We start from the raw sequence: 288,358 nt of genomic DNA, 5'->3' as shown, positions 1-288,358 counted from the left end.
GAGATAAAGGACTAATGGGCATAAGGGAAGGGGCATCTGTTCGTAAATATTAATGGAGTGATGCTCAAAAGCCCGGTCCTCCCTAACTTGCAGAAGCTTAGAATTTAGCTGGGGAGACAAAAATCAAACAACATAACCAAGTATGACCGCCTTCCTGGATTTGATTATTTGAAACACCAGCTAACTTCGGGGCGCCTGGGTGGCGCAGTCGGTTAAGCGTCCGACTTCAGCCAGGTCATGATCTCTCGGTCCGGGAGTTCGAGCCCCGCGTCAGGCTCTGGGCTGATGGCTCGGAGCCTGGAGCCTGTTTCCGATTCTGTGTCTCCCTCTCTCTCTGCCCCTCCCCCGTTCATGCTCTGTCTCTCTCTGTCTCTCTCTGTCCCAAAAATAAATAAACGTTGAAAAAAAAATTAAAAAAAAAAAAAAAAAGAAACACCAGCTGACTCCAGTGGTCTGATGCTATCTAGCAGAGGTGCGAGGACAGAGGGAAAGACCCAAAAGCAGGATCCTCAGAGCATATGGTGACAGTAACTAAATGGTGGAGGGTAAATGAAGCAGTTCAGGGGTCACAAGTACAGTGTGAAAACAAGCCCATAACCACAGCAAGTACTTCCATCAATGCCTGTGTGTGCTAGATTATTCCGGCAGTGAGGGTGCAGGTTCCAGGGAACACACGGGTGAATCAGGAGGTATTTATCACACCATATGCTCTGAGGATCCTGCTTTTGGGTCTTTCCCTCTGCCCTCGCACCTCTGCTAGATAGCATCAGACCACTGGAGTCAGCTGGTGTTTCAAATAATCAAATCCAGGAAGGCGGTCATACTTGGTTATGTTGGAACAAAGCCGTGCCCACTCGTTTGTGAATTGTTCGTGGTTGCTTTCACATTGCAATGGCAGAGTTGTATACTTGTGACAGAGACCGTAAGACCCACAAAACCTAAAATATTTACTCTCCGGCCCTTTGGAGAAAAAGTTTGTAGATTTCCCTGGTCTAGATTATGATCAAATTTTGGAAGTGATCATGAACTTTTTAATGAATTCTGTGTCTGATATCCAGATGGTAAGTTTAGCAATTACACAAAACAATTTCTTTAGGTTGAAGCTCCGAAACCATGATTTAGTAACTGAATTTGCAAAGAAGATTCTTAAAAGCACAACTTAACGGCAATGGTTCTCAACCGTGGCCAAAAGGGGCTGGAGGGTGTTGAGGAAAGGGACACTTGGAAAGAATTATCTATTATGTTTTTCTTTATCCCTCCAAATACAGGCATAGAAGAAACATCTGCATACATCCTCCTAAATATGGAAATGGTGGTAAAATCATTCCAATGGTCCATTTTCAATTATTTGAATTTCTGTCAAATTTAGGTTAAATATTTATTTCCAAAGTACTCTTCTCTGCCAAGTGTAATGTCGTCCACATAGAAGAAATTCAACAAATATTTTCCCATCGATTGGTGTGTTCTGGGAGAGATCCCAAACTTTTTTGTTTTTTACGTTTTGTGTCAATTTATTTTTGCGAGAGCACAAAACCGGGAGGGGCAGAGGGGGACAGAGGATCTGAAGCAGGCTCTGTGCTAACAGCAGTGAGCCCAACGCAGGGCTCGAACGCGCGAACCGTGAGATCAGGACCTGAGCCAAAGTCAGACGCTCAACCCACTGAGCCACCCAGGTGCCCCAAGAGCCCAACCTTTTTAAAACTGTTCTGGCATAAACTGCGATTTTCCTCGCTTCAAGCTCGGTTTCAGAAAGCTGTCTCAGAACTGACTGCGCCCTTTCCTACTAAGAGGTTCATTGAGTGTTAACCACCAGTTTCCATTAGATGAAGATAAGATACTGTCTAGAAAGAGAGGAAGAGGATGGAGTAGGTTTCCCTGCAAGATAAAGGGAAGAGGAAAACAAAAAGATGCGTGGGGCAATAAACCCTTCCTCCTCTCCTTGAAGAGACGTATCATGTGACCAGGAAAACTTACAGGATTGCAACTGTGGTATATACAGGCACATAACTTTGTGTGCCCCTGATATAGCCCAAAGTCAAGGATTTGTTTTTAAGTTAGCCTTAAAAGGACTTTCTCCTACGTCATCACACTCACCCCCACACCCTGTACCATTTCCCTGTTACACGTTCCTCCCGAGCATTTGTCAATACACGCTGTACTTATGTCCTTATTTCTTTGGTTTCTTATCTGTTTGCCCCCCTAGGATTGAAGCTCCCTGAGGACAAAGGTGAGCTTGTCACGTTCGCTACGGTTAAAATGTTCTGAAAAGTGGCAAAATCGTGACACTCACCCCCAAACAGAAATAAATATGTGTCAGAGATTTTATTTAGCTCAGGAATGGGGCAACTGGTAAAGTGTCAAGTGTCACCACCAGTTAAAAGCAGAACTCAAAGAACAGACGCCTCTAGAGATCAGGAATGCTGAAATGAACGTATGGATGGGAGGCAACACTACTTTTTCCACAGAGGGAGAGATGTCCCTCCAGCTGACATAGAAATAGATTTGCTTGTTTCTAGACAAGCATTATTGTCTACAAACAAGAATTATTTTGCATGAAGATCACTTATCCCCAATCTACAGAGTTGCAAAATAGCTACCACTCAAGCAGGATTAGGTAACCCTGAAGGTCTGCTATGAACAAGGCCTAATTTTCCACCGAAACACAGAATCTCCCTAGAACACAGCGGTGCCTAACAGAATGCCTGGCACACAATGGACACTTGAGTGGTCAGCCTGAGGGCCAATATTATCAACATGAACCTCATTCTCCAAGCCAGAAACTTGGACATCATCCCCGATCGTCCTCTATTTCACTCTGTCCTCCCTTTCACTCTGTCCTCCCTCTGATCATTCACTGCATGTTACTATTTCTGCCATCTGAAAGTATTTATTTTACTGCATAAGAAAAATCTGTTCTAGGGGCGCCTGGGTGGCTCAGTCGTTGAACGTCCGACATAGGCTCAGGCCATGATCTCATGGTTTATGATGTCGAGCCCCATGTCAGCCTCTCTGCCGACACTGTGGACCCCTCCTCGGATCCTCTGTCCCCCCCCTCCCTGCCCCTCCCCTGCTCACATGCACGTGCTCTCTCTCCCGTTCTCTTAACAAATGATGCTGGGAGAACTGGACAGCAACACGCAGAAGGACGAAACTAGACCACTTTCTTACACCATTCATAAAAAACAAACTCAAAATGGATAAAGGACCTGAATGTGAGACAGGAAACCATCAAAATCCTAGAGGAGAAAGCAGGAAAAAAACCTCTCTGACCTCAGCCGCAGCAATTTCTTACTTGACACATCCCCAGAGGCAAGGGAATTAAAAGCAAAAATGAACTAGTGGGACCTCATGAAGATAAAAAGCTTCTGCGCAGCAAAGGAAACAATCCACAAAACTAAAAGGCAACTGACGGAATGGGAAAAGATATTTGAAAATGACATATCGGACAAAGGGCTAGTATCCAAAATCTATAAAGAGCTCCCCAAACTCTACACCCAAAAAACAAATAATCCAGTGAAGAAATGGGCAGAAGACATGAGTAGACACTTCTCTAAAGAAGACATCCAGATGGCCAACAGGCACATGAAAAGATGTTCAACGTGGCTCCTCATCAGGGAAATACAAATCAAAACCACACTCAGATATCACCTCACACCAGTCAGAGTGGCCAAAACGAACAAATCAGGAGACTATGGATGCTGGAGAGGATGTGGAGAAACGGGAACCCTCTTGCACTGTTGGTGGGAATGCAAACTGGTGCAGCCACTCTGGAAAAGTGTGGAGGTTACTCAAAAAATTAAAAGTAGACCTACCCTAGGACCCAGCAATAGCACTGCTGGGAATTTTCCCAAGGGATACAGGAGTGCTGATGCATAGGGGCACTTGTACCCCAATGTTTATAGCAGCACTCTCAACAATAGCCAAATTATGGAAAGAGCCTAAATGTCCATCAACTGATGAATGGAGAAAGAAATTGTGGTTTGTATACACAATGGAATACTACCTGGCAATGAGAAAGAATGAAATCTGGCCTTCTGTAGCAACGTGGATGGAACTGGAGCATGTTATGCTAAGTGAAATAAGTCAGGCAGAGAAAGACAGATACCATATGTTTTCACTCTTAAGTGGATCCTGAGAAACTTAACGGAAGACCATGAGGGAGGGGAAGGGAAAGAAAAGTTAGAGAGGGAGGGAGGCGAACCATAAACGACTCTTAAAAACTGAGAATAAACTGAGGGTTGATGGGGGGTAGGAGGGAGGGGAGGGTGGGTGATGCGTATTGAGGAGGGCACCTGTTGGGATGAGCCCTGGGTGTTGTATGGAAACCAATTTGACAATAAATTTCATATTTAAAAAAAATACACAATAAAAATTTTTTAAAAAGAAAGAAAGAAAAATCTCTTCTAATGTGTGAATCCCATGATGCCATTCCCATGCCTAAAACCCATTGCTCTCAGACTAAACCTTAAATACTTTAGAACCAAAGGCCTTTCACTCTGGGAATATCTAACAAAGAAGAAGCACAGGAAAAGATATAGACACATCACCAATTTAGCATAGTTGCTGGTACATCATGGATGCTCAATAGCTCTTTGATTAATTAATTAATTAATTGAGTTATTCAAAGCGGGTCCTGTATAGCTCATCTTCTCCCTGAATGTTTTTTCTGACTATAATTACAGTTTGTTCTAAAAATACATCTTCTTTTACTTTTTCCACTTGAGATCGTACCTCATTAAAAAAAGAAAAAGAAAAAAAGGATACTTGGATTCTATGGCAACTTTTACCTTGCATCTAAGGTACTAATGTGTTAAAAGTATACTTAGCATCTCCAGTCTGACAAAGTTTTACTGACTTATACACCCCACCCCACGCCCAAGGGAGTCTCTACATGGTATTGCCACAGCTCAGATTGTTGTAGTGAAAATTAAAGGCCACTATAATATTTCATAAATAGATAAATTATTTCTAAATTAACTGGAGCTGGCTGGAATAAATGACCTCTCTGACTTTCCTATGACTGATGTTATTTGGTATTTTGTTCTTTTTGAAGGGAGGCTGATGTCTAAAGAAACCTTCAGAATCAAAGGCCAAGAGGCAGCTTGGCTCTCTGGCTATGTTCTCTCCAAGAGCTCGTGTTTTTTCTTGGGGGAAGTTCCCTATAGTTACCATGCACAAAAGCTCACTGGAAAAGAAGATATCAATTTATTTATCTATTTATTTTGAGAGAGAGAGAGAGAAAGAGAGAGAGAGAGAGAGAGAGAGAGGAAGGCAGAGAGAGAGGGACAGAGGATTCAAAGCAGGCTCTTCGCTGACAGCAGCGAGCCTGATGTGAGGCTCGAACTCACGAATCATGAGATCATGACCTGAGTGGAAGTCAGACACTTAACTGACTGAGCCACCCAGGAACCCCAGAAAATGTCAATTTAAAATTTACTTCCAAGATGCCCTTTACTATGGATTATTATAGTGAAATGCAGTAATTTATACTTAGCAAAATCAATTTGGTGTCTTCCTGCCTTCCCTTGATTGCCTGTCCCCAAGAATACGTTCCGTATTTCCCTGCTAGATAACCAGGGTCCCTCATGTGGTAGCCATATGAGGTGTGCCCTTCTTGGCCACTGTCCTGTCCTTGGTCTTTGACCTACCCTTACCTCACCGAAACTGATCTGTTATGGGCCTCTCAGTGAACTTTCATGTTGGAAAATATCTAATAAACTCTACTGAAGAGGTGTAATTCACTTATTAGGTTATGAAATTCTCTTATCAAGTACAGCTGTATTTCACCATTTTTTTCAATCGAAGATGAATAACCAAGGTAGATGTTCAGGCATTATCAACAGGATGCTATCTGTGGGACTAGAATTCTTCCCGATGGTCCTCAAAATACACGGAATAGGCCTACTCATTGGAGCAGCCTATGATTATCAGCTATATCGACACTATACTTGATATGAAATTGTCTTGTCGTTTACCTTGTTCTTTTAAGATACAAGTGAATGTTTCCAAAAAATCCTGTTAATTGAAGGTTCAGGTTAGTTAGATTCAGGTCGATCAAGGTTGTACTCTGACAGAATTTACATAATGTGGTGACTTTCAGGCATGAAAAACATTTTTGATTCATCAGTTCAGTTAGCCTGTGATATTGATTGAATGACCTGTTTGAATGAGTCGCGCTAATTGAACTAAACTGTGTTGTTTACAAGAGCAGCTGGTAATGAAAATAACGTATCCTACATCCTTCTACCAAAGTAGACAACACAGCTCATTTTCCTTCATTTCATACTTTGTGTGTCCTTTCATATATCACAAGGTGAGCTGATTTCAAGTGGAAAACTAGCATCAGGAACAAAAAGGTGACAAGGTAGTCTTTTTAAATCTTGTCCAAAAGTTTCGTTTTAATTTCTGTGATAGTCCTACGAAAAAGGGGTCCTTTGCGCTGAGATCGCAAATGTGTTACTTTTGTCTGGAAATATAATTAGTCAATAAATTAAAGCATTCAAATATTAAGGTCATGTCACTACAGCTTAATAGATTGTAACCATCTATCGTTCTGCATAAAATGGTGTTTTTCTTCCCAGCCCATACCCCAGCCCCATTTATAAGATACTATGAAAATACAGAAAGGAGGGAGGGGTCATTCTGAAGCAAGAGGATAGCCTAAGCCAAAGGGCTGAGAACAAAATTGGCATGGAATATATCGGAACGGGGAGGAGAAGAACCATGATCCTGACACGGCTCTAACGGTTATATTGTCCATAGTGAGAAAGAAGGCTGCATGAGTGATATATTTTGTCTCACACGTGGGATAATTTGCTCAAGAACAAGAAACATGTTTATTACGTTTTTTGCCTACTTTTTAAGACCCATTTCAGCAAAATATATGCAATACATGCTAAATAAAACCTGGCCGAAGAAATGAATCAGAAAGGATATGATCACAGATTCCTGAGAAGCTGGGCTAAGAAATACCCTCTGGGAGGCATTTGGGGCAGGGGGAGGTGGGAATCAGTCGGTTAAGTGTCCGACTCTTGATTTCGGCTGTCTCCCTCTCTCTCTGCCCTTTTCTCTTCTCTCTCTCTCTCTCTCTCTCTCACACACACACACACACATACACACACACACAAAAGATAAATAAATAAACATTTTAAAAAAACATCTGGAGTTGGGATACAATGAAAAAGCAACAGGGTTGCCAACTTCAGAAATTTTTCTACCAACTAGAAGGAACTAAGAGAGGGTTTGTAAATATTTTGCTGATGACAAGGTACAGGATCTGCCTACCCAGCTGCTACTTGCTTTTACATGATTAACCCCTCTGCCCGATTAACTTTCCTAGTCTGGTCCCTACCCTTACACATCAGAGCTTGAAAATTGGGTATATACTGCATCCATGGACTTCTAAACATTTGGACATTTCCCAAAGCTTCTTACAGATTAGTAGTCCTGAGAGATGTTAGTAGGTGTACCTTAATGCCACATAATCCACCAAGTTTGGGAAACTCTGCTGACTCTATCACCAGTTCAAAGATTTCAAATGAGTAGTTATTCGCGTATCAAAATGTTCTAAAATGTCTTACGGTAATATGTTTTAAATCGTTTACATTGTCTAAGGCACTATTTCTCAACCACACTCTACCACAGAAGTCTTTTTGCTTGTTTTAATGGACCACCCATCACACGTCTGTCAGAAGTCCAGGATCCCAGCTTGTGAAACCTGCTTCCACAGATAATGACTAGATGTACAAGATACGTCCCTTTAATCTCTGTTTTTAAAATCATAATTATGAGGGGCACCTGGGGCAGTTAGGTGACTTTTGATCTCAGCTCAGGTCATGATCTCAAGGTTCATGAGATCAAGCCACAGTTGGGCTCTTGTGCTGACAGCACGGAGACTGCTTGGGATTCTCTCTCTCTCCCTCTCTCTTTTCCCCTTCCCCAATCGTGCTTGCTCTCTCTCTCGAGCAAAATATATAAACTCTTTAAAAAATCATAATTATGTTGGGACACCTGGGTGGCTCCATCGGTTAAGCATCTGACTTCGGCTCAGGTCATGATCTCACGGTTTGTGAGTTCGAGCCCCACGCCGGGCTCTGTGCTGACAGCTCAGAGCCCGGAGCCTGCTTCGGATTCTGTGTCTCCCCGTCTCTCGGCCCCTCCCCTGCTCATGTTCTGTCTCTCTCTGTCTCTCAATAATAAATAAATGTTAAAAAAAAGTTTAATCATAATTATGTCTAAAATTTTAAAATAATATAGAGCAAGCTATTTTTTCTAACACTGAGATAGTTATTAAAAGCACATTTTTATATATCAAAGTGATTTTATTTTTAATGTGCAAATGGCAGCTAAGAAGGTATTTATGTTAAAAATGAAAAAAATCACGTACTACTTTCAAAGGGTGCATCTCTAAGGTTGATAAGGGATAGGATTCTCTCTTATTTGAGAGAAGAAAAAGCCATTCCCTTTTTTCAATGTATTCACAATTTCTCAGACGTATTTGAAATATACGTATGTATATTATTTGTAATCTACATACAGTAAATCTACATAATCTACATACAGTAAAATTCACTTTTTTGATGTACTTATCTTTAACTTCTAACAAACAGAGATGGTTGTATAACCACCACCACGATCAAGACAGTGATGGTTTCATCACTCCAAAATGCATAGAGTATTCTAGGTTTCTTTCAGCACTTTAAACATACCATTCCACTATATTCTGTCTTCCATGGCTTGTGATGACAAGTATACAATCATTCAAATCACTGTTTTCCCCATACGTGATATATTGTTTTTCTTGTTTTTAAGAGTTTTTCTTTTCTTTGATTTTAAGTATTTTGATGGTGATGTATATGACCACGATTCATGTTCATTTTGTTTGGAGTTTCCTGAGCTTCATGAATCTATAAATTTGTATCTTTCACCAAATTTGGCAAGATTTCAGCCCATTTCTTTCTCCTTATTCTGTCATCTCTATTCTGCTATTAAGCCCCTCCAGTGAATTTTTTCCTTTAATTAATATACTTTTCTATACTAAATTTTAAGTTATTTCTGTTTTATAGCTTGTATGTCTTGGCTGAAAACTTCTATCTTCCCATCCACTTGAAGAGTGTCTAGCCTTACCACATGAAGGATGGATAAAATAGCTGTTTTAAAGTCTTTGTCTGATAATTCCAATATCTGGATTATCTCAGGTTTAGCATCTCTTAGCATCTCGTAAACATTATCTCATGTTTATTGTCTCTTAACCAACAATTGATTCTAGACGTTCTGAATATCATATTTTTACTTCAGATCCTGTTAAGGTTCTCTGGAGAATGACTGGTTGGTCAATTCATTTAGGTTCAAATTGTAAGTTCTTCCTTGCCTGCTGTGAGCAGTGGTTCTTCTTCTTTTTTTATTTTCTTTTTTAAAATTTGCATCCAAATTAGTTAGCATCTAGTGCGACAATGATTTCAGGAGTAGATTCCTTAGTGCCCCTTCCCCATTTAGCCCATCCCCTCTCCCACACCCCCTCCAGTAACCCTCAGTTTGTTCTTCATATTTATGAGTCTCTTCTGTTTTGTCCCCCTCCCTGTTTTTATATGATTTTTGTTTCCCTTCCCTTATGTTCATCTGTTTTGTCTCTTAAAGTCCTCATACGGTCCTCATATGAGTTCAGTTTTCCAAATCGTTGCTGTGCTATTTGGGTCTACCCACATACGCACCATTCAGCCTTACTCTGGGTCGTGGCCAGTAGTTTCCATCGCATTGCAGTTTTCAAAGCCTTTTCGATGCTTCTTTGTGTTTGTTCCCTGCATGTGCAGCTTGGGTGTAAGCTCAGTTTAAACCCCGAATTGGAGAACCCCCTTCTTCCATACTTTACTATCTGGGACTTGCCCCACAGTCTCCAACTCCAAAACACCTGTTTTCCCAGTTCCTCTGTCTGGAATACAGGGGTTTCTCTTGGGGTGCCTCGGTGGCTCAGTTGGTTAAGCATCTGACTCTTGATTTTGGCTCAGGACACGATCTTGGCTCAAGTCATGATCTCGCGGTTCGTGAGACAGATCTCCGCGTTGTGCTCTGCACTGAAGCATGGAGCCTGCTTGGGATTCCGTCTCTCATCTCTCTCTCTCTCTCTCTCTCTCTCTGCCCCTCCCCTGCTCACTCTCTATCTCTCTCTCTCTCTTTCTCTCTCAAAATAAATAAACATTAAAAAAAAAAACCAGAATACAAGGGTTTCTCTGATAGTTTTACGCCTGTTGTGGAGAGAGAAAAAATAGTCAGGATCCCCACACATGCTTTTGTCCACCAAGGCCCCTTTCCTTGATACGTCTAGAGTCATGGGAATTATTTTTGCCTCGGGGTTTGAAGTGAGTGCCATATCATTACGGCACTGCAACTTTGTGACTTAGTAATAATCTCAAGCAAGGCCTGGAGAGAAAAAAAAAGAAAGAAGAGAAGATAAGGATTTTCCTTACATTCTCCAGACCATTTTCTCAGTCCTCTGCCTAGAAAGGGGGTTACTCAATTTTCTGTTGTCCATACTCAGTGCCCAGTTCTGGGACACTCATCACCCTTGAGTTAAAGGCAAACAAAACAACAAAACAAAATAGTAAACTCATCATTTTACTGATCATTCTTCAAGCTTTTACTTCCCTCCCCATTGAGAGAAGGAGTACTGTTAACTTTTCAGAGACTTCAATTAGTCACATCTTGTGTTTTGTCCACAATTTTTAGTTGTCATTAATGGGGGGAAACAGGCCATAGAAGGCTTACGCTGTCTCGTCCAGCACTGCAAGTCCCAGGAAATCTCTTTTGGTTGGAAGAAAAGACAAATATAGGGGAATCACACATATTGGATATACTGGTCGTATGTCTCCTTCCCAAGCATATAAAATCATCAGATAAAAGAACAAAAAATTATGTAGATAGAAATAAAACAAATCAGGAGAATTGATACTAATACCAAAGTAGAATTCAAGGAAAAGGAGCATTATTTGACACAGAAGATAATTTGTCTTGATTAAAATGTATAATTTACAAGGAAGACGTAACACTAATGAACCATAACAAAATAGCATAGTATCTCTACCACTACATATACATAGAAGCAAAATCGGTTATAAATTCAAAAAGAAGGACTCCTGGGTGGCTCAGCTGGTTAAGCATCCCACTTCGGCTCAGGTCATGATCTCACAGTTCTTGGGTTCGAGCCCCACATCGGACTCTGTGCTGACAGCTCAGAGCCTGAAGCCTGCTTTGGATTCTGTGTCTCTCTCTGCCCCTCCTCCACTCACACTCTCTCTCTCTCTCTCACTCTCTCTCTCAAAAATAAATAAACATTTTTAAAAATTCAAAAAGAAATTGAGAAAACATAATTTCAGGAAGAGATTGATGTATCATATCACTCAATCTTTTATACAAGAAAGTAGAAAAAACCTAATGCTGGAGAAAATTTGAAAATATATTTTATACATTTGAATTATTAGATATATATCTAATAAAATATCCCTAAAAAGGAAGACACATTCTTTTCTAAAGCTCATGATCACTTCCAAAATTTGATCATAATCTAGACCAGGGAAATCTACAAACTTTTTCTCCAAAGGGCCGGAGAGTAAATATTTTAGGTTTTGTGGGTCTTACGGTCTCTGTCACAAGTATACAACTCTGCCATTGCAATGTGAAAGCAACCACGAACAATTCACAAACGAGTGGGCACGGCTTTGTTCCAATGAGACTTTATGTACAAAAATAAGTAGTGAGCCAGATTTGACCCACAGGCTGTAGTTTCCTGACCCCCTGATCCAAATTAGTCAAAGGAACTGGGAACTCTAAAGATTGCTTTAGTAGGAGGCTGCCAGATAGGTTAAATAACAGAAACGGGTCTTAAATCAGATACAAACGCAGTCATTCTCAGCTGCCTTGATGGGTGAAGAATAAAGTAGCCTGATATAAGAAAAGGCAGAGATACAGTGAGTTAATGTCATACATTTTGTATATGCATGTGTATGTGTATTCTAGAAGAACTCAAAATGATGAGGAAACTGAATCCTGTAGTATTCTAAAGGACACAGTGTTGACGGCCAGAAAACCTCAGTTATGATCTCCCATTTACTATTATCTGTATGACCTTAAGCAACATCACTTCCCTAGGAACGGAGTGTGACAGAGGATCTCCAAGTTCACTTCATGAGTCGTACTTTGTTGGCATCTAAATCAAAGTAACAGATTAAAGAAGGCAAGTAGAAACAGAGACTGAAGAAATAAAAAAACGGAAAGAATAAAATAAAAATGAGTTTGTGGGGGAAAAAAATACCATACCTCATATTTTCAATAAAGCTAATGCCATCTCAAAAAAAAAAAAAGAGAGAGAGAGAGGCAGGGATATTTTGATACAGATCAATGAAAGTTTAGAGGAGAGGAATCATGGCATTAGGGTAATTATATAATTACATTACATCTGACTCTTACTCTATGAGAGTCAGTGTGAGTTGATAAAGGTATTCTACTAATTCATAGGCAAAATACAAGCTAAATTCAATAAAATTTTCTAGTGGCTAAGATTTACTAAAGTAACTAATCATGTTCATACAGATGCCCACTGGTTTTAATAGGAAGCCACCGGCTTAAGAATAGTTAAGAATGGAGCTAATTGGGGGTGCCTGGGTGGCTCAGTTGGTTAGGCAACCGATTTGGCTCCAGGCATGATCTCACGGTTCGTGGGTTCGAGCCCCACGTGGGGCTCTGTGCTGACAGCTCAGAGCCTGGAGCCAGCTTCTGATTCTGCATCTCCCCCTCTCTCTGCCCCTCCCCTGCTCATGCTCTGTGTCTCTCTGTCTCTCAATAATAAATAAACGTTAAAAAACTTTTTCGAAAGAAGGATTTAGTTGGGATTTCTGTCACCAATTAGCTGTATGTCCTTAGGCAAAGCATTTAGTCTCTTTTGGCCTCAGTTTCCTCAGCAAGTAATGAGGGACATGCAGTGAATAACTATTTATATGCCTTATAGCTAGAAAATTGTATGATTTGGGATGCCTGGGTGGCTCAGTCAGTGGATCAAGCGTCTGAGTCTTGATTTGGGCTCAGGTCATGATCTCCTAGCTCGAGTTTGAGCCCCGCTTTGGGTTCTCCGCTCCCAGCACAGAGCCTGCTTCGGATTCTCTGTCTCCATCTCTGTCTGCCCCTCCCCCACTCACGCATGTTCTCTCAAAAATAAAAAAAAAAAAATTTAAAAAAGAAAAAAAAAGAAAATTCGATAATTTATTTAAATTTTAGTCTGTTATCACTCTAAAATTTATTAATAATACTTGTCAGTGTTTAATGGTCTACTTAGCTATTTTTATAAATTACTTATATTTATTTTTATTTTCACTTAACTTTTATTTATTTATTTATTTATTTATTTATCTATTTTAAGAAAGAGAAGGAGACAGAGCATGAGCAGGGGAGGGCAGAGAGAGGGGGGAAGAGAGAATCCTAGGCTGGATCCCAGGAATTGAACCCTGAGATCATGACCTGAGCTGAAGTCAAGAGTCTGATGCTCAATGGACTGAGCCACCCAGGCATCCCTACTTATCATATTTAAACCACAATTACCTGGCAATCAATTTATCCATTAAACAAGTCATTAACCAATGCACTTCCACTGCAAACAAAGCAATAGAAATTAAATGAATGGCTTCTGGAGGACTTGTCTTAAAATGCCATATCTAAAAAGTAATGATAAATGTCACAGAGAATAACTGCAAAGGAGTAAAGGTGGCAAAGGAAGAAAACTAGGTAATATGGGAGGATATGATCGAGAGAAAATGTATCAGCAATTGTTTCCAGCATCAAAGGCTGTCTACAGAAATATGGAGTCCCGGTGGGGGATGGTGATTATATTTTTATTAAGGAATAAACCCGCTATACATGCAAAATTTACATGGTGAATAAGTTCTCTTAAAGCGATGAAATAAATTTTATTCTCTCTAGTGCTTTTTGCATTTTTTGTGTTCTCTATGCTAATTATTTGCAAGCATTACCACTTTTAATTCTTCCAATAAACTTATGACATAATTACTAGTCTTTTCCCTTTCTTACAGCAGAAAAAAAAGAGAAGCACACACAGAAAAAGAATTTTGCCCAAACCCGCACAGCTATGCTGCAAAGCCACGATTTAACCTTGTTTCTCTAATATTGTTTTATTTTTTTATTTTTTTTCAACGTTTATTTATTTTTGGGACAGAGAGAGACAGAGCATGAACGAGGGAGGGTCAGAGAGAGAGGGAGACACAGAATCGGAAACAGGCTCCAGGCTCTGAGCCATCAGCCCAGAGCCCGACGCGGGGCTCGAACTGACGGACCGCGAGATCGTGACCTGGCTGAAGTCGGACGCTTAACCGACTGCGCCACCCAGGCGCCCCATCTCTAATATTGTTTTAAATACTACACTATGTTGCTTCCTAAGTCTGAAATTCTCCTTTAAAAAAACTGCATCAACAAACCAACTTCTTACAGAGTACATTCTATGTGACTAACTGGAATTAACAATATTGGATTCACTGGTAGATCCCCCAAATAAGTCTATAATCTATTGAGGCAAATAATGAAATATTTTCAAAAAGAGAATGATCACTTAAAAAAAACCAACTGATTTCTTTGGGGAATCTAGTTCTAGATTTTCATATTTTACCGTTTTGTCAGCTTTCTTGAGGTATAATGTATATACAATACAATTCTAAAATGCCAAAAACAAATGTATCCAGTTGTATACCGCCACAATCATTGTATAGAACATTTCCATCACTCCAGAACATTCCCTTTCAGACCTTGACACTCAGTATCCTCCACTAACCTCAGACCGAGCTGGCAACCACTAATCTGCTTTCTGTCACTGTAGTTTTTGCCTTTTCTTGAACGTCATATAAATTGAACTTTACCGTATGGAGTCTTTAGTGTCTGGCTTCTTTCCCTTAGCATAATACTTTTGAGAATTACCCATGTTTTGTGTCTCGGTAGTTTGTTTATTTTTATTCCCGAGCAGTTTTCCGTCTTATGAATGTACCGCAATTTGTTTATCCATCCATCTCTTGGGTTGAATCTTGGTTTTTGACAATGTTGAACAAATCCCCATAAACACTTAGGTGCAGGTCTTTGTATGAATAAATGCTTTCGATTTTCCACGCAAAAGTTTGCAATATATAACAGAAGTTGATGTGGAGGACACCTACAGGTAAGAGGAGATCCATGATAGAGAAGTCCCTCCATAGAAACAGAAACGAATTCGATACTTTGATCCTTTAAGTACATATGCCTTAGAGAGTCATATGTCTCAGAGTAAGACCAAGAGGCTGACGAGTGGGAAAGTCATTATGTGAAACTATTATCAGAACATCAGGATTTTGGGGAGAGAATTTCTGTACAGTTGCGAGAATAGAAAGCAGATTTTAAGGAGTACAAAGAAGCAGTAAGGAATAAAAACTACAAGTACAGCCTATTCTTTTAGAAGTACTGGCAGTAAAGGGTGTGGGAGGGAAATGAAATGGCAGTTTGGGGAGATAGCTGGTTTCGAAGAAGATTGTGCAGGATTCTGGGGGAAGCTGATCTTATTTGTGGGAAGAGAAGAGATATCGACATGGTAGGGAGGGGATCCCTGTGCAGCAAGATGTCAGCAGAGTGTGGGAAGGATGAGAACAAGAGGTACCTACCTACCTTGACCAAGTGTCTCTTCCAAGACAAAGACAGGATGTTAAATGATAAGATACTGGTGAAGAGGAGAGTTTGGCAATAAAAACCTACTTAGGAGGAAATGAAGAAAGGACAGGGAGCCATATCAAATGGCCTCAATCCTACCCAAGGAATTAAGTAGTGAGCATATTTAGAGCTGAGATAGCAGGGCCCGCATAAAGTTTGGGCATCTACTATAGGGAATGTTCAGAAAACGTCAAGAAAGGATAAGAAAACTAGCAACCAAAGTACAAAATCCAGCTGAATTTTAGGAGCGCACATTTATTCTAACTTGGTGGTCATGATTTTGTGATTTTCGTCAGATGTTAAGGTCTAGGAGTAAAATCGGAGGAAAAGAATAACAAGATGTTTCTTTCCTGGGTTAAGAATGTGTTTCATAGGGGCGCCTGAGTGGCTCAGCCAGTTCAGCACTTGACTCTTGGTTTCCTCTCAGATCATGATCTCATGGTTCGTGAGTTCAAGCCCCACATCTGGCTCTGTGCTGACAGTGCAGAGCCTGCTTGGGATTCTCTCTCTCCCCCTCTCTCTCTTCCCATCCCTGCACATTCTCTCTCCCCGACCCTCAAAATAAATAAACAAAAAGAATGGGTTTTATAGATGTAAGAAACGATCGAGAAAATAAGGGATTATTTGCGTTAATGAGGAGATCCGTTAAAAAAGCTGGTCAAGGGGCGCCTGGGTGGCTCAGTCGGTTGAGCGTCCGACTTCGCTCAGGTCACGATCTCAGGGTCCGTGAGTTCGAGCCCCGCATCAGGCTCTGTGCTGACAGCTCAGAGCCTGGAGCCTGCTTCCGATTCTGTGTCTCCCTCTCTCTCTGGCCCTCCCCCCGTTCATGCTCTGTCTCTCTCTGTCTCAAAAATAAATGTTAAAAACAAAATTTAAAAAAAAAAAGCTGGTCAAGGGTTGCAGGATGGGTAGGCGAGCAAATAATGATAATAAAAACTAAATGAAAAATTCATCTGAAGACCTAAAGAGACTGGAGGTTATTGGTGGGATGGTGGCAAAAGGAAAAACTCGGTAGGCGTAAAGGAGTAAGGATAAGGAAGGAAATATTATTGCGGTCAGAGAGTAATGACAGCTGATTCTTAGAAACGACTTACCGAAGAAACAGTGAGAAGGGCCAAACAAAGAACGTGCTGAGGAACAATCCGCTGGAAATCGAATTGCTAAAGATCCCTTACTAAAGATAAACTACTGCAAGACACAATGAAAGACGAAATGTGATGATCAACTAAAGATCTATTAAGATAGTTTCAGCTTTCTCTGCAACAACGCAGACTGCCTCCGGAAAGACCGAGGCTCTGTCGCCAGCAGCACATCAAATCAGAGAGCAGCGACAAGCAGTTACCAGTTCTTTGTGCACCGCTTTTCTTTACAATCCATTTATCAGTTTTAGTGCATGCTGCTGCCATGCTTACTCTTTCCATTGCTGCCACAGTCATAAAACAGTTGCCGTATAGTACATTTTGACGGTCCGTCACAGCCCCCAAGTGTATAGAGTAATACCTTTATTATAAACAATGCCAACATGGTCTTGCTGAGCGTGGCAGAAACAAAAGCATGACGATACGATGCTAAAAACATTCCGTTGCAAAATGCGGGGTACGAGACGAAAGCTTGCAACCAGAGATCAAGACAAAGCCCCGTTAGGGGCGCCGGGCTGGCTCAGCGGGTCAAACGTCTGACTTTGGTTCAGGTCGTGATCCCATGGTCCGTGAGTTCGAGTCCCTCCACGGACTGTGTGCTGACAGCTCGGAGCCTGGAGCCTGCTTCGGATTCTGTGTCTCCCTCTCTCTCTGCCCCTCCCCTGCTCATGCTCTCTCTCTGTCTCAAAAATAAATTAAAAAAAAAAAAACATTAAAAAAAAAGAAGGGCACCTGGGTAGCTCTGTCGGTTAAGCCTCCGACTTCGGCTCAGGTCATGATCTCGCAGTTCGTGGGTTCCAACCCAAAGTCGGGCTCTGCGCTGACAGCTCGGAGCCTGGAGCCTGCTTCGGATTCTGTTGTCTCCCTCTCTCTCTGCCCCTCCCCCACTTAGGCTCTGTCCCTCCCTGTCTCTCTCAAAACTAAATAAACATTAAAAAAAGTTGACCACAAAGCCCAGTTACATGAATCTACGAGTTATCAGGTCCAACTCAGAATCATGGCAGCAATCGTGAGATTTGCTTCCAGGGAGTATCTCTGGAGAGCAAAGCAGGGAGGGAGGAGGTGGAGAAACAGACTTTCGCTTTCACTCTTTATACTTTTATAATATTTAGGGTTTTAATGCCAAAGCATGCATAACTGTCAGAAAAAAATTTAAACTGAACAAAGAAGAGGAAGAAAAAGAGGAAGGGAAGAGGAAATTTACCACCTGTGTAACCTTGGGCTGTATATTTAACCTGAATATCAATTTCTTCAACTATAAACTGAGAATATAAGGATCTATGATGCCTGTTTGTTCAGTCAACAAATAGGTCTTGACTGTATGTATTGTCTTCGCTGCTGTGAGTTGGCAATAATTAGTGTCACTGTGAAAAATTGAATGAAATGATTCAGATAATGTGTCTGGCACCAAGAAAGTGCTCGACAGATGTCATTATGTTCCTTCCATTTCTCTAGTAGAAAAGCAGAATTAGTCTCGGAATTTTTTTTTTTTTAAGTAGGCTCAACGCCCAGCATGCAGCTTGAACTCATGACCCTGAGATCAAGAGTCACATGCCCTACTAACTGGGCCAGCCAGGTGCCCCTGGTCTCAGAATTTGAGGCAAGTTTAAAGCAGTCTCAGGTGTGGGGATTGGTGAACGAGGAAGAACCCTGGGCAGGTCCCATGTGAAATCTGTCTAACTCCATGTTGCCCAGGGAAGCAGACTCCTGAGAAGCCAGAAAAGTCTCACTCTTGCGCCAGTGAGATTCAGCTTCAAGCCTGACATCTTCTTTTCATCCCCAAGAACTTGCTTTCTGGAGTAGGTTAATCTTCAGTTCACCCCGTCAAAAACTGTACCCTACAGGTAAATGTATCATTTCTTGAAGTAGTTTACTTGTTGGATGAAGGTTCTCGAAATCTTAGCTGTTCAAGTCTAATTTTAAAGGATAAATAAGGGCAAAAAAAGCTAAATGATAGTCAAAACCTAAAGTGTGATATTAAAGGATGCAAAGGCCTCTAAATATTGAATGCCAGGTACAAGAAACAAAAACGAAACAAAACAAAAATATGATCTCCTGTGGAATGTCTTTAGGGAAGAAGGGGATGGCGGTATTGAGAGGCATCAACTCATCATCCATCAATCACCTCATTAAATAAGGTTGTAAGGAATCAATTATTGTTAAGCTGCCAAATTCAGTCAGCTAAATCTAGTCTCGTCATCAGTTACTCTATGATTCTGGAATAAAAGACCATTAAAAGCCACCTTCTCCTTCTCCTCCTTCTCCTCCTCCTCCTCCTCCTCCCCCTCCCCCTCCCCCTCCCCATCCCCCTTCTCCTTCTTTTGCAATCTCATAGTAGCATCTACTAATGACTACATTTTGGGGGAAAAAAATCAACCCGGGGCACCTGGGTGGCTCAGTTGATTAAGCATCCAACTCTTGATTTCAGTTCAGGTCATGATCTCACTGTTTGTGGGATTCAGCCCCGCGCTGGGCCCTGCGCTGACAGCGTGGAGCCTGCTTGGGATTCTCTCCCTGTCTCTCTGCCCCTTCCCTGCTCTCTCTCTCTCAAAATAAAATAAACATTTTTTAAAAAATCAGCCCAGTCACATATATTACAAATAGACTCCAGTATTCTTGTCTCAGGGCATTAGAGAGGACAAAACTGAGCTAGAAATCCTATATGTAGAAACAATGTAATATGAGGATTAGATCTGAACGTCAGATAAATATGGTTAGGAGGAAAACTTTTAAATAAAAATGTTATAAAAGGATCTAAGTCTTAGAGAGAAATTAGGTTTTTTTTTACTCATACTCATGAAAGAGTCTACATTTTACTAATGCTATTCTCTTGGAATCAGAATACCTTGATTTCTGATTTGTGAATTCTGGCTCTGCTGTAGATTAGATTAACTGCCATATAATATTGAACAACTCACGGACTCACGTTTTCCCCTTATGAAATGAGGATAGTGTCAGCTGACTTGCCTAACTCATGGCGATGTGATAAAGCTTAAATGAGATAATATATACAAATTGCATTTGGAAGGCTGTAAAAGACTATCAAAATAGAAAGAAATATTCTTTAATTTCCCTCTATTCAATTCAAGCCTTCTTCTACAATTCTTGCACATACCCTTTTGGCCCTTCTTTAAACATTTAAAACAACAGATTTCAAATATTTGTGTTCATTTCTAATCAATGGCACTCTTCACTCAAGGGAAATAATGGGAAGACCAAGGAAATCCAAAATGTAATATAGCTAAAACAAGAGCTATTCCATTGAACCTAGAATATGAGTTCAGCTGGCTCTCCATTCCTTACCCACTGCCTTAAGACCCCTGGGGTAGACCCACTGAACAGAACCAGAAAACCACTAACCAAACTAATGATTGTAAAAGGATTACTACCTGATTTTCTCCTGAAGTATTCAAAATCTTTATGCACATTTTGTTTATTACTTAGTTTGTCAGCATTTCAAAGACAGGAACCATGTTCCCGAATTATTCTGTATTTGCCTTGCAAAGCTCTATTCTGACCATCATGTCATAGTTTCTTACCTTGACATATTATTTTGTAAGCCCCAGATTCGCAAAGATGAAAAGCATCCACAATATTCATTATTGGCAAGAGTATGGGCAAACAGACTCAGATACTAGGTTCAAATTGTAAGTTCTTCCTTGCCTGCTGTGAGCAGTGGTTCTTCTTCTTTTTTTATTTTTTTCTTTTTTAAAATTTACATCCAAATTAGTATACATGTATTCAGTGAATGTCTGCTATGCATAACAAGAAAATAAAACCCAAAAAGGCTCCACCCCCAGGAGAGCTTACATACTTACGAGACAAAATAAACAAATTAACCAATGAATGTACATTGTGTCAGGTACTGAAAAATATCATGACAAAAAGATTAAGCAGGATAGTGGGAAAACAGTAGCAGGAGGTGCTATCTTAGACTGGGTGGTAAGAGAGGTCCTCCCCGAATAGGTAACACTGAAACGGAAAAAATGAAATAACGAAGAAAACAAAGGTTAACCGTAAGAGCAGAGGGGGCATTCAAGGGATGGCAAGGAGCCCAGGGCATGTGGAACAGAAAACTATGAATTTAATAGATGCACTGGGAAGCCACTGGAGGATTTGGAAACGGCACTCGCATAGCTTTATTTGCATTTTTTTATTTAAGACAACTTTTTTTTTTAATGTTTATTTATTTATGAGACAGAGAGAGACAGAGCATGAACAGGGGAGGGTCAGAGAGAGGGAGACACAGAATCAGAAACAGTGTCCAGGCTCTGAGCTGTCAGCCCAGAGCCGACGCGGGGCTCAAACTCACAGACTGCGAGATCATGACCTGAGCCGAAGCCGGACGCCTAACCGACTGAGCCACCCAGGCGCCCCTAAAGTGTATTTATTTATTTTGAGAGAGACGGAGACAGAGACAGAGTGAGCAGGGACGGTGTAGAGAGAGGGAGAGGGAGAAAGGATCCCAACCAGTCCGTGCACCATCAGCACAGAGCCCGATGTGGGGCTCGAACCCATGAACTGTGAGATCATGACCTGAGCTGAAACCAAGAGTTGGACGCCTAACCAACTGAGCCACCCAGGCACCCCCTTGTTTGCAGTTTTAAAGGGTCACTCATTCTATGGTGCATAGAGTCGAGGGGCAAGGGGGACAGCACTGAGGAGCCGGATGCTGTAATTCAGCTGACATATGATGGTGTCTTGGATTCTGATGGTTGAGGCAGAGATGGTGAGAGGTTGTCCGATTTGGGATATATTTTGAACGTAGACCTAAATGAATTTGCTGCTGGATTAGATTTAGATTAAGGGGGAAAGAAGAATCAAGGATATTTCTCAGTTTTTGGCTTAAGCAACTGAGGGTAGGGGAGATAATAAATGAAGAGCACTTTGAAGAGTGGAGTAGGAATCAAAATATTGACTTGAGGCAATATTTAAGTTTCAAATGCCTATTAGCTATCCAAGCAGAGAGTCTGGAATACAGGGAAAGATCAGGGCTGGAGATAGAAATTTGGAAGTCATGGGACGAGGTGAGATCCTATAGAAAGCCACTGTAGATGAAGAAGAACTCCAAGGTCTGAGCATTTAGGTATTAGGAAGAGGGAAAGGATCCAGCAAAGGAAACGGGAGGGTTAATGGATTAACCAATGATTAAAAGGAAACGGGTTAAAAAGAAAAGCCAATGTGTTAAAAGGAAAACAGCACCCCTAAAGCCAAGGAAACAGCGTTGCAAGATGGATTTACCAAACTGCCAACTGTATATCCAAAGTCTCGAGAATGTTTTACCCACTGACCATCTCCTAACAATTTATCCTGTCTAAATATTCATGTATGTGTACAAGGATGTAGCTACAAGAATATTCATTAGACTCTTCCAAGTAGTGCAACCGAAACTGCCAAACTGTTAACAACACAGATTTTTAAAGAAATAATTAGAATTCCTCCACTTGATGACAAAACAATGTGAAAGCTAAAAATCGAAATTATGTTCTTTTATATATTTCCTTGAGAGGATGTCAAGAAAGACGAAATAAAAATACATGCGTTGCATTTATATCAAATGGGTATCTATAGCACAATACCACTTTAAAAATACGCTATAATGTATGTGACTTTACATATGTATAGAAACAAATCCTAAAGAATTCGCACCACATTGACAGTGATTTTCCTTGGGTGATTTTTACTTCTTTAAATTTTCTGCATTGTTTGACGCTATTTCCATTTTAAGAAAAAACTTCAAATGCTCTATTGAGACTTCAGGCCTTGTACTGAAAGTGAGAAGCCAATATCCTTCCTCCAATCGACTCACAGATGTCACATTTCACCACTCTATGAATTTGCATCTCAGTCTAAAGGCAACGCATATATTAAGCTCTTTCCTTGTACACACGCGCGCTGGAAAAATACAAACACCTGTAGATGGAACCATGTGAAATCCTGATATTCAACCACTTTTGGCTTATAAAACAAGCCATTTCATGGGGCGCCTGGGTGGCGCAGTCGGTCAAGCGTCCGACTTCAGCCAGGTCACGATCTCGCGGTCCGTGAGTTCGAGCCCCGCGTCGGGCTCTGGGCTGATGGCTCAGAGCCTGGAGCCTGTTTCCGATTCTGTGTCTCCCTCTCTCCCTGCCCCTCCCCCGTTCATGCTCTGTCTCTCTCTGTCCCAAAAATAAATAAACGTTGAAAAAAAAAATTAAAACAAGCCATTTCATGTAGTTCCGTCTATTGTTTGAAATCTGACCGAATACTATGTTTCAAGATCTGGGAGACTCTAACTCTAACAGATCACTTCATAAATACTGATTCTTTCTCTCTGTCCGTCATCCTCGGAGATTCCATCCCCAACCCAGAGATGCAACTGTGCTGTAACAGAAGAGCTCTCGGCGCCGGGGTGGCTCAGTCTCTAGGTAGAGCACCTGACTCTTGATTTCGGCTCAGGTCATGATCTCATGGTTCAAGTCCCAGGTCAGGCTCTGCGCTGTGCGTGGGGCCTGCTTGGGATTCTCTCTCTCTCTCTGGCCCTCCCCTGCTCATTCCCTCTCTCTCTCTCCCTCCCTCACTCTCTCCCTTTCTATCTCCTCTCTCTCGCTCCCCCTCTCAAAATAAATAAATAAACATTGGAAAAGAAAAGAGCTCTAGACTGAAGGTCAAACAGGTAATTTTTAAAACTGTTGAGGCCTAATTGAAATAAAATAAGATGCACATAGCTGAAGTATAAAATCTGATTAGTTTTGACCTATGTGTACAGCTATGAAAACACAACACCATTAAGATAAGAAACATTTCGATCATCCTAAAAAGATAACTCGTGCAGCATTTCATCCTTCTTTCCACCTCCATTCCCAGGCAACTAGTGACCTACTTTCTGTCACTATAGATTGGTTTGCATTTTTTTTAATTTTATATAAATGGAATCATAAAGTGTGTACTCTTTGATCTGGCTTATTTTACTGATCACAATTAATTTGTATCCACCGATGTTCTTTTGAGGATCAGTACTGAAAAAGTTAAAAAATCAGTAGGCCATTAGGTTCTTTATTGTTGATCATTCATGACAATATGGACTCATGGATATTTTATACTGTGGGTTATAATCTGACCCTATTTCATTTATCTTGTTGCTTAAATTATTCCAGCTTTGGCCACTGGGACCTCTTTGAATTAGCTCCTGTGTCTCTTTGACATATCCCTATTACCAGGGTTTTTGTTTGTTTGTTTGTTTGTTTAGTTGCTTGCTTGTTTCCTCGCTTTGTAGAAGTACAGAATGTTCTAGGCTCATATCGTATATTTCTTCCCTGGTCCTGCAGTCATTTTTGCAAAAGCCTAGTTTCCTTTCATTGGAGAGTGTATTAGTAACCAAGATGTGGGCACTGGATATACTCATTTTTTTTTCCTTTTGGCATACTGTTCAATTTTTCAGCCACGATTTTTGAAAATACTATTCTTGCCCATTTAATTGACTTTGGAACTTTGTCATAGGAGGCATCTAGAGGAGTCAAATTCATAGAAACAGAAAGAAGAGTGGTTTCCAGGGGTTTGAGTGAGAAGAAAACCGGTTGTTCAATGGGTATAGAGTTTCAGTTTTGCAAGATGAAAACGTACTGGAGATTAGCTGCACAACAATGGTTAGGTTAGACATGGTTAAGATGGTAAATTTTATGTTATGCATTTTGACCACAATACAAATATTTGGGGGGCACCTGGGTGGCTCAGTCGGTCAAGTGCCTGACTCTTGATTTTGGCTCAGGTCATGATCTCACAGGGCTGACAGCACGAGGAGTCCGCTTAAGATTCTCCCTCTCCCTCTCCCCCTCCGCCAGTCGTGCGCATGCACAGGCACTCTCTCTTAAAAAACATTTAATGCATGAAATGAAAAAAATTGAAGTAGATGTAACAAAAATCAATTGCCCATATCTCTGTGGGTCTGTTTATATACTTTAGATTCTGTACCAATAATCTGTGTGTTTACCCTCTTACCAATACCGCCACGTCTTGATTACTGTAGCTTTACAATAAGTCTTGAAATCAGCTCATGTGAGTCCTCCAACTTTTTCTCCTTTTCAAAGTTGTTTTGTCTATTTGGCTTCCTTTTCATTTCTCCATGCATTTCTGAGCCAGCTTTTCTACATCTACAAATATCCCGCCATGATGTTATTGTGATTGAATTGAATCTATAGATCAATTTGGAGAGAACCGAAATGGAACATTATTGAATCTTCTATCACTGTTTACTGTTTTTCAGCAAACGGATAAGTATATTTTGTTAAATTTATACATAAGTATTTCATGCTGTATGTACCATTATAAATGGCATGGACTTTAAAACTTTGCCTTCCAACTGTTCATTGTCAGCATTGGGAAATACAATTATTTTTTGTATACTGACCTTGTATCATACATCACTAATCTCATTTATGGAGTTTTAGGAGCTATTTTTGTAGATTGCTTGGTGTTTTCTTCCTTTTCTTCCTTTTTCTTTTTTGAGTAGGCTTCACACCCGTCATGGAGTCCAACACAGGGCTTGAACTCACAACCCTGAGATCAAGACCTGCATTGAGATCAAGAGTTGGACACTTAACCCACTGAGCCACCCAGGCACCACCTTGGTATGTTCTATTTAGAAAATCATGACATGTACAAATAAAGACAGATTTATTTCTTATTTCCCGATTTGTATACATTTTATTTCTTTTTCCTGCCTCATTTCACTCAAGAGGACATCAAGTATGAAGTTAAATATGAGGTTAAAGTGGACATCATTCCTGATTCCCGATCTTAGGTAAAAAGTATTCAGTCTCTCACCATTCAGTACATTATTACCTGAAGAATTTTTTCTTGTTTTGTTTTTAGGTGTTTTTTTTTTAATAAATTCTCCTCATCAGGTTCAGTTCCCTTCTGACCCCTTGTTTGTGGATAATTCTTAACATCATGAAGTGATGTTGAATTTTGTCAAATTCTTCCTCATGTGTTTTTTGATATAATAGTATAGCTTTTCTTCTTTAATCTGTTGTTATGGTGAATTAAATTGATTGATTTTCAGTAATGAATCATCCTTATATTCCTGAGATAAACTTAATTTGGTTCTGATATATTATCATTTTCATTCATTATTGATCTTTATTTGATAATATTTTATTCAGGGCTTTGCATCCACATTTATTATGGATATGGGGCTCTTAATTTTCTTTAATGTTTTGTCTGATTATTTAATGTTTATTTATTTTGAGAGAGAGAGATAAAGAGCACGAGCAGGGAAGGGGCAAAGAGAGACGGAGAGAGAGAATCCCAAGCAGGCTCTGCACTGTCAGCACAGAGCCCAATGCAGGGCTCAATCCCACAAATGGTGAGATCATGACCTGAGCTCAATTCAAGATTTGGACACTCAACCAATTGAGCCACCCAGGCACCCCTGTCTGACTTTTATATTAGGGTGACATTGACCTTTTCTTTCTGTAAGAGATTGTATAGATTTAGTACCAGTCCTTTCTGAAATGATTGACAGGATCCTCCGGTGGAGCCATCTGGACCTGGAATCTTCTTTTTGGAAGTTATTTAACTATGAATTCAAATTCTTGAATAAATATAGGACTACCTAGTTACTTATTTCCTCTTGAGTGAGCTTCAGTAGTTTGTGTCTTTTAATAACTGGTTCAATTTAAGTTTCCAGAATTACAAGAATACAATTATCTTTACTATTCCCTTAATAGCCTTTTATGCCTGTATGCTCTGTAGTGATATCCCCTCTTTCATTCCTGATATTAGCAATCTGTGTCTTCATTCATTTTTTTTTTGTTAGTGTTGCTACAAATTAATCAATTTTACTGAAAATGTCAAAGATATAGCTTTTAGTTTCATTGATTTTCTCAGTTGTTTTTGTTTTGTTTCCTTCCTTCTGTTTTCTTTGAATTTCATTTACTCACCTTTACTAGTTTCTTAAGGTAGATGCTTAGATCCTCACTTTGAAACCCTTTTCTAAAAGATGATTTAGTGCCACACACTTCCCTTGAACAAGTACATTAGATGTATCTCACAAATGTTGCCACTTAAATTTAACTTAATTCAAAACATGTTCTAATTTTCCCTTGAGTCTTTCTCTCTAATTCACTGGTTATGTAGTAATGCTTTCCAAATATCTGAGGGTTTTCCAGGTATTTTACATCCCTTTTATTTCTATTTGGTTTAACATCATTACGTCAGCCAACGTACTTTGTATGACTTCGATATTCGTACAATTTTAAGGTATATTTGTGGCCCAGAGTATGTCTCGTGTGCACTTGATAAGAAGACGAATTCAAGTTGGTGATAATGTTGTTTAGGTTTTCTATATTCACCTTCATCTGGGATACCTGTACTGAAGTTACCATACACATCTATGGATTTGCCTGTTCCCTCTTTCAGTTCTATTACTTTCTATCAGCTCTACTTTGAGGACCTATTGTTAGCTGCATATACATTTATAATTGTTATGTCTTCTTGGTGAACTGATTCTTTCATAATTATCTAGTTCCTTCTTTATTCCTGGTAATATTTACTGCTCTGAAGTTTACCTTGTCTGATATCAATATAGCCGCATCACAGCATTCTTTCAATTATTACTGGCATCATATATCTTTTCCATCGTTTTACTTTTTCAAAAACAGGTTTATGTTTTAACAAAACAAACTAGTCTGGTAGTTCCAAGGCGTAAAAGCAACCAGTTTTGAAGTGATTCATGATAACAGCACACACATCGATCCTTCCTCGGGGGAACAGTCTCCTCCTCCCTGATGCCCTCCTTGGTCATGATGCAGATTCTGAGTGGGACCTGCTCCACGTTCTTCGTGTTCTTAAAACCAACCTGGTTGTCAGGCAGGCACTGGTTTGTAGCATGGCACTTGCCGAGTCGTGCACAGCTCTGTCCCCTTCTTCATCCGGTCCTCCAACAATGTTGTAAGCACAGTATGGAAAGAAGCACCTGGAATAGATGATTGTAGACAGCATTGCAGCAATCGCTCCCGTAGTCATGGTCTTATTCGTACATCTTTAGTCTTGCTGCAATCATTTTTGTCGGGGAGAGATGGTCTCCACAAAGACCGCCGCATCCGAGGACTGTTTGGGCTGTTAATTTGCAACACTTGGGGCTGTCTCAGGTGTGAACTGAAAACCCTTCCGTTAATCAAGTATCAGAGGCAACAACTGAAAACTCTTCTGAAGCAATTGCCAGTACGGTACCTCCACTGACAGCACAGGGCAAGAAGTGCAGCTGCAAAGGGCCCACGTGCTTTCAGGCTCCGCCACCGGGTCTAGGCCGGGTCCCCAGCACCTCTGCTGGGCTGGGGCTATTTCACGGCGAGAGGGCTTCATCATTTTACTTGTAACCTATATATATCTTTATATTTTATATTTAAAGTGCATTTCTTTTCTTTATTATTTTTTTAATGCTTATTTATTTTTGAGGGAGAGAGAGACAGTGTGAGAGGGGGAGGGGCAGAGAGAGAGAGAGGCAGACACAGAATCCGAAGCAGGCTCCAGGCTCTGAGTTGTCAGCACAGATCCCAACACGGGGCGCAAACCCATGAACCATGAGATCATGACCTGAGCCAAAGTCAGACTCTCAACCGACTGCGCTACCCAGGCACACCCCCCTTTAAAAAAAAAGAGAGAGGGGCGCCTGGGTGGCACAGTCGTTAAGCGTCCGGCTTCAGCCAGGTCACGATCTCGCGGTCCGTGAGTTCGAGCCCCGCGTCAGGCTCTGGGCTGATGGCTCAGAGCCTGGAGCCTGTTTCCGATTCTGTGTCTCCCTCTCTCTCTCTGCCCCTCCCCCGTTCATGCTCTGTCTCTCTCTGTCCCAAAAATAAATAAACGTTGAAAAAAATTAAAAAAAAAATTAATTAATTAATTAAAAAAATAAAAAAAAGAGAGAGAGAGAGAAATAGACTTTTTTTATCCATGTATTTGCCATCTTTGATGCTCCTCCTTCATTCTTGAAAATTCCAGTTTTTCCCTAATACACTTTTCCTTCATCCTAGTTTAGCATTTCTTATAGACCATGTCTGCTGTTGACAGTCTCTTAGTTTTCCTTTTTCTGAGAATGTCTTTATTTCACCTTTACTCATGAAGCATATCCACACTAGATGGAGAATATTTGGGGTTAATAGTCCTTTCTTTTCAGCACCTTAAAGATGTCCCACTGGCTTCTGGTCTCCACGGTTTCTGATGACAAATCCACAGATGTTTGAATCACGGGTCCCATACATGCAAACATATGATGTTTTCCTTGGCTGCTTTAAAGACTTTTAAAAATTTATCTTCGGTTTTCATCAATTTGATTCTGATATGGCCAGGCATGGTTTTCTCTGAGCTGTTCTCTTTGGGTTCACTAAGCTTCTTGAAATGATAGATTTTACATTTCACAAAATGTGCGAAGTTTTCAGCTAATATTCTTTAAAATATTTTTTTCTGCACCAATCTCGTCTCTCTTTTTGGCACTCCAATGATATGAATGTTAGGCTTTTTGATATTGTCTCACAAGCGCCCCTGAAGCTCTGTTCATTTTGTTCAACCTTCGAATCTTCTTTGTTTCGGTGTTCCTCAGATTGGATAAGGTTTATTGACCTATTTTCTTTTCTTTCCAGCTTTATTGAGTTATAATTGGTAAGTAAGTGTGTGTATTTAAGGTGTTTCATGTGATGGTTTGATATACATATACACTGTGTACATATACATATACATATATGATATGTATATACACTGTGTACAAATGATATACACTGTGTACAAATTTCAAGTACACGACACAGTATTATTAACTATAGCCACCATGCTGTAGAAAAGATCCCCAGAACTTGTTAATCTTCTGACTGAAAGTTTGTCCCCTCTGATCAACCTCTCCTCATTTTCTCCACCCTTCAGTGCCTGGTAACCACTATTCTACTCTCTGGTTCTGAACTCCACGTTTTTTTAGATTCCACACATAAACAAAATCATACAGTTTGTTTCTCTTATTGACCTGTATTCTAAGTTACTGGTTCTACTCTAGTCTACTGCGGAGTCCATGTGGGAAGTTTTTCATTTCAAATGTTGTACTTTTCCGTTCTAAATTTTCCATTTGATTCTTTTTTTATATACTTTTTTAAAAAGTTTATTTATTTAGTTTGAGAGAGAGAGAGAGAGCATACGAGAGTGCAAGTGGGGGGAGGGCAGAGAGAGAGAGAGAATCCCAAGCAGGCTCTGCACTGTCAGCACAGCGCTGGGTGCCAGGCTCGAACCCACGAACCTTGAGATCATGACCTGAGCCAAAATCAAGCATCCAATGCTTAACCAACTGAGCCACCCAGGCCCCCTATCTGCTTTTTATTTCTTTATTGAAATATCTATCTATCCATGCATTTCAAGTGTTTTTTCCTCAACTTCACGGACCATAGTTATAACTGATGTTTTAAATATTTTGTCTGATAATTCCAACATCTGGGTTTTCTCAAGGTTTGCATCTGCCAATTGTCTTTTCCCTTGAGGATTGGTCATATTTTCCAGGCTCTTAATATGTCTGCTATGCATAGTCTCTCAGATATTTTGACTATTAGGTTGTTTAGACTCACAGTCCTGAAACTTCTGGGATTTTTTGAGAATGGTGATCCTTTTGTTTTAGCAGGAAATCATCCTGTTAGGTTTAGACCAGAAATTCTGTCTTGCCTTACATGGGTGGCAGTACATATCTTACTTGAGAATGTGGAATAGCCACACAATGAATACTTTTCATCCGTAAAGAAGAACAAAACACTCATATATGCCATAATATGGATGGACATCAAAAACATTTTGTTAAGTGAAAACAGCCAGATGCAAAAGATTACATATTGTACGATACCATTTATATGAAGTGTCCAGAGAACGCAAATCTACAGAGACAAAAAGTAGATTAGTGGTTTCCAGGGGTTAGAGCTGAGAACAGAGATTAACTATAAACAGAAAGATGAGGTCTCACGGGGGTGATGGAAATGGTCCTTAATTTCCTCGAAACAAAAAAATCACTGAAGTATAAACATAAAACAGATGAACTGTATATGTAAAGGACACCTCAATAAAGTTGCTACAATATTAAATCGTATTTTATTTCTCTAGGAATTTGCTCTGCTTATTTGGTTCTGCGCCATATAGCCCTCGTTCAGGGTTAACCTGAGACTTGTGTGGGTGACCCTAATCTCAGCTCCAATTCTCCAAGCCTTAGCTGTGTTCAGTGGGGTCCACCCTACGCACACATAGCTCGGGAGCCCAGCAGAGACTTCTACAGAATTAAGGGGCCCCTTCTCCAGCTTTGTCCCCACTGTGATTCCTCCCACACTATCCAGCCCTGTGGTGTTCCTATCCTTTGTCCTTTGGGTCGGAAAGCTCATGAGCTTTCTATCAGAGTTTTAGTTTCCAACACCAGCCTACCACGGTGTGACTGAGACCCACTGTAGGCGCAAAGCAGCACAAGGGGAAAAAAAATAGAAACTCACCCCCCCATTCGGGTCACTTCTCCAAGTTTTGACTCCTCTCCTCTGCTTCTGCTAACTTCAGAGTCCTCAAATAGCGGTGTTTACATGTTTCCATATTTTTCTGTTGTCATCAGCCAGAAGGAAGGGCCGTAGTCACCTCACATAAGCTATAGCAGAACTACAACTCTGACAGGTCTGGTTTTTGACTCCTAGCTCTACTACATTCAATGAGTATGACATTGGATAAATCCCCTAATGAAATCATCTATAAACTGAAAGCCTTTCGTACTCCTAAAAGGATAGAAAATACATTTATGGGGGCTACTTCCTGTCACAGGACCTTTGAACATGCTTTAATGTCTTGGCTAGGAATGCACTTGCTTCACTTTCTCTGGCCAGGTCACAGTCTAAATGTATTCCTTTGGTTTCTGAAAAGGAACACTCCTTATACTTTATTGTAATGCCTCATTTAAACTGTGCATCTTCTCTACTAGAATAGAGGTTCTCTGAGGTCAGGAATGGTGTTTTCCTCATTTATGGCTATATCTCCAGAACACGTTGCACAGAGTAGGTATTCACTCTTCATCCGGTCGGTAAAGATCCTTGTGGACAGTCAGGCCGCTCGGCGCCCTACATTTATAGGTCTTAACCTCCACACCTGGGCCATTTACCTGCACTTTACTTCACTAACTCACAGCCATGGAAGCCCGTCTAGACCTTGCCATTACCGGAACTGGTCTACATCAGAAATCCTTAACTCCAATATCCTACCTTCTGCCCTCCATCCCTTAGGTTCCAGCAACCCTTTACCCTTCCGGCTTCACTCCCACTATACATACTCTAGACCTCAAAGTGACTCGTTCTTTTTTCCCCAGTCTTTTTGGTAGAAGGCTTGGAGCCCCTTTGACACTATAAAACATGCTTGGAGACATGTCTCGGGTTGCTTGTCTGTTTCCTTTAGGCTCCGTCCATCAGGTGGGTACAACAACATGTCTCTGTAGCTATTTTATGCATTAGGGGTACATAAATCGAGTCCGTTTTAGAAAATTCATATCTTAGCCTGAAGAACTATATGTTTCGTGTGCTACACAAAGTGCCAAGCTCTGAAAAGCCAGTGGTTATTGGTACCTGACAGAACTCCAGTGGTCAGGTACCAGTTAGGTTATTGGTACCTGACAGAACTCCATTTCCTCAAAAACGGGTTCTCGTGGAAGATTGTCTCTTGTACCATGTATATTCTCCATATACTCATTTATTCATCGAAATTTCTATTTTCATGAAAAGCATTCTCTTGTAACTACATAGACTTCTTCCTTTTTTAAAAAAGGCATGGTGGGAAGATGATGTTTTTGAATAAGTAATTTTCACTCAGTCATTGGAAACAAATGTTTCTGTGAAACTAGACCAATCAATACAGTCTATCTTTTGATTCTGGGTTGGTGTTTGGGAATCAATTCCTCATAAGTCTCTTTTGGTTCTTGAATCTCATTAACCTGGGACACTGGCAGGTTTGCAAGTGATTTACATGAGTTGGGATAAATGTATGTCTTTCTACTTGCATGTGTTAATGAAATTTTTACATGCTTTTTATTTTTTCATGTTTATTTATTTATTTCGAGGGTGGGAAGGGACGGAGAGAGAGAGGGAGAGAGAGAATCCCAAGCAGGCTCTTCACTGATAGCGTGGAGCTTAAAGTGGGGCTCAATCTCACAAACCGTGAGATCGTGACCTGAGCCAAAATCAAGAGTCGGACGCTTAACTGACAGAGCCACCCAGGTGCCAACACCTCTGTGCCTGAAAATACCAATTTTTATGATGATTTTGAATCATGAATTCTAGTTAATAATAAATTCTTCTTTGGGGAGGGTGGTTCTCTGGGGTGTAGGGAATGAAGGAGAGAGAGAAGGGGGAAAGATACTTCTGCTTATTGGTAAAGCAAATGCCGGCCCTGGTTTTTTGTTTTTTTTTTTTTAATATATGAAATTTATTGCCAAATTGGTTTCCATACAACACCCAGTGCTCATCCCAAAAGATGCCCTCTTCAATGCCCATCACCTACCCTCCCCTCCCTCCCACCCCCCATCAACCCTCAGTTTGTTCTCAGTTTTTAAGAGTCTCTTATGCTTTGGCTCTCTCCCACTCTACCCTCTTTTCTTTTTTCTTTTTTCTTTTTCTTTCTTTTTCCTTCCCCTCCCCCTGGCCCTGTTTTATTTTAAGCCTTAGTCTATTCTTGAACTAAAACCTCTCCTGGTTCTCTTTCCCCCAATTCTTATCCGGCTAGAAACACTGAATCTTGTTTATCCTAGCTCTAGAAGGACCATTTAGTTTCTCAAGAAATAGATCACAAACGTCATCTACCCAACACAAAAGCTACCGACTTGGGCTGAAGTATGTGATCTAAAAACCATAAAATGAGGGGCGCCTGGATGTCTCAGTCAGGTGAGCGTCTGACTCTTGATTTCGGCTCAGGTCATGATCGTCATGGTTGTGGGATTGAGCCCGATGACGGGCTCTGTGCTCCCAGTGTGGAACCTGCTTGGGATTCTCTCTCTCCCTCTTCTTCTGCTCCCCCCCTGCTCGTGCAGTCTCTCTCTCTCTCTCTCTCTCTCTCTCTCTCTCTCTCTCTCAAAAAAATAAAATAAAATAAAAAGTATATAAAATAAAATGAGATAAAAACCATAAAATGATAGAACTGAGAGCAGACAGATAATATAATCCAACCCCTCATATATTTTACAAATGATGAAACTGAACACCTGAGAGTTTGACTGACAAGCCCAAGGTCACACAGCTATATCATTGTTTTAAATTGTACACTGATTCCGTGACAAATATCGGTTCATTGTCAGCACAGCCAGTTGGCTGCTTTAGATCATAAGCACGAGATTTCATCCACTTGATGTTTTGCTTTTCATAGCTGCAAAATGCAGTTCCACTAAATGCCATTGATTCATTTATTCAGCAAACTTTGCAACTCTGTTCTTGAGGCTAGAGACCGAGGGTAACATAGGAAAAGGGGGTTACAAACAAACTAGGAGATGCGTTCCTCAACGCCTCTGAAGAGCTTGGAAACTAGCTGGATGGGGCGAGGGTCCTAAATCTACAGAAAATGACTTAAGAACAATGCAAAGCTATATGCCTGCAGGCTCAGAGCATCATGTAAACAGATCACATGAGTGCTGAGAAGATGAACCAGAATAATGGTGAGACCTAAGTCATAATGGGGCTAATTAGGCAGTTTCTTAAAAAAGGCGAGTTTTGTGCGAGATCAGGAAGGTAAATGAAATATCATGGCATGTAAGAGTGAAAAGCACTCTTTGTGGGATAATGGAAATAGTGTAAGCATGGGACTGAGAGGCTGAGTAGTGTATAAGGGCAGAAAGGAAATCAGTGTGGCCACAACAAAGGGACCTATCCTAACTAGGCCATGGCACACTAAGAGTGCTGGTGGGTGGGATAAATACAGGAGTCGGTTCTTGAATGGTAGGTTGAAGGCTCTGCATGTTACCTTCTAAGCAGATCTCTATCCATTAATTCAATCAGTGGTTATTGAATACCTACTGTGTACCAGGGCTTAGCTCAGGCTGGGTGCAGTGGGAAGAGCTTTAAAAATGGCCTCATTTAGGGTCGCCGGGGTGGCTCAGTCAATGAAGCATCCGACGTCAGCTCAGGTTTTGATCCCATGGTTTGTGGGTTTAAGCCGCATGTCAGGCTCTGTGCTGACAGCTCGGAGCCTGGAGCCTGCTTCTGATTCTATGCCTCCCTCTCTCTCTTCCCCTTCCCTGCTCATTCTCTCTCTCTCTCTCTCTCTCTCTCTCTAAAAATAAGCATTAAATTTTTTTTTAATTGTCTCATTTATCCCTCACAACAGTATTGTCAGTTTTTATAAAGTTCATTTATTTATTTTGAGACAGAGACAGAGACCACAGGCAGGGCAGGTGCAGAGAGAGAGAAAGAGAGAGAATCCTAACAGGGCTCTGCACGAGGCAGGGCTCAGTCTCACAAACTGTGAGATCATGACCTGAGCCGATATCAAGAGTCAGATGGTTAACCGACTGAGCCACCCTGGTGCCCCAACAATATTATCAGGTTTAATGTATTTCCCCACTTTGTTTATAAAGACACCGAGCCTCAGAGGAAATAAAGGACATTCCCAAAGACACACAGCTAGCAAAAAGTAGAGGCTCAGACCCAGAACTTCCGTCTCTACAGCTCTCACTTACAACACCAAAGCTATAGGCATTCTCGTCAGGATTTTGAGCGAGAGAAGAATATAAAGAAAATACAATTATTGGTAATGGATTATCCCAACATTTATGTGAAGGATGAACACAAAAGGAAGGTTCATAATTTTTAAATGGCTCATATGGAGTACTATTAAATTAGTCACAATTAATATTCAAGTACCTACAATTACCCCAATCAATTTTTTTAAATCATATATATGAGTGTTCTGATGTGAAAAGGGAAAGATTAAAACTTAATAGCACCCGTTGCCTATTTTCAGCTGTGCTGAATAATGAGAATAATACACACGAATTTCATTCTCTTGCCTTACGTTCCAACATTCAATGAGGTTTTATTTATGTATTGCATGCATTTATTTAATTTTAATAAGACATAAAATCCCAGGCAAATACTTTTTCTCTCTATATATCTAGCAAAATTATATGGCAGTCAAATGTCCCTTTGCAGCACTTTCAGGATTAAAAAAACAAAAACAAAAACATCAAAATGAATGGTTCAATTAGTTTCTGCCTCAAATAAGAGTTATAGGCTCAGGTCAGAGAAAATTTACTCTTAATCTCATAAAGTCACTTCCACTGCCAGTAGTGAAGCATCTCGATCAGAAACATAAAAACCTAAATAGAAATCTCTGCTGACCATCACTGCCTACGGCCGCTGAACACATATATGTTGAATGCTTGCAATGAACCAAGCACGGAGCAAGGTGCTTTTGGTTAATTGGTTCGTTTCTTTCCACAAAGATACCCAAGACATGTTAGAATTTGTTGAAGATTATAGAAAGACATATGCTAGAACCTCAAGTACTAGACCAATTCTGCTCCATTTATTTGAAATGCCATATAAATTGTTGCAAATTTTTCATGAGCTCAGATAAACTCGTTTTGGTATTTTAATAGTCGACTCCCTTTCCCCTCAAAGATTGATTCACAGTAAATATAAACTTTGACCCTAGGCCTCAGCTGCCCCATTTGACAAATGAGCTATGAAGGTCTTGGAGATAACGAGTCTAACTCCCTAAGAGGGTTAGGATAACTGCTAAGGAACTGCTAAAGTCTCTTCCAGCTCCAACATTCTCGAATCTACAAAATGGCAACAGGATTGTATGATATTCTCTTCCTGTAGTCATTCTTCCGGGTAACATACAGCCATCTCTATTTACTTTTGTGCTAAAAATGCAACCTGCAACCTAGAAGAAACTCCAAAAGAAGGAAGCTCGAAGTCATCTGCTTTTAAGACAATACTCCTAGTCCCTCCCCCCACCCCCCCCCCCCCCCCCCGCCAAAAGAATTGTAACATAAAGTATCAACAAGGTAGAAAGAAAATGAGCATCTCTAAGATTAATGTCTGGCCTATTCGTAAAGCCAATCCAGGAAGGAAATTCCTACAGTCTTCTTGAGAAGCTAACAGAATAGTGCCAAATATTTACATTCTTGCTCAAGATCGACTAAACTTTGGCTCCTTGAAAATGTTACCTGTCTTCAATATCCTACTGTACTTCACGCTGTGCCACATTCCTGATGGGCTCTTTATACCTATTTTTAGATGTTGATCAAGACCGTTTTTCAGTTTAAGGCTCTGGTGACCTGAGAAACTCAGCTTTTGCAATCGAGTTTAACTTGAAAAGAGTTTATAGTTTTGCATGTACTGGAGGGGATAGACCTAGTGCATTTCATTCACGTCCTCATGTAGCTTTTCAGAAATATTCTTAGCATACAAGACATGACCCAAGCAGATTAAACAGTCATTTCAAATGCTACTGCAGGCCAAAACATGTTGAAGCTGCTCATTTGCCAAGGTCTGGCTGGTTTAGGGAATTGGATTATCAAAGCAATAAGATCATTGTCCAGTTTTCAACCCTTTTCAGCTAAAATTGAATCTGAGCCTTTGTTACTTTTTCAAAAATCTCTGACACGAATCGACATATTTGGTAAATTCAAATATAATTTTGCATAAACGTAAAACGTAATGTCAATCTGTAGATTCTGCATATAAATAAATATATGCATATTCAATTATCTGTGTGCAAATTACATATACATCTATGCTTATAAATATACACAGTGATAGCACAGGGTTCTCAGATTACTGTTTTGTTGTTTTTTTTTTTAATATAGTTTGGTTTTTCCAAAATGTTCGTAACACCTCGGGGTTTCATATTTCTTCTCCCTCTTTTTTCTCACTCTCAAACATTATAGGAGATACTACTCATAATAGCAGTGATTTCTAGAACAAATTTGATAGTATTGGAATATCCATTTGCATAGAACCATTATTCTATAAAATAAGAGCTTGAAGGAAGGGCAGAAACAGTATCCACCAGTCATTGGCCCGTATCTAGCCTATGTTTTAATTGTTGCAATGTTTAAAAAAAAAGAGAGAGATAACACGTTTTATAAAAATCCAGATTTCTGGGGTGCTTGGCTGGCTCAGTCAGCAGAGCATGCATGATCTTGGGGTTCTGAGCTTGAGCCCCACGTTGGGTGTAGAGATTACTTAAAAATAAAATCTTGGGGCACTGGGGTGGCTCAGTTGGTTAAGCATCCGACTCTTTGTTTTGGCTCAGGTCATGTTCTGGCGGTTCATGAGTTCGAGCCCCACGTCGGGCTCTGGGCTGTCAGCCCAGAGCCTGCTTGGAATTCTCCGTCTCCCTCTCTCTCTGCCCCTGCCCTGCTCTCTCTTTCTCAAAATAAATAAGTAAACATCTAAAAAGCAAATAAATAAAATCTTTAAAAAGGATGAAAAATAACAAAATAAAACTCCAGATTCTTGACTTCTCTTGAAACATCAAAACATCTGGCAACACAAGGCATACATTCCAACGTGATCACAAGCAACAGGAACCAAATAGCTACTGCTCCTTTCAGATAGGGCCGTGCTCTTCAGTATATCACAGCCAAATGGGCATCTCAAGCATGTGCTACATGCTGGACTCTGTACTCATTTGAAGTCGCAACTACCGATTGGTCCAACCTTCCTACCTCGTAGAGATGGACCAACTTGGAAGTTAAGTAACTATCTATCCTAAAGTCATCCAAGGGGAGAACGCTGTGAGTAGATAAAGTCTTTGCCCTCAACGACCTCATAACCTGCTCCAAGGGAATACTTGAATTCACTATAAAGCCTAGAATATGATCAGCGCCATAACAGAAAAATACACAAAATGCAGAGAAACGTGCAAGAGATGACCTCTTGCTGAGCACGTCAAAAAAGGCTTCATGGAGGGAAGTACCTTTCCACAGAGTAGAATAGCTCATCAGAAGCCAGATTTGTCAAGTTTCTCAGCACAAACTCCAGCTCTAACAGGTACAAGCTTTGTGACCGATGCTGTTACTTAACTTCTCAGAGCCTCACTTTCCGCATCTGTAAAATGGACGTCATGATAGAAGGTACTGGACAGGATTGTTGTGAGAATTAAATGGCAAAATAGATAGAGGTAACCTTGCACATGGTAAACACCAGCAAAACATTCTGCTTATTAATGTTTATATAGAGAAAGTAGAGTGTTTCCAGATGAAAAAGGAAGCGGTGGGTCTCCCCTTCAGAGGGAACAACTATTTGGAAAAGTATAGAATATGGTCAAAGAAAAGCAAGTACAAAATAAGGTTGAATTCTAAGTAAAGGTCATAGCCAGGTGCTTCCCCAAAGTTGGGGGAGACTCACTCCCAGAGACCACTCGTGAGGACACGAAGGAAAAGCAAAAGCCTGTCGGCCCATCCGGATGGCAACACCTTCCACCTTGCCGCCTCTCTGGCCCAGTGGGAGCTCCCACCCTCCCAGCTACACAGCCATGTGATAAGCATGATAAAGAGATGCAACAACGGAACAGGAGAATGTACTCCGGGGGGAGCTGATCAAGTGGAGGAAGTCATAAATGTATTTCTTAAAGAAAAAACAAGTTCAGACTTGAATGGTGACTGTGACCTGGCCAGAGAAAGTGAAGCAAGTGCATTCCTAGCCAAGACATTAAAGCATGTTCAAAGGTCCTGTGACAGGAAGTAGCATAGAGAGAATAGGCATTAAAGGAAGGCCAACTTGGGGCGCCTGGGTGGCTCAGTCGGTTGAGCGTCCGACTTCAGCCAGGTCACGATCTCGCGGTCCGTGAGTTCGAGCCCCGCGTCAGGCTCTGGGCTGATGGCTCAGAGCCTGGAGCCTGCTTCCGATTCTGTGTCTCCCTCTCTCTCTGCCCCTCCCCCATTCATGCTCTGTCTCTCTCTGTCCCCCAAATAAATAAACATTAAAAAAATTTTTTTTTAATAAAAAAATAAAGGAAGGCCAACTGGGCCTTCCATGAAAGGAAGGCCAATTGGGAAACAGCTAAATCAAGTCCAGGGTGACAGGACACTGAAGAAGGTGAGAATGGTTCAGGTCATGTGAAAACTGTTACACTTCCCTCAAGATCAGTGACAAGGACAATCACATGTTCATATGTGTATTTTAAAATGGCTGCACCTCAGAAAACGGATTCGAATGGGACAAAGGCGGATGCAGGAAGATGACTTAGAACAGAAGAAGGTGGCCTATTTGCTGGAGACCATTAATCGGACAGGTAAATTATCATCTTATTTCTGAACGTGGTGAGTTTGACTGCCTTGAGGGTAAGGAGATACATCATGCAGGTAGCTCTAAGAGCCTGGACCGAGAGAAATAATTTCTGCCAGAGATCAAATTTAAAGTCATCCGAATAAGGTGATAATTCAAGTGTCAGGCCTGGATGAGCTCTCCGAAAGAAAAAGCACAGATTGAGAAGCGAAGAGGTTCTAAAACCAGCCAGGTAATATAAGATGAACCTGTAGGCAAGAGAGGAAAAAAAAAAAAAAAAAAAAAAAAAAAAAAAAAAAAAAAAAAAAAAAAAAAGCCAAAGATGTAGGTGGAAAACCACGAGCCTTGCATCAGGAAAATTAAAACAATCAATCCTTTCCAGGAGGCAACAGTTTAAACTATAGAACGCTGGCTCTCAGTGTCAAAATAGCCAGCGTAGCTTTTTCTTTTTGCTGTTAATCATACAAGCTCCTCAAGTCCCCACCTTGTCGGCTTTACGACAGTGAAAGCTTCAGTATGGAAACTCCTCCACTGCTCTGTTGTTATCTAAAGAGAATTCCGAGGTATCAGAGAAAACGGTGAGAGCCAAGAGATAACCGAAAAGAATTGCAACTTCCTCCATGTACGCTCGAAGGGTTTCCATATCCAATTTTGCTATGAAGGAAAAAAAAAAAAAAACCTTAAGAAGCTGGACTCTTATGCAACTTGTGGGAAACTTTTTCCCTTCTCCTTTTGCTGTAATTGTGATCGCCTCTTCTCAAAATGGGGCTAACTCATCAGATGGCTGCATCCTAGGAAAAGTAAGCGCTGCTGTGCCCATTACAATAATCCCCAGTGAATGTTCGCACAGGCTTCGTGACTGGATAGTGTTCTCCTTTCTCCCCTCTCCACACAGCAGATGCCGAAATGAGTTTAACGTCACTATTTGCACCGCCGTTATGATTTCTAGCTATGCTATCCCATCGCAAAAGAAGAAAAGAAAACGCAGAAACAACTGCTAACAGATGCCTCCAGATTCTGTGCTTGTTGTTCAATAAAAGTAACAATGAAAAAACAAACATCAACAAACTGTCCACGATCCACACAATCCACAACCCACAATCCAAGATAGCCTCTTGTGTTGTAGGCTGTCAAATTTCCCCTTCAATTTTCATTCCGCTTTCAGCCATTGTTAACTGAGCACCTACTCTGTCCCAGGCGTTCTTCTCCGTGGTACCAATGAAGTTGTGAAACAGACATAAATCCTTGCCCTAATGGAGCTTCTCTTTCGCTTTTGCTTTGGTTTTGTGAGGCTAACTTCAACAAACACTTCATGCTCACTAGTTTAGCTCCTTGCTTTTGGGACATTTGGGTAACTGGAAGAAAAACTCTCTCAAGGACCGTTCCCTCTCCTTTCTCCTTTTTTTGTTCCCACCGCCAAGAAATACATCCTGAGTCCCTTAGAAACTGTGGCAGAAAATTATTTGTGTGGCCTGGCTCTCTGCATCACTTTTATCCTTCTTCCTCTATTCTTATTCTGTAGCTTTTTTTCATTTTTTCATTAAATAGGCTGCACGTCCAACGTGGGGCTTGAACTCATGACCCTGAGATCAAGAGTCGCATGCTCTTCTGAGCCAGCCAGGTGCCCCTCTTACTCTGTATTTTAAAAAGTCTGTGGTGGCATGTCCTCCAGCAGATCAGACTCCTGATAATCTGCACTCCCCAAATAAACCATTTACCCCATTCAAAATAACAGCAGTAGTAACAACAGAAATGCAGAACAAGAAACCTTTCCCCCTCCGATAGTCTTGCTATTCTCAACTCCGAACTGCTATTACGCGGTGACAGTAGAGAATATAAGAATCCAAAGGCATGACGAAGAACGTGTTTTCCTCCCTCTGCCAAGGAGGAAACAGAATTGTGACCTGAAAGATGAGCTTGACTGGCTAAACATAGGTAGTTTTTATTTTACTTCGTATTTTATTTTATTTTGTTTTGTGTTTTTATTTTATTTTGTATTTTTTTTATCACTAATGACATAAAACTTCTTTATGTTCCCTGACCTTTTCTATTTCTTGTTTTGTGGATGACGTGTCAATGTTGTTGTGTCGGATTCCTGTTACTTTACTTCCCACCCACTGGCGGACACGTTAGATGCCTCCCGCAATGCCCCTCTGAAACTGTTCTCTACAAGATTATCGCCAACCTCCTTGTTACTAAATCTAATGGACGTTCTTCAGTGCTATCCTTATACAACCTTTCAGCAACATTTGGAACAGTTCACCATTTCCTTTTTATTGAACACTAACTGCCCTTAGTTTCCATGGCACGATGCTACCTTGGCTTTCCTCTTACCTACCTCTCTTTCAACCATTCCTTCTCATCTCAAAGATTTTTCTTCCTTTGCACGTGGCAGAGCTCTATCGCAGTGTTCTGTCCTAACCCTCTTCTCTTCTCTTCTTACAGTACTCAACTGTCCGTGGATAAACTCATGACACATTACCATCTATATACTAATGATTCCCAAACCTCTATCTCCATGAGTCCTCCCACCTGGGTTCCAGACCCATATAACTGTCTTCCAGAAATTTCCATTTCCTTTAGACAGCTACAAATCAACATGTCCAAAACATTATTCACCATCTTACCTTACGAAGCCGTCCCCACTTCTTTTTTACCACCACTCCTGCTACGTCATATCAGTCACCAAGTTCTGCCAATTATACCTTCTAAAAAATTTCAAATCCATCCACTTTTCTCTATTACCACTGATGCCCTCCTTATGTAGTCCACCATCTTCTTTCTTCTAGGTTACAGAAAAATCCTCTTGAATGGACATCTTGCCCACTCCCAGTCCAATCCACTACAGTCAGTCAGATTGGCTAACGCCCAAATCTAATTGTAGTATTGCATCCCTACTGAGAACATCTCAATGGCTTCCTTAAGAAAATCCAAACTTCTTTTTTTTTTAATTTTTTAACATTTATTTCTTTTTGAGAGACACAGAGTGTGAGCAGGGGAGGGGCAGGGAGAGAGGGAGCCGCAGAATCTGAAGTAGGCTCCAGGCTCTGAGCTGTCAGTCAACACAATGCCCGACATTGAACTCATGGACCACAAGGTTATGACCTGAGCCGAAGTCGGACGCTCAACCAACTGAGCCAGCCAGGCGCCCCAAGAAAACCCAAACTTCTTAACACGGTTTTCAAAACTTGCATCATCTGACTTCTCTCCTTGTACTCTGTGCTTCAGCCATACTTAAGTGTCTTCATTTTCCCCAAATACGCCATGCTCTCTCTCAGTTCCAAGCCTTCGCGTATGTTATTCACTATGACTAGACTACTCATCTACCTCTATACCCCAGTCCACCTCTATCGGTGTCTGTCTACATTCTACCCATTTTTCACCTTTCTTAGGTGAAAACTTAGAAGTTACTTTCTTAGGAAGCTATTCCTGGATCCCCAACTATGAGTTAGGTATCTCTCCTATGTGTTCTGATTTTAATTTTATTGCACTAAATTATAATTTATCAACCTATCTGCATTTCCCACTAGACTGCAAGCTCCATGAGGGCAGGGAGTATGTTGTTGTTACTATTTTGTAAATATAGTAAGCATCCAATATTTTGTTTTAATGTTTGTCCATTTTTCTGATGAGGTGTTCATCTTTTCTCATTGAGTTGGAAAAGTTCTTTATATATATAGGAATTTCAATCTTCTGTAATTTTTTTGTAAATATTTCCCTACCGAAGAAATTATTCTTGGGGCACCTTGGTGGCTCAGTCAGTTAAGCATCTGACTCTTGATTTCGGCTCGGGTCATGATCTTACAGTTTGTGGGTTTGAGCCTCGTGTTGGGTTCTGTGCTGACAGTTCAGAGCCTACTTAGGATTCTCTCTCTCTCTCTCTCTCTCTCTCTCTCTGCCCCTCCCCTGCTCTCTCTTCCTGTCTGTCTCAAAATAAATAAATAAGCTTTAAAATATTTTTAAAAAAGAAACTATTCTTCTCATGTTTCCTGAACAAATTATTCCTTTCACTAACTGCATTCCTTTGTACGTGTTGTTCTCTGTTAGGAATATACTCACTCTCTATGCATTATTTAATACCCATTCAAATGGTGTTTTGCACATGAAGGCTTACCTGACTCCCTGGAAAAGAATTATTCAATCCTTCCTCTCTACTCCCATAGCACCTTGTTCATGTGTCAACTTCAAGAACTTAATGTTTTTCTTTCTACTTCTGCATGACTTTATCCTCCACTAGGCTGCCAACTCCTTAAAACCAAAGATTTTCTTATTCATTGTGGTATTTCCTATGTCTACCATTAAGTCTGAAATATAGTAGTATCTAAAATATTTTGCTAAATGCATGAATTTGGGCTTACAAATGAACACGCCTAATAACAAAAAATATATAAAGACAAAATATTTTTCTGTGAGTTCAGAACTTCAGGAAAGTCCTGCCTGACTGGTAACATCTTAGTTAGTGGAAGTGTCAACACCTATAAACTGGAAAGTCATAGCTAGTCACTAAGGATAAATCAAGGAAAGAACCTAGGTATACCACTCTCTGTGACTGTGTGTGAAGCATTCAGATAAAATAAAAAGGGTCAGATATTAATTAAGGGCCATAATTCAGAACTTGATGAGTCACATGCATTAACTGTAAACCTGAGTTGCAGGTTCAGAAGCATCATAGCCAAGAACTTTCCCTGTAATCATAGAGCTTACTGCTTTTAACCTCGGTGGTGTAAGCGGTGGGGAGAAGTAATAATTGACAGAGATTTATCCTCATTTAGTAAATTGTGCAGGAGAAAAACTTGAGATTTAAATTGTCTTGCAAATTACATTTAAAAACACTTTCTAATTGCCCCTTTTTTAAGAACTTATTTTTGCATTTGTTTTGAGTTCCTTTCAGAATCACCTGTAGCTTTCTTACATTTCTAATTAGAGTTTACTCTTCGAAGCTTGGCATTTCTAATTGACTCTAGAAACTCTTTAGTTATATAACTCTTAAAAAAAAAAAAGAGTTTACTTTTTGCTCTAAGGTTTTTTTTTCTGCTTAGTTAAAGCAAGGGGCATTTGAACCTTGCGTTTTAGCATCATAATCTAGAGCTATATAGGACCAGTCACGATTAAACTTGTCCAACGACCTTATATTTTATACAAGAAACATTGAGATTCAAGAGGAATGTTAAGTGTCTCGATCAAGGTCGAACGCCAAGCAGCACAACCTGGGCTAGAACCAGATTTCCTGCCTCACATTTTCCACCACATGACAGTGTCGCTTTCAAAGTTTGGTTGGCCATTTGGCCATGAGTCAGGAATTCAGGACAGGCTGATTCATGATTCAACAAACATATATTGAATGCTTACAATGGGCCAGGTACTGTGCTAATTGCTTTAAAACTCTGCTACTGCTCTTTAATGCACAGGGGGTGCGGTGCGTAAATAAGACAGACAAGATCCCTGGCGCACAGTCTGAGGGAGATGCAGATACGTTCCTTCCTTCCACTACCCCACCCCTAACTCTCACTTCCACTAACCTCTCTCTCTACTAACACATTCAGCTCTCCCACAGGAAGAGGAATGACTGATCAGGTTGGTTGGATTCAATCACTCACTGAGCCAGGTTATCAGAGTGACTGAAGTCCTCACGGGGGTGGGTAGATTGGTCAGATTAGCCCTAGGGCCTAGCGGGCGAGAGACCAGGAAGGCCCGTTTTAGCCTTAGGCCGCCAATCTGTGTCTTCTAACAATTTCCCTGTACCTCTGGGTTATGGACCGCTAGTCTCCATTCTTCGTGTGCATATCCGATTGGTTAGAACCCAAGACGGGAAGCGGTGAATGATAATTAATTATCTTTCGCAAACCAGTCTAGTAGGAAAGATGGAATCAAACTAATACCTAAGAAATAACTACGCTCATACTCAGCGCTCCAAAAGACAAGTTCAGAATGCCACCAGGCCATATGTATCAGGGAAGACTTCTGGGGGCAGTGCCATTTAACTAGCACCTAAAAGCTAATTACAAGTTTAGGTAAGCAAAGGGAAGGGGAAGGAGGCAGGACAGTCCAAGCAGAAGGACCCGCATGTGTGAAGGCCCTGAGGCATATAAGACCCTGATAACATTCAGGGAGCTGAAAGGAGACCAACAGGTCTGACTTAGTGTAGGAGAGTGCTATATCATTCACTATTTGAAAACTAACTCTATGTTACGGAGCGCCTGGATGGCTCAGTCGGTTAAGCCTCGGACTCTTGACTTCAGCTCAGGTCATGATCTCACTGTTTGTGGGTTCAAGCCCCACCCGGGGCTCTGTGCTGACAATGCAGAGCCAGTTTGGGATTCTCTCTCTCCCCCTCTCTGTGCCCCTCCCCCACTCATGCTCCCTCTTTCTTTGTCTCTTAATAAATAAATTAAAACTTTAAAATAAAAATCACACTATATTACTACTATTTCTTAATAATACACAGTCTTGACTTGCACTAATACAACTGCACACACATGAAGAAAGCCGGCAAAGTATCAGGCTCGCAAGGGTGCCCCTAGGTCAGGAAGCTTTGCTGCATAAACGAGTTAATGACAGTCAATTAAAACAATAACAAGTGCAGCTAACCAAAACGCCCTTATCTCCAACCAAACCAGCCAAGTGAGGTATGAGTCGAGGGTATCGGTTGAATTCATAAAAGCTCCCTGTTTATCCAGCCCCATTGTCAAACGTGAGAGTCGATGTCGAATTTATTCACTTCTCCGGGTTTGTTTTTGCCAGCCACTAGTTTGCTTTTTTCAGCAAGACAAACAGAAATATCAAAAATAACATATCCTTTTTCTCACTCATTAACCCTTGGAAACAGGGTCCATATGCATTTTTTTTTTTTTTTTTTTTTTTTTTTTTTTTTTGCCTGGCAATATGCTCTTCTTGGGGCTCTTGCTGAATTTCAATTTTTATCAGTCACTTCTGTTTCTGTAGGAGCCCCATCATTACTCAGCTTTTGTTTATCTGAAACAACCTGCTTTATTTTTTTTTTCTAATTGCTGCAGTAAAAAGCCATTACGGCAGAATTGTAAACTGAGCCATAGCTCAGACAGCCACACGGTTATCTGCGCCGTTTGCCTTACACACCGTTTTCTTTCTTTTTGAAGCCTGAACCTTCACTCAAGGCTCTCTTAATTTATCTTCAGTGTTCTAGATAGTTGAGAGAGCTGGGGAAAGGGAAAATACACTTTTTTGTTTCATTCCCCACAGCAACAAAGCCCAGATTCATACAATTTATTGCTGAATGCTACCTTGGGGACTCGACCCTCTCCTCTCCTGCCAACCTCAATCCCCCCTACTACTCCCTGCATTCTTGCTGTCAGGAAATGATCTATTTTCTTAAAGTGAAATCCCCCTAAAATGTTCTCCCTGACCAACGCTTCACATATCATGTTTATTTCTATAGTTCTTCTTTCTCCCTTCCTAGAAATCTCCTAGGAACAGGCACCGCCTCACTTTTTTCTACTGCTAAAACATCCCTGACACTAAATTTTCTTTCTTTCCATCTTCCTTTGGCTGTTAATTTTCATGGCGATGGTGATGATAATAATGAGGATTATGACTAACATTTATTAAGCACTTTCTCTGTGCCCAGCACTGCCCTATTCCCCCCCCCCACACACACACACCAACCACATGATATAAGACCTATTATTATCCTCATTTGACAAATGCAGAGACCTTGGGCCTCACAAATATCTGGATCTTAGATGACGTATACTTTCTTTGTATTTTCTGTGCCGTGTGGATGGTTGAAAATGAACCGTGCACAACCTTTAATATAACACATAACAGATACAAAAGAGCTTTTTCGCAGAGAGGGGAGTGAATGCAACAGTCGGGACAGTTTACCAGTTTACCTCCAGTCTTTGATTCTTTCTCCACTACGACCATAAATGAGCCATTGAATCATTCAAAAAATATTTGAGTGCCTACCGCGTGCCAAGCCCTGTGAGGAGCAAAGCAACATAAGCAGCAGTTGAGTATTCTGAATCCCACGACTCTCTCTAGCCTCCCTCCCTGCAGAATACTCTGCTCTCCTGATTAAGAAGACAGTAACAGAAACTACCACTGGGGTGTGAACGCAATTAGGAGGATGTCTGAGCCCTGGCTTGATTATTTTTCCTGTCACTGGCTTTCTTGACAATTCTGAAGTCCTGACACTAAGCCTTGTATTATTTCACACTCGGCAAACGTCTAGCTCGCTTTCAGGCTTGACCCTTCGCTTGCGTTTAGGTTCAACTTGGAGCAGAAAGTTTGGCGACACATAAGCCAGCCTATAGAACAGGAGACATAAAGTGGCACCTCCCTCAGTCTCGTCTCACCTGAATAAATTGCAAAGTGCATTTGACACAATTGGAAGCACGGTGCTGGGCACATAAAAGGCACTTAATCACTTGTGAAGTGATTGATCACTCACTTCTATACCTTTAATTACCTTTCTTCCAACATTTCGCAATAAATTACCCACTCCCAAAGAGGAAGGTTTCACAAAACTAAGGCAATTTGTCTCTGTAAAGATTTAGAGATTTAAATTGTATATATATATATATATATATATATATATATATATATAAAACATTCTATATATACAAAACATTCTATATATACAAAACATTCTATATATACACACATATATATATATATATATATATATATATATATATATATAAAACATTCTTTGAATGTAAGCTCTTTTCAGTACCAAAATAAACTTTACACCATAAATAAAGCCCATCAAGAAGCTGGGAACCTCACTATCCTGATCCCTTGATATATGTCTCTACAAAATCTAGATCAATTTAATAGATCAGAACATAAAAGTTTATTCTCCTCTTTCATCAACTATATAAATTCTACGGTGTTAGTTGCCATAGCAAAAGACATCTCAGAAATCCTTAGAGTTGGAAGTTACTTCCATTCCATCATATACTAAGACTGAAAGATGGCTTCACTCTTTCTTCACTATTGATTTTCTGTCTCATTTTTTTCCTCCCTCAAAACCGGCATTCTTTTCTATTTCGAATTGTTCATATTGAAACTGAGACTTCCTGGAATGTCAACATCTGACAGTATCTTTCACACTAGGTAAGCTCATTTTCATCACAAAGCCCATAATTACAGCACCGAACAATAACATGTGTTCTTATAAGCAAACCTTTATAAAAATAAAATTGCATATGATTAATCATCACAATGGCCGTAAAAATTTGTTTTTTAAGCCCCCGCTCCCACCCCAGGTGGGTTCAAATCTAAAAGGAAATGGCTCTAGTTTTAACAGATTAATTCATTTATGGAAGAATTTTAAAGGTTAGGTGCATGATGCATGCGGCGAGGATCCTGACATTGTAAAATTATCATTAATTTGGGCAAATTTCCTTCTCCACATTGGCAAGACATTAAAGAGGGTTATATAATGCTTTTCCACATTGCCTAATAGACTTAATAAGTAGAGAAATGTAGAGTGAAATTCCAAAGGCTCAAGGAGGGACCTTACCTAAAGAAGATTCATCCGCACAGACTGAAAATATTCTTTTTTCATTCCCTGTGGGTTCACGCATAAGGTCTGATGGGATCATAACAGCACGGACCCAAGGGGAGCATGAAGAACAGACACCGAGGCAGGGTGTGGGTCCCTCGTACTTGCTTCCAACTGGCCTCATTAGCCAGGAGAGTAAGTCTCCCCTGTGGAGCATAGTCTAGGGTGAGTGATTCATTCAGAGCAGACCTCTTGAGCCAGCAAACGATGGGTCTAAGGGACAGGACTTGATGCTTTGTGGGAAGAGACTGGCAAGAATTGGCCACAGCCACGCAGAGCATCACAGCCTCGTGATAATATAACAGGGATGTGGAACCAAGCCCCAGGACTGGTAGGAACTGGGTGCCTTGAAACAGAGCTCAGCTCTGCTGATCAGGAGAGGTTGCAATTCAGCAGGTAGGCCAAATAACATAGGACGTGCCTCTGAGTTTCAGTTTTCCTCATCTGTAAAGGAGGGATAATACATTTTCCTATTTCAGAGAGTTAAAGGGACTTACCCCACCCCAGGGCAGAGGCAAACAGCTATCTGTCTGAGTACACGCAGGGAGTTATTTAGCAGGGAGGCCAAGGGTTGAGTGGACAGAATATAAGAGTAATAGATTTTTCGATGATAATCAGAGGAAATGGGGATCCCTGCTATCAGCAGCAGCATTGGGAACTGAACCCAGGTCCATGTCGATATGATTCAGACACCCATTATTATGTATTCCTATATATCTACGTCTATGTATCTGCCATTTATTGAGCACTTACGGTGAGTTAGGCACTATGTTAAGCACTGTCACTGAATTATCTTATTTATATTGCACCAAGACCCTGTGAGTTCAGTACGGTAATCATCCGTATTTTACCAATGAGGAAACTGAGGCTAATGTAGGACAAACTAAAGTAAGGGGGAAAAAAATAGGTCAGACTGACGGTATTGGATTCATCACTACTGAATGGCATAGATAGAAAAAGTCTGCACTGCATCTATGTATTTTTTTGGTCTCTTCTTTGTTTTTGTTTTTGTTTTTAAATATATTTTATTGTCAAGTTAGCTATCATAGGGTGTATACAGCGTGCTCTTGGTTTCGGGGGTAGATTCCTGTGATTCACTGCTTACGTACAACACCCAGGGGCTCCTCCCATCAAGTGCCCTCCTCAATGCCCATCACCCATTTTCCCCTCTTCCCCACCCCCTCCCATCAATCCTCAGTTTCTTCTCTGTATTTACGAGTCTGTTTTGGGTGGCTCAGTTCGTTAAGTGTCCGACTTCGGTTCAGGTCACGATCTCATAGTTCATGAGTTCAAGCCCTGCGTCGGGCTCTGTGCTGACAGCTCAGAGCCTGAAGCCTGCTTTGGATTCTGTCTCCCTCTCTCTCCGCTCCTCCTCTGCTCACGCTCTGTCTCTCTCTCTCTCTCAAAAATAAACAAATATTGGGGCGCCTGGGTGGCTCAGTCGGTTGAGCGGCTGCCTTTGGCTCAGGTCATGATCTCAAGGTTTGTGAGTTTGAGCCCCACATCGGGCTCTGTGCTGGCAACTCAGAGCCTGGAGCCTGCTTCTGATTCTGTGTCTTCCTCTCGCTCTGCCCCTCCCCTGCTTGCTCTCTGTCTCTCTCTCAAAAATAATAAACATTAAAAAAATTTTAAAAAAATAAACAAATATTAATAAAAAAAATTTAAAGTGCACTGCATATATATCTGTTCCCTGAAAACTACATTGATTGTGGTATGAATTACAAATTGAATTCCACTCAAGATTGCACTACAATGAGAAAAAGCCAAGTATCAAGTAATTCAAAATAACTGGTGTTATTCAAGGGCATCAAAGCACCAAGAATTGCCGAGAAACGGGCATAAGGTTGCGAACTTGAGAGGGGCAGCCTTGCTGACCAGAAGGCCAGGCTGGAGAAGAGATCCTGTTTTGAGAATCATAGTCTAAGAACAGTTCTCACTTTCCCTACAGATAGCACAACAAGGTTGGGGCAGTGTAAAAACACTGAAAAGTGAAGCAGATGTGAAAGTATTGAGCTTTTACCACAGACCATGCTCTTTACTAGCTTTACATATATTCCCCTCCCCAATAATGAGAGAGAATATTATTCTCATTTTACTAAAGAGGAAGCTGAAGATTGGAGAGAGTAATCCGTATTATTCCAACGTTACAGAGCTAGCAAATGGCAGAGCCTGGACTCAAACTCAGGTCTGCATAACTTCCCCCCAAATGCTGCCTCGGGAGTTGATGCCAAAAAAGTGAACAATATAAAAAAGGAGGCAAGAAAGGCTGACATTGAATCAAAGAATAGACATTCCAAAGCTGGTATAGTGAAGTGATAGAAGGAAGTATGGAGCCTGAATCTCATGCCCCAAATATAATAATAATACCAACAACAATAGCAGCTAGCATTTATTGAGCATTTTCTATGTGCTGCACATTATTAAAAGCATTTTATATGTTTAACTGATTAAATCCTCATAACAGCTCCAGGAGATGGATATTATTGTCTCCATCATCCAGTAGAGTAAAGAGACACAGAGAGGTTAAATACTTTGTCCCAGGAAGTAAATGGCAGAGATAGTATGGGATACTGGAATTCAAGATATGGTTCAAGGAAACTCTCAAAAAGACAATTCTAATGATACCATTATAAATTACACTGATGTAGCAGAAAAAAATAAAGTGAATACCTACATAAACCAGAGAGCTGTCCAGGGTGATGGATAACATGAGAAAAGCAGACTCTTTTAAATCCTATTTTGTTTCTGTCTTCCCTGTCAAGAGAATTCTTTCAAGCTGAAAAGTGTAAAACACAACCATTGCTAAGAAAAAAGTTAAGCCTAGGAAGGTTGAAAAGATTGTAAACCACATGCATGCATGCCAAAACCTAGGATTCTAGTGTTTTAAATGCTTTTCTTTCTTTCTCTTTCTTTCTTTCTTTCTTTCTTTCTTTCTTTCTTTTTCTTTCTTTCTTTCTTTCTTTCTTTCTTTCTTTTCTTTCTTTCTTTTTCTTTCTTTCTTTCTTTTCTTTCTTTTCTTTCTTTTCTTTCTTTCTTTCTTTCTTTCTTTCTTTCTTTCTTTCTTTTCTCTTTTCTTTCTTTCTTTCTGAAAAACTGAACAAAGAGAAGTGATTTTATCTGGCACAGTTCCACAAATTGGAAGAAGAAAAACACAACAGATTCCTGGCAAGGGGGGCGGAGAGAAGGCAACGTACATGGGGGAGCCCAGAGGGGACACATGGGCCCTCTACTCCTCCCATGAGAGTTTCCCCTTTGACCCCAGGTGAAGACTTGGCTGGCACAGCCAGGAGGCACAGCTAGGAGCATTATGTCTTCCCACTCCCTGGCTTCCATGTTCTCTGTGCTCTGAGGTGAAGGAATGCTACGGAAAGAGACAAGTTGTTTCTGCACCATCCCTGCTCTAGGCCACCAGGAAAATAGATTATCCCATTTTCTTTAACTTCTCTTTCCTTTGCACCGTCACTTTGTGAACGTACAACAATATGAATAGACGGCTCAAGATGGCCTCTATTCATGGCCACCAATTCCTGGGTGGGCCATTACTTCTTCAAGTGACTCATGTTCCTTGGAGATAAAAAAAACCATCCCAGGGACTCTTATTTGCTACTCTTGGCCTTCTTGTGTGGCCTATACTCAGGATACCGGGTCTCCTTCCAGATTGAATTCCTCATCTGGAGACAGGCTGCCAACCTAATCCAGGAGAACACAACCCTGGGCAACCTGGCTTCCATTACTGTCCTACAACCCTTCTACTCTTTGGTGCAGCAGACCCTCCACTGGTCTTCGTAGATTACTCAATGACTGCCTTCTGCCTCTTTACATGGAACAAATGGTTTAAGGTGTATAAATCCATCTTTCAGTCTCCTGGGACATATGAAGTAAATCCAAGAATGTATACAGTTGGTGAATCTATATTAATTGTCTTTGAGCATTCATGGAGAAGAGAAGAAATCATGGAAGACTGCCAAAGATGCATGCCTTTCTTCTCTCTCCCTCTCTCTCTCTCTCTCTTAAGATGAGAAAGAATGCAGATTCCACACTTAAAGACAGGCAAAGTGTCTCCATTCTACTCTTGCTCCTGTACAATTAATTGTCCACACGCAACAATTAGACTCTTTGAATAATGTAAATCAGACCATGAAACCCTGCTGCTTCCTACAAACTTCACTGCACTTAGAACAAAGTATACATTCTTTATCATTGCCATCCTACAACCCTCACTGCAGTTAGAACAAAGTCTACATTTTTCACCATTGCCAAAACTGTGTTGCCTCCCATTTAAATTCAATCACTTATTATTGCCCCGTTATTCACTATGCTTCAGTCACATTGATCATCTTTCTCTTCCTTGGACTCTTCAAGATCTTTCCTGCGCCAGGGCCTTTGCATTGTTGTTATCTTTGCCTGGACTATTCTTCCCCTACATATTTGTGAACTAAATCCTTGTCAACTAGTTCGAAGCTAAAATGCCATTCTCTTAGAAAGACCTTCCCTGACTCATCTAGTTACTGCCCTGCCCCCATTTCAGTAACTTTTTACCCAATGTCGTTATCTTATTTTCTTCAGAGCAGTGACCACTACCTAAAATTATCTAACTTCTGTGTTTGTTTACTGTCTGACTCCCTCACTAGTACCTAAGCTACATGTAACCAAAGACCTTATCTGTGTTTTAGCCCCAGTGTTTAGAATAGTTCCCGGTACAGAGCAAGAACTAAATAACTATTTGTTAAATGAATGATTGACTACCTGAGTCACGGGAAAGATTCTATGATAGATTATTAAAAGAAGTGTTCATGAGCAACTAAAAATGCAAATGATATTAACTTAAAGTAACTTCATTTCATTCTCCGACATGGTCAATGGTCTTGAAAATCAGAGGTAGGTGATATGCAAAGTATACATATCCAAAAGCATCGAACAAGGTCCTTCATGCTATGCATGTGCTCAAGATACAGAACCATTGGCTAAAAACCGCTCAAATAGATCTTTTAAGCGATTGAATGAATGTGTAGTCAAAGTATTTCTACGCCATTCTAGAATACAATGTCCTAATTTCTTTGGACTATGCACACCTTTAAGAATATGATAAAAAGCTAGGGGTGCCTGGGTGGCTCAGTCGGTTAAGTGTCTGACTTCGGCTCAGGTCATGATCTCGCAGTCCGTGAGTTCGAGCCCCGTGTTGGGTTGTGTGCTGACAGCTCAGAGCCTGGAGCCTGCTTTGGATTCTGTGTCTCTCTCTCTGCCCCTTCCCCACTCACATTCTGTCTCTCTCTCTCTCTCTCTCTCTCTCTCTCAAAAATAAATAAACATTTTAAAAAATTTTAAAAAAAGAATATGATAAAAAGCTATGGAATTTTGTCCCAGAAAAAATAGACATACACCATTTGCATAAAATTCATGAAGCTTCTATTGGTTCATGAGTCCCAGGTTAAGAACTTTTATACTAGAATATTTCCAATCAATAAACTTCCTGGTCCTTCCTTCCTTTCTCTTTCTTTCTTTCTTTCTTTCTTTCTTTCTTTCTTTCTTTCTTTCATCTTTCTTTCTTTCTTTCTTTCAGACATTTATTCCCTCACAGAAATTTATTCCTTCATAGTTCAGGAGCAAAGAAGTCTGAAATCATGGTATCAGCAGGGGTGGTTCTTTTTAGAGGCGTTGCTATTTCATGTTCAACAACTGTATCAATTATTTGGATGAAGAAAGAGAAGGTTGATCTGCCATAGTTGGAGGTGGCAGAAGGCAGAAGAGATATAAGACACATTAAGAAGCATAACCAAAAATTTTAAAAGATCATGAAGGACTGGTTGTGATAGATCATATATAATAGAAAGTTTAAATCAGAGTTTTAGTCAATAGGAAGTTTGATATGAGAGAACACTGTGATATGGCCAACAAAAGCAGCATTCTGTCTGCTACCCTCTGAGAAGTATATGTACACATATTCGAAAGCACTTGACAGGGATGGTAAAGAAACACGAAATCAGTTCTTATAGGGAACCATTGACTGAAATGGAAACGTTATGCTGAGACGAAAGAGTAGTGGAAGAGAGACGTCGTCAAAATTGAGTTGGTTCCAAAGATTCGAGAGGTCTTAAGGTGAAAAAAAGTGATTCAGCTTATTCCCTCTGGCGCTAAGTCATACGTATAGGACCAATGATTATGAAAGGACATTTTAGGGGCACCTGCGTGGCTCAGTCACTTGAGCATCCAGCTTTGGCTCAGGTCATGATCTCATGGCTCATGAGTTCGAGCCCTGTGTCGGGCTCTGTGCTGACAGCCTGGAGCCCGGAGCCTGCTTCGGATTCGGTGTCTTCCTTTCTCTCTGCCCCTCCGCCACTCGTATTTTGTCTCACTCTCTCCAAAACAAATAAACATCAAAAAAAATTTAAGAAGACATTTTAGTTTCATATCAGAGAGCACCTTCTAAATAGTAAAAGCAGTCCAAAGATGGAATGTTCTGCCCTTATTAAGCAATAGAGAATGTCTATCACATCACTGAATCTGGTGAAGCAGAGGCTCCCTAATTAATTGGCAGCAATTAGACAGGAGGTTGGATACCAGTTATATTAGGTGACTGAGAAGACAAATGCTCCAAATTCATCTATGCGAACTCCACGCCCAACCCGCCAATATCCGTATCTGATGGTCACTCTAGTTTAGAATATTATGGAAACTCATTCTCTTCAAGCCTGTTAAGCTCCTTAGCTTCTTGAGGTTGTTTTGTTTTTTCAACCAAACGCAATATATTGCAAATGATCTTTTCTTATAAACACATAAAAAAATGTCCTCATGGAAATGTGGTAGGCAGCACGGAGGCGCTAGTCAATGGTATTGTAGTACATATTCTAGACCTGCCAGGAAAGTGGATCTTGAAAGCTCTTATCACAAGAATTTTTTTTTCTTCTTTTTATGGTGATGGATAGTGACAAAACATTGTGGTGATGATTTCACAGTTTATACGTGTGTTGAACCATGACATTCTACATCATTTCACAGTGTGTACGAGTGAGGAATCATTACATTGTACACCTGAAACTAACATCATGTTGTATGTCAATTACACCTCAATAAAAAAGTTCAGACATCTTCCTACAGCACAAGCAGAAGAACTGCATATGGTAACACTGGGGAAACAACAGAGCCAAACAATGTCGAGTTTTCGTTTTTTTCTTTTTTTTTTCCAAAAGGCAGACTGCTGACAGTTTGATAGGTTTGGGGAGAAGGGGAGTGAAAGAGTGAATTCAATCCTACCACAGCTGCAATAATTTTTGTTAGGTAAAGTTCTGATTACAGATTGCAAAAATGTTTCATGTTTCATGTCTGTGACAGGATCATTTAAATACGTCACCCGTCAACAGCAAGCAGACCCAATCAATTGTGGACATTGCTGTGCTCTGGGACATTTACGACCATGAGGACAGAACTTGCACAGAATTGTTTTCTAAATGTCATGCACTAAATAAACCAGGACATAAAGCCACACAAGACACCCGTAATTTCTGTAAACCCAGTGAATCTCCAGAGGGAGAGAAGGAAAAAAGGATTAGTCAGAATGTACATGGAAGAAAGCAAGAAAGAAATGGAAGAAGAGTATAAGATGAATGCACGTCGATTATTTACGAATTCTATGCTCGGTGATTTCACATATTTTATTAACCCTACCCCACAAACACGAAGCAGAAATAATCGTCCTCACGTTAAATGGCAAAGTTGCATACTTAAAGCCGTTAACTAACTTGCCCAATGTCCACCATAAAGAAATGACTGAACATGGATTTGGCTGACTCCAAAGACAACGATCTTTTCACAAAAGCACATTGTCCTCTACAATGTGTTGAGTTTAAGAATATTTCAATGGTAGGGAAACACAGATCGAAATTACAATGAAATACTGCCTCACACCAGTCAGAATGGAAATTAACAAGTCAGGAAACAACAGTTGTTGGTGGGGATGTGGAGAAGGGGGAACCCTTTTGCACTGTTGGTGGGAATGCAAACTGGTGCAGCCGCTCTGGAAAACAGCATGGAATTCCCCAAAAAATTAAAAATAGGACTACCTTAAGACCAGCAAATGCACTACTAGAAATTTATCCCAAGGGTACAAAAATGCTCATTCAAAGGGGCACATGCACCCCAGTATTTATAGCAGTGCTATCAACAATAGCCAAAGTATTGAAAGAGTCCAACTGTCCATCAACTGATGAATGGATAAAGATGTGGTACACACACACACACACACACACACACACACACACACACACACAATGGAATACTACTTGGTGATGAAAAAGAATCCAGTGTTGCCACTTGCAACAACGTGGGTGGAACTGGAGGGTATTATGCTAAGCGAAACAAGTCAGTCAGAGAAAGACAGATATCATATGATTTCACTTGTATGTGGAATTTGAGGAACTCAGTAGGTAAACATAGGGGAAACGAAGGAAAAATAAGATAAAACAGAGAACAGAGAACAAACTGAGGGTTGCTGGAGGGGAGTGTGGGTGGGGGGTGGGGTGAAGAGATGACGGGCATTAGGGAGGGCACTTTTCAGGATGAGCACTGGGTATCATATGTCAGAGATGAATCACTGGGTTCTACTCCTGAAGCCAAGACTATACTGTATGTTAACTAACTTGAATATGAAAAAAAAAGAATATTTCGATTGTATAACACTTAGTGTCCTTCACTGACTTTCAGCCATGTTCAGCGCACCCAGTCCTTGCCCCTGTTTACTTCTCCAGATTCTTCTTTCATTACCCCACTCCTCAATCTGTACAGGCCAGACAGACTGAATACCTGTGGATCCCCGGAATGCGCCAGGCTATCTCAGCCTCCTTGCCTTTGTGCACTCTGTTCTCTCCGATTTCTTCCTTCACCTGCTTCCCAGCTCCTAGCTTTCCTTCAAGATTAACCAAAGCCCAGTGTTCCCAGAAAGCTTTTCTTGTTTATCTCAGACAGGTAAGTGCTTTGCCTCTGCTTTCCCACAGTACCTGGAGGATACCTTATATCGCATCTTTTATCAGACTGTGCTCTTTTACTTATCCTTTCTCTCCGCTCTAGACTGAAGCCTCTCCAAAGCAAGAGCTTCGACTTGTTTTCACATTCCATCTCGAACATCCAGAATAGTGCACAGAATTTAGTAAGCACTTACAAGTGCTGACAGAATAGATGACTGAACAAATAACAACAAAAACCACAGAACGAACAAATGAGGAAGGCAGGCCCAGGTTAGCAACAGGCAGACAGATTGCATGGGATCCTAAGTAAAACATCTCAGATGAACAACTTCACGGTAAATCAGGGAATGTTCCATTAAACCGGGAGTCTTCATCTTCTCTTTGTTACAAGAAGAGCTGTATCCTCCAACTGGACTCGAATCTCTTCCGAGTTGTCCTCCTTTCATATCAGAGTTGGAGCACTTAATAGGGAGTAGTCTACTCCCTTTAGTGTCAACATCCACATCTTCTAAGGCTCTGAGCAATTTAGAAGCAGAGTTCCTGAAGCTACAGACTAGTCCATCTCTAGTGAAAGAGACAGTTGCAATTGCCTGTTTGCACTCCACCAATGAGCAGCTGTTTGTTTGCTTTCCCTAATGGATGTGTCCTCTGCTCCATGCAGCATTTGCATGGTCTTGCCTCGCTTCCAACGATTCCCCAGCTTCCCTTGCCTCTTGATCCAGAGACAAAAACAGAAAGGAACAAAGAAAGAAGCCACATATATCATTTTTCAATTTTCTTGTGTGAAACCCTGTGACTGCCTCATTTCAATCGGGAGGAAATTAGGTCTTTGCCCTTTGAAGTGAGCTGAGTCACTCATAATTTGAAAACAATGCAACTGTGGAGAGAGACAGAGTCGTGCCTGGAAAGGAATGCATGTAAGATGACAAGCCACTTAACCTCATCAGGCTTTGGTTTCTTCATCTGTAAAATTAGGAGATTGGGCTATATGATCCCTAAAGTCCCTTCTGGCTCTTCAATTACGTCTTGAACACACAAGCACGGAGGCAAAGTGGTTTCACCACAGTACGGAACCCTACATTTGAAAGAATTACTGGTTCATTCTAGGTACAAACCTATAAGCCTATTTCCACTGTTTCATTCCTCTGTTTTTGTCTGGTTGAGTGCATGTTTGAAACAAGTGATTCCAATTCAAATCTGATATTCTCGGCCTGCCAAAAGGGTATTATTGGAGACTGCAGCCTTGATACTCTGTTCTAAGTGCCCGGACTAGTTTCTGAAGACCCTAAATTTCCTCTGTCCCATAGGACATTGTGTTGATCCTATGGGACCGGCCACATACATCATTCACCTGACCCCATGCCCACCTCCTGATTCACCTGACTGCGTTTTCTGTCAACATTGGGAAATTGCATTATGGAGAGAGGGTGGGAAACTGGAACTAAGGGTTTGCATAACACATGAAAATCACAGCCTAAATGAACTAACAGGTTAAAGGTTGCAGGAGGCAATGAGTCATAGGTGAGGGACATGGAAATAGAAACCTCGAAAGCATATGTACCAACGCTTAAGGAAAGAAAATTGAAAGTCAACGTTTGAACAGGTAGACACGAACCTGGTGTGGTCAAATTCCAAATGACAACATAGCTAGTAAAGCTCTGGGCCAGGGGTTCTGGCCTAACAGAGCCTCGTGAATCAAAAGCACGGGACAAAGCAGACAGGAGAACAGACAGGAGTTTCTGACTGCCCAAGAGACCTTGATTTTAGTCTGTGCAGATACTTGGTACTAGGAAAACAGTCATTCCAGAGTATGCACACACAGGCAAATAGATGAGTGAAACCAACTGTCTAGTCTGGGGAGTTAAAAGTAATTAACTATTAAAGGTAGAGCCTGACTATCCACCTGGCTCATGGAAAGCTGTGGCACCATGGTGTCAGAATCCAGTCTCACAATATAGGGAGCCCCAGATAAAAACAAAAACCAAAAAACAAAAAAGAAGGACAGTAAGACCACATTCCAATCCAGGTTTCAAGGGGTGATCTCATCAGTGAGCAGACAAGTAATCACACTGGTCTCAGAGACCAGATTCCTCTCAAAGCCTCCCTAAAATCGACAGGAAAAATTTACCCTGGTCATAACTTACTAAGGCGAGAGAACCCGGTAGAACATCAGGAAGGACCGGGCCAGCCGAGATCAGACTGAGATGACAAGACTGAGCCTAAGAGACAGCAGCAACTCCCACTCCAGAAATGGCAATTGCTTGGCAAATTTGCACCCACTTCCAGGTTTATGGCACACTGTTATCTAATCTCAACGTTCCGTCCAGATAAACCTGGGGATCTTTCTCAACGCAAAGCTCACTAATGCTTGACCAAACAAATGTTGCCACATGTGATTTAAGTATATGTCCCATCTGTATTGCGATTGTTAGAGAAACTATAGCCCCAGACTTCAAGAGGCCTCAGAGAACTTCTTCTGGGTTGACCATATAGTCTCAATCCCCAGTGCCAACGCATAGCCCACAGATGCTACAGGGGGCCCTGGGATTAAGGACAACAAAATCATGTGACCCATGTAAGCTTGTTATATAGATTCACAGTTATTGACAGAGTCTACCCAACCATGCTTCGGTCTTGCATTTTGTGGTTAACCCCTCATGACCCGTAACAATGACCTTAAAGTAACGTAACACTGCCCTGCTGACCCAGCCACAATGGATAGTGTCTTAAGGTTTAAGTCTGCAGGACCATCCCACATGCCATTCATGATATTTTCCATTTTTCTAGAGTGATCCAATTTCCCGAAGAAATCATTCTTGAAAAAGCTATCACCTTCTTAGTAATTCTTCAGGCAAAATCGTTCCAGAAGCTGGATGCAATGGCACCTTTCCGATTGAATGTATACATCAGAAGGTTCACCTTACTTTAAACAATTTCCACCTATCAAGTTCAACTCTTCCTTTGGAGAAGATTTGCTTCTGGTGCCCTGACCTGATTTACAGGCAATGTAAACAGACTAGTATATACCCCCTTTCTCATTTGAAGATTCACAAGCAAATGAAAACAGCTTGTTAAGTAGAGCAGTGATAGAGCCATCCTGCATGATTGTGCTTAAGAAAATCCATTAGGGACAAAGCAGCCTTATGTTTTCTAATAAGTTTAAGGCCCAGGAAACATCTATTTTTCCTACCTTTAATTTAGATGAACCTTGATAACATTTGTCAGTTTGAAACTAAACCAAAAGTAGACAGGTCCTCAGAAAAATATCATATTTTTTTTTAATCTAGGGGAAAAGATTATAAATTTTAGTGTTTGAAAGCACGTTTTAAAGGGAGGTGATTTTATTAACAAGAATTTGCATCTATAAAGGCAAGCAGTTTTACTTTATGGAAAAGAAACTTCTGTTTCAAAGAATCAGAGTGACTGTTTCATTTTGTTGTTTTGCTATTAAAGTCCCACCTACATCTCAAATACATCCTGAGTGCCAAAGAACTCTCTTCAAAAGTTAATGGTCCTTGCAGATTTAACTCAGTAGTATCTTGAGTATGACTCAAATATTTTCTTTTTTAAATTTTTTAAATGTTTTTATTTATTTTTGAGACAGAGAGAGACAGAGCATGAGCGGGGGGGGGGGGGGACAGAGAGAGAGGGAGACACAGAATCTGAAATAGGCTCCAGGCTCTGAGCTGTCAGCACAGAGCCCGACGCGGGGCTCGAACTCACAGACTGTGAGATCATGACCTGAGCTGGAGTCCGAGGCTTAACTGACTGAGCCACCCAGGCGCCCGACTCAAATATTTTCTAAACAAGAAGAGTGAACTTAACTGAAGCACATTCAATTGTCTCAGAACTGTTGAGATGCACTTTTTAAACATCTGGAGTAACTGTAACAATTTTAAAAAGTAATATCATCTTATAGTCACGAACTTTCATAATTTTTTATTAAGACTTTACATAGGAGTTGATTTTAGGTCTCTCTACTGTGTTCTTTTGGCCGATATGTATTTTTGTGCTAGTATCATACTGTTTCGATTTCTATAGCTTTGCAATACAGTCTGAAATCAGGAAGTGTGATGCCAGCTTTGTTCTTTCTCAGGAGTGCTTTGGCTCTTCTGGGTCTTTTGCGGTTCCATACACATTTTAGTTTTTTTTTTTTTTTCTTTTTGTGGAAAAAAATGCCATTCGAATGTTGATAGGAAACACAGTGAACCTATAGATGCAGTCAACTAATATTTGGCGGGGGGCTAAAACTACTCAATGCAGAAAGGATAATCTCTTCAATAATTGTGTTGGGAAAACTGGACAATCACATGTAAAAAATTAAATTGGACCTCTATCTTAAGCCACCTACAAAAATTAACTCAAAATGGATTAAAGATTTTAACGCATGACCGAAAACCATAAAACTCTTAAGACAAACACATAAGGAGGGGCGCCTGGGTGGCGCAGTCGGTTAAGTGTCCGACTTCAGCCAGGTCACGATCTCGTGGTCCGCGAGTTCGAGCCCCGCGTCGGGCTCTGGGCTGATGGCTCGGAGCCTGGAGCCTGTTTCCGATTCTGTGTCTCCCTCTCTCTCTGCCCCTCCCCCGTTCATGCTCTGTCTCTCTCTGTCCCAAAAATAAATAAACGTTGAAAAAAAAAATTAAAAAAAAAAAAAAAGACAAACACATAAGGAAAAAACTCCTTGACATGGGTCTTGGCAATTGTTTTTCGGATATGACACTAAAAGTATAAGCAACAAAAGCGAAAATAGACAAGTGGTACAACAACAAACTAAAAAGTGCCTGCAGAACAAAAGAAACAATCAACAAAATGCAAAGATAACCTACAGAGTGGGAGAAAAGACTTGCAAACCATATATCTGATAAAGAGTTAATATCCAAAATATGTAAAGAATATAAGTATTGGCAAGGATGTGGAGAAAAGAAACCTGCATACTGTTGATGTCAGTGGAAATCGGTGCAGCTACTATGGAAAATAGTATGGACATCCCTTAAAAAGTTAAAAATAGAACTACCATATGATCCAGCTACCCCACTTCTGGGTATATATCCAAAGGAAACGAAAACATGGTATCCAAAAGATATGTACATGCCCATGTTTATTGCAGCCTTATTCACAATAGCCAAGATATGCGAACAACCTAGTGTCCATCGATAGATGAATGTATAAATGCAGGTGATATAATTATACAATGGGATATTATTCAGCCATGAGAAAGAAGGAATTCCTGAAATTTGTGACAACATAGATGGACCTTGAAGGCATTATGCTACATGGGATAAGTGAGATAGGGAAAGACAAAGGAAAATGACCTCATATGTGGAATCTAAAAAATCCAAACTCATAGAAACAGAGAGTAGAATGGTAATTATCAACGACTGGGGGTGAGACCACTGGCGAGACGTTGGTCAAAGGGTATGAAGTTGCAGTTAGATGATGGATAAGTTCTGGAGATCTAATGTACAACCTTGTGATTATAGTCAGCAATACTGTATTATAAACTTCAAACCTGGTAAGAAACTAGATCTTAAAGAGTTTCCCTGAAAAATCAAATAACTCTGTGACATGACACAAGTATTAGCTAACCCTATGATGATAATCATACTGCAATATATAAATGTATCAAATCAACACATTTTATACCTTAAATTTACAAAATGCTACATGTCAATTTTTATCTCAATTTTTTAAAAAGATTATTATTTTAGAGCAGTTTTAGGCTCACAGCAAAACGAAGGGGAAGGCACAAAAATTCCTCATATGCTCCCTGCCCCCAAAACATGCATAGCCTCCCTCAATATCAACACCCTCCAACACCAGAGTTTGTATACCTGTTGCAATTGATGAACCCCCATGGACGCATCACAATCACCCAAATTCCAAATTTGACATTAGGGTTCATTCGTGGTATTATACAATCTATGGGCTTGGAAAAATGTAAAATGATATGTATCTATCATTATGGTATCATATTGAGTGTTTTCATTGCTCTAAAAATCCCTTGTGCCCCACCTATTCATCCCTCCTCCCAACCCCCAACCCTGGCAATCAGTCATCTTTTGTGTCCATAGTTTTGCCTTTTCCAGAATGTTATATAGTTGGAATCATACACTATGTAGCCTTTTCAGATTGGCTACTTTCACTCACTAATACCTATTTAAAGATCCCTGCTGTCTTTTCATAGCTTTGTAGCTCATTTGTTTCTAGCACTGGATAATATTCCATTGTCTGGACGTACCAGTGCATTTATCCAGTCACCTACTGAAGGACATCTTGGCAATCGACAATTGGCAATTATGAATAAAGCCGCTAAAAGCCATCATGTGCAAGTTTTTGTGCGGACATAAGTTTTCAGAACTTACATATTTTAAAAATAGAAAATGGTTGAAAGATTCAAATACTTAACATATAAATATTTGGCATACATCTGCTACATTGCTATTTATATTTCTATTGAAATAATTAAATTTAAAGGTAACACAACTTAGGTCGTTCGAACTTAGATGCTTGATTTAAACTTTCTGCCCTAGAAATAAAATAGAGCTGAAGTTTTCCAGATTCAGATGTCTTCTAATCTCAGCTATTAAAAGCAAACAAGAATCCTCAAGAAAGAAAGAAAGAAAGAAAGAAAGAAAGAAAGAAAGAAATCATGAAAATAACTAAGAAGCAAAAGTGCAATGTTTATAGGCTTTGTTGTTAATGATTATTTCACTGGTCAGAGAAAAGAAGTAAAATATTACACAGCCTCCCCCTACTTCTTACCCAGGGAAAGAAAAGGGCAGGAAGGGAAAGAGAGAGAGAGATCAGAGAAAAACAATGGAAAGAGATAAAAAGCAGAAGGAGAAAAGGATCTATGTTACAAAAACCAAAATGAGTGACAAGCAGCAGACCCACGGACATCTGTGATCAGAGGCAACAGATCACATTTAAGGAGAAAAGAGGCGTCTAGGAGAGATCTGGGGGCTTACAGCCAAAGGGGAAACTAAGGCCTCACAATTGAGAAAATCGATGAGCTGGGCAGTCAGAAGAGAGAGAGAAAGAGAGAGGGAGGGAGGAAGGATGGAGGGAGGGAGGGAGGAAAGCAGGGAGGTAGGAAGGAAGGAATGAAGAAAGAAAGAAAGAAAGAAAGAAAGAAAGAAAGAAAGAAAGAGAAAGAAAGGAGGAAGGAGAGAGAAAAGAAAGAGGCAATGTATCTGAAGACAGTCACTCACTATAAGTTCACACCATACTCCAAACCTTAATAGTTTCTAAAGGTTTAGTTTCCAAAGTAAAAGAATTGATATATTTTTTTTTAGCTTTCTATAGCTTTCAGAGGAGGAGAGGTGACTGAGGGGCTGGGTTAAATGGGCGATGAGTATTAAGGACACTTATTGTGATAGGTACTGGGTTTTATATAAAAGTTACGAATAGCTAAATTCTACTCCTGAAACTAATATTACATTATATGTTAGCTAACTGGAATGTAAATAAAAACTTGGGAGGAAAAAAAATAACTTAATTTTTAAAAATTAAAAAAAAAATCAGGGAGCCTGGGTGGCTCATTTGGTTAAGCGTCTGACTTCGGCTCAGGTCATGATCTTGCGGTCTGTGGGTTCGAGCCCTGCGTTGGGCTCTGTGCTGACAGCTGGGAGCCTGGAGCCTGTTTCAGATTCTGTGTCTCCCTCTCTCTCTGCCCCTCCCCGGTCATGCTGTGTCTCTCTTTCTCTGTCAAAAATAAATAAACATTAAAATTTTTTTTTATTTATTTATTTTTTTTTTTTAATTTTTTTTTTTAACGTTTATTTATTTTTGGGACAGAGAGAGACAGAGCATGAATGGGGGAAGGGCAGAGAGAGAGGGAGACACAGAATCAGAAACAGGTTCCAGGCTCTGAGCCATCAGCCCAGAGCCCGACGCGGGGCTCGAACTCACAGACGCGAGATCGTGACCTGGCTGAAGTCGGACGCTTAACCGACTGCGCCACCCAGGCGCCCCTAAAATTTTTTTTTTTAATTAAAATTACAAAAAAATCAAAGAAAACAAACTTGAAGGAAAAAAAGAATTGACATTCATAAAAACCCTGAATCAATCACATTCGAAAGGAAAAATAAACTCTTTAGAAAGGCAGTGAAGTTTCCAGTATATTTTAGGAAGATGTTCACTATAAACAAAGTTTTTAAAACAAACGCCTGAAGGGAAGAGCTTCAGTTCTCTGAAAAAACAAAAACTCACAAATCCAAGACCCTTAATACCCAGATCGTGTAAGACAACGGAATAATCGTTCTCCGTGGAAGAGCCCCAAACTGTCAAATGTTCTTTGAAGTCATGCTAATGGGTGAGTATGGATGACGCTCGGAGAGCTATTGACCTTCACGTTAGAGACGGTGCACCGCAGTGTTTAAGCGTGAGGGTTCTGGGGCCACAGAGTCTGGGGTCAAATCCTGGCCTTTCTTCGGTTAACCTTACTCAGCTCGTCGATGGTGACCTCATCCTAAGTTAACAGTTTAGGTAAATTTCTTAACTGCATTTGATTTCTTGATTGCTCTGTGCCTCAGTTTCTTCATCTGTGAAGAAATCAAAGGAGATAACACGGAAACAAACAAACAAAAAAGACATGAGCACAGTGCCCGGCATATGGTGATGTTAGCAGTTATTATCGTTGCACATAACCTGGGCATGGCAAATAATCTGCCTGCCTTTAGTCTCTCCTGACGCCAATCCCTGCTACCCACTGCCGTCACACCAATCTTCTTAAAACCAACCTAAAAGGGGCACCTGGGTGGCTCAGCCAGTTTAGCATTCAACTCTTGATTTCCGCTCAGGGCACTAACCTGCTTAAAAAGAGTTTGATGACTTCTTGCGTAAATCCGCATTTCTTATCTTGAAATTTAAGGCCATTAAGGTCCTTCCACGATTTAGAACCTCTCTCCTATAGTTAATAGTCATTTTGTATTAGTATGACCACCCCCCCCCCCAGTTTTACAGACAAAGAAACTGAGGCTCATTCAGGTAAGAAAAAATATGTCGTGCAACAGTTTTACAGCTTTGCTTCTGGCTCACCAGCCTCTAATAAGCCTTGAAGTTAACTGTAGACGGTAACTTTATTTTAATTTTTTTAATGTTTAGTGTTGAGACAGAGAGAAAGAGAGAGAGCATGGGAGAGAGCGCGCACACACACGGGGGAGGGGCAGAGAGAGAGGGAGACACACAATCTGAAGCAGGCTCCAGGCTCTGAGCTGAAAGATGCAGGACTCGAACCCACGAACCGTGAGATCATGACCTGAGCCAAGGTCGGACACTTAACTGACTGAGCCACCCAGGCACCCCACACAGTAACTTTATGTTAATCCCCCAGGTAATACTGCTTCGTCTCAGTTCACAATAACTTCAAGCCATGGAGAAGAATCTGAAAAAGGCCCAAAGACCCAGACGGTTCTGTATTTTCCGATACCTCCGTATTCTTGGTGGCAGCGGGGAAAGACTTTTCAAAACGCCTTGTAACCAACTTCATGCTTCTCTCTAGTTAATGACATAAAGGGAGACAGAATACGTGAGGAAGAGTAGAAATGGAAAGGAAGACCGAATAAAAACAAAAAGGGATAGGAGGAAGGATAAAGGGCTGGTCTAAAGAAGTTTCCATCATTGCTTGATACACATTGTTTTCTGAGAATAGGCAACAGAGTTAAAACTACGCACTGGTAACAGCATCTTTCACAGAACGAAGGTAATCTTCTCACCATTTGGTGCTTGCTATAGAGTTATTCTTTTTCTGCATTTCACATCCTCCCCATTCAGAGTATGCTCTCAGGCACTTGGAAAGTAAAATGCCTTCTCTGTCACCATATTGAGGTGAAGACCAGGCCATTTTAGCCCCAAATAGAAAATGAAACAGAAAACATAAATACCGCATTGCCAGCGAAAACTGCACACCGTAAGCTATTATGGGAAACGGCTGATAATCTGGAACAATTTTACGAAACTCTTTGCTTTCCCTCTATTTTTTTTTTTTTTATATTGGCAAGAGTTTCTTAGTTACCTACCCAAACCCACAAAAACCATCCTCTTGGCTGGATCTATATGAGGTCCTTTCTAAGCATTTTAGCACAAATCAATTTGATAGTATGTGAAAGAAAAAAAAAAGAAAAACTTTACTAGTGGTTGTTTTAACTCCTTTCCTTCCTCAGACTGGAAGGCCACTGGACAGGCCATCGTTCAGGTTTGAGCAAGGTTCTAAGTTGGACATCAAGTCGCATGGAAAATGAACACCACACCTAAATTGGGAAAACTCTCAACAATGCAATGTGCCTATGAACTAGAAATGATCCTAATAGAAGGGAGGGTAATAAAAAAAAATTTTTTTTAAAGCAGGGGGCTGGGCGCCTGGGTGGCTCAGTCAGTTGAGTGTCCAACTTCAGCTCAGGTCATGATCTTGCTGTTCGTGGGTTTGAGCCCCACATCGGGCTCTGTGCTAACAGCTCAGAGCCTGGAGCCTACTTTGGATTCTGTGTCTCCCTCTCTCTCTGCCCCTGCCCTGCTCACATTCTGTCTTTCTCTTCCTCTCAAAAATAAAGAAACATAATAAAAAAATTAAAAAAAAAAAAAAAAGAAAGGAGGGAAGGTTGTGGTGTCTATCTGGACCAATGACGTCACACAAGTAGCTTTCCAATTATTTTTTAAAAATTTTTAATGTTTATTTTACTTTATTCTTGAGACAGAGGCACAGAGCATGAACAGGGGAGGCGTATAGAGAGACGGAGACACAGAATGCAAAGCAGGCTCCAGGCTGCCAGCTGTCAGCCCAGAGCCCGATACGGGGCTTGAACTCACAAACCCCAAGATCACCACCCGAGATAAAGTTGGACTCTTAACGGACTGAGCCACCCAGGCGCCCCATTTCCGATTATTTTTAGAAGGATTTTTTTTTATGGGAAGAAAAGAGAGGCCACTATAGAATAGTCATGTATCTGAAGAGTAAATACCAGTCTACAAAATGAGTACCGTGTGACCGCAGATTTCTAGTTCGTAACGTGCATCCAGGGATTCACTAAGCAATGCAGAAGGGGCGATTTGTGTCCTCCGAAATAGAAATAATAAAGAACAGTGTATATAGCATTTAGCAATTTGATCCACATGAGAAGCTTTAAGGAAGAAATGATTAATGTCTCCATTTTATAGAAGAGAAAATGAGAGGTCAGAATAATTGACCAGGGCCACACTGCTAACTAGGTGGCGGCCCAGGGACTGGAAGCCATGGCTTTTTTTTTTTTAATTTTTTGTTTAATGTTTATTTCTTTTTGAGAGAGAGAGAGAGAGAGACAGAGAGAGAGAGAGAGAGAGAAAGCATGAGCATGAGCAGGGGAGGGGCAGAGAGAGGGAGACACAGAATCTGAAGCAGGCTCCAGGCTCCGAGCTGTCAGCACAGAGCCCCACGTGGGGCTCAAACCCACGAACTGTGAGATCATGACCTGAGCCAAAGTCAGATGCTTAACTGACTGAGCTATCCAGGCACCCCTGGAACTCATGACTTCTTGCTGCAAAGCCCATGCTTATTCTTTGCAGCATCCTTTTAGAATGGATTGCCATGTAATTGGGAAAAGTGAGCCTAATTTTATTTCTGTTTGTATTTCACAGAAATTGATATATTTAAAATACACAACTGTTAGAAATTTGTTTATTCCAAGACATAGCACGTTATGAATATAATTTAACTTTGTATCGTTTCTACTTCAACAACAATGCCAGGGAATGTAGTTTATTTTCTTTTAGCATGAAAAGTATAATTTTTTAAATCACTGACTTATTGGAGGCTTCAGTTGTAAAGTAGACTTCATTACTTTTAACTTAAATTGGGAAATCTGTATTTAAAAATAGTTTTTTTAACTTAAATAGTTTTTTTTTTCCATTTATAAAAGTCATATATTATTATTACATAAAATTTGGAAAAGACAGAATTTTAGTGCTTTTAAAAATACATTTTCTTTTTTTTTTAATGTTTATTTTTGAGACAGAGAGAGAGCATGAACGGGGGAGGGGCAGAGAGAGAGGGAGACACAGAATCGGAAGCAGGCTCCAGGCTCTGAGCCATCAGCCCAGAGCCTGAAGCAGGGCTCGAACTCACGGACCGTGAGATCGTGACCCAAGCTGACGTCGGACGCTCAACCGACTGAGCCACCCAGGTGCCCCTAAAAATACATTTTCAATCATGACCCCATAATTATACTCACATTTTGGTTTCACAAAATTGTGATCATGTTTTATTATATAGTATTATAACTTAATTTTTGTTAACAAAATATCATCACTACTCACATCACATAGAATATTTTTTGAAAATATGGTTTTTTATGCTTGTAAATTATTCATCAAATAATGTATCCTAATTTGTTTAACCAAATCCTTCGTTTTGGAGGTAGATCTTTCTAGTGTTTCATATTTTATTTTTTTATTTTATTTTTATAACTTTTTTTAATGTTTATTTATTATTTTTGAGAAACAGAGAAAGACACAGAGAGTGCGAGTGGCAGAGGGGCAGAGAGAGAGGGAGACACAAAACCCGAAGCAGGCTGCAGGCTCTGACCTGTCAGCACAGACAGCGATGCAGGGTTCGAACCCACAAACCGTGATATCATGACCTGAGCCAAAGTCGGACGTTTAACTGACTGAGCCACCCAGGTGCCCTGTCCGGTGTTTCATATTTTAAATTATGGTTACTCTAAACATGCACGTGTATATTTGTGTAGAAAAGGGAGCTTTACTTGGAGCTGTTGGTACTGTTGAATCCCCTCAATGAGAGCAATGTTACTGTTCTTTTGAAGTTGAATAAAGAAAAACCCATTAGTTTAGACGGTCTACCTACTACAGACAAAATCTACTTGGGGGGGATTTTTTAATTAAAATTTGATTTTTGAGATAATTTTTAGATTCACATACAGTTGCAAGAAATAGTACAGAGAGATCCCACGTACCCTTTTTCACCAGGTTCTCCCAATGGCAGCATCTTGCAAAACTATAGTGCAATATCAGGGCGTCTGGATGGCTCAGTCGGTTGAATCCGGCCCTTGTTTTGCTCAGGTTGTGATCCCAGGGTCATGGGATGAAGCCCTGCCTCAGGCTCCGTGCTGAGCATGGAGCCTGCTTAAGATTCTCTCTCTCTCTTAAAACAAAAACAAAAACAAAACCCAACTATAGTGCAATGTCACAACCAGGAAATTGTCATTGATACAGTCACGATACAGAATAGTTCCATCGTCGCAAGGATTCTCCATGTTGCCATTTTATAGCCAAACCCACTTCCCTCTCCCCCAGTTCCCTCCTTAAATACTGGCCACCACTACTTCTGTTCTCCATTTTCAGTTTTGTCATTTCAAAAATATATAAATGGAATCACTTGGTACACGACCTCGTGGAATTGGCTTCTTCATGCATCATCTTCTGGAGGGAGATTCATGCAGGCTGTTCCATGTACCAATAGTTCACTGTTATTGCTGAGTAGCATTCTGTTGTATGAATGTACCACAGTTTGTTCAACCATTTGCCTATTAAAGGATTGACCCTTCCTGGTTTTGACTGGTACACATAAAGCCACAGTAAACATTCGTGTACATGTTTTTGTACAAACATAAGTTTTCATTTCTCTGGGAGAAATGCCAGAAGGGTAATTGTTAAGTCATGTTGTAGTTGTGCGTTTGTTTGTTTGTCTGTTTGTTTTTTAAACTGCCAAACTATTTTCCAGAATAGCTGTACCATTTTACATTCCCATTATCAATGTACATGTGATCTAGTTTCTCCATGTCCTTATCAGCGTTAGGTGTTGTCACCTGTTTTAATACATTCTGATAGATATGTCATGATAGCTCATTGTGGTTTTACTTCTATTTCCCTAATGGCGAATAATGTTGAACATTTTTTCATGTGCTTATTTGCCATCTGTGTATCCTTTTGGTGAAATGTCTCTTCATGTTTTTCGCCCATTTTCTAGTTGATTTTTTTTTTTACTGTTGAATTTTGAGGGTTCTTTATATATTGCAGGTACTAAGTCCTTTGCAAATATATGCTTTGCAAATATTTCTTCGCAGTCTATAGCTTTGTTTTTATACTCTTAAACAGGGACATTTATAAAGCAAAAGTTTAAATTTTGATGAAGTCTAACTTATCAATATTAATATTTCCTTTTACGAACTGTGCTTTTGGTGACAAATCTAGGAACTCTGTATATCCCTAGATACCAAAGATTTTCTCCTTTACTTTTTAAAAAAGTTTACATTTTACTTGTACGTCCATGATCAATCTTCAGTTATTTTTTTTATTTTTTAAAACTTACATCCTAACTAGTTAGCATATAGTGCAACAATGATTTCAGGAGTAGATTCCTTAGTGCCCCTCACCCATTTAGCACATCCCCCCTCCCACAACCCCTCCAGTAACCCTCAGATTGACTTAATTTTTTAATAAGGTGTTAGGTCAACATTCTTTTTTTCCTTTTTTTTTTTTTTTTTTTGGTCTAAGAATGTCCAGTTCCTCCAACACCATATGTTTAAATGGCTCCCTTTTCTCCATTTAACTGCTTTTGCATCTTTGTCAAAAATCAGTTGGGAATATGTGTATGGATCCATTTCTGGATTCTCTATTCTATTCCATTGATCTATGTGTTTATGCCTCCACTAATACCACACAGCTTCAATCTTAACTATATAATAAATCTTCGAATTGGGTAGACTGATTCCTATTTTATTTTCAAGATACTTTTATTCTAGTATATGTATTATTCTATTAAGCTATTCTTTTCCTCGTAAATTCTTAAATAATCTTGTCTATATCTATAAAAATCTTGTAGGGATTTTGAAAATAATTAAGTTAAACTTGAATATTAATTTGGAAAGAACTGATATCTTCATATATTGAGTCTTTCAATCCATGAAAAAAGTATGTCTGTATTTATTTAGGTTTTTTATTTCTTCCATCAGTGTTTGTAGTTTTCAGCATATAAGTCCTATAAATGTTTTGTTAGATTTCCCGCTATGTATTTCATTTTTTAAGCAACTGTAAGTTTAATTTTCAATTTGGATTTTAATTTTTAATTTTGGTTTCCATGTGTTTGTTGCTAGTATTTAGGAATAAAATTATTTTTTTATAATTTTATTTTTTATTTTTTAAAATATAGTTTAAATTTAGTTTAAAATTAGCATATCATGAAACAATGATTTCAGGAGTAGATTCTTTAATGCCCCTCATATGAGGACTTTAAGAGACAAAACAGATGAACATAAGGGAAGGGAAACAAAAATAATATAAAAACAGGGAGGGGGACAAAACAGAAGAGACTCATAAAAATGGAGAACAAACTAAGGGTTACAATTAATTTTTTTATATTTATCTTGTATCCTGAGACTTTGCTAAACTCACTAATTCTAGGAGGTTTTTTGTTGATTCCCTGAGATTTTCAACATAGACAAACATGTTATCTTCAACTCCGGGAGGTTATATTTCTTCCTTTCTGATCTGTATGAATTTTATTTCCTTGCCTCACCTTATTGCACTGGCTAGAATTTCCAGAACAATATTGAATAAGTATGATGATATTGACAATCCTAACTTTGTTTCTTAGGGCAAACATATTCAGTCTTTCAGCATTAAGTATAAAGTCAGGTGGAGTATTTTTATAGATGCTCTTCGAAAAATTGAGGAATGCCTCTGTATTCTTATTTTTCTCAGCGTTTTTATCACGAATAGGTATTGAATTTTGTCAAATGCTTTCTCTGTGTCTGTGATGTGTTTTTGCCATTTGTAATCAAATCCAGCCCATATAAAAATATACATGCCAAGAATGTAAGTGTGTTTAATATACAAATAGCAATCAATGTTAAACTCGTATTCATAGAATAAATGGCATATCATAGGGATGTTGAGGACTTTTACATCTATATTCATAGATTCATTTTCTTTTTTTGTGGTGTCTTTGTCACATTTTAGTATCAAGGAAATACTGACTTCATAAATGGGGAAGCGTTCTGTCCTTTGTTTTCTGGAAAGGATAGTGTACAATTAGGCTTAATTCTTTAAATATTTAACAATTCTCCAGTGAAACCATAACTAAAGTTTTCCTTTTGGAATGTTAGTTTTTTAAGTCATGAATTTAATGTATTTAATAGTTACAGGACAGTTTAGGTTATCTATTTTATCTTAGCTGAGATTTTATAGCTAGTGAGTTTTCAAGAAATGGGTGTATTTTCTAACTTGTCAAATCTATAAACACAAAGTTGCTCATAGTACTCTCGTATTAGGTTCAGAATGGCTACAGGATCTTTGGTAATATTCCCAGCTTATTTTTGATATTGAAGATCTGTGTATATTCTCTTTATTTTTGTCAGTCTTGCCAGAGATTTGTCCATTATTGTGACTATTTTCAAGGCATCAGATTTTCATTTCATTCATTTTTCTATATTGTTTTTTTGATTTCAGTTTAATTGACTTCTGCTTTTATCTTTACTATTTCCTTCCTTCTTCTTGCTTTAGGTTTATTTTGCTTTCCTAATCTCTTAAGGTAAGGACCTAGATTATTAATTTGAAATTTTTCCTCTTCATTCAGTTGTATATCTGTTTTAAATTCTAGTTGAGACTTCCTCCATGATCCATGAATTATTTATATTTGTGGTATTTCATTTCCAAGCATTTAATGATTTTCCTTTGCCTTTGTGTTATTATCTTATTCAAGTTTGTGGTCGTCAGAGATTACAATTCTCTTACATTTCTTGAGATTTGTTTTATGATCCAGGAGATTGCATATCATGGTGAATATTTAATGGGTGCTTTAAAAGAATGCATATTGTGCTGTCTTGGGGTGAAGTGCTCTCTCTATATATAAATTAGATACTCGGAGTTGATGGTTTTGTTTATATCTTCTCTATCGTTGATGCTTTTCTTAAACAGAGGATCTGTTAAACTTAAAAAACTACTCGGGCACCTGGGTGGCTCAGTCGGTTGAGCGTCTGACTTTGGCTCAGGCTGTGATCTCATGGTTTGTGAGTTCAAGTCCCACATCAGGCTCTGTGCTGACAGCTCAGAGCCTGGAGCCTGCTTCAGAATCTGTGTCTCCCTCTCTCTCTCAACACCCTCCCCCTCTCAAAAATAAATAAACATTACAAAATAATAATGGAAAACTATTAAATGTAATTCTATTCGTTGCTGAGACTTGGGTTTTGAATTTCCCAAATACAACTGTGGATCTATGTCTCTTTTCAGCTCTGTCAGCTATTGTGTCATATGCTTTGAAGCTCTGTTGTTTGGTTTGTATGCATTTAAGATCATCATATCTTCCTGGCATATTGAATTTCTTTTTATGATGTGATGCCTCTTTCTTATATATACAGTTTCCAGAGCTGGATATATAGTTGTTTTTAGCAGGAGGGATAGGGAAAAGTATGTCTGTTTATTGTCTCTGGAACAGAAGTCTCAAAACCTACTTTTAAACATGAATAGATTGAGTGAAATTACGTTATTTCAAAAAAATGAGGATCTGATTAATTTCCATTGGTTGTCTTCAAGGTAACTGATGAAGGAAATCTACTACTACAAAAAGCAATGCTACAGGAATATTCCCAAGAGGTATGTTCAAGGCTGTGAATGTCAACAAAACAGATGAGAAATAATCTAAATGCCCATCAGTAAAGGATTGATTAAATAGTTTGGGGCCCATCCATGGTTGATATTTAGCCAGCATTAACAAATGCAAATAAACTTGCTGGTAAACTATTGAAATAATTCCAGAATAGCCTGTTGATAGCTGCTGCTTTGACTCCCATATCAAGTACACCCCTCCGGCACTCTGGCCATTTTGATCCTTTCCCTAGGACACCTTGAAACTCTCCACAATCTAACAATTCAAGACTTAACATTTGCATAGCAAGAGGCTTCAGGGCCATGCTTTACCACTATGACCGGTGCCCGTTCTGATTGGTCGGAACCCATGTTCTACTAGATGTTAAATACTTTATGTATCACTCCTTGGTCCATATATACCACAGAACACCATAGAACACCATACAGCTATTAAAAAAGAATGAAGGGAGCTCCGGGTAAGCATAACAGATTGAATAAAAACATTTATCTTCGCTCATTTCTAAAATCTCACTAAAGTGACAGCAAAGAATTTTAACACTCATAAAACCCAAAAGGACAAAGAGAACACAAGAGACGACAGCAGAAAAGAAATGTCAGCACAAGTTTTAGAAGCTGGAAAGCAGATGGACAGGTGGTAACTGATTTAGCAGAGTAGATAATACTGAAACCTAAGCCTGAAACTGGGTAGAAGCCAAAAAAAAAAAAAAGAAAAAAAAGAAAAAAAGAAAAAGAGAAAAAGAAAAAGGAAAAGAAAAAGAAAAAGAAGAAAAAGAAAAAGAAAAAGAAAAAGAAAAAGAAAAAGAAAAGCAAGGCAATTCATGCACCTCTACAGGCGGGGGTGTTTGTAGGACTGAAAACAGAGAGATTGGCAGTTACTATGAGGAGTATGTAGCTCCTCTTAAGTTCACTTATGCCCTCCATGGAGTAATTTCTCTGTGACAATGCATGTAGAAGACTGGGGCGGGGAGGGGGGGAGGGGGCAATTCTTGCTGGAAAAGTTTAGAAGGACTAGAGTGAGTTGCCACGCTGGAAGCAAAGATGCAAAGATGTGAAGTCCGCATATTACCTAGTGTTATATCCAAGAATATCACTACTCGGGCTTATTATCGCCTTAGAGGAAACTGGAATATTTCTCTCTGTGGAAACTGAAGTGTCCGTGGAAAAGACCTAAAAATAGTGACATTTTGAAGAACCCTAGTGAAAAAGTGGAGTTGCAACCTTTCAGCTCAAAGGGAAATGTACCACATAACAGTGTTTATTCATGTACAAAGAACTTCTAATCAGCGTCTTCATCTCTTACTATGATATATAAACGGGCCATCCAGGAAAGAGAGATGCAAACAATAAAACAGGGGTGTCTGGATGGCTCAGTCTCCAGGTGGTGAGTCCAAGCCCCACACTGAGTGTAGAGGTTACTTTGAAAAAATACAATCTTAAAAAAAAAAAGATTCTAAAAACAATAAAACAGAAAAAGTGAGCTTGTAGGAAACAACTAATTCAAGGAACCGGAGAAAATTTATAAAAAAGAAACCTTCCCTTTCAGAGAGATGAGAATACACAGCATTCATTAACAATTGGGTACAGGGGCGCCTGGGTGGCTCAGCCACTTAAGCTTCAGACTTTGGCTCAGGTCATGATCTCATGGTTCGTGGGTTCAGGCCCCCATCGGGCTCTGTGCCCACAGCTCGGAGCCTGGGTCCTGCTTCCGATTCTGTGTCTCCCTCTCTCTCTGCCTCTCTCCTGCTCGTGCACTGTCTCTCTCTCTCTCAAAAAAATAAATAAACTTAAAAAAAATTTTTTTTAATTAAAAAAATAAAGGAGAAAGCATTAAGAATGCTAGGCAACAAGTTTTTCAAGGAAAACTTTTCCAAAAATGATGGCAAGACACCTAAGAAAGTTGTGAACAGAGGACGAGGATACAGAATTGTATTTTGACCACTACACGGAGAATATCCCACCCAAGGTCGTCTTGAAAGTTACTCTGGTGGACGGATGGCAGAATGGCAACCAGGCCGTCTAACCTTACATCATCCTGCTTCCCTTGCCCATCCAAAGCTTACCGTTACTGTACCCAGACCTCTCCTCACCTGAACCAATATCAAATCTTGCAGACCTGCTATCCACCTCACCAATATCAAATCTCGTTCTTGCCAGTCCTTTTCAGCTAATTATCTAAATAAACGTCTGCTAAATAAACCTGTGCTACGGTGTTAATGACAGAGGACAGATTCATACACCTCCCACCCAGAGTTACTTGCATTTCAACAGACTACTCACAGAGGTCAAAGACCTTCGAATTTCAAATGAGCTGGTGAGGGAAATAGTTTTTTAAAGGTAGAAGGGAAGGAAAAATACGATAAAAACAGAGAGGGAGGCAAACCCTAAGAGACTCTTAAATACAGAGAACAAACTGAGGGCTGCTGGAGGGGAGGGGGGTGGGGGATGGGCTAAATGGGTCATGGACATTAAGGATGACACTTTTTGGGATGAGCACTGGGTGTCATATGTAAGAGATGAATCACTGGGTTCTACTCCTGAAGTCAAGACTATACTGTATGTTAACTAATGTAAAGTTAAATTAAAAGGAAAAAAAGGTAGGAATCCTCAAATCTCACAACATACACAGTCATCTAATTCACCAATGGGCAAAACTAGCTAGAAATATGTGTAATACAATATATAGTCAGGGACTTGGCTATTCACATGGTCATGGTGAGCCATAAATGGCGGCTCCTCACCCTGCTAACTAATAAAGAGATCCAAAAAGGAGAAATGTTTTTCAGATCATCACATGGTTATCCTGGCTTGAAATAATTTTATTTTTTTATTTTTAATTTTTTAATGTTTATTTATCTTTGAGAGAGAGAGAGAGGACAGGAGAGGAGACACAGAATACGAAGCAGGCTCCAGGCTCTGAACTGTCAGCACAGAGCCCGACGCGGGGCTCGAACTCACAAACCGCAAGATCATGACCTGAGCCGAAGTCAGACGCTTGACGGACTGAGCCACCCAGGTGCCCCGAAATAATTTTAAACATGATCCAAGAAATGTTAGTGGTTAATGAGTTTGCCACTAAAACATACCTCAAATTTAAAATCCACAATAGAAGATACAAAGGGATTGAATGCAATCAACTCATTTATAGTGGTAATCCAATCACATTAAAACATGTAGACCAAGGCAATTGGCAAAAGAACCATGCCCAGAATAACACTTAAGTCACATCAGGTCATTCTGAGCAAACATAGTGGACAATTCCATAACTTTGAAATCTAAGGAAAGTGATAGGGGACTGAGGGATTTTAGTAAACGCAGCAAGCACATATCTCAAGTTGAGAGCTATCAAATTCGCATTGTGAACTTTAGCACAAATCTCGCTGCAACTCAGGGGGCATGTTCTAATTCTGGCAATAACATTTACTGAAGTGTTCTGAAGGTCTTCAAGTAAATCGTATCTAAGTCGAAGTGTAAGATCTGAGTTAGGGCATAAGGAGGAATACCAAAATCAATACATTGGGATATATAACGTGAGGATATTATTTAAATGCTTTGCAATATGCGATGGGGCCAGGAACTCACTTTGGTATGCTGGGTACCATGGCAAGAGCCCAATACTCAATGCCACATTCTCTGAGGGGCAGGCGGCAACGATGCCATAACATTCCACAAATGTCCTTTCACACGGTAAAAATATTTCTGACAGTCACTCTGCCCAAACCTTCCTATTCATAACACTGTCAGCTGGCGTGTCACTCACAGTGACAGGAAAGGAGAGAGGGAAAGATGATCGTGGTAAAGAAGAGGGTAGGAGTTAAATCACTACATGGTGAACAAGCAAGTTGCACCTGAACTGCCCGTTGTCACACGGATGGCTGACACACTCCTGACTCAAAGGGCTGCGGGGGGGGGGGGGGGGAATATTCTGGTTGCCTTAAGGGAAATGAATAGTGCTAATATTCAAATGATTGCAATCCAAAAGAATGGCATGAAATCCAGTTGAAATCGAATGTCAAAAGATGGTAAATCCTGAAAGGATCTTGATGGGGGGGACACTTCATCCGGTGATTTTTTTTTTCCCCCGTGGTAGCCTAGCTTCAAATTGAATCCTATACAGTGTTCAGTATTTTAAGTAAGTTAAAGAGACCCATTTTGACTGAGGAGGCTAGCTAGTACTCCCCTCTCATCCCCCACAGCCGCCAGGCTCATCTCTAAGGCATTCCTGACCTCTCCAAGCACGTGATTCTGCCCAGGGTCTCCTGGAGTCAGTCCAGATTTCTCCTAAACCTATGCATCGAAACATTGCCTGCCTCAGGTCATACGATCCTCCTTAGTTTCCCCAAAGAAGCACTTGACATTGCTATCTCTCATTCACTGAGCGGCTTCGGCAACGCAGAAAAGCTTTACTGTAAAGAAATCTTTAGGAATATAGATTATACGTAAATGTAAGTGATGTTTATTTCAAAGAAGTGGTCACAATGTTAGAAACCAAGTAGGGTCAGTCTTAAGACGCTACTACAGTTTGTTACCATATTTTGTTTCATGTTTGCTTTTTTTTCTCATTAACATTCTGTGGCATTCCGTGGCATTTTCAGGAAGGATCTGTAATATGCAAACTGAAACATTGCCTTTTTTAGGTAGCTGCAACATTTTTTTAGGAACTTAATTGTCTTGGTAGGAAAAAATGTTACCAAACTATTTGTTGCATATTTGGTCATGCTAAGCTGTGAGCTATGTAATAATATGTGACTCGCCGTCTTGCATTTAACCTTTGTTTCCAGAGAAAAAAAAAATCGAATAGGTTTGCCTTAGGGCATCTTAATGACCAAAACAATCGCATCATTTCATTTCAGACTCTTCAGAAAAGGTGGCAATAGATCAAATCCAGATTTTTTTTTTCCCCTGGCCATGATTTGTAATAATGGTCTCTTAAGACACAGAATCAATTTGACTGATTTTGCCTTTGCGTCCATTCTAGTGTGTTCCTTCTGAATGACCCTCGGTAGGCCTGTGGTCAGGAGTTTCACAGCCACAGGAATCACTTTTCACATGAAGCTGAACTTTCTTTGTTTGACATTTATTTTGAGGCAGCCTGAGAGAGAAGATCGTGGCTCTTGTGCACTGGATTGTTTTTCCTTCATTGTTTGAAGCAGCCGTGATTTTCTGCTTTCGGTCTGTTTGGTTTGGGACAAGGTGACAACATGACCCAGGAGGGTAGGCATTCGTATCCAGAGTTGCCTGAGAATTTTTGTTATCTCCATGACCCCCATACACCCCAGCTCCACTGCTCCATTCTGGATGGTTCTGCTACTTCTCCAGGCCGTGCAAGATGCTTAGTTCTCTTCTCACGTATCCTGTTTGATGTCTGGAAAGGCCTTTTACTTTGATCCAGTCAAGATAAGGTGACTCATTGTAACCAGAACATTTATAAAGAAAACTAAAGGAAAATAAAGCAAAAACAGAAATATAGCAAGGGATGATATCTCAGACCAAACTGGTTATTCTAACTTAAAATCCACTTTAGCTCAGTTTGGCTAGTGCAATTTCAAAAAAAAAAAAATCTGTTTCTTTCTTTTGCCTCACTCTTTCTGGGAAACAAAGAGCATGCTAGAATAAGCTATTAAGACTTTTATTCTGGAGTAGATTTAAGTTGACACCAGTTTCAGATAAGTGGGATCCTTAGTTTCTCGTAGAACTTAATTTGCGGGGCACCTGGGTGGCTCAGTCAGTAAGGCGTCGATTTTTTTTTTTTTTTAATGTTTATTTTTGAGAGAGAGAGACAGAGAGAGAGAGACAGAGAGAGACAGAGACAGACTGTGATCAGGGGAGGGGCAGAGAGAGAGGGAGACACAGAATTGAAGCAGGCCCCAGGCTCTGAGCTGTCGGCACTGAGCCAGATGCGGGGCTCAAACTCATAAACCAGGAGATCATGACCTGAGCCGAAGTCGGATGCTTAACCAACTGAGCCACCCAGGCACCCCTCTTGTTCACTTCTTTTAAGACATATTCATCAGCCACTTGAATTCTTCTCCTAATGTTCTAGTCATGGTGGCCCCTTCCTAGCATCAGAGACTCTTTACCTCTTTCTTTCGGATGGAACTCTGCACTCTTTGGAAATGCCCACTAAGTTCCATTTGTCCTCTATTCATTTTCAGAGTAGAGCTCACCGGCATGCCCTTGGCCCAATGGATGGTCAGGACATTCCAGGTTACCTGGTTTTTCTATGTTCCTGGGGGCAATCATCCTCTCCTTGGATACAGCCTCCAGAATTGAATCCAGAGTGATGTGGCCAAAAAGTAATGGTATTCCTCATTTCTTATTCATGAATATGCATAACTTGAATATAAATAATATGTATACTTAGCCTTCACAATAGAAGCTAGTTAAGGGGCGCCTGGGTGGCTCCGTTGGTCAAGCCTCCGACTTGGGCTCAGTTCATGATCTCATGGTTGGTGAGTTTGAGCCCCGCATCGGGCTCTGGGCTGACAGCTCAGAGCTCAGAACCTGGAGCCTGCTTCAGATTCTGTGGCTTCCTCTCTCTCTGCCCTTCCCCGCCTTGTGCTTTGTCTCTCCCAAAAATAAACTTTAAAAAATGTTTTAATTTTTTTTTATTTTTTAATATATTGTCAAATTGGATTACATACGATATCCCGTGCTCATCCCAACAAGTGCCCTCCTCAATGCCCATCACCCATTTTCCCCTCCCCCACCCCCCAATCCACCTTCAGTTCTCTGTATTTAAGAGTCTCTTGTGGTTTGCCTCCCTCCCTCTCTGTAACTATTTTTCCCCCTCCCTTCCCCCACGGTCTTCTGTTAAGGGTCTCAAGATCCACATATGAGTGAAAACATACGATATCTGTCCTTCTCTGACTGATTTATGCCACTAGCTTTTTTTAAAAAAAGAAGCTAGTTAAGGACTGCACCTTTCAGTAGAGTAGTATGCTTAACACACTTCATTAGCAAAGGTAAAGAAGCATGTTGTCACCATTTATTAGCTTAGGTAATCCTATGAGAATAAATACATAATTCCACAAAGAGAACCATGATGGGTGTAGTGTGGGTACAAAAACAACACAGTAGCGTGATGGCACTTTCAATGTAAAGTAACGTGACAGAGTTGGGGCTCACCGTCTCACTTTGGGACCTCTGAAGGCAACGTGGTCAAAAGAACAGTTCGATCTGCCTTTGCTTGCTCAGACAGGTTGGAATTCATTGAGAATGGGGACCAAGCCTTCCTTTCTTCAGATATTCTTTTTCTTAAAAATTTTTTTTTTACATTTATTTATTTTTGAGAGACAGAGACAGAGCACAAGTGAGGGAGGGGCAGAGAGAGGAAAGACAAAATCCAAAGCAGGCTCCAGGCTCTGAACTGTCAGCACAGAACCCGATAGGGGGCTCAAACCCACAAACCTTGAGGTTGTGTCCTGAGCCGAAGCCGGAAGCTTAAACGACTGAGCCACCCAGGCGCCCCTCTCTAGCTATTCTTAGCACAAAATGTTTACGAACTATGGATTTCAGCTCCAACTTTGCCACTTACTGGATTTGTGGCTCTGAGCAGTTCATCTAACTTCTTTGCTCCTCAATTTCCTCATCCGTAAAATGTGAACAATAAAAATAGTAGTACTTGTAGGATTGTTCCAGAGATTAAATTAATTGAATGCATGCAAAGGGCTCAGGACAGTTTCTGGCTCCTAGTATTTTCCTAGTCCAATAAATATAACTAACATTATACAAAAAAAAAAAAAAAAAAAAACATGGTAGTGTGATATCAAATCGTTTTTCCTTTCAAGGGCTAATTTGGTTTTTTTTGGGCACACCTCTCACCAGCCAGAAATTATCAGCCAACTTCTCAGAACATCCATTCTTTTCCACATGCATCGACTGTCCACACTAAAGTCAAATTGATAATTTTATTTTTTTCAATGTTTTTTTTTTTTTTAATTTTTGGGACAGAGAGAGACAGAGCATGAACGGGGGAGGGGCAGAGAGAGAGAGGGAGACACAGAATCGGAAGCAGGCTCCAGGCTCCGAGCCATCAGCCCAGAGCCCGACGCGGGGCTCGAACTCGCGGACCGCGAGATCGTGACCTGGCTGAAGTCGGACGCTTCACCGACTGCGCCACCCAGGCGCCCCTCAAATTGATAATTTTAAAACTGTAAATCTGACTATATTACTTCTCTGGTTAAGACCCTATCATGGCTTTCGTTTGCATTGAAAATAAATTGCAAATACTTTAAGACAGCCCTACATAATCGGGTCCCTGCCTACCATTCCCATCTCATCTCATGCTACTGTCCAACTATCTTTTCAAGCTCTAGCCACACTGACCTTTTCACAGAACACTAGTCCACTCACCCTCTCCGTGGCTGGCTCCTCATTCTTCAAATCTCAGTTTAAATATGGCCATTACAGAGAGGGTTTCCCTTATGCTTAAACGAAATTAAGTAATCGCTACACACAACGTGGGGCTTGAACTCATGACCCTGAGATGAAGCGTTGTATGCTCTACTAAGCCAGCCAGTGCTCCTGACAACCTATTATCTAATATAGGACCTGGCACCTGGTAGGTAATCAATAAATATCTCTCCATTAAATAAATGGTAAGTAGATTATTTGTTGCCAAAATTTAGGTTTTCTTTATACACGGAAAATAAGACTAAATTAGCTGGCCTAAAATAAGGACCTGATTTCAACCATAGTTATAACCTTGAGTACAACTGTGGAATGTTTTAGAAAAAAACAAATATAGTTTTTAGATAGCATCAACATCAAGTATTTCTTGATACATCTGATTTGTAAAAAAAAATATAATGCAAGCCTTTTAAAACTGCTTTCTCTTCAATTTAGTGCGTATTGTTTGAGAATAACTGCCTTTTTTCCTATACAGGCATAATGTTGCATAATGTTGTAGATTTTAAACTATTTTTTTTCAAAAGCATATATTTGGTCCTATAGACATTGTAGTTAGAGTAAAGCCAAGAATTTGAAATTGGGATCCATTTGCCTCCTTTGCTCTTAAAATGAAGACGGCGAGGGACATCTGATGGTTGAGCATCCGACTTCAGCTCAGTTCATGATCTCACGGTTCATGAGTTCGAGCCCTGAGTCTGGCTCTCTGCTGACAGCTCAGAGCCTGGAGCCTGTTTAGGATTCTGTGTCTCCCTTTCTCTCTGCCCCTCCCCCACTCGTGCTCTGTCTCTCTCTCCTTAAAAAAGAAAATAAGTAAACATTAAAAATAAATTAAAAAAAATAAAATGAAGCCTGCCGAAAGATGACTAATGATGTTGCACTGACCTGTGCTAACTGGGTAACTACGGCAAACGAATAAAATCTTGAATTACATTTTAAAAGATTCTTCAGATCAGAGAGTAGGAATGGTGAAATACCTCTGTTTGAGCCTGAAACCTACAAAAAGAAAATCCAGAGGTGGTGCTAACCTTCAAAATAGTGAAGGGTATCTGCCAAAATAAGCAATTCAACTCTCATGGCATATACATTCACTAAAGGAGCAGGAAGCATGAGAAGAAATCCCTGTTCATGAAAACTGTGCCCACTAACTTTCCCTAGGAGTTTCCAGACTGTCAAGGACTCTGATTTCCTGGCAGTGTCCCCTTCAAAATAATTGGTCCTATATTTATGACTTAGCGCCAGCTGCCACAACACAAATCCTTTTATCACTGTGCTAACACAGGTCCAAAATGGCAAATACCTGAAACATGCTAAGCTCTCTTTCACTATTTGGGGGCTTTATGGTCTGTTACATTTATTTGTTTGTTTGTTTTTTAAATCCATGTACACGTACCATACTGTTTTAGTTATTGTAATTTTTGAACCAGCTTCCACAATTTGTTAGAATAAGTCTACCTCGTTAGTTTTGATTTGCAGAATATACTTGTTATTCTTGGCTATATATATTCTTTAGTATGGAGTTCGTTTCATCAAGGTACAAAAATCATTTCTGCGACTTCTATTGTAAATTTTATTAAAACCATCCATGAATTTGAGAGGACTTAACAACTAAAAACCATTTGTATTCTCATCTGTTTTTCAAGTTTGTTTGTTTTTTTTTTTTTTTTTGTAAAGTTTTGTGGTTTTCTCCCTATGGGTCCTGCACATTTATTGTCGAGACTATGCCTAGATATTTTCTGTTTAGGTGTTACAGGAAATGGATTCTATACTGTGTTTTATAACTGATTACTGAAATGTTTAGGAAAACTGGTAAATTCAAACTCTCACTCTCAATCATTGCATTTGCAGGTATTGATCATGTCTTCTGACTTCCAGAAGTGATGTCTCTTATTTGCTTCCTGTCTCATTGCCCTGGTTAGGAAATTAAATTAACAAATAAACCATAATAGTGATAGCAGCTCTTCTTATATTGTTTCTGATTTTAACAAGAGTACATTAGGGTGTTTTGCCACTGCATACGATGTTAGCTGTTGATTCAGGACAGATAGTTACTATCCCAGTAAGGAAAATATGTGATATTGTTTGTGAATTGACATGCCATTCTTCCTCTTCTAATCTTCTCCCCATTGCTCCAAATTCAGCACATGTGCTGTGGAAGAGAGGGCCACATTGGTCTTTCAATAAAACCGGCCCGTTATATTTAAGTCTTTTTAAACATTTTGAGGGTAGAGGTCAGAGGGTATTTTAAAAGCAGTCTGAATTAAAAGTAGGGCTAGTTAAGGTCTGTGGCAGATTGGAAAATATTAAACCTGAAGCGTTATGATAATGAACCCTATTTCTATGGATATGAGCCATTCATCTAGAAGGAGGGGAAGTCAATTGAATGAGTTGGTAACTTGGTTTCCACAAGGAGCTTTTCTCTGATTAGAGGCAAGGCATTTAGGAGGAAAATAAACACAAAGGGGAGAGAACCAGAAAGCCTCCTTTGCTGTGAATATTAAAGAAAAGAAGGCAAAGGACTGCCACTGCTCTCCAAATCTAATTAGCGGCACTAAGTGAGTTGTTTCCAGAAAGGATAGAAAAGACAGTTAACAGCTTTTGAAACCTGTAGGAGAGAGGAGGCCGAGCTGGGATATTTGACCATTGTTAGTTTGAGAATTGTTAGTTAAAGTAGTAGCTTAAGAAAACTGCCAGCCCTTGTCAGGATGCTGTGAAAATACAGAGTGCCAGACCTTTTCAATGCCTCGAAGCATTGTACCTGAGAATGCTCAACGTTTTCTTGAACACGGAGAGAAACACCAAGCTTTGTTTAAGCTGATTAATAACAGTTGAACGTAGCGAAAAAGGCCAGCCTAAGTAGTGGTAGTATTTCTTCTTATTGCATCCATGTTATATAGATCTAGGTTTGATATAATGAGTGTTAAATGTTTGCCCTGCTTTTTTATCTCCCTCTTGTGTGCAAGATCTTTATTCGTTCTAACTTAAGATATATTTCCACAACACATGTTGGTATTTAGAAGCATCCTCTCACCCTATAAATGAACGATCATTGCTCGTAAAAGAAATGAGCATTTTTAAATATTTACGTTTAAAAGTTTAAGAACATGTATGAACACTGTTTATTCTTTTGCACTGTTCGAATGATCATGTGGGTATTACTTATTCAATGTAAAGAACAGGCCTATTTGCAAATATTTTCCTAGTAATATACATTCATTGTGACAAATTCAGAAACAGGAAAATGCAGACATTTAAAATTTATAAAAAAGTGAAATTTGAGAGTGGCTCCCCACTTCTGCCCCCCCTAAGCCCAGGTAGTCACTTGTGCCTCTCTGTTGTGTATTCTTTACGACTCCTTCCTATTCATATGCAAACATATAAACACAGGTTTGGTGGGTTTTTTATTTAATGTGAACATACTATGTAGATTTTCTGCAATTTGCTTTATCCCCCCATGTAATTGATATATTTGCATATCTACACAGTAATTTTAGAACAGTAATTTTAAAAAAAATTAATGTTCATTTATTTTTGAGAGAGAGAGAGAGCAAGCCAGCGGGGTTGGGGCAGAGAGAGAGGGAGACACAGAATCCGAAGCAGGCTCCAGGCTCCAAGCTGTCAGCACCGAGCCCGATGCGGGCTCGAACTCACGAACCGTGAGATCATGACCTGAGCTGAAGTCGGACGCTTAACCCACTGAGCCACCCAGGCGCCCCTAGAACAGTAATTTTAGAAACAGGCAGATATCCATAGAAAAAAGGTAGCCTCATCTAGGTAAATGCACTATTGTACCAAACCTGTAAGGCCAGATTGAACGCCATCCACTTGGGGGCAGCTACTGGAATTGTGAGCTAAAGTCTTAAAGTAATGATTCTCACTCAGTCCCAGGAGAATGACTTATCAATTTCTTGAGAGCAGGGCTGTGAAATCGAGACCATAAACTCTCTTCTGAGAACTGCTTTATTTCCAAATGATGCAACAAATTACCTATTATCAAGTCGCTTGCACGATACAGTCGTCCTCATGAGCAGACAAGGGAGAGAACACATAGGCCCTGGTCTCAAGGATTGCTCAGACCAGTGGTTCTCAAACTCTAATGTGTACCGAAAATCACCAGAGCACTTGCTAAAACACAGGCTGCGGGGCTCCACACCCAGAGCTTCTGATTCTCAGGCGGGGGGCCCAAGAATTTGCATTGCTAGCAAGTTCTCAGAGGACGCTGCCCCTCAAGTCTCAGGATCCCATTTTGAGAACCACTGCCTCAAGAAAAAAAGAAAAAAAAATCAATCCCTGTAGTAGGCATCCATTTCCCAACGTATTTGACTTAGACAAACAAACTTCACATCACGGAATTCACCGAAAGGCAAACAAAGCAGACCCAAATGACAATTTCTATATCACGTACTCCTTAACTCTCCAGCGTTTAAAACCTACTGCAGCAAAAGAGGCTGAAGCCTTCATTTCTATTCACTGGGTTGAAAACGCAGCTCTTTTTTTTTCTTGTTCACACCTTCTTGCCTCCCACCTAGCTAGTTCCCCAATATGCCACCTGAGAGCCACCACTTTTTTTGAAACCCATTGTAATCCTAGAATGAACAACGAATGCATATTGTGTTCCGACTAAGGATAAGATCCTGGTGAGAAATGCAGTCTTTCAAAAGAAGCCCTTTTTCATTCTCAACACTTACCGGGGCTCGTCTTCCAGGCTATTGTCCAACATTCTTCTGAGAGAGTGTAAGGAAGGCGTAAAGAGCTCGGGGCTCCAGTCTTAGCTTCGCACTTCTTGCCCACGTCATCAAAACTCTCTACCTTCAGTTTTCTCATCTGTAAAGCTGATATAACAGTAACACCTACCTGAAAGGTCATAAGGATTCAACGAGGCGATGTGAGACGATGTGTAAAGTACTTAGCATAGTACCTGGCCCTTAATAAATGTTCACTAAATACATGTTACTATTCCTACTGCTACTTCATAGTAAATAATTGGAATAGAGAATTGGGTTCCTGGCTGTAGCTCTTTCTTTCAATACAAACATAACTAACAATGTACCATGAAAATTTCCTTCGCTTGGGTGGCTCAGTGGGTTGAATGTCTGACTTTGGCTCAGGTCGTGATCTCACAGTTTGTGGATCCGAGCCCACCCCCGCACCCCCCCCCACCCCCGTCAGGCTCTGCGCTGACAGCTCAGAGCCTGAAGCCTGCTTCGGATTCTGTGTCTCCCTCTCTCTCCCCGCCCTCCGCTCGCGCTCTGTCTCTCTCTGTCTCGAAAATAAATAAACATTAAAATTTTTTTTTAAAAATTAAAGTGATGGCAATGGGAAGGAGTATGAGGTTAATGTGAAAGATTTTAGAGACAACAGACCTGGGAATCGATTAGAGATCAGAAAGATCAAAGAACCTAAGGTAGCTCTTAGTTTTTCTACTATAGGCAACCAAGGGGAGAGTAATACCATTGACAGAAATGAGAAAGAAGCAAAGGTTGGGAGAGGGGGCCGTAGAGGCAAAGTTGAGTCGAGGATGGTCTGCCATGGGCCCGAGCTCTCCTGCAGGTCATTGCTCTGTATGCCAAACTGCAAGTCCTAACCATCCTCTGTCCCTGTCCATGACAGTGCTTGCTCCCTGAAGTGAGAGACTGGCTTGTTTACTGCTTGCTACAAAAGGTGCTGAGCCCTTAGTCCTGGCTTCCTCAGGTTGCCGTGCAACTCACCGCATGCCAGCTACCAACCCGGGCCATTGGGACACCACATGGGGCATAGGGCAGAAGAACAAGCACTACCACGTGAATGCTCCTTCTGCTTGCCATGCTGTGAGCAATTGTCTTGCTCTGATCCAGGTTTCAGAAAAGTTTTCCTGGAAAGGGCCAGGTAGTAACTACGTTAGGCTTTATAAGCCACCTGCAGCAATAACTCAGTTCTATCATTGTTCCCTGAGAGCAGCTACAAACAACATAAAAACAAATGAGTGTGGATGTGTTACGTAAGAAACTTATTATGGACATTGAAAGTTGCCTATCATGCAATTTTCATGTGTTATAAACTATTCTTCTTTTGGCTTTTTTAACCATTTAAAAATTTAAAATAGATATATTTTTTTATTTTTTTAAGTTTATTTATTTTGAGAGAGACTGAGAGAGAGAGAGAGAGAGAGCAGAGGAGGGGCAGAGAGAGAGAGAGGGAGCGACAGAATCCCAAGCAGGCTCCGCCCTATCACTGCAGAGCCTGATGTGGGGCTTGAACTCACGAACCATGAGATCATGACCTGAGCCAAAACTGAGAGTTGAATGCTTAACCAACTGAGGCGCCCAGGTACCCAAAAAATAATTTTTAACATACAAAAACAGGTAGTGGGCCAGATTTTGCAGGGGGGTATAGTTTGCCCAACCCTTCTCTGAAAAACTGACTCAAGTACTCTTACTGTCACACATGCAGCACTATGGCAAGCCAATAGGTATGCTTGCTTAGTCACCTCTTTTGCAGCTTTGTTATTCCTTGCTATTCTCTATGAGATTGGGATTCTTTCCTTATCCTGCAATTCACTTTGAACATGATTTGTTTGACGTACCTGCAGAGGATAAGACATCCAAGTGGAGATGCATAACCCTGCCCTTAGGAAAGATATCAGAGATAACGATAAATATATCAGAAAGAAATTAGTTTATAGGTGGCAGTGAAAACAAAGAGAATAGCTGAGTTTTCTCAAGAATAGCACAAATAATGAGAAAAGAAGAGAGCCAACAATACGAGATCCTGGAAAAACAAGTACATGGAGAGCAGTGGTTCTAAAATGGGGATAATTTGCCTCCCAGAGATATTTGGAAATGTCTCAAGACAGCTGATTGTCACAACTGAGGGAGTGCTACTGGCATCTAGTGGGTAGGAGTTAGGAATACAGTGAAACATCCGACCATGCATAGGACAACCCTCCATAGCAAAAAGATTTGGGGCTCAAAATGCCAATACTGAAAGGTTAAGAAACCCTTTTTTAAAAAGAAAGGGGGGCACCTGGGTGGCTCAGTTGGTTAAGTGTCCGACTTCAGCTCAGGTCATGATCTCGTGGTTCATGGGTTCAACCCCCAAGTCAGACTCTGTGTTAACAGCACAGAACCTAGAGCCTACTTGGGATTCTGTCTCTCCTTCTCGCTCTGTCCCTCTCCGACTCCTGCTCTCTCTCTCTCTCTCTTAAAAATAAATAAAACATTAAAAATATTATAAATAAAAAGAATAAAGAGAAGAGAAAATGCGTCATAAAATAAGACCCAGGGAACACACCCAATGCTCAGACCTTGGGTTCTAATACCATAATTAGTGATCCTTAAAGAAATGACTGATTTTAGGCCTGGGGTAGAAAATATAGAAGTGAGCCTAAAGCAACTTGTGGTGCCAGAAGGTAAGTATTAATACACAAACACACACACACACACAACACACAACACACACACACAGAGTCTGATCAAAGCTGGACAATTGGAGCAACAGAATTATTAACAAAATTATTGAGCTAATATTAGATGATAACCCAAGAATAAAATACATATTCATGAGCCAACCCTGATATAAATGAATGATTAAATAAATACACGGGAGAGAGGAGACAAATCTCACATGCATAAGAATTCCAAATGCTTAACGTAAATACTACTTTAAAGAAAATGGAGTAGCACTACCCATTCCTTAAGGGCGGTATGGATGATGCACGGTGACTTCCTTCCAAAAACTACAGTATGGGAACAGAGGGGAAACCTGAGCCACTTGAACCAGGCGATCAAGGTTAACATCAACAGTAATAAATCACGTTGATGTCACCTACCATTGACATAATGTGAGGAAAATGGCATTTTACCTCTGATCTTCCAATCTGAAACCCATCACCCCAGTCTAATCATAAGAAAAAACATCAGACGAATCAGAATAGAGGTACATTCTACAACATGCCTAACCAGTAGTCTTTAACACTTTTAAAGTCAATCACAAACAAGGAGAGACGGAGACCCTGTCATAGCCAAGAGGAGCTTAAGAAGACATGACAACTAATTATAATTTAGTATCCTAGATGAGATCTTGGAACAAAAAAGAACATTCAGTTAAAAACTAAGGTTATCTGACCATAAAATCTGGACTTAGTTAACTATAATGTACCAATGTTGGTTCATTAATTGTGACAAGTGTACCAGACTGTTCTCAGATAGCAATAATAGGGGAAGCAATGTGAGGCATATGGGAACTCTGTGCTATCATCACAATTTTTCTGTAAATCCAAAACTTCTGCAACTTTAACATTTGTTTTTTAAAAAGTAAGGCCCAGGAATGGCCAGAGAGGTAGAATAAGAGAAGTGGCAACATCAAAACCAAGGAAGAGTCTGGTTTCAGAATAGAGGGAGGGGTCAACTGTGTGAATTGAAGACAGAACAAGTAAGATGCGATTAAAACGTATCTCAAGAAGTTGGCACGTGAGAGCTAAATTAGTGACTATTGCCTGAATGAAAGGTGTAGATTCTTCTTTTGAGAAGAAGTTTGGTCATGAGTTTAAAAGAGAGAGAGATGACTATAAAGAGAGATTGGTTGGAATAGTTTCCTCTCTCTTTTTAGGTCGGGGAAAACCATATTTATTTCTACCCGCATACAATTTCTCCTATCTGGAGAAACCATGCTTCTCATCTCTGCTTGTCCACTTTCTATCATATTCTTGCACGGGGGCCATCTTAACCTTCTCTGTTTCGTTCCAATTTTAGTATATGTGCCGCCAAGGTGAACACTATCATATTCTTTAAGGCCCAGCTCCAGTCCTCTCTCTTCTCTTAACCCTTCTTCAATTCTCTTGCAGTGTCTCTCAGTATGCACTATACATAAAGGCTACCATTTAAAGTATCTGGCTCACTGGATGAATTTGAATATTCTACCTAACTCCAAGAAGCTAGTGATGATCAACTTGCTTCACCCCATAATCCTTACACGTGTTCAGTTTGTCTATATGGTGGTTTGTAAAAATCTTCCTCTGTCACTCCTCACAGTTGTTGGTGTAGAATAAGCACTTACTAAATATTTATTGAATGAATGAGTGAGTGCGCATTCTGTTACCCCTCTAGAAAGAAATCTTGAAGGAAGAGTTTGTTTTTCCTGATATGTCTCCTGATGTGTACTCAGAATAGGCTTCTTTCACTTAGTAATATGCACTGAAGCTTCTTCTATGGCTTTGCATGGCTTGGTAACCAACTCATGTCTTTTTAGCACTGAATTACATCCCAAATTCCGGATGTACCATAGCTTATTTATCCATGCACCTCCCGAAGGATATCTTGGTTGCTTTCAAGTTTTGACAGTGACGAATAGGCTTCTATAAAAATGTGCATGCTGGGTTTTTTGTGGACATAGTTTTTCAACTCCTTTGGGTAAATATCCAGGAGTGTGGTTGCTGAATAATATGGTAAGACTGTGTTGAGTTTCTTAAGTTTGTAACTGCCACACCGTCTTCCAAAATGCCCATACCATTTTGCATTCCCACCAGCAATGAAAGTGACTTTCTGTTACTCCACAGCCTCACCAGTGTTTCACGGTGTCAATGTTTTGGATTTTGGCCATTCTAACAAGGGTGTAGTGACATCTCATTGTTTTAATTTCCATGTCCCTGATAACACATAATGTGGAGCATCTTGTCATATGCTTCTCTGCCATCTGTATATCTTCTTTGGCGAGTTATCTGTTAAGGTTTTTAGCCCATCTTTAAATTAGGTTGTTTTTTTTTCTCACTGTTGAGCTTTAGGATATATATGGTGTGTGTGTATATATATATATATATATATATATATGTGTGTGTGTGTGTGTGTGTGTGTGTATATATATACTATGATATATACTATGATAATAGTCCTTTAGCAAATATGTCTTTTGCAAATATTTTTTTCCTAGTCTGTGGCTTGTCTTCTCATTCCCAGGACAGTGTCTTTGACACAGCAGAAGTCTTTAATCTTAATAAGGTCCAGCTTGTCGATTACTTCTTTATGGATCATACCTTTGGCCCCATAGTTGGTGCCTTTGGAAAAACTGAATAGTCTCGCTGTTGGATTCAATTTGTTTTGATGTTGTATATAATAACCATCACCAAATCCAAGGTCATATAGGTTTCCACCTATATTATCTTCTTGGAGTTTTACAGTTTTGCATTTTGCATGTAGCTCTCCAATCCATTTTGAGTTAATTTTTGTAATGTGTGTGAAGTCTGTGCTTCGGTTCATAGTTTCGTGTGTAAATGTCCAGTTGGTCTAGCACCGTTTGTTAAAAAGACCATCTTTCCTGCATTGTATTGCCTTTGCCCCTTTGTCAAAGATGAGACTATATATATGTGAGTCTATTTCTGGGCTTTCTAGCCTTTTCCTGTTTTTGTTTATTCTTTTGCCAATACCACATCGTCTTGATTACTGTAACTTTATCCTAACTCTTGAAATCGGGCCGTATCGGTCTTCCAACTTTGTTCTTGGCCTACAATGCAGGGTTGGTTATTTTGTAATTTTTGTTTCTCTACATAAACTTCAGAATCAGTTTGTCAATACAAAAAAAGAAATAACTCAGTGGGATTTAGATGGGGATTGCACTGGATCTACAAGTCAACTTTGGAGGCACTAATGTCTTGGCAATATTGAATCTACCATCACTTCTGAAGAATAATTTTGCAGGGTCCATAATTCTAAGTTGGTGTTTTCTTTTCTCTCAAAACTTTAAATATTTCGCTCCACTCTCTACTTGCTTGCATTGCTTCTGAGAAGTCAGATGTAAATTCTTATCTTTGTTCCTGTATAAATAAGGGATTTCCTCCCCTCTGGCTTCCTTCAAGATATTGTCTTTACCTTTCATTTTCTGCAGTTTGAATATAATATGCTTAGGTGTCATTTTTTGGTTGTTGTTGTCGCCGTTATTTATCTTTCTTGATGTTCTTTGGGCTTCCTGGATATGTGGTTTGGTGTCTGTGATTAATTTGGTGCAATTTTCAGTCATTGCTTCAAATATTTATTTTGTTCCTCTTTCTTCTCTTTCATGTATTCACTTTACACACACATTATAACTTTTATGGTTGTCCCATGGTTCTTAGATATCCTGTTCTGTTTTTTTCAGTAATTTTTTGCTCTTCACTTTTCCATTTTTGGAGTTTCTATTAATGGGGCGCCTGGGTGGCTCAGTCAGTTAACTGTACAGCTCTTGATTTCAGCTCAGGTCATGATCTCACAGTCGTGAGATCAAGCCCTATGTCAAGCTCAGTGTGAAGCATGAAGCCTGCTTGGGATTCTCTCTCTGCTGCTCCCTGCTCATGTTCTCTGTCTCTCAAAATAAAGAAATACACTTAAAAAAAACGATAAGTTCAAGCTCAGTGATTCATTCCTCAGCTGTGGTCAATCTACCAATGTGCCTATCAAAGGCATCCTTCATTTTTTACTCTGATTTTTTTATATAATGTTTTTTTAATTTTTAAATGTCTATTTTTGAGAGACAGAGAGAGAGAGACAGAGCATGAGCAGGGGGAGGGGCAGAGAGAGAGGGAGACACAGAATCCAAAGCAGTTCCAGGCTCTGAGCTGTCAGCACAGAGCCCAATGTGGGGCTTGAACCCACGAACCACGAGATCATGACCTGAGCCAAAGTCGGACACTTAACCGACTGAGTCACCCAGTCGCCCCTGGTGCTGTGCTTTTTATCTCCAGTATTTATTTCCTATTCTATCTTAGAATTTGATCTGTCTGCTTACATTACCACCTGTTCTTACCTGTTCTTGCATGCTGCCTTCTTTATCCATTAAATCCTTTTGCATATTAATCATAGCTATTTTAAATTCCCAGTCTAACAAAGCCAACATCCCTGCCATAGCTGAGTCTTGTTGTGCTACCTTGACATTTTCTCTGATAGCTAGACATGATGTACTGGGCAAAAGGAACTGCTGTCAATAGGCCTTTAGTAATGTGGTGGTAACATGTCGGGGAGGGAGACTGGAAGTGTTCTATAGCCCTACAATTAGATTTCAGTTTTTTAGTGAGCCTATGCCTCTAGCCTGTGAACTTCCCAAGTACGTGTCCATTTATTTAACCCCCGTAGGTGGCACAGGATGGACATAGAGGGCTGGAGTTGCAGATTTCCCTTCCCTCTGGTTGGTTAGTCTCTGAAAACAAAAACCCAATAGTTTAGGTTCTGGTAAAATAATGTATCTTGAGGGAGGCCTTATTAAGAAGAATAGAATGTTCTAGCTTATTTCAAAATGGTTACTTTTCCCCTCCTCCCTCCTGCCAAAAGCCTGGGGGAATTTTTCTCTGACGTTCACTGCTAAAACCAGGTCAAGCTCCTAGAGATACCATTCACAAAAGTGTGGATCCCTCCTTATGATTGGCTCCTCCTGGAGTTTTTAATTCTCCAATTTGTCAACATTAAGCATCCCGAAATTTGTCCACTGTAATTCAGGGTTTTCTACTCCATCGCTGGTTCTGGCAGAGGCTTCTAGTTATGGGTTTCTGCTCTGGTAACCTGTGATTATTTGTATTCACCTGTCTGTCCCATTTGGGGGGTAACAGTTTGCCCTGTGGCCTTACTTCTCTGATGGATCTAAGAAGAGTCGTTGATTTTTCCACTTGTTCTACATTTTTACTTGCTGGGATGTAGTGGCCACTTCCAAGCTCCTTACATGTTGGACTGGAAACCACACATCTCAGTCTTTTTAGTCTGCTATGACAAAAAGGACATTGTCTGAGTGGCTTCAACAGCATTTGTTTCTCACAGTTCTGGAGATTAGGGAATCCAAGATCAGGGTGTCTCCAGGTTCTGTGTCTGATGAAATCCTTCTCTCGAGTCTCTTTGATAAGGGCTCTTCCCTCATGACCTCATAATGCCATGGGGAATTTGGCTTCAACCTTTGAATTTTGAGGCCACGCACACGTTTGGTCTATAGCACCAGATGGTCTGAGGTTTTCATCACACTGGGAAATATACCTTAAAACAAATGATATTCCAATCTAGAGAGCATACTACGAATTCCTCACACTATTACCAAGGGATCAATGGTTTGGCAAAGATTGTGTTCACACATGATATCGACAGTCACAAGAAAAACAATATCATCACTGGTCCTAGCATCAAGGAAAGACGAAATGAAGCCTCATGTAAAAGTAAAGTATCCTTGGGGCGCCTGGGTGGCGCAGTCGGTTAAGCGTCCGACTTCAGCCAGGTCACGATCTCGCGGTCCGTGAGTTCGAGCCCCACGTCAGGCTCTGGGCTGATGGCTCAGAGCCTGGAGCCTGTTTCCGATTCTGTGTCTCCCTCTCTCTCTGCCCCTCCCCCGTTCATGCTCTGTCTCTCTCTGTCCCAAAAATAAATAAACGTTGAAAAAAAAAATTTTTTTAAAAAAGTAAAGTATCCTACAATCCCATGACAAACTCAGTATTCCTCACGTGCAGGTTCCTTAGCACACTTGCCCTGAAGAAGAGAGACTTTTTGTGTAGTTTTATCTGTTTGTTATTTTGTTAGCAGGCAACATGGGCAAAAGTTTTCCACTGTTTTTTTTTTTTAATGTTTATTTTGGAGAGAGAGACAGAGTGCGAACAGGGAAGAGGAAGGGAGAAAGGGAGACACAGAGTCTGAAGCAGGCTCCAGGCTCCAAACTGTCAGCACAGAGCCCAACGTGGGGCTCGAACTCACGAACCGTGAGATCATGACCCGAGCCCAAATCAGCTTCACCAACAGAGCCGCCCAGGCAGGCGCCCCAAAAGCGTTCCACTGCTAGGCAGGTCATATGTGTCAAACCTCTCACATCCAGAGGCAGAGGAACTGATCTCAGGGGTCTTTCCCCATTGCTGAGCAGTGGGATGGCAGGGTCCCCTCGCAAAATAAAAGAGAACTTCCGAACGGGACCATTTGGACAGGTGGAAGACCCAACAACTTCTCATGTCCGAGTGCTTAGAGTCACTGTTTTCCTTTCTATTTTGTCAGTTGCCTAGTTGCCATTAAACTTGCCATGCCAGGTGGGATCATCGCTTTAGCGTCAGCACCCCAAAATAGGTAACCCTCCGTGTCATGGTACCTTCATCCCCAGAACTGCTTCAGATACTTTGCAGAAGACATGTCTTTCTTCCAGCTATTTGGTGCGAGTACTTCCTTTTGAGCCATATGCTGTTATTACTAATTTGCTGCAAGACATGCTATTAGTAGCAAGACTAGTCTTACACAAACATGGGGTATACAGCCTCTTTGTGTTATTCCAGGGACAACAGGAAGTTGCCCTTCGCCAAAAATATCTCTCCAGCTTGTTCTATGAGGCTTGAAATCATTTAATGAGGACCTTGCATTCTCTTTCAGAATTAGAGATGCAGATGATAAATCAGATACTCTTGGGAGACAGAGCATTCCGGTTCCTACAGTATTTGGCTCATATCTCGGCAATCGCACTTAGCTATGTCACTTTATAATTTATCTGTTTGCTTGTCGGTCTACCTCCATGAGGTTGTGAATTCCTTGAGGGTACAGGCTATGCTTCATTCATCTCTGACTCCTCAGGATTTTTACCAGTGCCGGGCAGAAAGCAAACACTCAGTAAACAACGTGACAAAGGAGTGAATTAATTAATGAGCAACTTTATACTTGTCGCGATGTCTAAAAGGACTGAAAAGAAGCCCTTTCCTGGGATTAGGGATAGAGGAGAAAACAAAAACTCTGTCGGGACCCAAAAAGAGGTGTAGGGAGAGAGTCATGACTATAGAATGTCCACTGTTAAAAAGACTGTCATCTTTTCCTAATTCAGGGTTACTTCATCCGCTTACTTTTCAAGGCGCTACATCGATGCTGATTGTTCTAAGAAAAAGAGTTAAACCATTGTCTAAATGTTTCATTTCTCAAAAAGTCAGAAAGACCTAGCTGAGTTTGCCCCCAAGGATTGAGCTTTGCTGCTCCTTTAGAAAATTAGCTCTCACTGCAGGAAGTGATTTGTGAGCAGTTTGAGAGAAGACCAACGTTATTAAAGTCAAATTCTGTATGAAATGAAAGCTCATCCAAAGTCCAGATCTGAATTAGAAAAATTAAAAGTCCCAGCCTGCCTGGTTCATTCTTATGTTCTAAGTGTCTTTAGAAATATGTTGCTGAGGGGCGCCTGGGTGGCTCGGTCGGTTAAGCGTCCGACTTCGGCTCAGGTCACGATCTCATGGTCCGTGAGTTCGAGCCCCGCGTTGGGCTCTGGGCTGACAGCTCAGAGCCTGGAGCCTGTTTCAGATTCTGTGTCTCCCTCTCTCTCTGCCCCTCCCCTGTTCATGCTCTGTCTCTCTCTGTCTCAAAAATAAATTAACGTTAAGAAAAAAAAAGAAATATGTTGCTGAAACGATCCAGTTGTAAAAATCTAGTAAGGTCATTATATTTTCATACAAACAAAAAAAGCCAACTCTAACCATTACATTTTCAGCTCTTAAAAAATTCCAAATAATTCATTTGTTTTTGCAAGTATTTATTGAGCACCTACCATGGAACAACATCTAAACTCCGATTCTCCACGTGAGAGCTTGATTCCTCCTGACCCTGGGTGAGAAAGATGCAACGGTAGATAGAAGAAGGACCAAAGTGGGGCGCCTGGGTGGCACAGTCAGTTAAGCGTCCGACTTCAGCCAGGTCACGATCTCGCGGTCCGTGAGTTCGAGCCCCGCGTCAGGCTCTGGGCTGATGGCTCAGAGCCTGGAGCCTGTTTCCGATTCTGTGTCTCCCTCTCTCTCTGCCCCTCCCCCGTGCATGCTCTGTCTCTCTCTGTCCCAAAAATAAATAAACGTTGAAAAAAAAAAAAAAGAAGGACCAAAGTGTTTGTGGGGTATGTTGCTCGTTAATTTAAAAAATAAACAGTCTTTTTAACCCTGTTCCTGTTATCAAAACAGCTGCCACAAACTAGCTGTGTCATTAGGAATCAGTTTTGGTCAAGATGATAGAGGTCTTTGAGAGACTCCTTTTTAAAAATATTTTTTAATGTTTATTTATTTTTGAGAGAGAGAAAGAGACAGAGCATGGGTGGGGTGGGGGGGAGGGACAGAGAGAGAGGGAGACACAGAATCTGAAGCGGGATCCAGGCTCTGAGCTGTCTGCACAGAGCCCGACCTCATGAACGGTGAGATCAGGACCTGAGCCGAAGTCAGTTGTTCAACCGACTGAGTCACCCAGGCAGAAGGTCGTTCTATATTCTTGCCTTCTATATTCTATATTCTATGGCTCTATCATTATCTTCCTGTAAGATGGAAAGCAAATCGGTCAAGCTTTATGTGTCCATTTCTTCAAAGGCAAGGTAAGAATCATCTTCCCTGATATTTCTGTACTATAACATGATTTTGATTATAAGATTTATATTAATAAAGAACAATAATATTAGTGAACATGTGGACACCCTTAGTGTTCTAGGCCCTTTTGTATAGTCTGATTTAACGCTCTCAACTCTACAACGTTATTGCTACTATTTTCAGTTAGTTTACAGGTAGAGAACACAGCTCGAAGAGGATAGATAAGTTGGAATCCAAGCTCAGATCTGTGTGATTCAAGAGTCTGACCTAGAGGTGACTAGGCCATTTAACATATTAGATTAGAGTTAGATATTATACCTTAGTATGAACTAATTTATTATATCCTGAGCTCTGGAACCCAAATGAAACAAACTGAGCTAATCCTAATGGATATGGTTTCTAAACCTATGCCTCATCCTGCAACTTTAAGTTATCGCTGAAACAGATTTGATCACACAACTCACACTAAGAGCCTACTACCTGATAAATGCTACTCTGTGTTACCCTTCTAAGGATCATCGAGCTATACCAGGAGACGCGAGCCACAGGAATTGTGAAAAAGGCATTTTTAGATTTGAGTGTCTCTTTTAATACTCTGGATTACAATCATGGGCAATCGCTTACTCAGCATATACACGGGGAACCAACATTGCAAAGTGCCATATAATTATCTGTATAAGCTAAGACAGAGACTAGAGATGAGAATCTAGGAACATGGTTAGAGATCTGCTATTTTAGAGCTATGCCTAATCTATGTATACAGGAAACATTTGAGGATCTACTGTGTGTGAGGCATTTTTAAAAGAAATATTTCATTGGATGTCCTATGAGATATGTGTTATTATGCCTAATTTGGCAGATGCATTACCTGAGAATTAGAAAAAGTAGCTAATTTGTCCAAGGTAGCATAGCTAATAAATGTACAAATCAAAATCATAAAGGCATTGGTGTATGTGGTGTTTCCTGGCCAACAGTAATTTCTCACTCTTTCTCTCCAGACCTACGAGGGGAATCATAATGATGTAAGCCAGCAATGGCAGCCCCATACCGCTTTGCCATGACTAAAAATTGTCTGTGGCTTCTGAAAAAGGCACGGAAAAAGGAAGCCCTTTTGGCACGGCTGGTGCATCCTGCTTTGGACGCCGTAATGTGACAATGTGGTACTTGGAACCACAGCAGCCACTTTCAAACTGTGAGGGAAGACATCGCTGACTCCCCGAGGAAGGCAGTGGAAGGATCAAAGCAGCTTGTCTCCTTAATGACATTGTTAAGACACCAGCTCAATTCTGGGGCCACCTCCTTTTTGATGGCCCTGTGGTTCGGCTGCTATGAATTAGGCATGCTATTGTTTGCAGCCAGAAGAAGCATTTTTAGCAACTGTTATAAAATAGAGTATATGATAGAGGCAAATGAGCGGTATACCAATTAAGTGCTAGTTGAGAGCAAGAAGAGGTCCTGTAGGTTGAGTTCATCAGAAAGAGTTACATACAATAGGATGACCTGAGTCGGGTCTTGAAGGATAGTAGATACATTTAAAGATAGAAAGGGGTGCCTCGGTGGCTCAGTTGGTTAAGCATCTGACTCTTGCTTTTGGCTCAGGTCATGATCTCGCTGTTCATTAGATCGAGCCCCGCATCGGCATCCACACTGACAGTGTGGGGCCTACTTGGTATGCTCTCTCTCCCTCTCTCTTCGCCCTGGCTCACGTGCGTTTGCGCTCTTTCTCTCTCTGTCTCAAAATAAATCAACTTAGAAAAAATAAAATAAAGATAGGAAGAAAAAAAGGATGTTAAGCCAAGACCACATCTGTCCTATTTATTGCCATAATTCCAATTTCTGGCACAGTTCACACCACATAGCAGGCGCTCAAAACACGTTTGTGAAACGAATTAATAAATGAGAACAGATGGGGGGGGAGCAAGAAAGCACGGAGCATTTTAGACAGATAATGGACAAGGAAAAGAATGTACGGGATAGAGAGTGGTGGGAGTTAACGGAGGTGGCAGGCAGAGGATGAACAGTTTAGTCTGTTGTCTTGAGAGATTTGCCTCTTTCTTTCACCATTCCTAACCACCCCCCCCCCATCCTACAATCGTAACAAAATCGACCGGGGCATTTGACGTGGTGACCTATAGTATATCAAGTGTATATCTGAGTGACAAAACAAATTAAAAGTCATGGGTCAGGAGCATTTCTAGGTGGACTGAGAAATCTAAATATCACAGACAATATTAAAATAAAGAGTTTAGGGGCATCTGGGTAATGCAGTCAGTTAAGTGTCTGACTTTGGCTCAGGTCACGATCTCATGCTTTGTGGGTTCGAGCCCTGCGTCGGGCTCTGCACTGGCAATGTGGAGCCTGCTTGGGATTCTCTCTCTCCCTCTCTCTGTCCCTCTCCCACTTGTTCTCTCTCACGACATGAATAATAAACTTGAAAAAAGAAAAAGAAAAAGAAAGAGTTCAGTACCTGGAAACTACCTAATTCTGCCTGTCAGCCTAGATACTAAGCCCCCACCCCAACAACTTTTCCTGGAGATATGAAATATGCCAATCTTGAGAAAGGCTTTCTTTTTGCTAAGTGATCGCTTCTCTTCTGATAGCAATTTCTTAGAAAATGAGCTCTGACACCCTTAACAGTATTCTTGTGCAGTTGCCATATTAAGTGCTCTGGTCTAAGAGACGAAAATAATTTACCTGGAGTCATTACTTCCATAAAAATTAGAATTGGCATATCAAAGAAATTTCCTTCCCCTATGCAGTCAGGAGAACAAGTTTTATAATATAAAATGACATATAGATGTAGTACAATAAACATCATGTGGAATAAGATTTATCCAAACTGTGGGGGGGGGGGGGAAATGTTAAGATTGAACTGGAATGCCGTGAGATAGGTCTAATCCTTAGTGAGTACATTTTGTCCCTCATCATTTTCTAGCCCCCCGCTCTACTCTCCCTGCTGCACTGTCTACTCTTTCTAGAATCCTGACTCAGGAAAGAGTTTGAAACTTGCCCATGGCAAGAAATCAGTGACTGACAATGATAATAGCTACCATTTATTGAGTGCTTTTCATAGACTAGGTAGTATTCTGGGTGCTTTACAAACATTATCTTATTTAACACTCACAACCTTATGAGATAGGTGTGATTATATTCCCACATTTTACAGTTGAGGAGAGAGGCTGAGAGAGGCAAAGCAACTTCCCCAGTGTCATTCAGTGAGTGGCAGGGCTTGTGTTTGAACCCAGGCATTCCAGCGGGCGCGCCTATTGGCTACCTCCATCCCACATTTATTTTGCTTTTCTTTACATCAGAGATAAAACATTAGAATAGAGAAATAAAACCCCTCAGGTTGAATTGCAAGTATCAGGTATGGGGGCAGGTATCATTGGTTTGGCATTCTGGCACTTTCGGTCCATGTTGAGTATGAATTAACGCAAAATCCCCAGATTGAGGCCACCATTACAGTTTTTTTTTTTAAATTTTTTTTTCAACGTTTATTTATTTTTGGGACAGAGAGAGACAGAGCATGAACGGGGGAGGGGCAGAGAGAGAGGGAGACACAGAATCGGAAACAGGCTCCAGGCTCTGAGCCATCAGCCCAGAGCCCGACGCGGGGCTTGAACCCACGGACCGCGAGATTGTGACCTGGCTGAAGTCGGATGCTTAACCGACTGTGCCACCCAGGCTCCCTGACAGTTTTTAAATTAAAAAAAAAAAAAAACTTTTTTAAGTAGACTCCATGCCTATTGTGGGGCTCGAACTCACAGCCCTGAGATTAAGAGTCTCACGCTCTACTGACTAAGCCAGCCAGGCCCCCAACCATTTCAGTTTTGAGTTCTTTTTTTTTTTTTTTTTCAAAAAGATCATTTAGCTCCTGAAATCAACCCTATTAATTTGATTTGTGTTGCTGTGATCTATATCCTCCTACGACCTATCAAATTGCTTATGTGTTGATTGGGTTTGAGTTCATGATGATTTAACAAGAACGGTTTGCAGCCTAATGTTATTTTTATGCTACATCCTCATATTTTTGTGCTTACTTTTCTTCTTAAAATTCTTTTTCAACAACTTGATTCCTTGACTCTCTTTCCCAGTGTTTGTCTACCACATAGAGAGTATAACCCAGACAGAAATAGGTTTTGGTATAGTACCAATGTACAAGAAGAACTTTTTTGGGGCGCCTGGGCGGCTCAGTAGGTTAAGCATCCGACTTCGGCTCAGGTCACGATCTCACGGTCCGTGGGGTCAAGCCCCGCATCGGGCTCTGGGCTGATGGCTCAGAGCCTGGAGCCTGCTTCGGATTCTGTGTCTCCCGCTCTCTCTCTGCTCCTCCCCCGTTCATGCTCTGTCTCTGTGTCAAAAATAAACATTAAACAAAAAAAAAAAAAAGAAGAAGAACTTTTTGCTTGTCTGCCCACTCTCTAGCCAAGAAATCCTCATTATAATCAGCAAAGGAGAACACCAGTTCTAATACATCAATAATAGCAGACAAAATGCTTAAAACATGACCTACAGGTTGAAAAACCTACTGTATGTAATGGACTGTGTGTGTAATTTATTAAGCAGTTCACTTTAGCATGAATATGTATAAACCGATATGCAAATAATTTCAAGCATCACTAATAAGGATTTGGGTATTGACTTCCAGTCCTTTCTTAGGAATTTGTGAAAAAAATTTGTTATCCTGTCTTCATCCATGATCTGTGCCCTCATTTCCTTATATCATGGCAAATATGAAAATCTCAAATGATTCTCAATCTCTCTGTATGCAATTATTCAAAACTCAGACTTCGAAAGTCATGATTCCCAAACCTGGCTGCTCTTGAAATCTATTAAATCAGAAAGCCTAAACTCTGTCTTTTAAAGTGACCCAGCAGATGTAGCCAGGTTCGGGAATCACTGAACTAAATACAGTTTTCATCAAATATATTTCTATAGCTCTTGGGTTTTTTTTTTATTTACTACTGCAATGACTTTTATAGATGTTCGAAGAACTATGGGCTCTGTTAAATATTTTATCTCCAAAACTGAATCTATTACAGATGCCTGGAAATATATATTTTTTTTTCTCTCTGTGCTGTGCTGGGTAATGTCCTCTAGAAGGTTAATAAATATTCCTCACTAACAATGAAAAAAAATGAGTTTGGGAAGTAGTGGGTTAAAGAAAGTTCAACAAGTTTCCTTATTGGGGTGATTCTCAACACTAACACTATGCTAATATTCAAGGCAAATACCTAAAGGAAGATTCAACGTATGATATTTTCCACAAGCTTTTTTTTTTTATTGTGGCAAAAAAACGCATAACAAAATTTACTATCTAACTACTTTTAAGTGGAGAGTATGGCACTGTTAACTATATGTACATGGTTGTGCAACGGATCTCTAGAACTATTTCATCTTGCAAAACTAAAACTCTATACCCACTGAACAACAATTCCCCTTTCCCTCCTCCCCACAGCCACTGGCAACTACCATCCTATTTCCTGTTTCTATAAAGTTGACTATTTTAGGGCACCTGGCTGGTTCAGTCTGCAGAGCATATGACTCTTGGTCTTGGGGTTGTGAGTTTGAGGTCAACGCTGGGTGTAGAGATTACTTAAAAACAAAATCGTACACAAAAAAAGAAATTGACTTCTTTAGATGCCTCATTTAAGTGGAATCACGCAGTATTTGTCTTTTCATGACTGGCTTATTTCACTTAGCAGAATGCCCTCAAGTTTCATCCCTGTTGTAGCATATGACAAGATTTCCTTCTTTTTTAAATGCTGCATAGTACTTTATTTTATGTATATACCACATTTTCATCCATTCATCCACTGATGGACATTTAGATTGTTTTTGTATCTTGACTATTGTGAACAGTTCTGCTATGAACATAGGAGTGCTGGTAGCTCTTTGAGATCCTGATTTGGGATAAACACCCAATAGTGGGATTGCTGGATCATATGGTAGTTCCATTTTTAAATTTTTTGAGGAACCACAATGTTGTTTTCCATGGCACCTGCACCTTTTTGCATTCCCTTCCCAAGTTAATTTTGAACATGGACATGTTTTCTCTTGGAACGTCTGTTAATTTCTCATAGAAAGTAAAAATTCCAAAGGACACGTTTGGGAGACATTATTATAAGGCACTCTGAATTTTAACAAGAAAATAAACAACTTCTGGGCTGAGTGCTACCTCAAAAAGTATTCTTCCATCATGTTAGATATATTCTGTTTTGCTACCAGACGTCCTGCCCTTGGGAAGTTCCTTATCATTTAGAGGAGACAGAATCCATTCACATTTAACATTTAGAACAATAAAAATATGTGCTCAAGGCTTCAGTGTAAGAGATAAGTACATTCTTTTTGATAATGAAATAGTACAGCAAAATCTTGCATTTACAACACTGTAACTAAATAATCTCATTCAAAGCCTCTGAATTTCTCCTCTTCATTAGCCGAGTATCCATTACCTGTGTCCCCAGAATTAAGAGGGTATGAAGGGAGAAACAAGAGTTATTATAATACAAATTATTCAAAAATGAACTGACCACCTATAAAATTAGTCTCTACCCAAACATCTCTTCCTGCCTAGTAGGAACCTATGTTGATCATTGTCTGGCAGGTTTCCTGATATTGTCAGACGATACAAGGCAAACCGATTTCAAAGTGAAACTACAAATCCTGCAACACATTTAGGATTTCATACAGTTGATGAAACTGATGCTGAGGAACTACCCCGATCTGGTACAGTAAGTCCAGCTATCAAAAGAAGAATGAAGAAAAGGAAACTAGCAAGGATGATACCAAGATAGATACATTGAAGAAAATGATTTGATACCAAAAGTTTCAGAGAAGTCCTTGGAAAATGGAAGTCCTTGACTACTTCAGCCTTTTAAGCATTTTGTTGCAAAAAAAATCGTGCAAAACTACAAGGCGTGCCCAGGTTTTGGTACATTTTGGTGAAAATAAACTTTTTTTTCCATCTTTTTGTTTCCATTTTATGAAAACTGGAATGCTGTCACTATCAAGGTTTGACTCCTACAGACATCATCACTAGTCAAACAGAACAGTCTTTTATTCCGCTTGGAAAATTAGCCAAACACATTGCATCTTCTCAGCTATTTTGCAAAAGAATGGTTGCGCTTGGAGGCTTCTTTATTTACTTCAGTTTGCAAATATTCTAGGCATTTGCAGGTGCCAAATATCTGAGCTCTAAATAAACAGAGTAGCATTTTGCTCCATTTATCTCCCTTTCCAGATGCAGTACCTGGCATAGTACTGACAATTTAGCTGGTGCTTTCAAAATGATTAAATTAATTTGAGCCCTTTCCCTGAAGATTCACAATCAAGAAAGTTTAGCCCCTTTGATTTGTGAAGCTTGAAAAACAAGTAAGTTGTTCGACAAACAACAGCTAGGCTCTCTCTCAAGGTACAGTCATTGTAAGGACTTTGTGGATGCTACAATGTTTAAGGACAGAATCAGTGATTCCTAGACAATATGACAATTTGAGTATGCAGATGAAGATAGTCTTTAGTTTCCACAGATAGATTCATCAAAGACCAAAGCAGGTAATTTGTTAAGATTAACATTATGTAGACATGATCTGAATTGGAACAAAACCGAAGGGTTATAACTTCTTTCTACCTTTTCTGAATAGTCTTCTTTTTAAAAAAAAATACACGGTATTTAGGGGTGCCCGGGTGGCTCAGTCGGTTAAGGGTCTGACTCTTGGTTTCGGCTCAGGTCATGATCTCGCAGTTTTTGTGAGTTCGAGACCAGCATCTGACTCTACGCTGACAGTGTAGAGTCTGCTTGGGATTCTTCCTCTCTCTCTCTCTCTCTCTCTCTCTTCCTCCCTCCCTTTCTGCCCCTCCCATGCTCACACTGTCTCTGTCTCTCTCAAAATAAATAAATAAACTTGAAAAATAAAAATTAAAAAAAAATTTAAAAAACAGCATTTAGATGCACTATCACTAAAGCAAACTATTTAGTATTGTGCATAAAGTACAACAAATGTATTAATGTGTTTTTAAAAATGAAATGTGTTTTCTCTGTCCCAAAAATAAATAAAAACGTTGAAAAATTTAAAAAAAAAAAAAAAGGGGCGCCTGGGTGGCGCAGTCGGTTAAGCGTCCGACTTCAGCCAGGTCACGATCTCGTGGTCTGTGAGTTCGAGCCCCGCGTCAGGCTCTGGGCTGATGGCTCAGAGCCTGGAGCCTGTTTCCGATTCTGTGTCTCCCTCGCTCTCTGCCCCTCCCCCGTTCATGCTCTGTCTCTCTCTGTCCCAAAAATAAATAAAAACGTTGAAAAAAAATTTAAAAAAATAAAAATAAAAACGAAATGTGTTTAAATTTATTTAACTATTCTTGGAAAAGTGTCTGAAAGGGCTTTTTTTTTTTTTTTTTTGGCAGACTTGGAACAAAGATTCATGATTACCATGATTACTTAAAAATTTCCCTCAGCTCAGGTCATGATCTCACGGTTCATGGGTTCGAGCCTCACTTTGGGTTTTGTGCTGACAGGTCGGAGCCTGGAGCCTGCTTCGGATTCTGTGTCTCCCTCCCTCTCTCTCTCCCCCACCCCCACTCACACTCTGTCTCTCCCTCTCTCAAAAAAAAATAAACATTAAAAAAATTAAAACAAATTTCCCCCTCTGAGGAGGCATTTTACTCATGATAAAGGACACTAATGAAGATGAATTCTGAAACCAGTGCTACTTATAGAGGTGTAATTTCCTCCATGGATAAGTTTTTAAAGTCATAATCAAGGCAACTACAGGGGCCTAAACAATTATTAAGTTATCTTCCTTTTACATTCAGCAGAATTGTTTCTACCTTCTCAACTCCTCTGACACCTTCAGTGGGATCACTCCTAGTAAACAGGGTCCCTGCCCAGGAGGGATATCAGACAAAATAATTCATTCATTTTTCCTCATCATTGGGCAAGAGACATTATGACGGAAGAGAATGTTATGAGGAAAGGAAGTAAGGATCACAATTGCTTCAGCCTTCAATCAACAATTGATGACTCCCTTCACTAAATGTATTCTGGGAAGTTGTTGTCTATGCCAGAAAGTTCTGTTAAAAGTAGCAGTTCTCAGGGGGCCTGGGTGGCTCAGTGGGTTGGGTGTCCGACTCGATTTCGGCTCATGTCACGATCTCACAGTTCATGAGTTCGAGCCCCTCTGTCTCTGTCCTTCCCGTGCTCGCACTCTCTCTCTCCCTCTCAAAATAAATGAATAAACTTAGAAAAGTAAAAGTTCTCAAATTTCCTCATTCTTCAAGAAAAACAAGCAAAACAACGCAAAAATGATTCTTCAAACAAAAACAGTTACATTTCCATCTACACATCCACCTGTGCAGCCAGCATCATTTACTGAGCATCTTACTATTTACCTGCCAGCTTAAACTCGGATTTTGAGATGGTTTAAGCATCAATCAGTGTCCAGAAGATTTCAGGCTCTCTAAGATATTCAAAACTCTCATGGCATCCAGAAGGTTCTTAGAGGAATGTCTTTCACAGGAGTTTCCTAAGGCCTGATATTATAGCTCATGTTCCCCTTATTCAGAAGACATCCAAAATAAATGCTAATTTGAAAAGAAATGAAGCATTGGATTCATACCTCTTTTTGGCTTTGCTATAAAAATATAATCCTGAGAGGAATATATGTGCTCAGTTGTGCCGCATGTTGAAGTAAAGGAACATTCATCAAGTTCATTACCTACAGAGCAAACCCTCCCACATCATTCACTCCAGCCACAACATCTGGATAATTGGCCCCAGCCTGGTGGGAGACACCCCCCCCCCACACCCAGGATTTCTGGATAATTCTTGATCATTAGGCATGCAAACTCTCCTCAGTGCTCACCTTGAATGTCTTTTCTCCCTTCTGTTTGGTCTACAGTCTGTAGTTTCAGGTCCTCACCAACTATCAAAGCACCTGAAGAAATTAAGAATAATGTTGTTGGAAATAAGCTCTCTTTAATTTAATAAAAATATGAGAATCCAGAAGTAATATGAAAGTTTCTTTTCCCTCTCCTTCCTAGGCATTACGCTTAAGGGTTTAGTTAACTCACCTCTTCCTGTACAGTTCTTTGGGGCCCCAGAACAGAGAAAAAAACATCCTAAATCCTTCCCCTACTGATATTATAAATAAGAAAACCCAATGCTTATCACTTTTAGATTGTCCAAATCATTAGGAACGTAGTTTCCCATCAGCACAGAGTGTTTATTCTTCTAGATTTCAGAGGAAATCTAACACAGTTTCCAAACCTCGTATAATTATAGGAATAGCTTATAATTTTTTTTTAGCTCATAGGTCTTATTATAACCAGTACTTTACAGTGTGTGGCACATAGTAGGTTTGCAATAAACATTTAATTGATTGATTGATTCATTGATTGATTGATTAAAAACTGACTTCATGCTTGTAAAATGCTTTAGGATTCATCTGGTGGAAATGTTATGGCCAAGGCTGATATTCAGCTGATATGCCCAATTACAGCCTTAAAAGTTTCCAAGACTTGCAGAGTCACCTTGACTCTTGGCATTGTGTTCTGATCGTTAAATATTTTGAATATCTCTCTTAGCAACACAATGCCATAGCACAAGAGAAAAAAACATATATGTGTGTGTATACATATACATATACATATACATATACATATACGTATACGTATACATATACACACACACATATTTTATTTGAACCTGTTTTCATAGAGTGTTTAGGACCCAGGCCCTTCCTTTTGGATAACAATGACTGGGTTTGTCTGAGTTTGGAAGTGATCAAGGATCAAATAGAGAAGTAAAACTACCAGGAAAAAGGGCAGGCATTGAGGGTGGTGATGGAACCATTGTATCATGCTTGGTTTTAAACATGGAGACTAGGACGTTAAATTATGGTTTTCCAGAGGTGAAAGTGTCAGGGACACAGGAAGTCAGAGTTAGACTGCTATTTATAGGTTAAGTACAAGGGAGGTCAGATATCTCTTCAAAATCCTGTTTTCATTTCCTTTGGGTGTATACCCAGAAGTGGAATTTCTGGATTGTATGGCATTTGTATTTTAAATTTTTTGAGGAAACTTCATATTGTTTTCCATAGTGGTTGACCCATTTACATTCCCCCCAACAGTGTATAAGGGTTCCCTTTTCACCACATCGTCTTCGGCACCTGTTGTCTCTTGTCTTCTTGATGATTCTAACAGGTGTGAGAGGATAGCTCACTGTAATTTTGATTTGCATTTCCCTGATGAGGAGTGATGTTGAACATCTTTTCATGAACCTCTTGGCCATTTTCATGTCCTTTTTGGAAAAAAAATGTCTATTTAGCTCTTCTGCCATTTTTGATCAGTTTGTTCCATGCCCACCAATGGATGAATGTGTAAAACAGTTGTAAATATACACAATGGAATATTATTCAGCCATCAGAAAGGAGGATATCCTGCCATTTGTGACAACATGGATGGACCTTAAGCACATTACGCTAAGTGATATAAGTAAGACAGAGAAAGACAAGTATTGTATAATATCACTTATATGTGGAATTAAAAAAAAAATCAGGGGCGCCTGGGTGGCTCAGTTGGTTAAGTGCCGGACTTCAGCTCAGATCATGATCTCATGGTTCGTGGGTTTGAGCCCTGCATCCGGCTCTGTGCTGACAGCTCACAGCCTGGAGCCTGCTTCGGATTCTGTGTCTCCCTCTCTCTTTGCCCCTCCCCCACTCGTTCTCTCTCTCTCTCTCTCTCTCTCTCTCTCTCTCTCTCTCAAAAATAGACATTAAAAAATTACAAAAAATCAAATCTGTTTAAAAAAAAAACAGTAAAATGGTGGTTACCAGGGGAGAGGGAGCAGGAAGAGGGGGTGGGTGCTGTTTAAGGGTACAAACTCGCAATGACTCCTAAACAAGCCACAGTGCTCTAATGTACAGTGTAACGATTATAGACAACAATGCTGCACTATACTTATATAATGTGATAAATATCACTATAATGGCAACATATTACAATATATAAATTTATCAAAGTTAACAGGTTGTACGCCTTCAATTTACACAACTGTTGTATGCAAAATTTGTTCAATAAAAAAAAAGAATAAGGTAGTTCAGAAGCACAGGCAAACCAGGATAGATCACAAGAGGCCCACCGTGTCTCCAGCAGGAAGTTCTGCCATGCTGACACCCAGCACCCAGTCTTTATCAGCCTAGGTCAGGTTAACCACCTGTTGCCCCATCCGCCTACTCCCCCACTGGGGCCTAAATAACATCTCAAATCTCAACTGCCAGCTAAGTAGAAACTTTCAGCTTGTTCCTTCATGAACTACTATGTGTTCTTCTTCCAGGAAGCAAGGCAATGTTTTTGTATAATACTTGTGTGTTGTGTGGAAGGAATGGTACTCTGGTGCCAGGTGAGTGTTGTGAAGCCAAACGTGCCAAGAGATTCCACTTTACCTTGATATAGACTTTGAAAATGCAAAGCAGACTCATAAGGTGTTCTTGACCATCTGCGGGTCACAAACATATGCCATTTTAAGATCGCTCATCTTTCTACCTTCGCATGAGATCCACGTATTGCGTGAAATTGTCAAAAGGGGCACGTTTCCGCCCTGAGGTCAGAAACGTCAATAACAAAATCCTCAGCAACAGCTCTGAGGGCTTACGACCCTGAGTTGCACCATCAAACTCGATACTGCTTGATGATTTCTTCAATAAGATTCAGCAGAATCACCCTGTATATGGAGAACATGGTAAAACTCTTGACTGGATTCAATTTGACATTTTTAATGGCCCAGAAAAAGCTCCTAGGTGGTAAAACAGTATTGCTAAATGTCTCCTAGATCAAAAGAGCAGTTACCAATATTAAGCCTGCTCAAAACACTCAGAATTCGGACCAACTGAGTCAACAGAGCACAGACCGCACGCGTGCCCCAAATCTACAGGTCCCTGCAAATATACAAACCTATGCTCAGGCTCTGTATGATTGAAGTTGCGCTCACTGACTCAAGGTTATACAATGCAGATTCTCAAAAAGGAAGGGCCATTCTTAGACTTTGTCTTCCGATATGCATTTTTTCAACGTCCTAGCAGTATCACATAATGTCACATCGCCTTACTTCAGGTAAGCATTTCTGCTTCAAGGTAACAGAAGACAGAAGTTGTACCATATTCAGAGAGTTCATGGCAAGGCATTTTTTTTTAAGATTATAATACTTGCAGCAGTTCTAAGCAGTGGCCCTGAGTAGAAGATGGCATGGCCCTAACTTGCTAAGGCACTTTCCACAGCTCTGTTGCAAACGCCTACTCTCCAAGGTTATTGACCCTTCAGGGATAAGATAATGGCAGTCGATGTGACTGGAAGTTTCTCCAGATTTATGTCGTGTGGCTCCTCCACAGCAACCTCTTAGGAAGTGACTAGGTAAACATTTCTATCCATGGTAGTGCTGGTTTAGGAGGTGATAATAAATTTCTTAAAGTGTCTTCCAGAAAACCAGGAGGTTATAGGAAGTCTGTGCTATAGACCCCATTTACTTATCATCTACCTCCTTCTGCCAAGGGCTTGAAGTCATAAGCATGTATAAAATAAGAAAAAAAAAAACAGTGTATTTTACTTTTTAAGTTTATTTATTTATTTTGAGAGAGCGTGCGAGCAAGGGAGGGGCAGAGAGAGATTTGCCAGGGGGTTCAAACTCATGAACCATGAGATCATGACCTGAGCCAAAATTAAAAGTCAGATACTTAACCGACTGAGCCAGCCAGGAGCCTCAAACAAAAAGTTTAAAGAAACAGGACAAATGGAAAATCATAAAACTGGTGGGCGGGGGAGATCAGCCGCCAGAAATGTATATGTGTGGTCGTACGAAGTTACTGAAAATAGACTTCAAATTTGGTTTTAAGATATCTACTGGCCAAAGTGAAGATGGAAACTTGCTCAGTTATGGAACTTACTGTGGGCAGAAAATATCTGAATGCAGCCTTTGCATCTACATGCTTGAGAGTTAAAACTATATCTTTACAATTTAATAAAATGTGGTAGAACTGAGCCTCAGGACCTCGTGGCCAATGGGTTATAATAATGGTGTCCACCTTAAATATACTAAACACAAAAGACAGAGATGTTAAAAGGTAACTTAAAATCCACGCAAAATAAGCTGGATAGTTGATGAACAAGTTCTCAAAAATCAAAACATCCTGCCTTAACAAAAACAAAAAGCGTAAAACCCTGAAACTCTCAGCAATCGGAATTCAGATTTTAAACCACACATTGAAGTTTTTAGAGAGTAATTTTGCTGTCAAAGAGCAGAATGAACAGGGAAAATCACGAAGAACTGTAAGAGGGGAAAATGAGCTTTTGTTATAAACTGGCCAATATGAAAGCTGTAGGCTGCCCCAAAATTCAAGGAAGCACCAAGTATTAAATTTGATCCAGATCTGAGGCACCTGGGTGGCTCTGTCAGTTGAACATCTGACTTCCGCTCAGGTCATGATCTCATGGTTCATGAGTTTGAGCCCCACATCGGGCTCTCTGCTGTCAGCACAGAACCCGCTTTGGATCCTCTGTCCCCCTCTCTCTCTGCCTCTCATCAGCTCACTCTCTCTTGCTCTCTCCACTGAAGCAAACGGAAAGAGATATTGAGGGTGAAATCTAGATGTTAAAAGCTGTGGACGTGGAAAAACCTAGAGATTTTAAGCAACTTCCTGTAACAGAAACATCCAAAACTCTAAGGAAAACGGACCAAATCAACTTGAAATTTTTGGCTCAGATTCAGTCCAGTTGCTCTCATTCAGACATATATCAATCCTTCTCTTTTGAAAAAAAGTATTGAGGCACCTGTTGTCATGAGGCACCAGGTGTTGTATGGAAATGTTGAATCACGGGGCACGTGGGTGGCTCAGTCTGTTAAGCGTGGGAGTCTTGGCTTTGGCTCAGGTCATGACTTCATGGTTCATGAGTTTGAGCCCCGGATTGGGCTCTGTGCTAACAGCACAGAGCCTGCTTGGGATTCTGTCTCTCCCTCTCTCTCTCTCTGCCTCTTCCCTGTGTGCTTTCTCTCTCTCTCTCTCTCTCTCTCTCTCTCTCAAAACTAAACATAAAACAATTTAAAAACCGAAATGTTAAATCGTTATATTATACACCTGAAACTAACATTATACTGTGTATTAACTAACTGGAATTTAAATAAAACCTTTAAAAATTTTTTTAAATGATGAGGCAAAAACATTAAAACACAAATACAAAAGAACTCACCAAAAACTATTTAACAGAGGCTGATTAAATTCAAATCCTGGAATCCACAGAGCTACAAATGTGACGGTGACACATTTGAATTATTGTCGTGAAAACACTAAAGCATCTCTTTTCTGAGATTTAAAAATGTTATTGCCTTAGCGTTGAGAGAGCAAACGAAATAAAATTAATTATGCTCTGCCAAAGTGACTATTGATGATAATGAACATTCGTAGGACTCGACATGAATTTACACCATTTTATAAAAGTGCTGCTTGGTGCTTAAAAGATTTATCTATCTATTTCCTCCAGCTTTAGTATGAATGACTTAAATTAATTCCAAATATACAAAATATTCTTAGGAAATAATTTCAGAACCCGAGGAATACTTGAAACCCTTAGCCTTTGGCTAAGGCCAATGGGCCCAATCTTCCACCCCACAGATCAGAGATAAAGCATCCTGTAGAGTTGTTTCTGATCTTTCTGGTTCAATTCCCTAGCCCCACCTATACTCTCCAATACCAAGGACACTTAGACCACCCGACACAGTATCTCTAGTGGCCCCTCCCTTCCATCCCCAAACCTCACCTTGATCAGACGTTCCTTTCTTAGATCAGATGAGATTGGATGCGTTCAGGGTGGTATGGCCGTAGACCTTCCTTTCCTAAATCACAGAGGATAAGGTGTTCCACTTGTACGTTCTCCTTCCCATCCTATTTCTTTTTCCATCATTCACCCCTTCTTTTGGGGACATCTTCAATCGCTTCCTCTTTACTGCTCTCTTCTCTCTACATAAAAAATACACCCAGGCCCCCCCCCCCCCCCCGCCAACAGTGTTTTCAAAAAGACCTTTTATTTACTCGTGGTTTCTTTCAGTTATGTTCCTAATTCTCCCACCTGTGATATAACCATTTCCTCAACTGGTACCTCCCATCTTCTCAGCATCCAATTACTTTTTACCTTTTGAAATCCGATTTCTGTCGTGAAACTCCATGGAAAATCCCCTTTCCCACGTCCCTCTCATTCATTCATTTAACAAGTGTACATTGACTACCTACCATGAGCCAGGCACCATGCCGGCAAAATGAATACAAATATTGGTAAAACTCGATCCTTGCTATCAAGAAACAATCTAACAAAAATGAATAGACTTCTCAACCTAATCATCCTTGCTTCCTCTGCAGATGTATTTGAAACTGCTGACCTATCCCTTGTAAAATATGTCTCCTCTCTTGTGTTTTGCGTAGATACTCTAGTTCTACTTCTCGAACTCTCCTCTTTTGGCTTTATTAGCTCCATCTAACTTTGCTAACTCCAGTTGGTGGGTTTGCTCTAAGGTTCCGGTCTGAGGTCCTTTTCTCTTTCTACACTCTCTCCTAAGCTATTCTTTTTCTTCTTTTAAGTCTCCTCTCTGTATTCCTTTCCCGATATGGCACTTTCTTCACAATTCAATTACTATCCTAAAACATCATTGTACATTTAAAGCAAATTGTTGGAAAGCACTACAGAATACTTTTACCAGCACGTTAAGCTCGGTTTACCAGCAGTTCTCCCAGACTTCCATCTATCTGCTGATAAAAATCTTTTAAAATAATAATGAAAAAATAATACTAACAGAAAACACTTATTGAGGACTTCGTACGAGCCAAGCACTGTTACATAGTGATATACATTTAGCAATATACAAACCTCACAATAACCTTACAGAACAGATATTGTCATCATCATAATTTCATGGAACAGGAAAGTGAGACGCCCTTACACAAACTTTGTGCAAAGGAAGAAAGGCAAAATTCAAACCCAAAGACGCTAGGCTAAACTACTATGGACCAGTAAGCAAAAATTCAAGCATCTAGAATTTGGACTTTTTAAAAAGTTAACATTCTGTAATGATTCATTTTCACACAGTCAATTTTGCTGAATGTCAAGGACATCATGACCCAGCAGCTGGGGTTATAAGAAGTTGACTACAGAAAGGAAGATTACAATACTATTTTCTTTCATTGATGAGTACCAGTGAGACATCTGAGTATCTCCTTTACTGCACAACATATATCATGCCTCTGAGTTCATTGATTCATTTGCTTTCTAAGCATTTTTAAAAATTTTTTAATGTTTGCTTATTTTTGAGAGAGAAAGAGCACTAGCAGGGGAGGGGCAGAGAGAGGGAGACACAGGATCCAAAGCATGCTGCAGGCTCCAAGCCGTCAGCACAGATCCCGACGTGGGACTCGAACCCATGAATCGTGAGACCATGACCTGAGCCGAAGTCGGACTCTCAACCGACTGAGCCACCCAGGCGCCCCTGTTTACTATGCATTTGCTAAGTAGCTCCTATGGGTCTAAACTGAACTGGAATTTGAGGTCAATCTGCAATGTTCCATTGCAAAAAACAAAAGAAATAAAAAATTGAGGGGGTGGGAGACTCATAAACATGGTGCTTTTGAATTTTCATGACCAATAAATATTTTAGCATGGTAACTTAGTGACTTTCCTTGTACCCTTTGATCATAAGGGCATTAAAGAGTCTCTTTTAAAGTCGATACAAGTAGTGACATATGAGCCTAACAAGAAATATCCTCACATTAGTCTCTTTCACACGGGGAGGGGAAGAAATACATTGAGATTTATCAAATCCATGTATATCCCAAACCCATTCTGTAAGTCACAAAGGCTCCAAGGAAACAGACAAGGGAAAACAAACATACCTTGACTTAGCTACGGTGCACAATAATGATAATAATTCATATTTACATTGACACTCCAAACTTAAGAGTATGCTCACAAAGAGATATCATCTCATTTTATATAAAAGGAAACAAAAAGTTTGCTTTCAGCAGATTAATAAACTATACTAAGTCTATCTTTTAGGCATCCATCCATGCCCCCCAAGTGTTCAGCAGATTAATGAACTATACTAAGTCTATCTTTTAGGCATCCATCCATGCCCCCCAAGTGTTACCTTCAAATCCAGCCCCCCCCCCCCACCTTTCTGCCATGTTCTTTTCATTCCATTTTTCTGTCCCTATCACCAGTCACCCAACTCGGAAGAATAGGTCTTTCAGAGAGAACATACGTCCATAATTCATTCATTTGACAAACATTTATTGAACTCCTACTATGTGCCAGGCACTATGCTAGATGTTGGGAATAAAACTGCAGAAACATGGAGTGCCTTCTTTATGTCCTGGCTTCACTTTATTGGTTCTTATATCAGATTTGTCCCTTCCATCTCTGGTTTTTGTTTGCTCTTACTCAGACTTGGAGATACAGTTTCTTAACTCAGGTATCAGAGTTTGGTTCATGAGCAGCTCTACTCTTAGACTATATCCTGTCTTTGGCACCCTATGTCCTGTCTATACTATTTACAGGGTCTGTCAATCTGGCTTTGCTATTTCTACCTCAACAGTTAAGAGCTCAATTGGTCTGTAAGCCCATTATGGATACTAAGATCCCTGCCTCCTTTCTTTGAATTCCTGCTCATATACCTCTCTGTTGTTCAATTATCCTTTCATCTGTATGGGTCTTATTTTCCCCTTCCACCCTTCTTGCTTCCCCCTTTTTGTCCTCTGGTCTATACCCCTTAAAGCCCTGGTAATCTACACTGGTAATCTCCCAAGTCACTCTTCGGTAAAGCCTGAAAACCCATAACACATTTCTTAATGGACTGTGCATATTTTCCAGACTTCCTGGATACCTGACTTAACTGTCATGGAATCCAGCTTGCCCAAAGAAATCTACTTCAGTGAAGCCACCAGAGTCTCTCAAAGCCAACTGATCTTTTCTGGAATATGTGAACTCCTTCAGTAATTCAACCTTCCTCAAAACATCATCCTCCGGGTCATTTGCTCTTCATAGTCATAATCGCTGTTGGGCAAATATCCAAGCTCCCTGCCTTGGTAGAGGTAAGGCTTTGGATTCTGGTCCTCTCCAGAGGTTCTGGACACCTCCCAAATTCTATGGCAGAAGAAGATGTCCATATTGCCTCAGTGAAAGGCTAGACCTAGACTTCAAACATTCCTTAGAAACAATGTCATGCAGTAGAATGCTTACTAGATTGGATATCAGAAAATCTGGGTTCTCTAACTCACGTACAGAATGGAGAGGCCATGCTAAGTCATACTCTGATTGTTTCCAGCTCATGATGTCCACAAACACATTTCTCTGTAGCCTCTAGGACCAACCAATAAGATCGATTTCTGTAACCACTTTCTTCTATGTGAAAAGCCACATGTTTATGGCTCCTAGTCCACAGTGGCTGTGCTGGGTAGAGCTACATAAAAACAAATCAACAAAACAAAACCGAAGAGTCCGGACAAAACGCTGGCTGCAGGTGCTTCTGTTTGACATTCAGACATAACCAAATTCCAGAATAGCAGAGTTCACAGTGGCCAGTGTCATGGAAACCACCGCCGCCTGGGAGTGTTACAAGAACCACCAGGAAACTGAAAGCAGCAGAGCTGGTTGAGGAGACAGAAGTGGAGAGGCCTCTGAGGCCTCTGCGTGGATGAGTCGCTTCCTTTAATTGAACCGCTCAAGTAGCAGGAACCAAAATGCAACCCCCGCAGACATTTAAATGGCGTTCATATTTCAGCGCTTGAATATCAGCTCGGTGAATACCTAAAATGGGGCTAAGTGAAAGTTGGATAACATTTGCCTGACATTGTCACTGGCCTTTCTCTAATGTCAAAGATGGATTTGCATAATTATGCTGAAAGCTAGGGAAACTGCACCCAGCAGGAGGTTTCCTGGCTGGTTTTAGGTTTTAGTCATGCTCCAGCTGTGAGTCTCAAGATGAAGAAAATCTCCTTTCGGAAATGAACAGACAGAGCGCACACTTCCTCAGACAGTGTAGTAACAGCTTAAGGACGATTTACCTCGCATCCTGATTTCCAAGGTATCATTAAGATAGGCCTGACAAGCAACTGATTGACTGAACAACCTTCTGCTTCGTATCAAAAAGGGCCTTGGAGAAGAGAGAGACCAAGCAACGTTACCTCATAAACCTCTTCTTAATTAAAATTCTCTTTAGGCTGGCCAGATGCCTGATGGAAGGCGACTTCTAAAGAGCGCCGCCGTAACAGGTGTGTGAAATTGTGCAATCCTGTCTTTCCAAGGTCACCGCACTCATAAAACGTCTCTTTTGGCTGTGTCTACAAGGGGGGAATGTTTAAGTAAAGTGAGGCCTCTTCAGCCTCCAAGTTTTATCCTTCCATGGGAGCACTCAATAACCTCAGGCTCTCACTCCCCAAATGCTTTTTCATGATCCACCTCTGCTCTCACAGAAGGATTTGAGGACCCTTCTCTCAGTTGGTCAAGAGGTTGCCTAATTTTGTTTTAGTTTCAGTTTAAATCTCAGATCCCGTTTTCTAAAATTTTAAATTACACCCAAGAACTTGCAATGCCTTGATAAGAAAAATTATGATTTCCCAGGTGACACTGAGCCCACATTTGGATCAGCAGCGATGTCGGCTTTCCAAAGGAATATTTTCATGCAGACCTAACAATATATTATTGCACGTTGAGATTTCATGGTTTACCAACCTTTTTATTCTTTTCATATAACATATATATTTTGGGGGGTGCCTGGGTGGCTCAGTCGGTTAAGCATCTGACTTCAGCTCAGGTAATGATCTCACAATCTTTGGGTTCGAGCCCCACATCGGGCTCTGTGCTAATGGCTCAGAGCCTGGAACCTGCCTCAGATTCTGTGTCTCCCTCTCTCTCTGCCCCTCCTCCACTCGCGCGCGTGCACGCTCTCTCTCTCTCTCTCTCTGCCTCTCAAAAAATGAATAAACATTAAAAAAAAATTTTTGACATATATTTTTCATTCTCCTATTGATTAAAAGAATGTCCATACAATGTCTGGATTTCACGGTGGAATCGATCAATATCTCAGGATGATTTCATGGGGAAAAGCAAAAATGACAACTCACCCTGTTTCATTCACTCACACTACTTACTAGGTTCAAAACGTGATTGTTTCTTTGTTTCGTTGTCCTGATTCTAAGGCACTGTGGAGGAGAATCTGCATGTGTAGTTCCACTCAGATCATTTTATCCCGTCCTACAGAAACATAACTTTTACAAGACTTCAAATGCCGCAGACTATACCTTCCTGCTTATTTCTGGTTTGAACCAGAGTTGGAGCTTGTGCAATTTACTAAAGGGCAATTCGCCCCGGAACAACCTCACGAACACGAAGTAGCCAGATAGATGGATTCCGAATTTCTGATTTTTTTTTAAAAGGGCAAGAGTGCAAACGGCTAGCTTCTCTAAGGCAAAAAGGCAGCAGCAGAAACAAAAGCCACATCCATTTGTTTAACACATTATTATTATTAAAACAGGGCACTTGCACAGCACTTCATAATTTACAAAGCTCTTTTCCAACCATTATCTTATTTTATCCTTACACCAGCCGCCTGGGGGACCGGTGATCGTGGATATAGGCATTTGACAGATGAAGAAATTCAGGCACCAAAAGGTTAAGTGACTTACCCAAGGTTGCACTGCGAGTTGGTATGCATAAGAATCAGTTGCCTTTTGTGCTAGATAAATGAGGAATGGAGGAACCTGAAGAACCCGCGATTCTGTCCCCTAAGAGTCCTGATTGAGAGGAAACTTTCACCACCGCGGCGTGTGGCATTCTCATCTCTATTTCCACTACTGTGTTCAGGATATTAAACGTGAGAAGCAGCAGACAAGCAGGTCGCTCGGTGATGTGATATAGCTAATGTTCAATAATGAGCTAATGCTCAACATTATGCGACAAAAAATCAATGCCCGCTGCAACCCAAGCACTGCAAAACACCCTGATTAAGGTGTGAATCCGTTTGGATTTCATGATGGGTTATTTCCTGATAATCTTGGTAAATTCAAATCTACCCCTCGAGTAAGTCAGGGGGTAATTTCCTCACGACTTGATCTTATTTATTAACCATCAGGCAGCCCACCTAACAAATGTGGAACATCAGCTTGTTGTTGAATATTCGCTGTGACCGACGACGCATCTCAAGACTGAGGGATTCTGTGAGATCTATCGGGATTAATCTCCAAGACCTAAAATAGCCATGCTCCCCAAACTCTCTGGAGTTTAACAACAAATACCAATTAATGAGAACACAGGAATACCTTCTGCTCTGATTCCTGCTGATTTTTTTTTTCTAAAACGGGAAAAAAATTAGATGGAGTCTCTAGCATATTCTATGAAGGCAGGCTTCCAAAAAAAAAAAAAATGGGAAGTTTGCGGCATTTGTAGCAAACTTTGCTTTCCTTAGAGATGTTTTTAAGGTAGCTTGATATACTCTTATTTTAAAGGCTATGGGGGAAAATGAGGTTCATTCACCAAATTTTATTGTTGAAAAATAGCTACTAAGCCTGCTAGCTGAAACGTGTCAATGTAGAAAGCCGCACTTTGAAGAAGATAATCACGACTTTTATATGCTTCCATTGCCACTGCTCAATTCTCATTTTCATCATTTAAAAAGTAAAACAGATTTAAGTAATGCAATGCTTATTAGCATATGAATATGGACCTAATTGTCCCTTCTTGACTCTCAGAAGGAATTGGCAATGTCTTCTATGTAAGTGGGTTAAGGAATGTGCCACATATACAATTATAAATAAAAACTTTCATTTGGAAAATTGCAACCTTATCTTCATTGTCATTTAGTAGTGACACAATAGCTCCCTTAGACGATTTGTTACACTTTCCTTAGACGATTTGTTACAAGGATATGTGTAGCGCAGTAAAGACAAGTATACCCAGCGTATTGAATTATAACAGAGTCAATCAGTGCCCGGCAGCACTCTGTAATATCGCACATACTCAGGTTGCATCAAACAAAGCCAAAAGGATAGTTGAAAAATAAAAGCAAAAATGGTTATTTGACATGAAGTGGACCTTGAGATAACCCCCAGTTTCTTTCTTTTCTTTCTTTCTTTCTTTCTTTCTTTCTTTCTTTCTTTCTTTCTTTTTTTATTTGGATTCAGTTTCCTTTTCAACTGGACAAACCGATTCAGGAAGTGGCATAGCCTGAATGTTCTAGAATTTTCTCAGAAATCTTTTCAGTGACCTTTTCTAAGACTCGAAAAATGTTTCCGCCTAACACTGCAAGTTTCTTTTTCCTACCAGCTTAGAAAATGACTGTCACATTTCAAAACATGTGCTAGAGATTGATGAGATTTTAGTCAAATTTGCTTGATGGTTATAAACACTCATTTAAAAAACACTAGGCTCATTCCTATATATATGATTGCTCAACCTGGGAAAGTGAAAAACTCAAAAAACCAGATTTCTTTTTCGTTGTCTATTGCCAAATACTAGTTTAGCTGATTGTGTTTTGTTTGGTTGGATTTTTACCCAGAATGAATACGCAAATTGCCATTTCATAGACCCCCTTGTATATGAATTTCAAAATATCCTTGCTATGTATATCCCACGAAGCCAGTTTTCAATACATTTGTTTTATGTTATACTGACATCTATGGACTCCATAAGAGAAATTCAGCTTTTTTAGAAAAATTCTGTTGGCTGCTTATAGGCAACTTAAAATATAACCCAACTATGTAGATGAAGAATCTTTAAATCTCTAGTGAGTAAGCCACTGGCTAATCTTTGAACCTTATCATTCAGAGCAAAAACATTACAAAGTTCTTCTACCCACCTACAATCAAAACTTAAGGAAGAGGACTGAGGCTCCATTAGTAAAGTATTAATATCTCCTCTTTAATGAAGAGTGGTCTTTACTAGTGAGATAATAAGGGAGAGCCTGTCAGTGCGTAAACATCTGTTTACTGTATGGTGATAATAATATCCATTGTGTAATCACTAGGTGCTGAACATTGCACTAAACACTTTGGATATAATGGTGCATGATTAGAGTCTGGCCCTACCCTTAAGGAACTCACAGTCTAATGGAGGAGACAGATAAATAAAACAGGCAATTTACAATAGAGTATGATAAATACTATGATAGGATATATTTGTCAGGATAGGCTAAACGCCATAACAAATCTCAAGATATCAGTGGCTTAATTCTGTAGAGGTTTTTCTTCTTTTTTTCTTTTTCTTTCTTTTTTTTTTTTCCTTATTCAAGTCAAAGTCCAATGTAATTAGAAGAAGGCAGAGGAGCCTCTATTCTGGCCAGTCATTTAGCGACCCAGAGCCCTTCAGTCTTATAATAATAGCATATCAATATAATAATAATAATATAATAATACCATATCAATACACATGATCTCTAAGATCATTAGGGAGAGGAAAGAAAGAGAGTGTGGAGAAAGCACATTGACTCTTACCCACCTCTGCCCAGAAGACGCATCACCTCCGCTCACACTGCACAGGGAAGAACTTAGACAGGTGGTCCCACTTAGACAAAGGAGGACTGGGCAAGGTCATCCAGCTGTGTCCCTAAGAAAAGGAAACAACCTCAGCAAACAACTATTGATGAGGAGATGTAACTAATGGCAACTAGAGGAAGCCAAGAAACTAAAAAAAAAAAAAATCCTCTCTAACTTTTTATTTCTTGTTAGAATAATTAAGACCTATAGAAAACTGGGAAAAAAATAGTTAACTAGTAACTATCTAACTAATGACTAGATAATGAATAGCTTGAGTAAGCCAAGAAGCTTAGAATGATACTTTCAACTCTAAATTCTCATTTCTTGCTTGGATAACTATTGATAACTAGATGTCAGAAGTGTTGACTGCACTACCACTTATGTGAAGATCACTAGAATAGCCAGAGGAAACTAAGAAGCTAAAAACCTCATTCCTTCCAAATCTAACTTCTTATTTTTTGTTAGAATAGCAAGTGAGAAGAATAGGAAACTAGAGAAAAATAGAAAAATCATGTAATTAGTTACCCAGTAAGAAGATAACTCACAGCTACATACTACAGACTACTAGAATAATTGGAATGAGCCAAGAGAATTAGAAACACACACTCCACTGAATACTAATGTCGCATTTCTTTTTTTTTTTAAGTTTACTTTTTTATGTTTGAGAGATAGAGAACACGAGCGAGCAAGGGGCAGAGAGAGAGGGAGAGAGAGAGAATCCCATGCAGGCTTTGCGAGCCTGAAGCGGGGCTCAAACTCACCCGATATAGGGCTCGAACTCACGAACCCATGAGATCATGACCTGAGCCAGTCAGATGCTTAACCCACTGAGCCACCCAGGCGCCCCAATGCCGCATTTCTTATTTGAATAACAATGGGTTACTAGATACTGCTGGCAGAAACTGGGTAAATAGTTAACTAGAGATAACCAGAATAACCAGACGGCACCAAAAACGGAAAATCTCATTCCTCTCAACTTTAACTTATTTCATGTTCTGAGAATTGTTTGCCTCTGGATTTCTTCATTATTGTAATATGTCCCCTATTAAGAGAGATGCCTCACTGTTTCGTTGTAAACCCTGTCTGCTTCTACTTCACCCTACCCTGATGCTGAGGACCAATTTCTTGACTGGATGGCTACTGGCTACTTCCAAAATGTCTGCTCCATTACCAATTAGAGTCTAATACTGCTGGATGGTGCTCAGTGGTCATGGGCCACAAAGAGCCAGATACGGAGTGAGGTCTTGTTTACACAAAAGGAGAAGGAGGTGCTGGAACACAGGATATATCTGAAATCTGAAGGGAGCCAGGCAACCAGGTAGACAATGGCAGTTATGGTGAAGCGTATTTGCAAATGACATAATGCCAAATCAAGTCGCTTGAAAAGAAAAATAAAATCATTGGCTTGTATAACCGGGAAATCTAAGGTGCATCTGAAATATCTAGAACAGACACTCAAGTGATGCCATCAGGAATACCTCTGTCCATATTTTGCCTTTGCTTTCCTTTGTCTGTTGGCCTTCATTCTCTTCTAATGAGTTAGGCTTTTCCGTATGGCAGGGATGATAACTGCTTATACCTCTCTTTCTTCTCCTAGATTTATGACAGAGAAAGCAAAGCCATTTTTCTCTAGCTCAAAACTGAAAACCTCAAGGAAGGACTCGAATGAGCTAAGTTTGGTTACGTGCTCAACCCAGACCAATCAGTGTGGTTAGAGGAATGGAGTGTTATGTTTGGAGGCATCTGGGTTAGAAACCCACGCCTGTGACCAATGAGGTAGGCACTATGATTAGCAGAATCACCAGCATCACATGATTGGACAGGAGGAACATTTCCCCAGAGGAAGTAGGGATGCGAGACAGAAAAACCAAGATAGAACCACGACGGAGTCCAAGAACTTGTAATCTAATTTTCTGAGAAAAATCCAGACTTGGGCCTCTGCTCAGATATTATCCAGGGGTTTGACGCAGATTAGAACTACATTTGTTCTAGGATGTTGCTAGCTCAAGAATATTTGTGCCGTTGGAATCTTTGTCAGGCAGACATGTGTAATCAAGATAGCAGTGGGCATGGTTGGAGTTGAAAGATACACAGGAGAAGCCCCATTTGGTATGTAATCTGTAAGACATGAAATCTTATAAGAAGTACAGTGAGGTGGTACACCAACCTGTATAACTTGCTATAATGGGTACTAAAATGGAGTCATTGTTCACACTTGTTCTTAGCCAAAAGGCCGAGAAGTGATAGGAGTCATTGTTCAAAAATCTGGGCATGATGTATGGAAGAGAAGTGTAATGTAATGAAAAACCTCTCAGAGATGAACCCTGCAGATCCAGGAGATGAATCTGAGCCATAATTGGAGACGTAATGGTCAAGGAAAGATAGGGAGTAGGATGTTTGCCCAAGGGTGCATGTATTTGTGCATATTTTTGAGAGAATTCAGTTTCAAAACCGTGGATGGCAAGAGAGCTCCAAAGCTGTGACATACCCACGATCCAAGTATGAAGGTCCAGGCACAAAATAGTGTTGGATATACCAAAATACATGATGCATATAAAGTATTCAGCACAATAAGCACATATTAGGTATTCAGTCAATGGTTCTATTACTATTATCACTATGGGCATGGCATTATGCCGGTATTACATATACTACGTGACAGTAACTCTATTTAATAGGTACTGTTACTCTATTTTAAATAATGTGAAAAGGTAACAGAAAAGTCCATTTGCAGAGTTGGAATTTAAATCTAGTCGATCTGACTCCAAGGTTTGTGTTTTGACCGTCATGCTACATCCCATGGAATGCTGACGATATCCCATGAAACCTAGAAAGATCAGGCAATTTATGGTGTATTTTTGATGTTTAGAGCATGGTGTGGACTTTGGTAGTTAGTATTTCTATCCCTTATAGGATGAGAAATCCGACGTTTAAAAGGTTGCATTGACATTTCTGGAACGTTTCATAAAATTAATGATGCCACTAGATCTGTCCAGAATGAGGTGTTCTATTCACTCAAGCAAGAATATTGGAGTACATCATATTATGTCTGTACATAACATTACTGCTACAGTAGACTGAAATCCCACGCTGTTCTAGGGCGCAATGAAACATAACGTTCATAAGTCTCTGGGAAACTTGAGGGTTGTTACACAGAAGAAAGTGAACCGGTATTCACATTGTCTATATTTAGTTGGAAGGTGGTTTTCTCACCCTCCGTCCAAATTCATATCAGATTTGTACGTCTTCCAGGAACCTAGGCAAAAGAAAATGTAGCCTAGGAAGTCATGGATAAGAGGTTTCAGTCCTCAACTCTGGACACTGAAGGCACCGAAGCCTCCATAATAGTTCTAAAACTTGGGGCACCTGGGTGGCTCAGTTGGTTAAGCATCCGACTTTATCTCAGGTCATGATCTCACGGTTCATGGGTTTGAACCCCACATCGGTCTCTGTGCTGACAGCTCAGAGCCTGGAGCCTGCTTGAATTCTGAGTCTCCCTCTCTCTCTGCCCCTTCCTTTCTCAAGCTCTGTCTCTCTCTCTCTCTCTCTCTCAAAAATAAATAAATATCGAAAAAATTTTAAAAAGAAAATAGTTATTAAACTGGAGTGGGAAATAGGACAGGGTAGGCTAGCTCTTTGTAAGCAGTTTTTAAAAACTTTGAACTTAGGGATTTATAATTTAGCTAATCCTCTTGGCAGAAACCATCACACTAGACATTCTGGCGATAGTCTAATCGCACTTGAAGATATCTCCTTGGCTTCTTGCTTATTAAGCCCAGTTCTAAATCCTACATATCTGGGATGCTTCCTCAGGGCAGCCTTTGTCAATTCCTGGATGGTGGCTATCTACTCACTGTGCTTCTGGGCTCCATAGAACACTAGGGTCCTACCACATATATATTATTGTTTCTAGGGAGAAGAGTAAAAATTAATTAAATTAAATTAAACGATGGGGTCAAAATGTTTGGGGAAGAGTGGTTAAATGTTCAACAGGTATAGTATTCATTATGGGACATCTCGGAGGTTTTTAATAAGCTTGCATATGCCATCAATCTTTAGGAGAAGCATCTAGTATGAACAGTTTTCCAAATGTATTTGAGCAGGGTTTTGCTTGCTTGTTTCTTTTTGATGACTACATACTAACATCGTATAGAAAACTAGTATGGTTCCACGAAATACAGTTTAAGGAATGTTAGTCTAGGCTAATGTAGCCACAAGAATGACCTGTATCAACTGTATCTACACCGGAGGATCATGGTGGTGTCAGAAGTTTCTGGCAGCCAGTCTAAAAGTTCTCAAGTCAACCCAGAGGAAGCTCATTAAGACCGCTATCCCCAGCAGGCAGCATGTCTGACAAGTCTTTCAAATTTAGAAGCCAGTGTGTCTGAGGAGGGTCCCGTGAGCTCCAGCCCCCCCATGATCTATATACCCTCCCCCTGCCTTGCTCTGCTGTGTTCAATGTTGAAGGTTGGCCTTTCTTGGCTCCAGGAGTTATATTCCAATTTTCTCACTGGCATAGAAGGTCTTTTCTCCATTTCAGTCTTTACGGCATGAACCCTGACTGCCCCGTTAGTGTCATACTCCTCTCCATGGGGACTATAGATGATTACGCGATTAAGTATGACAAGTAAATAAAATCGCATACGTCTTAAGAGGTAAACCAAATTACACATGTAAAGCATTCAACACACATATGCCATATGCATGTCATATGACATTCACTCAGCAACTGTCAGTTCCCAAATGGGTATTGAAAATCTCTTTAACAAAAGCTATACCTTCCATTCCAAGCTTTTACTTTTCCTTGCGCACATTTTAATTTTTTTTTCAACATTTATTTATTTTTGGGACAGAGAGAGACAGAGCATGAACGGGGGAGGGGCAGAGAGAGAGGGAGACACAGAATCGGAAACAGGCTCCAGGCTCTGAGCCATCAGCCCAGAGCCCGACGCGGGGCTCGAACTCACGGACCGCGAGATCGTGACCTGGCTGAAGTCGGACGCTTAACCGACTGCGCCACCCAGGCGCCCCTCCTTGCGCACATTTTAATATTATTCAGACTTATTTTAAGCACAAACAGGAGTCACCTTTACTTTAAAAATTAAAATAACTGGGGTGCCTAGGGGGCTCAGTGAGTTAAGCGTCCACCTCTTGGTTTTGGTTCAGGCCATGATCTCAAGGTTCATGAGTTCAAGCCCCACATGGGGTTTGCACTCACGGTGAGGAGCCTGCTTGGGATTCTCTCTCCTACTGTCTCTCTGCCCCTCCCCTGCTCGCACTCTCTGTCTGTCTCAAAATACAAAAATAAAAAAACTAAGCAGTGAAATAACTAAATAAGCCAGTCATAAAAATATAAATACTGTATGATTCCAACTTCTATGAGGTATCTAGAATAGTCAGATTCACAGAGACAGAAAGTAGAATGGTGGCGGCCAGAAGCTGGGGGCAAGGAATGGGGAGTTACTAAAGGGTAGAGAGTTTCCGTTTGGGAAGCTGAAAAAGGTCTGGAGATCAATGGTGTTGACAGGTGGAGCACAACATTGATGCACTTAACATCACTCAACTGTATTCTTAAAAGATGGTTAAGACAGTAAATCTTGTGTTAAGTGTGTTTTACCACAATTTAATTTTTAAATGAAAATTAAAAATATAACTAAACAAAAATGTTTCTCTTCTTCCTTGCTTGTCCTTCTTAAAAGATCCCTGCCTCCCTCTACTCTCCCATTCAACCAGTTTTCCATACGACCACCAGAGCGGTGAGTCTGACCACAACACTCCCTATTAACCACTATGAGATAAAATGCAGCCTTCAGCCTGACATGCAAGGCTCTTCACCTAAAGCCCCTGCCTAACCCCACCTCGTAATACTGCCCAATTGTGTACCTCTGCTCAAACCATACCAAACTGCTCTTATGTTTCCAAACACGGTATTTCATGACTCCTTGACTTTGCCTAAAATGCCTCCTCAGACTCCCTTATCTGCCTGACAAACACCTCATCCTTCAAGCCTAGGTTTTCGTGTCTGCTCTGTGGAGCCTTCTCTGACACCCCCAACCCCTCAAGCCAAGGAGAACACTGCCTCTTTTGTATCACCACTCTACCTAATATGGCACTCTATCACTGCAGGTAGCATGGGGCATTGCAATGGTTTGTTTATACGTCTGTGCCCAGTCACTGGATTGGGAGGACCTCAAGGGCTCATTCATGTTTGTATCCCCAGGGTTTAGAGCTCAGGGCTTGCTACATAGGAATTGATTAATGCATTGCTGAGTGAGTGAATAAATACAGAGAAGTAGAAGCACAGATCTGTTCATTTTTATTCCGGTTTCCACCACTGCTATCAATAAAATCCTAAAAGAAAATCCTCAGAGGCTGTGTTGTCAGGACCGCAGGTAGACCAGACCTGGTGACGGAAAAGAGAAAGAGTGGCCAACCTCAAATGCCTAAAGTCTCTGCCTTCTTTCTGCTTTTCTGCCCCTAAGGAAACCACATCCGTCTTGGAACCAAGAATGTTTCACTTTCACGCTGTCTTACTAATAAAAGGACTCAGAGCTGGGGCAGGGAGCAGCACTGGAGGGGACTCGCTGAAGGAAAGGGAAATTTATTCTGGTTTTCCCATTTTGGAACTGAACTCTGATTTTCGTAGAAATGCTATTATATATGATGTACACACTACTTTACTTCAAGCGTGTTACGGGTTAAGAAGCCTTGGATGGACTGGTTTGGGAGTGTCCCAATAATTTATAACATTGTTTATATGGGAAAATTGTTTCTGAGTTCAAAAAAAAACAAACCTTCGGAACTGAATTTGGTGACTTCCGGAATTCTTTTAGAAAGTACCACGAGTGTATCAATGGAAATCCAGGGATATATGAAAATGAAGGGTTTTAATCAGGGGAAAGCCATGATGGCTATATATTTAACGGTCCCATTACAGATATCACTAGATTATACCAGTCCTACTCTGTGGTTCTTGAACTACACATTATTGCAACTAGTATCACATTCTACAACAAGGCAATCGAAATAAAGTTGGAAAATGCAAGTTTCCATTTTAACCTGATCTCATGAAGGTCCAGCATCCAATATAACCTATGAGTGTCATACAAGATGCCTGCAACTTTGCTTCAGGACCCAAGCAGCCTGTAAAAGTGACGCGCCCTCTTTCAAGCACTTTTACAGAAAAATGTCAGGCCATGAAAATGACTCACTGACTTACAGTTTGTCATCAGGGTAAAATATTCCCTGAAATAAAACAGTCTTCTGTAGGGACCCTCTGTGCGTAAACAGATGCATTTGAAAAGCCCATATGACCTAAATGGTTATTTCTGGCTATTCTCCTTCCCACATCCAAATGTTTGTGATATATTACTATGCAGTTGAAGACTGCAAGGCAATACGCATGATTTGAGAGGAAACAGTTCATTTACTGACACTCCACAGAAAAGTTGAAGAAAGAGGCTTTCTTCTTAAAAAAAAAAATAGGAGCAGGAATCTAAAACTGCTTTTAAGAATCACCATCTTCCTGTTAGAAAAAACAATCATGGATATCTGTCAAATACTAATGACAGTCTGTCGATCACACCCCAACCCCACCCCTCCCTGTTTTCAAGAGCTTGTCTTCTTATTGTAAAACTAGCTTTTAACTATTTCCAAAGCAGCAGAATTATATTGCTGCTATGTGTGACTGAAATGTGTGACAGGCTGTTTGGATTGCAATTCCAAGGCCCCAGTTATGACCCTATCAGGGAACACACTCTCCTCATTCAATAGAGCCTTGTGTCTACATAATGTCAAACAAATGGTAGGGCACTAAACAAATAATGAGCTGATTCAGTAACTTGTAGAGTGTCTCAGGTTGTGCCTACACCCTAGGTTGGCAACTTGAGATTCTTCTGAGGGGCACAGTCAAGCCTGTCCTGTGAAGTTGAGGAATTGTCTGGGCCACCCTGGCACATCTCATCTTGATACACCGTCATGAAGCTTAAGATACTTTAATATTCATTTAATGAGACTTCAATACTGAAGCGTAAGACTCTCGGGCCTTTCTGAGATGTACTAAAATAACCTGATTTTGTCCTATTTTGACCATCTGATTCATACTCATTTAAATGCATCCTCTACTCAGCTGTGCAATATTTTTTAAAATGTTCACCCAGGGGGACGACTGGGTGGCTCAGTCGGTTAAGCGGCCGACTTCGGCTCAGGTCATGATCACACAGTTCGTGAGTTCAAGCCCCGCGTCGGGCTCTGTGCTGACGGCTCAGAGCCTGGAGCCTGCTTCGGATTCTGTGTCTCCCTCTCTCTCTGCCCCTCCCCTGTTCACAGTCTGCCTCTCTGTCTCTTAAAAATAAATAAACATTAAAAAAAAATTAAAATGTTCATCCAGGGACATCTTAGACTAAGACAAATGAAAGGGATTGATCTGCTTGTCTCCTGACTTTGGGCCCTGCTTTTTTTTTTTTTTTTTTAACCAATCCCCACCCTGTGCTGAGACCTACTTTTTAACAGGAGTAAACCTGTCCTCTCTACCTCTGCTTTCTTCTATCTCTGGATTCATCATTTCATCCTTCCCTCAAACCTCAACACAAGTTGTGCACCCAATCATTGTCCAAGCTCAACCTTCCTGGCTTTCCTATGAACACTTTTAGTACTTTTTGTTACATTTAGCATGGACGGCTCTACTAACTAATATCACCAGGACTGTGGCTTGTCTACACAACTGGACTATATAATCTATCTGAAGAGAGGGACCTTGACTTCTACTTCGTAGGATAGTGATGCAGTGTTGGGCATCTCTTCTCTTCCTGCTCCTGTTAGATATTTTACCTGGATCTTCTTTGCTTACCAACATGCACAGGACCCTCTGATTGGTAAAAATAACAAAAATATAAGTCTGCCTTCCCTAAGGTTTTATCTTCAACTGGCTTCTCTTCTTAGTATATTCTCTTCCCTAGATGTTGTCACCCAGTCTCAGGACATCAGCTATGAGTCATGAAGATGATTTCTTACTGGTGGTCCCCAGCTTTGATTTTGCCTCAGAATCCCAGTGCTACCTCTCAAAAGGGACTCATGACCTGGATAACTTTCATACTTGGCCCAGGAACAAAATCTCCCTCTTCCTCCCTAACTGCCTTTTCCTCCATGACATACAGATTTCTACTAATGGAGCATGAGTCTCCAAATTATTCTGCCAAGTTCAGTTTATTTCAACAAAGATCAGTTGGGTGCCTACCACGAAGAAGACATTGAGCCTGGAAATCATGCTGGCATGTTTAAATCTTCCCACTAAATTTTCCCTTTGGTTCTTTGTCTTCAGCCTATCCAGAGGCTCAGGAAGTTCTTATGAAAGTCACCCACATCCAAACCTTCCTCTTTATTGCCTTTGCCACTCACTCCAGTAGTCCCAAGACTCATGATTTTAAGCTTGCATTATAATTGCCTTCGAGCTGGTTTCCATGCTAGTATCTCTCCTTCCTCCACGGCAGAGGCTCTCAAACTTTGCTGCATATTAGTAATACCGGGGGATTTTTTTTTTTTTTTTTAAATCGTAAGGCCCAGGCTACATCTCACACCATTACGTCAGAATCTCTGGGGTTAAGAGTGAGGAATCAGTATTTTGTAAAGCTGCCAGTTGACTTTAATGTGCATCCAAGGTTGTGTGTGAATCAATGTTTATTCCATTCTACTTCATGCCTCCAGGGCTTCTACAGACACTGCTTTCATCATGCAACTCACTGGCTCAATCTCCCTAAGAAACCTCCATTGACCAACCTCAAGGCTCCTTACAATCTGACTCAATTTTATCTCATGAACCCCATGACTTCCCATCTCAATGACCATCTGATGAATACCTCGTCTCTGCCTATCCAAATTTTCCTCATCCTTCAAGGTCCAGTTCATCCAAGAAGAAGTTTTCCCTAAGGAATCCAGACCACAGTGATTATCTAGCCTCTGGGCACCTATCACACATCTGGCCTATATCACCTTATATTGTAGTAACATTTTCTGTGTGTATATCTCATTTTCCTAATTAGTTTCTAAGTCCTGGTCACATAGTCTATATCTACCTTGTAGCCCTCTCCCCCCCCACCCCACCCCCGACACTATACTCAGTCCAGTGCTATGTACATAAGACATCCAATAGATATGCTGGTTGGCTTATGTTCATCCTATCATAAAAAATGTTTCAATCAACATGCAGCTAACTTTATAGGTTTGTGCCATGTTGTAATAGTACACAATTGAGCAATATGCTTCATCTGTACTCTTGTCAGTAGACAGACTGACAAAAAACAGGACAGCCTCACTTTCAGATGGGACTGCTTATCTTGAATACCTCCTGGGTATAGCTAAGGCATGTAGATATACTGTATATAATAAACCCAAGGGAGGCTATTAACAATTCAACATTTCCTGTTCGTGTAGGAATGCTAATTCCATTTATCAAAGAAGCCCAGAAACATTGTTTCTTTAGGCTGATCCTCCCTTTTTGGCTCCTCAGGGCCCAAGGCCGTAATCCCTGTGGAGCCAGAGAGGGGAGAAAACCCTCCCACTGACCCCCTGACCACTGGGTTAGAAAGTCAGGCTGAAAATAGTTAAAGATTTCTAAGTTGAGAAAGGTTGAAATGGGCCATTTATAATTGGAGGTAGTTGTGGTGTAGTGTAAAAAGCATTAGACTGGGGGCCAGAGGAGCTGTGTTCCTACCCCAGCTCTGGCACATAATTATCCTGTGATTTTAAGCAAAACACCGGGCTTCTATGGACCTCCGTTTCTTCATCAGTAAAAGAGGATTAGTAATAAATAGCATAGCGTTTGGGGGAATTCATAAAGAAGACAATATGCATAACTATCCCTAACACACAGTAGGCGCTCAATAAATGTCAGCAAATTTGAACAATAATGCTAAACTATGTCATTTGCTTATTTAGCATAAAATGCAAATATTTTAACAAGCAGGATCCATCCAGTTCCCCAATTAATGTTCCATACATTTTGTTAAATTGCTTTTTATTTGGTAATAAATTCTAACTTAGGAAAGTTATAAGAATAAAATGACACAAAGAACACTCACGCACCCTTAACCCAGATTCACCTGTTATTAGCATTTTGCTCCATTTTCTTTTATCTATCTATCTATCTATATCTCTCTATCTACTTTCCTGAACGATTTGAGGGTAAGTTGCAGGCATCATGACCTTCTGCCCCTAATGCTTTGGTGTATATTTCCTAGTTATAAGGATATTCTCTTACATACCACCATCCACTTAACAACTTCAGTCATATTACCATCGGTACAATATTTTTTCCAAGCTTTGTCCATTGGCCCAATAATGTCCTGTATACCATATTGCCCCCCTCTCATACAGAACCCAGTCTCCGATGGGATTTTAAATTTTAACATTGAAACAGGGTTCTTTTACAAAGCATCGTGGTGAAAAACATAGGCTCTAAAGCCAGGCTGAGTGAGAGGTGAGCTCTGCCACCAATTAGCTGTGCAACCTTAAGCAAGTTACTTCATGTCTCTGTGTCTCAGCTTATTCATATGAAAAATAGGCTTGAAACCGGTACTTCACAAAGTTGTCGTAAGGATTAAATAAGTTGATTCACATAAAACACTTTATTTTTTTAATGTTTATTTATTTATTTGAGAGAGAGAGAGAGAGAGCGCGCAAAGGAGCAGGGGAGGGGCAGAAAGAGAGACAGAGAGAGAGAAAGAGAGAGAGAGAGAGAGAATCCCAAGCAGGTTCTGCATTGTCAGCACAGAGCCAGACACGGGGCTCGATCCCACAAACTGTGAGATCATGACCTGAGCTGAAATCAAGAGTCAGACGCTTAACCGAATGAGCCACCCACGTACATAAAACACTTTAGAAAAGCACGTAGTACGTAGTAAGTGCTCGATAATGTGACAGATATCGATATCAACATTTCTATAATTCCAATGCCAAATCAAATGTACACAAATTTACTGAGTACCTCTTCTGTGCAAAGTATTTTACTAAGGTCAAGTCACATTTATCTCACCAGCTCCAGAGTCATAGAATGTTGGATTTCCAAAGGCCTTCAAAGTCATTGGCTCTTAATTTGTCCCTATTTCACAGACCTTGGAGAATCTGGTAAATAAACTCTCTGGAACTGCCCTCAGGGGATTAAAAAAAACAACAACAAAAAACAAAAGCAACTCCAGGAAAGATACATTCATGAACTAATCCCCAGAACCTGTGACTGTGACTTTATTTTGAAAACGAGTCTTTGCAGATGTAATTAAATTAAGGATTTTGAGATGAGGAGATCACCCCACCTATCCCTGTGGGCCCTAAATCCAATGACAGGTGTCCTTATAAGAAATACACAGAGAAGACAGAAGGGGACAACGCAATGTGAAAATGGAGGCAGAATGTGACCAAGAGTCCAGGAATGCTGGCAGCCACCAGCAGCAGTAAGGGGCAAGGAAAGGAACCTCCCCTAGAGCCTTTGGAGGGAACATGACCTCGCTGATGTCTTCATTTCAGACTTCTGGCCTCCACAACTTCCCTTGCACAAGTTACCAAGTTGGTGGTAATTTTTTTATATTAGTCTCAGGAAACTAATAGAAACATACATACTCACAATCTTGCAGATTTCAGTGAGCCTGTGACACCACCCCCCCCCCCCCATCCCTGGTACCATGCCAGCCAGGCTGAGAAACTCTGCTTTTAACTTACTTTCTCACTTACTGATCAGGAACCAAGAATGCAAGTAGGGCCTAAAGCTAGGTATTGAACTGGTGTGTGTGTGGGAGGAGGGGGTGCTCACTGTGGCAACCCAAAGTCCCTGATGTGGGGATAGGATATGGGAGATAAGTCCTTAGGGAACACAGCCATACTAGCTGGGCCTAGCAAACCATGGGATAGGACTGAAACATTTTCTGTTTACTTCATCAGTATCTCAGTCCTTCCTGCTTCCTCAAGAGTCCTCCTTTCCCCACCCCCAATATTTGCAAACTAGAGAAAATAAACATCTTGTCACACCAAAGGAATTTGAACAAAGAGCACTTTAAAACAGAAAGTAAGCAAACCTAACACAATGGGGATGGGCATACCATTTGTCCAGTAAATTAAGATGTTAAAAGCATGGCCTTTAAAAAAAGATTGTACCTATATTTTCCCCTGAAAAAGCAGGTTTGGGAGAGAGAGTGAGAGCTTGACCACGGTACAGATCAAGCGTAAAGCTAGTTTTGGAGAAAGATTATGTTCTCTACACTTAATAACCAGGAAATGCTGCTAGGAATGTGGGCTCGTTTGGGCCCTGTTGCCGGTACGCGCTGTTCTCCAAAAGATATGAGGTCATTTGGGTCACCCTCATCCGATATGACGGGTGTTCTTATAAGAGGGAAAGAGACCCAAACAGAGGAGAGCACTATGAGGAGGTACAGAGACACATGAAAAGAGATGGTCGTGTGAAGACAAAGGGAGAAATTGCAGTTAGGCTGCCAGAAGTCAAGTGGCACTTGGGTTTTCCCTCACACCCTCAGAGGGTGCATGGCCCCCTGAGTGTGGACTCCTGGCCTCCAGAACTGTGAAAGAATACATTTCTCTTCTTATAATCCATTCCTTTTGTGGCACTTTATTACAACAGCCCTAGGAAACGAATACACACCTTGATTTGGGTTATCAATGAGACATTTACTTAATAGCTACCATGGGCCAGGCACTGTACCAGGCACCAGGGATATAGAAAGATAAGACGGGTCTTATTCTTGCTTTAAAAGCAGACTTCAGGGGCGCGTGGGTGGCTCAGTCAGTGAAATGCCCACCTCCTGATTTCTGCTCAGGTCATGATCTCATGGTTCGTGAGTTTAAGCCCCGCATCTGGCTCTGTGCTGACAGCTCGGAGCCTGCTTGGCATTCCCTTTCTGTGTGTGTGTGCGCGTGTGTGTGCGTCTCTCTCTCAAAATAAGTAAATAAACTTTCAAAATAAATAAAAGCAGACTTCAGTTTTCGATGATAGATGAGGCTGTTTTCAGGGCCCCATAGATGCCTTTCCCTAACCTGTAACCTGGCACACACATATTTTTTGTTTCATTTGCTCACGTATGTAGACTATTTCGGTCCTCTGAAGACCAGATTTCTCCTGGCATTTTGGACTATTCCATTTACCGAGGGACATAGTTATTCACACAATGCCCTCTCCCTGGGGTGGCCACGAAGGAAGAATGGGGAAGGTTCTAAGGCACCTTTCATTTTGTTTCCTACCTGTATCTTTCCTGATACATCCATATCCCCACTGACATTTCTCCTGCTCTAAAATGAGGAGCTCTTCACACATTTTATGAAACACTATGCAGGGACCACAATGTGGCACTGTTTCATTCCTAAAATGTAATAAAATATACAGTTCATTTTATGTGACAATATGAGGCCTTCACCTCAGGGTCTAAGGTGTGGGGAGGGGAGAGTGCATATTTAAGGCCAACTCAATGCCAATCTCAGTAACAGAGCCCAGGCCTTATCACTTGAATCCTGATGCCACCATGGTAAGCCTTTGGTTTATTTTACTCCCATATTCATAGTTAGAGACCCCATTTCCCATAATGTTCCACCTTCTCCCTTCTGTGTATTCCCAGTAAGGTGCCCTTACTTGTATCCATTGACACAGTCTTGCTTTGGCTGTGGTGATTTTGCCTGCTAAGGTAATAACCAATAACAAGGGGTCAGTTTGAGGGGTGACCCTTCACAGAAGTATATTATTCTTAAAGGGGGCCCTTCTTAGAGATCAAAAAGTCCTCAAAACCAAAAGGAAAATGGCTCTAATGATAGACTGGCATGCAGTAGGTCAATCCTTTGGGGCAGGAGTCCTGTACTCTGTCATATTTTTTTATTTTTTATTTTTGTAAGTCTCCTGTGATTCTGGCTTGAGTAATTAGGCAATAAGGTGGACAGTGGTGTCATTTATGGAGATGAAAGATAGGAAGAGGCAGATGAGAATTATGGGTAGGGATGGAGGCAGATGATACATTTGGCTTTATATGTGTTCATTTTAAGATGCCTATGTAGCTTTCAGGGGATTTTAGCAGGCAGTTTGATACATGGATAGTGTAAGAGATATGGCAGGTGGTATTGATTTTGGAATCATCAGTCAACATGTTTCTTTGTTGTTCTGTGAAGCCATAATAAACCTGTGCCTTCTAAATCTTCAACAGCAGGTGGAAGAGACATTTTTAAAAAGGTAAGAACTTCCAGGTATCCTTGAAACACTTTCATGGTCTTGGCCACTAGCTGGCCTTAGTGCCCCCAGTTCAATCTAGCTGCTCTTGACCCAGGATAGGTGTGTGGACCTTGGTTGTGAAGTGTGACATATGCAGTGGTTAAGGTATTCTTCAGAGGGTGGTAAGAGATGCCAGGAAGGCAAACGTGGTTCCTGTCAGTCTTGTTCCCTCACTAAATAGCATTTATGCTCAAGGAGAACTGGGCCGAAAGAGTAAGAGGTTGGACACTCTTGGCTTTGGTTTTCTTTGTTCTTAATGCTTTGCAAAGTCTTCCTGGCCTCCAGTGGGTACACAGCCTCTAAACCATTCTCTACACCACCAGGTTATTTTTCATAAAACACCACCTTTGTCAGTGTCCCAAACCTCCAAAAGAACAATTTCCAATTGTTCTAGTTGGCATCCAGGTTCCTCAAAACTCCGGTCCTACCTTTCATAGCTGAACTACACCTTTCCTAGCCTCTACACAAACTGTCTACTCACTTGTGCTGAAAACAAACCAGAGTTTTTCAGATGGCAAACCCTTGCTAATGCTATTATTTCATGAACTTCTCTATCTACCACAAATCTTCATTGAACACGCACTATGTACCTTCTTTGCCAAAGTTCAGCCAGCTCTCTCCCTTCTCTTGCCTACACAGTGAGCATGGTTCCAGCAACCATATGTTCGGGACAAAATGACAAGGTGGCAAATACATGCGAGCTGTGGGACAATCACAGAGAGACTCTTTACAACCGAGGCTACTCACTCATCTAAATTGTATCAGAGAACGCCTTCCATAGTTATTTTCGCATTTTGTCTTTCCAGCCACACTGGAGGTGTTGGAGGCTGAATCCAAGTTTAGACTTCTTTGCACCCCACATGGCACCAATCATACGGTAGGTATGTAACAGTTTTATGGTAAGTGTTTGTGTTTGGACTGGCTTCTGATGTTCTTTGTTTGAGTTGGGCAACATTCGGCAGAAAATACATTTTTACCAGAGCAGATTAGCCCTTCTGCTGAGTAAGCTGAGCCCTCGTAAACTGATCCTGCCTTCTTCCAAAGAGCTACGGAAATAAATCACCTTGTGGGTGAAACAGAGTTAGTCCTCATTTGCAGGGGGATTTGAAGTGTCTCCGCGGTTCAGTCCTCCACAAAAATCTCCCCATATTTACCATCTGCTCTGTCTTCAAGTTACCTCGGCATTTTTCTAAGACTCTGTGAAAATGAGCAAGGAGCTCTCACTTTCCAAAGTGTCCACCAAAGCCAAGGGGACATTAATTAGAGGCAGGAGGGGCGGGATCAAGGAGCTGGTCTCACCAAAGGAAGTTAGTTTATTCCCTGGGAAAGAAATGAAATGTGAGTTCAGGAGGTAGAACCGAAACCTTTTCAACTCTTCATGGCTAGACAAGAAATTGAATGGAAGAGATAGATGAGATGGTAAAATGTGGCAATAAATAAGTCAGAAATTTCCTGTAACCTTGGGAGAGAAGGTGATAGGGTCAAACGGCTTCACGCTGTTTTTGGATATCAAGAGAAACTCTGGGAGGCAGCAAACGTTTTCTACAAAGGGCCAGATAGTAAATATTTTAGGCTTTACAAGCTACAAACCTATATAGTCTTGGTGGCACATTCTCCTTGGTTTCTTTAAATGACCCTTTAAAAACATTTACGAAAAGTGTTAGCACTTTTGCTCTAAAAGATGGCGTATGTGTAAATTTCAATTAGATTTCAACTTGAAAAATTCTTATTGTGGTAAGATTAACTCTGCAGAATTCTAAATCCCAAGACTGACTAACCAGGGATCCTCAGCTCACAAAGAGAGCGGCTACTCCCACCACGGAGTACTAGCTAGAGGAGGGGAGCCGGTTTGAGTGAGTCTAAGGGTTTTTGCAAAAGCTATTCAAAGTGAAAAAAAAAAAATCACAGTGAGTGTGATTTGAGCAGGACACTGAGCATCTGGCCAAATTAAAGCTGGGGAACTCCCCCAGGAGCTTTCAGAACAGACCCAAAGGCAGTCTGGAAGCTGGGGTCAAGGAGAGGCAAACGCTGAGGGTGTTTTTTGACCACAAAGGCAGGGGAAGTCCTGGGCTTTGTAATTACCAAGCAGCCGAGACTGCACTTTGGGAATAAGTGAAGTATCTGCGAAATGTAACCTACCTGCCTGGGATCAGCCTGAAATACCTTCTGGGGTACACCCTGATGGATGTAAAGAAATCATGCCTGAAAAATTGGAGTCTGGGGACACTGGGAGTTCTGGCGCGAGAGAGGAAGAGGTTAGACGTGTTCCCTTTCCCCTTCCCCCACAGGAACCACTTTTCACTAGGGAGCACAAAGCAGGCCTGAAGGTAGAAACTACAGAGAATCTACAGCACCCCTGACAAACATGGTTTTGAGAAACCAAGGGAGGGGCTCCCCCCTCCCCAGATGCTGACGGAAATGACCTGAGGGCAACATGTCTTAAGCTGAGATCAACTTGTCAGGAAGATAGGAAGAACAATGCTTCCCCCACCCAGCTCTAGCCCACGGCTAGAGTGCTGGAGACCGAATAAATGCTCAGTGCCTAATTGGGAGGTGGAGGGTTAGTGTGGGTGGTAACCACACTTACCACAGGTGTCCTAAAAGTAACCATATATTTCAGTCTCCCAGGTGTTCTCACAACCGTTGTTTGATCCGAGGCTCACAACAAGCCAGTGTGATCCTAAGACAACGACAGAGATTATTTTCGCAAATTGTGTGCGGTAAGGAAACAGGCTCAGAAGGGTTGGGCTACTTGCCCAAGTTCACACAGCTTTCAGGTATCGGTGCCACCCTCCAATCTCTCCAGATTCCAGACGCGATGCTTACTGTCACACTACTGCCAGTCTTCTCAGGGAGGAAACACCAAGGTGGGGAATGGCTGGCAAAGAAGTACATCCCTGGCAGAGGTGACCCACTTGGGAGCTGGAGAGGGTAGGGGGGACATGAACAATTCGAAGGTGAGGATGATGGAGTTGTGAAGACATTTAAGGCTTGCAGAACGCTGGGAACTGAAAAGGCTTTTAAATGGACACACTTCTCTCTCTCTCTCTTTTTTTTTTTTTAGTGTTTATTTTTGAAAGAGAGAGAGTGTGTGTGCACACGCGCATGCAAGAATAAGCGGGGGAGGGGCAGAGAGAGAGGGAGACACAGAATCCGAAGCAGGCTCCAGGCTCCAAGCTGTCAGCACAGAGCCCGAAGCGGGGCTCAAACTCACGAACTGTGAGATCATGACCTGAGCCAAAGTGGGACGCTCAACTGACTGAGCCACCCAGGTGCCCCACTAACTGGAAACAGTTCTGAAGCCCGGGTCCACATTCCAAGGAAATGAGGGATGAGCTTTTAAAATGTTGAGGGGTAGCCTGGAAAAGCCACAAAGATGGGGTTGGGGTGGCTTCAAGGGGCTTTCACGGGGGCAGCACGAGGCACCAGAGCAGTAACTTTGCCTGCTCGGTCGATCCCAGATGCTGAGAAAAATAGCTTTGATTTTGGATCTCAACACAAAGTAAGGTCGGGGTATTGCAAAGGGTGAAAAATGACTCATTTATACAAAAATCTGTGTCATGAACTCCATGTTTCCTTCAGCCAGCAAGTATTTCCTGAGCACCTACTATGTGCCAGATACAGCATGAGCTAGGTGTCGGGGATACAGCAGCAAATAAGACACTGCCCGTGACCTCAGGAGAACCCTAAGTCTAGCTGGGAATCCGGAGAATAAATAGCTGCAAAACAATGTGATAAGTAATCTGATAGAGAGAGGAACAAGGATGAGAACCGAAGCCTAGGGAAAGGGGGAGGAAGTCCACAGTGCACCAGGCTTCCCTAACTCCCTGACCCAATGCCTGCCTCACTCCCGCGTGGGAGGGCAGCAGTAATGCTGGAAATGCGATAGCCCCAGAAACAGGATACCTTGTAAAATGAACTACATAAATTGTGAAATGTAAGTCATGGTTCTATTGTTCTGTAACAAGGTAGAAACGACATTTTTTTTTCTTTTTTATCAAGCTAGAAACTATGAACCATGAAAACCTACAAGCAGTATTCCCCTCCTTTCCCTTTTCCGACCCTCTGCTTCTAGAAAGGAGGCTACTGGACTAGAAGGGTGGAACGTGGAACTTCTGTTAAAAGTTTGGTCAGTTGACATCACAGGGGTAGGAGCATGACTAGAGTGGTTATAGGGTAATGTCGGGATCCCAGATTTATGTTCTTTGAACTCCTGGAGATAATGAAAGAGGAAAGTTTGTCCAAATGGAGGTTCAACCTACTGATAAGGGCCACGATGGGCTAAATTTTGCCACAGATGGAACCGCTACTGAGGAAACCATAGCAGAAAAAATATTGCCACTTAGGATGGAAAAACCACCTGCGATTACCAAACCGTAAGAATCTCGAGTACTTTGCTCAAGCCATCTCTTGTCTCTTGTGTAGAAATTACGTGGCTTCACCTGAGTTTTCTTCTTTGTTTCTTTTTAACAAATCCTTCGTATAGAAATTTAAGCTTGTATAGACATTACCTGGTTTCACAGATGGTTATTGCTTGATTAAAAATATAATAATAATAATAATAATAATAATAATAGCTACTGTTTATTGAGTACCTGCCATGTCCCAGGACTGTGTGGACAACAGCATGAATCCTCACAGATTTAAAGGTCTACCCACCATTCCCACATCCCTGAAAAATATAATCTCCCTAAGGGCAGGGATTTTGTCTGTTTTATTTACCAGTGCAACCCAAGTACTTGGAACAGTGTTAAAAACATAGTGGATACTCAATACATATGTGTTCAACCAATAAATTATAAAATTGAGACTTGAGAAGTGAAGTGATTTATCCAAGGTCATGTAACCAATTGAATGTGGGGATCTTAACCCAGTTCTATCTGAATGATGATCTCTTTGTTTCTTCCACTATACTGGGCTGCGTTTTGGTAAATCTATTCCAAGTTTACAGTTCTGATGGGGGTATAGGAAGTGACGCCATCTATTAAGTCATCTGGAACCATCTTCTAGCCATCAAAAGCACTGTTGCCTTTCTAATTCATCCACTCTCTAGCACTCGTGCCTGTACTGCCTTTCTTCTGATCTCACAGCATTCATTTGCGAGGCACCAAATAAACATACCACCTCCTACTGGAACAGTGCATGCCCACATTGGCACACACCACTTTTCAAAACTCCCCATGATGCACCCAGATCAAGGAACCAACCGGAAGGAAGGAGGACATGCACTCAGAAAACTTGCCAGCTGTCAAGAGTTGCAAGGAACCCTAAACATCATCTAGTTCAATGTCCCACCTCATGCAGCAATAATTCTAAAAAATTACTAACTTGTACCAGCCCATGGGTATCCCTAAAAGTGGGGGAGGCAAGAGAGGACCAGGGGGTACACAAAGCTAAGGATAAGCCTGCAGCTTCTTCCTGGACCGATAATTTTCTAGGTTGGGAGACAACGTTAGATAATTTACCTGTTGAATAATTTAATTATTTGTATATATACTTAAAATTTTTTTTAATGCTTATTGATTTTTGAGAGAGGAAGAGAGAGAGTGAGTTCGAGCGGGGCAGAGAAGAGAGACACAGAATCGGAAGCAGGCTCCAGGCTCTGAGCTGTCGGCACAGAGCCCGACGTGGGGCTTGAACTCACAAACCGCGAGATGATGACCTCAGCCGAAGTCGGATGCTTCACTGACTGAGCCACCCACGCGCCCCAAATATTATTTTTAGATTTAAACCACTTCTGATATAGTTTATCACACAGAATCCACAATTCACACCACTGTTGAAAGATAAACAGGAGACTGGGGTAGACGTTACTGCTCAGGGAATATTTCCCCGAAGAAGTGATAATTGAGTTGAGGCCTGATACGTAAGATTCAGTTAGCAAGGGGAAGGGTGGGAAGAGAGTGGAGAGAAGAGAGGTATGAACGTCTTGGGGTAGAAGGTCCAACAGCCTGGAGCTGAGACGTCCACAGCGGCTCCAGCATCACCCCCCAAATTCCTTAGCCGAGACCAGAAAGCCAGGGACACACAGCTATCATTGCTGAAGGATTGTCAACACGCTTGCTGAAACCGCCCGTGCCTTTAGATTAGAAACCGCTTGGTGTGAAAGGAAACGAGTCGGCTCACCATGCAAACTATGAAAAATACCAGTATCTGCTAAGATCCGTATGTTGCTATCATCTTATCCTCACCGCCACCCTTCGAAATAGGAGCTGCTGTTACTCTTACTTTACAAAGGAGGAAACAGGCTCCGAACGTGCCCAAGGTCACAGAGCTAGTGAGCAGGGGAGCAAAGACTACGACACCAGGTCTTTTGGGTGCCGAAGCTCATGTGCTTAGTACCACACTGCGCTTCTGAGCATGGTTAGTGGGGAAGAGCGATTATGAGGGCCTTAAACCCTGCAGGCCGCTGAGCAAACCTGTGGTCCTACCCCCCCTGTGTTAAGTGACTGGCAAATGCCAGGTATCGTGATTGATAACTCTAAAAGCGTTCTTTCATTTAATACTCACAGCAACTCCTCGTGGTGGAAAAAATTATTAGCCCCCATTTACACGGGAGGGAACTAGGGCCCAGGGTGGTTAAGCTGTTTACCTCGCTGGTCTAAGTGCCGGGGCTCTGACCGGAATCCAAGCTTTAGTGACTCCAAAAGTCTATACCATTTCCATGAGAGCACACCAAAGATGGCTTAATATTTAACCCTTCCCAGGTTACACATTTGCACTTTAACAAGGGTCTTTCCTGTGTGAATCTCACAGGACCATGGCAGACTGGAAAGGAAGGCCGATGGGGGACGGCGGGGTGGGCCTGCCTTAAATCACACCGGAATGGCATTGACCTACCTTCTCCCTGTAGTTCCGGAAGTGGGGCAATGTGCCAGGGAAGATAAATCTCCACTCGAGTCCCAGGCCTCGCCTCCTCCGACCGGGATAACAACTCTCAGACACTCTGGCAGCTACAGAAGCAGAGAGAGAGAGCCGAATCAATCAAGAGTTTATTTGCAAAGGGTAATGTCAGAGGACGGACTTCCTTTAAATCCTGCTAACTTTGTACGCTTAAAGAGCTAACTGGCTCAGGAATTTGATTTCTCTCTGACTTGCTTTCAGAGATTTGTGTTTTATCATTGACTAAGTCATATTCTTTTCTCTTATCCCCCCCACCTACCTTTTGGAGTGCAGACTTCGATGTGTGTTCCGAGGTCCTCCTACCTCCCTCTTGCTCCAGCTAACCTAGGACTTTGCAAACAAACCCTACTGAGGAGCGTGGACAGTCTGGGCCTTTCCAGAAACTCAAGCTGCTGAAGGAGATATGGTATTTAGTTAAGCTGAAGTGAAGCCCTGCATAAATCATAAAGAGGCAAACCCGGGTTACTCAAACAGGACCCTAGGAGGTGCTTGGGGAATAATCTCGCAGGCAGCTTTATTTTTCTACAGCCGATTTACTTCCAACACGCTGGGGCCCACAAGTACCCCAGGAGTAACTTGGCTCCCAGATGCTGGAGCAGGTCTTGGCCTTGGAGCACAGTTCTGGTGTTGTTTCCTGCATTCCCACATTGCTGTTTTCCACACATGGATCAGGCTTCAAACTTCCTGTGTCTGGACTGTTTGTGTGCATGTGCATGCGTGTGTGTGTGTGTGTGTGTGTGCGCGCGTGCGCGTGTGTCTGCGTGCCTCGATGTTTATATGCTTGCAAAGGGTGGGAAGGGGGGAGGAGGCATCCAAAAGGAAGAGCATTCAACTCAATGCTCATATTGCTTATGTGTCCCTTTGTTCCTTTCCCGTTCAGATAAAGCTGCTATTTTCTGATCAGCTGGCTTCTGCATGTTCAGGGCTAGTATCCTTGCGAATAAATAGGAGAGTTTAGGAGAGATCCTGAAGAAGGAAGGCTACTTTTCAGGGTTTGGCTGATATATTTTGAGAGTTACGTGGAGCCATAAACCCTTAAGATTTCTTTTCCCTGGTGTACGCGCTTTTGTTTCTAGATGCATTTAAATGATTTAGTCGTTCACCAGGCAATTAGAGGAAGATGTGCTCGTTTCACACTCCCAGTTGATTTGGTGGGTGGAGGAGAATGCCACTCAGTACAAAGCACTATGGTTTTGTGGTCTTTCCCTCTAGAAGAACCTAGCCAGGGACTGAGGAATAGATTACAAGCTACGTTCTCCTTCCTACCTTTCCTGTGCCCTGGGCAAAAACATTGCACACAAAGATCATATTTTTTAAAATTGAAAAATTTCTTTTTTTTTAATTTTTTTTAACGTTTATTTATTTTTGAGACAGAGAGAGACAGAGTATGAACGGGGGAGGGTCAGAGAGAGAGAGGGAGACACAGAATCTGAAACAGGCTCCAGGCTCTGAGCTGTCGGCACAGAGCCCGACGCGGGGCTTGAACTCACGAACCGCGAGATCGTGACCTGAGCCGAAGTCGGACGCTTAACCGACTGAGCCACCCCGGCGCCCCTAAAATTGAAAAATTTCTTAATTGCCAAAATTAAAAACCAAGAAATTTTACATTAGAACATTTCACTTCTGGTTTCTCTTGAAAAATCAGAAATCCTGGACACACTGGGCCTGCATTTCCAATGGTGTTGACCAACCTGCCCCCTTTGCTGCCAAGAAGAAGGCAGCCTCTGTCACTGGTCTTGTCATCTGACACCGTGCCTGAGGGTTGTTACCTTAAAAAAATTTTTTTTAAAGAATTTTTATAATGTTTTTTTTTGAGGAGAGAGAGAGAGAGCCAGAGAGAGCGAGAGCGAGAGAGAGAGAGAGAGAGAGAGAGAGAGAGGGGAGGGGCAGGCAGAGAGGGAGACACAGAATCCAAAGCAGGCTCCAGGCTCCGAGCTGTCAGCACAGAGCCCGATGCGGGGCCCGAACACACAGACTGGGAGATCATGACCTGAGCCAAGGTGGACGCTTAACTGACTGAGCCACCCAGGCGCCCCTAAAAATTTTTTGTATTGTGGTAAAAATGCACATAAAGTACAATTTATCATTTTAGCCATTTTTAAGCATGCAACCCAGTGGCAATAAATACATTCCAAATGTTGTACAACCACCACCACAATCTATTTCCAGAACTTTTTCATCCTCCCAAACAGAAACTGTGGTCATTAAACAGCAACTCCCCGTTCCTTCCTCCCCTTGGGCCCTGATAGTCACTACGCGATGTTCTGTCTCTCTGAATTTGCCTATTCTAGGCCCCTGACCTAAGTGGAATCATACGTTTGTCCTTTTGTGTTGGGCCTCTTTCACTTAGCATGTTTTTAAGGGAGACTTTTGATTTTTTAAATTGCCTTTTTTAAAGAGCGTAGACACTGATTTTTATTGCCTTGTTAAATGAGGAGTTGCATTTTATTGGAGGAAGATAGGGCCAAACAGGACAGGTGGTTTGGCGTAGAGGCTCTTTATTCATAAGCTTAAAATGATCATTATACCCATTATTAATATACGGAGGGTCTTAATGCACTTAGGCAACTCAGTGTCTTTACACAGGTGTTTTTCGGTGAGTGGTTAATTCTCCTGGTATCCCCCCGAGGCCTCTCCATATTTTATAGTCAGGATATGAAGACACGGGGGATGCTCTAGGGATTAGTTAAATGCGTGTGGCATACTTTGCTGTATAAACTCACTCTCTGGAACGAGTTTTCGCTCCCCGCTCTCAACTTCCACAGCTTTTACTGTCAATCCCATTCATTTAGCGCTTAGCATATGCGTGTTAGTTGCCTTTTTCTTTATACACCCTTGAAGGCACAAGCCAAGCCTCATCCCTCTTTGTTTTTTCAGTCCGGTCCATAATAGGGGCTCGATCAATGTTTGTTGATGTTGGCTTCCCCCTCCCCCTACCTTTTAAGTAGAACTGGCAAAGAAGCGTAGGTTTAAATTCAAACCCAGTTTAAACAAACTGAAGGGTTTTCAGGGTGAAAACAAAAGGAAGTCTTGCGTGGCGGGAGAGAAGGAACACCTAAGACGTTTGAAGACCTGGGCCAAGCTCGGGTACCCAGAAACCTGTTGTTTGCCACAGGCCTCAGTAGTGACTCACACACGGCCTGATCCACCATTAAATTCAGGGCTCCCTCACTCTACTCCATCAGAATTCAAAGCTGGGGACCGACATTCTACAAACAGCCGCCATGCCTTTGCCACCAGGATTGGCTTCCCAGTATTTTCTGTAATGGCAAAAGAGGGGAAATAGCCTACATGGACTCTCAGTAGGGGAATGCATAAAAGAATTTGGGCACACTTGTGCAATGGGACACTGAGCTATCACGGAAAAGAACGAAAAGAACGAAGTTGAAGGAAGTTGTCGTGAGATGGAAAGATATTTAAGAGACATCGCTGAGTAAAGAAATGCAAGGTGCGCTGTGATTGATGTCCCCACTTATAAGGTGCAAAAATGGAACATGTGTGTGTGTATATGTGTGTGTGTGTGTGTGTGTGTGTGTGAAAATAATATGTTTTGAAGATTACACACAGGCATAGAGAGAAAGGGACAAAGGGACTATGAGAACCGAGTGGTAGAGAGGAACTCTATTTGGTTCAGTACTGATTTTACCACGGGCATAAACTAGTTTTTCCATTTTATCAGCATTGTTCATTTTAACAAGTTTCCTCCTGTTGCTATTGTGATCAGTAGTAGCCTGCTGCCTACACTCACCCCGTCTAGCTCTGCTGGCCACCCCTCCAAATAACAAGGCTGGAATAATCTTCCCTTGCTTCACGAACTAGATGCCTCCATGTCTTTAACACTCAAAATCCTCTCACTTTCCCCATTAAAAATAACCCAGGGCACCTGAGTGCCCGAACCGACTTCGGCTCAGGTCCCAATCTCGCGGTTTGTGGGTTTGAGCCCCGCATCGGGCTCTGTGCTGACAGCTCGGAGCCTGGAGTCTGCTTTAGATTCTGTGTCTCCCTCTCTCTCTGCTCCTCCCCTGCTTGCACTCTGTCTGTATCTCTTTAAAAAATAAATGAACATTAAAAAATTTTTAAAACTCACCCCAGTAACTTCACCTCACACATAACCTGAATTACACCAAGAATCTATCTATCTTGCCCACGTTCCTGCTTCTGAATCTCTGAGAAGCCCAAGCAGACCATTCTGAATGTCCAGGTTACCTCACAACATGTCACCAGCCGATTACTTTTCCTGGACCCCGTTATATTCTGGGACCCCATTCACGGTGAGATCGTGTCTCCTTTGAGTACATTTTCTCTTGCATGCCTTCACCCATGGCCTCTCAGAGGGCTCCCTTTTGGCAGGCTTGAATTGGATTTCACCTTTTCAGTGGCGTGAGTTCACGATAATAACCCTGGATTGTCGAGGCCTTTACAATTAGTCTTGTTTCCTCCTTTTTTACAAGTGTATTTATTTATTTATTTATTTATTTATTTATTCATTCATTCATTTTGAGAGAGACAGAGAGAGCATGAGGGGCGAAGGGACAGAGAGTCAGAAGGAGAGAAAGAGAGGGAGAGAGAGAGAGAGAGAGAATCCCAAGCAGGCCCCACATGGTTAGTGCACAGAGTCTCGCTCTGGGCTGGAACTCATGAAACCTGGTGAGAAGCTGAACCAAAATCAAGGGGCAGCCGCTTAACTGAATGAGCCACCCAGGCGCCCCTAGGCTCCTTTCCTCCTTGTAAGGTTTTCTAGGAAATTTAGATCTGTGGCGAAGGGTGACTTCCACGGTGAGTGTTCCCTCATGTTTGTTTTCTCAACTTCACTTTGGAGATACACAGCATGATTTCCTCTTGCAGTCCCAGCACCACAATAGATTTACGTTGTGGCGCCACTGCAGAATTGTTGAAAAGAGAAATCTCACCCACCCTGGTTAGAAAAGGGATTAATTTATTATTCTAACTGCAGGGATCTAACTTCATATCCCCCCTAAAAACTGTAGGAAAAGAGCTGACTTTTAAAAATAAAGCCCCAAACCTACACACCTTGGATGCAGATGCTTGAAACAGATGAACAGAATAGTTGATTGTGGGACACAGGTGGGACTCTCCACCATGTGACATACACAAAAGTAGGAAGACACACACGTATGGGGTGCTCTGTGGTTTAGAGTTCACACACACAATTCATTTTATTTTCATATGCCATCGTCACTAGGTTAATTGGCTGTCTTACAGCCTTTCTTTACAGATGGAGAGATTAAGGTTCAGAAAAGTTAAGCGACTTAAAAGTCGCACAAGTACCTGGTAAGTGCCACAGTCCAAAAGGAGTTCTTCCTTTAGTTCCAAATTCCATGTATTTCTGCTACCCCCTACACTGCTGTTTCTCTGTGCTTTTGTTCCCCAGATGTAAAATGGTAGGTTTTCAATGTCCCCAGGATGCTGTTCTCAACTCTCTGTGTTCTCAGGCACTATCATTTGTTCGCAGCCTGGAACTGCGAACATCACACGGACACTTCACGTACTTTTTACCCTTCCTGGCTTAATGAATTAAGGGGGAAGAAAAGCTACCTATTCCCAGAGGGCCGGACAGTGCCACAAAGGTGTACGGGAGCCACCGGACACACTGTCGCACTCTCTTAAGAGACCGAGAAACCAAGCGTCTCTTTCTTTTCTCAGCAGTAGCTGGGGGAGAACGGAAAGCTAGACAATGGTCTCTTGTTTAGTTTTATTAATTTTGAGGGCGGGTGGGACAAAAAGATCGGATGGACGACGCAAGTGACCAATCGCGAGCGAATCCTAGGCCGGGATTCACCAACCGGTAGCGGCGAAAGAAGGGTGGGTGGGACTTACTCTTCGCGGCCCGCTCCGCCCAGGCCGGCCCTCCCAGCCCGCCCAGGAGGCGGAGACTCCGCGGAGCCCCGCCCACGCCACCCCCGCCGCCAGCGCGGCCCGCCAAAGGGGAGGGGGGCGGGAAGGGGGAGGCTAAGGGGACCGGAGGAAGAAAGAAGGGTGTCGCACAGAGCTGCGACCTGGGTGGGGGCCTGCTGGTCATAGGAAGCAAGAGGGGAAGGAAAACGAAGGAGCGCTGTGCCTTCCTGCATTATTTTGAGCAGACGGCGAGAAGCTGCTCTTCAGCATTTCTATTATTTGTGTTTCTTCCTCCCGCTGTGGGGCGGGGAGCCGCGCTGGCTCTCCCACGCGACTCCGCTCCGCTGGTGTCGTAGATTATTATTGTAGTCTTTGCAGAACCCTTTCCTTCCTCCCAGCCAGTCCTTGCGTAGCCTCTCAGGACTACAGTAAGCGCGTAAAGCCACACGAGTGGGAAGACTAGAGCTAGGACCCCCCGCTTTAGCCAGAGTGGCTGGACCCCGCCGTTCAATTGTTTGAAACTTCCCCGCCCCCTGGCCCCGCCTCTCTTCCGCCCCCCGCCCCCCCCTCCCCAGGGTCCAGGCCGGCTCCCTCCCTTCTTTCCCCGCCCTCTACTCCGCCCCCCTCTCTAGTCCACCCCCCACGCCTGGGCGGTCCTAGCCGCTCACCGCAAGAAGAAAAGCCACCCATTCGTCCCCCTCCCCTACCTCCCATCCTTTGCCCAGGAGCTGCCTTCATCGCAGTCACGCCCCTTCCTTCCGAGGAGCTTTCTGGCTGCTCAAGCTGGTAGACCCCCTGATTTATTCTTCCATCTCCGCTCTCTTTCGCCTCATCTTCTCTTAGTTCTCACCGCTCCCTCCACCCCCCACCTCCAGTCTGTCTTGCCTCCGACCATCCGCTGCTCCACCCTCCGGCCCGGTATCCTGCCTGTCCACTGCCACCAAGGAGAGCCCGGACGGAGCAGCGAGGAGGGGAGCAGCCGGGAGTTGGGGCTTCCCCCTGCCCATCCTGGCCTCCGGCCCGGGACCGAAGCCACTTGAGCGAGCAGAGAGTCGTCACCTTGTCTTCGGTGCCTTCAGGGGTAGGAGACGCATGGTTACTTTTCGCGGGGAACTGGGGCAGGAATCCATGGTGGCATGAACTTGATCGTGCCCTCGGCGTGAGTGAGTCGATCTAGATGCATGTGGGGATGCCCGGGTGTTCTACTTTCTTTGCAGCCGGCCTTGAGTTTTCCAGGATGAGCAGCAAGTTAAATGGGTTAAAGAGTGTGCGCTCCTTTCCCGTCCTACGGAGATGCTAGTGGGTACCACTACTTGACGGTACTTTTCCTTCCTTGCCTCCTTGGGTGCTTGTAGGTATCTAGGTAATTAAGCACAAAAAGAATGAGGGAACTGCAGGTCAACATTTACCTCAGGAGGAATGTCTATGGGCGCTTATCTCAGATTGCTAGATGCGTTCCTCCTAAGTGTTTAGAGTCGAGGTGGGGGCTCACACTCCCCTCCCCCGGGGGCTGTGAATTCTTGAAGTCTTAAAGTCTAGGAGTAATCTACAATGCTACACTCCTTTTGGTAGATGTGTGTGTGTATGTGTTTGGTGGTGAGGAGGGGATTGCCCATTATCTGCTTTATAGATGTTAGTAACGAGTTTTGCAGGGTCATGCAGGTGCCTTGAGGGTCCCAAGCCTTGGCCACTGTACATTGGAACTTCGACAGCAAGGTGGATTTATTGATATGTGAAAACAAAGGAAAGGAAAAGTGAGAGGGAAAGTGACAGTCTTTGTAGTCTGGTAAATTGCCACTAATGATAGTATAATAATAATTTGCAGCAAAGAACTAAATACAGTTAAATGAGAGGAAAGGAAACGTTTGTGAGGAAATAGCATTTTCAATCTCTGGCATGTATTTTAGAAAGAGTTGTAGAACACCTCGGAGTGTCTAATTTCGTTCTCCTACCTCCTCCCGCTTCTCCCGGACCACCACGTTAAGAGTGGAAGTTGGGAGGTGTTTAAAACTCTTTTGAATATAACCCTCATCTCCCATCCAGAGAGGAAGATAATTAGTCACCATAATCTTCAATAATGGAGGGCTAAGGTGATTTAAGTCTCCTTGAACTACGTTTTGTGAAAAGTCCTTTCCCCGGGCCAGCCTTTGTGAAGCCTTCTCAGTTAGACCTTTCAGCACCCTCATTTAGTAGCTAAGAATACTTTGAAATACCATTTTGGAGGCAGGATAAATTTTCACCCATCTCCCACCTATCTCCAGTTGAGCAAGCGTGGCAAACTTCTAAGAATGGTGGTCTTCAAAGACCTGTTACCAAGATGTCACCAACCCATTGCTTCTTTGGGAACCAATTATTTGGCTCTATTTTTAAATGATTGTGTTGGTTGATTTTAATGGGGGAAAGGAAAGCAGGAAGGGAGAGAAGGAACGTTACGGGGCGACAATTTTAAAGGCTATCGTCTTTCAGATCAGCTGGGAGGGAAAAGTTGGCCTGACCAAACTACATTTTATAAGTGGCCTGGGACATTTTAATAGCCAGGTTGTTGTAGAGTAGTTGCATCTATTTACAGATGATAACTCAGGTTCCAGTTATTCTGTATGGGTTTATCCGGTGTCATTTACAGACACTTTCTGGCACTACATCATACTTCATTTTAAGACACTTCTTTCTTTGGAAAAGTCTGTGGCTCCATAAAATTGAAAGTGCTTTTTCTAACTTCATGGCTTGCTATGAAGTAAACCTCTGCCCATGCTTGTACGTAGTTACTTTTATGTGAAAGTTGGGGATCGGTTTACCTATTTAAAAGATTTCAGGAGGAAATTTAAAAATTCATACTCGATACCATTTTGGATTTGGAAATTGAAAGCTCATTTCTGGTTGGTGAAGTAGGGATTATGAGACTAATGTATAGCCATGGCACTTTGTGGACTTGCATTTTCTGAAATTTTGTAAAAAGCGAATCAGATGCTTTCTAGAATGCCTTAAGAACAGTCTATTCAGAACACAGAAGGATGGATGCTATGACCTTGAGGTCCCATTGAGTGCCAGAATTCTAAGTGGGTACATCTGCTTCTGTGCCTCTCCTAAGAGCCCTCTCCCAAGAGCCCTCTCCCAGGGCCTGTGCCTTCTTTAAAAGGGTGTCTTTGTAATTAAGCAGCCTGTCTCTCCCACCCCCCTTTCTTCCTTTGATCCAGCTTTTTAAGGCCTTTTTCCATTTGGAAACAAGAGGAGTTTCTCACACTCTCCTACTCCCCTCTTAAGGTTTCTTTTCCTTTACCCCCAAAGAAAGTCCCCCAAAGTTCTCAGGGTGGTTATAAGTTGTTTTGTTTTGTTGGAGTGAAGGGGATGTTACCAGTGAGGAGAAGTGGAGGATATATTCCCTCTTGGGAAATGCTTGTGGCCAGGTAGCCTCTTCCATGGAGACTGAGCATTTGGAATGCATGAGAACAGTCTATTCTTAGGGACTGTCTGGAAGAAATTGTCCTTTGCACCCATTAAGTGCAGCTAAAACCCACTGAAAAGGGTGGACAGAGGTGTGTGTGGTCGTGGCTGAGCCTTTTAGGATGGTAAATGGGTAAATGTTCCCAAATCTCTTATTACATCACCTCTTTCCCCCATGGATTCAGTGGGTTTGGAGATCTGCTTGACAAGTTAATTAGCTTGGGACTAAACCAATTTGTTCAGAATTGTGCTCTATTGATTTCCTGTCCCCAGGAATTTTTGTTGGTGGTTTTCTATGACGTGTTGCCTTTAGTCTTGCTTACTTTTTCGTTCCTTGCTGCCTTTTGTGGACTTTGGTCCAAAATCTAGGGTCCCACCCCCAAGTCAAAGGTTAGAATTTGGTCGAAGGAACTAAGGGGGCATTAAACACGCTGCCCATACTGCACTGCCCTCCTCCATGGTGGGCTCCTGACCCCTTTTAACCCGGAGAAAAGAGGGAAGTTTCCCCTTCTACACACAACACATAAAATCTGAACTGAAAAAAAAAAAAAGGGGGGGGGGGAAGAAAGAAAATAAGAGGCCATTTGCTTTATAAAAGAACCCACTACAGGTTTCTTGGAAAGAAGTAGCTTTCTTAGTTAGTGCCTTTGAGCTATGACTTGATAATATAAAGCTTCACTATAACCGGGCCTTCTCAGAAACATATTTATTGCATCAAGGAAGACATTAGAATTTTGTTGTAATTATTATAGCTTGAGTTAAGTGAGGCCATTATTTGGCCTTTGAAATCTTTTTGTTATATGGGATGGAGTTAATTGTCTAGATCGTTCTGGCTTGTAATAATGCTGGCCACGTTTAGCTCCAGCGGACAACCACTTGTAGATGGGAGGTGGTATGACTTTCTGGAAAGAAATCAGACTTCACAGACACTGCTAAGTCTGACGGTGGGACTCTGCCTCATAGAGGTAAAGAAATTTAATGCTGGTTGTTGTATTTGAATAACCCAAGGGTCCAGAAAATTGCTTCTGGTAAGTGACGTCACGTGGTGCCGTTTTTCATCGGATAATCTACAATAAGCTTTCCTAGTGAGCCTGCTGGTGCATGGGACGTGGGCTGTAAGCCCACCTCTAACTCAGTTTACTGTCCTTGGCAAGTCCTCTGTGCATTGTGAGGAGCTGGACAAGGTGATTTTGAGAACCAGTTCTGAGAAGTTTATGGTTCCCTTCCTAGACCTCCACTTGGGACGTGAGTGTGAATGATTCGTACCAGAATGAGGTGCAGCAGTCATTAGAAATACAATCAGGTAGTCATCTGGATGTAAAAGAAAAAAAAAAAGCCTCTAAGGATATAGCAATATAAATGCATTGTGTTTTGTATCTTAACAACATATCAAATTAAAAAGCTAAGATCCTGCCCAGAACTTCATCACGAATCCTGTCCTAACAGATCACCCGCTTACATTTTTCCTAGTTCCTCTCATGCCCTTGTTTCTGTACTTAACATGAATTTTACATAGTTGTGGGGGGGGGGAGGGGTCATAGAAATCTACAAAGTTTCTTTCAAATAAGAGCCCAACTAAGACTTAGTTTTGTAAACCCATGTGGAAGAATGAAGTCAGAACCTGACTGAGTACGCGTGAAGAATCGCGTATGTTTGTTCCTTGAAATGCCGGGAGAGACTAACAGATTTAATAAGTAATTCCTCAACGTTTCTGTAATTTAGGGGTGTTCGTGTATCTACCTAGGCTGTTAAGTCTATTCCGTTGACCTCCTGTTACCGCTCCCCATTTTTTATTTTATTTTTTTTTAATTTTTTTTAACGTTTATTTTTGAGACAGAGAGAGACAGAGCATGAACAGGGGAGGGGCAGAGAGAGAGGGAGACACAGAATCCGAAGCGGGCTCCAGGCTCCGAGCTGCCAGCACAGAGCCCGACGCGGGGCTCGAACTCACGGATCGTGAGATCATGACCTGAGCCGAAGTCGGCCGCTCAACCGACTGAGCCACCCAGGCACCCCGCCTCCCCATTTTTTTAAGCGAAAAGACAACTAAGGTTCACTGTTTACTTTGTCTAAATCATTAGGAATGAATTCTTAAATCACTGTATCATGATATCCCATCAAGAGAGTACAAATTTGGGTAGACTATACAATTTCCCCAAGGAGAAAGGAAAAGCAGGAAGGCACAAATGTTTTGTTTCATAGCTTTGAAAATAATATGTTTAAATTAGACTAAAAAAATCGTAAGGAAACTAAGGGTTTGGGACAATTGAAGACATGTAGGTGCGGCTCCTGCCTTCATTTGGGCTCTTCAATGGGCTCTCAATGGGCTCTTCATTTGAGGTCTTCACTGTATAGTGAAAGCTCAGGTACGTGGTCCCTTCATTTTCCTTTGATAGAGAAGGCATAATATACATGTGATCTCCATTTTGGATGAATTCATTCCTGGAAACCAGTGGCTCATCATAAATTAGATTAAGTACCTTTAACCAGAAGAGGAAGGTGAAGTATGGATTTTTTGTACTTAGAAAGTTCCAAGTTAAGTACGTTTTTTTATGATATGTATTCATGGGGAGATGCAGATGGAGGTATTTGCTAATATCTCGTAAGATAATTTTTGAAAATTATCTTTTTTTTTAACTCTGTAAGGCTGCTCTTGACGTTTGTAAAGTCACTTTCATTATTGCCCCAACTCCCTGAAACAGCAGTAGACTCTGTGACTTGAAGCCAGGATCTGGGTTTCTGTGCCCAGCCCTCTCTGACGTGTCATGTGACCAAGGGTAAATGAATTAGCTGCTCTGGGCTTCAGTTACCCTTCTGGGAAGCAGGGATATTAATACCTCACAGAGGTGTTTAGGCATGCTTCATATTGGACACATGCTTTGAGGTCATTGGATGAAAGGTGTTTGCATGAAGGCAGAGAAGGCTTATTATAAGGTCCTGAGCAGGTGTTCACTTTTAATGAGCTTTGCTCTCTTATAACTTACAGTGCCCCTTGGTGCCCCAATGCCTTACTTGACTATGATTGATCATCCCAACATTTATGTTATGGACCCTCTTGGCTTTTTTTTTTTTTAAGTAAACATTTTCCTTCTATGGGGTAAGTTGAAGTTCGAATAAGAGGACTCTAGCATCTTCCAGGGTGATGAAAAATAGCTTCAAAAAGAGACATCAGTTGAAATGTGCCATAGAGATCAGTGAGTTCTTCAAAGCTCTTCCAAAAGATTAAAAAGGGTAAAACAAATTTCGGCGTGTGTCTGTGTGTGTGAGTGTGTCTATGTGTGTGTGTCTTAAGGGAGAAAGTTTTGAGTAATATTTGCTTGTGACACATACTGATGATAGCCAGTAACTGAAACCCAGCCATTGTAGTGTTTTATACACAGCTGGTTTTTATTAATGATGGAATATTTATGCTTGCTGTACAATTCGTGGCTCATTTCCATGTGTATGTCAGAACTCAAATACCCCCCAAAGCAACATTAAGATAACATTAAATATAAATGTGGCCAAGCTAGAAAGGGTGGATTTGGGGGGGTCTCCCTTATTCTTATTGGTGTTGCTTCAGATCACCATAACTGCCCCCCAACTTTAGGTGCTGGTGCTGATCTATTTTTCCTTTATGTGTCCCATAGCAAACTTCACATTCTGATCCTTTTGATATGGACAAATGATCTCCCCCCTTCATAATGCAGATGAAACTGATGTATGTGTTTTTTAAGAGCATATTTTCGCTGCACATGCTTCTCATTATCCGAGAGGCCTGGACTCAATCAGTAAAGGAGAAGAGAAACCACATAATTGAAAGGAGAATGACGGTGGTGCATACTTGGAATATTTGTGGGAAGGGGATTGCTGACATCAGAAAATGTAGTGGCCTGAGTGTTAACAGCATTGAAGAGAAATAAGCTTTCTGTGTTTCTGTGCATCGAGAATTATTTTTAAGGAGATAAAAATATGGGCCAGGTTTGACATCCTTTTACGAAGTTGCCCTGGAAACTTTGATGAAGGTTGTTAGAGAAGAGTTCAATTAAAACCTTCCCCATTAGAAAGCTAATTAGTACATCACTTACTCGTTTTGGTTGTTTTCAAGGGGCAGGATTCGCATTGAATTAATGGCACTTCTTTCCATGTGACACTAAAGTAAGATAAAAATCACAGATGGGGAAAATTATTTAGATAGCCTATTTTGAAGAAATCTAATTTCCACTTTATTACATTTAGGTTTTCAGTTCGGATTTTTGTCTCACTCTGTTTATATACAGTGATCACATTTTAGTTTAGTAACCAGTTTTACGTTTTGGATCACGGGCTATAAACCAAAGCTTATGAATCTGAGTTTCCCATATGAATTGGAGAAATACGGTGAATGACAATAAACCATTTTATTAAGGTAACATTTGTGGTTTTTTTCCGCAATTAGTTTCTCTTTGCTGTGTGTGTGTGTGTGTGTGTGTGTGTGTGTGTGTGTGTTTGGGGGGAGGGGAGGCAATTTTTTTTAAAGTAAACAATTTTTGGAGCTAAGAAAGTTTGGATGACTGCCCCCCCCCCCCCACCCCCGAGAGCATTCTGTCTGCCTCAGGCTCTCAGGCTTCCTTGAGAGCAATGCAATGACTATTCTGATCTGGTACTTTTTGTGACTAGGCTAAGTGGTTGTCTCCTGGCAGCCTGAAAGAGTGTGGTCACGATGGGCACTGGAGGGCAGGGTTCCTGTTGTGTTCTTTCTACTGTACTCTGTCTTTTTTAGGGGAATGAATACTTGCTTATGAAGTTTCAGGGCCATTTGGAGTAGAATAAGAATTCTGTAGCTAAATACGTAACATGGGTCTGCTGCGGTCCTCCTTTTCTCCAAAACTAGTAGGGGACAGTCATTCTGTACGTATACTCCCTGATGCTATGATGCTGTGCCCGCAGCATATGCCTACACTAGTCTCAGAGAATGGGACACTTGGCTGGGTCCTGTGATTTGCACCTTTAACTGATTTTACCCTAGGCCTTCCTGGGAAGGCAGAGTCTAGATTTAGTTTTGCAGTGGCCACTCAGTCAAGACAGCTTCTCGGGGCCTGCAAGTCAGCGTGAGAAGGAGGGGCTGCCTTTGGGGAGTGACTCAGGCCCTTTGGTATGAAGATATGAAACTCTGGCTCCTGTCCATGCACCTGCTGGATGCCACACCTGCAGTCAGCACCTGAGCCCCACTCAGACACAAAAACCAGACCGAAGGCAGATGGGGCTCCCTTCAAAAGTGCTACAGCAGAACAGGGAACCCTTAATGATGTTAGGGCAGCACCACTGCAAATTACATTTAACCACTCTGGTGTTGATATGGGGAAACGTCTTAGGTATTTTCTTAGAGGTGCAGTGCACTGGCTTGCTCACGATACTGTTAGAGTCCCGAGAGAATTTGGCTTTCGTGGCGAATTTCTCTTGTGAACTGGAGAGTCGGGGCACCTGGGTGGCTCCATTGGTTGAGCGACCGACTCTTGATTTCTGCTCAGGTCTTAATGTCACGGCTTGTGAGTTCAAGCCCTGACTTGGGCTCTGTGCTGACAGCACAGAGGCTGCTTGGGATTCTCTCCCTCTCTCTCTCTCTCTCTCTCTCTCTCTGTCCCTCCCCCACTCTCTCTCTCTCATTCTCTCTCTCAAAATAAATAAATAAACATTAAAAAAAAAAAAAACCCTGGAGAGTCAGTTCCATAGAGTTCTGTGTCTAGTAACCCAGCACAGAGCAGGAAAGTCACAAGACCTGGGTGCTGATCCTGGCTCCACCAGTCAGCCACAGTGAAACCTTGGTCAAATTGGTTATCATGAGCTATCTGTACTGGACTTAAGTTTCTCCAGTTGTAAAATGGAATTAATCACATCTGCCTTTATTTCCTCACAGAGCTGCTGAGGAGGACAACTAGCAGAAGGGAAAGAGACTTTGTCTCCTTGGAAGAAAGGCTAAGAAACTAAAGGTAACAGAATTATGGTTCTTGCTATTCTCTGTCTTTCATTCCTTGTCTTCCTTCTGTTGCCTCTAGCAAAGTCTTTGGGAAGTTGCGATTTACTCAGTATGCAGTATGCAACCCTTCTGCATATTTTATGTGCCAGTCAACGTTTTAGGTGTTGGGAAGGGTACGGAGGAAAACCATGCACCCAGCCCGTGACCTCTAATCTCTTGCAGTCAGGCAACTTCCAATTTCTGCCTTGGTACTTAGAAGCTTAAAAGACAAAATTAGCTTCTCTGTCTCTGTCTCTGTCTCTGTCTCTCTCCGTCGGTTTCTCTTTCTCTGCATTGCAACTGGGGACTTCTGTACCTGGAGCATGTATTCCAACATCTAGATCTATGGGTGGGTGGGTGGGGGAAGCCATGAGGTAAATCAAGAAATTTCTCTCTCACTACCACATTTGCAGAGTACCTACCCTTGAATGATTGTTTCAAGGGTCCATCGTTAGTTTCATCCTTGGTTCTGCTCTACTCCTTGCCCTACATGTTCCAGCCCACTCTTTGACCTTACCTGTTATCCATATGCTAATGCCTCTCAAAGATATATCTGGGCCTATCTTTGGCTCCTCCCTTTCCAACTTCCCCAGTTATCAAATTGGTTATCAGATGTCTCATCTTCAGCTCATTGGTCTTTTCCTCTGGGAAGCTTTGCTCAGGTGGCCCAGAGTTTTTTGCAGGGTCCTCTGTGTTTCCTGTTGGATTGTGCCCCCTCTGCTCGACCAGTAGCTTCTGGAGGACTGGACTCTGGTTTATTTCTTTTTTAATCCACCCTAGGAGCTATCCATTGCCTGGCTATAGTAAATGCTCAATAAATGTGGAAAATACGGTGTGGTAGAGCTGCAATAGAGATGTGTGCAAAGTCCAGTGGCAACACCAAGGGGAGAGAATTAATTTTCCATAGCGAGCACAGTTGGGAGCGGAGGGAAGATCGAGAAGGATTAGAGAACAGCCTTCAAGGAGAAGGTGGAAAGTGGACCTACCCTCTTCTGAGAGCTCTGACTAAGCAGCCCAGGAAAGAAATGCCTGTTGTGTCTGCTCTTGCTAAGCCAGGGCATCTCTGGCCTGTTGCCTTCTCTGCTTATCTGTCTATAACACATTGACCATTTAAGACAGGTGCCACTTAGTCATATAATATTAAACAGAGCTGACCTTCAATGCGGCACCTTAACTGGGGCCGAAAATAGAGGTCCACACATAGGCTCCTTGGTCGTGTATACTTAGGTCTACACAGAAAAATACCCTTTACAATATATTGAAGATCGGTATCCGAAAACTAACGAATTTGATTCTCAGAATGTAGCAGGCTGGGTCATTAGAACTGAATGTCTTCAAGCTGACTGTCAGATCTTTCCAAGGGCAAAAATGAAACATGATATAAGCCATTACAGGCCATGAACCTGTTCTCACCCACCTGATGCTTTTACTAATTAGCTTCTTGGCCGGGTGGCAATTTGGGGCAAGTGCATGCAAGCTGGCTTCACAGGGGAGCCCACATTCCACTCTGCCATTTCGCAAGTCACTGGGATACTACACTGCTTCTCTTGGCTTCTTTCCCTCCCAGGAGTCCTGCTCTGCCCTGGTGGAAAAATGGGAGAGGAGAAAGTTTCATTAAATGACGGAGAGATTTCACGGGGCTTTGGTGTTTTGCTAGTTTTATTTTTGTAGTGGGTTGTCTAGAGTCATTTAAGTACCTCGATCCATTATTTTCACTTCTGGGATTCTATCATTAGGAGCAGATCCAAAATGTTGCAAAAGGCCAAGTCTCCAAGATGTTTTTATAACATTATTTAGAGTAGCACAAAATTGAGAGCAATTTAAATGTCTTAACAATTGGAGAATGGGTAAGTGAATCTTGATACACATATGTAAGGGACAGTTACACAGTCATGGCAATGTTTGTTGTGAAGTCTACACTGCTGTCTACACCATGGAGAAAGCGCTTACGACAAAGTGAAATAAATGTAGGATCCAAACTCCTGTGTACATTAATATCTCATGGCCTTGTAAAACCACAAATACACACAGAAAACACTAAAGGAAGTGTTCTATATTGGTAACAATGTTTAGTTCGAGGTACTGGGATTGTGAGCGATGTTTTCCTCTTCGTTACAAATATTTGCCTGTTGCGTTTACATTACTTGTAAAAGAAAGTAAAAACAAAACTAAAAGTGAGTAGTATACCACCGAAGATAGGAATTTGGTAAAGTAGGCAGCTTCTAGGTATAGTCTTAAACTTTTCTCAGTTTATGCTCAGTCTGATTTCATGGGCGACTTATCCCTTTTCGGAGGCAAGGAGAAATGGGATGTGATGATGTGCTCTATTTTTCCCACGGAATGGGTGTGTGTGGAGGGAGGTGGCATGGTGATGGCAACAGTGTTCTTGTTCCTAAATATGCCACTGCTCATGTACACTTCAGGGTTAATCATCTCCATTGCCTATTAACATGTTCAAGTTAATTGCTTTAGAGTACAGAAAAGCGAAAGTGGGACCCAGTTGACCACACCTTTGAGTTACCATCTCAAAAACAGATAACTGACCCTGATTGTCAGTAAGATTTGGAAATGCGAAGGCCTTGTTGTGGTTCTTAAAATAATCTTACAACATAATCTAAATAGAGGTAGAGCTAGAAGCGAAGAGGTGGGGCCAACTCAAACTCGGTTTCTTAAGTCCGTGCTAGACTAAAGTAAGGGCAAATTCCAAGTTGCTATGACATTGACCAGATCAAGAACATAGGCCTGGAAATGGTTGATCAGTGGAGGTTCATGTTACTCTCCGACCCACCTGCTGATCTTGGCCTAAAGAGGAAAGATTTTGCAAGGTCCTTCTGCCATACTTCTAACTACACACATCTTTCTGTCTTCCCTCTTTGAATTTTTCCTCCCGCCATTAACATTTTACTTCGGATGGAATTGGAAAATTGGTGGTAGTAAGTAGTGAGCCAGGTTTATTGTCTCTTCAAACCAGAGCCAATTCAATTTAATGAATATTTATTAAGCGTCTTCTACACAGAAGCTAATATGCTAGATAATATATTAGAGTGGAAGGACCATTGCCCTGGCTCCAACACTTGTCAAGCTCTAGCACCTTCATTATACAGAAAGAGGGAGTTGGGCCACTAGATGGTCTCCTAAGAGTCTTTCTAGTTCTGGCCTCTGCTGATCTAAGAACCCCTGCATGCACAAAGACTGCGTGGCAAATAAAGGTTTTAAAGACAACTAAAAACTTTAATTCATAAAATTGCTGGGGTCTTCTAGATAAAGGGCCACTTTGAAATAACATTGATAGACATATTTTATTGAGCCTTTACTATGTCCAGGCTCTGTGCTTCGTATTTTACATGGATTACCTCCCTTGATGTTTATAACAGCCCTAGGAGGTAGCAGCACTGTTATCCCTATCTTGAAGATGATGAAATAAGATTTGGAGAGGTCAAGAGAAATGAATGAGGTCAGCTAATAACCCATAGATCCGAGATTTGAACTTCAGCAGTGTGAATCTAGGTCCAGGCTCTTATCCTTGGTGTTTATACTGCCTGCGTGTCACCCATTGAAAGGTTAGAGCAAAGGCACTATTATTTCTTACATCCCAAAGGAAGTGAATTAGTATCCTGGATTGCAAGACTGTTGGGAAAGGTGTTCTCTAGGACACTTCAGGACACAACATCAACCAACCTGAGAGGACACGAGAGAATTCAGGGGGCTGTTTTGCCTCTCTCTTTGTGTGGGAGTGTGTGTGTGTGTGTGTGTGTGTGTGTGTGTGTGTGTTCTGCACAGATATATGCACGTAGATGCGTACACATAGGGGAAGCTTTGAACTGGCTCCTTTCCATTTAGCTGGAAGTAAAATCATATGGAGCAAATTGACCGAGATTTAGCAGAGAAACAGGTATCCCAGACTTACACCTTCATCTTGGTTGGCAGAGTGAGGGTGGGGGGAACACTAGGAACAGGAGGGAGGAGGGATAGAAAGATCTTGCAGCCATAATTTCACAGCTTATTTGAAGGGTAGGAATTTGGTCTGCTCTGGCCACCTTGTAGTGTGGGTTTTCTGGGACTTGGCTTGGGAAGCATCTGGGCTCTCACTAATGGGTTTTGGTTCAGCCAAAACTGTGTTTGATTGAGGTATACTGGGAGGGTCCAATGACTGCAGATATAGTAAGAATTTAGCTTGGCCCTGCTCCCCTGTTGTTATTACATAAGAGCTGAACATGTAGATTCAAATCGTACTTTTAGAGAGAGAACCATGGATATCTCCTCTTCCCCTATCAAATATTCTCAGGGACAGCCTGTTTGTCCAGGAGAAACAAGGTTATTTTATTGATTGAAGATGATGTCACAACCCTGGCAGTGGCATGATTGAAGGTGTGGGCAGATTGAAGGTTGCAGAGTTCATACTATTTTAGTTCCTGCGCACGAGACGAGGAATCTTTTTGTTTCCTTTTGCTAATAAATAAATGGACTAGTGTTTTCCTTCTTATGTGACTCTTAACATGTAGACGAACATAAGTTCCTGAAGAAAAAAAAAAATCTGTAAATTGGAGAGGAATCAGCAAAGCTCTTTTCTTAGGCTGATTTCTTTTCCTCTTTTAGACAGAAACAAAAAAGGCCAGGGGGCGGGGTAGTGGGGAGGGCCAATCTGTGTCCGGTTGACATAAAGTGATTTGGGTTTTGAAAAGGATATGGAGGAGAGGGGACAAAATTAAGGGAAGAGAGTAAGATTTTGGACAAGTAAAGTTTTCTTTGTGAGAAGCTAGGGATGAGGAACAAACCAGTCAAAATCGGCATGAAGAATCTAAATAGTCCTGGAAAATAATTGTATGGTGGTTTCTCGCCAGGGGCTCAAGTTTAAAGGCCTCAGGCTGTTTTCTGCATGTTTCGGTTGGGAAAAAAAAAAGACAACTGTTTTGTTCAGAATCGCACAATAGAAGCACGGTGTTATTTACTACACTCTGTTAATAGTCCAGCTTCGATTCCAATTAGAAGTTGTTCCTCTGCTTTGAAATTAGGGAAGACACCCTAAAATAATTACCTCGCAGATCGGAGATGATTTTGGTTATGATTGGGATTATATGTTGGGCCAAAACAAGATGGAAAGACAAATATCCGTGTTTGCTCACGCTGTATCTCTTCAGTTTATTTTTGGCAACATCGCAAGGAAATAATGTTAAATTAATCACTGTGTGGTTTTGTGGCTTTTTTTTTTTAAACTTGGATGTTTTGGACAGGCTCCCAAAATACAGAGACGCTTGTGTGCTTCCTTTTTGCATTGCCTTGCTCCTCAAATGGCATCTCTGATGTGGATTAAAGAAAGCCTTTCCTCTGAGTGACAGGAGTGAGTCATGGCGAGGCTGGGACAGAAAATAGGAATGTGGATGATGTGTGTCTCACCTAAACACAAACTCCTCAGTTTTATAACCAGCTCGGTTGGGCCTGCAGGGCTTTGCGGGGGGTTAACCCAGTAATTCAGAACAAGGACTATCAAAATCCACATCTGGTGGGTGTTTGCATCTAGTCTTTCTAATGTGAGTCTAGTAGTTTCCTTTCGGGGAGCTCCTGGGCAGTGGAAATGCTGAGAAAGCAAGTGGAGGCATCTTGTCCTTGGAGAACAGTCGGTACCATGTGCTGCGAAGAACGCATGAGCCGTCAATCAGATTGTAAGCTCTGGGAGGGCAGGACCTATCCGTTGTGTATCTTTTCCCTCCTTCCTTGTGTCTAGCAGGAGGCTGGCAAATGTCTGGAATGGCCAGTATGCAATAAATACGTAATGATTTGGTTGAAAGGAAGTTTTGGGTTTCCTCTGCCCCTCTGAGGCTGTGGCTTTTAATTTGGAGCTTAACTGTCTCCCCCCCCCCTTTTCTTTTCTTTCTTTCTTTCTTTTTTTTTTTTTTTTTGGCCAAAAATCTACCATCTGATGACTGCCTTCCCTTCTGGGATGTGTTTAAAGGTCTCACCCTAAAGGTCACATTGGTTGTGTCTTTTGTCATGTCCCGCCATGCCAACTCAGAATGGAAGCAGCAGCAATCTTTGCCAGTCTGGGACCTGAACATTTGGATTCCTCTGGAGACTGGCTGACCTCCTGAACACAGGTGCTGGTAGTGAGGTTTCTTTCTCCCCTAATGGAAATGGACTCTGCCACTCATAGAAAAGGCAAACACCTGGGAGGAGAAGTCATTCCCTTGGAAGGACTGGTTTGGTTAACTGTTGGCCATTGGTGGCAAAATAGAAACGACGTTTTTATTTCTCCCTCCCTCCCCCTCCTGAACATTTCAGAGTGACCAGTGGTTGGACTCTTGGCGGCGCTTACCCTGAACCTGAGTGTTAGGGGAGAGGGAATCTGCCGTTGCGGTTTCTGGAGCTGCTCATAAGCGAGAATTCCCTATCCTGATCAAGGCTTTAAGCCTAAAAGAAAGCAGAAATAGGTATGGACCGTGTGTGTGTGTGTGTGTGTGTGTGTGTGTGTGTGTGTGCGCGCGCGTGCACGCGTGCGCCTGTGTGTGAGTGCGAGCCTGTGTGTGTGCAGGGTGGGGCGGGTGTGGAATGGGAGGGGGTGGTATGCTTTCAGGGTCTGGGGCAGCTCAATTTCTGCATTTCCCTGCCTTGTAGGGAAAAGTAGTTTGGTAGTCATCTTTTCAGTTTAAAGGCACCAAAAGAAATTTACATGTTATGCTTGTCAGCCTCTCAGAAAATCCCAGTCTGACAGTTTAAATACAGGAGTCACAGACGGCCACGGGGAAGGAGGGACAGGGCTGGTTGCTCAGCCCTTTGGGGCACACTTCCCCAAAGAATATGATTATTAGGATTTAAAAAAGAGCCTTTGGGAGGTTAACTGTGGGGTCAAACTGCTCCTTAGAACAACTGGAAACCAGGCAGCAATAATCACGCGAGAGGTACAAAAAAGAAGATGACCTTTTTTCTATCTACCATACACATCTTCTGGTCATTCCCTGCAGGACTGAAGGAAAGGGATCATGTTTCCAGAGAGACTGGAGGCTGTCTAATATCATAGAAATCAGAGCCTGGAAGCCAGGATTCCAGAGTTCTCATCTAAGAACCTGAGGCTGGTTAGGTTGACCTTTACGGCGACTTTTTGTGCGACATCATGCCCATTCTCCAACACTGCTCGAGACCTTTAGAGTAAAACTTTCATTATTGAATATATTGAATTGCAGTATTCACATGACAGACTCTGTCCAAAAATTGTATGAGCCTCTAATGAGTTTGTGTGTACTATACCATGCAAAGAGAGAGAGAGGGGGAGAGACAGAGGGTTGGGGAGAGTTCACCCTACTACTAGTTTTTCAGGTGGGAAAATACAAGACAAGAAAAGAGGCATCAGTTGCTTAGGTTACCCTGTAAATCCCTATCAGGATTAGAATTTGAATCTTGAGTCGTCTTACTATTGATAATCTGTTTCACTCAACCCATATTTCTTCCTTGGGAAGAATTAGTCGTGGTGTGGAAGGGGAGGGATAAGGTAATCGTACCCTTTCTAGAAGGATGACCTTTTTATTTTTCAATTTCTAAATACTGTCAGAGGCACACTTCAAATGAAAGAGGGCTTCCCATTTAAGCTCTTCCCTAGCCAACAACAACAAAAAAAAATCTCAATGACTATTCCTGGATGGCTGAAAGAGAAACTTTGTCAATATCAGTTATCTCAAGCCCTTCTCTTATTAAGCCAAGGAGAATCCAAAATGGACAATACAAAAAGGATTAAAAAAAAAAACAAAACCTGTGTTTCAGAGTTTTATGAGATCAGAGAAAACGATTTGCATCAAGTGGGATCATTCTTATCCGGTGCGAGCCAAGCTCTCTTCACCTTTTATTTATCCTAGTTATTTATTTGGCTTTTTGTAGCTCCCTTCACATGCTGGCCTGCTTTACAGATCCTGTCTATGGGGTAAATTCTCCCTGTTGGCCTGCCCCCAGTACCACAGCCATAAGAGTTGGATTTTTCATTTAAGTAGAATACGGAGAGATGAATCTTCTGAGTAAGGACCTAGGAAAATTGCCCTCTCTGGTCACCCTACCTGACTGCTCCAGGTTTCCCCAGTTCTCTTAGGAATTAAGTCAAGATTGGATATCTAACCCATGCTATGTGAAAGAGGAAACAGTGAGTTCTTATGCCCCCAAGTTCCTCGTCACGTCAGTGCTAGAGCCAGGAGTCACCAACAATTAACCTATTAATTCTATATTCTCTCTGGAATGGAATCCTCACCCCCCAAATACCCGTATTCTTCCCCTTTAGAGGAATGACTTATCCATCAACTGGGTGTTAAGCTTCCTGTTTCCCCTTCCCAGGTCAAGGGCAGCCCAGGTGCCCAATTTCTCTCTCTCTTCACAAGGCACCACCAGCAATAGAGATGAGAAATTCTGAAGAGCAGCCAAGTGGAGGAACCACAGTGTTGCAGCGTCTGCTACAAGAGCAGCTCCGCTATGGCAATCCTAATGAGAATCGCAACCTGCTTGCCATACACCAGCAAGCCACAGGGAATGGCCCTCCTTTCCCCAGTAGCAGTGGGAACCCAGGCCCTCAGAATGATGTGTTGAATCCCCAAGACCACCACCAACAGCTTGTGGCTCATGCTGCTCGACAGGAACCCCAGGGACAGGAAATCCAGTCAGAAAACATCATCATGGAGAAGCAGCTTTCCCCCCGAATGCAGAATAATGAAGAACTCCCAACCTATGAAGAGGCCAAGGTCCAGTCCCAGTACTTTCGGGGCCAACAGCATGCCAGTGTTGGAGCTGCCTTCTATGTGACTGGAGTCACCAACCAGAAGATGAGGACCGAGGGACGCCCATCAGTTCAGCGGCTCAATCCTGGCAAGATGCACCAGGACGAAGGACTCAGAGACCTGAAGCAAGGACACGTCCGCTCCTTGAGTGAACGACTAATGCAGATGTCACTGGCCACCAGTGGAGTTAAGGCCCATCCACCTGTTACCAGCGCTCCCCTCTCCCCACCACAACCCAATGACCTCTACAAGAATCCCACAAGTTCCAGTGAGTTCTACAAGGCCCAAGGGCCACCTCCCAGCCAGCATAGCCTGAAGGGCCTGGAACACCGAGGCCCCCCACCAGAGTATCCCTTCAAGGGCATGCCACCCCAATCTGTAGTGTGCAAGCCCCAAGAGCCAGGGCACTTCTATAGTGAGCATCGTCTGAACCAGCCAGGGAGAACAGAGGGGCAACTGATGAGGTATCAGCATCCCCCTGAGTATGGAGCAGCCAGGTAAGAGAGTTCCCTTTCTGTCATTTCCTGGCCTCGTCCCCAACCAGCTTCTGCTGTGTGTTGGGAATCTTAAGGGAAGGAATGGGCAGGTGTTTGGTATAACCAACTCTGCAGTGCATGGCTGGCCCCTGGCTTAGTCAATTTCCTGACAATCTGAATTTGTAGCCTCTTCCGCCATAATTAGTACCGTATAACATTCCCTTGACTTTATAGGTTGAGCATGGCCCCAACTGCCTAGTGGGCGAGCAGGAACGTGAGTCTTGATTTCTCCAGCGATACGCTGTCCTGTCTCCCGGGATTTTGAAGGAAGGGTCAGTGTTCCTCTTCTCGGGAGTTGTTAAGCCTTTCCTTGAGGAGCAGAGGCAAATTATCTTGCAGTTTAGTCTGGACTATCCTGTCACTTTTGGTTACTCCCCTCCGCAAAAGTCTCATCACTTATTTTTAGGAACGAATCTTTCTGCAGAATTACTAGGATTCTTTCGGACACTAAACAGACACCTCGATATTACTGCAGGGTGGGGAACTATATATGTGCAGGTTCAGAATGTTACTTGCCTCGTACTTCTGTTGCAGTTCATGAAGTCTGGACCGCTCCATCTTTCTTCTGTAGAGAGTCTGTTAGTTGCCCGTCTCATTTTTAATGTCTGAGTTAAATTCACATCATGTCACATCGAAGTTTGATCAGATGCTAAAATGCAGAAAGAATACTGTTCCCATGACTTCTTTACCACTTGTCATTAGTTCAGGAGAACTATTTCATATGTTCAGTTATTCCTAAATAGACTTCTGAATTATTCAGAGGCCAGTTGTCCCATTGCTTTATCACCAGACCTCATGATTCCATGATTGTGTTCATTGTTCTTACTGTTACCGTGGGGGCCACGTCTGCGGTCAGTAGCAGTTCAGCATACAGGGAAGAGGGAAGGTTTCGACCATGGGCAACAACGATGGCAGTGATGTGTGGCGTCCCTGTCCTGTTACCATGGGTAATTATGGGTAACCGTGAGGTTTGAAGTCCCTGGACCTAGCAGAGGCCTCTTCCCAGATTAGGCCTGTGATCTCTTTATGGTCCAACTCTTTGCCTCCTGTCTCCTCGCTTATTTGGGAAAGAGCCGCTTGGCTCGAAGTTCATTGAGTGACTCAGGAGAGAAGGCGGTCGGGTGGAGTAGGGTGAAGGTAAGAGAATGCACCTGGCATTTCCTGGTATTTCATTTTTCCCCCTCCAGGTCCTGTTTTATAGCCAGAAGCAATTCACTTTGGGCTCCACCCATAACTTGGCCAGTATAGGATTTTTTTTTTTTTTTCCCTTAACCCAGGTTGAGTTCCTAACCTTTTTCAACCTCCTCTGTGCAGCTTTCAAAGGGCAGGAGCCTAAGTTCTGATAAGTGGCTTAGAACAGGAAATGGGGTAACGGACAGGGCCCTTCCGGTTTAAATGAGAGCCCCCATCTGCCCAGTGAAACGGAAGACCCAGGGAGGGGTTGGTCAGTTGGACTGCTTAGCTTAGTGGAAACCCATCCAAGCCAGCAAAATGTCAATGAGGCTGGGGATTTTTGTTTGGCGCTTCCCATCAGCGTGGAAGAGCCTGTGGGACTCTGTCCCTTCTGTGGATGGGCTGACGTCTGTTGCCTTGTGGGAGGGGAGTGTGTCGGCTGGGGCGTGGAGCAGAATCCAAAGCCCCGCTTAGCACAAGGCCCGCCTTCCCAGGAAAGCTATTTTCAGAACTCATTCACCAGTATTGTTTGTGATCTGAAATGACTCCCACAGTGTTTGAAGCTAGATGGAAAAGCCCTTTGATCTGCCTAAATAAATAATAAGGAGCCCAAAGAGGGATTTTTTTTTCTTCCCGTACTGATGAAACCACCAGAGAAATTTAGCCGCATGTATTTTACAGGAAGATGTCCTCCCTCCTATGTTATCTGTGGGTCTCTCTACCTATCCCCAAAAGCGGTACGGCCCATGCTGATTACCCTCCTTTGAGCGGAATTTTAATACGCAGGTTTGCTCTAATAGTTTTGTTTTGTTTTGTTTTGTTTTTTTCCTCTATGGGAGAGGAACACGGTACTTGATACGCTTGGTGAATAATCAAACCTAAACCAGTCCTGGTCGAAAGATGCTCTGTGTGGAGTTTGGGGTCTGCATCAGACAAATTCTGGCAATAAAATGTCTCCAGGGCCTGGGGTGAGGGAGTGGCACCTATTGACAAATTACTGGCAAGGGGAGGCAGTTGAACTGCTTTCCAGAAATGTGCTGCTTTTAGGTGGTGACACATTTTTCCTCCTTTATTTCCTTGAACCAACTTGCTAGACAGTTTGCGAGTACCTTTCCAAGTAACTGCTGCTAGCCCCAATTAGAAGACGGAATTCTTAGTTCTTAATCCATAAATTACAGATCAAGGCACAAAGCAAGGTCTCTGAACAAATTGCTGTTCAGAAAGCCTTTGTGTGCTTTTAGAGGTGCAGTGAAATGCTAGAGATTTGCTGTTAAAATGAACAAAATGATATAAACAATCTTTTTATTACTTCATCTTCCCTCTGCCCTCCTCCCTGCTTGAAAAATAAATATCCTGAATGCCCAGAACTCCAGATGGGGAACAAGGCCAAGCCATCTGAAGAATTAAAAGATTTTTGAATCTTTGTCTTTCTGAGCGCTGAGCCCTTTCTGCATCTGGAGTTTATACGTTTATCAACTGCTTTTAAAAAATTAAAACCTTTCTGTTTGTAAAGCAGCCACCTCCTTTCATTTGTTGAAATCATGCCCAGATCTGAGGTTTCTTGAAATCCTTGTTTAGTGGAATCTGAGGGTGACCTAACTCTGTAGTTCAGAGCAGGGCTGGTTGTGCAAGAGAAACAATCCAGGCTGTTGGTGGCACCCGCTCTGGTGAGAGTGTGCACGTGTGGGTTTGCACACGTGTGGGCCAGGAGTGTGTAGTGTGGGGGTGTGTGGGGGGGGTGTGACTGAGGAGGGCGGGGGGTGAGGTGGGAGGGCGGAAGGTGCTGTGTCAGCTCGATGACAGGCTTTGGCTTTCCCTTTGTGTCCTCGCAAGCCGTCTTTGGGAGAGAGTTCCCCTGGCTTGGGGGAAGGATGCTGATTCTGGTCATTGGTCTCTGTCCCGCGTGCCTGCCAAGTCCCCTTTTCCTCTGAGCACCAGGGGCCCAGGTTGTCTTGGGAAGGAGCAGGATGAAGGGAGGGAAGGGGCAGGGAGGCAGGTCGGGGCTTCCATGGGATCATGTGATTCTATTGTCTGCAGGCAACTTGTTGTTCCTGGTTAATATGTCAGCAGGAAGTGATTTGCACTGCCTTACCGTGGAAGCGCTTGGGGACCGTGCCACTCACCCAGCTGCTACCTGTAATATTATCATTACTGTTAACTCTTATTATTTAATCTTGAGCGGAGTTTTGCTTCCTCTCACATCCCCCTCCCCCCAGCTCTCCCCGACCCCGTCATGCCTCTGTCCCCTCCTCTCAGGGGGAGCTCCACAGGAGTGTTAATACAGTCCTGCTTTATTTTTGTGGTGGGTGGATGCTGGAACCCAGATGGAGTTCGTTGGCTGGAGGGCTTCCTCTCCTTTTGTGACTGCCCAAGCCTTGCTTCATGTTTGCAAACCTGCCAGGGATGGACTGCCTGGTTTTCCCAACATCATGGTGCAAGTGAAATCTGCTTCCTTTTCCAGCCTGGGGAGCCCGAGGAGCAGCTACCTTGTCTCCATTCTTTCTTTCTTTCTTTTTTTTTTTTTAGTGTTTATTTACTTATTTTGAGAGAGAGAGAAAGAGAAAGAGAGAGCGAGCTGGGGAAGGACAGAGAGAGAATCCCAGAACCCAACGCAGGGTTCCGTCTCGCAGACCCGGAGATCATGACCTGAGCTGAGAGATTGAGAGTCGTTGGACGCTTAACTGACTGAGCCACCCAGGCGCCCCCTTGTCTCTGTGATTTCTAAGTAGAGCTCAGAGTCGGGACCGGAGCCACTGCTGTCCTGGGCTTATCTGACTCTAAAGACTTCTTTCCAGAGACCTTGTGATCTCTTCCTTCCCCAGGCCCCTGGGAGGCCACGTACTGAGGGCATGGAGGGGCCTTTCAGCCTCCAAGCAGGAGGGAGGCCAATGATCAGTCTGTTTGAGAGAGAGGCCTGGGCTACTGATGGGGCCCAGAGGAGCCGGGAGGAGGAAACCCATTTCAGAACTGGGCATTCAGTCTTTAAAAAAGAACACCTCCCAGGCCTGGGGTTGCCAAATCTTGGCAACAAGGATGAAGGTTTATTTGGTCATTTTTTCCCTTAAATTTTGAGAGCTGGATTGGAGAACATGAAATTAAAAGTCCCTCTTTTCCTCCCAGGAGAACCAAAAGCCCCAACAAATCCCATTATATTCTAACTCTCGGGATCTATAAAAATAATGAAAGCTCTCACTCCAAGCGGAAGGAGAGCACGTAGTCCATTTTACCCCTACGGAAGCTGAAGATCCACGGTACAGAAAACAGGGACCATTGATGGAGCTGAGATACAGAGCCCAGGTGTTGAGCCTGGGTTCTGGCCAGCATCTAGGTTGTTGGGTATCCATTAGCAAGTGTTTAGAATGATTTTGCAGCTGTCAAAAGCCCTTCCAGAGAGGATCTCTCTCTCTCTCTCTCTCACTCTTTTTTTTTTTTAAGTTTATTTATTTATTTCGAGAGAGAGACCGAGCAGGGGAGGGGTAGAGAGAGAGGGAGACAGGGAACCCCAAGCAGGCTCCGCGCTCGAACCCATGAACCGCGGGATCATGACCTGAGCCGAAACCGAGAGTTGGATGCTTCACCGACTGAGCCGCCCAGGCGCCGCATTGAGGATCTCGTGTAGGGATAGATACATGAACAATAACAGTAACTGAAGTGTATGTGGGAGGGACGTGCTTTAGCATCTGAAATGCCAGTTTTAAAAGTTAATTGCTCCTAGTGATTTGCCCCAAGTCCCCCATGAATTTGATGCAATTTAGTGCCAAGATTAAATGGATATCCCATACGTAAAATCCCTAACAAGGTCAACCTATCTCACTGGGAGGTAGACAAGAGACTCTTTGTAATTCCTACTGAGCTCAAAAATGAGAAGAGCCCAGTATTTTTGCAATTCATTCGTGACCTCAGGAACAAAACGGGCTCATGCAGATTAAGTAACTTGAGCAAGGTTACACGGCTAGTAAGCAGTAGAAAAGGTCTCCAAATTCTGTCGGGATCCAAATCCCATGCTCTTAGCCATCTGTCTTCCCTGGATTGAGAAATATCAGCTGTAGGACAAGCATCCACAGGATGTGGGAGTATATGAGGTTAGTTGGGCATGGGCTGGGGGATGAACAAGTTTCTCATCGTCAGCGTTTACTTACAGATATTCTTGCTGGTAGTGGTGATGGTGAAAGTGATCTGTTCACATACTGTGATTGTTGCCCTTAATGACTAATAGTCCGGTGTTAGGTACAAAAGTAGGAGAGCCACATTAAGCAGTGTACCAAACCTCTCTTTCTAGAACTTTCTACAAGGAATAGGCTGGGGATCTGAACATCGTGGTGTGGAAATCAATGAATTGTGGTAGTGGTGGTGTCTCTAATGTCTGAGTATCTGCATATCCTCAAGTAGTTTTCTGTGACTGTATGAATTATGAAAGAGAGTTGCTGATAGCAAGAAGAGGGCTGGTTTTGACTGTAGTTTGCCATTTGCTTGTGGGCAAGTGGAACATATTTTCTAAATCTGACTCTGCACGTGCTGACCACATACAGAACGTCAGAAGAGTGTTTAAAATAATGACGTGAAAATCACCTTCTGGAAGACTCATTTAAATGCTTAGACCTTCAGTTAAGCATCGGACTCTTGGTTTCGGCTCGGGTCATGCATGATCTCACGGTTTTGTGGGTTTAGGCCCCACAAAGGGCTCTGTACTGGCAGCACGGAGCCTTCTTGGGATTCTCTTGTCTTCCTCTCTCTCTGCCCCTCCCCCGCTTACACTGTCTCTATCTCTATCAAAGTAAATTAATAAACTTAAAAAAAATGTAAATGCTTAGACTTGAGGGGTGCCTGGCTGGCTCAGTTGGTTAAGCATCCACCTCTTGATTTCGGCTCAGGTCACGATCTCATGGTCGTCGTGGGATCGAGTCCTGCCTTGCGCTCCACACTGAGTGTGGAGCCTGCTTAAGATTCTCTCTCTCTCTCTCTCTCTCTCTCTCTCTCTCTCTCTAACAAAAGATGCTTAGATTTGAGCAACCAGAGTACAGGCATACGTCACTTAGATTTTCACCAAACAGCCCTGGAAATCACCTGGCTCAGTCGTCCACGGGATCACACCTCTGTCAGGCACTCACAGGTCAGGCCTGGAAAGAACTGTGGAGGTCTTTGCAGAGATTTCCTTAGTCTAACCCTGCCTGCTCCTTACTTTGCAGGGACCCTGGGGGGCATCGGAAGCCTCCTCATCTCACTTCCCTGTGCCTTTGTCCCCGAGTGCCTTCGGAGAGAGCTTAACCTGAGCGCGCCCTCCATGTTTTACAGGCCGGCGCAGGACATCTCATTGTCATTGTCGGCCAGGAGCTCACGGCCTCACAGTCCTACTTCTTCCCTCACGTCTGGGGGCTCCCTGCCCTTGCTGCAGTCTCCACCAGCCACAAGACTGTCTCCTGCCCAACACCCCTTGGTCCCAAACCAAGGAGACCACTCGGCTCACCTGCCTAGGCCACAGCAGCATTTCCTTCCGAACCCGGCTCACCAGAGCGATCATTACCGGCTCACTCAGCCTGGCCTGGGTCAGCAGCAGCAACAGCACCACCACCATCACCAGCAGCAGCCAGGAGAGGCCTATCCAGCTATGCCTCGGGCCCAGCCGTCGTCCGCTTCCTATCAGCCGATGCCAGCGGACCCCTTTGCCATTGTGTCCAGAGCCCAGCAGATGGTTGAGATCCTGTCAGACGAGAACCGGAACTTGAGGCAGGAGTTGGAAGGATGCTACGAGAAGGTGGCCAGGCTGCAGAAGGTGAGGCCCCCGTTTGGGGGTATCAGAGTCGTCTTTCAATCTTATTTGTTTCACATCGATGTAAGTCTCCACTTACTGGTGCCTGCACGACTTCTGGGAAGGTCTTCTGGATTCTTCTCTCTGAAGGTTAGGTGTGGATCAGACTTGGGGAAAAGCCTTCTGCCTAACTTTCTAGGGGAAGTCACATTTGACATCTGTGTGAGGAGAAAAAACAAAACAAAACAAAACATAATTACACTGTTTTCCCAGACACCGTAGCCCTAATGAAAACTTGACTGGTTGGCTTCAAATTCCAAAAGGCAGAGAAACTTCTTCGTAAGGTCAAGAACCCTGACCATACCTGTATAGGTGAACATCCTGCCAGCCTTTTGTCTTGGTTATATTTTCCCCAGTACTGAATTGGGATCTTCAATGTGAAACCACAGTTCCTACAAAAATCTCACCACTGTAGTTAGATCCAGATCCTGCCCTGCCTTGTTCTGGAAAAGTCTTAGAGCGCTTTTCCAAGTGGGAGTTCTCATAGCAACTTTTTTCAGCACCTCTTCTGTTGCCTCCTTTTTGCTTTGGTTTTCCCCTGCAGCTCACATTCAGCATCTGCTGTCTCTCTCTGGTGTGTGTGGGGGGCAGGAGGGGCTTAGCACCACAGCTGGGTGACAGGTGCCAGCCCTAGGCTGAGGAAGTACAAAAACGGGTGTATGTCCCATAGAGTTCACTTGCTTCTCTGGGTCCGTCCTGTCTTCTCCAGCTGGGACATTAGCTCTTGAGTGCCCTAAGCTAGGAATCTTAGCTCTTGGCCTCCAGTGGCTGTCGGTGAATAGGGTTATGCCTTTGGCAGCCTCTTTGCAGCTTTTCTCATTGTGGTGCTCATGTGGTTTTGATCTCCCGACAACGTGAACTGTTCCGGGGAGGTGAGGGTGAAGGTGTGGGAGGGAGGGGACATTGCCCGGTTTTGTTCAGCAACTCTGTCCTTAGGAGACACCCAGGAGTGGAAATTTCAGGGGCCCGAATGAAACTGAGAATTTGTAAACACCAGATCTGGGTCCTAAAGTCGAAGAGGGCTTACTGTCAGCTGAGGATTTTTTTCTTTTTTTTTAATGTAGCAAAACCACCTCCCTCAAAGTGTGCCAAAATCTGGACGGGATTTCTTGGGGTTGAATGAGAAGCGTTTCTGCCTGGCTTTGCCCCCACCCCCCACCCCCACTTTTACATTTTCTCCCTCCTCTCGTTTAACTGTACATCCCTCCCCCAGTCATACTGGTGCAACAAATTTAACCAGGCTCTCACTCTCAAAGCGGGCTGGCCTGTTTGGCTGATTGGGTTAAACGGTTAATACCCCTCCCCAAATTGTCTATTTCAGGGTGGCTCCAGCCCCGTCCCTGACGCAGTGATCGGCAAGGTGGGTGACAGGGGAGAGAAGCAGAATAGGATTTGTGTCGTTGTTTGTTGTTGCTTGTTCCCCAGTGGGGGGAAAGATGCCTCAACCAAGTGTCATTGGCACAGCGTGAGTGTTGCGGGGAGTGAAGGTTGACCCAATGCCACAGTGAATGAGAGGCATAAGTGGGGCAGAAGAGGGAAAGGAAAGGGGGAAGAGTATGGTAGATACCAGCTGGTGCTAGACAAAATACGAAGGTCCGAGGCTCATGAGGGGAGTAATTAGACAGAAACCCACCACCACATCCCTCTTCCCTGCCCCCACCATCCTAGACCAAACCAGGGGATATGCCCTTCTGTGACTTCTTTTCCTGGAAAGTCCTGTGGACAGAAGTTAACACTGGTCCATCTGGCGGGGGGGGGGGGGGGTACGGCGTCTACACAGGGGGTAGGGAAAAATTTGGTACCAGATCTCGAAATAGCACTCCGAACAACGGGAGTGAAGGGACTGCCCTCCGGGTGTGGCATTCTGTGAGGGGACTGGAAAGCCTTGCCTTCTCAACGCTGCCCAGAGCCAACTAATACCAAGCCTGATCTTTCAAATGGAAATGTTTATTTTCTGTACCCAGCACTTGAATTTCATGCACGAGCTTTATCGGGCCCAGGCCTCGCAGATCTTGTCTCAAAATGCCATTCACCAGTTTTCACCTTCTGTGCTGTTATCTTGGTGCCATCTGCAAGGAGAAAAACACTCTGGAGTCCGCTCTTTTCTTTGGTGTAAGCCTCATTTGTTTGCAGGCAGTCCTGCCTCAGGCATCATCTTGGAGCTGGGGCAGGTGGAATCTGAGTTGTTTGGTAACCCAGCCTTTCCCCCAGTCTCCCGCTGGAGGCCTGATATTTCTCTCCATAAAGTACCCCGAGCTGTGTTAAGAAGGGTGGTGGAAAACTGAGAAGGAATGCGGAATGGCTGTAGGAGTCAGATTTAATTTGCAAATTGCTTAATAGGCCATGGGGTTTATTTATCTTATATAAATTATATGCAAATATCTCTGTGGCTGTTTTGTGTGCAATGAAGCTATACTGGTTACGGAAAGACTCTGGAGTCTAATTTCGTGTTTTCTTCCCGATTCGGGCTGATCTGGGGCAAGACCCTTTCTCTTTGAGGTTTTGTGTGCTGTTGGGTTTTTGTTGTTGTTGTTGTTGTTGTTGTTGTTGTTGCATTTTACAGGATTTGCACTGGTGTCATAAAACACAACTCCGATCACGAATTTCTGTTCAAAAATCTGTCCTGGTCTCCCACTACGGGAGAAAGTCCAAATACCTGGCATTAAAGCCCTTTTATGATCTGACTCCAGTCTATCTTTGCAGCCAGATCTCATCAGCTTCCGTCCGTGTACCCCACAGTGTCCAGCCAAATGAGACTACTGGTCATTCTGGGAATGCATTCGCTCACTCAGAATAGAATACCCTTCCCCTCACCTCTGCTCATTGAAATCTGACCCAGCTTTCAGGATCTGACTGAAATGCCACCTCCTGCCTGAAATTGTTTGCCTCTCCCCTCACCCCAACCAGGAATACCTTTTCCTCCCCTGCTCTTTTGTGGCACTTACTTCTACTGTTGTGAATAATGCGTCCTTCTCTATATTCTTGTTCTTGATTAGGTTGAGAGCTCCTTGAAGGGAAACAATAATGTCCTCGTTCATATTCACACACCCTACCGTATTTAAAAAAATTTTTTTTAACATTTGTTTGTTGTAGAGAGACAGAGCACGAGCAGGGGAGGGGCAGAGAGAAGGAGACACAGAATCCGAAGCAGGCTCCAGGCTCTGAGCTGCCAGCAAAGAGCCCGATGCGGGATTCGAACCCACGAACCATGAGTTCATGCCCTGAGCCAAAGTCGGAGGCTTAACCGACTGAGCCACCCAGGCACCCCGCCCCCACCATATTTGTTAAACGTTTATTTGTGTGTGTGTGTGTGTGTGTGTGTGAGAGAGAGAGAGAGAGAGAGAGAGAGAGAGAGAGAGAGACGGAGAGGGAGAGAAGAGGGGGGGAGGGGCAGTGAGAGAGAGGGAGACAGAATCCAAAGCAGGCTCCAGGCTCTGAGCTGTCAGCACAGAGCCCGACGCGGGGCTTGAATTCACAAACCATGAGATCATGACCTGAGCCGAATTCGGACGCTTAATCGACTGAGCCACCCAGGTGCCCCTCCCCACCATAGTTTTAAGAGTTCTGTAAATATTTGGCCCTTGGTAAAAGTTTGTTAGATTGAACTGAACTACTGCATAAGGCTGAGGCTTCGCCTCTGCCACTAACTCGATCTCAGAAAGGGCAGTTTTACTTTTCTGTCTGCTAAGATGGGAGGAGGTGTCCTTGTGAAGGCAGATATCCGGGCAAATTGAAACAAACATGGGAAAGCCCTTTGGAAACTCTGGAATAATGTTACCTATGTACCATATACATTATTAATAGTGTTTTCAAAATTAGGAAGATTCTCATGCAGAAATGAAAATCATTTATAACTGTACTGATGAAATTTATTCTCTCCTACCACCTTCTCTGATGGCAGAAACGGTATTTGTTTCTAACCTGAGGGAGTCTCGTGACCCTGTGAATTAGTTGCTGAGCTGAAGGTTGATTTTAGCAATTCTTCTGGGAAACTTTTCTCATCTGACTGTGTTGTGCTGGCGTCGGGCCATCTGTAAAGCCCTGGGAGAAGCTGTTATTAAGGATTTGCATATATGTTTTCAGACCATCTTTCCCATTAAGCTCCTACCATCCCCACTATCTTTCCTCTTTTTTTTTTTTTTTCAGGTGGAGACAGAAATCCAGCGAGTCTCGGAGGCATATGAGAACCTTGTAAAGTCATCCTCCAAAAGAGAGGCCCTGGAGAAAGCCATGAGAAATAAGCTTGAGGGTGAAATTCGAAGAATGCACGACTTCAACAGGGATCTGAGAGGTGAGGGACTTCCTTCTGAAGCACTGGCCAAGGTAGTGAAGGGAAAGGCGGGGAGAGTACCTGCAGGCTCTCAGGGCTTGACCACCCCGCTAGCATGGTCGCTAAGTTGCAGGGCATAGATAAGGCTAGGGTTCGGGAACTGCAATAGAACTTGGTCCCAAGTTTGCTTAATCGAAGTGGGATGAGGTGATGTCTGAATCAGACAGTGTCCCTCCGGTGACTCCCGGATCCTCCTGGCCCTGCCCCCACAATCTGTGCTGCTTCTTTTCCCTTATGGGTTTTGCAGAAGCCTGTCTTGGGGCGGTGCAAGCTTGAAACAGTGACGTCCTCCACTGTTTCTAGGGCTCCCTGCTTGTGTTTCTACCTTAACCTTCATCACCTTCAAAACTGATGGCCTGGGGGATGTTATCTTCTGTCTTTGGATTTAGATGACCTTATTGATCAAATGAGACAACTGAACTGGATGCTGCCCATGGTCCCCTACTAGCTCTGATGTCACACGATTTTGAAGACTTTTTATGACGACTTTGGTGCTCTTTTTTCCTGGTGAATGAAAGATGTCATATATTCAGGGGTAGATTCCTTCATTCGCATCTAGAATTCCACACTTAGGTTTTGTCAGTGAGGAGTGAAAGTGTTCGGTACTCACCTCCTCCTTCCCTACCATGGCTTAGTTCTGTTTGGGGTTCCACATTTGCAAATCTGTGTCTGTGTCACCTATTCCTGAGTAACAAGAAGAAGCAGGCTTGTTTTGCCCAAGATCAGTATTTATTTTTTTATCTTTATTATATTTTTTTTTATTTTGAGAGAGAGAGAGAGAGAGCAAGAGCGCGAGTGGTGTCAGGGCAGCGAGAGAAGGAGAGAAAATTCCAAGCAGGCTCCACCCTCTCAGTGCAGAGCCCGACGCAGGGCTCAAACTCATGAACCGCGAGACCATAACCTGAGCTGAGATCAAGAGTCAGACGCTCAGCTGACTGAACCGCCCAGGCGCCCCCCTCAAGATCAGTATTTAAAGGGCAGACACCATGTGCTTGGAAGTTCGTATATGAGGACCTGTTTGTTGATTGTCTTTGAATTCCACAGAGCGTCTCGAGACTGCCAACAAGCAGCTTGCGGAGAAGGAATATGAGGGGTCGGAGGATACTAGAAAAACCATCTCTCAGCTCTTTGCAAAAAGTAAGTCTGAAAGCTCCAGCAGCAGGTATGAATGTGTGGTTGGGAGCGAGATGTGTAAAAAGATCACACAGTTCTGGTATCCGTCTAGAACAGCCAGAACAGAGTGAATGCCATCTAAGGATTCTTTTTCCTGTTGGGGCACAAAGTTGAGAGTGGTGTTCTTTTCCTTCTAGGCCAAGAAGGCTGCTTGCCACATTTAGTCACATCGACGTGGCTCCTTCTGGATTAAAGCAGAGAAGCCCCTTTGAAATCCCTGCTTTTGTCAAGGCTAGCTGCAAAGGACCTCAGTGAACATGGGGTCACTTAATGTTGAAGGGATTTATTGTTGAGGGCTCCATGTGCTGGCTCTGGTAGAGATGGGATTAACATGCAGGATTGATGATTAGTGTTTGGGATACCTGATGTGCACCTGCGGCTCCCTTGGTTCAACACCCTGTATTAAATCATATCGTCACATATTGGCAGACTCCAAGGGCAGCTACAGGAGGACCCGCCGCTATGGCCTGAACTAGTGACTCTGGTTGGAGAGTTGGAGGGGTGGGGGAGGGCAGAACGATGTCTTTCCTCATAATACTGTTTCCTTTGTCTGGAAATACTCCGGAGGACCGTGACAATGAACTAATCCTGTTCTTTATCGGTCCCTAATAGACTCCACCCAGCTAGACAATGCCTCATTCTTTCCAATTGCTACAATAAAACCAGCAATAAAAACTATGCAGTGGATTGAGTCCACAGGGGGAAACAGATGAACTACCCTCGCTTCTGCAGATGTCCATAATTGGTGTTCCCTACTCCCAGCCTCCCTCACTGGGGCTCCCAGCTAGAGTAGTGCATGGTGGGGACTTGTCAGGCCCCATCTCTGCTGGGCCTCCACATGACCCTTTCAAGTCATTCCATGCGGCTTCTAGTCAGCTTTTACAAGTTTGTTTGATCTTCACTTACAATACCCCCCTCCCTTCCCGGGTTGCTCTGTTGTGCTCTGGCCTCAGAAGTGGGGCTTTTTTTTCTTCCTCATTTCCCTGAGCCTCCCGTTCCTTTGTCAGTATGTCTTAGAGGGAAGAATGTCGTTTTTCTGGTGTCATCAGTACCTCGTGTAAATTGTCGTGAAGTTGCTTTTGCGGTGTCACCGTTACCCTGGAAGTTAGTTCGCTGGTGGAGAAGATGGCGGCCTCCCAGGACAAAACGAAACAAAAGAGAAAAATGTATGGATTCTTGCCCTGGGATCTGCTAGTTCATATTCCTCCGTGTGTGTGTGTGTGTGGCGATGGTATTTCAGGTGTGCCACGAGCTCTGCTACTGGTTTATACAATGTGGGAATTTAGTAGAAACAAAAATTGTATTAACAATGCGGTGAGGGACTGTTGAATGGTTCTAGAAGGGAAAAATGGACTCCACTCAGCAAGCGGGGAAGAGGGCATGACTTACGGCCCTTTAGTTCTTTTCGCCTTTGGACATCGACGGGGTGCTGCATGGTTGGGGCTGTGGCAAGAGCCAAGAAGGTCCTCTTGAAAAGCCTCCCTGGGGAATGTGCTCCAGTTACACTAAAGAGACCCAACCAGCTCAACCCTAGGAGAAGGCAGTCTCATTAGAAAGAGTTTAGAACAGCCTGGCCTTAAGTATGGGCTCCAGTGTGTCCTCAATTACTAATTGTGAGGCCTGGTACACGTTATTCAAGCCCTCCGAGTCTCGTTTTTTTGTTTTGTTTTTTTTTTTTTTCATATACAAAATGGAAAAGAGAATAACGCCTCCCTTGTATGGCTCTCCTGAGGATTAAGTTAGTACAGTATTTTGGTGTGCAGTGAGTATTCAACAAATGTTCATTTCTTTCCGAGGTGCCCCTCTATGGGTAGGTAAAGGGAGAGTGGGAGGGAACCCGGGGCTGCCCTATTAAAGTTTCTCTTAGAAACTTAAGTATCACGGTGTGCAGAGGAAGGGCACTCTAACCCCCAAGTGAGAATCAAAACTGTCCCTTTGCGTTTCTGGTATGAGGTTTGTCCCCGTTAAAACGGGAGGGACCTAGCAAGGCAGGGGGGTATCTACACGTGTCATGGTCATCTGTACCTACAAGGCAATCCTGGACTTATTTCAGTTGGAAAATCACGTCAGTGAGTAAAGGGTGGGATTTCAGGTTTTCTACATTCTACGGAATACCATTTTTAGATCGATTTAACGTATTGTCAGGAGGAGGTAACTGGGAAAATTTCGGGGGGCTCAGTTGCTCTTTTGCCAATACAAGACCACTGGAGGAAATACAATTGAAGACCCAAGCCTACCTGTTCTGTGTGTGTGTATTCTTTGCATAATACTTTTCATAAAACTTTTTTTTTTTTACATCTGCATTCACCTTGCTTGTGTACCACAACCATTGTTAGGTGACTTTTCTGAGTTTACATAACAAGTTAGCGGTAGAGCCAATGATAGGGTCTCAATCTTGGGTATCCTGGTGCATTTAGCCGTGTGTTAGAGGATATCTGGTAATGGGTATGATTGTCAGTTTTGCTCAGGTAAGCTTTTGACCTAGCTCCAGAATGGCGGTATTGATAATTCATGTCTTGATAGATAAGGAAAGCCAGAGGGAGAAGGAGAAGCTGGAGGCCGAGCTGGCCACTGCCCGTTCTACCAATGAGGACCAACGACGACACATTGAAATCCGAGACCAGGCGCTGAGCAACGCCCAGGCCAAGGTGGTCAAGCTGGAGGAAGAGGTATGTGCGGTTTCCTTAAGGTAGCATATGAGTCCCAAAGAGGGGGCGAGCTGGGAAATCAGGGGCACTGGGGACTCCCCATTTTTGTGAACTGGCACCTATGCTGTCCCCCAACCGGAAGGTACCATCTGCTACTTCTCCTTACAGCTGTCCCGGTGTGAGTGAACTTTGATTTCTTTCTTCTTCCCTGCAAGTCCTTTCCTTTGGCTCCAGAAGAGAAAATCACCAAGGTCAAGAAGTAATTTCCATTTGCTCATTCAGATAATAAACTGACCACCTCCTTCCAAGTTCTTACTATGGACCTAGCCCTGCCTTAGGTTGTGACAGATGCATATTTTTTTTTTTTTAATTTCTGCCCTTATAGGGCTTTAAAGCTTTCTCTTAGAAGGGCTAAAAAATGGCTCCAGATATTTTAAAGTACTCCAAGGATCTTAAAATCAAAATGGTCCTTGTCTCCTGATATTCAGTGGGAAGTTGGTCCACTCGGGTTAAAAAAAAAAGAAGAAGAAGAAGAACCTTGATGGCTATGGCTCTCGTCCTAGGATTTATTTTGCAGATTGGTTCTGAAATAGAAGCAATCTTGAGGGGGTCTAAGACAGGATGGGACCCAGGGAAAATTTACAGTTTATGGCAGGCCAGGAACTGTGCCCTGGGCCTTTACTGGCTATGTGACAGGGAGAAAGTGTCAGTTATTTGTGTGCAAGGATGGGGTCTTTCCTTGACAAATACAAGGGCCCCCCAAATGCTAAGCATATGATAAATGTGCATCTGATTAGTCTTGATGTGGATGTTACTCGATTGCAACACTGAACTGTGTTCATGTGAAATAGAGGGAATATTGCTGCTGGACTGTCATTAATTAATCGTGGGTGTCCGTTGTCATTGTATTGACGCTTCAGTGTTTTGTACTTCAGGGAATGGGTATGTTCCAACAAAAATGGATGCCAAAGTGTAACTTGGTGAAGAAAATTTCACATCTCACTATTCTAAAACTTGAATGTTTTTTAAAAAAAAATTTTTTAATGTTTATTTTTGAGGCAGAGAGACAGAGTGTGAGTGGGAGAGGGGGAGAGAGATGGGGGGGGAGATGCAGAATCTGAAGCAGGCTCCAGGCTCCGAGCTGTCAGCACAGAGCCCGATGCGGGGCTCAAACCCAGGAGCAGCGAGATCATGACCTGGGCCGAAGTCAGATGCTCAACCGACTGAGCCACCCAGGCGCCCCTAAAATTTGAATTTTTTTAAGACAAAAAATAGCCTCCATTGTAACAAATTGGAAGCTTTATAAACCTGAGACCAAAAAAAAAAAAAAAAAAAGTGTTTCGTGACCAAGCCCTCAGCCTTGTGGCTTTGGTATGTGAAGTGTCTTTCCTACCTTCATTCATGACCTGCCTCCTCTCCCTCGGGAAGAATGGTTCTAGTTCCCAGAGATCTCCTGACTCACAGATATCTTTTGCTTTTTGGGGATGGGGATTAAAGTGCTTGCTGGGATTGGGTTGTGGGTTCATACATTTCCAGTAGGTAATATTGCCTGACCTATGATGTCCTTGACCTGACTTACTTAATCATTAAACTACAGGTTGTATAAAATCTGGCTAGCGTCCTGCTTCATCCATGGTCTGTGTCAACTGCTGAGTTGCTTTACTGAACATGAGGAATATTCGTATATGTCTGGTGTCCAGGCTTAGGGGCACACTGTTTAACCTTTTGCTACTTCTCGTACATTCTTTCCCTTCCCCCTCTTGTGAAGAAATCGCAGAATCAATTACAGGACAAGGATAAGACTGTATTATTTTAGAGAAGGGACGAGAGACTGGCCGAGAAGTAGCTTGTTGGGTAGAGCCAGGAATAAAACTGGAATCTCATGACTCCCCAGCCCATGAATTCCCTAGCCCTTGCTGCTTGTCTCCCGATCTGAATCATCCTTTGGTTCCATTCCCAAGGAGAAAATGTGGGCGCTTCTTGTTCAGATTTAGTAACCCCTGCATCTTTTCATTAAAAAAAAAAAACGCTCTACCCGTTGGGCCCCTCTTTTTCAACAAGAGGCTTGTCCAGACTGCTTCGAGATTGGGGTATATACACAGTCCTGCTGCCCCTCCAGGAAGGGTGCCCATCCAGTAGGAGGTAAATGGGACAAAGACTCTGCAACTCTCTCGCTTTGCTGTGTCCTAGGGCTCAGTGGTAACTGGTTGTTAATCATGAAAATAATATGCATCTAAGGAGAGGATGTTAATTTGTAGTTCCCACTGGGCAGCCCTCACTGAAACAGTTGCCTGAAATATATTTCTGGCTTCAGACTTCTGAGGCTTTTCTGGGCATTCGTTCCAGAGATTTGTAGTCGTCTTCCAGGGCCCTGCCCCCAAAACACGTAGATTTACAATTTAAAAAAGAAGTTCGCAAACTTAGGCTAGGGTTGAATCATGGCATCTAGCGGCCAGATATGTCAAATGAACTCATCAATTATTGTTAATTTTTTAGCCCTCATCCAACTTGTGCTTTCGCTCAGAGGCTAGTGGTTGGGAAATTCTGAGTTGCTCTTGCTACAGGAGGTGGAACATTTGATGGGGGAGAGCGGGCTGGGAGCCTTCTACCCAGTAGAATCACAAGGGCAGAGGCCGTGTAATATCTTCCAGACTCTTTTTCTCAAGAAAAATCCACTGATTCGTGTTTTCTTTTCTGTTTTAGCAGCCTATCAGAGCTCGCTTTGCTCTTAGGTGGTGTTTGTCTTGTCTCCTCTCTAATAGTCAAAGGAAACATTCCTTTTCCTTATTCTCAAATACAGGAATTGATCATTGAAGTTTGGCTTTTCTGCTGGCACTCAACCCCCACTAAGCTTGTTCTACCTGGCCTCAAATTTTTTAAGTACGGGACATTAGGGAAGGTGGCCCTGGAACTAATCGAGTAAGGAATCTTTACTCTTCACAAAATCCGTGAACATCTCTAAATCAAGAAATGGTATTCACGAATAGAAAATGTATTCCTCTATCTGTTGGAGATGGCTTATGTATAATCCTTTTGGAAGGCAGAGGAATATGTCAGACATTTGCCTATGTCTTGTATAAACAGCGAATTAAGTTATGGCTCACAAATGGCACCCCGAATTTTTCCTAGAAGTTCTTCCAGGGGAAATATTTGTAGTCTGCTTAGCAAAGGAGAATTAGGGAAATTTTCCCAAATTAAGTCATTTGTCTAGGGAGTATTTTCTTAGCCTGCTAAGTGTCAGGGCAGGTCAATACATATGTCAAGTTGTTATTTGTACACCTGAAACTAATATAATGTTATATGTCAAATGTATCTCAATTAAAACAAAGACTTCCAGGGAAAGATTATGGCTACGTTAACGGTCCAAGGACCCTTGCATGCATTTACGTCTTTCTCGGTACACAGTCCTCACGTAGATGCTTTTCTCGAAATTCATTTCATTTTTCTAATCCCATGAAGACTCTTGCCCGTGATACCGTGCATCCACTGTGCTGTCTAAGCTCTATACAGAAATGTGCCTCAGGCGTACAGAGAACTTTCTCCCGCCGTCACAGCTTCCGTCCCCTTCCACACTCAGCAGAGATTCTCTGATGGACCCCGTTCTGTTGACGTTAGGGAAAGTATCTTGCTGGCAAGGGGCTAGCACTTTTACTAAAGAACAGACCTGTTTGGGGTTTTGTTGTTTGTGTTTTGTTTTCTGGGGTTTTTTGTTTGTTTGTTTGTTTGTTTGGTGCTTCACTATGATCCAGGTCTTGCCACCAATCTGCAGCCTATGCAGCAAGCAGCAGCCAAGGTAAATGGTGCCTTTCCATCCTTGCCCTTATCTTTCGGGACACGTAGGTCCTGTTGAAGTGAAGGCTCATTAAACTCCCAAGTCAAAAGAACTCTGTGTCCCACAGCAACCATGGCATTCTCCCATTCAGAGAGATCTCCCCCACCCCCACCAATTCGACCTCACTGGAGAGTTTCGACAGATGCCTGGCATATCCACTCACAAGGCTCAAGGCAGCCCAGGCTTCTGGCTGGCTCCTGTCGTATGATGACCCAGAGCCGAGCCACTGCTTGGGTAATTGTTTCAGGGATGGTGGGAAAAAGGCCCCGGCGAGATCAAAGAGGGAAGATGCTGCGGGTGGGCCGCTTACTGAGAAGAGTGCACTGGAAGGGACAGAGCGGAATGTGGGAGGGCTGGCAAAAAAACAAAAAAACAAAAAACAAAAGAAAAAAACAACAACAAAAAAAGCCCAACAACAACCACCACCAGTGAGCCTTGTTTTTTGGCCCGAGGCTAGAATGACGGCCACAGAGATTCAGGGAAAGGGGGCCCAAGTGTTAACCTTCGCTCAACTACGATGGCTGGTGATGCCTTAGACATCGCAGCGATAACTCTTGGTGGCAGCGCGTTTTCCAGTGTCCTTTTGCCACTGCGCTCGGTTCTTCAGAACGAAATTCATATTGTTTCGCTCCATTTCCACTATTAGTCTCTATGGCTGATAGTTTCTCTTATGTCTGGCTACCTTGCCACTTGTTTGATTTGTCATTTTGGTTGGAGAGATGGACAGCTTTGTGCCATCCTCACAGTACCGTGACTGGTCTCCTTTCCCGGGAGTAGAGGAAGCCGTGCTAGGCGTCGACATTTATGTCCCATCCCAAATAATCGTGAAACAAACAGGGTTTTGTTGCTCTAGGTAAAACTCACGTAATAGTTACGCTGGATTATAAAGTCTGGATGGAAGATCTGAGTACGTTATCTAGCCAGGAACCTTCCAGGGTGTTCTGCTGATGGATTATTGACTCATTTAAAGGGCATTTCATCTAAGAATGGCCTTTCCTAGATTTAAGGCCGCATATTTTATTGAGGTAGGTGTTGCTGCACCCAGTATGTGAAGAAATCATGTCCCCACCCCAAATAGAGACGGAGTGACCTCCCAGAGCTTGCTTTCTCTCAGTTTTTTTTTTCCTGTGGTTTTACCTTTTTAAATTCCCAAAGTAGAAGCCTTGTGTAATTCCTTCAGTCTCCTTAACAGAATGAACTCCGTTCTCTTGGTAGCAAGTTTCTAGAGGTGGTTTCAACAGACAGAGGCAGCTTGCTAATACCAGGGTAGTGTTACCAGATTGCTTCAGAGGGAACTCTTACTTGGAGCCCGGGGCTCCTGAGTAAGGCTGAATCAAATCAAACAGAAATCACTAACGGCTCACGGAGCAACAGATAACTAGTTGTGTGGAGAGGAGACGAGGAAAGAAAGTACAGTTTATTTCTGTGTTTGTTTAAATGTTTGTTCACTTATTTCTTTTGAGAAGGAGAGCCAGGGAGGGAGAGAGAATCCCAAGCAGGCTGCTCTGTGCTGTGAGATCGTGACCTGAGCTGAAATAAGACTCAGACGCTCAACCGAGTGAGCCGCTCAGGCACCCCCTTATTTTTTTTTTAAGTTTACCTGTATATTTTAAGAGAGACTGAGAGTGCATGCACACGAACCGGGGAAGGGCAGAGAGAGAGGGAGAGAGAATCCCAGGCGGGCTTTGCACTGTCAGCACAGAGCCTGACGTGGGGCTCGAACCCTTGAACTGTGAGATCGTGATCTGAGCCAAAATCTAGAGTCAGATGCTTCACCGACTGAGCCACCCGGGTGCCCCAGAAAGTATCCTTCCATTGTGACATTTGTGACACAGTGAGTGGAGTTGTGGGCAATGGAAGGGAAGGTGAAAATGAGACATAGTGAAGGATGTTTTCTATGGCACTGGACTTAGTTCTGTATTATTCGTTTCAGTGTCTTTTAGCCAATGAAGTGTGTGTATATGATGATGTTCAGCCAGCCAGTAATAATATCCCACCCCCTCTACCTATCCATCTGTATATTTTTATTACTTAGTAAGATCTTACTTTTTAAGCTTTTTTAAGTGTTTATTTTTGAGAGAGAGAGAAACACACATAGCACAAGCAGGGGAGGGGCAGAGAGAGACAGAGAGGAAGACACAGAATCCGAAGCAGGCTCCAGGCTCCGAGCTGTCAGCACAGAGCCCGATGTGGGGCTCGAACCCACGAACCTCTAGATCATGACCTGAGCCGAAGTCGGACGCTTAACCAGCTGAGCCTCCCGGGCGCCCAAGAGTTTACTTGTTAAGACTGGTTTTGGGTTCCCCCCAAAATAGAAGGGGAAGGTACAGAAATTTCCCATATACTCCCCGCCCCCACACCCGCATAGCCTCCGCCATTATCAACATCCCCCACTGAGAGGCAAAATTCGTTATAGTAGATGAACCTTACATTCACACATCATTGCTCCAAAGTCCGTAGTTTATATTAGGGTTCACTCATGGTGTTGTACATTCTGTGGGTTTGGATAAATGTATAAGGACAGGTGTCTGTCATTATGGTATCATATAGATGATTTTCGCTTCCTAAAAATTCTGTGTTCTGCTTATTCATCCCTACCCCTATGTATTTTTTTTAACTTTTTGAAAACATTTCCAAACGTATTATTATATCTCCCACTATGAACCTTGCAAGTTTTGTCTGCTTTCAACAGATTAGGACATTGAAGTGCAGGCAGATTATACAGTTAGTGATAAATCTAAGACAAAATCCAGATCCCTTAATTCTAAAATATCCTACCCTATGCTGTGTCCACCAGTGCATACATGGAAAAGGTTAATCATTAAATGACTTCCTTGCAAATGGCCGAGATCAATGGGTAGCTTTAGAGGCCCCAGGAGTAGTTTTGTATATAGCCATCCTTAAAAAAATACATTTGAAAGACGTCCACAGTTGTTGGAAGGAGGGAAAAGATGCCATCACGTGGTATTCATTTGCAGGGATCAGATTTTCCTGAGTCAGAAGGAGGTTAAGAGATCTGCCAAATGCTTGGGAATGGGTTCAAATTATTGCAGAAGTGCAATGGAAAAATATGATTGATTGAGCTCAAGAGTATCTGCCCTATTCTTCCCTGGATTGCCTTTCTGCCATTCATCCCACTTTGGTTCCCCTTTAAAAAATTCTCTCTTAATCGGAATGACGTGACACCCTTAACTTGACTTGCCAAACGGAGTAGATACATTAATGAATGTACGTGTTTATTTTTTATATGTTTGTAGTGTTACAGCTGAGCTATGCTATGCTCATTTTTACTCTTCTGTTCGACAGCTATTTCATATGAGCTGGTCACCAAGAGGGCCGTGAAAACATGAACTCGAACTAGAACCTGAGAGGGATGCAAAGGAAAAAAGAAAGGCCCTGCCCTGATGGGGCTTATGGGATGTTGCTCTCTAATGGGGCAGGGACTTTGTCTTGCTTTTCGTTGCGTCACTGCTCCTCTCAGATGTAGAATAGGGCCCGACACATGGTAAGCATTCAGTAAGTATCTGTCGAATGAACGAATGAACAAACGAACAAATCCACACATGAATAAAATCTTACACAATGACTGATACTACTAGAGTGCACATTATGAGAGACTTCGAGGAAAGCAACAATCAGGGTCAGGTCAGATGATTCGGATGACGGATTATTCCGTGACTAAAGAGAGCATGATAATATTAAAGTGTGAATATAAGCAGTTGCTGAAGGTGCGGCATGAATGAGATCTCCTCAACATTATTGACATTGGGGGCCAGATAATTCTTCATTGGTAGGAGTAGAGGAGGCTGTCTTGTGCATTGCAGGACGTTCTATCCACAAGAAGCCAGGAGCAACCCAGTCCGAGCTGTAACAACCACAAATGTCTCCACACATTGCTGAATGACCCCTTAGGGGAAAAACCGCCCCCAGTTAAGAACCATTGGTATAGAAGCAAAAGAATAAACACCCATACATTATTAGACCTTTGTGGTAGCAGGTAGGGATGGAGTTGGAAGGCAAGGGAAGTCTAAAATATCAAGACAGGGGCGCCTGGGTGGCGCAGTCGGTTAAGCGTCGACTTCAGCCAGGTCACGATCTCGCGGTCCGTGAGTTCGAGCCCCGCGTCAGGCTCTGGGCTGATGGCTCGGAGCCTGGAGCCTGTTTCCGATTCTGTGTCTCCCTCTCTCTCTGCCCCTCCCCCGTTCATGCTCTGTCTCTCTCTGTCCCAAAAATAAATAAAAAACGTTGAAAAAAAAATTTAAAAAGAAAAAAAAAGAAAATAAATAAATAAAATATCAAGACACAAATTAAGAGTGATTTAAGGAACACCATTTGGAGAATATAGAAAGCAAGGGAAAGGGAGCTCTGACAAGTTTTTGAAAACTGGCTTTTGGAAAGAAAACTTGAATGGGTGGAATGATTTCTCCTATTCACTGAATATCCAGAGATCATTTGTTTTATTTTTTTTTATGTTTTATTTATTTTTGAGAGAGAGAGAAAGAGAGGCAGAGAGAGAAAACAAGCGGGGGAGTGGCAGAGAGAGAGGAAAACAGAGAATCTGAAGCAGGCTTCAGGCTCTGAGCTGTCAGCACAGAGCCTGACACGGGGCTCGAACTCATGAGCCCCGAGATCATGACCTATGCCGAACTCGGACGCTTAACAGACTGAGCTGCCCAGGTGCCCCGAAAATTTGGTTTAAATGATGGATTTACTTGGCTTTTTCTAGAGGCCCATGAGTACTCATCTCTAGACCTGAGCCACTACCTTGGCTTTAGAAACTTTTCAAGTGAACTTTCACTTCCTTGAATGCTGAAGACATGGAGAAACGAATCATCTGAGATCCTATGGAGAGTACACCCATTACATGTTCTGTCTTTTGCATGCACATACACACAAACTAAAGCAGAACTTCTATTTTGTTTTTGCCCCCAAGAATGCGCCCATACAGAATTCTGGGATCTCATTTTGCCTCCTTCCTCAGTTGTTGGTCAACGTTGAAGGGGAAAAGGGGAAGTTGAGATCCATAAAATAGTTGTGAATTGAAAGACTATTAGAGACCTTCTGAGGTCATCTCTCTAGCCTAGTGATTTCTTTTTAAATTTCTTAAAATCTCCATATCCAAAGGCACTGAGGTGTGAAATACCATGGGGTCCTCAGGGACCTTAAATTATTTAGCCATGCTGAGGTGTCATGTGTGAAAAGATGATGGAGTGAGGTCAGACGACAGGCCCAATCGCTGGGGCAGACAGACAACACACAAGAACATGTATATATTCATATATATTTTCGACGATGTGGCAGTCTTTGTTGAAGTTAAGTTTTAGGTAGAACCCTAATATATACAACACGTAAAAGAGAAGCCATTTGATACAACTTACCCACCACCGTGGTCTCTGAAGCACTCCACAGAACAATTCGAAAATCACTCCAGGGTCTGGCATTTTATCTACAGAAGGACCGGATAGTAAACAGTTTCAGTTCTGTAGACCATACAGTTTCTTTTGTAACTGGCCCTGCTCAACTCTGCCATTCTAGCCGGAAGGCATCTGTAGCCAATATATAAATGAATGGAGATGGATGGATTTAGCCTGCCGCTGACCATTTTCCTTTGCTGACTCCTGAAACCCTCCTCTTTTTTACAAATTGGGATGCTGAGGCCGAAAACACGGAAACAAATTACCATCAACGGCAGAGCTAGGACTAGAATCCAAGTTCCCTGATTGCCACTTGGTTCCTTTAGCTTTCATTTCGCTGTCAAATAGAGAAATAGCTGGGGGCGCCTGGATGACTCAGTCAGTTAAGTGTCCGACTTCCGCTCAGGTCATGATCTCGCGGTCTGTGAGTTCGAGCCCCGCGTCGGGCTCTGTGCTGACAGCTGGGAGCCTGGAGCCTGTTTCAGATTCTGTGTCTCCCTCTTGCTCTCTGCCTCTCCCCCACTCACGCTCTGTCTGTCTGTCTCTCTGTCTCAAAAATAATAAACATTAAAAAAATTTAAAAAAAAAGAAATATCTGAGACTCTGTGTGGTATTGTAGGGAATGAGGTCTGCCTAAGGCTCTTTTTTTTTTTTTTTTTTTAAGCAGTACCTTTGACTCTAAGTAAAGTATTTATTTCTCATTTGGAGAAATGTGTCATTTGGAGAAAATAGGGTGTCCATGTGGCTACTTAGCGCTTGCTTCTAATTGTATCCCTAGTGAATGGCCTTGTCTTATAAAGATATCTGAAGCTCTATCATATGAAGCGTTTGAGGATTAGTTTTATATGTCTTCCTAGGGGAAAATGGCTGTGTTTTTAATGTCTTTAAGTGTTTTTTTTTTTTTTAATTTGAGTGTAGTTGACATACAATATTAATTTTAGGTATACACCATAGTGTTTCAACAATTATGTGCATTACAAAATGCTCACCATGATAAGTGTGCTACAGTATTATTGGCTACATTCGTATGCTGTGCTTTTCATATATATTTTATATTTTATATATTTTATATATAAATATATTTATATATATTTATATATATTTATATTTATTTAAATATATATATTTATTTAAATATATATATTTATTTAAATATATATATTTAAATATATTTATATATATTTATATATTTTATATTTTATATATTTTAGAATTTTAGTTTGTACCTCTTAATCCCCTTCCCCCACTTTGCCCATCCTCCACACCCCTCCCCTTTGGCAACTGCCAGCTTGTTCTCATATTTACGAGTCGGTTTCTGTCTTTGTCGTTATTTGTTTGTTTGGTTTGTCTTCATTTGACATGAATGTGATAATTAGAGTTACAGAAATAATGAGAACCATATCAAGGCTATCTGGCATGAATGTTCAGAGTTGAAAGGACCAGAGCATGTGTGATTTGACATTAACTTTTTAAAAAAAAAAAAAAAGAACAACTCTAAGTACTTTTTGTATGAGGTGGTCTACTAAGCACGTCATGTGTTATCTCATTTGATCTTTATAGAGGTATATCACATTATCATCATCTCCATGTTGTGGGTGGACGAATTACATAGCCTACCTAAGTTTGCGTACCTAGTGAGTGGGAGAACTCAGATTGTTTGAGGCCAGAGCTCATGACCATAACCGTTTTACTATGTGGCCTCTCTTTTTACCTAAGAAGGAACCACTGGCGTTTCTGATCACATTGGAAGATGAAGTTGGGCATCCAGAATGTCCTAATTAACAATCTAACATTTGAGGAGCTTAGCACAGGAGACACGTGTACAGGGGCGAGGCAGAAAAGAAAAGGGGATTTATCACGATGAAGGTAAAAGTGAAGCATATGATGATAGTAGAGGAATGAATAAACCATACAGACCTTTGTTCCTTTCTACATATAGATGAGATCTAGAAAACAGAGTACGTAACTTAGAATACAGCTGACTTGTGGATTTCATCTCTAGGGTCTTGCATTGGTAGCATCCAACACTTGTCCTTTTCTGTCTTAAGTTATCTACAGATTAAGCATTTGCTAAATGACCATGGTATTTATGGGTGAACTACACTCTTTCTTCTTTTAAAGGAGGTGGGAGGTGAATTATGCCAGTAACCGTGGTGTTGGTACCTTATGTATAATCATCTCAGTGGCAAAGCATAATTAGATTTGTGAAAGCTGTCTGACCTGCATGCCTATCTTCACCCAGCTCAGAAAACTCCCTGGGCCTTTATTGCTTTTCCCTTCCGGAAGGGTTGGTTCAGTGACTTCTACTGCTGGAGATGCTTTTGCTAAGATATTAAGGTTTTCTTTCTCAAGAAAGGCAGGGTGTGGAGACCTCCACCAGGCCCTGGGCTGCTTGTTTTTCAGTTCTCTGAGCTTGCACCGGAGTACTTTACGATCAAGGCAAGAACTGCATGCTAACTTTAATTGCCTTTAAGTATAACTGCTGTAAGCCTCGGTAATTATAGTTAACATTCTCTGCATTAACATTGCACTGCTCCCCTAGGATTTTCAGAGTGATTCACAAATACATGCATTCAACTTGAAATAGCTCGTGAGGATTATGGAACCCAAAAGGTGAAGTTAGAGGATATTCCCTGCTCTCCAATTATTCTAAGCTTAGCAAATAGGAAGGCAGAGACATCCATGGCCTAAAGGCCTTGATTGCCCTAGTCATTGTTGTTACAAATAGTTACTTATCCCAGGAAAGAAAAGTGTAAGCTTGCTGAAAGAAAGAGAATGGCTTTTGTTTGTTTTATTTTCTAGGAAAAAGTCTAATGGATAAAAAAAAACATCTAGACTTATAACTCACCTCAACTGGTCCACAAGGCTAAATTGAAGTAGATCTTAGAATGAAAGGAAATGTCCAGGAAGTATAGAAAAAGAATTTTTTTAAGTTTTCTTTTCCGAGTCACTTAGGCAAAGTATACCACAGGTCTGATAGGAAAATATAAGATCGGTTTTCTACAACCTAGATGAAGTTTGGCTATCCTCATTTGGGGACAAGGCATTTAATTTTTTTTTTAATGTTTTTTATTTATTTTTGGGACAGGGAGAGACAGAGCATGAACGGGGGAGGGGCAGAGAGAGAGGGAGACACAGAATCTGAAACAGGCTCCAGGCTCTGAGCCGTCAGCCCAGAGCCTGACGCGGGGCTCGAACTCACGGACCGCGAGATCGTGACCTGGCTGAAGTCGGACGCTTAACCGACTGCGCCACCCAGGCGCCCCTGGGGACAAGGCATTTAAGACAAAGAGAGTTCGGCATATGCCATTGCTGTCTGACTGGACATTCTCGACAGCAGTCATTTGGACTCATTACTGTTGAGTTACCTGGTTTCTGCAATGGGGGAGCCGGGTTGGTCCTGCTGGCTTGCCCCCCCCCCCCCCCCCCCCCGCTAAATGCGTCTGGGCAGTTCTGGAAGGGTAACTTCTAACATTGCAACTAGCTAGCTAGCTAGCTCAAGGGCTTGGGAACGTGTTGAAAAGTTCGAGTTGAGCTGAATTCTTCAATTCCCTCTTCACAGGGTCATCAATAATATTTCGATTTAGATCTTAAAGTGAAAGTATCCTTAACTAACCTCAGCTTCCATGATTAATGATAATGACAGATGTGAGACTAGCCTGGAAGAATGTATTCATTAGAAAGAATTCGTGGGTTGATTCTGTTAGCAAGAGAGGCACCCCACGAATATGATGAAAAGCATAACCTCCTCATTTGCTAACAAGCTGGGAAGCTGCACTTACTTAGCCCAATCTTCTTAAGTGTTGAGGTGTATGCCTTCTTAAAAGAGCCCTGAGATCCTCGTTCCTCTATTCTAATGGAGCCAGGATTTGGCCTATAAACTACAAGGGGACAAAGAACTCAAATTCTCTTAGTCTCAGGGGTGCCTGGGTGGCTCAGTCAGTTTAGCATCCGACTTCAGCTCAGGTCATGATCTCATGGTTTGTGGGTTCGAGCCCTGCGTCGGGCTCTGTGCCGACAGCTCGGAGCCTGGAGCCTGCTTTGGATTCTGTGTCTCCCCCTCTGTCTGCTCTTGCCCTGCCCACACTCTGTCCCTCTCTCTCTCAAAAATAAATAAACATTATAAAATAAATTAAAAACTTCAAATTCTTTGTCCCAACCTGCTTCTACCTTTGCTTTTAGTTATGGTTCATAGGCTTGTAGAGAGGAAGAATCACGTTTGACTCACTTAAGTTTGGATTTGACTCATTAGTTAGAGTCTTTAGATATCTGTAAAGGGCTTAGCATAAAGTTGAGAAATTATAGTCCTGGGTTCTCAGAGTCCAGTGTTATCAACTCAGGCTCATGAGTGAGGCAGAAATTGCAAATAACCTGTGTTCTTTTCATAAACGTGTAGTGGGGCAGTGCTAGTCAATAAAGAGGTTTAAAAACTCTTATAATCCATTGCATGGTAACTTCACTTTTGAGAAGCAGAAACTGTCCAAGGGGGGCTCCTAATTCCTCTTCCCCATCGCATTTTCTGCACGATAAGTACAAGGCAGCGTACTCCTCATCCTGAAGGACCTTCTTGCCATTTCATTCTTTACTTGGAGCGGGGCAGAAAGAGATGTAAACACAAGGCTGGATTGGGGGGCTGCATAACTGACTCTGCTGTCCTCTTTTGTGCCGTCTCACATCTCTCCCTACCTGGAATTTCAGCTGAAAAAGAAGCAGGTGTATGTAGATAAGGTCGAGAAGATGCAGCAAGCCCTCGTACAGCTCCAGGCAGCGTGTGAAAAACGTGAGCAGTTGGAGCATCGTCTCCGGACGCGGCTAGAGAGGGAACTGGAATCGCTCAGAATTCAGCAGGTACGGAGAACTTAAAACGAGATCGCTCCTGATTGGTGGTTTTCCATTGGGTGTCGGACATGAAGATAAGAGCCACACTTTTGCTCATCTTTAGGTGTTTTTGCCCCACTTGATCTTCCTCCAGACCACCTCCTGATTGCGACAGTGAGGTCGGCTTCCTTAGCTTTCGTAGCCCGGCAAAATCCTTGTACCTTTTATTTTCATGTGAGCAGTAGACCCTATAAGAAGTGAAAATGCTGTACAAATAGACTCCAGACATTTTAGAATTGGCTCCGGTCTTTATTTATTTTTTACGTTTATTTATTTTTGAGAGAGAGAGAGAGACAGAGTACAAGTGGGGGAGGGGCAGAGAGAGAAGGAGACACAGAATCCAAAGCAGCTCCAGGCTCTGAGCTGTCGGCACAGAACCCGACGCCGGGCTCCAACTCACAAACCGCGAGATCATGACCTGAGCGGAAGTCGGACGCTCAGCTGACTGAGCCACCCAGGTGCCCCACGCTCCGGTCTTTAGAATCATCCGGCCGTACCCCTCCTCATTTTCAGGTGGGAGAAAATCAAGAGCCAGGAAAGGTTGCGTGACTCACTTAAGGCCACACAACGAGTTGGGGGCAAGGTAGGGGCCCAATCCTAGGTGTTTAATGTCCATTTCTAGTGTGTGCCGCGCTGGCAGGCCGGGATAGTGATTTTTCAACCCACGATCCACTTTCTGAACGGCATGACTATTTGATGTGCCCCAAGATAGAAAGTGCCGTTGCCTTGGGAGGAAATCTGAATTCCCCTTGCTTCTGGATCAGGATCCAAACTGAAGTGGCACGGGCAGTCACGCTCTCCAAGAATGGGGGCTCTTCAAGTGGGGCTGCCAGCATGGTTCTCTCACTAACCCGAGGGGTCTCGGCATCTCCCCAACCAGCGCCAGGGCAACCCTCAGCCCGCCAGTGTTTCAGAACACAGCGCCACTGCGCTGATGGAGTTGCTTCGCGAGAAGGAGGAGAGGATTCTGGCCCTGGAAGCCGACATGACAAAGTGGGAGCAGAAGTATTTAGAGGAGAATGTGATGAGGCATTTCGCTCTAGACGCCGCCGCGACCGTAGCTGCGCAGAGGTAAGTGGCTGGCTTCCGGGATCCTTGCTTGAAGGGCATGGGTGGGTGGGCAGAACAGAAAGGTGACCTGTTGAAAGATTTTTCCATGCGTTGCTTTCCTTGTCTCCTAGAGTGCTCTTTGTTCCCCTCCCCAGTGTCTGCCTAAGTGTGTTTCCTTTCACCTGGTTAAACAGAGACTTTTTAGGAATTGGGGTCAGGAATTTGAAAATGAACGTTAACTTCACGAGATCCACTGAAGGTTCGCAGGCCTCCTTCGCTAGAGCCACGCCTTCTTTTGGCCACATGTGTAGGTTTCTTTGTTTAGCCCCAGGACGGGAGTGAAAGCCACTCCGGAGAAAGGCCACTCAGAAACTAAATGTCACTCAGGAGTGGCTGAGCCACATTCTCCGTGTCCATGAGTTCATCACATGTAACCGGTCACATGCCATTTGGCAAGGGAGAGAAAGCGGCAGAAGGATTTTTTTTTCTTAAATTTTTTTGCCTCTTCCGTGTCCCCTGTGCACGTGAAAACATTAAATATTGGTCTTTGGAGGAAACAGTGCTCTTGTCCGGTTTGTCCATCTCGCTGCTGTTCATAATCACCCGTTGGAAAAGAAAGAGAGAAACGACAAAAACTAAATTCGCATCAGGAGATGGCATTGGTTGCTGGAGAGACAGACAGAGGCTTGGTCTCCAGTCGGGTATCTAAGGAGGCCAGAGCATATGGTACCCAGAGAGGCTCTACCCAGAAAGTTATTAAAAACCACAGTGTTGTTTCGAACGTTCTCCCAAAGGTGGTGAGCTGGCGGAATCTGGAAACACTTGCCAGAGTTTAGGCTGTGATGTGTGTGTCGAGTGGGTGGCAGATACATTTATTTGCGAGTACTTCTCATGCCAAATCGGGAGGAGGTCAGTGCTTAAGAGCTGGGCTCGTGATTTGCACACGGATTCCTGATTCTCCAGGAGGACGTCTTACTGTTTCTCTAACACACTCTGCCTTCCTCCAAGTACATGGAGACCTGATAAATCTTATATGGCTTGAAGTCACCTGTGCATGGATTTCGAGGTCATCATGGGCTTAAGCATACCTGTCTTTGTTTTCGGAGAACAGGGCGCTCCGTACGTGTGAGGGCAGTAACTGAGCGCACGAAAGCCCCAGCTGTGCTAGAAGATGGTCGGGGAGTTTGTAGGCAGATTAGAAGCAGAATTAAGTGTAATTTTAGCTGCTCCCTCCCAAGAAAACACCTGTGCCCAGTGCTTATTCAAAGGTTATTCGGGAAACCCCAACACAGAAAAGGAGACGAAGGGCGAATTTTGTCACCTTTGGGCAGAAACTTAGAAAGATCTAGCTCGTAAAGGTGTGCAGTGTGAGAAAGTGTGGGAAAGCCAGCGTTCTTGATGCTGGGAGGTTCGCTGCTAAAATCAACTTCAGAGTAGACTTCAGGTCAGGAAATGCAAGAAAGCTAGGAGGTTGTCACTGGGGTCCTTGTAATAAAGAAACTACCCCCTTCCTTCCTTCCTCCCTTCCTCTCTTCCTCTCTTCCTCTCTTCCTCTCTTCCTCCCTTCCTCCCTTCCTCCCTTCCTCCCTCCCTCCCTTCCTTCCTCCCTTCCTCCCTTCCTTCCTCCCTTCCTCCCTTCCTTCCTTCCTCCCTTCCTCCCTTCTTCCCTTCCTCCCTTCCTTCCTTCCTTCCTTCCTTCCTGGAAAGTTTTGATACTGGGGGAACCCACTTTCTGAGAGACTTCTTCCCAGAATCTGTTGCCTTCCATAAAGCAGATTTAATTTAAACCACATTCGTTTAAATCACCAGGTAGAAAGTTTCCATGTAATCACGGTTTTCAGTAAAAGTGCATGCTTATCATCTAATATGATAAAAAGCAGCCAGTTTCCACCTGGCCAGAAACACTTTACGTTAGTTCCTTGGGCAAACATCCTGTATCGGGACTGTATGCTTCTTTGCATGCCTATTAATCCAGCCCTCAGAAGAAATTGAGAGACTGTGTTCACATTCCCGCAAAATGAGACAAGTAGACTAGGTAGACAAGGACTGGGGTCCTTGTAATAATTCCTCCAGATGCTTCTATTTCTAGGATTATGCTGTTTTTTTTTTTTCCCAAAGATAGTGCCTCTTATGCTCAGCCACGGGGATTGGTTTCCTTTTCCTCTTTTCTTAATGAGATTCCCAATTTACAAGGTGGCATCCAGGAAACTTAATTTCAGAACCTATGGGTTCTTCTGCCTTCCTTTCCAACATCTCTTGCCCTTTCTCTTCTGTCCAGTGGTTTCATTCGACCCTACAAATTTGACCAGGGTTCTGCTCTTTGCCCCTTTCTGTGGTAAAGGCGTTATATTGTACTTTTCCTTCCTAAGAAGTTTTAAATGTCTAGGATATTGGTTGCATATGGAAAGTGCTCAACCTGTATTTGAGTAAGGAAGGAGAGGAAGAAGCAAAAAGGAAGGAAGGAGGAAAGAAGTGACAGAGAAGGAAACGGTTTCTAAGTCTCTAACTGCAATCCGTAAATGTAGTGCCACATTTTAATGACCTGCTTGGTTTCTGTGTATTCTGCTAGTATCTCTGACTTTATATGTTCCCAATGTAATATCTTACAGGTAAATGCACATTTGGGAAATGTTGCTTGGGTGGTATCAATGGTGGTTGTAGAATTTTTTCAATTAAGGTATTATTTACCTATTAAAAAGCACCTATTTTATGTGGTCTGATGAATGTTGGCAGGCATATACAATAATGTAGCCACCCCACAGTCAAGATAGAGGGTGCATTCTAAAGTGCCCTTGTGCCCCTTCAGCTTGATCCCTTCCTCCCCCACCTGACACTAGACAACAATCGGTCTGCTTTCTGTCGTTACAATTTTGCCTTTTCCAGAATGTTGTACGAAAGGAGTCATGTAGTATATACTCTTTCTGCTTGATTTCTTTCACTGGGCATAACTATTTTGAGATTCATACAAGTTGATGCCTGTATCGATAGTTGGTTCCTTTTCATTGCTGACTCGTGTTCCAAAGTCTGGGTGCACCACCCCAGTTTATCTATTCACTTGTTGATGGATATTTGGATTGTTTCTGGTCTTTGGCCGTTGTGAATAATAAAGTACAGATTTAAAAAAAAATAATGTTTGTTTAATTTTAAGAGACAGAGAGAGGCAGGGCACAAGCGGGGGAGAGGCAGAGAGAGAGAGAGAGAGAGCGACACAGAATCTGAAGCAGGCTCCAGGCTCTGAACTGTCAGCACAGAGCCCGACATGGGGTTCGAACCTACGATCCGTGAGATCATGACCTGAGCCAAAGCTGGACGCTTAACTGACTGAGCCACCCAGGTGCCCCTCAAGTACAGATTGTCATATAATAATAGACAACTGCTTTTTCTCAGGTGAGAAGACCTATTAGGTGATCTGTTCATACCCCTGTTAGCACTTTGATTCTACAAAGCACCACTTGTCAAAGGGACAGCTGTCAAGGCAAGAAATCACATGTACTGTTTGTTTTCTATATAAGGTACTCTGCTACGTGCTTTACCGTTATTGCTTATGCTCACAATAACTCTTTGCGATAAGTACTATTATCTATTCTATGTATGAGGAACAGGTTAAATAATTTGCCCAAGATCACACACAGGTACTAAGAAGAAGAACTGGGATTGAAAGTGACATTTTGACACCTTCACCACTACTCTGCTGATTTGATGATTTCAGGATGGTGATTAGATTTCAAGATGGTGATTAGGGATTATTAACTGTTTAAGAGTTACTGATTGAGGCTTATTATTAATTGTTTAGTCACTGAAAAGTATGGTAAGTAATCACAATAATATGGCCCATATTATGACTTCCATATTATCGTGTTCCTAGAGATTCTTTAGATGCTTAATTTACATAAGGGAAATTATTACCGAGTACTTCGACCTAGAAGAATAGATGTGGCAACGCAGACTGTGGCTCACCAGTGGTGAATTTATTTCTGAATAGCAGCAAAAGGATGAAAAGATAATTGGGGCGCCTGCGTGGCTCAGTCGGTTAAGTGTCTGATTCTTGATTTCTGCTCAGGTCATGATCTCATAGTCCTGAGATTGAGTCCCGCATGGGGCTTTGATGGGTCATGATCTCGCAATTTGACAGTTGACGCCCTGCATCAGGCTCTGTGCTGACAGCATGGAGCCTGCTTAAGATTCTCTTTCTCCCTCTCCCTCTGCCCCTCCCCCATGTGTGCGTGCGTGCTCACACACATACACACACACTCTCTCTCTCTCTCTCTCTCTCAAAAAAAAAAAAAAGATAACAAACCCGATCAGCCATGTAATTTACTAGTTTGCATTTCCTGAATCCAGTCATTAACCTTCCCCAAACGTGCAGTGTTTTGTTTTTATATTGGATGACGTCAATCTGGGAAAGAAGGAAAGGAAGGGAAAGCAGGAGGTAGAAGCTGGTCACACACGTTATACGTGCCTACCTGTTTCTTCCTTATAGGCTTTTCTCCGTTTCTGTCCTCAGGTTTGTTTCTCATTCTGACATCCCTTAGGTTAAAGTCAGAATTGTCAACAACTTGTTGGATATTGTCATATGGCTATTCCTAAGATGTGTTAACTCCGATGTAACTAAAATCAAAACCCATTATAACGTTTCCCCAACAATCTCTCCTTATATTCCTATCATAGAAAATGAGCTGTATGCCATCTTTTCTAGTCTTTTGAATTAGAAACACCAAAAGTTCTCATTCATTCTTCCCTCTCTCCAACACCCACATGTAAACAGTCTCCAAGGTGTAGCAATTCTGCCTCCTATGGCCTATTTGCATCGGTTCATGATGTCAGTATCTCTTGCTGGGATTATTACAATAACCGTTCTGACTGGTTTGCCCAAATCCAGCGTATTGCTCCCCGAATCCCCCATCACATTTCTGCCAGAGACAATGTTATCTTTTTAAAACACAGCTTGGATCATTCCAGCTCTCATAATCTTCAGTGCCTGTTGGAATAAAGTTCACGCTCACCTCTGTAACAATTAATTGCTTGCCCTTATATTTTTTTGTCTCCCTTTGCAAGTTTCCTGCAGTCAGGGACTGATGCATGTCTAGCCACTTTTTAGCATCGAAGTAATTTCAACCACAGGGCTCCAGTCATGGTCAAGTTCACATGTTAAATAAACAAAAGGATGCTACTGACAGGAAAAGATGGATTCGAAGTTGAAAAGTTGAAAAGTCTAGCTATTTTAATTAGGGAATCCTGAGTGACGTTCTGGAAAGCGATGTAAGCAAGGTGATGGGGATAATCTCATTGGAAGGAGAGAGATGCCTGGAGGGACAGTTGCCAGAAATCGTTTACTTAAGAATTTAGACGTAGGGGGCACCTGGGTGGCTCAGTCGGTCTGACTGCAGCTCGGGTCACGATCTCATGGTTTGCGAGATTGAGCCCCACGTCGGGCTCTGCGCTGACAGTGTGAAGCCTGCTTGGGACTCTGTCTCTCTCCCGCTCTCTCTCTCTGCCCCTCCCCTGCTCATGCTGTCTCTGTCTCTCTCAAAATAAGTAGATAAACATTTTTAAAAATCTTTAAAACAATACAAATAAACATTAAAAAAAAAGAATTTAGATGTAGGATGTCGAAATCAGGGGTGTACAGTCTGGGGTTTGCAGATTGTGTTTTCAAGCCCAGCATCTCTCTCCTGATGTGCTTAAGGATAGTCTCAGCATACTGGAAGTTAGGTCAAGTTGCTTCTTCAAACGCTGCTTGCTTGCTTTTGCCTGAGCCACTGGCTCAGTGGCCCCAGTCTTCTAGAAGGAAGATTGATGTTGAAGGCCGTCCTGGCAGCTCTGGAGGAATTCACTAAGTGCCCCACATTTTCAGGCTCCATTCCTGAGGAGTTCGCAGTGTCCATATCAATGAGCTGGCAGGGCTTTGCGTCCCCAAAATGGCCTTTTATGCAATGAAAGTGGCCGTGGGCCAGCACTGGCTCCCCCAGCGACAAACCGCACGCTCATGGCCCCGGTGTCCATAGTCACCACGCAGCCTTTAGAGTGGCCTGGCTCTGGAGCGGCCATCGTGTTGGAACTCTGCACTGCAGGAACTGCCCCTAGGATTCCACCTAGAGACGGAATTGGTTAAAGTCACACCCTCTTGCATGTCACTCTCCTCCCCATACTTCTCTCTCTCTTTTTTTTTTTTTAATTTTTTTTAACGTTTATTTATTTTTGGGACAGAGAGAGACAGAGCATGAACGGGGGAGGGGCAGAGAGAGAGGGAGACACAGAATCGGAAGCAGGCTCCAGGCTCCGAGCCATCAGCCCAGAGCCCGACGCAGGGCTCGAACTCGCGGACTGTGAGATCGTGACCTGAGCTGAAGTCGGACGCTTAACCGACTGAGCCACCCGGGCGCCCCACTTCTCTCTTTTTTAAAAACAAATTTTAAGTTTGTTTATTTATTTTGAGAGAGACAGAGACAGCGTGAGCAGGGGAGGGGCAGAGAGAGAGAGAGAGAGAGAGAGAGAATCCCAAGCAGGCTCTGCACCATCAGCGCAGAGCCTGATGGGGCTTGAACACACAGAATTGTGAGATCATGACCTGAGCGGAAACCGAGTCGTACGCTTCACTCACTGAGCCACCCGGGCGCCCCTACCCATACTTTTCTCTCTAATTACGGATATGTTTGTTGGGCGTTTTTACTGTGCACTGTATCTTTTACATGTGTGCTTTTATTTGAGCCCCCCCCCCAAAATGCCATGAGATGCAGGTGTAATTATGACTTCTGTCTGAGGAGACGGACGTCTCGAGCAGTGAACTGACTTCCTGAGCATAGAGTTTGCTCGTGGCGGGGTACTTGGGAAAGGAGGCTTGGACCCTCGTGTGGTCTCTAGTCAGAGCCCGTGCTCTCAACATCACACAACGCCATTTCCCCTTGAGCACCTTGGAACACAAGGGCCATTCCTGGTCGCACTAGGAGCAAGTGTAGAATCCTGAGATGCTAAAATGTTTTCAATTTAGGTGAGCCACTGCAAGGCCTTCTCTCTCTTGGCCCAGTTTGTTTCACCGTTCAACTAAATGGCATGTCAAGTGTAAGCATGTTGGGGCAACAGGAGTTTTGAGGAACTCACCAAATTCCCTAACTTCAATACCCGCTGTCTGTGTCTTCATTCCCTGCCCTTTCACTCCCGTCTGTACTGTCACAGTCTGTAAGCTGACAGAACATAATAGCCAGGTGCCAGCAGAAAATTCTCCCACAGATCCCCGTCCTCATAGGAAGTATGATGAAGCGGTGCTAATTCATTGTTTTCCCAGTCTATTGTCGGCTTTTCCTTTAAGACCAATATAATTACATCAATATTCTTCCTAATCCCTTTTTCTTTCCCTCCAAGTTACTCAAAGAGGATCCAGGTCGTTTTCATTCCTTTCCCTCTTTTTTTCTACCACTGGTTCTAAATGAACTAAAGAAACGTGCATGACCTCACTTATCAGGACGCTACAGGATCCCCGTGTATCTTTGACTCGTGCTGTTTAGACATCAGCCTTGCCCCGCCCCCTCCCCTTCCTCCTCTCCTTGTTCCTCTCTTTCTCTCTCCGTCTCGCGCCCACGCACACACACGCTTTACTCCTTATTAATTAGTATTAGAGTTAATGGCCTGAGACACTTTGAAAGGAGACATGATGGTCCCTCATGCAGTTCGGACTCTGGCAAGAGAACAGTCATGTAGCTGGGGGAAGAGACTCCTTGATTGGGCACTAGAATGTTTCCAACGTAGGTTAGGCAGGAATTAAGTGGCACTGACTCAAAGGCCATGCTTTTCGCTCAGCTCACTTGCCCAATCTGACCTTTGCTGGGGCCGTCTCTATAGTTGCTGGTATACATCTGTAGCACTGGCTGTTCAGTACGTTCTCGGACTTTCATCAAAGTCCAGCCTTTTTGCCTTCATAACTATCATGAGAATAAAGTGAAAGTCTATAATATCTTCTCTACCATATAAATAATAATATAAAGTAAAAATATAAAGATCTTCGTATAACCTGGCCGTGATCTAAAAACTTGAAGGGATTCTTTGCCAGGAGGTTTGTGTCCCTCTCATAGAATCCCCTCACTGACTTTTGCAGCTGTATCCATGCCAAAAACCTCTTCTAGCTAGCTCTGAAAGCTGAACCTTCCCATCTTGGAGGTTCTTTTCGGTCAGTCATCCAGAAAGCAACCATTCCTAATGAGTTTGACTATAGCTTACCGCTTTCCAGCAATACCTTTGACGTGGGAGGGAGATGATAAGATTCGTTGATTTTGCTGCCTTATCTTCATCACTGTCATTTTCCTTCCCAGGGATACAACAGTCATCAGCCACTCTCCTAACACCAGCTACGACACGGCTCTGGAAGCTCGCATCCAGAAAGAGGAGGAAGAGATCTTGATGGCCAACAAGCGTTGCCTTGACATGGAGGGCAGGTAAAATATCAATCTGGACCCCAGTGGATCTGAGAAGAAAGTATAGAGACCAGATAGGTCAGGAGGGAAGGGTAGGCATCTTCATTCACAAATGAGAAACCTGATAACGCAGCCTCCCCCGACCCCTGCACCCCTGCCAGCCTGTTCACTTGGGTTTGAAATGCAATGACCCTTACCTTGCTTTCCCCATTGGCTTTGGTAATTGCTTTCTATCTTCCCTCTGCCAGAACCGTATTGTTGGTATTTGTACTCTGGGTATTCCTTCTAGCATTGGACTTCAACCCTGTGATACAGCAGAATGCACAGTGAAAGAATATCCATTCAGACTTGGAGGTAGGGCACCTGATATCTCTTATAAACTCAGGATCATTTACTTATCAACTCAAGTTGCGGCCCATTCAAAGAAGTCCTCATTTTCTCACTAAGTGCATTGTTCCATTGACTCAGAATCTTCCGTATAGCACCCACTACATCCGTTTACTCTCTTACGTACAGGCCTTTTTCCCACCGGTACCTTGCTGTGGCTTCCTGAGGTGTAAGCAGCGACTCCTGGATGCTCTCCTAGATTCATCTGGGTGTGGAGAAAGGCGTTTTTATTTTTTAAAAAATTTTTTTTCAACGTTTTTATTTATTTTTGGGACAGAGAGAGACAGAGCATGAACGGGGGAGGGGCAGAGAGAGAGGGAGACACAGAATCGGAAACAGGCTCCAGGCTCCGAGCCATCAGCCCAGAGCCCGACGCGGGGCTCGAACTCACGGACCGCGAGATCGTGACCTGGCTGAAGTCGGACGCTTAACCGACTGCGCCACCCAGGCGCCCCAAGAAAGGCGTTTTTAAACACACAGCACACCTCCCCTTGCTTTTCAATGCCGAAAGGACTAAACCACTCCTCAGCTGAAAAGATCATGGAAACTCAAGTCCGTGCAGGCAGTGAGACCAGAACATGGAGGTGGCAATGAGGTTTTTTATATGTTCTTTGTCTTTGGCTCCTAGGATTAAGACGCTCCATGCCCAAATTATTGAGAAGGACGCCATGATCAAAGTGCTGCAGCAGCGTTCCCGGAAGGAGCCAAGTAAGACAGAGCAGCTGTCATCCATGCGACCAGCAAAGTCTCTGATGTCCATTTCCAATGCCGGGTCAGGCCTGCTCTCACATTCGTCCACGCTGACCGGCACCCCCATCATGGAAGAGAAGCGAGATGACAAGAGCTGGAAGGGGAGCCTAGGTAATGACAGTAGATAAAGAAGATTGAAGTGACGCGTTTAGATAATGTGCCCATTCGGCAAGGAAAGGGAGTGATGGTCCAGATTCTGGAGCAGAAGATATATCAGGTTGGGTGTCTGTCCTCCTGAGAGGCTAGCTGCCTATTCAGGAACTCCTCCACACTCTGACGTCTCACTGACAGAACACTGGTGGAAGCCAAGGCCTTAAAAGCTAAGAATTCTGAGTTCTGTTTGGGTGGGAAAGAAGACAACTCCAGTTTCCTCTAAAAACTTCTCAGATTTGGCCTTTGCCATGCCAGACCTTTTGTCTTTGTCCAAAGCCCATGTGACCTTCATGTCAGTCAAAAGTTCCGAATTCCAGACTTTTCTCTGTTCTCTCCTACCACATAATACAAGGATTCAGAGTTCTAGTTAAGCTAAATGGAGCTGGGTGGCAGGTTTTTGTTACCCGAATGTTCTGAGATGAGAACTGAATGTACTTTTTCATTCCATTTCTGTCCATTCCTTCCCCTCTAATCAAAACCCCAGAAGCACTGTGGGTACCATGAGGCACATTTTTAGAGCCCGAGAAAGCCAGCTTTGTATTTTAATTGTAGGTCTTTTTGTTGCTTCTGATACCTTCCTTGGTCCTCTGATGCTTGCAGTGTCCTTTGGATAGAGTAGGCATTTCGGGGGCCCCTGGTCTTCATGAGAACGTTAGGTTACACAGTTATCGTAGCACTCATCCGTGACCACCGATCGTTCCCCCACTCCTTTCTGGCTGGGTGGTCATGGAAGACGTGGGTTGTAAGTGGAGCCAAGTAGAAGCCTTCTGCAAGCTCAGTGGAGATCAATCACCGCTGGAAAAGTAGATCAAAACAGATCCGCGGGAGACTTAAAGGCTTAATACACCGTGCTGGGGTGGAGAACGAGGACCAGAAGGGACGGGCCTTTCGAACCGATTTCCTGGGTTCCTCGGAGGCGCAAGTGGAGACTCGCGTCCCGTTGTTCGTGCTTCTCCTGAACCTCCTGCAAGGAAGACGACGTAACCCGATGTCTGCATTTGAGGAACCCGTACTTTTCTGACCTCTTGCCGTCTTCCCTTTGTAGGTATCCTCCTGGGTGGGGACTACCGCGCCGAGTCCGTGCCCTCCACACCGTCGCCGGTGCCGCCCTCCACTCCCCTGCTCTCCGCTCACTCCAAGACGGGCAGCCGCGATTGCAGCACGCAGACGGAACGGGGCACGGAACCCAGCAAAACCGCAGCTGTTGCTCCCGTCTCTGTCCCCGCGCCAGCCGCCGCTGCCGCCGCCACTGCTGCCGCCATCACTGCCAACGCTGCCACCAACACCACCACCATGGTAGCCGCTGCTCCACTTGCTGTCGCTGCTGCTGCTGCTCCTCCGGCTGCCGCCGCCGCCGCCCCGTCTCCAGCAACCGCTGCTGCTGCTGCTGCTGCTCTTGCGGCTGCCGTTTCTCCAGCTGCTGCCGCTCAGGTTCCGGCCGCTGCCTCCGCCGCCGCCGCCGCCGCTGCTGTCGCGCCTCCTGCTGCTGTTCAGGTTGCTCCAGCTGCTCCGGCTCCGGTTCCAGCTCCGGCTCCGACTGCGGTTCCGGCTCCAGCAGCGTCTCCGGCTTCTGCTGCGGCTCAGACTCAGGCACCAACTCCAGCTTCGACTGCGGCTGCTACTCCGGCTCCAGCTCCAACTCCAGCTGTGGCTCAGGCTGACGCTTCTGCAAGTCCAGCTGCCGGCTCTGGACCACGTCGTTTGTCTATACCAAGTCTGACCTGCAATCCAGATAAGACAGGTAATGACCTTCCATACCCCAGGTAGCCTTGGGTTCTGCCCACTATTACGGATTGCTTGTTGGCACCCTGTGGTGTAGACACAGCCGGTCGTTGGGCCAGAGTTGTTCGGGTTTTAAAGGGGATTGATCCCAAGCGATGGGTGCAGAGCCCGTAAATGACTTTTTGGGACACGAGGATGGGAGCAGAAGTGCGTCAAGGTGGTTCTTCCAGTTGCGGTAAATGCTCAGGTGAACAAGGGGAGGCGGTGTCAGGCAAGTCTCACTTGGCCACCGGCTTCGTGGCTCGAACGCTGGCTGTTTCTAGCAATCTGAGTCTTTACTTGATCCCTAAGTGGTTTCTAACCCCCTGTTTCCATTCAGATGGCCCCGTTTTCCACTCCAATACTCTGGAAAGAAAAGCTCCCATTCAGATCCTGGGACAAGAGCCTGACGCAGAGATGGTGGAATATCTCATCTAAACGGCCTATTCAAGAGCTGCAGTTTATCAGCAAGAGTGCTTTTAACCATTTTTCCTTTTTGATTGTTCTTATTTTGAGGGTGAGGACAAGGGGTGGGGGGGATGTTTTTTAAAGGGACTTTTTATTGAAACAATATAGTACTTAAGTAATACCATACAAACTCCAGTCTATTCTGGTACACACTCAGAGAGTACCTCTAAAGACAGATGAATCAGAATGTGCTCTAAAGTTCATTGTTTGGGTTTATACAAACACTTGGACTGTTAACCGCTGGGTATACACGAATGTTTGCAATGTGCGTGATTTTATTTAGCATTTCCATATTCCAGATCATTTTCATTGAAGAGCAGAGTATGTTTGGGAGACAGTGCGTAACATGTAGATTTCAGAAGTGGGAAGCCGGAGAGAATTTGCACCTATGCTGTTTTGTATGCTTACCATCTAGGCAGCATCCAGAGAGGGAGCTCTCATCTCGGGCTCATGAAAGGGAATAGGTTTAGGAGCTGTGTGAGCTGAAGAAAAGGCAGGGGATATTGGGGTGTGGAAGGGTGCTGGAGCTAATTTTCCCTCCCAATTTCCCAGCTACCCTGTGCCAGGAGATTGTGTTTATCTTCATTTCAGTGGTGCTTTGGAAGTGGATTCTTTTGGTTCCCTCGCGGAGGTTCATACATTCGTATATATACTCTGGAGTAATTTATGCATTTGGATAATTAATATATTGCTTTCAGATGCTAGGAGAGTAAATTAGCTGTGTGCCGTACAACTTCCTCCTTCTTAGGGAGTGAGACCTTCGGAGGCCTTGATGGAGAGTTGCGCGAGGTGCTGCGTGTGGCCGTGAGCACAGCTCGCTTGGCTTTCCTGAGACCAATCTGGTTAGTGTTCATTGTTTCTCCAGCACAAGTTCACTGGCCGTGTCACCAGTTTCAGGTTTCCAATCATTTGCAAAACGAGGAAGCATTTTTGTTGATGGGCTGAATGCTTTGAATTTCTGGTGACTACTTTCAAATAACTCCGTTTGTTTTCCCCAATTCTTAGCATAACGTCTTAAAAGGCATCGTTGACTGTAACCTCCAAGGGAATAGCAGTCGGGGGAGAGGTGGGCTGCAGATGTGTCCTTAGCTGTCCCTTCTCACTGCCAGTGACTCCATCTTGGAATACCTTTGGAGAGCAGCAGAAAATGTGTATGTGGACAGGGACCAAGGAGGCCATGGCTCCGGAGCTTTGCCATAGGGCCGCCTCCAGGGACACAAAAGGGCTGCTTCTTGCCACAGGTCCCTGCTCTGTGTCACCTCTCTGCCCTTAATTAAGGTGACAGATCCACAGACAATGTCATTCAGATCAATTTTCAGGGGTATGGGAGGGTGAGGGAAGTGGGGGGTGTTAGGTAAGGGTGGGGGGGGTAGAAGTTTGGGGATGTGTTAGTTAGAAACCGGATTAATAGAAGAGTAGGCCTGATATATTACGTTGTGAAGCATAGTGGCTGGAAGGAACTTCAGCAATAGAGCCCTACCCCCTCGTTTTAGTGGTGAGGAATTTGAGACCTGGAGAGGTTAGTTTTTCAAGATCACACAACACAGCTTTCCATTTTGCCAATTACCATGCTTATTCTGGGAAACCCTTATATACCAAAAGCCTCATCTTAAGAAAAGGCATCTTCATGGACCAGGGCATTCGTAATTTGTAAAGTGTCCCTGGCCTCGTGGCTTTGTCCAGGGTTCTAGACTCCTACCTTGCTTCCCCTGCAGTGCCTTTTTGCAAGGTTTTCTCTTTACTGGTCCTCATTTCAACATTGACTCACATGAAACTCCCCCCTGAGCAATCCCCCTCACTTCTTGTCTTGCTATGGGATTGGCTGTCTCAGGTCATCTTACAGGGTCCCTCCGTGACCACGGGAATGGCATATTTAACGGTATTTTTGTGTCATTCCTAATCACCTGCCGAAGGAGTTCTTTTTGGGGGGCCGGGGGAGAGATGAGGGAGAGTGACGTGATTTTCAGCCAGTCTAGACATTTCAATAAAGAAGTGATCGTCCTACACGTTAGTCTTCAGTCATCAAATGAATCCCAAATAGAAATGATAAGTGCCATTGTGCTAATACTCGTTCATACCGCCCCTTCAGTCATAAGGGGAAAAGTCCTCAAATAGAAAGCAAACTTGAGGACTGCTGCTTTCTAGCCAAATAAGTAAATACAAATAAGATGAAACCTTTCATCTGCTCCTTTTATGGTTATTACACATTGCCAGATTTTTTGCTAGCTCTGGGAGCCATGATTTTAATCACATTCTGGAAGGTGACAAATGTCATACGTTCCACGCTGTGTGGCAGCCGTCTCTTTAGCCTCATGTTCTTTGGGGAAGGGAGGAAGTTCTTGGCTGAGTACTACTTTGAACTTTCCACAGCATCTCTGCCCCCTCACACCAGAGGCAGTCCCTTTGGGCTCAGTTTTTTTTTTAATCCCAGGTGATTTGCTCACGTAATATCGTACATCTAAGAGGTGGAAGGAGTCCATGGCATACACTGTGTTTACAAAGCAGGTAGATTCAGCCTTTTCAGAAAATTTCTAATAGGTGTCCTTCTAAAGATTCAGGTTTATGGGAGAAATGTCAAGTCAATCACCTTTTTCACAATTGTCAGGGTATAACACTTGGGAGATCTTTCTGGACTCCCACTTATCTATGCATTTTACTGGCACCTCAGGACAGAAAGGTGACCTTGTCTTAACGCGTACTGCCTGGTGATCTCTGGGGACCTATTTAAGTCAGTTGTACCCTGATGCCCCATGCACAGAAAAACTTCATTAGAATGAATTGTACTTGATGGAAAACTCCCATTAACCGTTTTGCATTAAGGAAAAGTAGCTTGCACATTCTCTTAAAATCATGTATCTCGATTGTTGTTTTCATGAAGGATTTATTTTCGATGTTGCTTTCGAGCTTCAGGGTGACAGGGAGAGCAAGAGCCTGAAATATCTGCCATCATCTGCCACAGAAAACATACCAAGTGTTCTCTTGTTACGCGGTTGGGTGGGCACAACGATTGGAAAATGAGCAAACTGATTGTGCAAACTACTTTGTATGCAGAGCCTAAACACTCATAACGCGGCAGCTTAAAGTATATACATATGGACTAACTTTTATAAATTATATTCTCATGTCTGTTAGCCGTACAATCTCCTGTTATCTCAGTTGCTCCTTCACATATGGAATGTGTTACTTAAAATGTGTGCATTCTTACGGAACATGCTTTCAAAGGAAGGCATCAGGATGGGCTAATTGCCATCAATTTCAGCCCGCCACGATCCTTGGAAATATATCTCCCGAGTGTCATTCATCATCAGTAGGACAAGTGTCAGAGCTTGTTTATTTTTTTCCAGTAGCAGCGGTGGGTTACATGGAATCATCAAACCTCCTTTCTGGCCTCCCTTGTGATTAATGGCATGTGTTAATAAAATGGATAGCTGGGGTTGGCAGATGGCTAGAGAAGAATCGCCTTCGGCGTAAAATGTATGTGGCCCCTTGTTGATTGCGACCCCATTCTGTAATCGACTGAGCTAGTTCCAATAAAGTTAAGCAGGTTTGAATCCACTTTGTGCCTATCTTTTCACTGACAATAAAGTTAGCTATTTTAAAATGCAGTACTGTGTGGAAAATGCTTTGGTGTTTACCCAACAGAGGCTGTATTTACCCTGTATCAGTGATTAGTTTCAATTTACTATGCACTGAAATTGCCTTTCAAGGGCAGCATTGGACAGAATTTGCATTTGCTTAAAGTACGGAATGTGATTATAAAGTATTAAGACAACACTACGGGCCACAGGCTCTAATCGCTTCCTTTATATATTCAGGCAGCATATATTAAAAGCTTTGCATCTTTTTATCTCCCTGTTTCTGAGGGCTAAAATGATGGCCACCCAAAGCAGAGAATTCATCCTTTAGTTAACAATTTGGAAGGCCCCTTGATGTTTCTTTTGTACCCTTGTTCTTATGCCAATTCATCAGTTTTGGTTGAGGGAGCTTGTTATTAAAAGCAAATCAAAACCGCGAACAAGCCGGCTTTTTTGGACTGAAAATGTTCAAGCTGCCTTTACACTGCCCTCCCTGCCCCTCCTGTTTACCACTGTGTCCCACCCTGACTGGGGAGGGGACACGGGCTTTGAGTTGACACTTTTTACAGCGAAATTGGCTTGATGGGTGTTGCAACATGGATGGGAAGAGGGTATAGAATTCATTAAACTCGAAATTTGATTTTTTTAAATTAAGTTGGGAGACATATTCCTTCCATATTTAAAAAAAAATTTTTTAATGTTTACTTATTTTTGACAGAGAGAGAGAGAGAGAGAGACAGAGCATGAGTGAGGGAGGGGCAGAGAGAGAGGGAGACACAGAATCCGAAGCAGGCTCCAGGGTCCGAGCTGTCAGCACAGAGCCCGACGACGCGGGGCTTGAACTCACGGACTGCGAGATCATGACCTGAGCCCAAGTCGGACGCCCAACCGACTGAGCCATATTTATGACAAGTGCATTGAAAACTGTGCGTGAAAATCCACTCCTCTTTTTTAAGGCGAAGAAGATGGTATTCGGTCAACTGCACCTTCGTACAAAGGTTTGCGAGGCATTTCTTTCAGAAGTACGTTGTGCCCAGTTCTTAGTGAGCTGTCATACGTGGGGAGAAAAAACAAGTGTTCCCTCAAAAGTGACGAAGATTGCCTTGTGGGAGCATCTGTAGATATTCTCCAGTATTATAACTGATCCGATTATCCGTGTGGTACTTCACCTCCCCTCCTGTGGGCATCCCCTACTGTGATAAGCTATTCACAGTCTATATGAGTTACACATTTGCAGAATAAAAAAAACATCTTCTGCTTCCCACCTCTTCCACCATCTTATCTTGCAGGAAGGTTTTTATTGGAGGAAAAAAGTGTAAGTGATTTAGTTTCCGAATACGTTTTACACAGGGTGGCAATCACCCTGATACTTGAGTGAAGACACCCCGAGTGATAGGACTTGGTTACCAAAAAGAAAACAACACATCACAAGTACTCTTTCCTCAGACGTCCAAACTGGCCAAACCCAGCGTATTTATTTAGGCTCCCATGTATTTTCATTTGCTGATCGCCTCTACTAATGGTTTCAGGCATGCATGAGTTGCTGAGTAACTACATATTAGATGTTGCCATTATCTAAAGGCCCCAAAGTTAAAATAAAAATAGTCCATGGTTCTAATTTACTACAGAAAACTACACATACACACATTCACAATTCATTGTGGCGTATGAAATGAAAAAAAGTTTGACCAAGATTCAGAACTAATGCCAAGGACGGAATGATTGTTGAGACGGCACAGAGCATGTGTGTGGGGGCTGGGGAAGACGAAGTTGAGTTTTGAAGGATGTACAGGTATTAAACGGGGTGAACTAGGGGATGGGGATGAACATTCCATGCAGAAGGAATAGTATGTGCAAAGGCAATGTCACTTTGCTGGAACTGCAATCAAATGAAGACCACTGTTTCCAAGATCAAAGCCCCAGAGAGCTACTCTGAATTTTAACACCTCTTAATGGAAACTTACAAACTGGCTCAATTAGGTGATCGAATGTACTGGTCCAGAAGTCAAAATACCATGGGAATTCTAGCCCTAAATCTGCGGCTAAACAGTTGTTTACCTTTGGAGAAGTCCCTTAACGGGATCAGAGAGGTCAGTAAAATGGAGGTATGTATCTATCCTTGTGCGGCTTGTGGAGAGGGGGGCGAGAGCTTCATAAAATGAGAATATTAAACAGATGCCAGTCAAAAATAATGGGCTGAATCTATAAAGATGAAGTTTCTGTAACTTTTTATTAAAGAAAAACTCAGACCTACACAAAACAGAATAGTACAAGGCACCTCTCTGTGTGCATTACTGGGCTTCGGCATTGTCACTGCATGGTAAATTTCGCTTCGTTTATCACCCCTGCCCATCACCCCTGTATTATTTTGAAGCGCATCCCAGACATCATAGCATTTCATCCGTAAATATTTCAGTATGCTTAGACATGAACTTTTTAATGATGAAAAGTATAAAGTGCTACTCCTGGAACCAAGATATATATAACCAAACGAGACGATAGTACATTTGTGCTTTGCTACTTACAAAGCTTCTTTGTTTGTTAGGGGTGCGGGTGTGGCTCAGTTGGTTAAGCATCTGACTCTTGGTTTCAGCTCAGGTTATGATCTCAGAGGTCATGATCTCACCATTTGTGAGTTCAAGCCCCGCGTCGGGCTCTGTGCTGACATTACAGAGCCTACTTGGGATCCTCTCTCTCCCTCGCTCTCTGACCCTCCCCTGCTTGCTCACTGGCTCTCCCTCAAAATAAATAAATAAACTTAAAAAAAAAAAAAAACAACAAAGCTTCTTTGATCTCACAACTCCCGCCTTAACCCGAACCTACTTTCTCAAAAATAGGAGGGTTCATTCCCCCACAATCTGAATATCAAAGAGGAATGTAGTTTCTTTAAAGTCTCCCCAGTGCATGTTCTAAGCTATTATTTCTCCTCCACTCATATAAAAAGGTCCAGCTTCTTTAAAGTCCCTGTCATCCACCTGTTTCTTATTTATCATGATCCACCGAATTGGCCACACTCCCAAGCTCACTGATGATTTTGGCCCCTGAGTCACAGTTGTCCTCTCCGGGCCCAAAAGACCCAATCAGCAGCTCACTGTCCTTTCCAACTCCGCTGACCTCCATGACCACTCCACTTCAGTCTGCTGTGCTCACCGCTAACCCAGACTTGGTCACCACGTAGAGCTGATCCACCGTGGAAATCACATACACCAGCACCTCACTCTCTGGCCACAGTCTCCCATCGCCCCAGTTCTCCTAATCTGACTCTATCTGCCCTTTGACTTCCAAGACACCTGAAGTCCCCTGATGCCCCCATTTCCTCCCAGGCTTTTAGCCCCGACCTACTTAGTCTGGACTTTGTGCTCAATCACCTGAACCCTCAATTCATACATACTCCTTAAGATCTCAACCATTCGTTGCAAGCCAGAACCTCATGTGTCAGAGTTGACACCTCCCTCTTCCTCGTAGCTGATAGCCAATCCGTTATTGATCTTAACAAAACAAACAAAATCCATTCACTGCTTTCCATCTATAGTCAACAGCTCATTTTAATCTACCATTATCTTTCACCTAGACTATTTCAGTAGCATATTGACTTATTTGCCATGTCGACCCCACTAGTGCTGCTGCTATTATATTGATTCAGCAACAAATATTTATATTTATACCTGTATTTGTATTTATATTGATTCAGCAACAAATATGCTTCATATCATGTCATTCCCCTACTTAAAATCTTTTGAAAGCTACCCATTGCAGGAGGTAAAACAACAAACCTAAAGTTTTACGGTTGATGGATTCAAAACTAAAACCCAGATATCTTGGACTTATTCCAGCTGCATTATCATCATCATGCTTTGTTCTGAGTATCTTCTTTTCTTAATGCTTACAGGACTCTACTGCTGTGGCGTCATTATTTTCTCTGATGTTAACCTTGAACGGTGCTTCTTTTTTTGAAGGGTCTTTTTATTTAGTTATTTTAGAGAGAGAAGGAGAGAGAGTGCATGTGGTGGGAGCGGGGTGGGGAGGGAGGGAAGAAAAGAGAGAGAGAGAGAGAGAGAGAGAGAGAGAGAGAGAGAGAATCTTAAGCAGGCTCCACACTCAGCACAGAGCCCAATGTAGGGCTTGATCCCATGACCTTGGGATCATGACCTGAGCTGAAATTAGGAGTCAGATGCTCAACCAACTGAGCCACCCAGGTGCCCCCAGAACAGTATTTCTTGAAGTCATCTTCAAATCATGTGTACTGGAATCACCTCAAGCATTTATTCAGTGCACACCCCCTGGTCTTGTCCCCAGAGAAGTTTATCCTTTAGTTCTAGGGTTAGACCCAAGAATGTGCATTGTAACAAGCTTCCTGGGAGATTTTGATGTAGCTTGTCCCGACACTCCATACTTGGACAAACACTGGCTGAGAATTTCCTGGCATTTATCTTACTTCCCTTCCCGTCTTCAGTCCCCCTGCTACATAATAGACTCCCAACTGCACATAGTGAAATGAGTAAGTCCAGGTTGGACATCAGCTATCACACACACCCTTACTTCAATAGGCAGCCATTTTATTGTCTTCATTCACCCTTACTACTGATGGGGAAATGGCTGTCTCTTTTCCCCAGATACGACTCTTAAGTGGGTGGATTTACCGCTCTGATCAAACAAGACATGTTGTTGGTTACTTTTGTAATTGGTTTACATGGTTTATAGTCTTTGAAACAACCACAACCGTATTTATGATCTTGGCCAGCTCATTTAGCCCCAGTGACCGTTCTGTAATATGAGGTCACAGGATTATGATCTCTAATGTCCCTTCTGGCTCTTACATTCCTTGATTCCATGAGACTAAATACTACCTCTGAGGTCATAAATTCTTTCACATGGATTCAGAATTGGCCATGCGGCACAGATAAAAGACGTTTTAAAATCTGAATATACTGAAAATATTCTTAATTTTTTTTTAACGTTTATTTATTTTTGAGACAGAGAGAGACAGAGCATGAACGGGGGAGGGTCAGAGAGAGGGAGACACAGAATCCGAAACAGGCTCCAGGCTCTGAGCTGTCAGCACAGAGCCCGACGCGGGGCTCGAACCCACGGACCGCGAGATCGTGACCTGAGCTGAAGTCGGCCGCTTAACCGACTGAGCCACCCAGGCACCCCTATACTGAAAATATTCTACCGGCCTAAGATTGATTCATCAGGCTTCAGTTTTACCCCCCCACTGGCCGTGCCCATGCTTGACATTTTATTCCGTCTTGACTAGACCTACTCCATTCTCCTACGAGGTCTGTCATTTTCCAAAGAAGACATATCTGCAAGAATAAATTTCCCAGGAAAAACTGAGGTCAAAACAGAAGGAAAGCAGGATAGTTTTACACTTCTTTTAATAATTTGCATTTATTCAGTTGTAGGGGCCTGAGTGGCACAAAAAAGGGAGGGTAGAAGGGAAATAATCAAGGCATATGTCATGTCACAGTTGATGGCCAAGAGAAGGATGACAGTTGCTGAACCGCCACGATACCCATGGGGCTAATAAGTGGAGCTAGGAAAAGGGAAAGGGAAATAACTTTTTTGTAACCTGCTAGGTGTTAGAGACTAGTTGTAGGACAAATACATAAAATATGTATTCTTCCCGACAACCAAAGTGAAAAGATCCAAAACATAAAATGCGTGTGTCTTTTAAAACTCTTTTCTTTCTCTCACGCCCAGAGGGAGATCCACATCTCGTGATTCTTGAAACTTAAAACAATTTGGAGGGTCCTCTTAATAAAAAAAGGATCTTAAATAATTATGCATACACTAGATATTAAAGTATTTAATTAGAATCAGAGATCACAACTAATTAGAATTTTTAAAAGCTGACAAACGTCACAAGCATGATAATGAATAAGAAAGACAACACATTATTAATATTTTTTAAGTTTTTATTTAAATTCCAGTTACTTCACATACAGTGTAATATTGGTCTCAGGTGTAGGACTTAGTGATCCAACACTTCCGTACAATACCCGGTGCTTATCACAAGTGCCCTCCTTGATCCCCATCACCTATTTCACCCAGCCCCCCACCCACCTCCCCTCTGGTAACTATCGGCTTGTTCTCTATAGTTAAGAGGCTGTTTCTTGGTTTCCCTCTCTCTTTTTTTCCCTTATGACCATTTGTTTTGGTTTTAAAGTCCACATATGAGTGAAATCATACAGTATTTGTCTTCCTCTGACTTACTTTGATTAGCAGAATAGTCTCTAGCTCCATCCATGTCATTGCAAATGGCAAGATTTCATTCTTTTTTACAGTTGAGTAATATTCCATTATATATATATATATCTATATATTACACTGTACTATTTTACACTATTTCTTCTTTATCCATTCAATATATATATGTGTGTATATATATATATATATATATATATATATATATTATATCAGTTAATGGACACTAGGGCTATTTCCATAATTTGGCTATTGTAGACAATGCTGCCATAAACATCAGGGTGCATGTATACCTCTGAGTTAGTATTTTTGTATTCCTTGGGTAAATACCTAGTAGTACAATTCCTGGATCATAGGGTAGTTCTATTTTTAACTATTTGAGGAAACTCCATACTCTTTTCCAGAGTGGCTGCACCAGTTTGCATGCCCACCAATGGTACAAGAGGGTTTCCCCTTACTCCACATCCTTGCCAACACCTGTTGTTTCTTGTGTTGTGGATTTTAGTCATTCTAACAGGTATGAGTTAATAGCGACACATTAATATTTCATAATTTTTTAATGTTTATTTTTGAGAGACAGAGAGAACGTGAGTGGGGAGGGACAGAGAGAGAGGGAGACACAGAATCCAAAGCAGGCTCCAGGCTCTGAGCTGTCAGCACAGAGCCCGATGCGGGGCTTGAACTCATGAACTGTGAGATTGACCTGAGCCGAAGTCAGACGCTTAACCGACTGAGCCACCCAGGCACCCCAAGTATATTCCTAACAGAAGAAAACTGCCTCTGTCTTTATGCATTAGTGAGAATTGGATACTGTGCATCCACTTTGCAAGTCAGGTAATGAAAGGCATTTTGCACAGATCCACTTTTGGACCCATACATTTCAAACCTTACTTCAATCCACATACTTTCCGTGTCAAGTACCATAAGACACATTCATACAGTGATAAGACTCTGGCTTTGCACCTTTGTATTACCATGCTGGATAAGTCAGCAGAGTGAGCAATAGGGGTATTTCTAGAAGCCATTCTTTTACCAGGATGGTTTTGCAACAATCTGTCTGTACACAGGACTGACAGCAAACCACATAAACATATGTCAATAAACACAAACTAAGTATATCTCCAATGAACTTCCCCTTTGTTAGATCTCAAAGATGAGAGAGAATGTAATGGAAGGAAATCAGAGTGGAAAGAGGTATACTAGGGTTCTCCTGAGAAACAACACCTGTACATGTATGTACATCCATGTGTGTGTGTATGTATGTATATGTATGTATATATGTATATGTAGATGTATGTGTGTACGTAGAGAGGGAGACAGAGAGAAACTGTCAAGCCCCAAATATTGAGGCAGAACTGCTTTCACTCTGTGAAACCTAGTGTTTGCTATTAAAGCATTCAACTAATGGAGTCCACCCTGTTATGAAGGGTGATCTGCTTTATACGAAGTCTACTGATTTAAATGTTAATCGCATCTAAAAATATCTTCATAGTATTTGAGCGCACAACTGGGCACCATGGCGTAGTGAAGTTGGCACATAAAGACAATGATCACAGCAGAGCCCCTGCCATGACATTGGAACGGGCCCATGCCATTCATCTCCCGCGTCCAATCCATCAGCAAATCTCATCGGCGCCACCTTCGAACTATATCCAGAGTCTGATCATTCCACTGAGTTCTGCTAGTTCAACCTTCCTCTGTTGTATCACCATCTCTTCCAGAGTTTCTTCATGTCTACTTTGTATTTGTCAAAGGGTTGGTTACCTCACTGTTTTTTTAATTTTATGGAGGAACGTTTGCATACAATTTTCATCTACTTGGTATAATTTTTTTTTATGCTGCTTTGTTTTTGTTACGCTTTTCCGCTTTTTCAAAGATAGTATGCTTTCATCAATCCTGTGTCAGTTCCTTCTTTATTACCCACCCTTGAATGATTTGGATTATCTGGTCTCAGTTATTTGCAGAAGATCCCAGCTATGGAAAAGGGGCCCGAGTAGCCTTCCGGGCTTCACTCTATTTTGCATGATTTCCCAGGGAATGAAAGGGAAAAGGCTTTTATGCACCACTTTGATATTGTAAATGACTCTACTTTTGCTCATTATTATATCCTTAGAGCCTAGAATAGAGTGCCTGATTAAAAAGTAGGTGCTCACTGACTTTTTTTTTTTTTTTTCCAATCCAGCCAATAACATTCTCCACTCCTGTACCTGACTTATTGTGGTTTCTGGAGAAAGGTGAGTAAATTGGTGCCACTACATATTCAGAGGCTCCAATTTCAGTGGTATTTGCCCTTGGCCAGTTTGTTGTTCTCTTCAGAAAGTATCTCACAGATAGCACTCTTCTCACACAGCCTGCACTCATCTTTTCCCCCCTCCAGGCTCTGTGGATAAAGCATGCTTCTTCCAGATCAAGATCAACCCCATCATCTCCACCTTTGCTCTGGACTTCACCCTAATCTCATGCACTTTGATCCGCCCATGAAATCCCCTCTTTCTCTTATCTGCAACTTCTCCTCTCCTTCCCTGTTCCTCATCCCTATCTAATGAATGCACTCAAGTTGCAGGTGGCTCTCGTTGTACAAACTAGGGCACAGGTGGGGAAGAAGCTGGGCTTCAGGAACTAACCGAACAAGGAGAGTGCCCTAATGTATGCGGCGGGGAGAGGGTGGGCAGCGATTGCAATTTGGAATGGAAGAGGCTGAGGGCGGCCACTTGAGGACTTCCTACCTCAAGCTTCAGTTGCTCTGGAAACTGGGGCTGGGCCCAGTCCTTGGGGGTAGGTCAGCAGGCCAGACTGTGGGTGGGGAGCTGGAGCAGGCAGAGGCAGAGACACGGGAGCTGAAGAGGGGGTGGCCGATGATGATAGTTGCCTCGGAATATTCTGAAGGGTTGTCAGGTGAAAAGGAAGATTTACATTCTGTGCCCCCGGGGCTAGGGCTAGGGCTGGGGCTAGGAGTGGGTGGTGGCAGCAGAAGTGAGGAAGATTTATGCAAGGTGAGGAAGAGTTTCTATCAGAACTCTCTGAAAATGGAATGACTGCTTAGAGGATGATTAGATACTCATCATTGGAGCAGTCCAGTCCAGAGGCCAAATGGTCACTTAACAGGCATTCATCAAACTGCACAGTTATTCACAAGACTCCTTCAGGGTAGGGACGCACAGGATTTATTTTTGTCTTCTCAGCATCTGGCGCAGTGCCTGCTTCCATGCCTGCTACCTAGTAGGTGCTCAATCAGTGCCAGTGTTCAGTGAAAAAAGTAATGGTAAGTTCTCAGTTACTGTTTCATAAAACGAGTGCGTTATAGTCGAATTAAAATAGGCATCACGAGGATGACAAAACAAAATGACCTTTCCTGAAATGATATCCCGGTGGTTGCCATACAAAAACATGGAATAAAATAATATATGTGAAAGCGCTTTGCAAGCTGTGAAGCACTATATCAACATTTAAGTATTTTTAGTGAGTTCATCCTCTTGGCCCAACTCTATGCTACACGTTAGGGGCAATTCGATAATCTAAAAAACCTAGGTCCCTGATTTTGAGAAACTCACAATCTAAGGAGACCAAATAAATGTATATGAAATAATAGGAGAGGACTTCAAGACTAAATGTGTGGTGCTTTCTACATAATAGTACCTCTGGTATGTAAAACAGTGTGTCCCCATTACTTTATTGATGCCTGCTAACATTCCTGAAGACGCCAGTATTGACTCTAACAGTAATTTGGCTCGTGATCTTGGGCACTGCCGAAGCTCCTTTATATCTACATCCTCACTCGTCGAATGGGAACAATAACTCCTGGTTTACTTTGAGGCCCAAATGGGGTAATGTACTAGAATGTACCCAGTCGAAGTAAGCCATGCTCTACAAATGCAACTGTAATCATTGCTGTACGACTTTTTCATGTCTCTGCTCTTTTCGTCCTTCGCTAATATTTGTTTTTAGGACTTGTCATGTTGGTAATTGATACACGATTTATCCAACTTCCCCTACTCTTTCTCCTTGGAGGGAGGCAAAAATGAGCCGTGGGGAGCATAAGTCTACTATCTGGGCTGCCTGTTGAGAAGCGAGTTAAAGCAGACACTCCTTGGCAAACCATACGCATCCAACTATAGGAGATGGCAACAGGGTGGGGGTGGGGGTGGAGGATGGGAGTTAAGGAGGGCAGACTCACCGGCCCTTTGGTGGTTAGCTCCTTTGTCTGCAGTGTGCTTCTTTCTCTTTCCAGAAGCTCGGGTCTTTCCAGAACCTGCTAGCAAGCTGGACTATGTATCTGTTTTCAGTCTTCCTAAGCTGCCTTCTTTGTATTGACTGAATCGTGACTACCCCCTCCCCAAATTCATATGCTGAAGCCCTAACCCCCAATGTGACTGTATTTCGAGACTGGGCTAAAAGGAAGCAATTAGAGCAGAGTGAATTCATAAGGGAGGAGTCCTAATCTGATGGGACTTGTGGTTTTATAAGAAGAGGAAGAGAGATGTCTCGTACTCTCCTCGAGCGAGCAAGGAGGAAAGGCCATGTGAACACGCAGCGAGAAGGTGGTTGTCTGCAATCCAAGATGAGAGCTCTCACCAGAAGCCAAACCCTGCCAGACCTTGATCTTGGACTTCCCAGGCTCCAGAACGTGAGAAAATAAGTATCTGTTGTTTAAGCCAGCCAGTTTGCAGTATTTGTCATGGCAGCCCAAGCTGACTAAGACACTTCTCTTCACATTTGGGGCTCACGCAGACTTGCACACAGAAGCAGGGGAGGAAGAGGCTGCAAATCGAGAGGAACAGAAACTCCACCCTGATTTGAGGCCCCTAAACATGGGGAGCAGTGGTGTATGGTGTGAATGAGTGGTGCCTGTATTCTCAGACAAGGATCACTGAAAGTCAGTGTTAGGTTTGTGCAATCAACCACTGTTTGCCAGCAGGGGGTCATTTGCGTTTTAAACTAAAGCCACATTTCCCAGCAAATGGCTGAAACCTTCTGTAGTAAGGCTGGCTTGATTGGATCATGAGAAGCTGAGTTGCTGAAGCAAGGAACAGTCTGTTTCTTTTTTTAGCGGTCAGGTTCTGTAGCGGCATTCTGTAGCAGATGGGATTATTTCTGTACCTTCTTCTGCAATGTTTCTTTCCTGTTTCTCTAGAACTAGAAGTAAATTAAAAATTGAAGTCTATTTAGAAATTAAACAAAATAGTTTTCTTTTTCTTTCTTTTTTTTTTTTTAAGTATTGCTGCTTCTGATTCGACGCTCCATTTAGCATATCTATTTATTTCCAGGCCCCCAAAGGAGCAGTCGCTCCTTCAGACTGCATCACCTTAGCAGTGAATGCATCGAGATGGAACGAAAACCCACAGGCTGAGGACTGCTTCGTGCACAGGCCTCACCAAGCTTCCTTCACCAAGATGCCCAGGAAAATATTTGGTTCCCAGATGCTATGTATGACAGGGCCCTTGTTCTCTCTCATGGTCTGTGTGACCTGAGCTATGGATGCCTTTGGGATATGGTCAGAGCTTCTTGCTGTGGACAGTTTTCTCAGTACGTGTGTAAAGGTTAGAGCGAAGGACAGGTGGGTGATGTAGGCTGGGAAGGATTCAGTGACATCTACTGGCCAATCTTGACTATCTGTAAGGCACCACTTTAGAGCCATTTAGGCAGATTTCTAAAAATACAGGGTCCTGGAGTCCGTTCCCAGAGGATCTCATTTGGTAGGCGGTTATGAGACCTGGGTATCTGCATATTTAACAAACTCCCGTGTTACCGCGATGCACAGTCAGGATTGAAAACCCTTGCCTTTAGAGGGTCTCCACAATTAAGAGGTGGACATAACTGGATAAGAGCCAACCTCAGGTTTCCTTAGCTAGATCTGTTCCAGACCCTTAGGCTGCCATGGTTTGGGAAAAGGCAATTATTTCATGCTGATGTTTGATATGTAAGGCAAATGAATAACCTGTCGTGCTTGCTTTCCAGTGAAGAACTATGGAGTAGCCCATTGAGCCAAAGGGAATGGGAATATGTCATTTGCATATTGCCATTTAAATGCCATTTATCAATTATTTAATAAGTCCCCAAAGTGGGCAGGAAGGAAGTTTCAATTCTATTGTTTATTTATTCATGTTTTGATTCCTACCCATTCGTTCGTTCGTTCGTTCGTTCATCAAACAATGGTCTAGATGCTGTGCTGGCTTTAGAGATATAGTGAAGAAGTCAGGTATCTGCCTTTAAGGACATTCGTGATTAAGCAAAGAAGTAGTTAGCTGTCTGGCACAAATGTCTCAAACACAAAGTTGTGTGTAGAGTGGACCATACGCATGGGCAAAAGAGGCAAGAGTCTCAGAGAAATATATTTGCTGTCATAACCCAACAGTTACATGGTACTATCTAGGAACCAGGCACTTTTCTAAGTGTTTTACATCTATGAATTCATTGCATCATCACAATAATCTTAAGAAATTAGTTCTATTATTGTCCCATTTTATAGATGAAGAAACTGAGACACAGTTTGCCTAAGGTCACTCAGTCATCAAGCAACAGAGCTAAGGGTCAAAGTCCTTTTCTTAACCACTTTTCTATATTTCCTTCCCTTTGATATCTGAATCTCCACCATTAGGGAGTCATTGTTTTCATTCGCTGTTAACAGTCAATGATGGTAACGTCATTAAAGTCTTAATAAGCATCAGGTACTGTACCAAGCGTTTCACATATATTGCTTTATCATTTAACCTTTACAACAACTATCTTCATTTTAGGAAGAAGAAGCTGAGAATCAAAGAAGTGGTGACGCAGTCAACGCAATATGACAGCGAGAGATCTGGAGTTTAAAGCATACATTCTGGAGTCAGAATGCCTGGGTTTAAATTTGCTGGACAACGTTCAAGCTGTTGTGACTCTGAATCATTGTGTTCATTTATCAAATGAGGAGGATAGTGGTACCTATCTCCTAGAACCGTGATGAAGATTAAAGGGATTAATAGAAGAAAATACTTGGAAAATTGCCTGTCACATGGTGAGCACTGTATAAGTATTGGCTATGACCAGCGTTATTCTTTGACAAGAAGTAGCCACTAGCCATTTCAGGATGAGTGTCTATCAGATGTTAGCCAGCTTGTCACCCAACAGAGCTCTGATAGGCTGTGCTATCGGATTTGTAAAGGATGGTGGTGGTATGGAGAAGGGTATTCAGGGCAAAGGCATGAAGGTCAGAAATAGCATGGGGTGTTTGGAGTTGAGGAATGCAACATTCTCAAGACAACCGGGCAAGCCATATTTGAAGACGAGTGTTCAAAGCAGAAGTCACATCGTATAGAGTCTTACATGCCACACACAAGGATTTAGACTTGACCCTTTTCAGAGTTATAGAAGGTTTCAAGGAGGAAAGGGGCATGACCAACCTTGCATTTTGGAAAAACATCACTCTGGCAGCACCCTCGTGGATGGATTGAAAGGGACACACTTGAGACAGGCAGTTCCTGTAGTTGTTTCTTTTTTTTTCCCCAATAAGTAATAACTAATGCCTGAATGAGTGCAACTCGCAGCAGTGAGAATGGAGAGGAAGGATGGATGTCAGAGAGAATTAAGAGGTGGCATTCACAGGACATAGTGAGTGATTGAATGTGGTAGGGGAGGGTAGAGAGAGGAGTGTAAGATGACTCCCAGGTTTCTGGCCCTAGTGTCTTGGGGAATAGTGGGGCAATGCACTAAAAGTGCACAGGAAGAGAAGGGGAGGGGGTGGGGGAGGGTGGGGGAGTAGAGATAATTGATTTAGTTGCGGACATGTTGAGTTTGAGGTGCCTTTGGGATGCCCGGATGAGATAACCAGTAGGCAGATGGATAAATGTGTCTGAATCTGAGAGAGAGATGTAGACTGAAGATAAAGATTTTAGAATCTTCAGTGTTGTGTTTAAGACCACAGGATCGGTTGAGATTACGTAGGAAGAGTCAAAGCAGCATTTAAGGGTTGGGCACAAAAAGAGGGGTTAGTAATAGAGCCTGGGATGGAACAGCCAGAGAGGAAAGAAGAGAACAAAGAGGAAAGGTTTTTTTGCTGAGAATTGGGGTGAAATTTGGTAGTGTTTAGATAGCATTTGTCCATAGTATTTGGGCACGTTCAAATCCTTCACAGCCAGTCGGGGTTTTCCCCTCTTGGGATTTCCCAGGGAAAGATTTGCAGAGAACAGTAGGCAAATGGGAGACAAAGTATCACTTAATAGAAAATCTGAAAATTCATTGCATGGCTCTCCAGGAATGCTAGGTTTGCATACATAGCTGGGGTCATGGGCCTAAGTAGGGCTTCCAGCTCCTTCTAGAACCTATCATTCTCTGGGTAAATCTGGAGGGAGCTGCAAGAACAACAGAGCCAAGGGCAAATTCTGTGACCCCTTGTCCACGCCGGTGCCTGAAAGAGTGGCGATAGGAGATATAGAACCCTAGTGTAATCAAAGAGAGAAAATAGATGAGAGCGGGAGAGGCGGCAGAGAAACAAAGAGTAAACCAGTCTAGAGAGGGAAGAGACAATCCCAGAGTGTGGAGAGTTTCAAGAGAGTGAAAAGCCGCCAGAGAAGTCACATAGATAAGGCGGCAGAAGAAATGGACGGACTTCTCTCCTCATTTTCGCTTCCAGTCCTTACCCCCCCAGCACTGTGGCACCTACAGTAGAACAAACTTTCATAGGGAGCTTAACTGCTCTTTGCTTGCGCCCTTGGTTTACAGAGGAGGTGCAACGTGGGGCTCTGACTTACAGCCTGAAGTGACTCCTTGCCTGTTTAGTTTGCCGCGTCCTTCCCTACTGCTTTGTATCCGGGCTGCTTCACTCATTTCTGCCAATAGCCTGGCATTTTCCAAGCACAGGACTTTGGAAACACACTAGCAATTCATAGAGGAGCATGCACGAGAGCAAGAGTTGGCAAACATTTTCTGCAAAGGGACAGATGGTAAATAATTTGAGCTCTGTGGGCCATGCAGTCTCTGTATCAACGACTCAACTCTGCCATCGTCGCGCAAACGCAGACACAGACACATTTGTAAACTAACGGGATTGGCGTAAAACTTGATATATGAACTCTAAAATTGGAATTTCGTGTAATTTTCATGGTCGTGAAATATTAGTTTTTTCATTTTTTTAAACATTAAAACGTATAAAAAGCACCAACATCGGTAGCTCACGGGCCATGCAGAAATAGGCCGCTTGAGCAGATTGGACTGCTAGGCTGTGGTTCCCCAACTCTCGACCTAGAGAACCCATATGTTTAACATGGTAGGTGGCAGGTGGATCAGAGGCTCCATTCTCCCAGTTAGGACATGCGATCATGCATGTAAGCTGGGAAAATATGATGATGGCTATGATAAAGACAAGACTGGCTTGAGGACACGATTTTGCTTGGATAGAGGTAGGATACTACATGGATCTGGCTTTATAAGCAAGCTCCACCTTCTACAGACGTCCCCAAAACAAGGCAAGAATAAAGAACTCAGAAAAAGACACCCATCGGAAACCAATCAGGCAGAAGAAAGGTGCGATCTGGGGCTCTGAATTACAGCTTGAATTGACTCCTTGCATGTTAGAAGCCACAGAGAAGGAGTTGTAAACGGGTAGTTGGCAGGCATGATTTATTTGACCTGAGCTGTGTTTGCCACCATAAAAAAAATCAGGAAAGTTCACATAAAAAAATCTGGATTTCTCTCCTCTCTCGAAAAATAAGAAAAGATAACAAAGTTGAGCCTGCACCACGAATGGTCACAAATGCGCCATTCACGGTGGCAAACAGTGACCCATAGCAGGCAGACTCTCTTGTTAACCTCTTTGGATTGCCACCTTCTGATAAATGGTCTGACTATTCTGCAGGTCTTAGGGACTCCAAGTAGGCAAGCATCTGAAAGAGAAACCAGCCAACTCTTACGGAGACAATACCGAGAATGAAAAGCTGTTAAAATGATCAAGCAGCCAACCTGAATTAGAATGGGTCCAAGGGGTAGTTGTGTGCAGAGCTGGGGGTGGGAAGAAAAAGGTTTTCAGAGGAAGGTGTAGTTGAACCTGGGCTGGAGTTTATGAAATGGGTACGTGACAGAACACACACCTTATGGTCAGCAATGCATCCTGGGGACCTTATCAGAATCCACTAGGGTACCGGGTGGGGGAAGGTATGAGCAAGCACCAAAAGATGTCCCCTCACCTCTATGTGGAGATGGAAATAAGACTCTTTTCTACTATAGATTGGACCTCCCCGCCATTCATATGTTGAAATCCTAACCCCCAATGTGATGGTATTAGGAGGTGAAGCCTTTGTGAGGTGATTAGGTCATGAGGGTGGGGCCTTCATGAATAGGATTAGGGACTTATAAAAGATGCCCCAGAGAGACCCCTTGTCCCTTCCATTATGTGAGGACACAGAGAGAAAGCACTGTCTATGAACTGGGAAGTTGGCCCTCAGCAGACATTGAATCCACTGGTGCCTTAGTCTTGGACTTCCCAGCCTCCGGAACTGCGAGAAATAGATTTCTGTTGTTTATCAGCCACCCAGACTATGGCATTTTGTGACAGCAGCTCAAATAGATTATGACACTTTCCTTCTAGCTAACTTAAAAAAAAATCTTGGTCCCATTTATCAAAACAATACAAGCTAGAGTGGAAATGCAATAAGCACAGTATAGTAAAGTGTAAAAAAGCCCATAAAAGCATTCCTTGTTTTTTTTAATGTTTATTTATTTTTGAGAGAAAAAGAGAGACAGAGCGGGACTGGGGGCGGGGCAGAAAGGGAGCAAGACACGGAGTCCGAAGCAGGCTCCAGGCTCTGAGCTGTCAGCACAGAGGCCTGATGTGGGGCTTAAACCCACGAACCTTGAGATCATGACCTGAGCTGAAGTCGGATGTTTAACCGACTGAGCCACCTGGGTAACCCCCGTTCCTTATTTTTCCTCCACCTAGATGCAGCCTCTGCTCATGTTTTGTTCCACTTTTCTTCCAGTGCCTTTAAAACACCTCTACATAGTTGAGAATTGTATACATTATTTTTAGCTTACTCCGCACCACACTTGATCTTAAACTTTTCTCCATATCGTGAAAAAGTTTTGCAAACATGCACACTACACCCCAGCATTGTGGAGCATTTGGGCTTTCTCAAAGGTTTTGCTATTAGTGTAAAAGCACTACTATTTGTCATATGTATATACATATCTATATATCTATATCTATGTATGTATTTGCATACAGTGTAAACGCTTTATTAATAACCTCATATCATCCTTGTGAGGCCAGTGGTCCACCCAGAAACCCAGGACCCAGCCACAAGGTCAACGCATCCCCAGAGCTTCTCTCTGTGACTCCAAAAAGGTGAGCACGCTGCCCTCGCACACGGGGCATTTCACATTGCGGCTCATGTAGTCCATGAACTCTGTCCACTGTCCACCAGCACTTTGGTGACCCTGGCCAGCTTGATGGGCTGCATACGGCTGGTGTCCATGATGGCGGCATCGCGGCAATTGGGCGGAGCCCAGCTGATATTTTTATTCCTAAATCTCTACATTTAAAATGATTTCTGTAGGCATAATTTACAGAAGTTCTAGCAGTGGAACTACAGGGTCAAATGGTAAGATATTTCTAAGTTCTTGCTACCTATTTGTGTCTACAAAATTGACGAAATTTGTGCTACTTATTTTAAGCTCTTTATGAGGATCTTCACGAGCGTACTCATTACCTTCACATTTTTCATAATCTTCATTATTTGTAGTCATTTAACAAACATTTACTACCACTTACTGTATGCCAAATCCCTGAGGTGGATACAAAGAATTTAAAGATAAACAGTACGTTCTTTGGAGCTTGCTGTCTATCCAAAAAGACAAGACCCAAACACATGAGATGTTACCAAATTCTATTGGTAAGAACTTACCCTACGAGTAGACTTGCTAAAGTTCACGAGGAAGTATGAAGGAAGACATTTCGTACAACTTTGTAATAGGAAAACAAACCAAGCCACACGCACACACAGCTAACAAACTCCATAACGAAAAACCTGGGAATTACCCAAAGGCTCACCAGTAGGGGACTCAGTAAATAAATAAGCAAATAAATATTGGTACAGCCATACATTGAAATGTTGGGGGATAGCATTGGAAGGAATAAGGTAGAACTTTTGGGGCCGATAACAAAAATATCTCTATGTGTTTCAGGGGAAAGGGGAGGAAGTGTAGAGCAGTAGGTATAGTATCCCCTTTATGTGTGTGTGTGTGTGTGTGTGTGTGTGTGTGTGTGTGTGAGAGAGAGAGAGAGAGAGAGAGAGAGAGAGAGAATAATCCCTTATCTACTTTTCCTTAATCCCCAAAGCTCTGAAAACAACATTTTTCTCCCAAATTTGGCCTAGATTCATTTGGTGGGGGAAACGTGATGGTAACTGACATGTGGCTATTTGTGGTCTCCATTTATAACAAGTAGTGTGAATTTTCACTTTGCTCCATCAATTGTAATGTGCTTGATTAATACTGAACATATCTAATTTATGTCTCTGTTGTCCCAACCCCTGCTGAGGGAGTGACATACTAAATGTCAAAGGCACTATATCACCATGTAAAAATCTTAAAAATGTTGAATTCCAACATATTTCTGCCCTCAAGGGTTTAGGATAAGAATTATGCCCTGTAGTATAGATACACATATGTATGCCAATATATGTTACCTTCTTTTCTTTTCTGGATGATACTACATGACATATTTTAGAGTGATCTTTGAGAAAGGGACTAGGGATGGCAGGGAAAGACTTTTGATTTTCATTTGGTACCTTTCCACAGTTTGAATTATCTAACTTTATATGTGTTTATATATATATATATATATATATATATATATATATATATATAGTGCCAATAGAGTTAGGAGGGGGAAAATTATTGCTCATTTGTTTCCTTCTTTGTATCTCTCCATATTTATTTTTATTTTTTTAGGGTTTATTTATTTATTTTGACAGAGGGAGAGCATGGGAACATGGGAAGAGCAGAGAGAGAGAGGGAGAGAGAGAATCAGAGTCAATGCACTCACAAACCATGGGATCATGACCTGAGCTGAAATCAAAAGTCAGGTTGCTTAATCAACTGAGCCACCCAGGCACCTCTGTATCTCTCCATATTTAAAATTGATATGAAAGTAACTAAGTTTTGAAAAGAAATGCATTTAAAACAAAAAAATAGCTAAAACAGGAGAACAGTCTCTGATAAGAATTAGGAGGTGCGCATCCCGAGAGCTATGTGTTCAGTATCATGAGTGATCCTTGTAGCCGGGAGAGCTACCGAAAGCTTGCATGGGGGTGACGGGACTTACACTAGACCCTACACTCATGTTGGATTTGGTTGGTAGAGCTGATAGGGGGATTAGATGGGGAAAGTGGTCTCATAGAGGCAAGAAGGTGAGAATGAGCACCTACAATTTAGGAATTTAGGAGACTGAGTACAGTGAGGGATGCCAATCTGCCCAAAAGGTACAGACACCGGGAGAGTGAAAGGTGGCTTCATTTTCCACTTATGTTTGACCCTGAGTGGTTTTCCACCGAACTGGAGGGTATGAAGTTACAGCTTGTCTCCTACTCCCAGCCACCGCCAAATCCCAGTTTTTCCCCTTTCCTCGCTCCCTTCATGGGCTTTTCATTAAATAGCTTCTTTTTTCAATTCTCAGGATCCCAGTTGGTGCTCTAGAAACAATTACCACTGACATTTCTGTGCATGTGAAAGATACGCACAGAATCATTTTGGGGAGAGAAAGCCTTTGGAAATCAGCGCGTCCACCCCTCTTACATACCAGAAAGGGAGTATGAGGTCATGAGAGTTAAAGCATCTAAGTTGGATAGCCCCCTGATGGAGACCCACAAATAAACCGTCTTCCACCTTACAGACCAGTTTTAGCCTACTCTTCTTCCTTTTGTATTTACTGGTGGTATAATTGTTTCTCAGACTAGCCTGTGATCTAAGACTCCAGCATGTTATTGATGTCCAGAAAAGGGGAAATAAACATAAAAGCTATAGAACTGGGTGGTCACTAGAGAAGCATCATGCTTGTGTGGATTGGAGCCTGATTACTAGTGAGTTGCCATGGCAACATCTGGGCATGCATTTCAGGCTCAAGGGAGAAGATAGAATTCTCACATACTGCCTGGCCTCTCATTCCTGTCAAGATGGGATTCATCACGCAAAGAGCCTAGACCTCCAACTCTCAAGTGTGTGTGTGTGTGTGTGTGTGTGTGTGTGTGTGTGAGGTGGGGTGCAGGAAGAGGGTGATGGTAAGGTGGACATTCTTTTTGTACTGTTTGCAATGTTCTCATTTTTGAAAGTGAAGGGAGGGAGGGGAGGAAGGAAGGCAAGAAGGAAGAAGGAAGGAAGGAAGGAAAGAAGGAAGGAAAAAAGGGAGGGAGGGGAGAAGGAAGGGAGGAAGGGAAGGAAGGGGGAAGGGAAGAAGGGAGGGAGAGGGAGGGAGGGAAGAAGGAAGCGAGGGAGGGGAGAGGCTTTTTTTCCATTGGAATTTTGCTTGCAACAAAACGCTTTGCTGTCAGTAACCCTTTCTAGCCTGGAAAAAACTGTTCTAGTTATAGTTATTTTCCTTGCAAATCCAGCTCTCTCCTGATTTCATGTGCTGCAATAGGATGCCACCAATGGTCTGACATGGCTGAGAGATTCACAAACTTTTGTAGCAAAAATAAATGTTTTTTTTTTTTTCCTAGAGGGCTCTCCCCACCTGGAGCAAAACCCAACAGTCAGGGTCAGCAGTGAAACAAGAAATTTAAATACGGACAGATCTGGGTGGGGGGTTGGGGGGAGGTTGGCAAGGTTCTGGCTTGGATGTGAATTGCTTTGGGATCCTAAGGTAGGGAAGGGATCAGCTTCAGCTCAGACCTCACAAGCCTCACTCTCATAACCCAGCCTACTTACCTTGCCAAATCTCAGTGGAGTTCTGAGAAGGAGAGATTGTGGCCTTGGAAACCGAGGGTATATCACATGGCCATTTGCGGGGGAGCCCAGAGGGTGGTCTAGAAGACATGATGATCCAAAGTGGACAGAATAGGGAAGCAGAGCAAAAGGTTGCTGCTGGATCTGAGTGCCGGCTGGTGCTCTTCTAGTGACAAGGCTCAGTTGTTCAATCCATGATGTGGGAAGGAGGATGCTATCAGCCTGAGTTCCTCCTACCTGTCTCTGTCATTGACTCCTGGAACAGTCAGGACAGTCTGTCTGTTTCCTTTACTCCACACACACTAGGGTCCCTTTTCACCTTCTATTTCCATGATTTCCTCTGCTTGCATTTCCCCCTCCCCTTCCCTTCTGCTTAGCCAAATTCCTGTATGTGATTAAAAAGCAAATTTCTATTTCCTCCATAGAGCATTTCTTTATTGCCCCAGCCCATGATAATTACCCCTCATGCAAAGCTCACTTTGATTTTTCATTACATAGCTAATCTCTCTGTGCCTTGATGGCGTGGGTGAAGAAAACAGCGGCATCCACCTCTTAGGTTTCTCATAAGTCTTAAATAAAATAGTGCATTTTGAAAGTATTTAGGGGCGCCCAGGTGGCTCAGTCGGTTAGGCGTCCGACTCATGATTCGACTCAGGTCAGGATCTCGCAGTTCATGAGTTTAAGCCTTACGTCGAGCTTTGCACTGACAGTGTAGAGCATGATTGGGATTCTCTCTCTCTCTCTCTCTCTCTCTCTCTCTCTGTTTCTCTCTCTCTCTCTCAAAATAAATAAACATTAAAAAAAATAAGTGTTTAACAGGGCAGATCCTGAAACATAGTAAGTGCTTAATAAGTCATATCTGTTATTATTATCATAGTGGGGCATTACCTAGTCCCTAGTTAAGACCACCATACATCACTCTATGTGGTGCATAGTAATGGCATTGAAAGCAGCAGTTCAGGTATCCACTTGTGCTGTGGATACGCAAGAGAATCCCTTGCCTCCCAGAACAGGTGAAGGATAATAGCTAGTGTTCATTGAGTGCTAACTATGAACCAGGCCAAGTTCTAAGGGTTTTCCTCGTGCTAACTTGTCGAATCTTTATAAAACCCAGCATTCAGGGCTATCATTACGATCGCCCATCTACTGAGGAGGAAAGAGGCCCAGAGAGGTTGGGAAACTGGCTACAGGCCACACAATTCAGTAGCAGAGCTGGATATGAACCTAGACACTGTGGCTCCAGAGCCTGGAGTCTTAACCACTATGTTATGCCCTTGCAAATTAGAAGCTGAAGCCCCAGGGAAGCCTATGGAGAGCGAGGAGGCCATTTAGAAAAGTGAAGGGGGGGTTTAGCTGGAGAGTGTCCAGACTCTTCAGAGAGCACGAGTTTTGGGGTGGCCTGTGTCTGTGGAGAATGAGTCAGCCCTGCATGTCAACTGGTTGCACTTCTGTTCTCCTTGCCGTCCGTCCCAGAACACTTTCAGCTGCACGCAGGGAGCCCGGCCTGGGAGTCTATGGCGGTCATGACTCACTGTGAGGAAGGAGATGGGAGAAAAGGGAGAGGGAGACTAGCGTTCCCAGGCGGTGGGCACAAGAAGAGCCTCAGTGAGCACTGGGACAGTGGCAACGAAGCTGGAAGAGACAAATCTGTCAGCTGCCTTCTGGCCACTGAGGGATAGGAGCCACTTTCAAGAAACTCAACGTCATAAATCAAGCCTCGAAGTCTTATCTCTCACTTCTTTCTCGGCTCCTTCTTGGCCACGATCCTGGTGTTTATCTGGAAGGAATTTCGAGTGTTACACAAAGCTGAGAGGGAACATAAATACTACTTGGGTTCGATGAAATAGTGCTCAGAGGGGGATTGGAAAACTCCTCAGAGGCAGGGCTGGGTGGGAGCTTTTGAAGAAAGGGAAACTGTTACAGCTTCCAGACCTTGAACCACAGGAGCAGGGTGGCTAGGGATCTGGCCTACCTCAACGTTCGTAAGTCTGCTCTAAGCTTTTGTCACTTGCTTTGCTTTAGGCTGTTCTCAAATCTCTGGTGACTTCACAAATCCTTGGAACATTAGGTTCCACCAGAGGAACTGCTATAGTCCCTCTAGGTCTTACCGGTAGGGCGTTTACATGGTTTTTCAATCATAGGGAATGTTACACAGAGCCTTGTCCCTAAAATACCAGCTGCCACCATACTGGTCATGTGACTGTTGGCACAAAGTTTTTGAGCCTTGGAGTTCTTTCCCCATCTTCAGGAATGCCCATCTAAAAGCTAGAAGGGCGTCTGAGGTGCATCTGATCCAACCCAGCTCATCTCTATTAAAGTGTGAATACTCTTTGACGCAAGTAGTATATATATTAAGCTGAGGCTTATGGGTTCTCTGAACTCCCTGCAATTTTTATTTTATTTTATTTTATTTTATTTTATTTTATTTTATTTTATTTTACCTTATTTTATTTTTTAATTTTTATCTTACGTATTTTACTGAAAACATTTTTTAATGTTTATTTTTGAGAGAGAGAGCAGGGGAGGGAAGAGCGATTGGGAGACAAAGGATCCGAAGCAGGATCTGTGCTAATAACAGAGAGCGCAATGGTGGAGCTCGTATCCATGAACCGTGAGATGATGACCTGAGTGGAAGTCGGACACTCAATGGACTGAGCCACCCAGGCGCCCCTCGGTTCCCTGCAATTGTATGCAAAACTTAGTGTGCCTGTGCATGTGTGCGTGTTTTTAATTTACCCATCGCGGAGCTCTTTTTTAGGCCAGAATGTAAGTCCTTTGTGTTAATAGTTGAGAGTCAGTGTGGCACAGAGAAAGGAATAGGCTTTAGACTCCAGAAGGACCCGGCTTTGAATTCTGGCTATACCACTTAATAGCTGTGTGATCTTGAACGATGCACGTAACCGCTCTGAGCATCATCTCTCCGTAAAATAGGAAAAATAATGTGCTTAACTGGAGTTGGTCTTGTGAGGTTGCAGTGAAACAAGGTAGGTCGAGCACAGAACGTAGTGCTGGGCACAAAGAGGCTGCTTACTAGATATTTATTTATTCATTCCACAGATATTTATTGAATGCTTGCTCCGTGCCATTCTGTCTTCTATGTTCCAGAACGATAGCACTGAACAAAAGTCTTTGTTCTCGTGGGGTTTATGTCAAGAGGCCGAGAAGGAGAATAATGGGGAAGGGGAGAGGAGATTCCTTTTGAGTAGGACGGTCAGCACAGGACCCTTGGACATGGTGGCATTGAAGCTGGGATCCAAGAGATGGAGAGGAGACAACCATGGAAAGGGAAGGACGATGTATTAGTACTTTATCGCTGTTATAAGAAACTTAGGTAACGGAAGCAACAGTGATTTATTGTCTCACAGTTTCCATGGGTCAGTACTCCAGGCACAGGGTGGCTCAGCTAGGTTCTCTGCTCGGGCTCTTCCAAGGCCAAAATCAAGGTGTGGGCTGCGCTGTGTTCCTTAGCGGTGACTCTGGGAAAGAATCCACTTTTGAGCTCTTCTCCTTACGTGCTTTCCACATGGCCCCCTCCATCTTCAGGCCAATCTCTCGGACTTCCTTTTCTGCATCTCTCTGCCTTTAAGGGCTCACATGAACACAGTGGGTTATCCAGGATAACCTTTCAACCTTAAGATCAGCTTATCAGTAATCATAATCACACTTGAACAACTCCTTTTGCCATGTAATGTTACATAACAATGGGTGTGACACCAGGGGGTGAAGGTCACGGAGGCCAAAATTCTGCCTACCACAGACAGAAAGGATGTTCCACGCAGAGGGAACAGAGTAAACAAGTGCAGTGAGATGAGCTTCAGCTTGGCGTCTTTGAGGAACTGAAAAGGCCAGTGCAGCTGGGACACTGCAAGCAAGGGGGACAGTGGGGCAAGATGAGGTTGGTGTTTTAGTCTAAGGGCGATGCGAAGCCATGAAAAAGGGTCAAAGCTGGGAAGTGACATGATCTGGTTAACAATGTGAAATAGGTCATTGTTGCCACTGAGTGGGGAATGGATTGGAACAAGCAAAAATGAAAGGGAGAAAATCATCACGCAGGCCAAAGATTACGATCCCGATCTTGGATTCCAGAGCTTTTAAGCCTCCTTCAGTGACACAGCACTGGAAGTCACAGAGCTCGTTGGGCAATATCATGCAATATTCATATTCAAAGCATAAAATTTCTCTCTCTGTAATTCCATGAGAACTCAGATGTTAACTTTTATATTCCAGTTTAAGCACATGGGAGCAGGATGTCAGCATAATTTATGCGATCACACTCTATCCACTGACTTACTGTATTTCTTTGAAAACTTTGGGAGAAGGGACCATCACTTCACTTCACTTCACTTCACTTCACTTCACTTCATTTTTAGTGACAGAATGCTGTTTTGTTTGCTTCTTTGTTTTCCATAGGACACAGTATTCTCTAAGAGGATAGTCTGAAAAACACTGTTTAGAGAAGACCAGTTTACTGGGGCACGGATACAGATGTCAGCTGGACGCAAGACCGGGCCCTCCCTGTGGTCTTTCAGTCTCTTCCGATCCTCTTTGCCAGGAGTTTTAGGTAGCCGTTGGAAATGCATTATTACAAGTGGGAAGAAATGCAAGGCCCAAAGGATACGAAGATAAGAAAAGTCCAGATTTACTGGCTAGCTTAACTCATCAGGGGAAAGCAAGATCCTTTCAGGCTCATTCCAAGGTGGGTCCTTTGGTCCCAGGTTGAAACAGCTCTAAATCTACCTGGCAGCCTGATCAGAAAGGCTCCCATGTTCCCCTGTCCTGGAGCCCTTTAAGCACAAAGCCCCCAGCCTCAGGCAGTTTCCTACTCAGACTCCTCCTCTCCTGCTCTCTGGCTTTCAAGAATTCTCTGATCTGTGTTCCTTGCAGACACTCAGACTTCTTTCTGTTACTTTCTCATGCTGTCTGTCCATTTACACACCTCTCATTGAGTCCTTCAAATGCCCCATTTTTCTAAATAACCCTTTATGTGTCCTTTCATCATTTCTCGGCCCTCTCTTCCCAGCGTCGCACATCTGGGGCTCTGACGGCACTTGTCCATTCCTGCCTCTCACATCCACTTTGTTCAGTGCACCCATGCTCAGAACATACATTTGCATGTCTAAAGTCCCATTAACATTATGATTATGCCTTCCCCATTCATCCTGCGGTTTTCTCAACATCACATACATTGAGAAGAGGGAAAGAGTTTCTATAGGGGCCAGGATGCAGGTGTCAGAACTGTGAGCGAGGCCTTAAAGGTGGCAGTGTTGGATTCCTGAGAGCCTGGGCTGAAGTAGCTAGGAGTGGGTTGAAGAGGCGCTGGAATGTCCACTTAAGGATCTGTGGGAGATTCTAGGATCGGAGAAACAAAAGCAATATTGTCATCCCTTTTGGACAAGACTACCCAGCTTCAAATGAAGCGAGGCCTGTGTATGGCCCCATCTTTATATCTATTTGGAGCACTGGGGGCTTCTTGGCCGATGGCGGGGGAGGAGGGGTGTGGGGAGAGAGGCAGAGAGCACAAGAGAGCGTGAGAGAGCTGGAGAGGGCACTAAGGCGGGAGACAGATTGATAAAAGAAAAATCTTTTCAGCATTTTGAGAAGAGCATTTGAAAAAGCATGGAGGGCATGGGCTAGTCTGGTTCTGGTAATCGCTCTGAATGAGACAAGACATTTCTGCAAAATACCACTCAGCGGCGCCTTTTTTGGTACCAACTTATTATAGCAGCATCAACCATTTATTGAGGGCCTGTTACTATGTTGTGGGCCCCGTGCCAGGCCTTTAACTTGCCCTACCTCACTTCGTACTCACGGTAACACTAAAGACAGAAGGTGATATTATGTTTACATTATCTGTGAGAAAACTGAGGTGCAGATGGTGGAGGCAACTCATTGAAAGACACCCACACCTCTGGCAAGTGGCAGAATCAGGATTCGGGGCCCGGGTCTGGCTAACTTTGGTGCCCATACCCCTAAGGACGAGACTCTACTGGCATCGTTGGCCGCTCAGGGAACTGTTGTAGAGGCCAGGAAGCCCCTGCCCATCCAGCTGACCTCGGTTCCGAATCCCTCTCTTCTTCTCTGCTCCCGTGCCCAGTACTTCCAGTAGTTTCTGAGCGGTCCAAAGTTTCGGGAATGGAGAAGAGTTGGAGGAAAGGTATAGTCGGTTCACAGGCAGAAACACCCTTTGGTGTCTGTGCTCAGGCAAGCACTGGTGGCTGAAGAAATCTCCAGCTATCTTCGCAGAGCCAAATGCTGATTTTGTGTTTTTTGCACAGAGGAAATTAAAATCTGTACACCCTTCCATGTCTGCTTCAGGGTCAAGCATCTGCTGGATGTGTTAAAACCCAAGACTCCCATCTGGATTTCCTCAGCTCTTTGTCCTTCACCCTGTCTTCCTCCCCTTCCTCCCCTCAGCTCTGCCTCCTGCCTCTCTGTTCCTTTATCTGTTTTTGTCTCCCACTTCTCTGACTCCCTTTTCATACTTACTTGCTAAGCCACAGCCAGAAAAGAGAGTTGTATTTTCTCCTTCTCCGTGGTGATTTCCTGGCTGGTCACATTCTCCTCTACTGACCGCCTCTGATCGTTATGTTCTCTCCGAGCACCCATACATATGTTTGAGATTTAGGAAGTGAAGGGGGGCTTGTTCCAGTTCAGTGTGGACAAAGATGAAATCTAGTCTCTTCACTGAAAAAAAAAATGGTGTGATGTGCCAATTAAAAATAATAATGCCACTTTGTTAAAATCCTACCTTCAGTTTCTCAGAATGCTTTTTCAGTCATCACTATTACAAGGCATAGTCATTACATGGCCTGTGGAACCATCTATAGAACTTTATATCTGTACTACTCATTCTTTTTTGGGCTACAACTCCATGAGGCCGACTGGGCAAGTATGATGGAGCCCATATACCAGAAGGCAAGTGACTTGCCCTTGGTTACGCTGCTAGAGAGAAACAAAGCTAGAAGTAGAACTTAGGTATCTCATCCTTAGCTCCAGAGATCTTTCCACTGTTTTATACCTGATGCATATGCGCCTTCCCCCATGAAATCTAGATTTTAGGAAGGTGCAGTTGGAAGTAGCTCCTGGATGGTGCTCTTGAGTGACAGGAGACATATAAAAATAACCCTAATATTTTCTAGAAGCTTCCCTATGCTTTACATGTACTTTTTTTCCATCTAATTCTCACAGAACCTGATATGATAAGTACAATTATTGCCCCATTTTTTTAGATGAGAAAACAACTACGGAGAGGTTGAGGACTTCAGTACTTAGCAGAAGTATTCCTTGACCTGCTCTCGCTGGACATTACTGAGTCCAGAATGCCTGATGGGGGGGGGGGTGTCATTTCCTCCACTTATAACACTGGAATTTGGGCTGTGACATTAAATGCCCCTCTCTCAACCCCAACTTTCTAGACAGAAGTACTCTAGTCCTCATCTGTCAGAGTTGGTTAAGGAAACCCTATTCAGGGATGCCTGGCTGGCTCAGTTGGGGGAGCGTGCGACTCTTGATGTCAGGGTTGTGAGTTGGAACCCCATGTTGGATGTGGAGATTACTTAAATAAATAAACTTCAAAAACAGAAAACCTTATTCAGATTGTACATTTCCTCCAGACAAAATATGGAAACCATGAAGTGTGCAGTTTAGCGATAATCCCCCAAATTTTACCTTATATGATCTCGGAGTTAAAGCTCTGAGGTCAGTCAGGGCTGGGTTCAAATCCCTCTAATTGTTGGCTGTTTGACTGTAACAAGTCAACTTCGGTATACCCCAGTGTTCTCATCTATAAAATGGGACACTAATAATAATCGTATTGATTTCTGTGGGAATTAGAGGAGAAAATGCAGGTAAAGCACGAGAAGGCTTCTAGAACATGCTAGCCCTAGGATTATTATGCTTTTCACCTTGGTTTCTTCTGTTGCTTCTTTTGAAGGTCTCACTGCCCATTCTGTGAGGTAGAAGGTGGGACAGGGCACAAAATGACTTACTCCGGACCACTCAGAGTCCCGCACGCCCACCTGAAAGGATGGGGTGGCTTTGTCGGCAAACAAGAGCTCCACCTCAGGGGCTCCAGCTGCCAGCTAGCTGCCCTGTGTATGTTTTAAAGGACTCCATTGAAAACATATGTGCCATGGTCACCAACCCCCCACCCCTTCTCTTTCGTCTTTTCTTTTTCTTCTTCGGGGACAAGAAATGAAACCAGATGCTATAAGACCAGGGGCAAGATCCCAGGAAAGTCTTGTTTTCAGTTACTTTCGTATACTTTATTGGCATAGTTTATGCCTTTCTCTTCATTCCCTTTGCACCTCCGTTGCCTTCCTCTGCACTCGAAAGGGCCCAGGGGAACAGTGCAGACTAAAGGCGGTGGGGGCGGGAGGTGTCCTCTGGGTCTTCAGGTCTGGGCTGGGATAAATTCTGTGTCCTTGGAGAGCAGCTTCCTTTTCTGCAGGGCTTGGAAATATCTCGGTCTCTTGGGCTTCACACCGTCTCAGGTTCTTTCGTTCAGATTCTCTGGGCCTCGGTTGGGAGCAAGGAACAGGCTGGCCCCCCTGCTCTGGCCCCCTCTTCCCCTCCTCCAACAGCCTCTTCCTTTATAGCAGCTGCAGCTGCTGGGTCAGCCTGGGAGCCCAAACCCCTCCCCACACCCTTTCACCCCAGGTAAAAATAAATAAAATGTCAGTGAGCTGATTGCTTTTTGGATTGCACCTCACCTCTTTCTTCCTGTTTTGAGCTTTCTTGGTTTCTTACTGGGAACTACAAACCTTGCCTTGACGCTGGTGTGGGTGTGATTTCCTTCTTCTTGGCTCCTGTCCCACTTGCCCCCTACTCTTTCCTTCCCCGGCTTGACTCTCTTATCTTTCTAATTGGGATTTCTCACCAGCAAAGGGTTTCCATCTTCCCCCAAATTAGTAAGTGTCTGGAAAGGATGGTGGAAGTAAGTTTTCAGTAACCCAGCAATCGGAGCCGAGGAGTGGAAACTTCTATCTTTTACCAAGACTCGCTAGGTGACCGTGAGCCATTCTCAGGGACACTGCCATTTGGCTTGTGGAAGAGGGTATTAGTCACCCTCAAGTTACCCCAAATAAGCTTACAAAAAGTGTGCTTGCTTGCTCTACAAGCACACCTTCAAGGCAAACGCCTTAATCTTCACCATCCTCACCAAGCCCCTTCTCACATAAATGCAAAATGTGAACACTAAATAGTAAAAGACATACGTATGGGGTGGGGCGGGGGGAGGGGCAGATGCCTGTATAGAAATTCTGGAGCTACTGCTGGCCATTCACTTTACATGCTACTCTCTCTTTCAAGACTGCTAAACAATACCAACATTTACCATCTTTGAAATGGACTGTGACGTGTGCCGAATTCAGATGGTGTGTGTAGATCCCAGATTGTAGCCTGGGCGTACCGGTCAGAAGAGCAGCCTGTCTGTAATCGTTATAAAAGCACACTCAAGAAAACAGTTAGTGAACACTGATGGAAACCCTTACGCAGTGTAGAAGCCCGTTCCATTCACCTGAGGTGCACCTGGGCTCCTCAGGTAGATCTGGAATGCATTAAAGTCACCGAGGCAGTGTGAAGGAGCCAAGCAGCAGCTGGAGTCAGGCTCAGAAGTGTAAAGCCCTTAGAAATGTTTTAGGGCAATGTGGCTGGATTGCAGGGAGGAAGCGAGGGAGCAGAGGCAAAGCTCTGCTGGTCTAAGCAGAGTTGAGGGCTGGAAACCCGTGTCTGTGTCTCCTCTCGGGGGCACACCAGAAAGAGAGATTGTGGGTCCGACTTTTGGATGGAGGCAGAAGGAGTCGTTTCCCCCTCGGAGTCAGTGTATCCTCATTTGGAATGTGGAGGCAACCATGATACCTGTCCCATGATGACAGTGGGATGTGTTCACACAGGTATAGTACCTGGCACATACTGAGAACTCAACCGACATCGGCTACGATGTATTCATTGCTTGCTATGTGCCGGGCTCTGCGCTAGGTGCTTTACGTACATCGTCTCCTTGACTTATTACAACTACTCTATAAATTAGAAGCTATAATAATTTTCCAGACAAGGAAACTGAGGCTAAGAGAAGTTAAAATGATGATTACGATGGAGCGTAGAAGATGCTATAACAGGAGGGTGCAACTGGGGTACAAAGATGGAAAAATCTAGCCCTGCCCGCGGAGATCTGGGGAAGGCCTCACAGAGGGCAGAACATATAAGGTGGTCCATCAAGAGGGGTGAAAGTATGCAGAGGCAGACGCATGGCAGTTGAGCATAGTTGGAGTACAGATGTACTGTATGTATTGTCAGGAAATAGACCTGAAGGTTGGCCAAGACCCGTTGGCGAGGATGGTGAAGATTAAGGTGTTTGCCTTGAAGATTAAGGTTGGCCACTCTAAGGATTTGGGACTTTACCCTTTAGAGAATCATCGAAGACATGGAAAGGCTGCATACAGGGAGAGAGTTCAAGCTAGCAGTAATGAGGATCTGCACGAACATAACGGCCATGGCAATGGCGACATAAATCCAATTGCGATGCGGCCTCTACTCTAATGTCAAGCAGCTGACAACACAGTGCAGAAGACAGACCCGAAATCAAAGGCAAACCAACAATTACAAGATAGTGTGTAGTACCTTCAGTGTGAGAGAGAAACGCATAAGGTGCTGGAGAAGCACAGAGAGAGAACGTGGCTCTGGAGGGTGAGGGGTTCAGGAAAGGCTTCTCATAAGAGGGACCTCGGGAAGTAAGTCTTGAGGAGGTGAAAAGAGTTATCCCAAGCAAAGAAAAGGTAGGGATAGGGTTGTCATTCTAAGTTGTAGAAATAACACGGGCAAAGATGCAGAGGTGTGCAGCAGCATGGGATGTGGGAGGGACCACAAGCATTTGAACGTGGATGGAGCAGAAAGCACATCGAAGGTAAGTGGCAGGAGAGTGGTAGGAGACAGGGCTAGGGAGAAAGGCAAAGCCCAAGTTTAGGGACTTTCTATGCCGTGCTGTGGAGTCTGCATTCACTTAGTAGGTGAAGAGGAGTCATTGAAATAACTTCACCAGGGGCTTACCAGATGTACCGATGCACCTATTGGACTTCCAGTGGAGGGTGGGATAGGAGGGGGTGAGATTAGAAGAGGCAAAGAACAGAAACAGGGAAACTTAGTAGGAAATTACTGTAATAGTCCACACTTCATGATGAAGACCTTGACTAAAGCAAGGCGGTGGTGATAGAGAGGAGGGGAGTGGCTGGGGGAAAATAAAGGTGGCAGGACTTGGTAACTGATTTGATATGCTGGTTGAAGGGAAAGGAGTTGAGGAGGATTCCCAGGTTTGTGGCCTTAATGATAGTTGGTTTCACCAACCAAGATAAAGAATAGAGAACAGAATCTGGAAGGAAATAATGAGTTTAGTTTTGGTCATCTTGAGTTTAAGATGATTTGGAGGCATCTACGTGGAGATATTCACTGGACATCTTTCAATATATGAGTCTAGAGCTCCAGGGAGATGTCAAGATGGAAGGTGGTAAAAATCACCAGAGAGGATGAGATCACCTAGAGAGAAGATGTACAGTGAGTGAGAACAGAGGAGGGCCAAAGGTAAAAAGTTGGAGGACTAACACTATTCAAGGGGAAGACAAAGAAAAGGGTCCAGAAGAGGTTGGTGCTTGTCCTGGGCTGTGTATTTTAGGAACTGTGGGGTTGAATAAGAAACCCCAATCACAATCTTTCCTTCTTGGAATTTTGTAAAAATTTTGTAGACTATATAGTTGAGGATGTTAACGAACTTTAGGGCTGCATATTTTCAACTTCTAATATAGTACCCTTTTCTGGGTATTGTTGAAAATTCCTTTGTACTGGGGTTCACAATACAGTTTTCTGAGTTCCGTAACTGAAAGCCTCTCAAAGCAGAAAATTGGATGTATTTTGTCTCATTTACCTAAAATGCTTTGAAGTATCACGTTCCTTTTGACCCGGAAAGAGTTTCTTCCTCTTAATTTTAACCTATGCAAAGTACTCAGCACCAAACACAGTGCTTAGGAACACAGTAGGTAGCCCACACAATTCAAATGGCATTATCTGAATTCATTGTTTTTACCTAAACAGGCACAGTCTATCCTGTAGCTACAGACAAACATACAAGTAAGTTAGGTCTTTCTGAAATGGTGATGGCTCGATCTACATCTTGCCTTTCAGGTTTTTGTTTCAATTTTTTTTTTTTTTTTTTTTGGCACTGAAGGGCAAATTAGTGAGAGAACAAAAAATGGTATGTAGATTCCAAGGGCTGTTTCCCTTTAGATTATTACAGCATGTTAAAAATTGATCACAGTTGATATACAGCAGCTTGCCTGAGTCTATGCAACATGCCTCAAATGCAAAAATCCTTGGTGATGGACGACTGTGGGTAAAAACATACATGTATCAGATTGCTTCTCTGATAGCTTCCAGACCCCATTTTAGTGGGTTTGGCTCTCAAGGCAAACTCCATTCGACAGCACAGGAGTAGCACTCAGTCATTTCCACCGCACTTGGCCTCCATTCAGCAGGCGGGCCCCGACTAGCTGCTTACATCCTCTCCCTCCTAAGGGAGAAGGGAGGTTAGAGAACTCCCTGGTAAGTACTGAGTTGCCATCTGCGCATAGGGATTTATAGGGGAGAACCAAACTACTCTGCTTTCTCTCAACTTAATTGTAATCAATCTCTGAAGATACTGTCTGGTTGGATTATCTGAGAGAGAGAGAGAGAGAGAGAGAGAGAAAGAGAGAGAATGGGAGAGGAGAAGAAGAAGAAAAGATGAAGAAGAAGAAGAAGAAGAAGAAGAAGAAGAAGAAGAAGAAGGAGGAGGAGGGGAAGAGGAGGAGGAGAGGGAGGGAGCAGGGAGGGATTCAGGGGTAGAGAGAGAGAGAGACAGAGAGAGACAGAGAGACAGAGAGAGATAGAGAGAGAAGAGACACAGAGAGAAAAGATGAAGAGGAAAAAGGGAAGAGGAGGAGGAGGGAAGGGGAGACAGAGAGGAGAAAATGTGAGCATTGTCACTGACATGCACTACATTTCTGTGTGGGATTTGTACTTGTACTGGTTAAGACCCACATGTGTCCTAAATCCCACAAAGCTATTTACTTCCCAATGACTGGTAGTAACAATCCAATCCAAATGTGACCCTTGATTTTTTTTTCATGAGAAGAGGAAAGAATCCTTTGTTTCCTACATACCTTTTTTTAGTACAGTGTTGAGTTAAAAAGAAAAGAAAAGAAAACAAGTCTAGTCAACGTTCCAATAGCCTACTTATCCCTGCTCCCCTGCAAAACTGTTGTTCTTTGCTGCTCCATGGGTAAGCTGTGCTGTCATCCAAGGCAAGACTGTATTGATCAGTTGAAGTGAGTTTGTTAATCCCTTGCCAAGCTATAGCTACCATACCCAACACATCAGCTTTCACCATCACCAAATCCTTGTTGCTGCTGACACTCTATTGACCTCTGTCTCAAGGAGATGAGAGGAAGGGAAGTGTTTTTTCAGCCTTTGGCACAGAAAAGGAAAGGGAAGGGAAGGGAGCACAAAAAAGGAAGGGGAAGGGAAGGGAAGGGAAGGGAAGGGAAGGGAAAACAGGAAAACAGAATAGAGAGAAAAGAAGAGACAAAAAGAAAATTCCTGAAACAACTGTCCCCAGGCTTCAGACCTAGATCATGTGTCTGTCCCTGCTTCTCTGTTCAGGACTTCATTAAACAAATAATACTTCTTTGAGCTACAGCTTTTCCGTTCCCTACTGTAGGGTCAAGGAAAGTATATGTTATGATGGAGAGAGGACAGGCATTGGAATCAGATCACCCTGGGCTCCCACTGCAGGACCTAGCACAGCGTCTGACTCAAATAAACTCTGTTTCTTAGGAAGTTTCTACTGGAGTACCCTGCAGCAATGCCAACATTCCTGGGCCATGTATTTTGTTTTTATCATTATGTGATGCCAGTAATATTTCACTGGGAATCCACTTTTCTCAAATGTGTTTGGCTATGAGAAAACGAGATTCCAATCGACAGGCAAAGCATGTTGTGGTTTAATACACACCCAAGGACACACACTTGTACCCACACAATGTGCACACGGTAAGCAATCCAAATCTGACAAAAGGTATACGACAAAAGCTCAACTCCTTCCAAAACAACCCTCAGTTCTTGCAAATGGAACCACTGCTGACCACTGTCAACTTGTCGGATAGGTAAACTTTACTGTGGAGAGGAAGTTGGTCCAAATTGCTCTTGGGTTGCAAAGGGTGCTAAAGCAGAGGGTCCTCAGTAGTTTAGTGGGAACTGTCAGGCCTTAGACTCCCATGGAGATAATAGTTCTGAAAACAGGTAAGATAGGAAGATGGGAAACATCACCTGCTTTACAATCTTGCCCCCTTTGGGGTGTGACTCTTAGATGACAGAATGGAAAGGTCCCATCAGGAAAATTGGAAGTCCAGTCCAAGAAAGGAACGGGCAGTCCAAAGTCTCTCTCTCTCTCTCTCTCTTTCACACACACACACACACACACACACCCGTCTAGAGGCAGAGTTAGGATGCTAGTCCCTAGGCCTCCAGCTTCCTAAGACAGTGTTCTTTCCTTAATTCTCCAGCACCTCCATCAGTGGAAAAAGGCAGGCTAGGACCTCTGCTTCTGGCACCTTCCACTGCTACGCTATTCCCTGTGTCTGGACTCGTGAACCTAACAGATCTCCTGGGTCTCTAAAAAGTTTTTTTTTTTCTATCTTTTCTCCTTTTATTGGAGACATGATAGTTTTGGGGCCCAGAGAGATAGTTTTCAAACTCCAGAGTGATATGGTTCACCTGAGCTGATTTTTAAACTTGTCACTTTTGCCCCCCTGTTACTGAATCTCAATGAACTCTTTCTACCCCTTTGAGAAAGGTGTACCACTCCATGGAACTTTTGTGTGTGCGTGTTTACATGATGACTTCCCTTCCAATGCAGCTTTAAATCTAGAGAAAAAAGTCTTGTTTTTTTCTTTTTATTATACTGTTTCTGTTTGATTATAACATTAATGCACGTTTATTGGCAGAAATGAATATTATGGAAGAATGTTAGGAAAATACAAACCAACAGGGGAGCTGTTTTTTGTGAGCTGTCAAGGAAATCCCCAGTCTGAACACAAGAGGGAGCTTTTAGCTAAAATGAAAATAAAGGCAATTTAATGTGGGCTCTGCCATCTTTATTTTCTTTTCATTAAAAATTTACCTTTGTTACCTTTGAAAACACACTAGTTAAATGATCATGGAATTGTATAATGTTACAGCTGACAGGGTCCTTGATCATCATGACTATGCTAAGGTACAGGTATGCACATTGGTTTAGCTACAGGACAAGCCCAAGAATATAAAAGCTGTCCAGAAGAAGAAGAATTGGCCTGAACCAAGGGGTGGCAAATTTGAGGACTACAGAGCAGGTTGGTTAAGGGAGTCTCTGGGTCTTCAGGCTCCAGAGGGGATCACCTTGGATGACCATATGAACCGTGATATTGTCGAAGCAGAAGAGAAAACAAAGCAACAGCCCTCTAAACAGCCCTCTGAACAATATGGCACAACAGAGAGTGTCACTTCGAGCTGAGTTGTCCAGTGTGGCAGTCGCTAGTCACCAGTGGCTGTTGAGCACCTGAGATGTCACTGGCTTGAACTGAGATGTAAGCAGATATAAAATACATATCACATTAAAACAAAAGGAAAGTATCTCATTAGTATTTTTTATATGGATTCCAGAACAGCTCCTGGTTCCTATGAAGTGCTCAATACGTGTTAGATGCTATTATTAGGTACTGACTTCTGGTCATTTCAAGTTTCTTGACGTTACCAAAACCGACCAGGCACTTTGTGATGCTTCTCTACCTTTGTGAAGATTGTCTCTCCTGCTTCGAGTGCTCTCCCTTAAGTTCTTCACCTATTAAACTCCTCCTCATCCCTTAGGACCCAGATTAAATTTCACCTGCTGTTTGAAGCCTCCCTCATTACCGGGAGCCATTTTCTTTTCTCTGGCACCATGCACATGCCGCTATTATTACACAAATTGCAGTCTAATTACACTTGTAGCATAATTTATCCGTCTGTTTCCTCCATTAGACTCTTACAGTCAATAGGGATAGGGGATTGTCTGCTTCCTCCTGATATCTCCAGAGTCTAGCACAACATTTGCCACATAATAGGCACTCAATAAATGTTTTCCAGACTGAGAACAGAATTACCTAATCAAGTCGTCTGAAGAAATTGAAGCTCAGGGAATTGATGGTAATTTTTGGACATTACACGTTGGACCCCAGTGAACCACGGTTTGTTGGTTGGGGTTTTTTTCTTGCTCCTGAAGAGAGTAGGCAAAAAAGTGACCCCGGAATACTAGTATATCTGGAAGCAGAACTTAGATTAACCCAGATCCTTCAGGTGTTCCACTTTTTGTGAAAATATCATGTGAGGACAGAACTTCTGGAAAAAAAGCTATGTGATACAGGACAGAGCCTAGAAGAGGCTTATTTCTGGGTAGGAAGGCTGATTATCATATATGATCATGACTCTGAGGATTCTAAATAGACAGTGGACCAACTGCTTTTATTGGGTGGATTTTCTTTCCTTTATCAAAGCTGGCACCTTTCAGGTTTTTCTGAGTATGAGCCTCATTATGGGACCAGTTTCTTTGTATTATCGTGATTTCCTTCTGTTCCCCCTTTCTCCTTCTTTATATTTTTATTTTATTTTATTTTATTTTATTTTATTTTATTTTATTTTATTTTTTAATGTTTTTATTTATTTTTGAGAGAGAGAGCGAGCAGTGGAGGGGCAGAGAGAGAGAGAGAGAGAGGGAGGCAGAGGGTCTGAAGCAGGCTCTGCATTGACCGCAGAGAGCCCAATGTGGGGCTCAAACTCACAAGCCATGGGATCACGATCTGAGTCAAAGTCAAATGCTTAACCGACTGAGCCACTTAGGCGGCCCCATCTTTATATCTTTAAATATGGGCTCCGCACATCCAATTCCAGGGCTTGAGTGTGTCAGCCTCAGACACTCCTTAAACCAGATAGCCAAGTAATTTACAGATGCCAAGTTCAAGAATCTTTTGCTCTTATGGGGAAGAAAAGAGACATAGAGTGCTAGAGGGGAGAGAATATGAATGGTACTAGAAAAAGGCAAGGCTTGAGGTTGGGACTAAGCAAAGAAACTGACAAAACCTCAAATCCCAGGGGAAATTTTATGTAGGTGAACACTGAAGTTAATCCCATTGATATTTGAGGCTAGATGAGATAGTTATGGGGTCTGGAGAATATATTTAAGTGCTTATCTGAAGGAAGAAAGGGTTAAGGAATCATTGCCAAAATAACATCCAGGAATGTTTGTTTCCCCACTGTGTTTCCTGATGCATCAACGTAAATGCTTATTTGAAGGAGGAGGGGCAAAACTGCCACCACCAAAATCAATACAAGTGATATTGGATTCTGGATGAATTAGTCATGGGGTTTAATCCATATAAGCTACCCCTTCTCTGAAGAGGGAAAAATAAAAAAAGCCACTCCCCAAATTGCATGAAGTGATGTTTGTTTCTAGACTAGTTACCTGTGTTGTCTAACCATTATAAGTAAACGCTGATATGAAAGAGGAGGGGGACAAACGTTAATACCAAAATGAGTTCCAGTGATCTCGGATCCTGGACAAGTTGGTCATGGGGCCTGATCAATATAAGTAAGTGCCGATTTGAAGAAAGAGGAGGAAAAGTATCATCTCAAAATAATTGCAGTGGTGTTTGTTTCTGGAGTAGTTATTAGGGGTTTTTTAAAGTGTATTTATTTATATTGAGAGAGAGAGAGCACACGGGAGAGGGGCAGAGAGGGAGGGAGGGAGGGAGGGAGAATCCCAAGCAGGCTCCGCACTGTCAGTGTGGAGCCCAATGCGGGGCTCGGACTTACAAACCATGAGATCATGACCCGAGCCAAGATCAAGAGTCAGATGCTTAACCAACTGAGGCACCCAGGCAGCCCTGGACTAGTTATTAGTTTTGCCCAATGCATATAAGTAAATCTTATCTGGGGAAAGAGGGGGACAGAAGTCACCACCAAATACATGGCCAGATAAGCTGAATTATATACCACTTGTTTATTGAAAAGACTATGTAGATGTGATTGGCATTGATTTTTGTCCCAAAGTGCGATTTTGGTGACGAAACATCGGGAGGAGCATGAGAGAATCTCCTAGGAAGGGGAAGACACCAGGACAAGGTAGAGGCAAGCTATGATCGACAGAAGTGATGGAAGTCTTACCTCAGAGTGGGCAGGGAACTCTAGAATAGTGGCAACGTTGTCCTGGGTCATGGTAGAAAAGAAAGTGGACAGCTAAAGTGGGCAGGGAACTCCAGCTACAGTGGCAGCAGATGAGAAATCTGTCAATGAATAGGAAATTCCGACTACAATAGAAAGCAAATCTGCTTTCTCAGTGGAAAGGAAAGTAGGCAACTGCACAGCCAGGGAATCCAGACTGTCAACAATCTTACAGGAATCTTTCTACTGTAAGTAAAAAGGAACATGGGAAACCAGGAGAGAACAGAGAATTTCAAGTAATCAGAAATCATTGATCAAGTAATCAGAATTCCAAGTCATCAGAAATCAAGTCTTCAAGTGGGTAGAGATATACACAGATAGTGGCCAGCCAACCACGGTTTGCAAGGCCAGCAACAAATAAGCAGAGATCTTGAAGACCGGACGGCCAGACTCTTGCAAGATGTGCCAGTGAGGTGTCGGACCCTCCCCTCCGAGGTGACAGCAGCAAGAGAAGGATCAGAATTGGACTTGAAAGTCAAAACCTGTCTCTAGGTGGGTAAGATATCAAATAGTAAATTGAATTCATTATAATGATTTTAGTGAGTATTTGGAGGGGATGAGGAGTTGTGTTTCATTGTCCTGAGCGGCATGGTCCCATGAGATGGTAGTTGCAGTGTGCTAAAGGACAGCCTCCAGAGTATTCTCAGTCAGGCCATACTCTAGGCTTTTCTAGTGATGGTGGGAGAACGTTTGGAACACTAATGCCAATTAATGGTTAATAAGCGTTTTCAATCCATAGATTACTTTTTCTATCAGAAGGCATTTTTTTTTGCATTCAATGTTTTCCTAGAAATGATAACGTCAACCATATTTTGAGTGTAAACGTTATTTCCAGAGGTTAACATGACCTTAAGCATTTGCCCCTGAAATTTGCCTGAAAGAGAATTCTGGTTTAACGTGCTTCTTTTTTATTTCCACACACTTCTTAGTTGAGTATTGCATTATATATAGCCAGTCAATGCTTTTTCCAGACCTTTAGAGAAAAATTTCTCTCTGTATCTCCAAAATTATGCTAGAAAGAAAGTCTCAGGAATACCAGCTCCTTGGAATACCCATGATTGTATATTTAAATTAAACTTATAATATTTCTTAGAGTGCTAATATATCTTAACCTTATTTTTCTTAAAGCATTTTTCAACTACGGTTAACTCGATGGGAAGAGCTTTTAAACTCCATTTCCTATCTCCATAGAAAGATAGCACTACTCAAAATCAATTTGTTAAACTCTTAGAGATATAGAGCTTCAGGGAAATTTTGGTATCACCTGTCCTGTGAGGAGACAGGTTCAACGTTTCAAGTGGTTTCATCTTAGCTGGGACTGGCCCAAATCTTGCTTCCAGGTACATTCTCCTTCCATTATTCATATGGGTGGATTGAACTTTAAAGCACAGCCCTAGCAGTGCAAACTTAAAGTTTAAGGAGATACTACAAAATCCCCTGAGTTGTTGGTTTTGCTGGCTTTAATCTTCCATAAGCACTGGTGTTAACTTGCAGTATAAAGTGGGAAATTTCAACTTTAGCAGGACATTAGGAGTTTCCTAGGTATGGCTTTTGTCGGCCTTGGTCTTCTGTAGGCCGTGGCGCAAGTTGCCGGTATTTGGTTAGGTCTTTGGGCATAACTGCTCTCTTAAACAATTCTCCGTGGCTTCCTTTGTTGAAAGCATGACGAAACACTGCTTATAAGAGAAATGATGGAAATGATGACACTTTTCATGGACAAGAGAAGGGAAATGTATGTTATGAGGTCTGTCTGCTCTCCCTCCCTCCCTTCCTTCTCCTTCCCCCCTCCCCCTCCTCCTTCTTCCTTCCCCTCTCTCCTTCTCTGTCTTTTTCTCCTCCTCCTCCTTCTTTTCCTCCTCTTCTCCTTCTCCTCCCTCTTCTTCTTTCTCTCCTTCACCTCCTCCTCCTCCTCCTCCTCTTTCTTTTTCTTCTTTACTGCAGGAATCTGAATAAACCCTGCGTAGTTCTTTATTTCCTAAGCAACTACACCATTCTAGACTTGCCCTGCTATGTAAAATTATGTGTATTTTGTGCTGGACCTTAATGCCTCACTGCTGTAAGACAGAAGGATAACATACACAAAAGAACATATGGTGTTTTCTAAAAAATACTTTTGATTGTAAAATCTAACACATATAAGAAACCCCTTAAAATGAATGTTGTATGGGTTAATCAGTTTTCATGAGGCAAGCAGCTTTATAACCACAATGTAGTTTAAAAAACAGAATTTTGCCGTATACGTAGCCTAATCACAGGGCCTTCCCTCTCCTCGAAAGTAATCATAGTTCTGACCTTTATGGTAGTGACTTTGTAATTTTTCTTTATAAATCCATCACTCAAGTGTTCCTTCTTAAGCACTTAGTTTAGTTATGCTTTCTCCTTCCCTATAAGTCTCTCTCTTTTTTAAATGTTTATTTTATTTTGGAGAGAGAGAGAGAGAGAGAGAGAGAGAGAGCGCACACAAGCTGGGGAGGGGCAGAGAAAGGAAGACAGAGGATCCGAAGTGGGCTCCATGCTGGCCATCTGATGTGGGGCTCGAACTCACAAGCCATGAGATCATGACCTGAGCTGAAGTCTGACACTTAACCAACTGAACCACCCAGGCGCCCAGGCCACAATAAGTCTCTTTTAATCCAGGGACTATCCTGCCTGCCTTTGCAATTTACCTGTTGAAGAAATGGTTTCTTTTGGCCTCCAGAGTTTCCCACAGTCTTGATTTTGCTTGATGGCGTTCTCTGTTGTATGTTGCTCTGTCCTGAATTTCCTATAGATTGATTGTAGCTGGTTCTACAGGCTGGATCAGATTTGGGTTTATTTATTTTTTTTACTTTTGGCTTCATAGGTGGTGCTGTGTTCTGTTTGGAGGTACGTAATGGTTGGTTGCCTTTCTTTTCTGCCATTAATGATCAATGCCATCAGTCTTTAGGATGATTATATCTCTCCAGGTGTTTTGGTTGTCCAGGTCTAAAATAAGGAGAGACTTGTGGGAACAGTATTCCCTGAATTCTCACATTTGGATAAATTTGTGGATTTTTATTTGAAAATTATCCTGGGTATATAACATTTTCGGTTCACATTTTCTTTCCTTGAGTATTTTAAGTATACTATTCTATTTTCCGATGGCATAGTGATTTATTGTAATACTCGGACGACAATCTCGTTTCCTCTCTCTTATGAGTGATTTTGGCCCTTTTACTGTATTTTTCCCCTTAAAGTCTAGTAACTTTACTAGAATATATCTCTGTGTTGGTTGCTTTGGCTGGGTCAATTTCCCATCTTAATATGCAGTTTTAAAGCCTCTTTCAGGGACATTTTCATGAATTCCACTTTTTCAAAATTGTTATGCTCCCTTCCTTTGATTTTCTTCTTTGAGGACTGAGTACCCCTGAAAAGTGAAATAATTTTGAACAGCTGCTTGGCGGGCATCAGCACAGGGATGAATAAGGAATTGTCAATCAGTAATTAACGTTGAACCGAGATTAAATGACATACATTTGTAGTGGAGCCCACTTTCTATTGCGGGACTCAGCAGATACAAACAAAACAGACGTCGGGGTATGGTGGCAGGATAGAGAGTGGGGATAGGAGAGGGACTGAGGGATTCTAGGATGCTTGTTGAATATAGCTGAAATAGTTATCAACATACTAGTTGCCCAAGTAAGTAAAAAAATACACGCAGGTATTTCTGGAACAGTTTTGATTTTTTTTACTATTTATTTTAAATAAAGAATGTGTAAGTGTATGACTAAATGTTAGTTAATTTTTATTGATTTGTAGGAATGTTCATAATACATTAGCAAATCAGAAAAGAAAATCTTGATAAACCATCTGTCCCAGTTTTTGGTTTGAAAAAATATATTCCATATCTGTGTGTCATCATCCAGGCCATAAAAATAGTGACACGTGGATTTCTGTTATGCAGTAACAATGTCAGTGAAAACTTCCTGGGACTGAAGACACTTTAATTGGAAACTCCTTTGTATTGGTCATGTTGGCAGGTTTCAGATGTCTCAACATTATTTCTGCTAAATTTTAGGCCTGTGGAGCTGAAGATACCACCCACTTAGAAAATGAGCAAAGTTGATGTTTGTTTGAAGACTTCCTTTCTGAAACGGGAATCCTTCCGTTTCTGGGTATTTTCTGTTTACACTAAGCTGAAAGAAGTACTAGGCAAAATTGTAATGTTAAAAAAGTGTAAAGTCTTATTGGTCTTTTTCTCATAAAAGTGGTAAAAGTCCCTGTCGGTCACGTCAGACACCGTTGATGCTTATCAATTGGTTGGCTTTCTTTACCACTTTCTCCTAGTCTCCTGTTAAGCAGGGGCAAGGTAATGAGTCAAGATACTGATGTCATCCTGGAAAAAAAAATGTTTGTGTCCACATGGTCTTGCCTGGAATAGATACACATCAAATCTCATCCCTAAATCTGAACGAATTGTGTAGTTAATGTGAGAATCTCATATGGAGTTTTATTATTCTAGCCACTTAGGATCCTTCTTCCTGTTACTACAAAATCCACTTTTTTTTTTTCCAACGTTTATTTATTTTTGGGACAGAGAGAGACAGAGCATGAATGGGGGAGGGGCAGAGAGAGAGGGAGACACAGAATCGGAAACAGGCTCCAGGCTCTGAGCCATCAGCCCAGAGCCCGACGCGGGGCTCGAACTCCCGGACCGCGAGATTGTGACCTGGCTGAAGTCCGACGCTTAACCGACTGCGCCACCCAGGCGCCCCCAAAATCCACTCTTTATTGGCCCCTTTCCTTGCCATGGTCCAATCAGGAGCCTTGAACAGGATGGTGAAATGGAGCTGGAATGTACCGGGATCGGCCACATAGGGTCCGAACATGAGCTTCTTGAGTAATTTACCCAGCTCGCAGCCCTTGCATTCATCTCCTTCTAACAGATCTCAGCCAGTGTCTGTCCCTATCTACTTTTAAGATGTCTCTTGCTGCTATGCTCTACAGATGACTTCAGGTTGCTGATGCTTTCACCAGGAACGCTGATGCCTGAACTCTTTTTTGGACCAAGGCAGCATTCCTGGTGCTGAATTCCTCCTTGTGACAATGCTGCGGATGCCTGCATTTGGAGTACTGACACTGCCTCAAACATGCTGTGCTTTCAAAGTCCTATGGAGATTTACTCTGTTTACTGCAGCTTCCTTGCTAAGAGATTCAGACTCAAGTCTCTGAGGCCTGGCCCAAAATACATTCTGATGCACACCATGCTATAGTGAAAGTCTACTTCTCCTGTGTCTTCCAACACTTGTCTATCTCCATTGAACCAAATTTGCCCACCTTGGTTCTTCTCATAGGATTCTTTCCCGGAAGAATCCTTAGATTTTAGTATGTTATCCTTCCCAGCTCCACCAAGTATCCCGATAATGCTCAAACTGTGCCTGAAGGCCCTGCTATATTCTTCCCTTCCCCCATTGCCCTCGGTACAAAGTTTGTTGTCTTATTAAGCGTCTACCCCCACACAATCGTCAGCCTAAGTAATGGATACTCCTTCAAGTGAGATCTTATACACCATCAAGGCATTGAGAAGAGGGAAAGGTGGGGCCATCTGGTTCTCGTCTATTAGTTCATACAAGTTGCCACCACCTTGTTGCTATTGTCCCTGACTGATGACTCATGGGGCACAGCAGAGGGATACTGTTCAAGGCCTGCTTGGGACCAGTTAATTTTTCTACTGCATCCATTCCATCCATTCCACATTTTGGACATTGGTATATTTCATGAGATTTCTTTTTGTCCTATCTTAGACATTTCCTTTCTGGAGTCATGAGACCTCACTAACCACACTGCCAAGAATCAGGGTACAGGCCTTTGTTTTTTGTTATCTGCCTACTTCTTTCTTTCCATTTCCACTGTCTCTTACACAGAGCAATACCCAGACTTGGGAAAAACCCAATCTCCCCATCATTCATTACCCCCATGAATTAATTTAATTCAACATACTTTTACCATATAGCTCAGCTGGGATGGGGTGGGGTGAGGGCCACAGGAGCAGTTTAAATATGCCAGAAAGCCTTAGAGTGGGTGTCCAGCAGCTGCCTGATGCTTTTTGTAGAATGTGTATGTGTGGACAGGTAATTCACTCTTACTATCTTCAGCTTTGAGATTTTTAACTGAAACTGTGACAAAAATGTCCCATTTACAAGTCTGTAAATCTTCATCATTCAAGGTCGATCTTCCCCCTAAGTATAGCACAAGTGCACATACTTCCCAAACTCTTACCTGTTGTCTTAGGAGCATTCCTCTTCCAAGGCTGGGGGGGTCCTTCTCTAGCACCCTGAAATACAGGCATGCTTAACGTGATCTGGGATAGATAGCACTTTGGAATGGTCAAAAAGGAGTGCCAGGCAGAGGTACTGAGGAAAAATAAGGGGGTGTTTTAGCTATTGCATAACAGGACAAATCAAGGCTATGTGCTTGAGTTTCTCTTGTAAACGTAGTCACCGAGTAGTGCAAATAAGTGAGTTGTTAGCACAGAATTCCAGAGGAGAAAGCAAGCTCCCGTGTCCCAGCGGTAAAAACACCTTAATATTTTGCTAAGGATAGATAAAGAGGGGCAGGGCACTGGTTCTGTGAAGAGCATGGGCGTAGACTGCTTTGAGAGTAGCAAGTTACTAGTATGGGCTGCCTTGCTCACTAGAAGGCGGTGTAGCGAGATAGAGACAATCCTCATCTCAATTCCGGGATGCTCTCTGGCACCAAGTTCACAAGAAATGTGGGAACTAAGAGATTTGAAATCCGTGGGGACAGACTTTATGGGCAAGCTCTAGTGACTGGGGTGTGTGGGTCTACATAGCATACTGCATATTTTTGAAAGTTTGCAATAAGACGGGAGTATCTGAAATACCACTCAGAAAGGAGAGTTTGCAGAGGTGTATTTTCTCCAGTGTACGGTGACCATCACAATTCTTTTTTCTGTTTCTTGGTAGATTTTTCTTTTTCCTAGCACCACCTGAAGTCATGCGGTCACCCAGGGTAGAGATTCCCTAACCAAGTTTACTTGTGCTGCAGCCTTTGAATGAAAGCACCCTGAAGGTCTTGGGTCCAGCTGTCCATTTGGACAGCCTTGGTGGAAGGCCAGAGGGAGCAAAGTCCCATAGTCTCAAGGGAGCCCTTTGGGGACCTTTCAGCTGGGAAGCCGCACACGTCCAGATGCCACATATATGATAATTGTCGCAGCACTAAGAGCAAAGCCAGGGCCCTGAGGGTAAAATTTCACAATCACAGCCCCCCCACCCCCGACAGGAAGACACTTACCTTAAAACTGGATTGTGCTTTACTATCTGAGCAGGAGAAAGGAAGATTTCTTCCTCTCCCAGCAACAGGACAGCCAATGAGAGACAGTCACAGCTTGGCCAACTAGGAGCCACTATACTTCCAGCTTTCACATCACCCCAATGGACTTGTGGTAATTCCAGCTCCCAGATGACCCCAATGGACTTTTTGTTTACAACAGTCCCTTCCCAACCGCCCCCCTTTCTTCCAGAAGGAGAGTGTTCCCGGGGCACCTGGGTGGCTCAGTCGGTTAAGCGTCCGACTTCAGCTCAGGTCATGATCTCACAGTGTGTGAGTTCAAGCCCCACATCGGGCTCTGTGCTGACAGCTCAGAGACTGGAGACTCACTCAGATTCTGTCTCCGTCTCTCTCTGTCTCTCTCTCTCTGCCCCTCCCCCACTCATGCTCTGTCTCTGTCTCAAAAATAAATAAAGATCAAAAAAATTTAAAAAAAAAACAGAAGAAGAGTGTTCCTTTCCTTTGTTCTTTTTTCCTCCCCTTTGTTTTCCTTTGTTCCTTTCTGACTATTTTGTTCCAGATCACATCTGAATATTTTCTATGGTCTATGCTGGTAACAAAACTCTAGACTATAAAATATGTATTGGATATGGGGCACATTGATTTTGCCTGGGAAATATTTTCCATGACAGAGTGGGTACATAAATTAAGCTATTGCTGTGGTCACATTTAGTTCTTAGTCATGATTGTGGTTTCTGTCTTTTGTGGGTATAGGCATAGACTAACACTTCTGTCTCCTGATGTTTATAGTTTTTGAAATGGAATTCTGAGGGGTGCCTGGGTGGCTCAGTCAGTTAAGCCTCGGACTTTGACTCAGGTCATGATCTCGAGGTTCGTGGGTTGGAGCCCCGCATCAGGCTCTATGCTGACAGCTCAGAGCCTGGAGCTTGCTTCAGATTCTCTGTCTCCCTCTCTCTCTGCCTCTACCCAGCACATACTGTGACACTCTCTCTCTCAAAAATAAATAAACATAAAAAAAAATTTTTTTTAATGAAATTGTGAGAAATTTGGGGTGGCAGTAACTCAACATCAGAGGTGGTTTAAGAGGCTCATGAATTTACCCTAGGCTGCAACATGTTTACTATCCCTCAATCTGGGACAACAGAATGAGTAGAAAATAGAAAAGGATTTTTTAGAAGGTATTCACTATTTAGTTAGTCAATTAGTTGTGCATTTTTATTATTAAGTTGACTCATCTTTGGGGAGATTAATTTTGTTAGAACTTTAAATTTCAAATGAAAGATTGAGTTGACAATGTCGTGTTTTTTAATTTTTAAAGTTTATTCATTTTTGAGAGAGAGAGAGAGAGCGGGGGAGGGGCAGAGAGAGGGAGACACAGAATCCAGAGCAGGCTCCAGACTCTGAGATGTTAGCACAGAACCCGACACAGTGATTGAACCCACAGTCCATGAGATCATGACCTGAGCCAAAGGTGGATGCTTAACCAAATGAGCCACCGAGGCGCTCCTATTTTATTTTTATTTTTTTTAACGTGCGTGTGTGTTTCTCACACACATTAAACATAACACTCCCATAAGTCTGGACAACATAGCTATGTATGGTTTAAAGTAGGAGATAGAATTAAAGGGTGAATTCTAGTGTATACTTTGGGCATGAGATAAACAATTTGCTGTGGCTTCTAAAGGCAATAAATAATAGAAACATATGCATTCAATAAAGTCCAATGGAGTTGAATCGAGGATTTAGTTATTCATTTTCCAGGTCATCCGTTCAACACATTTATTGAGCACATACTATGTACCATACCTCTTGAGATCCATCGGTGAACAAGGGGCAAACATTTCTGTGCCTGTGAGATTTATATTCTAGATTCTGGGAAGATACATATCGCAAAAGCAAAGACTATAAATGCAGCTTCAAAATACATGCAGGATTTTGATAATCCACTGATCTCCCTTGTTAGGAACAACAACACTGCTGCTTGAACATAAGATTGCTTATTAAGCCCTAGGATATCAAGAAAGAAAACAAGATGTTTAGAAGAAATGTCAGTTATATTCTCTATTCCCTGAAAGAAATGGAGGAGGGCGTCTCAAAGCTTAACCATTTTCCTATACCTGCCTCCTTAACGAATAAGAAAGAAGGGCAAAATAATGGAATGCTCAAGGATAAAATATGAAGGAGATGGTGGCATAAAGCAAAAAGGTTGAAAGGGTTAACGTACCGTTATTTAATTCTCTTTAAGTATCTTGGATCATCTAACTTAATTAAGAGTAGTGCTGGGCCACCTGGGTGGCTCTGTCAGTTGAGCATCTGACTCTTGGTTTCGGCTCAGGTCATGAGCTCACGGTTTTGTGAGTTCCAGCCCCACGTCGGGCTCTGCTGAGAGTGCTGAGCCCGATTGGGATTCTCTCTCTCTCCCTCTCTCCGTCCCTCCCCCGCTTGTGCTCTCTTTCTCTCAAAATAAATAAATAAACTTAAAAAGAAAAGAGTAGTGAAACAAGGTGACCTGGGGCTCTCTCTTCTCTCATAAGTGGAGAGTTTTAAAGGATTGAAGCTGTGTTGTAGGCTGCCTTAGGTAAAAGGAGCCCAGACAGACATATAGCCTTGTCCCTATAGGAGGAGGTGAGAACCAAAGTTCGAATTCATAACAAAGTGGATGTCTATCAGTTTCCTTCTGTATGTGCATCCTTTGCTAATCTCACAAGTCAAATTTGGAAGTTAGGGACAGTGGCAAAGTGGAGGGTGTGCATGATGTATGACAAGTCATGCCTGCAGGTCACGTTTAGCCCAAGGGACCCACAGGTCACGGCCCCTATGGACACCTTCATACCTAGGATCTCATTTGCACTCATCACAACCTGTAAGGTCTGCATTATATCCTCTTTGTACAGAGGAGGGCCCTGAGGTTTAGAGATGCTAAATACATTGTGTTACCTGCTGTTGTGTGTCCAGGTTAGGGGATCAAGCCCGAGCCAGTGTCGAGGGGCCCTTGATACCTGGAGATGCAGAAAATTGACTTTTAATTTACAACTGCTGACAAGTAGAGGAAGGTCAAAGGGAGAGACTCAGTGAATGCTATTTTGTTTTGCCATGTTTCTAATACATACCTTTGATTTTTATTTAGAACATTAGAACAGAAAAACAATTCTTTTTTTTTATTTTTTATTTTTTTAACGTTTATTTTTATTTATTTTTGAGACATAGAGAGAGAGACAGAGCATGAACAGGGGAGGGTCAGAGAGAGGGAGACACAGAGTCTGAAACAGGCTCCAGGCTCTGAGCTGTCAGCACAGAGCCTGACGCGGGGCTCGAACTCATGGACCATGAGATCATGACCTGAGCCGAAGCCGGCCGCTCAACCGACTGAGCCACCCAGGCGCCCTCAGAAAAACAATTCTTAAAGGCCTTCCAGTTCTACGATCTGTAAACTACCAAGGACCGTCCTTACGAGACTATAAAGTCAGTTTCATGAGTCACAAGAAGCAGTATTTTTAAAAAAAAAAAAAACCAGTAAATAGAACAAAGACTATCAGAGTCTCTTGCCCACAAGTAGTGGTATGTACCAGTCTACAAAAAATGCTTAGTTCCCTACACAAAAAAATGAGGTCTCCTTATAAAATCTATCCCTTATGTAGGTCATACTCAACAAAATTTAAAAGTCACTTCTCCACTCTAGAATTTCCACTTCGCTGATGAGGAAACTAGGTGGGACAGTGACTTGCCCAAGGTCGCACCATTCGTCATGTTAGACAAATTAAGGTTGCAGAATATTCAGCCAGCCAGAAGAAATCTCTACAATGGCAATGCACACAGACGCATGCTTTAACTAACTACAAGACATTACTCTTCATTAAAGATAGAAATTCATTGCCGTCACTGTAAAAGGAAGGGTAAAGCAGTCCAGCTACCATAGGAAAGCTTCCTCTTCATTTATATCTTTGTGTGATGAACATTTTAGTCCTCTGAGATAATGATTATTTTTTTTTTCTCTTGAAGCAGGGCACTCAGAATTAGGAAGCCCAAGGTGTAAAGGATGCAGCTTCCACCTTGGATGCACTAAGAGAAACTCATAGGGGCAAATTGATTTCGCCATTCCCTCCCCTCTGTATGGAATTGGTGACCCACACACTTTCTCTCTGGGAGCTGGACAAAGAGGCTCCAGCGCATGGCAGAGAGTGTATAATGGTAAATAGTGCATAATTGTTCAATAAAAGGAGACTCTGTTGTCACTGAAAGAAACCCAACAAGGAGGCTGAGTTCATTCAGATCCAGCACCAGAGAGTGAGAATTTGAGAAAAGGAAACAGGTCTTTAAGTGGAGGAATGAGGGTCACTGGCCTGGTGAGAGCCAACCTTGGTCCCAGAAAACCTGTCCTCCCCAGTGCGTTTGTGTTTTTCTTCACATCTGGCATCACTGTGTTCCCCCCCCAACATACATGGGTCAGATGGGGTCTCCCGGCATGAGGGTGTGATTATTCTGTCCCCTCTAGTGGCACAGGTCCATCTTCTCCTGAAGACCATCTTTCTTTACACCTGTTGGGAATCAGTTCCCTTCTCGTTCCCCCACGTGTCTCTGCTGGGTCTGTGGGACAGGTGGGCGTCCTTCGCCAAACAGGTGAGGCTCCCGGGACCCTGAGGGACATATCTCAGCAACACTGCCTTTGGCTGCCCTTCCTGTGGGAATTGGTCCTCTTGACATGTGTACGTCTGTATCAGACTTTGCCACGCTCTTGGGAATACGTGTCCCGGTGGTCGGTGGCCACTCACATTCTACAGTGTTCTCCAAACAAGATGGGGCTTCTTTAAGACAGGTACTCAAGTCCTGCTGCTTTCTGAAGGATAACTCCCTCCTGTGTAAACTTTCATCTCCGATCTGGTCACAGGAAGGGTCTCATCTGCTCATGCTTAATGAGGAGTTACTACACGTTTGGGGAATGGAAGCAAAAGCAGGCATGCCTCTGCAGGCTCAGAAAGACTCTAGGTTCTGTCTCAGTTCAAAGGCAGCTGTGGGCTTGACCTTGAACATGAGCATGTGCATGGCACCTGGAGACAGTCCTGGTGTGGGTCTTCTTGGTCAAATGTCACCCAAAGGGCCTCTTCTGGAGACTCTGGGATTTTCCTCCCTCAGTCTTCCTCCAAAAACTGAGGAGGCTATCCAGAGGGAGGTCCGTCAGCTGGACCCAAAGGCTGAAGTGCACCATTATTAAAAGTAAACATCGCCTAAGAGTCTCCACCCTGGGTGAACACATAATGCCAGATGACGCTAGAGAAAAGGAAAGTCTGCCAAAGAAAGTAAATCTAGTAAATTAATTTTTAAAATACTTTAATATGCCACCTGCAGCCCCTAGTCATTTCTAGTGGCTGTGGGAAGCTAGTGGTGGGTGGGGGCAGCAAAGAAAGGGGTAAAGCAAAAAGCTCACTTTTTGTAAACAGAAAACTGAAATGCTAATAACCTTCTGCAAAGATAGGTTTCCAGTTAAGAGGGTCTGTCGGCTTGACTCATGGTTTGGGGAAGCAGTGTTCTCAGATTAAAACATCAAAGGATGCAGATTTGAAGCCATCTGAAAAAATGCATGCTTCTTATTTTCATTAGTTACCTAAAAAATTATATTCATTTCTTTTTACAACATAAGAATTCCTTCCTTTTATCATTAAAGGGCTTCCATAGGGCACCACCACATTCATAGGGCCTCCTAAGGGAGGGTCACCGCTGTTGGACCCAGAGGGCCCACATACCCTTCTGGTTGAGGGTATCTCTAAATACATAAGCTAGAAAAAAAGCAATCTTTAATTTTAAAATAAAAAAATAAAAAGGGGTACATGGTCAGGATTTATGATAAACTTGTCAGTCATTTATACTAGTATCTTAACAGATGCTTGTTTCTTTTTTTTTTTCTTTTTTTTTTTAATTTTTTTTCAACGTTTATTTATTTTTGGGACAGAGAGAGACAGAGCATGAACGGGGGAGGGGCAGAGAGAGAGGGAGACACAGAATCGGAAACAGGCTCCAGGCTCTGAGCCATCAGCCCAGAGCCTGACGCGGGGCTTGAACTCATGGACCGCGAGATCGTGACCTGGCTGAAGTCGGACGCTCAACCGACTGTGCCACCCAGGCGCCCCCAGATGCTTGTTTCTTGAAGGCACCTTTTAAAGCGCTTTTGGGAAAAGCTTTAAATAAAAGCCTGGTATCGAGAAGAGAAAGAAGGTCTTGAAACAGAGGAAGGTCAGTTTTTCTAGACTGAAGATGACAGCATGTGCTCCTGTTTTAAGATTACACAAAATGGAGACACCGGTGAGGACATTTCTAAAAAAGGCGACAAGGGATAAAATAAATTTACAATGAAACAAGCAATGAACCTCCCCCCACCAAAGAGACATTCCACACGGAGGACGAAACACTCCAAAGGACTTTCACACGCAGCCCTTTCAGGTTTATACACCTGCATGTGAAAGACTTACACATTTCTTGAGGACACGTGTGTGTGTGTGTGTGTGCGCGCGCGCGCACATGCGTGCTTCTTTTGGCATAAAGCTGCAGGTAGGATCCAAGCAGGCAGCAAGAGACACAGGAAGGAAGAGAGAGAAAAAGCCATTGGCTAAAGGCTCACTCTAGGAACCCTCTGAGTACAGCAAATCATTGTAAATTTCTTACAGAACTTTAAGACATTGGACAGGGAGTCTCCAAACTGATGCGATGACCACTAGTTTTTTACCTTGGCTTCCTACGAGACTTAGGGGCTTTTGTCTAAATAGGAGACAACAAACCCAAATTTCCAAAAGAGAAGACAACCATGAAGTATCCCTTTAATGGATAATGCTTGAGAACCACCACACTTTCCTTTAGCGCCAGGATATTTGACAGAAGATTTTTTTGGTTTAAGTAGCTCAAGGAAGGAGGCCTTGTGGGTTCACCAGGAACACTGATTCCTGTGGCAATGGGTGGGAGCGTAAGAAAGGTCAGTCAAGAAACTGGTGTCTAGTGAATCACCACGATGAATGCAAAGGGCCTTTTGGGAAGACAAGCTCCCTGCTTAGGGAATCCATTGTCTAGACCCAAGGTCAAGGGAACAGTGGATTCTGATGAAAAAAGGGACAGAATACGTACCCAGGTTTTTTCTCTAGCTAACTACCAGGTATCGTCTTCCATCAAAAGAGACAAACTATTTCCTCTCGCCAAGAAAGAAAAAGAAGACAAAGACGAAAGTCAAGAGAAACAGGGGACTGTCACACCCGGCCCTATCAATGATCCATTCTTTCACCGACCTTTTTCATTTCTGGAGGCTAAATCGGTTTTAGTTTTTGTTCAAAAAGGGCTCTGGGTAAGGCGCTGGCAACAGGCAACCCCAAAGGGGAGAAGGCTGCCCAGAATAAGGTCAGCTTACACAGCGAACCATACTGAGCAACCACAGCACCTAAAGGGCAACCACCTAAACTGCCGAGGAAAAATAAGCGAACAACAGAAACAAATATAAAACAAATACAAAGGACAAGAAGAACGTATCTAAAAACATGCTTTAGAAAATTTTAAAGGTTCTACAAAATAGTAGACCTCACTGAGAAGGGTAACACCTGAAGCTCACCGGGCTTGGGTGTGGTGTGGCGTCAGGGCATGCATTTATGGCTCAAGTGATCTAGGACGCCTTGGAACAGGGTGTTAGGCAACATCACCGTATTTCCCGCACCAAGCAGATGGGGAGCACATGGCATCTCCTAGCATTGATACATGACTGTTCCTCCCCTTCTCGTTGCCTCCCGGGCTCCAGTCCCCTGATGCTTGTTGTCTCCTATATTTTTCAGTTATCATTCCTCCTCACGGTTCCACATTAGACTCTACCAGATCAGTTAGGCCTGATTTGGGTGAGTAAAATCAAGAAGATTTCTACGTTTTTGCCGCCCACGTCCCTCACTCGGAGGGGCAAAGGGAGCCAATGGTGGGGGGTGGGAGTGGAGGTGGGTTGCTTCCTCCAATAAGTTCCTGAGATGTCTTTTGTGGCTGTCTAGTTCTCTTTTTTTCTCAGGGTGAAAAAGCCACGAGCCCCGTGGCCTTTTCTTACCCTCTGTACCAAATCAGTTCTCTTGACTGCCCACACTCTTGCCACATTCTGCCAGCCACCTAGTCACTTCCCTGCCAAAGAGGCGGGGATTTCTTTACTAATCACTGTTTCCCTAGCCGCCTCCAGGCTTCCCTCTCAGACTCCTCTCAACCTGTGTTCAAGGAGAACGATCTGATTTTGTATCTTCTGATAGAGGCTAGGGGCTTCCTTTGAGATCCTGGACTGTGGAGAAAGAGAGCCAGTACAAAATGCCACTGAAGTACGCAAATTCCTCTTCTCTGATACATTAAACTGACCTTGACCTTCCAAAGTACTCTCCCTGAAGTCCAGGCCTCAGGTACACCTCTTCTCAGCATCTCGACTGACAAGCTGTGGCCATCGCTCCTTGAGGCTCCTTTAACACTGCCAAGGACTTGCATGTCCAGACACGTGTGTGCCCAGAGGGAAGAAGTGTCCGGAAACAGGCAGAAGGCTGGATACGGGGAGTGGCAATGCACTGTCATTTAAATTCTATTTTATTATTTTATTTTATTTTATTTTTAATGTTTATTTATTTTTGAGAGATAGAGACAGAGCATGAGCAGCAGAAGTGCAGAGAGAGAGAGAGGGAGACACAAAATCCGAAGCAGGCTCCAGGCTCTGAGCTGGTAGCACAGAGACTGATGCGGGGCTCCGACCCACGAACCGCGAGATCATGACCAGAGCCCAAGTCCGACGCTTAACTGACTGAGCCACCCAGGCGCCCCAATGCACTGTTATTTAAAAGTAACACAACACGGGGCGCCTGGGTGGCTTGGTCGGTTAAGCGTCTGACTTCGGCTCAGGTCATGATCTCACGGTCCGTGAGTTCGAGCCCCGCGTTGGGCTCTCTGCTGACAGCTCAGAGCCTGGAGCCTGTTTCAGATTCTGTGTCTGCCTCTCTCTCTGCCCCTCCCCTGTTCATGCTCTGTCTCTCTCTGTCTCAAAAATAAATAAACGTTAAAAAAATTAAAAAATAAAATAAAAAAAATAAAAGTAACACACAGGTAGACATTGACAAGGGAGAAACTTTTAGGACAAAGAAGGTTTCGCCTTGACCAACCACATGGCAGGTCCTGCTGTTGAAACAGAAGTTACAAGTAGTATACAATTTGAAAAATGTAGTAACTATTAGTGTCCCTTTGTGGAATAACAGGTGAAGGCCACCATTCCTTTGTGTGGTGTCAGGGCATTTAGAATAAGACTTCAAGGCTTAAGTGGATGATGGAGTGAGAATACTGATTTTTGCGGTGGTGCAAGGTAGAGGTCTGCCAAAGGTCTGGCTTCCAGTCAATAAAAAAAGCCAAAATGCAGAGAACATCCTGGAAAGGCAAACTCCTAGTTTTGAGGGTCCACTGGCTAGAACTGAAGTTAGGGTTTTTTTTAATTTATTTTATTTTATTTTATTTTATTTATTTTGAGAGAGAGAGCATGAGTGGGGGAGGAGCAGAGAGCGAGAAGGAGAAAGAGAATCCTAAGGCAGGCTGAAATCCAGAGTCGGACACTTAACCGACTAAGCCACCCAGACGCACCTGAAGTTAGGGCTAAAGAGGGAGAAGAATGCTCACATTAAAGCACTTAGGGGTCCAGAATACACAGTCATCCGTGAGGAAATCTCTAGGCTTTCTTGAGGAAATCTTTCTAATGCATACTGCACATTTGCTGTAGTCAACTACACGGTACTATTCTCCGTTTTAAAGATTTCAAGAGATCCATTCATCTGTTGAAAAGGGGAAAAATGAGAAAAGGGGGTTCTACCACATCGAGCCCTCTCAGTTGTTCATACTTTATTTTTTTTTTATTTTTTATTTATTTTTATAACGTTTATCCATCTTTGAGAGACAGAGAGAGACACAGCATGAGCGGGGAAGGGGTAGAGAGCGGGAGACACAGAATCCAAAGCAGGCTCCAGGCTCTGAGCTGGCAGCACAGAGCCCGACACGGGGCTGGAACTCACAAACTGCGAGATCATGACCTGAGTCGACGCTCAACCAACTGAGCCACCCAGGCGCCCCATCAGTTGTTTATACTTTAAATTACAAAGCCCAAGTGTGCCACGTCTGCCCCAAAGAGAGTCCCTTGGCCTGGTCCAGGTAATAGAGTGTGCTATTAGTTAAAGATCAAAGAACAGTGAGAAAGTCTAAGTTTTTAGAACCCACCCGGGTTCACCTCTGCTGATGAAACAAAGGTGATATTTTTTTAATAAAAGAAGAAAATAAATCTTTTCAGAATAATAAAAAAAGGCAACAGAAAGCACTGATTCCAGGGAACACACATGAAGGCCTCCAGTCCTTGGTGTGATGCCAGCACCTGTAAAAGAAAACTTTATGGCTTGAGTGTCTTACATGGTGCGGCCTGAGGAGTACTGATTCTTGTGTGTGTGTGTGTGGAGGCAGGTGGAGGGAGTAAATGGAAGAAGTTAGTCAAGAAACTGGCAAAAGTCAAGACACAGGAGGCCCCATAGGAAGGCCAACTCCCTGTTAGAGGGTCCATTTGCTAACCCAAGGACAAGGTGATCAGCGAGCTCAGAATGGACAGTCACTGGTGAGGACGTCTCAACCTTTCTGATCTGTCCCGAATGATTGCTTTAGCAAAGCTGAAATGGCCATCTTCTATTAAAATATAATAATAGCTTCCTCTCACTAAAAAAGGAAAATAAAGTAATTGAGAAGAAACCCCACTGCGCATCAGTAAAAACTCACTGAAGTGGAAGCTGCCCCGTTGAAACTTCCCGAGATGTTTTCATTTTCTGATGATGTCTTTGGTTTGTGTGACCCTTGTGGTAAGTGTACCAATACTTTATTTTAAGGGATAGAATGTTTTTATTAAGGGCTTCCTTTTATTCCCTAGGGGAAACATCAGAAAGCATTTTCTTATCCTCGCCCAAAGGAAGAACACAAAATAAATGCTAGTAAGAAAAGGTGGGGGGGGGGGGGAACCAAGGGCTTATACACAACTGGCTCGATAAACCCTACACGTTGTATAAACTCTACATTTTGTACACTTTCATGTATATTTTTAAAGCCAATTTTTATAGAAACTGGAGTAAGAAAAACCACCTGGGGACTGGACATTTGGGAATCCCACAAAGGAGAAAATCAGGTTATATGCATCAAGGATTAGCTGCCCTTTTGGGAAACATGAAGGCGAGTTGATGCAACCTCACTTAAAGGTACAGGCAAGAATTTGATTGTCATCTCTTATTCTGGGCTAAAATGCAAGCTCAGAAGCGGTGGCTGTTGCTTTGAGTAAGAACCCACGTTTTAATGATTTCTAGCCAAGCTCAGACCAGATGACCTTCAGGACAATCAGCCCATTAATCAGCAGAATGCCTCATGATTATTTGATGTGATTCAGCTCTTTATTTTCACACAAAACTCTATTATTAGCCTTATTTCTATCAAAGAGCCACAGGCAGAAAGCCAGCTATGGACAACCTGAATATTTGCATTTACAGGAAGATGTTGTTCTGTAAAGGATGGAAGTCAGCGAGAACTGCAGCTGGCTGTGGTATAGGGAGGTGAAAGTGTGAGCGTGTGTCACTCGTATTCTCACAGCTGCAGCAGCTAGTGAGTGGTCTTCCCTCTAAGCAGTGTTCTCAGAGATTACTTTGAGTCCCACTCGATAGAAGGGTCCAAGAGCAGCCTTGGAACCCAAGAACTCAGATAGGACAAGGTTCACTCTGAAAGCAGAGTGTTATGTTAGTTCAGAGGACCTGAATTGCAAAGAAGCTGATTACAGATCTAGCAAGAATCCTCATTTTATTCTTTTCCTTTTCTGACTTCACAGAAAAGGCTTCAAAGACCTCCGTCAGCCTTGACCACAGCCAACTCTAGATTTTAAGGTCACAGAATATACTTGGCAAAAGATGAGATGAAGGAGGCTTAAAGAGTTGAGAGTCCTATAAACTCAATTCCATTTCAGGGGTGCCTGGGTGGCTCAGTCGGTTAAGCGTTCAACTTCGGCTCAGGTCATGATCTCACATCTCGTGAGTTGAAGCCCCGCACTGGGCTCTGTGCTGACAGCTCGGAGCCTGGAGTCTGCTTCAGATTCTGTGATTCTGTGTCTCTCTCTTGTTCTGCTCCGGCCCTGCTCATGATCTGTCTCTCTCTCCCTTTCTCTTTCTCTCTCTCTCAAGAATAAATAGTACAAAAAATTAAACTCAATTCGGTTTCAGTGGGAAACTATATCACAGACCCTTAGAAAAAGATTTGAATTGCTGAATCACCACCTCATTGGTCAGAGATGGTTACATAGGAGCAATGGGCCGTTTTAAAGAAGTGGCCTCACGAATGTGCAGGCAAGACTGTATGCTATTCTATGGACTTTCTCTGAGGGGGCCAACCATATCCCTAGATAACTATAGAACCTGCTCTTTAGTCCACTGAATTTACTGGAAAAGTAATAAAATATCTTAGTAACTTCTAAAAGGAACTTAACTTCTAAAAGGAACCCAAGTCACCCTCTCTCACTCCACAGGAAGGATGCATGGAAAGTCTTGAAGGGAGACAGTAAAATGTTGGGACCTAAAAGTAAGGACTGTGGTGCAAACAGTAAGTAAAAGAGATAGCTATACTACTACTATTAGAAAAAAAAAATAAACTTTAAGTCAAAAACTGTTACAAGAGACATAGAAGGGCATTGTATAGTGATAAAAGGGTCAGTTCACCAAGAAGATACAGTAATTATAAATATTTATGGACCAAACCTCAGAGCTCCTACATAAATGAGGCATGTTTTGACAACGTTGAGGGTAGAAATAGGCAACAAACACAATAATAGTGGGAGATTTCAATACCCCAATTTCAAAAATGTATAGAAAAATCAGACAAAAGATGAAAAAGGAAATAGGTGACTTGAACGACAACATAGAGCATCCGTGTCTAATAGACACATACAGAATATTTCACCCAACAATACCAGAATACATATTCTTAGTACACATGAAACATTCTCCAGGATAGACCATATTTTAGGTCACGAAATGGGTCATAACAACCAAGAAGCTTGAAATCCTACAAAGTATCTTTTCTGATCACAATAGAATGAAGCTAGAAATTAACAGCAAAAGGAAAATGAGAAAAGCCACAAACATGTGGAAATTAAACAATAACTTTCAAACAACCAATAAGTCAAAGAAAAAGTCACAGGCAAATTAGGAAATACCCAGACATAAATGAAATGAAATCATAACTGTGTATGTAAAAAAAGAAAAAAGACCTCAAATAAACAAAATAATTTTACACACCAAGAAATTAGAAAAAGAAGAACAAACTAAACCCAACGCTAGTAGAAAGAAGAAAATAATACAGATTAGAACAAAGGTAAATGAAATAGAAAATAGAAAAATAACAGAAAAAAACCCAACAAAATGAAGAGATTGTTGTTTGAAAATATCAACAAAATTAGCAAACCTTGGCTAGATTAGCTAAGAAACAAAGAGAGAAGATTCAAAAACTAACATCAGAAATGAAAGAAGGGACATTATAAACGATGCCAAAGAAATAATAAAGCTGATAAGAGGATACTGTGAACTATTATATACCAAAAACTTGGCTAACCTGGAAGAAATGGATAAATTCCTAAAGACACACAACCTATCAAGACCGAGTCATGAAGAAATAGAAAATTTTAGCATACCAATAACAAGTAAGGATGTGGAATCAGTAATGGAAAACTTTCTAACAAAGAAAAGCCCAGGACCAGATGGCTTTACTGCAGAACTCTACCAAATATATATTTTTAAATAATTAACATCACTCTTCCCAAAACTCGTCCAAAAAATTGAAGAGGAGGGAACATCTCTAAGCTCATTCTATTGGGATAAGCATACCCTGATACAAAAGCCAGAAAAAGACACTACAGGAAAAGAAAACAGGTGAATATCCTTGCTGAATACTGACGCAAGAATTCTCCACAAAATAGCAGCAAACACGTTAGAAGGATTATCGACCGTAGTCTAGTGAAATATATTCCTGGAATATATGGGTGGTTTAACATAGGTAAATCAATAAATGTAATACAACACATTAGCATTATGAGGGACAAAACCCACATGATCATTTCAAGTGATGCAGAAAAAGCGTTTGACAAAAATCAACACCCTTTTGTGATAAAAACACTCAAGAACATGGGAATAGAAGGAAACTACCTTCACATAATCAAGGCCATATAAGAGAAACATACAGCTAACATTATATTCCGCGGTGAAAACCAGAAGTTTTTCCTCGAAGATCAGGAGCAAGGCAAGGATGTCACACTCACCACTCATAGCTGACATAGTACTGAAAATCCTAGCCGTAGAAATTACGCAATAAAAAAGTGAAAGACATCTAAATCAGCAGAAAGGAAGTAAAATTATCCCTGTTGGCAGATGAAATGATCTTATACGTAGAAAACCCTGAGGATTCCATAAAAACTGTTAAAGCCAATAAACAAATCCAACAAACTTGCAGCATACAAAATCAAGAAGCAAACATATGTTGCACTTCTATATGCTAACAATCTGAAAAGGAAGTTAAAAAACAAAATTCCATTTGCATTAGCATAAGAATGAACAAAATACTCAAGAATAAACCTAACTGTGGAGGTGAAAGACTTGTGGACTGGAAGCTATAAAACATTGCTAAAAGAAATTTAAAGTGGCAAAAATAAATGGAAAGATATCTGTGTTCATGGAATGGAAGACTTAACGTTGTTAAGATGTCCATACTACTCAAAGAAACCTACAGATTCGATGCAATCTCTATTAAAATCCCAACAGCATTTTTTTTTTTTTTTGCAGAACAGGAGTTCATTCTATATTATGGATATTCACCTTTTCTTAGATATATGACCTACAAATATTTTCTCCCATTCTGTAGGTTGCCTTTTCACTCTGTTGATGTGTCCTTTGATATATAAAAGTTGTTAAGTTTGATGTTGTCCCAGTTTTCTATCTTTGCATACAAATTATCCTAAACTCATATGGGATTTCACCCATCAAAACAACATATTACTGCCCTAAAGAAAGGCATATAGACAATGGAATAGAATAGAGAACCTAGAAGTAAACCATCATGTGTATGGTGAAATGATTTTTTTTAAATGTCTTTTAAATGTTTTTTTTTTATTTATTTTTGAGACAGAGAGAGGCAGAGCATGAGCAGGGGAGGGGCAGAGAGAGAGGGAGACACAGAATCCGAAGCAGGCTCCAGGCTCTGGGCTGTCAGCACAGAGCCCGATGCGGGGCTCGAACCCACGGAGTGTGAGATCATGACCTGAGCCGAAGCCGGATGCCTAACCGACTGAGCCACCCAGGCGCCCCGTGAAATGATTTTTGAGAAGGGTGCCAAGACCATTCAATGGGGAAAGGACAGACTCCTCAACAAATTGTGTTAGGAAAACTGGATATCCACGTGCAGAAGAATGAAATTGGACCCTTATCTTACACTATATACAAAAATTAATTCAAAATGGATTAAAGACCTAACATAAGGCCCTAAACTGTAAAACTCCTAGAATAAACCGTGAGGGAAAAATCTTCATGACATTGGACTTGGCAGTGATAGTTTGGATATGGCACTAAGAGTACTGGCAACAAAAACAAAAATAGAAGAAAGGGGCCTACCTCAAACTTAATAATTTTCCTACATCAAATTACACAATCAACAAGGCAATCTGTGGAATGGGGGAAAGTATTTGCAAACAACCATATATCCACAAGGGGTTCATAGCCATAATATGTAATGAACTCTGACAACTCAGCAGCAGAAAATCAAATAATCCAATTTAAAAAATGGGCAGAGGACTTGAATACATATCCCTCTAATGATGATATGCAAATGGCCAACAAGCGTATAAAAAGGAACTCAACATCTCTAATTTTCAGAGAAATGAAAATTAAAGCACGATGAGATATTACCTCACACTTACTAGGATGGCTACCATAAAAATAAAAACAAACACGAAATAACAAGTGCTGGTGAAGACGTGGAGAAATCTAAACCCTTGCTGGGATCATAAAATGGTACAGTTCACTGAAAAAACTTTATGGAGTTTCCTAAAAACATTAAAAATAGAACTACACGGGGTCCCTGTGTGGCTCAGTTGGTTAAGCCTCCGACTCTTGATTTTGGATGAGGTCATGATCTCATGGTTTGTGAGTCGGAGCCCCATATCAGGCTCTGTGCTGACATTGTGAAGCCTGCTTGGGATTCTCTCCCTCTCTCTCTGCCCCTTCCCCCACTCACTTTCTCTATATTTCTCTCTCAAAATAAATAAACTTAAGCAAAATAGAACTGCACATGATTTAACAATCTCATTTTTGGGTATATATACAAAAGAATTGAAAGCAGTCTTGAAGGGAGATTTTCACACCCAAGTTCATACCACAATTCATAGCCAGGAGGTATAAGCAACCCAAATATCTATAGAAAGATAAGTGGATAAACAAATGTGGTGTATACATTGCTACAGACCGAATGTTTCTGTCCCCTCAAAATTCATATGTTGAATACTAACTCCCAATGTGATGGTATTTGGAGGTAGAACTTTGGGAGGTGATTAAGTCATGAGGGTGGAACCATTATAAATGGGATTAGTGCCTTTATAAAAGAGATCGTAAAGAACTTCCTTGCTCTTTTTTCTGTGTGAGGACACAGCAAGAAGATGGCCATCTGTGAACAAGGAAGAAGGCCCTAACCAGAGACTGAATCTGTTGGCACACTGATCTTGGACATTCTAGCCTCCAGTACTGTGAGAAATAAATTTCTATTGTTTCAGCCACCCAGTCTATGCTATTTTGTTATAGCAGCCTTAACAAACTTAGACATACAAGTGGAATATTATTCAGCCATAAAAAATAAGGAAATCCTGTCACATGCTAAAACATGGATGAACCTCGAAGACATTATGTCATGTGAAATAAGCCAGTCACAAAGGAAGACAAATACTGTATGATTCCACTTACACAAGGTATTTAAACTAGTCAAATTCATAGGAAAAGGAAGCAGATTGATGGTTAATAGGGGCTACGTACAAGGGTTCAAAATTTTCCACTTCCTCTCCAACATTTGATATTTTCCATGGTTACTATTATCATTGTTAATATTATAGCCATTCTACTGAATGTAAAGTGGTATTGCATTATGGTTCCGATGAGCATTTTTTAAACTACTAATGAGTTTGAGCATCTTTTCATGTGCTTATGGCCATTTACGTATGTTCTTTGGGGAAATACTACTCAAGTCCTTTGCCCATTTTAAAATTGGGTTGCTTGTCTTTTTGTCGTTGAGTTGTAAGCGTTCTTTGCATATTCTGGATCCTAGGTCCATATTACATATATGACTTGTGAACATTTCCGCCTATTCCATGGGTTGTTTTTCACTCTCCTGATAGTATTGATGCACAAGTGGTTTGAATTCTAAAACGTCCAATTTATCGACTTTCATTTTGTTGCTTGTGCTTTTGGTGTTCTATCTAAAATATTTGGCCTAATCCAAGGTCATGAAGATTTATGCTTGCATATTTTCCCATGAGTTTTATCATTTTAGCTCTTATATTTAGGCATTTGACCCATGTGGGGGTTCATTTTTGTATATGGTGTGAGATGAAGTAGCTTCTCTCTTTTGCACGTGGACACCCAGTTGCCCTCAGTCAGCTTTTAGTTTCTTAACCACTTCATGCATTTTTATGACTTGAGGGCTCTTAATTTTGTTTCTTCTGTCTGGAAGTTTCTTATCTTGGCGCTTTGTATGCCTGGCTTCTGATCTTTTATATCTCTTGTCAGATATCATCTCAGAGCCTCTCCCAACTCCTGCATCTAATCTAGAGTTGCCTTTATTCCTACCCTAACTTCTTATCTTATGACCAAATTTTATTTTGCTTTCGAACTTACCACTCTATTTTATTCATTGTTCACTTGTTTTATTGGCTTTATTCCTTACTAGGATGTGCGTTGTAAGAGAGCAGGGACCTTGTCTATCCTGTTTTATCACTGTATCTCGAGTGCCTGACACATAATAGGCAGTCAATGGACATTGTAGAATAAACACAGTGGTCCCATCAGTAGTGCGACACTGACAAAATGTCCTCCAGATCATTTTTCAACTTAACGTACGATATGTCTCTGCAGGATATGAGAACGGTTTTTAATTTTCTCACATTTTCCCCTTGATAGGAAAATTAAGTTCTGGGAAGGGTAAAAGTAACTCCCCCAAGGTCAAACAGAGAATCTTTGATTTGTGGAGTGATTCCCACAGTGTTAATTCAGCTTGTGGCATCCCACAAGGGTAAAGATGAAAGACACAGGAGATGGTTCAAGGCCAAATCCAAGGTGCTCGAACTTGCTTTCCGCCTCCCTGCCATTCCGCAGAATTTCTTTGAATTCCATGAAGAAAATCAGGTGGTACTAGTGTTGATGGTACTTTGCCAAGTACTGCAAATGTCAGTTACTGAGTGGACCCTTAAAAGGCACTAAAATCAAAAGCAACTTGTTAGACAAGCTGGAAGCACAATGGCATGTTTGAGTGAGACTGGTTTCTCACAGCTCATCCTTGGTTACCTCCGGACGACAGTTGGTCGATAAAGCACTTAACACTGAAGGATTTTTAACCACTCTGCCCCCTTCAACCTCCATTGTCCCCACATCCTTCCTGAGACAGTTCTTCCTGAGCCAGCTCTTATTCTTGAGAGGCTGTGGTATGTGGGAAACAGGATGGTAAGAGGAGGATTGAGCAATCTTTGTCTCCTTCACAGATCCTTGTGGATATTTATCAGGATTGTTTCTGTCCTTGGTCCACATATTTGATAAGAACCTTGGTCCCATCATCTACTCTTCGGGCTTATGTCTTTTACACTTGAACTTTCAGCCAGGATTTCCCCTGAGCTCCAGACCCATAGAGCCACCTGTGTACTATATGCTAGGGATGTTCCAGAGATGCTTCTGACCTAATAGCCAAGCTGAACACAATTACCTACTGCTCTTCACTGTCCTTCACCAAAGAGAAAGAGTGTGGGGAGATCAGACCGTAATCTGCCTTTATTCTTATCTTAAAGAAGGATCTCTCTGTGCTCCCAGGGTCTCAAAGCAGAAATGTAGGAGTCACCCGTCATCTCTCCCTTTCCCTCCTACTCCTTTGGGCGCCTTCCCTCTGTGCCCACCCAGCCTGTCTTCTGTCTTCAAGTCCTTTTCTGAATCCGTCACTTAGTAGACCTAAGAACTCTCTGGCTTCGCGGACGCCATATAACTTTTCTAAGTCTCAGTTTCCTGCCCTGGAAATGGAGGTAATGCCTTCTTCATAAGGCTGTCGTGAGGATCAAATTGACTATTCAAATTTAAGGGACGGTTACGTGGGAAAAAGCAGGTCCTGCTAGCAAAGATGAGGCTCTCTTTGCTCTGCTCACAGTTCCCAGCAAATATCCGTGATGACAGCCTCCTGGGAAAGTCTTCCAGACAGAAGCCATTTTAGAATCACGGATGGGCCTATGATGACTCCCCAGAAAGGAGAATTACATCCCGGAGAGAGATAGAACACAGTTCTTTAGCTGCCAATTGTATTTTACTCACAGCTGTCAAGAAAACACGGTGCATGCTATAGGTCATTAGGCAAATGTGCCCAAAGGTGCCATTAGGTGGTCTTACCCCAGCACCCAAATGCCTAGAGAACAAAGCGGAGGTTCATAGAGCAGAGACTTTCCCATTGTGTGCTCCTTGCTCCCTGCAGCTGTTGCTTCATGGGATTCCATTGGCAAGTAGTCTGGCTCATAGTGCCGTCTCTACTGGCCAGCCATAGCCCTATCAGATTGCTCCTGTGGAAAATGCTGTTGTATGTTTCCTGAGCTCTGCATCTCATTTCCTGAGCATATGTTGGTTACCCAGTAACCCTCACTTTTCCTTCAGCTTCTTAGCCAATACCAAAATGGTAGGAGAACACACTCATCCTTTCAGCTCCTTTAATGTCCTTCTGTAGTGCGGTTGCCCAGGTCTTTTGAAGCAGCTTGACTGGTTACACCATTAAGCAAAGCTAGTAAAGTGTAGTAAGGCTATAATAACCAACTGGATGCCTAGAAACCAGTCTTTGTTAATGAGGTCTCCAAATTGACAAAGCTCCGTGACTTGCTTCAGGAAGCAGAGGCAAGTATAATAAGGATTTCTTGGTTCTGGAATCCTGCTTCTCTTGTTTCATGGAAACTCTTATAAGCCAGTTAGATTATCCTCTGGAAAATGAATCAGGGTAGTTTAGAAAAACAGGCCACCAGTGGTCACTCCTCCAAATTGTTTGGCTGGCTATGAAGACAGGGGTGTTAGTGCTAGAAAGGCCTCAAAAGACACCGATGGCTTTGTGGTGGAAGAGGTGAAATGGGGAAGCATGGCAGAGGAAATACTGTTAAGACACCTGGGAGGAGACCATTTGTTCTTTCAGCTATCTGGACCATCATTTAGGACACTGCCGTAGGAATAGAATTCTAGTCAAACCTCGAATAACTGGAGTGTGAGAGAGCGGATTTTCTGTTCCTAGGCAAATCAATCTCATAATTAGTTCAGCATCAGGTACCTTGAATGCAGGGGTCAAAAGGGAAGTGAAAAGTGAAGTTTGGAAGTTGCAAATGCAAGCTCATTACCAAGAGAAGAAGAGAACCTTGAGAATGACCTAGAAATGTTAAAAATTTCTATATTTGACAAGAAGACGGTTTTCACATATGAATCAGATAATGCTTTAACCCACATGGTGGCTTCCCGTTGCTCTGACTTAGGCCACACCAGACCTCAAGCCTGGTCAAGGGTCAAAGACTGGTGAGGATAATGATTCAGAATAGGTCATGGTAGCCTAAGAAATAAAGTAGTAAACTTCAGGCCTAAGTAGTAAACCTCGGTTTACTACTAACAAATGTGTGAACAGTAGTACCTTGGAAGCCCTCAGATAAAAACAGGAGTTGGAGGCCACTTTCTCCTGTAGCTGCTCCTGCTTTCATAGAGGTACATCGAAAATTATGTGGTATTAGAGGCCTAGAGGCCTAGAGATCAGCCACATCAACAGCCTAGGGTTTACCCCATTTTTTCACAGTTACCAACGTTTACAACCTATTTTCGCATGTGCATGCCACACTGAGTTCATGGAAGGTCTACCCATCGTCTGTTGCTCTACTTAGAAGGAAATCCTACAAATCCCTACATGATCTACCCTCTGCTTACTTCTCCAGCCTTATAGGGTACCTCTCTCTGCTTGGTTCACCAGCCCTGCTGGCCTTTCAGTTTCTTACCATGCCATGGTCTTCCCCTCCTGAAAGCCTTTGAATTTACCATCTCCCAACTTTTCCAGCTCCTCTCCTGCTTCTCATCCTTCAGGTTTCTAGCTCCATGCTGTATCAGAGAAGCCTTCCCTGTTTCTTCTATTTAAGGTAAGCCTCCCTCACTCCCCCGCCCCGGCCATTGCTCCATTAATATCACTAATTTTTGATCACTCAGTATTCATCACTGTCCATTATTATCATGTTTGCTTGCCTGTTTAATCTTTTCCATTTCCTTGAATAGAATTTGTACTTCATAAGGGTAGGGACCTTGTCTATCTTCTTAGCCCTTGTGCTTCCAGTACTGAACACAGTGCCCGGTGCGTGTTGGTGATAGGAAATTGTTGGTAGGTTGCCTTTCTCCAAGAGGGGCAAGAGTCAGCATGGGTGATGCATTCTCTTCATCTGGTATATCAGACTTCTTAAGAGTTTCATTAAATATCTGAATGAAAACTTTCTGTATTTTTCTTTTTAAAAGTTTATTCATATTCAATATACACTCACAGAACACTCAACAAACACTTACAGAAAGATACTCATAGTTGCTAATATAATGCAATTTACCTTAACTTACACCATACAATTTGGACTGAAAACGCGGTATATAATTTAAGTTAAAAATGGGGGGGGGGGGTATTTACAACCTGGTTTATTTTTCATCTGTTACAAATATAATAAAGAGCCTCTCTCAAAAGTTGTTAAAGCTGGCAGCAATGAATCTTTCAGGACACTGCCTTAGGAATGCAATTTTATTCCTTCTATATTCACGAACAATTTATCTTTGGTTTGCTTCTGTATAATACACACATTGCACCCTAAAAGCTTACAAATTGATACAGGAGCATATTTGTTAAATGTTTTAGTGGCAGCTGACTGTGTGCAGTGGACAGCCATCTATGTGTAACATATAAAAATTATCCTATTTTGGCTTATGTTGTATATAGTTTATAAATCAACACAAACTAAGACTGAAATAATTCCTTAGATCAGAGTTCCAGTGGTGTGCTGGAATTGGCTTGTTCCAGCTTGTGACAGTAGATTGCGTATGTATCTTCCCAACTCTACTTTTATTGACTTCAAGTTGGTAGCTTGCAATTGGCCATGGTGGGAGTACTTACATCATAGGAATAAGCAAATGCCACAAATCAGGGCTCTCTTGCTCCCCTGCCACCCAAATCTAGTTATTAAATACTTATGAGCACATCACATCATTAGTTAACACTATCGGTTCATCCTCTGAGGACCAAAAAAAAAAAAAAAAAAAAAAAATCCACAAAATAGTTGTCAGTTCTGAGTTTTATAGAAAAGTAACTATAGGTTTCAACTCCAGGTTTTCAGTCTAGAACTGAAACTATGGCATAGGCAAGGTGTACCTTCTATGTTCAACCTGCATGGTTGACAGGTCATGGAGTCTATGTGGCTTTAAATTTGCAAGCACTTAGATGTGAACTCTCCAAAGTTCAAGAGCAATGGTGGTCTAGAAATGCCTCTAGAAATAAATGGCTCCTTCTTTTTTTTTTTTTAAATCTAGATATATTTTTAATTTTAATGATCAACTCAGCTGGGGATTTATTTCCATAATACACTTAAAATTCCAGAGCCAAGAATTCTTTCTTTCTTTTTTTTTTTTTATTTAAATCTAAGTAAGTTAACATATAGTGTAATAATGATTTCAGGAATAGAACTTATTGATTCGTCACTTACATACAACACCCAGAACTCATCCCAACAAATGTCCTCCTTAATGCCCGTCACCCATTTAGCCCATCCCCCCACCCAACACTCGGCCATCAACCCTCGGTTTGTTCTCTGTATTTAAGAGTCTCTTACGGTTTGTCTCCTTCTCTGTTTTTATATTATTTTTGCTTCCCTTCCCTTATGTTCATCCGTTTTGTATCTTAAATTACACATATGAGTGAAATCATATGATATTTGTCTTTCACTGACTATTTTGCTTAGCATAATACACTAGTTCCATTCACGTTGTTGCAAAGGGCAAGACTACATTCTTTTTGATCACTGAGTAATACTCCATTGTATACATATATCACATCTTCTCTATCCATTCACCAGTTGATAACATTTGGGCTCTTTCCATACTTTGGCTATTGTCAATGGTGTTGCTATAAACATTGGGGTGCATGTACCCCTTCGAATCAGCACTACTGTATCCTTGGGATAAATATCAAGTCGTGCAATTGCTGGGTCATAAGGTAGTTCTATTTTTAATTTTTTGAGGAACCTCCATACTGTTTTCCAGAGTGGCTGCACCAATTTGCATTCCCACGAGCAATACAAAAGCATTCCTCTTTCTCTGCATCCTCGTCAGCTTCTGTTGTTGCCTGAATTGTTAATTTTAGCTATTTGCGCAGGTATGAGGTG

General features: G+C 42.5%; 1 protein-coding gene, 1 long non-coding RNA gene and 2 pseudogenes across 3 annotated transcripts; 1 reads left to right on the top strand and 3 right to left on the bottom strand.

The window, feature by feature from the left end:
- Positions 1-27,179: 27,179 nt before the first annotated feature.
- Positions 27,180-29,094, bottom strand: LOC109496342 (annotated as a pseudogene).
- Positions 29,095-67,890: 38,796 nt separating this feature from the next.
- Positions 67,891-148,071, bottom strand: LOC123383468. The gene is made up of 6 exons (XR_006593226.1): positions 147,841-148,071; positions 147,519-147,631; positions 125,391-125,498; positions 116,676-116,751; positions 110,735-110,806; positions 67,891-68,110 (listed from the first exon to the last, which is right to left on the bottom strand). It is a non-coding gene; the product is annotated as an uncharacterized LOC123383468 (long non-coding RNA).
- LOC111558842 lies at positions 93,252-93,366 on the bottom strand (annotated as a pseudogene).
- Positions 148,072-154,085: 6,014 nt separating the features above from the next.
- AMOT (angiomotin) lies at positions 154,086-217,965 on the top strand. Of its 2 annotated transcripts, none has more exons than XM_006943935.5 (14): positions 154,086-154,518; positions 162,754-162,826; positions 169,129-169,277; positions 171,160-172,093; positions 178,598-179,075; positions 183,258-183,402; positions 184,486-184,578; positions 187,138-187,283; positions 201,207-201,356; positions 202,267-202,457; positions 210,740-210,862; positions 211,857-212,089; positions 213,177-213,872; positions 214,233-217,965. In XM_006943935.5, exons 4-14 carry the CDS (start codon positions 171,222-171,224, stop codon positions 214,328-214,330), a joined length of 3,225 nt encoding a protein of 1,074 aa, XP_006943997.2. In that variant the 5' UTR covers positions 154,086-154,518; positions 162,754-162,826; positions 169,129-169,277; positions 171,160-171,221; the 3' UTR covers positions 214,331-217,965. The 2 variants fall into 2 exon arrangements, with proteins under 2 accessions (XP_006943997.2, XP_044906486.1); XM_045050551.1 differs by lacking the exon at positions 154,086-154,518 and adding an exon at positions 154,576-154,600.
- Positions 217,966-288,358: the final 70,393 nt, after the last annotated feature.

This window comes from Felis catus, chromosome X (genome assembly GCF_018350175.1).
Source record: "Felis catus isolate Fca126 chromosome X, F.catus_Fca126_mat1.0, whole genome shotgun sequence".
Lineage (NCBI taxonomy): Eukaryota > Metazoa > Chordata > Mammalia > Carnivora > Felidae > Felis > Felis catus.
This window is presented reverse-complemented; position numbering and strand designations above follow the sequence as displayed.

What these genes read in the sequence shown, in the direction of transcription:
- AMOT (XM_006943935.5), top strand. Translation starts at nt 171,222, where the DNA reads ATGAGAAATTCTGAAGAGCAGCCAAGTGGAGGAACCACAGTGTTGCAG. An exon ending in AGGTGGCCAGGCTGCAGAAG is followed by an intron (nt 179,076 to 183,257) that starts GTGAGGCCCCCG and finishes TTTTTTTTTCAG; the next exon opens with GTGGAGACAGAAATCCAGCG. An exon ending in CTGCAATCCAGATAAGACAG is followed by an intron (nt 213,873 to 214,232) that starts GTAATGACCTTC and finishes GTTTCCATTCAG; the next exon opens with ATGGCCCCGTTTTCCACTCC.